This window comes from Thamnophis sirtalis, unplaced genomic scaffold (genome assembly GCF_051295495.1).
Source record: "Thamnophis sirtalis isolate CommonGarterSnake01/CBP01778 unplaced genomic scaffold, rThaSir2_p1.2 scaffold_4, whole genome shotgun sequence".
Taxonomy (NCBI): Eukaryota; Metazoa; Chordata; class Lepidosauria; order Squamata; family Natricidae; genus Thamnophis; species Thamnophis sirtalis.
In genome coordinates, this window is record NW_028261384.1 from 131,467,460 (window position 1) to 131,738,900 (window position 271,441).

General features: G+C 45.5%; 12 protein-coding genes and 13 non-coding genes across 34 annotated transcripts in view; 7 read left to right on the top strand and 18 right to left on the bottom strand.

The window, feature by feature from the left end:
- Positions 1 to 1,013: 1,013 nt before the first annotated feature.
- Positions 1,014 to 1,095, bottom strand: TRNAS-AGA (transfer RNA serine (anticodon AGA)). The gene has a single exon. It is a non-coding gene; the product is annotated as a tRNA-Ser (tRNA).
- A 1,489-nt stretch (positions 1,096 to 2,584) lies between these two features.
- Positions 2,585 to 2,666, bottom strand: TRNAS-AGA (transfer RNA serine (anticodon AGA)). Its single transcript has one exon. It is a non-coding gene; the product is annotated as a tRNA-Ser (tRNA).
- A 3,026-nt stretch (positions 2,667 to 5,692) lies between these two features.
- Positions 5,693 to 5,774, bottom strand: TRNAS-AGA (transfer RNA serine (anticodon AGA)). The gene has a single exon. It is a non-coding gene; the product is annotated as a tRNA-Ser (tRNA).
- Positions 5,775 to 6,426: 652 nt separating this feature from the next.
- On the bottom strand, positions 6,427 to 6,508 carry TRNAS-AGA (transfer RNA serine (anticodon AGA)). Its single transcript has one exon. It is a non-coding gene; the product is annotated as a tRNA-Ser (tRNA).
- Positions 6,509 to 10,659: 4,151 nt separating this feature from the next.
- TRNAQ-CUG (transfer RNA glutamine (anticodon CUG)) lies at positions 10,660 to 10,731 on the top strand. Its single transcript has one exon. It is a non-coding gene; the product is annotated as a tRNA-Gln (tRNA).
- A 927-nt stretch (positions 10,732 to 11,658) lies between these two features.
- On the bottom strand, positions 11,659 to 11,730 carry TRNAD-GUC (transfer RNA aspartic acid (anticodon GUC)). Its single transcript has one exon. It is a non-coding gene; the product is annotated as a tRNA-Asp (tRNA).
- A 1,634-nt stretch (positions 11,731 to 13,364) lies between these two features.
- On the top strand, positions 13,365 to 13,436 carry TRNAP-CGG (transfer RNA proline (anticodon CGG)). Its single transcript has one exon. It is a non-coding gene; the product is annotated as a tRNA-Pro (tRNA).
- A 3,277-nt stretch (positions 13,437 to 16,713) lies between these two features.
- Positions 16,714 to 16,785, bottom strand: TRNAM-CAU (transfer RNA methionine (anticodon CAU)). The gene has a single exon. It is a non-coding gene; the product is annotated as a tRNA-Met (tRNA).
- Positions 16,786 to 17,369: 584 nt separating this feature from the next.
- Positions 17,370 to 17,865, bottom strand: LOC148046649 (histone H4). The gene has a single exon (XM_087712077.1). It carries the CDS (start codon positions 17,847 to 17,849, stop codon positions 17,538 to 17,540), a length of 312 nt encoding a protein of 103 aa, XP_087568203.1. The 5' UTR covers positions 17,850 to 17,865; the 3' UTR covers positions 17,370 to 17,537.
- Positions 17,866 to 22,072: 4,207 nt separating this feature from the next.
- TRNAM-CAU (transfer RNA methionine (anticodon CAU)) lies at positions 22,073 to 22,144 on the bottom strand. Its single transcript has one exon. It is a non-coding gene; the product is annotated as a tRNA-Met (tRNA).
- A 2,482-nt stretch (positions 22,145 to 24,626) lies between these two features.
- LOC148046651 (histone H2B 7-like) lies at positions 24,627 to 25,050 on the bottom strand. The gene has a single exon (XM_087712079.1). It carries the CDS (start codon positions 25,005 to 25,007, stop codon positions 24,627 to 24,629), a length of 381 nt encoding a protein of 126 aa, XP_087568205.1. The 5' UTR covers positions 25,008 to 25,050.
- Positions 25,051 to 25,388: 338 nt separating this feature from the next.
- On the top strand, positions 25,389 to 25,778 carry LOC148046652 (histone H2A type 2-C-like). Its single transcript, XM_087712080.1, has one exon. It carries the CDS (start codon positions 25,389 to 25,391, stop codon positions 25,776 to 25,778), a length of 390 nt encoding a protein of 129 aa, XP_087568206.1.
- A 3,529-nt stretch (positions 25,779 to 29,307) lies between these two features.
- Positions 29,308 to 29,380, top strand: TRNAF-GAA (transfer RNA phenylalanine (anticodon GAA)). The gene has a single exon. It is a non-coding gene; the product is annotated as a tRNA-Phe (tRNA).
- Positions 29,381 to 41,700: 12,320 nt separating this feature from the next.
- Positions 41,701 to 44,535, bottom strand: LOC106556614 (zinc finger BED domain-containing protein 6). The gene has a single exon (XM_014075602.2). The coding sequence runs from the start codon at positions 44,486 to 44,488 to the stop codon at positions 41,909 to 41,911; it is 2,580 nt and encodes an 859-aa protein (XP_013931077.2). The 5' UTR covers positions 44,489 to 44,535; the 3' UTR covers positions 41,701 to 41,908.
- A 9,163-nt stretch (positions 44,536 to 53,698) lies between these two features.
- LOC148046654 (histone H2B 1/2/3/4/6-like) lies at positions 53,699 to 54,143 on the top strand. Its single transcript, XM_087712081.1, has one exon. It carries the CDS (start codon positions 53,717 to 53,719, stop codon positions 54,095 to 54,097), a length of 381 nt encoding a protein of 126 aa, XP_087568207.1. The 5' UTR covers positions 53,699 to 53,716; the 3' UTR covers positions 54,098 to 54,143.
- Positions 54,144 to 60,542: 6,399 nt separating this feature from the next.
- Positions 60,543 to 60,616, bottom strand: TRNAN-GUU (transfer RNA asparagine (anticodon GUU)). Its single transcript has one exon. It is a non-coding gene; the product is annotated as a tRNA-Asn (tRNA).
- A 453-nt stretch (positions 60,617 to 61,069) lies between these two features.
- Positions 61,070 to 61,141, bottom strand: TRNAD-GUC (transfer RNA aspartic acid (anticodon GUC)). The gene has a single exon. It is a non-coding gene; the product is annotated as a tRNA-Asp (tRNA).
- A 4,192-nt stretch (positions 61,142 to 65,333) lies between these two features.
- LOC106556337 (histone H2B 7-like) lies at positions 65,334 to 65,714 on the bottom strand. The gene has a single exon (XM_014075333.2). The coding sequence runs from the start codon at positions 65,712 to 65,714 to the stop codon at positions 65,334 to 65,336; it is 381 nt and encodes a 126-aa protein (XP_013930808.2).
- Positions 65,715 to 66,219: 505 nt separating this feature from the next.
- Positions 66,220 to 66,292, top strand: TRNAF-GAA (transfer RNA phenylalanine (anticodon GAA)). Its single transcript has one exon. It is a non-coding gene; the product is annotated as a tRNA-Phe (tRNA).
- A 389-nt stretch (positions 66,293 to 66,681) lies between these two features.
- On the bottom strand, positions 66,682 to 67,158 carry LOC148046658 (histone H4). The gene has a single exon (XM_087712082.1). It carries the CDS (start codon positions 67,136 to 67,138, stop codon positions 66,827 to 66,829), a length of 312 nt encoding a protein of 103 aa, XP_087568208.1. The 5' UTR covers positions 67,139 to 67,158; the 3' UTR covers positions 66,682 to 66,826.
- A 6,212-nt stretch (positions 67,159 to 73,370) lies between these two features.
- Positions 73,371 to 97,812, bottom strand: HNRNPC (heterogeneous nuclear ribonucleoprotein C). Of its 10 annotated transcripts, none has more exons than XM_087714187.1 (9): positions 97,637 to 97,811; positions 91,719 to 91,744; positions 86,284 to 86,555; positions 78,981 to 79,095; positions 78,391 to 78,438; positions 75,717 to 75,877; positions 75,335 to 75,436; positions 73,882 to 74,039; positions 73,371 to 73,785 (listed from the first exon to the last, which is right to left on the bottom strand). In XM_087714187.1, the coding sequence occupies exons 3-9, from the start codon at positions 86,522 to 86,524 to the stop codon at positions 73,702 to 73,704; spliced, it is 909 nt and encodes a 302-aa protein (XP_087570313.1). In that variant the 5' UTR covers positions 86,525 to 86,555; positions 91,719 to 91,744; positions 97,637 to 97,811; the 3' UTR covers positions 73,371 to 73,701. The 10 variants fall into 10 exon arrangements, with proteins under 10 accessions (XP_087570313.1, XP_087570314.1, XP_087570308.1 ...); XM_087714188.1 differs by having other exon boundaries at positions 79,020 to 79,095; positions 91,719 to 92,265; positions 97,637 to 97,778; XM_087714182.1 differs by having other exon boundaries at positions 73,371 to 74,039; positions 86,284 to 86,552; positions 97,637 to 97,812.
- Positions 97,813 to 105,543: 7,731 nt separating this feature from the next.
- Positions 105,544 to 107,434, bottom strand: LOC106548229 (G protein-coupled receptor 4-like). Its single transcript, XM_014065570.2, has one exon. The coding sequence runs from the start codon at positions 107,119 to 107,121 to the stop codon at positions 106,120 to 106,122; it is 1,002 nt and encodes a 333-aa protein (XP_013921045.2). The 5' UTR covers positions 107,122 to 107,434; the 3' UTR covers positions 105,544 to 106,119.
- A 17,662-nt stretch (positions 107,435 to 125,096) lies between these two features.
- Positions 125,097 to 192,635, top strand: RPGRIP1 (RPGR interacting protein 1). The gene is made up of 24 exons (XM_087714190.1): positions 125,097 to 125,203; positions 126,631 to 126,690; positions 126,961 to 127,099; positions 131,929 to 132,250; positions 133,736 to 133,824; positions 134,558 to 134,683; positions 137,175 to 137,280; positions 140,217 to 140,363; positions 144,205 to 144,278; positions 146,120 to 146,250; positions 150,912 to 151,048; positions 152,048 to 152,221; positions 156,736 to 156,853; positions 158,676 to 159,128; positions 160,078 to 160,247; positions 174,617 to 174,953; positions 176,899 to 177,065; positions 178,149 to 178,280; positions 180,663 to 180,798; positions 183,395 to 183,486; positions 185,952 to 186,147; positions 186,777 to 186,861; positions 187,571 to 187,701; positions 192,499 to 192,635. The coding sequence occupies exons 1-24, from the start codon at positions 125,119 to 125,121 to the stop codon at positions 192,621 to 192,623; spliced, it is 3,732 nt and encodes a 1,243-aa protein (XP_087570316.1). The 5' UTR covers positions 125,097 to 125,118; the 3' UTR covers positions 192,624 to 192,635.
- On the bottom strand, positions 192,508 to 241,080 carry SUPT16H (SPT16 homolog, facilitates chromatin remodeling subunit). Its single transcript, XM_087714189.1, has 26 exons — positions 240,923 to 241,080; positions 232,359 to 232,451; positions 232,084 to 232,254; positions 229,160 to 229,312; positions 228,930 to 229,076; positions 225,552 to 225,703; positions 222,817 to 222,989; positions 222,607 to 222,697; positions 222,444 to 222,517; positions 220,766 to 220,878; positions 217,813 to 217,878; positions 215,772 to 215,867; positions 214,967 to 215,082; positions 213,683 to 213,836; positions 211,360 to 211,487; positions 210,156 to 210,291; positions 209,860 to 209,986; positions 208,516 to 208,634; positions 205,317 to 205,442; positions 205,088 to 205,200; positions 204,019 to 204,094; positions 202,757 to 202,926; positions 199,847 to 199,976; positions 198,780 to 198,909; positions 197,329 to 197,406; positions 192,508 to 194,061 (listed from the first exon to the last, which is right to left on the bottom strand). Exons 1-26 carry the CDS (start codon positions 240,986 to 240,988, stop codon positions 193,898 to 193,900), a joined length of 3,162 nt encoding a protein of 1,053 aa, XP_087570315.1. The 5' UTR covers positions 240,989 to 241,080; the 3' UTR covers positions 192,508 to 193,897.
- A 9,700-nt stretch (positions 241,081 to 250,780) lies between these two features.
- CHD8 (chromodomain helicase DNA binding protein 8) overlaps positions 250,781 to 271,441 on the bottom strand; it is a 137,042-nt gene continuing 116,381 nt past the window's right edge. The window contains exons 34-39 of the mRNA XM_087714191.1: positions 267,328 to 267,476; positions 265,113 to 265,364; positions 261,764 to 261,871; positions 260,623 to 260,802; positions 254,789 to 254,911; positions 250,781 to 252,238 (exon numbers count right to left, since the gene is read on the bottom strand). Of these exons, the coding sequence (XP_087570317.1) occupies positions 251,750 to 252,238; positions 254,789 to 254,911; positions 260,623 to 260,802; positions 261,764 to 261,871; positions 265,113 to 265,364; positions 267,328 to 267,476 (1,301 nt within the window). The 3' untranslated portion in view covers positions 250,781 to 251,749. The remainder of the gene's footprint in view (positions 252,239 to 254,788; positions 254,912 to 260,622; positions 260,803 to 261,763; positions 261,872 to 265,112; positions 265,365 to 267,327; positions 267,477 to 271,441) is intronic.

The following is a 271,441-nucleotide window of genomic DNA, read 5'->3' on the forward strand; positions in this document are numbered from 1 at the left end:
AGCTTCCATGCTTCCAGTGTCTTTCTCCTCCTTGGAACTGAACCCAGATGGACATTTCTTCCAACAAAGCAAAAAATCTTCAACATCTTCCTTTTGAAGAAAAAAAAAAGCAACTTTGGGACAATCCTAATGACACCAATAAAGGGGTGGGTGGGTAACAGAGGACATGAGATTTTCTTAAACGTTGCTGCACAGGTTTAGCTAAACTTTGCTAAACAGGTTGCTTTTATTCGGTCAGTATTTGCCTATTACTAATTAATGGCTTGTTAAAACATCTTAAGGATGTATTGTTCCTGCATTAAATATGAGGGCAATCTTGAAAAGCCTCCATCTTGAATTAAAGGTGACTAATAAATGCAGAAGGACAGGACAGGAACTTTAGGACCTCATAGGATTAATGCACCACCATTGGAATAGTAAAAGACACAAGGCTCACTGCTTTGCAAAAACCCCTGGAGCATCTCAAATCCCCATGAGATGTATGATGTATGAGAAAAGTCAGGCTGGAGGTTGATGGGGTTATGACTTTATATTCCCCAACTCAAAATCTAAGGGCAGGAGAGGACCTTTATGACAAAATTAACCCACCTTCATCGGAATAGTAAAAGACACAAGGCTCACTACATTGTACAACCCCTTGGAGCATCTCAAATCCCCAAACCCCAGAACCCAGTACAAATCCATCCACTCACTCAGCCATTTTGTCAGCCACCCCAGAGACATGCTGCTGTCACTGAAGTTTTGAAAAACAAAATAAACATAGACTTTCTTTCCTTATAGTCAGTCTACATTTTATTTCCAGTCCCCCCTCCCCCCCGGCTTTCCCTTCCAATACTAGGGCAACATTGAGAATCCTCCATCTTGAATAAAAGGGGACTGGAACATGCAGAAGATCGCTAGTAGATGGCGAATGCTGAAAAGTAAATATGGAAGCATTTTAAAAAGGCTTGGTTCTAAATTGATAGTTTAGGGGGATAATAAAGGGGAAGGGAAGAGGGGGAAAAATCTGATTACGTAGTTGGCAGGATTCGAACCTGCGCGGGGAAACCCCAATGGATTTCTAGTCCATCGCCTTAACCACTCGGCCACAACTACAACTGGAAAGCTACCTGTCTTAAGATCAAAGTAAATATTAAAATACTTGTTCTAACTTGCTTTGTTCTCTTCAATTTATCCCTTTTGTTCTGTAGTTTCATGCTATTTCGTGAGATGTATGAGAAAAGCCAGGCTGGAGGTTGATGGGATTAAGAATTTATATTCCCCAACTTAATAGCAATAGCAATAGCAGTTAGACTTATATACTGCTTCATAGGGCTTTCAGCCCTCTCTAAGCGGTTTACAGAGTCAGCATATTGCCCCCAACAATCCGGGTCCTCATTTTACCCACCTCGGAAGGATGGAAGGCTGAGTCAACCTTGAGCCGGTGAGATTTGAACAGCCAAACTGCAGTCAGCTGAAGTAGCCTGCAGTGCTGCACTCTAACCACTGCGCCACCTCGGCTCGGAACTCAAAATCTAAGGGCAGGAGAGGACCTTTACGACATAATTAACCAGTGGTGGGATTCAAATAATTTAAGAACCGGTTCTCTGCCCTAATGACCGTCTGGGTAGGTGGGGCTCGGTGGTCATGTGACTGGGTGGGTGTGGCCAACTCAAGGTCACTCAGATCGATGGGCGCTTCGCCTTAGCTGTTACAATGTAATAAAGTTTAACCGGAGAGGCAGTTTCTGTAAGCGGGTCAATAAAGATTAGGCTAGAAACACCACCAGAATGTTTCCTTCCTGCCTTCCTTACAAGATTAGCTCTGTAAAGTGGGAAAAAACAAAAGGAGATTTCTTCCAACAATCGGTTCTCTGAACTGCTTAGAAAGTTACCAACCGGTTCTCCCGAATAGGTGCGAACTGGCTGAATCCCACCATTGTAATTAATGCACCCCCGTTGGAATATTAAAAGACACAAGGCTCATTACATTGCACAACCCCCTGGAGCAAGGTGGCGCAGTGGTTAAATGCAGCACTGCAGGCTACTGCTAGATCAGCAGTTCAGCGGTTCAAATCTCACCGGCTCAGGGTTGACTCAGCCTTCCATCCTTCCGAGGTGGGTAAAATGAGGACCCAGATTGTTGGGGGCAATATGCTGACTCTCTGTAAACCGCTTAGAGAGGGCTGAAAGCCCTATGAAGCGGTATATAAGTCTACTGCTATTGCTATTGCTATCTCAAATCCTAAACTCTAGAACCCTGTAATAATCCATCAAAGATACTCAGCCATTTTGTCAGCCACCCCAGAAACATGTTGCTGTCACTGAAGTTTTGGAAAACAAAATAGACTTTCTTTCCTTATAGCCAGTTTTACATTTTATTTCCAGGTTTCCCCTCCCCCCACTCCTGGCTTGGAATCAGACTGGATTTCCCTTCCAACATTAGGGCAATATTGAGAAGCCTCCCTCTTGGAACATGCAGAAGATCGCTAGTAGATGGCGAATGCTGAAAAGTAAATATAGAAGGATTTTAAAAAGGTTTGGTTCTAAATTGATAATTTAGGGGGATAATAAAGGGGAAAGGAAGAGGGGAAAAAATCCAATTACGTAGTTGGCAGGATTCGAACCTGCGCGGGGAAACCCCAATGGATTTCTAGTCCATCGCCTTAACCACTCGGCCACAACTACGACTGGAATGCCATCTGTCTTAAGATGAAAGTAAATATTGAAATACCTGTTCTAACTTGCTTTGCTCTCTTTAATTTACCCCTTTTGTTCTGTTGTTTCAGGTTATTTCTTGAGATGTGTGAGAATAGAAAGACTGTGAGGGGACATGATAGCAGTATTTCAGTATTTGAGAAGCTGCCACCAAGAGAAGGAGGACAAGCTATTCTCCAAAGCACCTGAGGGCAGGACAAGAAACAATGGATGGAAACTAATCAAGGAGAGTAGCAACCTGGAATTAAGGATAAATTTCCCATCAGTGACAACAATTAATCAGTGGATCGATTTGCCTTCAAGATGCTCCATCCCTGGAGGCTTTTAAGAAGAGAGACTGGGCAGTCACTTATGTAAAATGGTATAGGTTCTCCTCCTTGAGCAGGAGGCTGGACTAGAAGACCTCCAAGGTCCCTTCCAGATCTATTCTGATTCTAAACTCTGTTCAGGTATAGCTGTCTGGGAAGATCGCTGGCCTAACGCCAGGCTACAGCTAATAATAAAAGGAGGAAGTTTAGGAATTTGCTTCCGGAGCAAATGGACAAATTCAAATAGGCGAAGTATTTAGCCTCTGGGAATTCGACTTACAAGAGTTCATTTAGTGAGCGTTAAAAAGTACGACAGAACTGAAACAAAATGATTTTTCCCCCCCACACTTAAAAAGCATGGCAGCATTCCCATGGTCATGTGATCAAAATTCAAATGCAACCCACTCGTATTTATGATAATTGCTGTGTCTCGCTGGGGTCATGTAATTTGCGATCTTCTTCTGATAAGCGACGTCAACGGGGAAGCCAGATTCACTTAACATCCGGGTTACTAGCTAAGGTGCAGAGATGCACTTAACAACTGTGGCACGAAAGCTTGTAAAATGAGGCAAAACTCACTTAACAAAGGTCTCACTTAACAACAGAAATGTCGGGATCAATTATGGTTGTAAATTGAGGACTCCCTTTAGTTGTGATGTTGGGGTACAGCTTGGGGAGGGGGCAGGGATGAGAAAAACCTGGCGGATAAAAAGAGCATGAATAGAATACAGTAATGTAGAGTAGAGTAGAGTAGAGTAGAGTAGAGTAGAGTAGAGTAGAAAAGAAAAGAAAAGAAAAGAAAAGAAAAGAAAAGAAAAGAAAAAAGAAAAGAAAATATGGAATGGAATGGAATGGATAATAGAGTAGAATAGAATACAATAGAATAGAAAATATGGAATGGAATGGATAGTAAAGTAGAGTAGAGTAGAGTAGAGTAGAGTAGAGTAGAGTAGAGTAGAGTAGAATAGAATAGAATAGAATAGAATAGAATAGAATAGAAAATATGGAATGGAATGGAGAGTAGAGTAAATAGAATAGAATAGAATTAGAATAGAATAGAATAGAATAGAATAGAATAGAAAATATGGAATGGATAATAGAATAGATTAGAATGGAATAGAATAGAAAATATGGAATAGAATAGAGAGTAGAGTAGAGTAGAGTAGAGTAGAGTAGAGTAGAATAGAATAGAATAGAATAGAATAGAATAGAATAGAATAGAATAGAAAATATGGAATGGAATGGATAATAGAGTAGATTAGAGTAGAATAGAATAGAAAATATGGAATGGAATGGATACTAGAGTAGAGTAGGGTAGAGTGGAGTGGAGTGGAATAGAATAGAATAGAATAGAATAGAATAGAATAGAATAGAATAGAATAGAAAAGAAAATATGGAATGGGATGGATAATAGAGTAGAGTAGAATAGAATAGAATAGACTAGAATAGAAAATATAGAATGGAATGGATAGTAGAGTAGAGTAGAGTAGAGTAAGTATAGTATAGTAGAGTATAGTATAGTAGAGTAGAGTAGAGTAGAGTAGAGTAGAATAGAATAGAATAGAATAGAATAGAATATAGAATGGAATGGAATACAATATAATACAGTACAATACAATACGGGAATGGAATGGAATGGAATGGAATGGAATACAAGACAAGACAAGACAAGACAAGACAAGACAAGAATAGAGGAGAGGAGACAAGACAAGACTTTATTTGACCAACTCTGATTACACAAGGAATTTGTCTTCAGTACAGAAACTCTCATTGTACATGCTGAATGGTAATCCTAATAATGAACTGAAGAAGCTTCTTAAAACATCTTCAACATCTTCCTTTTGAAAAAAAGCACCTTTGGGACAATCATAATAATGACACCAATAAGAGGGAGTAACAAAGGACATGAGACTTTCTTAAATGCTGCTTCCCAGGTTTAGCTAAACTTTGCTAAACAGGTTGCTTTAACTCAGTCGGTATGTGCATGTTAGTAATTAACAGCTTGTTAAAACATCTTAAGTATGTATTATTCATGCACTAAACAGTAGTGTAGGAAGCCCCCTGTCCCCAGATTAATATTTATTCCTAATATGGTGAATATCTCCTGTTAGGGAAATGGAGAAATATCTTAACAAAGGCAGAAAGCAGGCCCAGTGTTCCTGCCATAAGCAAACATAATAACTTTGAAGAGGCTGACCTTTAGGTGTGCAGGTTTTATATACATTCAGAAAAACTGGGACAATCTATTCATTTTTTTAAAAAACCTTCAGCCAGGCGGGAGCTGATGGGATTAAGAATTTACATCTCCCCAACTCAAATTCTAAGGACAGGACAGAACCTTTAGGAGACAATAGGATTAACCCACCCGCATTGGAATAGTAAAAACCACAAGGGTCACTACATTGCACAACCCCCTGGAGCATCTCAAACCCCAGAACCCTGTAAAAACCCACCCACTAACTCAGCCATTTTGTCAGCTTGGAAGCAGTCTGGATTTCCCTTCCAATACTAGGGCAATATTGAGAAGCCTCCATCTTGAATAAAAGGGCACCGGAACATGCAGAAGATCGCTAGTAGATGGTGAACGCTGAAAAGTAAATATGGAAGCATTTTTAAAAGGCTTGGTTCTAAATTGATAATTTAGGGGGATAATAAAGGGGAAAGGAAGAGGGGGAAAAAATCCAATTACGTAGTTGGCAGGATTCGAACCTGCGCGGGGAAACCCCAATGGATTTCTAGTCCATCGCCTTAACCACTCGGCCACAACTACAACTGGAAAGCCACCTATTTTAAGATCAAAGTAAATATTAAAATACTTGTTCTAATTTGCTTTGTTCTCTTCAATTTATCTTTTTTGTTCTATAGTTTCATGCTATTTCATGAGATGTATGAGAAAAGCCAGGCTGGAGGTGATGGGATTAAGAATTTACATTCCCCCCCCCCCACTCAAATTCTAAGGACAGGGCAGGACCTTTGGGAGACAATAGGATTAACCCACCCCCATTGGAATAGTAAAAACCACAAGGCTCACTTCATTGCACAATCCCCTGGAGCATCTCAAACCCCAGAACCCTGTAAAAATCCACCCACTAACTCAGCCATTTTGTCAGCAACATGCTGCTGTCACTGAAGTTTTTGGGGAAAAAACAGAGACTTTCTTTCCTTGTAGCCAGCCTCCGTTTTATTTCTAGTTTTTTTTTTCCTCCCGGCTTGGAAGCAGTCTGGATTTCCCTTCCAATACTAGGGCAATATTGAGAAGCCTCTATCTTGAATAGAAGGGGACTAGTAAATGCAGAAGATCACTAATAGATGGTGAACCTTGAAATGTAAATATGAAAGCATTTTAAAAAGGTTTGGTTCTAAATTGATAATTTAGGGGGATAATAAAGGGGAAGGGAAGAGGGGGAAAAAAAAACCAATTACGTAGTTGGCAGGATTCGAACCTGCGCGGGGAAACCCCAATGGATTTCTAGTCCATCGCCTTAACCACTCGGCCACAACTACAACTGGAAAGCCATCTGTCTTAAGATCAAAGTAAATATTAAAATACCTGTTCCAACTTGCTTCGTTCTCTTTAATTTATGACCTTTGTTCTGTAGATTCAGGCTATTCCTTGAGACGCACGAGAAACTCTGTTTAGATCAGTGGTGGGTTCTGGATCCCGTTTCAATGGGGACAGGCGTCCACTACATGCACATGCGCAGCACACGCACAGCGCTGCATGCGTACATGTGTACGGTGATGCTCTGCAATGCTCTGCGATGCTCCAGCTGCTCGGCGGAGCGTCGCGCAGGTGCCGCACGCTCCGTGTGCATGCGCAGAAGCCCTGATTGGCTCAAAGACAGGTAAGGAGGGAGGGAGGGAGGGCGGACCTGGCCTTATGGAGCACCGTATCAGAACAGTACCTGATATTCCTAGCAGGCATTCCACCGCTGGTTTAAATATACTTTGTCTGGGATGATCAGCTGCCAGCCTACAACTAATAATAAGATGAGGGATTTTAAGAATTGGGTTCTGGTGCAAATGGACAAATTCAAATAGGCTCTGCAATTCAGTGGTGGGATCCTGCCGGTTTGACAACCAGTTCGGTGACTGTGTGCTTTGTGTGCGTGTGTGCTCTGCACACATCCGGAGTTTTAACAAAACTTACCTTCCACGTTACTTCTGGGGAGTAACACAGCTGAGGCGCGAATCAGCTGAGAGGATATAGGTAAGTAAAGCTTAGCTAGCTTACCAGGGGCGAGTAGGCGGGTGGGCCCGAACTGGTCCGAACCGGTTGAATCCCACCCCTAAGGCTAAGTACTGGTAGCAATTGACTTATAACAGTTACATTTAGTGACCATTCGAAATTAAAACAGCACTGGAAAAAATAAGACTTCTGACCATTTCTCACACATAAAACCACGGCAGTGTTCCCGAGGTCAAGTGGCCAAAATTCAGATGCTTGGAAACCAACTCATATTTATGATGGACTAGCCCTATCATGGCGGAAGCTGTGGTATGCAGGCCACAGATGGCACGCAGAGCCATATCTGAGGGCACACGAGGCGTTGCCCTCTATCACCTCCAGCGCGTGTGTGCACACTGAGCTGATTTTTCGGGCTTCCGGAGGGCGGGGGACAGTGGTGGGTTCCTGATCCCGTTGCAACTGGTACGGCGGCAATGGGGCCTGGCATCCCCCACATGAAAGCGAGCATTGTGCACATGTGTCTTACAATCCAGTGATGCCTCTGTGAGCCTCCGCGATGCTCCAGCTGCTCAGCAGAATGTCCCGCAGGCGCTGTTTGCACTGTTCACTGTGCGCAGAAGTGCCGAAGGATTTAAAGACAGGTAAGGAATGCGGGCGGGCAGATGAGCCCTTCGGAGCACTGTACTGGAATAATACCCAGTGCTCCGGGCAGGCTCCGGTACGCCCGTACCAGGGTGTACCTCCTGCAACCCACCACTGGCGGGGGAGGCCGTTTTCGCCCTCCCTAGGCTTCAGGAAATCCTCTGGAGCCCGTGGATTGTGAAAAATGGGCTGAACGAGCTCACCGGAAGTTCAGAAACGAACTTCCTTCGGTCCCGTTGGTCCATTTTTCGCCCTCCCTAAGCTTCAGGAAAGCCTGTTGAAGTCTGGGGAGGGCAAAAAATGGACTACTGGGCACATGAGAAGTCAGAATATGAGCTGTGTATGTGTCACATGTTCAAGCTTAGGTGGGCACAATGGGGGTGCATTTAATTATGGGTGTGGGCACGCACGCACATGCTTTTGGCACCTAAGGGAAAAAAGGTTCACCATCACTGGACTAGCCGATAATCCGCCATTGTCCAAGTATTTATTCCTAGGGGGAGAAATATCTGGACCAAACGTAATTTCTAATGTTGGATTTTCCCCCTTACCAGAGGGAGCCCCCTGGTGGAGTACTGTGAAGCCGTTACCACAGCAACTCCACTGCGCTGCACAGTAGAAGCCATTTTTACAGCACTACAGTAGAAGCCATTTTAAGGCACAACAGGCTGTATCTTAATAGAACACACACTCCGAGGGGTTTTAGGGGTGTTTTGATGTTGATGTTGATTTTATTTATATGCCGCCCTTTTCCCCCGAAGGGGACTCAGGGCGGCTCACAACTCAACCAGGGAAGGGGGATACAAACAAGAATTTAAACGACAAAAAAAACAATGCATAATTAAAACACAACAGTCATACCAATTCGAGGCGGGGGCAACAGTTCTTTAGCCCCAGGCCTGTCGGAACAGCCAGGTTTTAAGGGCTTTGCGGAAGGCCTGGAGGGTGGTGAAGGTTCAAATCTCCACAGGGAGTTCGTTCCAGAGGGTCGGAGCAGCCACAGAGAAGGCCCTCCTCCGAGTAGTCGCCAGTCGACATTGGCCGGCGGATGGAATTCGGAGGAGGCCTAATCTGTGGGATCTAATCGGTCTAGTGGAGGTAATTGGCAGCAGGCGGTCTCTCAAGTACCCAGGTCCAATACCATGAAGGGCTTTATAAGTGACGACTAGCGCCTTGAAGCGTATCCGGAGACCAATAGGCAGCCAGTGCAGCTCGCGGAGGATAGGTGAACCAAGGCGCACCCACGATCGCTCGCGCGGCTGCATTCTGGACAAGCTGAAGTCGCCGAATGCTCTTCAAGGGCTGCCCCATGTAGAGCACATTGCAGTAGTCCAGTCTAGAGGTCACAAGGGCACGTTTTATCCCCACCATCTTGGTTTCCAGCGAGTAAGTCATCTGTGTACCAAGTTTGCTTGAAATTGCTTGAGGCATTCCAGAATCATGTTGGAGAACACACACACACACACACACAAGAAGAAGCCGATAGAATAGAAATAGAAATTCTCAATCCAGCTCCAGCCTTCTGTGGGAGCTGTGGCTGAATGTATTATGAATAGATAGGTCCAGTCTCTCTTAATAAATTCAAAATATCCATCTCTTAAAACTTGAGGCTTCTGCTTGAGGCTAGGGCAGGAGAACTGGGGCTGCTTTCTGCCATTGTTAAGATTTTTCTCCATTTCTCCTTTGGGGAAATATAATATTCTGCCTTTTAAAAAAAAATCCCCTAAAATATTTCATTGTGGGGGTGGGGGCTTCCCACAGTGTTGAATGATAGTTATGGGAAGATAAGCAACACATTTAAACATCATAGAGCTATATTATAAACAAAACATTACAATCATCCAGCCATTCATCCCCTTATTTTATCTTATGTTGTTACAATCAATTTTAATGTTATGTCATTGGTGATTTTATTCTATAGCTGTACTCTGTTTAGGTTCATACATGTAATATATTCAGGTAGCCCTCATTTAGCCACCACACTTAATTGTGGCACCTTAGTCATGAAGTGAAGTGGTTGCTAAGTGAACTCCAAAACTAAATTTATTAATTGATTTCCTCTTTCTTTACTACACAATCTGCAAAATCTGTAAATATGAGCATTGGTGGTAAACTTACCTTTTCATTACTGTTATAATTGCAAACATCTGAATATTGAATGTGGAATGTGGAATGTGGAATGTGGAATGTGGAATGCGGAATGCGGAATGCGGAATGCTGAATGCTGAATGCTGAATGCTGAATGCTGAATGCTGAATATTGAATATTGAATATTGAATATTGAATATTGAATATTGAATATTGAATATTGAATATTGAATATTGAATATTGAATATTGAATATTGAATATTGATTCAATGAGTCAGTTGTTAACCAAGGAGTACCTCTAAAGCTGTTAAGTGGAAAGTGATCCACAAACCTAACAAAACAGAAACTACTAACTAGACCAAGAATTCGTTTCATTGGAATATCTATACTGTTGTTTTTTAAAAAAAATATTGTATCTGCCAATGGCCTATTCATTTTCAATTAAAAAAATGAATGATGCATGGTTTTGATCTTTTCTCTCTCTTTCTTAATGGAAAAAAATATTTATTTAATGATTTTTCAGATCAGACTATCCATAATATTTTTATAGGCAATGGCAAAAGTAGATCCAATCTTTTTTATTTAGAAATAAATTTAAATCTCCTGAAACTTGCATCTAAATGAGAAAGTTAAAATTGTAGCTACTTTCAAGAAAATATCTAAATTTATCAACATAATCACCCTTGAGCATCAATGTATATGAAATATGAGCGAAAATAAGGCAATTTTAAGCAAGGTTCCATGGTGTAATGGTTAGCACTCTGGACTCTGAATCCAGCGATCCGAGTTCAAATCTCGGTGGAACCTATATTTTTCGCGTTCATACGTTCCCGGATTTAAAAGGTCTTCAGTTCCATCTCCTGGTAGGGAATTCTAGGAAGGAGACGCTTCCTCTATTATTGACTCCTTTATTGGTTCCTAATCATAACTTTTTTTAAAATCCCAAACCTGCAAAAATCCAGAGACAAGAGGTGGGTGGGATTGCGCTGCCATCTAGCGGCCGCGTGGGTTTCTGCAGGTCAGAATTGCCTTTATAAGACAAGAAATGTTTCAGTGGCTTTTTAGGATGGATATCCTTTTAAAAGATACACGCGTGTCAAAGACCCCATGTGGGTGCTTAAAATGTAACCACCCCCACGTGGGAATTTGGAGCCGAAATCAAGGGCTGCCTGCAGGCATAACAATTGCATTAGGAGAAGGGCGAATTCAGACGTGACACGTCGTTTAAGGGCTCAGAATTGGAAACTTAAAACAAATTATACATATAAAAAATAAAATAATAAGGGGTGTATTGCATGACCCTCCTGCACCGAGACTGAGATTAATTAATTAATTAAGAAATGTTTAAGAACCCCTAATAATGTTTGTGAACATGAAATTGTATTAAGAATTTGTTTAAGTGTATTATGACTATTATTATTATCAGTACTACTATTATTCTTTTGTATAAGCAAATTAACTCAGACAATATACCGTTCATTAAGCACCTGTGTATATTAAAGAAAAAAAAACGTATAATTCTTTTTAAAAGAAATGTTTCAAGACCCCTAATGTTTTATGAAAATGAAAGTATATTAAATGTTTCAAGACCCCTAATAAATGTGTGTGAAAATGAAAGTGTATTAAAAAATGTTTAAAGACCCATAATAAATGTGTGTGCAAATGAAAGTGTATTAAAAAAATGTTTAAAGATCCCTAATGTTTTGTGAAAATGAAAGAAAAAAAAAATTCACTCTCCCCGTCGGGGAATCGAACCCCGGTCTCCCGCGTGACAGGCGGGGATACTCACCACTATACTAACGAGGAGTAGCTACTCCCAGGTTTTCGGAATGCTTCTCTTATAGCAAAACTCATCATTTGTAATTGAAGGAAGCTAAATTGAAATTCATTTCCTCCACTTTCCTAGTGCATCATTTCTGTGTTCTCGGCGACTGGGGATTTACAGGTTTGGCTGCTTTAAGGCCGGAGAAAGGTTGTCTCCGTGCTTAAACATCAACACAAACCACAAAGCGTGGGGTGAGGTTAAGAGGAGCACCCTCTGCCTATGCTCAGAGGCACCCTTTCCAGGGCTCCCCGGTAAGCAGAAAAGGCCAAACTGAGATTGCCGTACAGCTGGCTTGTTCTGACCGAGGGCAAAAACTTGGAAAGATCACGGGGGTTTCAAGAGGCAACTGGACTTTCTAGTTTTTGTTTGAAGACGTTTCGCTTCTCCTCCAAGAAGCTTCTTCAACTCTGAACTGGATGACTGCGAATCTCCATAGATGTCACAGGTTTTGTGCCTAAGGAAGAGCCGCGCGGGTGAAGAATAAGAAGAAAGAAAGAAAAGAAAGAAAGAAAGAAAGAAAGAAAGAAAGAAAGAAAGAAAGAAAGAAAGAAAGAAAGAAAGAAAGAAAGAAAAAAAGATGGAAGGAAGAAGAAAGATAGAAGGAAGAAAGAAGAAGGAAGAAGAAAGAAGAAAGAAAAGAAGGAAGAAGAAGAAGAAAGAAAGAAGGAAGAAGGAGAAAGAAAGAAGAAGAAGAAAGATAGATGGAATGAAGGAGGAAGGAGGAGGAAGGAGGAGGAAGAAGAAGGAAGGAAGAAGGAAGGAAGGAGGAAAAAGAAAGAAAGAAGGAGAAAGATAGAAGAAGAAAGATAGGAGGAAGGAAAAAGAAAGGAGGAAGGAGGAAGAAGGAAGGAAGAAGGAGGAGGAAGGAAGAAGAAGGAAGGAGAAAGAAGGAAGAAGGAAGAAGAAAGAAAGAAAAAGGAAGGAAAGAGGAGAAGGAGAAAGAAAGAAGGATGAAGAAAAAATGAAGGAAGGGAGGGAGGAGGAGGAGAAGAATAAGAAAGAAAGAAGGAATAGAAGGAGGAAGGAGAAAGAAAGAAAGAAAGAAGAAGAAAGATAGATGGAAGGAATAAGGAAGGAGGAAGAAGAAATAAGGAAGAGAAGGAAGGAGGAAAAAGGAAGAAAGAAGGAGAAAGAAGGAAGGAGAAAGATAGGAGGAAGGAAGAAGAAAAGAGGAAGGAGGAAGAAGAAGGAAGGAAGGAAGAAGGAAGAAGAAAGAAGAAGGAAGGAAAGAGGAGGAGAAGAAAGAAAGAAGGACGAAGAAAAAGGGAGGGAAGGAAGGAAGGAGGAGGAGAAGCGAAAGAAAGAAAGAAAAGAAAAGAAAAGAAAAGAAAAGAATTGGCTACAGAAGGAATTTTTCTTCGGTGTATAAGCTCTGAATCGAGCCTGAATCGAATTTGCAAAGCTTCCTGGCGTAAATCGGGGCATGGGAAGCTTTCAAGGTGAATTCCCTTTCTTTCCCTCGGCGTGTAAATCCACATTTTGGGGCTTCCTTTCATTGTAGACTGAACGCGGGAACGAAAGGGCAAAGGCGCTCCCTTAATTTCCGTAGAAGCAGCGGCAATAGTGATGTCATAAGCTCGAGAAGGGGATGACGGGAAGCTGCTTTGCAGGACGTGGCTCGTTGGTCTAGGGGTATGATTCTCGCTTCGGGTGCGAGAGGTCCCGGGTTCAAATCCCGGACGAGCCCATTTTCATGAACCACAAGGCGATTTTTTTTTTGCCCCTTTCTTTTCTCTCTCCCGGCAAAACTTGGCTGCAGGTTTTGCCGTTTTGGAACAAAAGGAAGCACGAAGACGCTGGAGGAAGAGGAACACCGAAGTTGGTTTCAAGGAAGGAAAGAAGGAGGAAGCGAGGGAGGGAGGAGGGAGGGAAGGATGGATGGAAGGAAGGAAGGAAGGAAGGACAGAAGAAAGGGAGGGAGGGAGGGAGGCACGAAGACGATGGAGAAAGAAAAACACGGAAGTTGGTTTCAGGAAAGGACGGAAGGAGAGAAGGAAGGAAGGAGGGAGCTAGGGAGGGAGGGAGGGAGGGAGGAAGGGGATAAAACCATGCCCTGAAATTATGACCTGGTCTTTAAAGGGTTTAGCTTCAGCCATTCATTTTGGAAATTAAAGATGTGACAAGCCCACTGTGGTGTGGATCTCGGGAAGATTGGGGCACAATTTTGGCTGGAAAAATCTGGACAACCACCAGGGGGCACAAAAGAGGTAGGAAGCTGCGACTCTTTGCTGCCACCCAGTGGCGGCACGATGTAGAATTCTTCTCCTCCTCTCCCTCATCCTCTCTCTTCCTCTTTCATATTTTTAATCCCTGCCTTTGTTTTTTTATAAATAACTCAAGGCAGCAAAAATAAATGTAACGTTATTAAATAGGGCAGTCATCCTGCAAATCTTCTGCCCTGAGGATGTTGTACAGTATGACAGATTATTTGTGTGGGTGGGTGCGCCAATCAGCTGGTCTTTGCGGGTGCCGGAGTGTGGGAAAATGGCCCAAAACATCCCCGCCCCCCAAAAACAGACCTGTGTACACTGGCCAGATGGTTTTCGGGTTTCTGGTGATCCGGTGTGCACGAACATCAGCTGGCCACCACTCATGCATATATTGAAAACCCAAAGGCCAGACGGCCCGGGGGGTGTGTGTGCCTCTGGCACACATGCACATCAGTGGTGGGTTCCGGATCTCGTCGCAACCAGTACACTGCTACAGGGCCGTCCTCCCTTGTTCCTTATCTCTTTTTAAGCTAGTGGGCCATTTGTGCACCCACCACCCTGTGATGCTCCAGCTGCTCGGCGGAGGCTCAGTACGCTGCGCGCACAGGCGCAAATGGCCCGCTAGCTTAAAAAGAGGTAAGGAACGAGGGCGGACAGGTGGGCCCAGCAGAAGCACCGTTCCAGTATGGTGGCAATGTTCCCAGCTGCTGCTGGTACGCCCTTACTGGGGCGTACTGTCCGGAACCCACCACTAATGCACATGCATTCTGGTTTGGGCACTCGATGCCCAAAAGGTTCTCCATCAATGGAATAGGAGCTAAACCTCCATCGATTAACATGCCTGTGTGGGAAGTTATCATCCAGCCCTCTACCAGAAAAATGAAAGATCCTAGGAAATATTGAAAAGGCAGAATATTTCTCTGGATGTGAAAAGAAAGAAACATGCTTTAAAAGACAGAAGAGTTGCCTGTAGCTTCCTGCCCATCCCCACTTTGTCAATAGGCCATTGAGAAGGCCAGGCTAGCCCACTTTACATAATAAAGACTTCTCCACTGCAGCCGCAGGGGGAAGGGATATTGGAAGGTTGCTCAACTCTCCACATGGCATCTGAGAACTCATCACAGCCTAGAGAGTACGGCCTGCATGGCCCCATGGGAGTCTGACAACCAATCAGAATACATTTCTTACACAGGAACAGGAAACAGAGGGGTGGGACTAAACAGGGTATAAAAAGCCTAGCAAGGCCCTCCTTCAGCCCTTCTCTTCTTCTCCACCAACATTGAAGCATGTGATCACCTTTTCTGTTCAGGGCTCAATCCATGTGGCCCTGTCCAACAATAAACCATCTTTCCAAGCAGCCTCCATGTCTCCAGTGTCTTCTTCCCCACTTGGAGCTGAACCCAGAAGGACATTTCTTTCAACACCTGAAATAAAAAAGACAAAGAGGTGGGAGGTGGGTGGATGGGCCTATCACGCACACAATGGCCAAATTCTCTCCCTCCCTCCCTCTCTCCCTCCCCCCCTCTCTCTTTCTCTCACTCACTCACTCTCACTCTCAGGGCTGCTTCGCTCAGTAACCAAGAAAGAAACCACTCAACTCCATTTTGCAGAATTAAGAGTACTTTCACTGGCCATGAGTAGATAGTAGCTAGGCAAAGCAAGATCTGAGGCAAAAGCGTGTATAATCATAGATATCAATATGTGACCCAATCCCCTCCCCTTGGTAACCCCATCCTATAGTCCACCACAGGTGTCATGTGGGAGACTTCGTCAAAAATCATCATCAGGTTGGAATGCCGGACAGTTGGCCTCTCTCTGCAGCATGCGCAGTAGATGGTGAGAACATCTCCCTTATTACAGTCCCTCCTGCACAGAATACTTCCCTCACCCAAATACCATGCCCCCCTCCCCATTTCAATGAATGGCAGCCAAAAAGCAAGCAGCAAAACAGAGGCTGACACACTCTCTCTCTCTCTCCTCCCCCTCCCTCCCTGTGTGTGTGTGTGTGTGTGTGTGTTTTCCTAGGGACGTATATGTACTTACAAGCACAGATATGTACATGTTTGACATGAAGGCTGGGAGTAAAATTGCAACAAGAACTGTCATGTCTGTAATAATTTTATGTAGGATTTGTCAATAGTTGGGAAATGATAGTACAGGGGGTCCAAATTTCCTTTACCTATTTTCATTCAAGACTTCTTTTCAAGGAAATTTCTAATCAACTACCAATAAAGATCAAAGGAGATCTGAGCCCGCAATTCTATTTTCATTTTAAGATTAATTCCCACTGATTTGGGGTGCACAGAACTGACTGGAAAAGACTGTCAAACGGCAGAGATTCTTAGAAGGGTATTCATATGTTAAGCTTCCAGTCACGTATTTTGCACCCCTGAAATGGATTTATTTTTTTTAATCAATTTTTCAATCCCGGTTAAACAATATCTGATCAAAGATTGTCTGTCCTTTATAAAAGCCATGCGTTTTCATGTCTTTTTATCGTATCTGGTTTGTATTTGCAGTTGAGGCCATCATAATGCAAAACTTCATTTTTAAAAAAATGATTTATTTTTCTAAGGGAGGAGCAGCAGGCTGCACCCATCAATCATCTTTTGATCAGAAGCATCATTGATGAGCTTTTGTTGTTCTCTCCCCCCTTTCTCCCAAAATGATGTACCATAGAGAAAGTAAGCATTGGATGGTTAATTGTAGCTTAAATAAGTGCCATCTCTGGCAAGGAAAGGACAAAAGTAATTTTAGCAGAGGATGGTTTCGATCCATCGACCTCTGGGTTATGGGCCCAGCACGCTTCCGCTGCGCCACTCTGCTGCTTGGAAATATTTGCCTTTCTACTGCAAATTGGCCAAGGTTTTTTTCCAACCATGAAACAACGCCATCGGGACACACACACCTCCATACTGAACGTAAACCACTTCCTTTTGCAACTTTGTATATCAAAGTATTTTGTCGATCTACACCTCCAGGGGGCGCACAGGGCTTCTCATTGTGTGCTTTCTATATATAGGCTTAATTAATGCTCTTGCTAGATTTTATATTTGGAGGCGGATTCTAACCGTGTTAATTGTAATGTACGGTAGGTAGTGACGAGTCAATACGAAATGCTTGTTCGGTCTTTTGGCTGCATTGTTTTAAATTATTAAAAGGGACCAGTTGCTTTAAACGGTGTTTTGTGTAGTTAATACACAAACATACAAAGACACATACGTACACGCACCTATAGACATGTACAAACACTAATATAAAGACAAAGACAAACATATGGAACAGCCCTCTCTGGAAAATGAGTTTTTCCCCAGCACGGGCCCCGAGAAACGACGCCAACAGCCGTATAGAAACCACAGGAAAGCAGCCATAATGTAGTTAATATAGAAAGCTTGACATCACATAGGCTGCACTCAATTTGTCCTTTTATTTTTTTTAGTATCTTTATAATTCACCTCTAACACCCAAGAAGTTTCCTTTCGAAATTTAAATCGCAACCAACAGCTTTTTTAAGGAAAATGTGATTGGCCCTTAAAAGGGCCTTTTTTGTTTAGTTTAGAAGTAAATGTTCGAAGGTTTTAACCGCCGAAGCCGTAGAGGGTGCGGCCCTGGCGCTTCAAAGCGTAGACCACGTCCATGGCGGTGACCGTCTTCCTCTTGGCGTGCTCGGTGTAGGTGACAGCGTCGCGAATCACGTTCTCCAGGAAGACTTTCAAGACGCCGCGAGTCTCCTCGTAGATCAAGCCCGAAATACGCTTCACACCTCCGCGGCGAGCCAGACGGCGGATGGCCGGCTTGGTGATGCCCTGGATGTTATCGCGAAGGACTTTACGGTGCCTCTTAGCGCCTCCTTTCCCCAACCCTTTGCCTCCTTTTCCGCGACCAGACATGACTGCGATGCTCTCTCTTCCTAAACAGAAAAACTACTGACTTTATCGCCCGTGCGCCGGCGCCTTATATGCAGAGGAATCCGACCAGAAGGAAAACTAGAAGGAGGAGCGTTCACTACCTCCCGCCTTGAAGCAATGGCCGGTTAATTCGATTTTGTCCAATCAGAAAAAGCCACTGGAGTTTCAAACACGCCAATCAGTACATTTTCTGTTGGCGGGAAAAAAGCTATTGCCCAGAATGATGAGGGGGTTTTCTTTCGGAAAATTCATTTATTATATTTGAGAGTCGCAGTTTAATACACTTTTCATATTATTTCCAAAACACGAGCAGCTGAAAAAAAAGCCCCTAGACCGGCAACTCAAAATCGATTTGGAATTCTTGAATAACTGATAAAATACATACATACATGCCCATTTCTTTCTAGCTAGCTATGAATGGGACTTGACTATATTATTTTTACTAAGATGATTCCTGGAATATGGTTTCCATATTAAACTATTAATATAGCTTTTAGGACAGCAAATTTCCAACCAGGAAAAAAAACCCATAACATTGGACAGAACGCCCCAAATTTGCATATTTGAGAGAATTTCTAATTGTTCTTCTGAAATCGCAACATATTACAAAGTAAACCAATGTATTAATTTACATGTAAATAGAGTTTGGATTTGAGAGGCAACTTTTTCTAGGATGTGGTTTGGATGATCCCATTCTAGAAAAAAAAAACACCCTCAAAATAGATCTACTTTGGTCTAAATAGGTCTGTTTTTCTCCTGGCTTTATTCATTTTGGCGGCCAAAACATTGAATTAAAGACTTGCTTACATGCTGCTCCTTTTACAAAGTAATCAGGGCGAAGGAAAGGTGTACATTTTACTAGAGACAGAATGAAGAAATAGTTTATTCCCCTCTCTCCTTGCCTTTGGTTGTGTTAGATTCTAATAAAAAAAAAATTTAGCTGGCAAGCAGAGCTGCTCCGGGATGCCCAATGAGTCAGTCGTGCGACTAGAGCTCTGGGATACGAAACCGGGCAGGCAGCCCGTGGCGCAGCTGAAAACCCCCGCTGTAGAGGGAAGGACGTGCAACATGCAACTGGGAAAATGTGCAATGAGTAGCGCAGCCCTAGCCGGCCGGAAGTAGGTAATTGTACTGGTGCGGCAAGGGAGCGAGGGTGGGGGGAGTGGCGGGCATGGGGGCCGAAGCAACGGACGCCTGCAACCCGCGGCTCTTTCGTCTCTGTGCCGAACCCACCCTTTGCACACACTCCTCGCTAGGCTGAGGGAAAGGAAATGGGAAGCGCCCTGTACTTGCCTATTACAACGCATGTGCATTCTTTGTGCATTCTTTTGTGTTTGTGTGTGTTTAAATTTTTTATTTCTCATATATACATTCACAATTATATGATCTCATAACTGTTATTAATAATATGTATTTGTAACAATTGTTCTCCCCTACAGTTGACAATATACTTGAAATTGCTTTCTTACCATCCCATAAACCCATCTTATCTTACAACAATCCTACTTCTTCTTCCTTCCCTCCCTCCTTTCTTCTCCTTCTCTCCTTCCCTCCCTCCATTCTTCTCTCCTTCTCTTCCTCCTTCCTTCCCCCTTCCTTCTCTCCTTCATTCCCTCCTTCCTTGTGCATTCTTACTTACTTATGTTGTTGCTTTATTTTCCAAACTATGTGTATTTTGCACCTTCTAAACATGGAGCTATGCAGAATGAACCCTATATATATACATATATACATACATACAGTTCCTGGTTTAATGCCCTCTCTGGCCTTTGATCTTCTCACACACACACACACACACACACACACACACACACATGAGATGAAGTGACAAGGCTTAGCTGGCTTATTTAAGGAAGGATACATATTAGCCACCCATTCTTGGATGCGAGACACTTAATATCTTTTTGAAATTGTTGGAAGAAATGTCCATCTGGGTTCAGCTCCAAGTGTGTGTGTGGGGGAAGACACTGGAGACATGGAGGCTGCTTGGAAAGATGGTTTAAGGGTGGACGGGATCACATGGCTTGAGCTCCTGAACGGAGAAGGGGGATCACATGCTTCCAGATGTTGGGTGAAGAAGAAGAGACCAAGATGCTGAAAGTTCCTGGTTTAATGCCCTCTCTGGCCTTTGATCTTGATCTTGTATCCTGATTGGTTGTCAGGCTCCCATGGAGCCATTCAGGGGCAACCCTGTAGGCTGTGAATCTTCATTTGGTTGAGCATTGCTTCTTCCCAAGGTACCCTGTGGTGAGATGGGTAAAGGGCTAATACCATCATGCATTAATCCCATCACCCAGGAGCTGAAGGGGGAGATCTTTGTTATGTAGAATAGACTGGCTCAGGCCTTTTAATGGCCCATTGATAAAGGTGAGGGCTATTAAGAGTGAGTCTGCCCCCTGCCTTAAAAACATGTTTCTCTATTTCTGACCCAGGGAAATGTAACATTCTACCTTTTCAATATTTCCCAGGATATTTCATTTTTCTAGGAGAGGAGTGGGTTTTAACCTCCTACAGAATGTTGAGGTCTTTTTTTTTTTTTTGACAAAGTAGGTGGCTCTTAACACAGGACTGGGAAAGGCTAAGCTCTAAGGCAGTGGTTCCCAACCCTTTTTTGGCCATGCCCCACCTAAGCGCCTCTAAAATCCTGATGCCTCTCCCTGTAGGAAGTTATCATCCAGCCTTCTCCCAGAAAAATGAAATATCCTAGGAAATATTGAAAAGGCAGAATATTTCACACTCCCATGGGCCCATGCACGGGCAACTCTCTAGGCTGCGTTTTGAATTCAAGTTTGGTTGAGTTCTCAGATGCCATGTGGGGAATTGGGTAAAGGGCCAATATTATCATGCCTTAATCCCATCCCCCTGGAGCTGAAGGGGAGAACTCTTTATTGTGTAAAGTGGACTAGCTAAGGCTTTAATGGCTCATTGGCAAAGGGGGATGGGCAGGAAGCTGCAGGCAGCTATTCTGTCTTTTAAAACACGTTTCTTTCTTTTCGCATCCAGAGAAATATTCTGCCTTTTAAATATTTCCTAGGATATTTCATTTTTCTGGGAGAAGGCTGGGTGATAACTTCCTACAATGCACCAAGATTTTGAAGAGATACATTTAAAAGCCCCCCCCTCTGCAGGCCCCCCAAACCCTCTGCACACCTTGATTTTTTTGTGGAAAATGGGACATGCAGCATTTGAGAGGCCTTCAAAGTACTCCTGGGGGCTGGGGGGGCAAAAAGGCTAATTTCCACTCATTTGTGCCCTCCCCAGCCCCCAGGAGCACCTCCCAAGCCTCTCCACATCCATTTTTGTGAAGGGGGTGGGGTTTCAGGAGGCCAAAAGTGCTGTATTCAGTGTATAAAGACACACCCAGATTTTCACCCTTTTTTGGGGGGGGGGAGGAGTGCCTCTTATACTGTAATATTTTGCCTTTTTAATATTTCCTAGAATATTTCATTCTTCTAGGAAAGGGGTGGGTGCTAACTTTCTACAATGGTTTTTTAAAAATCCTGAAGGTGGCCACAAAAGGGTCCCATCTTTTTAAGATGTGTCCTGTACTAATTTTCAATTGGATGAATGCCAAAGGATTGCTATATCACCCCTGCACAGCTGTCCTTTCTATGAGCAAGGAAACAGCTTGTTTTAATCATTTCAATCTTAAAAATCCAGACCCTTTTAGGATGGACAGCTGCAAGATGTAAGGATAACCGAGGGAATTAAAAATGAAATCACTGCCAATGCATTAGCCATTTCAAAGCAGCAATAAAATGAGCTGAAATTCAGTTTTCTATAACTATTTTCATGCAACAATCCTAGTTTCCCCCCCCAGAGGAAATTCCTAATCAACGACCAATGAGAAATGATTTGAGATGGCAATTCTATTTTCATTTCAGATTAATTTCCATCGATTCAGTGTGCTCAGAAGCAGGAAAGAGCTGTCAATCTGCAGAGATTCTTATAAGTGTATTCATACATTAAGCTTCCAGTCACGTATTTTGCCCCCATGAAATGGATTTATTTCCTAAAGAGCAACAGCAGGCGGCACCCATCAATCATCCTGTGATCAGAATGGCTCACAAACCTGCCATTCTCTTGGCCTTTCTCCCAAAGCTGAGCCCAATAGAAAAATCGGGGCATTAAACATTGGATGGGAATTGTAAATTAAATAAGAGCTATCTCTGGCAAGGGGAAAAAAAGGGGAAGGACCGTAATTTTAGCAGAGGATGGTTTCGATCCATCGACCTCTGGGTTATGGGCCCAGCACGCTTCCGCTGTGCCACTCTGCTCCTTGAAAATATATGCCTTTCTACTGCAAGTTGGCGATTGGCTTTTTTTCTGTACATGAAATCACCACACAAACACTGCATACTGAAAGCAGAGAACTTTTTTTTTGCATTTTTTTTTTTCATTTCAAAGTATTATTTTGTCCAGCTACGCTGTCCATGGGTATAAGGCTTGCCATTGGCTGCTTTCCTTGGTAGGTTATATTCTTAAAAAATGCCTTTGCTGGATCTTCTACTAGAGGCCAATTGTAACAGTGTAATCATAGGTAACATAGGTAGATACTGTATAACTTATGCTTCCATTAGAGGCCGGTTTTAACAGTATCATCATAATGGTATTATAACGTAGGTAACAATGAATCAATGCATACGATTGTTTAAATCAGCAGTCACCAAACCGGCAGTGGTCTGCGGGAAAATTTTGGTGGTCCACAGTGCACGGGGGATGTGGGGGGAGTTCCTTGAAAAAAGATGCTTTCTACAGCGGAAAAAAATGTGCTTTCTTGTACATGAAAGCAGCACACAAGGACAGCCACTGCATACTAAACGCAGAAAACATGGATTTTTTTGCAACTTTTTATATGGTAATATTATCCACCCCCCATCTACCTCTCCCTTGGTGTAAGGCCTGCCATTGGCTGCTTTCCTTGGCAGGTAAGTCACCCTTGCTGACTCTTCTACTGGAGGCAGAGTTTAACAGCGTCATTATAGGTAATATTATGGGTAAAGGTAACATGTTTCCTTTTTGCTTTCTTATACAACTAGTAAAATGTGCAAGGAGTAGCGGAGCCCTTGCCGGCCGAAAAGAGGTAATGTTGCTGTTACGGCAAGGGGTGGCGGGCCGAAACAACGGGTGTCTGCAAACCAGCGCAGCTTTCGTCTCTGTGCTGAACCCCCCCAGTGGCTGTCCCCGCCCCTCGCACTCACTCCTCACTTGGGCTGAGGGTAAGGGTGGGGGGAGGTTCGCTCCATATTTCAGAGCGGGAGCTAACCGCCCCTATACTTGCCCATTACAACGCATCGCGCCGAGCGACCCAAGCTGCGTCCATTGGGGGGAAAAAGGTCGAAGCGCCCGCGATACCCATAGAGCATCGGAGAATCAGAATGAGAGCCAGAGATAGAAAGGGGCAGAGAAAGAGATGTGAAAGAGATGAGAGCAAGAAGAGATGTGTGTGTGAGAGAAAGATGTGAGAGACAGAGAAAGATGAGAGGAAGGGATAGAGAGAGAGAAGGGAGGGAGAGACAGAGACAAATAGGAGAGGGAGGGATGAGAGAAAGATAAAGAGATGTGTGAGAGAGACATAAAGAGATGAGAGGGAGACAGATAAAGGAGAAGAGGGAGAGATACACCAGAGAGAAAGAGAGAGAGAGGAGATACAGAAAAAGGAAAATGAGAGGGAGAGACAGAGAGCGCGAGACCGCTAAACTCATACTAATGATCGCCGGAATCGAAAATAATGAGTGTCGTAGGGCCCGAGGACGACTTATATACAGAGGAATCCGACCAGAAGGAAAACTATCAATTGGAAATTTCCCGCCTTGACTCAATGGCCGGTTAATTCGATTTTGTCCAATCAGAAAAAGCTACGTCATCAGTACATTTTCTGTTGGCTCAAAGTAAAGCTTTCGTCGAGAGCGCTGGCGGGTGTTTTTTTTTTCCTTTCGGAAAATTCATTTATTTGAGAGTCTCAATTAAATGCGCTTTTCGTATTATTTCGAAGACACGATCAGCTGAAAAAAAAAAAGCCCACACATCGCAACTCAAAATCGATTTGGGATTCATTAACTGATAACTGATCAAATAAATACACACCCATTTCTTCCCAGCTAGCTATGAATGGGACTTGAATATCTTTTCTACTAAAACGATTCCCGGAATCTGGTTCCCGTATTAAAGTATTAAATCAGTACAGCTTTTAGGGCGGCAAATTTACACCAGGAAAAAAAAAATCAAAACATTGGACAGAGAGCCCCAAATCTGTATATCTCAGAGAATTTCTAATCGTTCTTCTGAAATCACAACATATTACAAAGTAAACCATTGCATAACTTTACACGTAAAAGGGGGATTCGAGGGAGAAGTTTTTCTGGGATGCGATGTGGGTAATCCCACTCTAGGGAAAAAAACCACCAACAAAATAGATCTACTTTGCTCTAAATTGGTCTACCTATCCGTATTCCTTCTCCCCCCCCCACCGCTTATTCCTTTTGCCTGCCAAAACACTGAATCAAGAGTTGCTTACATGCTCCTCCTTTTACAAATTAATCAGGGTGAATGAAATAGGTCGAAGATCCCTTCCATCTCCCCTTTTAATAAGTCACGATTTAGGTATAAACCGGCATATAGGTATGTAGATGGCAAACTTATTTTTCACCTAAAGCAAAAAAAGCAAAGAGAACAGCTCTTCCCTTGAGAAAGTGGGTGGCTCTTAAAAGAGCCTTTGGGTCTGTTGAAAGAGACTTTTTTTTCATCTCAAAGCTCGTTTTACTTGGAGCTGGTGTATTTGGTGACGGCCTTGGTGCCCTCGGAGACGGCGTGTTTGGCGAGCTCTCCGGGCAGGAGGAGGCGGACGGCCGTCTGGATCTCGCGGGAGGTGATGGTGGAGCGCTTGTTGTAGTGAGCCAGGCGGGAAGCCTCGGCGGCGATGCGCTCAAAGATGTCGTTGACGAAGGAGTTCATGATGCTCATGGCCTTGGAGGAGATGCCGGTGTCGGGGTGGACCTGCTTGAGGACCTTGTAGACGTAGATGGAGTAGCTCTCCTTGCGGCTCTTCTTGCGCTTCTTGTCCCCTTTCTTCTGCGTCTTGGTGATGGCTTTCTTGGAGCCCTTCTTGGGCACCGGGGCGGATTTAGCCGGCTCGGGCATCTTTCTCAAAACAGAACTCCAAACGGGAGGAAAAAAGATAGAGAGAAAACCCAGAAAGCGATCTCGGGTGACAACTCTGTCACTCTTCTATTTATCGTACCCGTGAGAACGAGGCAAACTTTGACACCCGCTGATTGGCCGCTTTCGGAGGCCGAACAGAACATTGTCTACTGACACGCCCCCGCTTTTTCATTGGACGCGGAGAAGGCGCCGCACGGTCATTGGCTGCGTCGCTTCGATGCTCCCGCCGGCCAATAGAAAGCGCGGATTTGAATCTCCGGGAGAAAATAAAAAGGGAGCGGGAGCCTTTCTTCAGCCATTCTCTTAGCCTACTCAGGTTAGAAGAAACTATTCTTGCAAAGGAGAAAAGAAGGAAGCATTATGTCTGGACGTGGCAAGCAAGGAGGCAAAGCCAGGGCTAAGGCCAAGACTCGCTCTTCCCGCGCCGGGCTGCAGTTTCCCGTGGGCCGTGTGCATCGTCTGCTTCGCAAGGGCAACTATGCAGAAAGAGTCGGAGCCGGGGCGCCCGTCTACCTGGCCGCCGTACTCGAGTACCTGACTGCTGAAATCCTGGAGCTGGCGGGCAACGCAGCCCGAGACAACAAGAAGACGCGTATCATCCCGCGCCATTTGCAGCTGGCCATCCGCAATGACGAGGAGCTCAACAAACTCCTGGGCAAAGTCACCATCGCCCAGGGAGGCGTCTTGCCCAACATCCAGGCCGTCCTGCTGCCCAAGAAGACCGAGAGCCACAAGGCCAAAGGGAAGTAAAGAGCTCGCCCTCCTACCTACAGGCTCGCACTTAGCCGCCAAGAACCCCTCACACACAAAGGCTCTTTTAAGAGCCACCCACCTTTTCATAGAAAGAGCTTGTGTCAACTTGCTAAGTGAAACGCGATCCTGAAATTCTTTTTTTTCTTTAATTTCTAACACAAAAGCATTAAGGTTGCATGATATATCCTAAGAAAGATGTTTTTTATACATAATTGCAATGAAAAATAGACACTTGAGCCATCCAGTTGAACAGAATAGGGTAGGATAACGAGTTGGAAGGGACCTTGGAGATCTTCTAGTCCAACCCCTTGCTCAGGCAGGAAACCCTACTTCACTTGAAAAACGTTTTAAAATGCCAGTTTGCAAAATCGTTAAGATTCTATTGCCTTGTAGAGCAACCAAAACATCCCTAGGAAACTCTTAAATCTGTAGGATAACACTTTTGGCTACCTTATATATAGAATAGAATAACAAGAGTTGGAAGGGACCTTGGAGGTCTTTTAGTCCAACCCCCTGCCTAGGCAGGAAACCCTACACCACTTCAGACAAATGGTTATCCAGCTTCTTAAAAACGCTCAGTGTTGGGGCATTCACAACTTCTGGAAGCAAGCTGTTCCACTGATTCATTGTTCTCACTGTCAGGAAATTTCTCCTCAGTTCTAAGTTGCTTCTCTCCTTGATTAGTTTCCACCCATTGCTTCTTGTTCTACCCTCAGGAGCTTTGGAGAATAGTTTGACTCCCTCTTCCACCCCTTCTTGTCCTGCCCTCAGCTGATTTGGAGAATATAATTCCCTCTGTGGCAACCCCTGATCTAAACTATTCCATCAAATATATTGGGTTTCTCAATCGTCCTCAATTCAATTCAAACCTTTATTGTCGGAGTACATGTATACCAGGAGGTTGGCTGAGCCTCCCTTCATGCGCCCCCCCCCCCCAACACAATGCAACTCACAGTGAAAGGCAAAAAATCCCTAGCCCAATGAATCCTACTGGCCAATACCCAGTCCGGTTCTTGGTTGTCTCAAAGATGCTTTTTCCAAAAGGCACCGGGACTTCCTTGGGGGTTTTCTTTTTTTTTCTTTGAAAATGTTTCGCTTCTTGTTCAAGAAGCTTAAGGTCACATGATACCAATAAAAAGCATCTTATTGGGGATATAATTACAATGAAAAAAACAGACATTTGAGCCATCCAGGTTGAATAGATCTAAACTGGATATATTCCATCCTAGTCTTTATGGAGATTTTCAATCATCCAGGTCATGGTTGTCTCAAAGGTGTTTTTTTCTTTCTTTCTAGAAGGCAACTGGACTTTCTTGGTCATTGTTGGGGGGGTTTTCCCTTTGAAAATCTTTGTTTCTCCTCCCAAGAAGCTTCTTCGGTTCTCCTGAAGACGTTCAACCAAAGAAAGCTGCTTGGATTGGATGCGAAGTGAAAACATTTCTGAAGAAAAACCCAATAAAGTTTGGTTGCCTTTGGGATTCCATGAAGTCCCAGAGCCCAAGGCAATTAAAAAAACAAAAAAACAACCAAATTCAGTTTGAATAGGAAACCGAGAAAATGAAATGAGAAAACTGGAAATGTATTACCAGAACAGAGTTGGAAGGTATCTTGGAGGTCATCTAGTCCAACCCCCTGCTCAGGCAGGAGACCTGTACTAGGGATTCGAACTGCCAACCTTTCTGATCAACAAGCTCAGTGTCTTAGCCACTGAGCTACCTGAAGGAAGAAGTCTTAAAAAAAGAGTAGAAAATATGTTAAGATAGAGGCACAAACAAGATGATCATTGTTAGTATTATGATGAGGAAGATAATTATGATTAATGTTGGTATTGTATTTTCATTCGAAGATATGTTAAGAAAATGAATAGGTTAATAATGTTCAATTACTTAATATATTGCAATTCTAAGATTAGAGGATTAATCTTAATGTGAATGATGTTGTAAATGCTGAAAACTGTTGCACAGAGATATTAGTACCCAGATGACACACTGATTAAGGAAAGATGAAATGTTTATATGTTGAAAAATAAAAATAAAAAACTTGTGCATTGTGCATTCTACAAAGACAATATGTGATAGGAACTGTCCAGAATATTTGTGCTTGTGAACACCAGTTTAAAACACACACACACACACACACACACACACACACACACACACACAGAGGGAAAATCAAATAAATGAGATATCTAATGCATAAACAGTTCTCACCATGGGCAGCAACTTCAAACTAAATTTTAGTTACTTAAATAGACGTTGGTGAATGAGCCTTCAACATTTTCTGGAAAAGAGTTGATAATGATAATTCCCTATTGTCTCCCTTCTCCCGCCCCCTTCAAATTTAATAAAGTGTTTAACATATGCATACATATACACACATACACACACACATTTTTCTTTAGTAAACATAAAAACAGTGTATTGTGGGTACAATTAATTTTGAAAGGTAATAATAGTAACAATTCAAAATAATAATAATGGGATGCATTTTTGAATGTTCAGTTGACTGAGTTTCATGTTTAATAAATAAAATATATAACAATAACAATAATAAGGTAAAGGTAAAGGTTCCCTCGCACAAATGTGCTAGTTGTTCCCGACTCTAGAGGGCATTGCTCATCTCCGTTTCAAAGCCTAAAAGCCAGCACTGTCCGAAGAGGTCTCCATGGTCATGTGGCCAGCATGATTAAATGCTGAAGGCGCACGGAATGCTGTTACCTTCCCACCAAAGTGATCCCTATTTTTTCTACTTGCATTTTTACATGTTTTCGAACTGGTAGGTTGGCAGAAGCTGGGACAAGTAACGGGAGCTCACTCCGTTACGTGGCACTAGGGATTCAAACCGGGGAACTGCCAACCAGGTCTTAGCCACTGAGCAACTGAGTCCCATCATCATCATCATCGCCACTTATCCATACTAATAAACCATCATTGTGTAATTAATCATTGTTAAATTTTTAAATTTCTAACTTCTGTTTCTAATAGCTAACCATTGGTAAAACGAATCCCCTGTTGAAAAATATTCCATTTCTTCCTTCTCAATTTTGAGTGTTAATCTATCCATCTCTGCCCATTCTCTTTTTTTTAAGTTACACTTTCATCTGTAGGGAACTCCACTGTTGTGCAAAAACCTTCCAGGCGTCTTAAGGCTGCGGAATTTGAGAAATATTTTTTTTAAAATTTCGGTAGGTCCTTATTATTGGCTGTTTTGCACGGCCGGGATTGCAAATCGGCCGCCGGACTGAATTTGCAACCTGTGCATTTAAATTGTATTCCGCAAAAATTGCTAAGATCTTTGAGACCAACACTAACAAACTGAGATACTCTTGTGTTTTGGGGTTGCTGCTTTTTTGCTAAGGGACTCCACCCTAACGCAACATTACCAAGGGGAAAAGACAGTGCTACAACCTGGTTACAAAAATCGGGGGATCTTAACTTTTGCAGCACTGGTTTAGAAGGGAATAAATAATATGTTAGAAATGTAGCTGTTCTATCTGGGAAAAAGAGCGAAGAGCGTAACCACAGGCGCCGAAATAGCTCAGTTGGGAGAGCGTTAGACTGAAGATCTAAAGGTCCCTGGTTCGATCCCGGGTTTCGGCAGAAGCTTCTCTCTTTTTGGGCCTTCCAAAGAAAAACAAAAGTTGCCGAAACGGGAATTCTCACAACCTAATGAGAACAGTGAGCCTAATTCCCACTAGTAGGCTACCTATTTTAAAGCATGAGATATAAAAACGGGCAAACCCAGCAGTTTGCTTCTTCAAATATTTTGTAAGAGCAATAGCACTTAAGACTTATATACCACTTCATAGTGCTTTTACAGCCTTCTCTAAGCGGTTTACAGCCAGCCTATTGCCCCCCCCCTCCACAAGGATGGAAGGCTGAGTCATACCTGCCTATAAGGTGTGTTCCAAAGTTATTTTATTTGTTTGTTTCTTAATATTTATTGTCAAGAAAAAGAGTGACAAAGCCAGCCTTCCTTTATAGCTGTGATGGAGAAATTATGGCGAACCTTCTTTGCGGGCGCGCCAGTCGTCGCCCTAGCCTAGCTTCATCGCGCATGTCCGCGCGCCTCCTGCCAGCCAGATAGTCTCCGGATCTCTGCCACGCATGCTTTGGGGGATTGCATTCGGGTGACGCCTATGCGCAAGCATGGGGGAGTGTATGCGCGGGGGGCACTCACATTGCATTTTGGGGATTCGCATGTTTGCACGTGCCTGCACCCCATTTTGGGCCCGAAAGGTCTCCTGCACCAACCTGGAAATCAATGGGCGGGGGGGCGCATACACAGGGGACACATGAGCATGCGTGGGGGGGGAACGTGTGTGGGTGATGCTCTCATTGCATTTTCGGGAGCATACGTGCGCTTTGGCACTTGGCACCAAAAAGGTTTGCCATCACTGCTTTATATAAAGGACAATAAAATAATGTTTCCAAATATGTAATTAGCAGCATGTAAGTTTAAAAAGGGAAAGGATCAGTAGGGGAAGATTTGAGTAGTATCCATCACTCTTTCTCAGATCAGCCTGCCCCATCAAATAGGAGTTGTTCTCGGCTTACAACCATCAAATCAAATCAAATCAAATCAATACAATACAATTCAATAGCAGATTTGGAAAGGACCTTGGAGGTCTTCTAGCCCAACCCCCTGCCTAGGCAGGAAACCTTGTTCTGTTTCAGACAAATGGCTATCCAGCATCTTCTTAAAGACTTCCAGTGTTGGGGCAATCACAACTTCTGGAGGCAACTTCTGTTCCACTGATTAATTGTTCTCACTGTCAGGAAATTTCTCTTTAATTCTAAGTTGCTTCTCTCCTTGATTAGTTTCCACCCATTGCTTCTTGCTCTACACTCAGGTGCCTTGGAGAAAAGTTTGACTCCCTCTTCTTTGTGGCAGCCTCTGAGATATTGGAACACTGCTATCATGTCTCCCCTAGTCTTTCTTTTCATTAAACTAGACATACCCAGTTCCTGCAACCGTTCTTCATGTTTTAGCCTCCAGTCCCCTCATCATCTTAGCTGTTCTTCTCTGCACTTTCTAGAGTCTAGAGTCTATTAGAGTATAATAAATTTATTACAAAGACTAGAGACTAGAGCAAATAAGAACACTCAATGAAAATCCAGTTCATTCAACTCTAGAATTAAATAATAAATGATTGTCCTATATCAGGGGTATCAAACTTGATTTCATTTTGGCCCATATCAGGGTTATGTTTAACCTCAGAGGGCTGGGGGGAGTAAGTGAGGCCGTGAGGGGGGGCGTCATGGTGGGCTTGACATAGGACTCATGTGAGGGCACATGTGGTGGCCAAGTGCTAAGGCAGGACTTCCCTGAGAACCTCCCTCACTCTCATCATAATTTCTTTCCTTTTTTTCTTTTCCCCTTCCTCTTCATCCTCCTTTCTTCTCCCTTCCCTTATTTTTCCTTCCTTGCTCTTTTCCTGTCTTACTTTCTTTTTGTCTTTCCTCTTTCCCTTTCTCCTTTCCTGCCCCTTCTTGCGTGCTCAAATGCAAAAAGGGAAACATTTCTACTTTCTTTTTTCTTTTTAGTTTGTTTTGATAACCCTCTGCCAGCAAAATGGCGCTCAGGGGTGGGGAGCAGGCCCCTGAGCTCCGTTTTCACTGGAAGAGGGCTGCGGGAGGCTATCCTGGGCAAAAATGGGGCATAGGAGGACCTGCACGTCCCCCCCATGCTCCATTTTTGCTAGAAGAGGCACAGTGGGCTGATCCTTTCCTGTTTCCAGGCCACACACCCCCATCGCCCCCTCCAGGGCACATCTAAATACCCAGAGGCCGGATCCAGTTCACAGGCCTTGAGTTTGACACCCTAGATACACAAAACCACTTCTGTTTTATTGTTCTTTAAAGTACTGTAGGAAGTTATCACCCAGCCCTCTCCCAGAAAAATGAAATATCCTAGGAAATATTGAAAAGGCAGAATATTTCTCTGGATATGAAAAGAAAGAAACATGTTTTAAAAGACAGAATAGCTGCCTGTAGCTTCCTGCCCATCCCCACTTTGTCAATGGGCCATTAAGAAGGCCAAGCTAGTCCACTTTACATAATAAAGGCTTCTCCACTTCAGCTGCAGGGAGATGGGATTAAAGCATGATAATATTGGCCCCAGCTGACCACATGGCATCTGAGAACTCAACCAAACCTGGATTCAAAACACAGCCTAGAGAGTTGCCCCTGCATGGCCCCATGGGAGTCTGACAATCAATCAGAATACATTTCTTACACAGGAACAGGAAACAGAGAGGTGGGACAGAACAGGTTATTTAAAAAAGCCTAGCAAGCCCCTCCCTCAGCCCTTCTCTTCTTCTCCACCAACATTGAAACATGTGATCACCTTTTCTGTTCAGGGCTCAAGCCATGTGGTCCTGTCCACCAATAAACCATCTTTCCAAGCAGCCTCCATGTCTCCAGTGTCTTTTTCCCCACTTGGAGCTGAACCCAGAAGGACATTTCTTTCATCAGTACAATCCCACCTGAGTCATCTGGAGCTGGGTGGCCTCAAAAGAAGTCAAACGGGAGGAGGCCCTTTGTTGAATGTTTTCACGCAGAAAATGTCCCCTTTGCTTAAACTGGATCACTGCTCCAAATAATTACAGAAGTAATTACACGCCATCTTTTGACAATGAGCGGTTCGGTGAACACCTGAAAGGCCAAACTCTCATCTCCAGTCAAGTTAAAGGAAGTACTCAATTTACACCCATTTTAGTGACCACTCGAAGATATCGTGCAGGGGTGTCAAACTCAAGACCTGAGGGATGGATCCGGCCCACAGAGTGCTTAGATCTGGCCTGCGGGACCATCCTGGAGATAGTAATGGACCGGCCCGTGGTGGCTCTGCCAGTGAAAACAGAGACACACACGCCCCTCCTGAGCTCTGTTTTCGGTGGCAGATGGGTGCAGGAAGCCGTCCCAGCCAAAAACGGAGGTCACGTGGGCTTCGCGTGGGCCCCCCAGCTCTGTTTTTGCTGGCAGAGGGTTGTAGGAGGTCATCACAGCCAAAATTGGAGCCCGTTTTCACTGGGAGAATGCTTGGACTGCCACAGGTGCCTCTGAGATGAGTGACATCATGCTGGCCACGCCCCCTGGCCATGCCCACCTGGGCCCCTTGAGGTCAAACACAGCCCTGATGCGGCCCTCAATGAAATTGAGTTTGACACCCCCAATGTAGCCATACTGAAGTCAGTGACTTATGATCCTTTTTCACACTTGCAAACATTACCGCCTCCCCATGGTCACGTGGACAAAATTCAGGCACCTGGCAACTGACTCGTATTTAGGATGGTTGAAGTACCCCGGGGTCATGGGATCACTTTTTTGCAACCTTCTGGCAAGCATAGTCAACGGGGAAGCCAGGTTCACTCCACAACTGGGTTGTTAACAACTGCAAGGATTCACTTAAGAACTGCGGCAAAAAGAGATCGTAAAATGAGCCCAAAACAGTGGTGAAATTGAATTTTTTTTACTACTAGTTCTGTGGGCGGGGCTTGATGGGCGTGGCAAGGGAAGGATACCGCAAAATCTCCATTTCCACCCCACTCCGGGGGGGAGGATACTACAAAATCCCCAGCCCCTCTCCACTCCTGGGGAAAGGATATTGCAAAATCTCCATTCCTACCCCATTCCTGGGGCCAGCCAGAGGTGGTATTTATTTGCTGGTTCTCAGAACTACTCAAAATTTTCACTACCGGTTCCCCAGAACCTGTCAGAACCTGCTGGATTTCTCCCCTGGCCCAAACTCACTTAACAATCATCGTGCTCAGCAACAAAAGTTTTGCCTCAATTGTGGTTGTACAGGGCGGGGCATAACCTTTTCCTAGCGGGTCACAGCAAGATCGACAGCAGTTTACAACTTCCGCGACACCTCATTTTAAAGCCCATAAAAAACTGAATTGAATGAGCTATTAAATGTTAAATTTGCTTTAAGAATGGCTGGAAAATTCGATTCGGAAGAACAAAGGATCATTGACAGAATAAAATGCATTGCCTTTCGAGAGGCTCGCAATTGTTAAAGGAAAACAATGTCGAATTTTGGGGCAATGACGTCTGGCCGGGAAATTCGCCAGATCTCAATCCGGCAGAGAACATTGGGGCCATAATTAAGGATGAAGTGGAAGCTCTGATGATTCAGGAGCAAGGTCAAAATCGATATTCGGTTGAAACTTTGAGAATGAATTTGGAAACTGTGTTGAAAAATCTGGAAAATCGAACGGAACTGTTTGAAGATTTGTTGTGTTCTTATCCACCTCGTTTGAATGCTGTTCGAAGGGCTAATGGTGGTCATACTGACTATTAAATCGTGTCAATAAACTCAGTTTTTGATGGGCTTTCGAATGGTGTATGAATTATTTGTGTTGTTATTACAAGTGTTGCTGTGACCCCCTAGGAAAAGGTTATGCCCCGCCCTGTAAGTTGAGGACTACCTGGGTATGTTGCCCTGTGATTGATTTGCATCTTTCAATTAACACCTGTTAATCCAAAATAAAGAATAATTTCCTTCTTTCACCACCTAATCCTAATCCATCCATCCATTTAAATAAATAAATAAATGTGTGTGTGTGTGTGTGTGTTCCAGCATAACTCTGGAACACCTTGAGTAATTTCAACCACTTGGTACCCAAATAATTTACTCTCTGGGGAAAAAACACTGTGGGGGCAAGATACCCCTAAAACCCCTTGGGGTGTGTGTTCTGTTAAGATACAGCCTGTTGTGTCTTAAAATGACTTCTACTGTACAGTGCAGTGGAGTTGCCATGGTAACGCTTTCACAGTACTCCACAAGGGGGCTCCCTCTGGTAAGGGGAAAAAAACCCAACATTAGAAATTACATTTGGTCCGGACATTTTCCCCCTATAAATAAATATCTGGGTAATGCCAGGTTATGAGCTAGTTAAGATATAAACTTTGCTGATGCCTAAATTGAGGATATGTTGCCAAGCTGTTAAAATTTGCCCCGTGAAAGCAACACTTTTGTGAGTTGTTTTTCATAAGCTTTCTCCGGTATTTGACCTCACCTGGCTGCTGAGGGTAATATCCTGACACTGCAAGTAGGTTCAAGGGCAATTTCTTAATAACTCTTTCAAAAATCTATTACCTTCCTGACATCTTACAGTTTTCCTTCATTGCGATCCGTCCTCAAAATTCTAAATTAAGCATTGCAACCCCTCTCATAGAAGAATGAAATATTTTGAGAAATATTAAAAAGGGAGAATATTATATTGCCCTAAGGGGAGAAATGGAGAAACATGCTCTTGGAGACAGAAAGCAGCCTCCACCTTTCTTAATAGCCCTCAGCAGATGTCAGCACTTAAGAGAGGAAGAGATAGATAGCTCTATTCATAGGCAAAGCAAATACTGCAGGCAGGGTATTTTGAAATTCCCTGCCACAAGGCCTGAACAAAGGTAGGATTCGCCCTCAGCCGCAATAGGAATTGCCCAACACCTTTTCAGCATCACCCTCAGAAAGTTCAACCAAACTTAGCTCAGACAAATAGCTAGGATTTGTACTTTGCCTCTAGAGTTAGCTATGACCCATACATGGCCCCATGGGAGTCCGACAACACCCAATAGAATACATGTTCTTACACAGGAACAGGAAGCTCAAGTGCAAAGCCCAAGAGAAGGTATAAAAAACCCCTCACTTTCAATTCCATGTGGTCAGCTGCCCAGAACCACCTCATGTGATTTTGCGTCATCATTAAACCATTTTTCCCCCAATCAGCCTCCAGCCTCCATTTTGTCTCCAGTGCCTTTCTCCCAGCTTGGAACTGAACCAGATGTATATTTCTTCCCACAGCATCCATGTCCAGGTTAAAGGCAATAAAAGTATGTAATTGCAGCCCACAATCCTCTTGTTTGTAGGGAAGCTAATTAAAGATATTACATTTGCATAGCAGCAAAGAAACTCATTCAAGACTCAGATAAGCTTCCTTAAAAGAACAGACATCTCCAATGGTATTGTTGTGGCCCATTCGGACAGTGAGGAAGTTGGGAAGGAACATGGGCCAGTCCTGGAGTCTGGGGAAGGCTCTGATAAGGGCTCTGTGTCGGAGGCAGAGAGGAGGCCAGAGCCGGATGCCAGTATTCAGCTGCCTTCTGAGTCAAACATCAGTGAGGCAGAGGAACAGCTGGAGGCTGTTCCCAGTGTGTGCATGTACAGAGTTGCCAGACAAAGGGAACAGCTAAAGAACAAGGGTCGACTTGGGAGTAAGGCCAGATGATGAATGGCCCCAAGGGCTCTACATGGGGCAGCCCTTGAAGAGCATTCTGAGACTTCAGCTTGTCCAGAATGCAGCCGCGTGAGCGATTGTGGGTGTACCTCGGTACACCCACGTTACACCTATCCTCCGCGAGCTGCACTGGCTGCCTATTGGTCTTCGGATACGCTTCAAGGCACTAGTTGTCACTTATAAAGCCCTTCATGGTATTGGACCTGGGTACTTGAGAGACCGCCTACTGCCAATTACCTCCAATAGACCGATTAGATCCCACAGATTAGGCCTCCTCCAAATTCCATCTACTGGCCAATGCCGACTGGTGACCACCGGGAGGAGGGCCTTCTCTGTGGCTGCTCCGGTCCTTTGGAACGAGCTCCCCGTGGAGATTCGGACCCTCACCATCCTCCAGGTCTTCCGCAAAGCCCTTAAAACCTGGCTGTTCTGACAGGCCTGGGGCTAATGAGTTTTTGTCCCCCCTCGAATGGTATGGTTGTTGAGTGTTTTAAATTGTGGTATTGTTTTGTTCGTGTTCTTTTTTCTTATTTGTAAACCCCCCCCCTCCCGATTTGGTTGTGAGCCGCCCTGAGTCCCCTCCGGGGAATAGGGCGGCATAGAAATATAATAAACTCAACTCAACTCCCAGAGGAAATAAAAGAGGAGCAAAAGGGGACTGGAGTTTGCAGGAGAAAATTAGTTCGCTTAATTGGTTTGTGACTCTCCGAGACTCCTTGCCAAGTTTTGCAGATATCGGCCTAGCAGCTCTCCAAGCCAGATAAGGTCTGTGACTATAAATCCTCCTTTGAAAGACTTTGCAGGCTGTGAATGAGCAGAAATCGCTGTAAATTAATAAAAGGCGGTTTTGCCGGGCCATGGAGTTTGTTTCATGCTCTTGAGAAGCCTCGGTCAGAACAGATATGGGGAAAAAATATTTATAAGATTTTAAAGATTAATTGATTGGTAAGCAAGAAATATTTAAAAAGATTTTAAAGTTCAACTGCTTGGAATGGAAGGCATATTTAAAAGATTTTAAAGATAAACTGACTGGAATTTTTCAGATGCTCTAAGGATATTTTATTAAAATGGCTTGTTTCATTCTGAGGTGGCTTCACGGTGGTGATTAAACAAGCCTTTTCTGAAAATTGAAGGGCGGGCGGGGAAGGCCCAAGAACAATTCAAATAAAATTTGGCTGAGCGCAAGTCACTATTAGTTTTTCAGAGAAATATTAGACAAATTATTTTTTTCATAGACGGGGTTTTTTTTTAATTAGCCATGGTTTCCAAACACAACATGAAATGGTTGCATTCTTAGATATTGGACAGTAACAATTACCACCAAAGCACTAGATCTTAGAATAGCAGAGTTGGAAGGGACCTTGGAGGTCTTCTAGTCCAACCCCCTGCCTAGGCAGGTAGCCCTATACCATTTCAGACAGATTGCTATCCAACATCTTCTTAAAGACTTCCAGTGTTGGGGCATTCACAACTTCTGGAGGCAACTTCTGTTCCACTGATTCATTGTTTTAACTGTCAGGAAATTTCTCCTCAGTTCTAAGTTGCTTCTCTCCTTGATTAGTTTCCACCCATTGCTTCTTGTTCTACCCTCAGGGGCTTTGGTGGAATAGCTTGACTCCCTCTTCTTTGTGGCAACCCCTGAGATATTGGAACACTGATATCATGTCTCCCCTAATCCTTCTTTTTATTAAAGTAGAAGATCTCCAACCTTGGTGACTTAGGACTGTGGAACTCTGGGAGTTGAAGTCCACAAGCTTTAAAGTTGCTAAGGTTGGGGACCCCTGTCTTAAAACATGTAGCACTTTCTGATCTTCTTTCATGGGATTCTTTATTATCTTAAAAAAAAAATCCTGAGATAAAAGTTCTTCAACTGTGCAATATGCTGCTAATCGGCTCTGGAAAAATCAAACTGCTTTGAAATATGTGTGCGTGTGTGTGTGTCAGTGGTGGGTTTCAAAAATTGTTTGAACCTACTCTGTGGGTGTGGCCTCCTTTGTGGGAGTGGCTTGCCGCCAATGTGACCAGATATGAAGATGCCGACGACACTTGTCAGAACCGCCTTAAATTACCTCACACACAGCACTGGCATGCATAAGAATATGATGTAAACTTGTTTTTTAAAAGGCATCTTTGGTTTGCGTTAAAACTTCAACACACGCAATGTTCTGATTGCACCACAAACGCAGTAGTCATCCTTATCTTTCACAGAGGCACTGAGTTTTATAAATATGAGCATGATTGTGTAGAATAATCATATCCAAGGACCAGTGGTGGGTTTCAAAAATTTTTGGAACCTCTTCTGTAGGTGTGGCCGGCTTTCCAGGTCCACTGGTGGAACCTCTTCTAACCGGTTTGGTAGATTTGACGAACCGGTTCTACCGAATAGGTGCGAAATGGTAGGAACCCACCTCTGTATTTTTCAGAGTATAAGATGCACCTTTTTTTCCTTAAAAGAGGCTGAAAATCTGGGTGCGTCTTATACATTGAATACAGCATTTTTTGCCACCCGAAGCCCCGCCTCCTCACTAAAATGGCCCTGCATTGCCTTATGGTGGCTTTCAGAGAGCTCCTGGGGGCTGGGGAGGGCAGAAATGAGCAAAAAAAGGACTGTTTTTTGCCCCCCCCCCGTCACCAGCAGCAGTCTATAAGCCTCCATAATGCTATGCATGCAATTTTTTTTAATGAAAAACGGGCCCATTTTCGTGAAAAATGGGCCATTTTTTAATCGTTTTTGGCCACACCACCTTCCCAGGAGCACTCTGCAAGACCCCCCCAAGGCTATTCGTGCCTTTAAAAAAAAACAGGCCCGTTTTTGTGAAAAACAGGCCGTTTTGGGGAGGTTTGCAGAGTGCAAAAACTTTTTTTTTCCTTTTGCAAAGCTCTTTAACTGATTGATGAGACTTACATTGATCAAGTGCTGTGCCAGCAGAAACAAAGTCTTAGGTGCTGCAGATTATCAGCGATTTCCTTCTGCAGCACATGGATAGATACACCTGGAAACATCTACCTACCTACCTACCTACCTACCTACCTACCTACCTACCTACCAACCAAAGCTTATTCTAGAGAAAACCGAACAAAAATAGACAGGCAATCCTCAGGTTACAGTGGCATCTTAAGACTAGAACTGGGCCATTATCAGACAGTGAAGTGCCACAAGAACATGCTGCTTAATGACAGCAATTCCAACAGCCCCAGTTGTCCTTATTAAGCAAGGACACCGTGAGTCATTAAGTGAGGACCTCCCGCAATTAACTTCTGACCTCCTGCTGGCTTCCCCAATGACCTATCTTGGCAAAGTTGGAAATCAGTGTCACAGAACTGTGGCTTGCTGCGATCACAATCACAGAATCCTACAACAGACAGAACTCTTGATCAGCTGTAGACACCACCGTCCTAGCTTTGAACCGTTGCTGAATGAATGTTTATAACCTGAGGATTACTTGTGTTATGGACCAAAATGACTTTTCGATTTAAGCAACATTTTTTTTAAGGGTAGGAGGTAGGGCAGGCTCTCAACACCTCCTCAGTAGGTGTTAAGGAAGCCTCCTCACCAGTGGTGGGTTTCAAATTTTTTTAGAACCTCTTCTGTAGGTGTGGCCTGCTTTGTGGGAGTGGCTTGCTGGCCATGTGACCGGGTGGGAGTGGCTTGCCAGCCATGTGACTGGGTGGGCGTGGCCAGCTTGTAAAATGTGGTGAAACTAACTTAACAACGCTCTTTCTTAGCAACCAAAATGTTGGCTCAGAAACTCTGACATTTGAAGCATGCAAGTCTTAAAGCTGTCAAGTTACAAGACCCTTGCACCCCTAACCCTTTAGGAAAAAAAAAAACAAGGGGTGTTCAAACTTGACAGCTTTAAGACTTGTGGACTTCAACTCCCAGAATTCCTCCTCCAGTCATGTTGGCTCAGGAACTCTGGCATTTGAAGCACGCAAGTCTTAAAGCTTAAAGACCCTTGCACCCCTCACCTTTTAGAGAAAAAAAAACCAGGGATGTTCAAACTTGACAGCTTTAAGACTTTTAAGGTTTAGATAGGACTCTTAGAGGCGGGCCGGGCAATTGGTGAGCCAGCCAATCAGTGAGTGGCGTGCAGGGCAAGTGTGGTGCAGACAGGCGGGGGGAGGGAGCTGGAACCGGTTCTAAACGACACGGTAGATTTGTGAAACCTCTTCTATAGAAGAGGTTAGAAGGGGCAGGAACCCACCCCTGCTCCTCACCCTATTTCGAGAATTTTATCAGTTGAGTACCAAAAAAACAGAAACTACTTTTCTACATGTGAAATGGGGGAGATACCACCACACTACCACAAGTCTAGATAGAAGACCAGAAGAAGAAAAGTTGATTTCAAGTGTGTAAAAAGGTCAAACCCAGACAACTGGATCAAATCTTATCAAAGTGAGATGTTGCATTACCCCTCCAAGTAACTTCTTCAGTCAAAATAAAAAGAAATAGTAAGGCGGAGAGTCAGAAAGTAGTTGGAACATACTAACTCTTGTTATGTGGATGAGTGACGAAACATCTCAGTTTAACAAGCTTTGGTCCAGTTGCCCTGATTTCACCTTCTTAAGATACTTTTGGCCTGGATGATTGAGTCTTCATTTACACCTTGCAATACATTTTGGGGAGAAACTCTCTAATTTTTTAAAAAAATTGACTGAAGAAATTACTTGGATGGGTAACAAAATGCCACAATTTAACAAACTTTGGTCCAGTAAGAGCCGAGGTGGTGCAGTGGTTAAATGCAGCACTGCAGGCTACTGCTAGATCAGCAGTTCAGCGGTTCAAATCTCACCGGCTCAGGGTTGACTCAGCCTTCCATCCTTCCGAGGTGGGTAAAATGAGGACCCAGATTGTTGGGGGCAATATGCTGACTCTCTGTAAACCGCTTAGAGAGGGCTGAAAGCCCTATGAAGCGGTATATAAGTCTACTGCTACTGCTAAGTTGCCATGATTTACCATATTTTTCGGACTAGAAGACACACCTACCCTTTGGGGGAAAAAACAAGAACAAAAAATCTGCCTCTACCTCCTAGCAATTTGCCTCCTTGCAGCAAACAGCAAACAGACTGGTCAGCTTCAACACAGCCTGATTTAGCATGAGCAGCTGATTGACTGTTGGATCGGCCACACGGAATACCGATGATCAGCTGTTCCAGGCTGCGGGGATTGCCACTGCCCATAGCCGCCATTGCCACCTAACACCGCCTCTACATGTCCCATTTTCGGCCACCGCGCATCCTGTTTTCAGACCGTTCCAAGTGGCGGAGATCACTGCCGCTGCTGCCTAACAACACCAAATGGCGGCAGCAATCCGCAGCAATCCCCACCGCCTGGAATGGGCCGAAAACAAGATGCACGGAGACCGAAAATGGGGCAAGCGGAGGCCAACAATGGGGTGCACAGAGGCCGAAACGGGACACGCAGAGGCAGAGACAGCAGTGGCAATCCCCGCAGTCTGAAACAGCTGATCATTGGTATTCTGGGAGGCCGATCCAACCGTCAATCAGCTTCTCTTGCTAATTCAGGCTGTTTGCTGTTTGCTGCAAGGAAGCAAATTGCTAAGAGGCAGAGGCCGAAGGATGGGGGCCGGCGGGTGGGCAGGGCTTTGGCAACATTTGCTCTATAAGACACATAGACAGTTCCACCCACTTTTAGGGGGGGCGGTGAGTGCATTTTATAGTCCGAAAAATACAGTAATCATTTTTAGATACTTTAGGCCTGGATGATTGAGTCTTCATTTATCAATTCAAAGGTTCCATTTGGAACTTTCAATCAATGTTAACAAGTGTAAGAACCTCTATAAGGTATGAGAAGACAGTTATTGTGGCTGTAACAAACGAATAAGGGTATGCCACTATAGCAATCCATGTCCAGAAGTTTTCTTCATCACTTGTCCTCATGCTCTTCATCCAGTCTTAGAAGGTCATCTTCCTCTTCCACACTCAGGTCTTCTCTTGGACCCAGGGGACTCTGGGAAGAAAGATCTCCAAGGGAGAGCCTCCAATCTGGAGGGATGAGGTGGCGATTCCTACGGATGAACGCAAACATTTTAACGTTAGCTGGGGAAAGGTTCTTGGGGTGGTCTCTTGATCCTGATGAACTGGGGGTTCCGCAGAGATCTTCAGAAGATGACGAACATGTTGGTGGGCACCCAAAGTGGAATACGGCCACCCTGAAGAGAGCCGGCCACATCGCCATCTTCCCTTGCCAATACAGCATGGGGTCCGCGTTTTCTCCAATATGGTCTACGTTGTCGTGGAGATATTCTTCCATTTCCCGAAGGGCTGTGGCTGCTCCCCCTTCAGAAGCCAAACTGGAAGCAGGATCACCTTTGGTGATGGCCCGCCAGCGTTTCATGGTGAACTGCCAAGCTGCTGAGCCGGGACAGCTGCCGGAACTGATGTTTTGGTCTTGAGAAGAGTGACTGAGTGGCGAGAACTCTGTATCTGCCCCTCCAGGAGGCACATAGGACCTGGTGGCCAAGTCAACGATGCGCTCCTTCAGCAGGGCGGCATCACTCAGGTCCGTCCCACCCAGCTTCATGGTGGTGATGTCTCTGAATCGGGGGTCAAGGAAGGCCGCGATCCGATACATCATATTGTCCTTTACTTCCCGCAGCTGATTGTCAGCCTCAAGGCAGTCCAACGCCTGCGTGGTCAGGCGAGCTGCGGTATTATTATTTTCTTGGTAGTATCTGGTCCGCAACGCCCTGAGCTGTTCCTCCAAGAACCACAGGAGAGGAAGGGCTTGGCAGAGAGTTGCGTCAGGCCGAATAACCAGCGCAGTGGCATCCTCAAACGGCTTCAAGATCTCCACCAAGCACTTCATCACCTTCCAGTCTGCGGGCGCCAAAAGCAGATGGGAGCCCTCTTCGTCTTCATCCAGCATGGCCCCGATGGCTTGACGCTGCCTATACAGGCACTCCAACATCAGCAAGGTGGAGTTGGACCTCGCTTGAGCATTTGGCCCCAGAGGCTGACGCAAGCCCAAGTTGGCCTGTACTTCCAGGAGACGCCGTCGGACGGCGGACGAGCGGCGGTAGCAGCTGCATATCCTCCTGGAAGTTTTCAGGAGACGTTCGACTTGAGCATCCCCAGCCAAAAACACTTTGGTGACCAGCTTCAGACAACGGGCCAGGCAAGGAACGTGCTTGAGGCGCAGCTCTTGCACCGCCCTTGCTGCATTGGTTCCGCTGTCGGACACTACGCCACCCGTCTTCAGATCGCACAGCCAATCCTGGAGGACTTCTTGCAACTTGTGGCAAATGTCCTCTGGGGCAGAGCAGCCTTCAAAGGTGCACACTGACAGAGTGGCGTGTTGCCTGGTGAGGGTGCCTGCTAACTCTGCGATCCAGTGTCCCGTCACCGACATGTACATGGCTGTTTGCCTGTCGCCCCAGGTGTCTATTGTGATATGGACCATGCGGCCGATGCTGCAGGCCACCGTTTGACGCACAGCCCGGGACACCACTTTGGATAACTCAGGCACTGCCTTGGTGGCGAAGAACGTCCGGCTAGGGATCATCCAACGAGGCTGAGCGGTGGCCATCAGCCGACAAAATCCTTCACTCTCCACGCAGGAGAAGGGCTGCATGTCCACCGCGAGCATCCACGCGGTATCGGAAGCCAACTGGATGGCTGTTGGGTGGGTGGGAGGGTAGTAGGGTTGGTTCCTCTCTTGCCGGGCAAATAGGAAGGTTGGAGGAGAAGGCTCGGTGACCACCATGGGAGTGCTGTGGGACCTCTCCTTTAGGGGCATCAGCGGAGATGGAGGAACCACCGCAACACCTGGCAGGAGAAGTCCATGGTGGACCTTCAAGTGCTTATGGAGGGCTGTGGTGCCCGGTCGGGTGCCTCCATCCTTTCCTCTCCTCACCCGTTTCTGGCACGTGCTACAAACAGCCACGCAAGGTTCCTGTGGGTCCAGAGTGAAGTAATCCCAAACAGCCGAGGTGGTTTTCTTCTGCACAGGTGATGGGACTCCACCCGCTGTTAAGATCTCCCGGTCACGGACACGCTTGGCATGAGTTGAAGCAGAGAGGTGGGTTACGGGCGTGAAAAAAGGGAACATCTTCCTTTCTCCCGGAAGGATGGACCTGCCCAGTGTAGCCATATAGGCTGGTAGAACAGGAGGGGGAGCAGGGGGTGGAAGAACACGTAGAGGGGCCAGGGATGCTATCTCAGCCAGCTCTTCCTCCTCCTCCTCCTCCTCCTCCTTTTTTAAGTAGGAAAGCATCTCGTGGACTTCGGAAGGGCGGTGCTGCTCCACCACCGTTGGGACAGGAGAGGGTGAAAAACTGCCGAGGTCAGCAGCGTTCACCTCTTCCTCCTCTTCTTTTTCCTTCCAGTAGGATAACAGGTCAGGCATTGAGGATGGGCAAGGTTTCCCCTCTTTCATCTTGGGCTCCAAGGAACCCACAGGAGCGACCACCACGGCCAAAGCCTCCTCAGATACGCCTCCTTCCATCGCACGAGGAAAAGGGGACCGCTGAAGAGAGGCAGAGAGATCCCTCCTGTTGAACGCTGCAAGTTGGAGTCGTCTCCCCCGGCCACGCCCTGGCATCATGGTTGGAATCCTGCAACGGGAAACCCAGAGAGAAAATATTTATTATGTTTCCGCAGCCTCAAACCAGCTGTTTTTCTTATCGGAAAGAAGGGAGATCATTCTAACTTTTCAGGTAATCTTCGATTCACGATCCCAAGTTCAGCCCAAATTGTACATTGGTAAGCGAGATGGCCGTAAAGGGAATTTTGGCCCCATTGTACAATGTTAATACGAGCAATCCTCGCGTCACGGCCATAACGGAGCCCAACATTTATGTTACTGAGTGAAACATGTCTTAAAGTGAGTTTTGACCCCCTTTTCCACAAATGTTTTTTGCCACAATTGTTAAGTGAATCGTTGCAGTCGTGAAGTTAGGAACACAGTTGTTAAGTGAATCTGCCTCCCCCCCCCATTGACTTTGCTTGTCAGAAGGTAGCAAACAGTGATACATGAGCCCTGGGATGCTACAACGGTCACTATGAGGATGCCATGCAAATAGTCGTAAGTGTGAGACATGGTGGTATGTGACTTTTTTCAGTTCTGTTTTGACTTCGAACGGTCCCTAAACAAATGGTCGTAAGTCGAGGACTACCTGTCAGCAACCCGTGGCTGCAAAGCCACATGCGGCTCTTTCGTCCCTCTGCTGCGACTCCCACTTGGGTGATGCCACCATGTTTCCCAAAGAAAAGAAAACACCAGGAGCCATGACACCTGTGTAGGCATGGCTGGGTGGGTGGGGGGTTTCCCATGTGATTGGGTGGGAGTGGAGTGAGTGACGTCGAGTTGGCCACGCCCACCCAGATTTTGTGGCTCCAGGTGTTTTCTTTTTTGTGGAAAATGGGCCCAAATGGCTCTTTGAGTGTTTAATGTTGCAGACCCCTACCCTATACAATTGGAAAGCTTAGTCTACTGTTGGAGTGAATGCAACGCTTTTCCTGTTGATCTTCCATGGAAGCTACCGTATTTTTTGGAGTATAAGACGCACGGGAGTATAAGACGCACCAAGGTTTTGAAGAGGCAATTTTTTAAAAAAGAGTAGGTAGGTAGATAGAGGGATAGAGAGGGAGAGAAAGAGAGAGAAATACAGTAGGTAGGTAGGGAGAGAGTAGTTAGGTAGCTAGATAGGTAGATAGATAAAAGGGGAGAGAGAAAGAGAGAGAGAGAAATACAGTAGGTAGGTAGGGAGAGTGTGTGGGTGGGTAGGTAGGTAGGTAGGTAGGTAGGTAGAGGGATAGAGAGAGAAATAGAAAGAGAGAGAAATACAGTAGGTAGGGAGGGAGAGAGAGAGAGGGTAGGTAGGTAGGTAGATGTTTCCAGGTGTATTTATCCATGTGCTGGAGAAGGAAATTGCTGTCAATCTGCAGCACCTAAGACTTTGTTTCTGCTGGCACAGCACTTGATCAATGCAATTCTCATCAATCAGTTAAAGAGCTTTCCAAAAGGAAAAAGGTTTTGCACTCTGCAAACCTCCCCAAAATGGCCCATTTTTTAAAAGGCATGAATAGCCTTGGGGGGGCTTGCAAAGTGCTTCTGGGGGCATGGGGGTGGGGAAACGGCCTGTTTTTTGCTCATTTCTGCCCTCCCCAGCCCCCAGCAGCTCTCTGAAAACCTCCATAAGGATATGCACGGCCATTTTGGTGAAGGGGCGGGGCTTCGGCAGGCAAAAAATGCTGTATTTGATGTATAAGACTCACCCAGATTTTCAGCCTTATACTCTGAAAAATACGGTAAGCCAGATCTGCCACAAAATCACCCCGTGTTTCTTAGTTTCTAATATCTACCACACTTGGTCATGCTGGCTAAATTCCTAAATGCCATTACATGACCGTTTTTCACAGGTGCAACTTTTGTAGTATCCCCATGATCACGTGATCAAAATTTAGACACTTATAAAGTATCATGTTCATATTTATGACTGTCGCTGCGTCCTTTGGGGGGGGGTCATTTAAAAAAAAAAACCTTTCAAAATTTCTTTTCCAAGATGGACTTTGCACATTTCTTTTTTGAATGGGTTTCATCCCTTGGAAACCTGACACCTTCCTTGCCATCGTTGTTAAGTGAATCACTGCAGTTGTTAAGTCAGCGACCCGATTGTTAAGGGAATCTGGCTTCCCCGAGTGACTTTGCTCGTCGGAATGTCGCAAAATTCGATCCCATGACTCTGGGGACACTGTAACCGTCATAAATACGAGTCGGTTGCCAAGCATCTGAATTTGGATCACATGACCACGGGGAAGTGGCAACGCTCTGAAGTCACTTTTTTCAGCACCGTCAGAACTTCGAACAAAAATGGTCATAAGTCGAGGACTACCTGCACGTCCAAACACGCTAAAATATGCTAATCCCATGAAACAAAGAGAAAAGAAACAAAATAATGAAATCTTTATTCTGGTTGAAAGATGCCAGGCATTCAAGTCATTCTGGCCGGCTTCATTTAATTACAATACAATACAATAGCAGAGTTGGAAGGGACCTTGGAGGTCTTCTAGTCCAACCCCCTGCCTAGGCAGGAAACCTTATACCGTTTCAGACAAATGGCTATCCAACATCTTCTTAAAGACTTCCAGTGTTGGGGCATTCACAACTTCCGGAGGCAAGCTGTTCCACTGATTAATTGTTCTAACTGTCAGGAAATTTCTCCTCAGTTCTATGTTGCTTCTCTCCCTTGATTAGTTTCCACCCATTGCTTCTTGTTCTACCCTCAGGTGCCTTGGAGAATAGCTTGACTCCCTCTTCTTTGTGGCAACCCCTGAGATATTGGAAGACTGCTATCCTGTCTTCCGTAGTCCTTCTTTTCATTAAACTAGACATACCCAGTTCCTGCAACCATTCATATGTTTCAGCCTCCAGTCCCCTAATCATCTTTTGTTGCTCTTCTCTGCACTTTCTAGAGTCTCCACATCTTTTCTACATCGTGGTGACCAAAACTGTATACAGTATTCCAAGTGTGGCCTTACCAAGGCATTATAAAGTGGTATTAACACTTCACGTGATCTTGAGTCTATCCCTCTATTTATGCAGCCTAGAACTGTGTTGGCTTTTTTGGCAGCTGCTGCACACGGCTGGCTCCTATTTAAATGGTTGTCCACTAGGACTCCAAGATCCCTCTCCCAGTTACTACTATTGAGCAAGGTACCACCTATACTGTACCCGTGCATTTCATTTTTCTTGTCTAAATGTAGAACCTCACTCTTTTCACCATTGAATTTCATTTTGTTAGATAGTGCCCAATGCTCAAGTTTGTCAAGATCCTTCTGTATCTTAAGCCTGTCTTCCACGGACGTCCATCAAAACTATTCGGCTATGGATGAAACATGTAACAGGGATACCCGTTGTCATCAGGGCACTTGGTACCATGTCCAAGAATTTTACAAAATACATCAAGAAATTGCAGCTTCCTGCAACCACACTGGTGGAACTGCAAAAAAAAAAAAAAAAATCTGCGCTACTCAGAACATTGTACATCTTAAGAAGCTACTTGATTGATACCTAGGACGCTGGCAGCAAACCGTATCAACCATCAGTGCCAGTCAATGGTATTTGTGATACCTTTTTTAATGTTCAGTTGGCTGAGTTTCATGTTTAATGAATAAAGTATATAATAATAATATTTAATAAATATAACATAAATATTTATTTAATAAATATTTATTTTATTTATTTATTAAATTTTGTATGCCGCCCACTCTCAAAAGAGACTCAGGGCAGCTTACAATAAAAGAGAGGGGGGATATAAAAAAATAAACAACAGATAAATATTTTAAATATAAATAATAAACATTTTAAGAAGGTACATGGTTGATACCTAGGATGTTGGCAGCAACCTGTATCAACCATCGATGCCAGTCAATGGTATTTGTAATGCATTTTTGAATGTTCAGTTTCAGTTGACTGAATTTCATGTTTATTGAATAAAGTATATTATAATAACAATATATTACTTGGTTGATACCTAGGATGTTGGCAGTTAACAGAATTTCATTATTTTAATGAATAGAAGAGATGATGATGATGATGATGATGATGATGATGATAATAAGTTGACTGAGTTTCATGTTTAATGAATAAAGTTAATAACATTAATAACAATAATAATAATAAACTTGGTTGATACCTAGGAGGTTGGCAGTTGACTGAATTTCATGTTTAATGAATAAAGTTAATAATTTAAAACAGTTAAAAATTGACAAAATCACCATCAGTCAAATGCAAAAAGCCGCACTGCTTGGATCTGCACGCATATTGCGAAAATACGTTACGACGTCCTAGGCCCCTGGGTGGGGCCCGACTAGTAACCAATGCCAAATCCGGCGAAACAACTGGCCGCTGTGATACAATTGTACAATAATAATAATATAATACTTGGTTGATACCTAAGATGTTGGCAGTTGACGAATTTCATTATTTTAATGAATAGAAGCGATGATGATGATGATGATGATGATGATAATAATAATAATAATAATAATCACAAATGATCCATTGGAATTTGTGCAAAAATTATAATATTAAAACAGCAACAAACTGGTGGGAACATCAGCCTGAAAAAGTCACCGAAAATCAGATGGTCAAGATCTTGTGGGATTTCCGTATACAAACGGACAAAATACTGGTGCATAATACACCAGACATCACACAGGTTGAGAAAAATAAGGTCACAATCATAGACTGGGTCGCCGAGAAGGAACATGAAAAAATTGCAAAATACCAGGACTTAAAAATTGAAATTCAACGACTATGGCACAAACCAGCAGTGGTAATTCCAGTGGTAATTGGCACACTGGGTGCTATTCCAAAAGCACTGGAATTACATTTAAAACAGTTAAAAATTGACAAAATCACCAACAGTCAAATGCAAAAAGCCGCACTGCTTGGATCTGCACGCATATTACGAAAATACGTTACAACGTCCTAGGCCCCTGGGTGGGGCCCGACTAGTAACCAATGCCAAATCCAGCGAAACAACTAGCCGCTGTGATACAATTGTATAATAATAATAATAATAATAATAATATTTAATTAATTAATTAATAATAAAATATTTAAGAAGGTACTTGGTTGATACCTAGGACACTGGCAGCAACCAGTATCAACCATTAGCACCAATCAATGGTTTTTTTGATGCATTTTTGAATGTTCAGTTGATTGAGTTTCATGTTTAATGAATAAAGTAAATTATTATTATTAATAACAATAACAACAATAATAATAATACTTGGTTGATACCTAAGATGCTGACAGTTGACTGAATTTCATTATTTAATGCATAGAAGAAATAATAATAACAACAACAACAAAACAAACAAAATAATGACAATGATAGTAATAATAATAACAACAAAACAACAAACAGAACAATAATGGCAATAATGAAATGAATATAATGATAACAATAACAAAATAACAAAAACAAAACAACAATAATGATAATGACAATGATTATAATAATAATGATAATAAAACAACAATCAAAACAATAATGACAATAGTGATAATGACGGTAATAATGATATTAATGGTAGTAATGATAACAAAACAAGCAACAAAACAACAATGATAATGATGATAATAATGATAATGATGATAGTGATAATAATAACAGATGGAATCAAGCCGCCCCCTCCTCCAATAAGGCGAGGCAGACTCACCCCGCCGCAAAATGGAAATCAGCTCCGTCCCCCAAAAAGAAAAACCCAACCCTTCTCCACTCCTCAACCTCCGCCGCTCCCTGAGCCGGGATGCTCCGAGGAAAACGATTCCCCGGCCGCGAACGCGCGAGACGCCACCTCGCCTGGCGGAAGGAGGGTGGGCGAAGGCCGCCACGCGCGCGCCTCCCGCGGAGGACCAAGCGAGTCGGTCGGGGACGCGCTTAAAGGAACAGGCTCAAAAAAATGAAAATTGGATGGAGGGAAGGGGAGGGGCACAGGGAACACAGCCCCGGAGGAAAACACGGGAGTTCCTGGATGAAGTTTTGTTTTTTTTAAAAAACAAAATGCCTCACATTTTAAAAGAAGAAAATTATATATTTATATATTTAGCTGGTAGGTAGGTAGGTAGGTAGGTAGGTAGGTAGGTAGGTAGGTAGGTAGGTGAGTGGGAGAGTAAATAGGTAGGTGGTGGTGGGGGATTGGTGGGTAAGTAGGTGGGTGGGTGGGAAGGTAGGTGGGTGGGTGGATGGGTATGTAGGAGGGTAAATAGGTGGGTGCGAATGTAGGTGGGTCGGGAGGTAAGTGGGAAGGTGGGTAGGATGGTAGGGGGTGGGAAGGTAGGGGGGTGGGTAGGAGGGTAAATAGGTGGGTGGGAAGATAGGGGGTGGGTAGGTAAGTGGGAAGGTGGGTAGGATGATAGGGGGTGGGAAGGTAGGGGGGTGGGTGAGAAGGTAGGTAGGAGGATAGGTGGATGGGTGAGTAGGTAGGTGGGGTGGGAAGGTCAGGGGGTGGGTGGGTAGGAGGGTAAATAGGTGGGTGGGTAGGTAAGTGGGAAGGTGAGTAGGATGGTAGGGGGGTGGGTGGGTAGGAGGGTAAATAGGTGGGTGGGAAGGTAGGGGGGTGGGTGGGTAGGTAAGTGGGAAGGTGGGTAGGATGGTAGGGGGGTGGGTGGGTAGGAGGGTAAATAGGTGGGTGAGAAGGTAGAGGGTGGGTGAGAAGGTAGGTAGGTGGATAAGTAGGTAGGTAGGTAGGTAGGTAGGAGGATAGGTGGGTGGGTGAGTAGGTAGGTGGGTGAGAAGGTAGGTGGGGTGGGAAGGTAGGTGTGGGTAGATGGGTGGGAAGGTAGGTGGGTGGGTGGGAAGGTAGGTGGGTGGGTAGGTAGGTAGATAGGAGGGTAGATGGATGGGTAGGTAGGTGGGTGGGAAGGTAGGTGGATGGATGGATGGGTGGGTGGGTAGGTAGAGGGCTCTTACTTGAGCAGCGGGACTTGGACTAGAGGACCTGCCAGGTCCCTTCCAACTCTTATTATTCATTCCCCGTCCAGCCCTTTCCTGGGATCATTGATCTTTTTTTTTTGATGTAGCCCCAATCCAATGTCCTTTCCCCCAATACTGTGTATTGGAGGATAATGGATTCCAGGGTGGGAGAAAGGGGGAGGGGAAAGGGCTCTTGCTAACCAAGGGTTCAGGGGCTCCAGACTGTGGGAAATTGGGAATGGGTGGGCTGGAAAGGACATCAGCTGAAAGGTGACAGTGGAAACTGCCAGCAGCAGCAGCAGCAGCAACTTTCATTGTTCACAGCTGATGGGATCTGGAATCCAACCCAGGTGGAACAGCACCCCGATTGGAGAAGGTTGCTATGCAGGAAAAACTGCACATATTTCTCATTAGGTTGAAGAGGAGGGTAAAGGGTAGCGTTCGGACGTCCTGGTTCATTGCAATTCAATGGAATGGAATTGGAATGGGAAATAGGGAATAGAACTGAATAATATAGGAATATAATGGAATATCGAATTGAATAGGGAATAGAATGGAATATAGAAAGGAATATAGAATAGAATGGAATGGAATACAATAGAAATATACTGCAATATAGAATAGAATATAGAATGGAATGGAATACCATAGGAATAGAATGGAATATAGAATAAAATGGTATGGAATAGGGAATAGAATGGAATATAGAATAGAATGGAATGGAATACAATAGAAATATACTGCAATATAGAATATAATATAGAATGGAATGGAATACCATAGGAATAGAATGGAATATAGAATAAAATGGTATGGAATAGGGAATAGAATGGAATATAGAATAGAATGGAATGGAATACAATAGAAATATACTGCAATATAGAATATAATATAGAATGGAATGGAATACCATAGGAATAGAATGGAATATAGAAAAGGGAATAGAATAGAATGGAATACAATAGAAATAGAATGCAGTATAGAATATAATATAGAATGGAATGGAATACCATAGGAATAGAATGGAATATAGAATAGGGAATAGAATGGAATACAATAGAAATATACTGCAATATAGAATATAATATAGAATGGAATGGAATACCATAGGAATAGAATGGAATATAGAAAAGGGAATAGAATAGAATGGAATACCATAGAACTAGAATGCAGTATAGAATATAATATAGAATGGAATGGAATACCATAGGAATAGAATGCAATATAGAATAGAATATAGAATGGAATGGAATACCATAGGAATAGAATGCAGTATAGAATATAATATAGAATGGAATGGAATACCATAGGAATAGAATGGAATATAGAATAGAATATAGAATGGAATGGAATACAATAGAAATATACTGCAATATAGAATATAATATAGAATGGAATGGAATACCATAGGAATAGAATGGAATATAGAAAAGGGAATAGAATAGAATGGAATACCATAGAACTAGAATGCAGTATAGAATAGAATATAGAATGGAATGGAATACCATAGGAATAGAATGGAATATAGAATAGGGAATAGAATCGAATGGAATACAATAGAAATAGAATCGAATATAAAATAGAATAATAGAATAACAGAGCTGGAAGGGACCTTGGAGGTCTTCTAATCCAACCCCCTGCTGAGGCAGAAACCCTATACCATTTCAGACATACGATTATCCAACCTCTTCTGAAAAACTGCCAATGTTGGAGCCCCCACAACTTCTGGAGGGGAGTTCACACCACAATGTCAAAGTTGTTCCACTGATTAATTGTTCCAACTGTCCGAGAAGAAATTTCAGGGATTGGATTCTGTTCCTTTCTTCCACGGATTCCCTCGCGGCAGAGGGGATGCAGAAGTTTATTTTATTCCCTCCCCCCCCCCCAAAAAAACAAAAAAAACAAAAAGGATTGTTCGGTATCCTTTTTTTCTGGAATGGCTTTCAGTGAAAGTTTCAGATCACATGAAGTGAACGAATCATTGGCGCTTCGTGTTTCACGCCTCCCTCCCGCAGCGCCTCCGAGAGGAATTCTCGAACGAGCCCCCGACTCACGCGCGGACCAATCCCCTCGCCGCGTTTAAATCCTACTCATTTGCATACTTGGCGCGCTGGGGAGCGTGACGAAAAGACCTCTGGGCCAATAAGAACGCTGCAGGCGAACCCGTCGGCGGCCTATAAATAACAGAGCTTCGGCCTTAGGCAAGACACTTTCTGAGGGAAGGAAGACCGAGAAAGTGCTTGAAGATGCCCGAACCGGCCAAGTCTGCTCCCGCGCCCAAGAAGGGCTCCAAGAAAGCCATCACCAAGACGCAGAAGAAAGGGGACAAGAAGCGCAAGAAGAGCCGCAAGGAGAGCTACTCCATCTACGTCTACAAGGTCCTCAAGCAGGTCCACCCCGACACCGGTATCTCCTCCAAGGCCATGAGCATCATGAACTCCTTCGTCAACGACATCTTTGAGCGCATCGCCGCCGAGGCTTCCCGCCTGGCTCACTACAACAAGCGCTCCACCATCACCTCCCGCGAGATCCAGACGGCCGTCCGCCTCCTCCTGCCCGGAGAGCTCGCCAAACACGCCGTCTCCGAGGGCACCAAGGCCGTCACCAAATACACCAGCTCCAAGTAAAACGAGCTTTGAGATGAAAAAAAAGTCTCTTTCAACAGACCCAAAGGCTCTTTTAAGAGCCACCCACTTTCTCAAGGGAAGAGCTGTTCTCTTTGCTTTTTTTGCTTTAGGTGAAAAATAAGTTTACCATCTACATACCTATATGCCGGTTTATACCTAAATCGTGACTTATTAAAGAGGGAGATGGAAGGGATCTTCGACCTATTTCCTTCACCCTGATTACTTTGTAAAAGGAGGAGCATGTAAGCAACTCTTGATTCAGTGTTTTGGCAGGCAAAAGGAATAAGCGGTTGCGGGGAGAGGGAATACGGATAGGTAGACCAATTTAGAGCAAAGTAGATCTATTTTGTTGGTAGTTTTTTTCCCCAGAGTGGGATTATCCACATCGCATCCCAGAAAAACTTCCCCCTCGAATCCAAGCCCCTTTTACCTGTAAAGTAATGCAATGGTTTACTTTGTAATATGTTGTGATTTCAGAAGAACATTAGAAATTCTCTTGAGATAAACAGATTTGTGTCCAGGTTCCTTTTGTTATGGTAGTAATATTGTTAACTGTATCCCTTATCCTTATCATTCCATTATTTGTTCCCCCTGATTAATTTGTAAAAGGAGCATGTTAGCAACTCTTAGTTCTGCCTTTTGGCAGGCAAAAGGAATAAAGCCAGGAGAAAAATACAGATGCAGATCTATTTAGACCAAAGTAGGTCTATTTTGTGGGTGTTTGGCAATACACACTAGCAAACATAAATAAGAACTGCTAAATATTACAAAGCATCTACAACATCAGGACATATTCTTAACCTATCTGTTTCTTGGCTATTCCACCACCAGAACAAGTTACAGCTAATTTTTTTCTATTAGAATCTAACAGCAAAGAGAGAGGGGAATAAATCATTTCTTCTTCATTCTGTCTCTAGTAAAATGTACATATTTCCTTCGCCCTGATTAATTTGTAAAAATAGGAGCATGTAAGCAACTCTTGATTCAGTATTTTGGCAGGCAAAATGAATAAAAGGGGGGGGGGAATACAGATAGATCTATTTAGACCAAAGTAGATCTATTTTGTTGGTGGGTTTTTTCCTAAGAGTGGGATCATCACATCCCAGAAAAAACTTCCCCCTCGAATCTAAGCCCTGTTTACTTGTGAAGTAATACAATGGTTTACTTTGCAATGTGATGTGATTTCAGAAGAACAATTAGAAAATCCAATATGCAAATTTGGGGCTCTCTGTCCAACGTGTTGAATTTTTTTTTTCCTGGTAGAAATTTGCTGTCCTAAAAACTATACTGATTTAATACTTTGATATGAGAACCTGATTCCAGGAAATCCTCTTGGTATTAAAGATATATTCAAGTCCCAGTCATAGCTATCTAGGAAGAAACAGGACTGTTCTCTTTGCTTTTTTTAAAAAACTTTATCTGAAAAATAAGTTTGTGATATACAGAGCTGGCTATATGCCGCTTTATGCCGAAATCATGACTTATTTTAGGGATGAGAAGAAAGGGAGAGAGAGAGAGAAAGGGGGATGCCAAAGGGCTCTTCTACCAAGGTTTATGGACTTCCACTTGAAATAAAGACTTCTTGCATTTCCTCCTGGCTGATAAGGTCCATCCACTTTATTTTTTCCTTTGTTTTGGGAAGTCCTCAAAATCCTTGTATCATGCAAACAGCGTTTAATCAGCACAATTTTACATAAAGTTATCAAGTAGGCTGGTATGTAGAAAAAAAATGCTGGGTTCCCCTTCTGAAAAGGAGAGTGGGGGAAGCTCGTGTTGAGTTGTTTAAAGTTGCTTAGGGTCTAGTCCCCCCCTCCTCCATCAGCATTTCGTTTTTTGCAGACCCTGCAAATCCTTAGATGCTGTTCTTTAGAATAGCTCAGTAATTAAATCCATGTTATTCGTTGGCTTAATTTAGCATTTTTTTCATGAGCAAAAGTAGCTTTGCTTTTTTTTTTTAAACCAAGAGTGCGAAATATTTCCCGGTTCCCGAAAGTTTAGATTTGTGGGAAGTTGTCTCTAGTTTTCTCCTTAACAAAATATAAAAAATGTTCTTTCAAGTCAGAGTTAGCTTTTAGAGACTCTAAAAGAAGGCAGAAAGAACTCCCTTTAAAAGTGAGCTTTTTTAATCTGCCAAGTTGTGTGAGGCTTTTAATTTCAGACTCTAAAGCTGTCTTATTTCCATTATCTTTAAGATACAGAAAATCATAAATGCCATTTTTATAAACCGGTTGCCTCTTTTTCTTTCATCCCCCTTACCTTTAATGGCAAATTAAATATGTGTAATAAATGTCTACTACTTGGAGTTCCTAAACAGACAGGAGCATGCAAGTTCGTATTTTTAAATTCCTAAATGAAATGTTAAATGTAAATTTCTCAATTTCTAAACAACAAGTTATGGTTTTTATATGTGAAATCGGGGTTTAAATTTTAAATTTAGTTTAGATTGTTTAATCCTGTCACAGACAGTCCTTGATTCAGGACCACAACTGAGCCCAAAAGGTATTTTTTCTAAGTGAGAAATTGGTTTTCAATTTTGCTCCATTTTACCCCTCACCTTGCCACAGTTAAGTGAATCACTACAGTCCTTGTTAGGAACATGGTTGTTAAGTGAATCTGGCTTCCCCATTGACTTTGCTTTTCTGAAGGGTGTGTAGGAAGTTATCACCCAGCCCTCTCCCAGAAAAAATGAAACATCCTAGGAAATATTGAAAAAGCAGAATATTTCTCTGGATGTGAAAAGGAAGAAACATGTTCTAAAAGACAGAATAGCTTCCTGCAGCTTCCTGCCCATCCCCCTTTGTCAATGAGCCATTAAAGCCTGAGCTAATCCACTTTACATAATAAAGAGTTCTCCCCTTCAGTTCCAGAGTGATGGGATTAAGGCATGATAATATTGGCCCTTTACCCAACTGGCCACATGGCATCTGAGAACTCAACCAAACCTGGATTCAAAACGCAGCCTAGAGAGTTGCCCTGCATGAGCCCACTGGAGTCTGACAACCAATCAGAATACAAGATCAAGATCAAAGGCCAGAGAGGGCATAAAACCAGGGACTCTGCTTCTTTTCCTCCCTTCTCTTCTTCTCCACCAACGTTGAAGCATGTGATCACCCTTTCTGTTCAGGACTCCAGACATGTGGTCCTGTCCACCATTAAAACCATCTTTCCAAGCAGCCTCCATGTCTCCAGTGTCTTTCTCCCCACTTGGAGCCGAACCCAGAAGGACATTTCTTCCAACAGGTGCAAAAAGGTGATTTAGATCAGGGGTCACCAACTGGGAGTCCGTGGACCACTGGTGGTCTGCGAGAAAATTTTGGTGGTCCGCGGAAAAATTATTTGCATTTTTTATATTGCACTTAATCAGGGATCCTCAAACTCCTGTTGGAAGGAAAAGGTTTCCGGTCTGTTCCCAGCCGGGAGTCACCACCAATGCTGAAAGAAAGTTTCGTGAAGAGAGCTGCCTGGAAGTTATGAGTTTTATTGAGGAAAGAAAAAATGGGAAGGATGAGACACAGCTCCGTCGTTCCCGGGTCTACAGCACCCCCCCGTACACATTTTTTTTTAATATAAATTTTTATTAAACAGACAACACACACACTCGACAATATAAAAAAAACCAAAAAAAGACAGGAAAAAAAGCATCATCACATACAGCATGTCATTTGGTTACAAGTATTTTTACATCCATATTCTCGAATAATATTTACCATCACCGATTTTTCATATAGTATAACTAAATACCTCACTTTCATTGTACAGTATGTGTTCCATTACAATTAGTATTATTTTTTTCCAATAAATCATAATTCCCTTACATTCTTGATTGTCTATTTGATAACAGTATACCTTTATATAATCCCAATGTGAAAGAAAAGAAAAAAAAAATTACCAACCATTTATATTTGTATATCACTATTTTCAATTATGCATAATTCCACCAATCAACTATCAGGTATGCTTATGTTCATTGTTATCCTTCTACATCATACATTCAGACAGAAATCTTATTCATTTTTCAATAAAATATTCTAATCCCCCCCCCCCCCCGTACACATTTTGGTTCTCCCTCTTATGCAGTTTTGTTTTTCCCCTTCAGGCTTTTGTGTAAAATTCGGATTTACAAAGGTTCTTTTATTCTGCTCTGATCTTGATTATCTTGTCTTCGGATTCTGCCCATCCCGGTATCTTGTCCTTGGGCTAATCCGGTCATAGGAGGGGAGGAAGGCGTTTCCTGTGCAGGTGCTCATACAAAGGTGTTTGCTCTATGCAAATAGTCAGTGATGTCTGTGTTACCTTCGATTAGATTCTGTGTTTTTGTTATTCTGACCGGTCATTGCTAGATTCGGGGTTTTTCCCCCCAGCTTTATTACCCTTTTTTAATCCTATTATACTATGTTTCTTCTGTGACGGAGTGTAACCTTTTCCTGGCTACGTGTGTGTGTGGCTTTCCCTAAGGCTGTGGTTCTCGCCTGTGCATGCTTATTAATTTTGTGCATGCTTTTCGGGTTATATTTTCTGGTAGCTTATTACACTACGGCCCCTGGGACGGATACGTGCAATGAACGCTTGTGTTGCTGCAGAGAGTCTCCCCCTTCAGGGTCTTTTTGTGCGGGTCAGAGGGGGAGAGGAGCTCCGACTCGGGGTCTGCTTCAGCCTCCTGGTGGGGGGCTTTGGGCGAAGGCCTAAAGGGAAGTGCCAGTGGTGGCGAAGAGCCAGACGGCCTTGCTTCAGTGGGATTGCATCATAGCCTGGAATTGGCTGACCATCTCAGCCCGCTGAGCCTCCAGGACGCCGGCACCTGGCTTTGCACTCCCGCAGATCTTCCCTCTGCTTGGAAAGCCTCTGCTCCTAGTCCTCAGTAAGGAGCTTCTGCTGAGCCTCCTTCTCGCTCAGATCCAATTTGAACTGACCGACTCTTTCTCATGGTGGCTGCTTAGCTCCAGCAACTGCTTCCTATTGGAGCCCTAAGCAGCCCGGGTGGGCAGGCGAGGAGTGGCTGGGAGGAGAGGGGCGAGTAGAGACCGGCCAGGGTTCCCTTGACATGAGTGACATTGAGTTGGCCACACCCACGCAGTCACATGACCCACCTAGCCACAGACAGACAGTCATTAAGAAGATCACATTAGTGGTCTGTGGGATTTAAAATTATGAATGCAGTGGTCCCTGAGGTCCGAAAGGTTGGAGACCCCTGATTTACATGACCCCCACAATAGTCATAAATATGAGTCAGTGGCCACATGTCTGAATTTTGATTCAGGTGACCATAGAGATACTGCAAGAGTTGTGAGTGTGAAAAAAAGGTCCACAAGCCACTTTTTCCAATCACCTTGTAACTTTAAACCAGTGGTGGGTTTCAAATTTTTTTAGAGCCTCTTCTGTAGGTGCAGCCTGCTTTGTGGGAGTGGCTTGCCGGCCATGTGACCATGTGGGAGTGGCTTGTCAGCCATGTGACTGGGTGGGCGTGGCCAACTTGTAAAATGTGGTGAAACTCACGGTAACCACGCTCTTGCTTAGCAACCAAAATGTTGGCTCAGGAACTCTGGCATTGAAGTGTGCAAGTCTTAAAGCTGTCAAGTTAGAAGACCTTTGCACCCCTAACCCTTTAGAAAAAAAAAAACCAGGTGTGTTCAAACTTGACAGCTTTAAGACTTGTGGACTTCAACTCCCAGAATTCCTCCTTTCGCTCTTCATCTTGTATTGTATTGTATTGTATTTAATGGATTTATAGGCCGCCCAATCCCAGAGGACTCTTGATGATGTGTGGATGGGCGGGGGGGGGGGAGGGAGCTGGAACCGGTTCTAAACGGCACTGTAGATTTGTGGAACCTCTTCTAGAGAAGAGGTTAGAACTGGCAGGAACCCACCCCTGCTTTAAACGCTCACTAAACAAACGGTTGTAAGTCAAGAACTATCTGTACTCCAACGATGGCAACTTTACTCAAGTATGTGGGTTTTTTTTTAACAGTTTATACATTTTCATTTAACATGCATAGCTGCTTTGTCAACACAGCATTGTCTGGGTCAATTTGCTTGCCTGATAATACTTTTCCTGCTCCTAATTTCTATCTCTATTACCCAACCATTTGTAAAATAAGCCCCATGTTCGAAAATATTCTGTACCTTCCTTTTCTCTTATCTTTAGTGTCCGTCTATCCGTTTCTGCACAAATGTTGATGTCTTAAAATTGCCAAGGTAGAGAAACACAGAATTAGAGTACAGCAGCTTCATTCACTCCAGAGGTGGTATGCTTAATTATAATAGAATGTATATATAAAAACTACAGGCATACACTGCAGTATATACATCCAACTCTAGTTCACAAATGCTGATGCTGGAATAATCGCTTTAAAACCAGAGATGGCAAAATGAAATCCAGCGGACTTATCATAATAAGCAGTTCTATTTCTGATCTTTCTCATTTTTCCTAAGAATAAAAAACTCAAAGCGTCCCTGGGTGGGCTCGAACCACCAACCTTTCGGTTAACAGCCGAACGCGCTAACCGATTGCGCCACAGAGACCTCTACGAAGAAACAGGCGATCGTTTAGTGTGAACTTTTACCCAAGATTTGAAAGAGGATTAAGAATGTGACAATGTTCTGACCTTCAAAACAAACGAATTCAATGCCGATGAATCCAAATAAAGGCACAGCCTAATTTTTCTTTTCTGGCAGTAATTTAATAACAAACTGTCTCTGAAAAGAGAAATAGTGATTTATTTTAATTTTATAGTATAGAGCAGGATTTCTTATTAGCCACTTTAAGACGTCTGGACTTCAACTCCCAGAATTCCCCAAACCAGACCCCGTTGCTATAAAAACTCCTTTAATAGAGGATCGTGCAGCTTTCCTCCCCTATCCGAGATCACATCTTCCCAAAACCTTTCCTGCAAGGTTAGATCCTCGGAGAAAGGCGCTTTTGGCTGCATTGAATTTTGCAAAAGGTAATTGGAGAGGGGGGGAAAAAAATCACCTCTCCCCGTCGGGGAATCGAACCCCGGTCTCCCGCGTGACAGGCGGGGATACTTACCACTATACTAACGAGGAATGGGCTGAAAAATCCCTCTAAATGACTCCCTTTGACTTCCTGAATTCTTTCACTCACTCCAAAAAGAGAACTGACATTTTTCCTTCCAATATCAAATATTAAACATGGATTTAATATATATTTTTTAGCAAGCATCTCATTGCCCGCGTACTTTTTCCTTTAGAAACAGGTAGGTACAATAACACTTAAATGTTGCCCTTTGGGAGAAATATAAGTCACCTATTTAAAGTCTTAATTCTAACTTGGGGAAAATGAGGCTTATTTTTCCTTTTTTACTGCCCTTTAAGAAAAAAACAAGAAACAAGAAGAAATATAAGGGGGGAAAAACCAAGATCTCCAGGGGTGGAGGGGTGAACTGTAATATTAGTTTTGCCCCCTTTTCTTTCTTTCTTTCTTTCTTTCTTTCTTTCTTTCTTTCTTTCTTTCTTTCTTTCTTTTTAGATTTATATGTCTATGTTTGTTTGCATTAAAAATATTAAACTAACAATAAATAAAAAGCAAGGCAAGCAAAGGTTCTTTTTCAGGAGGCAACTGGACTTTCTTGTTTTTTTTCTTTTGAAGACATTTCGCTTCTCATCCAAGAAGCTTCTTCAGTTCTGACAGGATGGTGGGGAAGACTGATTTATATTCCTTGCAGACAGCTGGTCATTTGCATCCTTTTAGAGCAGTGAGGGCTAAACGTTTGGTCGCTGCCTGCTGACAGCGCTCCCATAATGCAATCCGCCTGTGACACCCCCCACCACTCCCCGCGCATGCGTGCATGACCCCAACATGTGTGTGGCACAGACGCAAAAAATACCTGGCCGGCGCAAGGTGCACACACATGCACAGTGGAGCTGAGCTGGGGCGATGGCTTGCGTGCCCGCAGAGAGATTTCTTCATGCCACCTGTGTGCCACCTGTCAAAGGTTCACCATCACAGTTTTAGAGGGTCCTTGAGGCCACTTGGAGGTTTATCTGTGTCCTCAGGGTCACCTGAATAGTGCCGATGGTTCCTGTAGTCAATTTTTCCGCTGGAAATCCATTCCCACTCCCATTCCATTCCAAGGGTTGTAGAAAGTTAGCATCCACCCAGTGGGAGGTTTCAAATTTTTTTAGAACCTCTTCTGTAGGTGTGGCCTGCTTTGCGGGAGTGGTTTGCCGGCCATGTGACCGGATGGGGGGTGGCTTGGCAGTCATGTGACTGGATGGGCATGGCCAACTTGTAAAATGTGGTGAAACTCACTTAACAATGCTCTTGCTTAGCAGCCAAAATGTTGGCTCAGAAACTCTGGCATTTGAAGCACGCAAGTCTTAAAGCTGTCAAGTTACAAGACCCTTGCACCCCTAACCCTTTAGAAAAAAACCCCAGGGGTGTTCAAACTTGACAGCTTTAAGACTTGTGGACTTCAACTCCCAGAATTCCTCCTCCAGTCATGTTGGCTCAGGGACTCTGGCATTGAAGTGTGCAAGTCTTAAAGCTGTCAAGTTACAAGACCCTTGTACCCCTAACCCTTTAGGGAAAAAAACCCAGGGGTGTTCAAACTTGACATGCTGGGACAACTCTCTAGGCTGAGTTTTGAATCCAGGTTTGGTTGAGTTCTCAGATGCCATGTGGTGAGTTGGGTAAAAAGGCCAATATTATCATGCCTTAATCCCATCACTCTGGGGCTGAAGGGGAGAACTCTTTATTATGTAAAGTGGACTAGCTCAGGCTTTAATGGCTCATTGACAAAGGGGGATGGGCAGGAAGCTGCAGGCAGCTGTCTTTTAAAACATGTTTCTGCCTTTTCACATCCAGAGAAATATTCTGCCTTTTCAATATTTCCTAGGATATTTCATTTTTTTCTGGGAGAGGGCTGGGTGATAACTTCCTACAATTTAAAGAAAAGCACCTTTGGGACAGCCCTAGCCAGGATGTTATTCTCAGACACCCAACCAAGGTAATGGTTGTCCCAAATATGCTTTTTCAGGAGGCAACTGGACTTTCTCATTTTTTTCTTCTGAAGATACTTTGCTTCTCATCCAAGAAGCTTCTTCAGCTCTGACAAGATAATGGGGAATGGAATGACTTTTAGCCATTACCCTTTGAATGGAAGTTGTTGTGAAGTCATGTCCAACTCATCGTAACCCCAAGGACAACGGTCCTCCAGGCTTTCCTGTTCTCTACTGTGGAAAGTTATCACCCAGCCCTCTCCCAAAGAAATGAAATATCCTAGGAAATGTTGAAAAGGCAGAATATTATATTTCCCTGGATGTGAAAGGGAGAAACGTTTTAAAGAGAAACTTCCTGCAGCTTCCTGCCTCCCCCCCCTTTTGTCAATGGGCCATTAAGGCCAAGCTAGTCCCTTTACATAATAAAGAGTTCTCCACTTCAGCTCCATGGGAATGGGATTAAGGCATGATAATATTGGCACTTTACCCATCTCACCACATGGCATCTGAGTACTCAACCAAACCTGGATTCAAAAGGCAGCCTAGAGAGTTGCCCCTGCATGGCCCCATGGGAGTCTGACAACCAATCAGAATACAAGATCAAGATCAAGATCAAAGGCCAGAGAGGGCATAAAACCAGGGACTCAGCATCCCAATCTTTCCTTCTTTTTTCTCCACCAACATTGAAGCATGTGATCACCTTTTCTGTTCAGGACTTAAGCCATGTGGTCCTGTCCACCAATAAACCGTCTTTCCAAGCAGCCTCCATGTCTCCAGTGTCTTTTTACCCAGTTGGAGCCGAACCCAGAAGGACATTTCTTTCATCACTACCATTCTCTGGAGTCCATTTAAGCTCATGTTGACTGCTTCAGTGACTCCATCCAGCCACCTCATTCTCTGCCATCCCCTTCTTGTTTTGCCCTCAATCATTCCCAGCATTATGTTCTTCTCTGATGAGCCCTTCCTTCTCATTAGGTGGCCAAAGTATTTGAGTTTCCTCTTCAGGATCTGGCCCTCTAAAGAGCAGTCAGGGTTAATCTCCTCTAGGACTGACCAGTTTGATTGTCTTGCAGTCCAAGGGACTTGCAGGGAACATAAGAATGGATTTCCAAAGGAAAATTTGCAGATTACAGGAACCAGGAGCACTACCTTGAGAGGTCCCTTTAAACTTCCCTATAAGTTAAACCTTGTTAAAGAATCAATTGGCAAAATGTTTCTGGCTCCCACGTGAGCAAATGTTTCAAGCGTTGCACTTAAGAACACAAAAGCAAAGCCTAATGCCTGCTCTTGCATTCCCCTTAGATTCAAAGTACGGTATCTACCTTTCAAAGACAGACTGTTCCTTGCCTATCCTGGTTAATTATGCCTGCTTTTTTTTGGCCAACGAGACTATTGGGGAACAGCCAAGTTGAAGAATTTGCTACAGCCTAATTTACATTTTTACAGCATTTTTTAAACTTTACAGCAGCTGCCAAATAAAGCCAATACAGTTTTAGGCTGTATAAACAGAGGGATAGAATCAAGATCACGTGAAGTGTTAATACCACTTTATGGTAATACCACCTTGGTAAACCCACACTTGGAATACGGCATTCAGTTTTGGTCACCACGATGTAGAAAAGATGCGGAGACTCCAGAAAGAGTACAGAGAAGCACATCAAAGAGGATTAGGGGACTGGAGACTAAAACATATGAAGAACGGTTGTAGGAACTGGGTATGTCTAGTTTAATAGAAAGAAGGACTAGGGGAGACATGATAGCAGTGTTCCAATATCTCAGGGGTTGCCACAAAGAAGAGGGAGTCAAACTATTCTCCAAAGCATCTTAAGGCAGTATACGAAGCAATGGGTGGAAATTAATCAAGGAGAGAAGCAACTAAGGAAAATTTACCTGACAGTGAGAACAATGAATCAGTGGAACAACTTACCTGGAGAAACTGAACCCTGAAAGTTTTAAGAAGAGATTAGATAACCCTGTCTGAAGTGGTGTAGGTTTCCTGCCTAAGCACGGGGTTGGACTAGAAGACCTCCAAGGTCCCTTCCAACTGTTATTCTGTTCTATATATAAGGCAGCCAAAAGTGTTATCCTACAGATTTAAAGAGTTCCCTAGGAATGCTTTGCTTGCTATACAGGGCAATAAAATCTTAACAATTTTGCAAACCGGCATTTTAAAACTTTTTTCAAGCGAAGTGGCTCTTTTTTTTGAGAAAGTGGGTGGCTCTTAAAAGAGCCTTTGGTGCAATAAAAGGGAATTCGGGGATGGCCGCGGGGAGAGAAGCTACTTGGAGCTGGTGTACTTGGTGACGGCCTTGGTGCCCTCGGAGACGGCGTGCTTGGCGAGCTCTCCGGGCAGGAGGAGGCGGACGGCTGTCTGGACCTCGCGGGAGGTGATGGTGGAGCGCTTGTTGTAATGAGCCAGGCGAGAAGCCTCGGCGGCAATGCGCTCGAAGATGTCGTTGACGAAGGAGTTCATGATGCTCATGGCCTTGGAGGAGATGCCGGTGTCGGGGTGGACCTGCTTGAGGACCTTGTAGACGTAGATGGAGTAGCTCTCCTTGCGGCTCTTCTTGCGCTTCTTGTCCCCTTTCTTCTGCGTCTTAGTGATGGCCTTTTTGGAGCCTTTTTTGGGCACTGGGGCAGATTTAGCCGGCTCTGGCATCTTGGTCAGCGAAACACCTCCGCGTAAGAACGATGAGATAAATGAAAGGCAAGGAGACACCTTTCCTTTATTTATAGGGCGCGTATGCAAATGAGCGGTTTCAAAATCCTCAGCCGCGATTGGCGGGAAAGCGCCCTCTCTTTACGCTATTGGAAGAGAAGCCACGAAGTTTCAATTTTTATCGAACCTCGGCGTTCCCATTGGTGCTTTTCAGATGGAACGTCTCATTGGCCCAATTTGAGAAGTTTATTGGCTAAATAGGCCAAGTACAAATCTCGTAGTAGTAAATACCTTTTTTACCTGTTGGTTGTTTTTTTTTTCCTTTGCAGAAAGTGGAAAGATTTTAAACGTTCCCCCCCCATTTTCTTCCCGTGTGCATCCTTGGACAATCGGTTATATACAAATTATTTCAGATAATTATCCTCCAATTAAATCGACCTGAGAAATGGTTCTAAGACAAAAAAAAGTTTTAAGATGTCAAATGACAAGAAACGGTTTCCAAGGAGCCGAAATAGCTCAGTTGGGAGAGCGTTAGACTGAAGATCTAAAGGTCCCTGGTTCGATCCCGGGTTTCGGCAGGGGTATTTCCTTTCGCCTTTTGATATTTTGTTTTTCAATCTGTTCATCCTACATCTTTAAACCTAGTTACATTAAACTACCTTCGATGCCACGTTGGTGATCGGTGACACCATTCGCTAGACTTTTGCAAAACACAGCGTCTCGTAGGAAAGCAATCCCTATTGCCGGATTTAGTATCATTTAACCACTCGTTTTTTTAAAAAAACGCTTAAGTTAGCACAGAAATGTGACAAAATAAATTTGAGCACCCAAGCGTTTTTCCCTAGCACGGGCCAATTAAGATTCAGACCCCGAGAAACGACGGCAAGTATAGAAATCAGAGTAAAGCAGCCGTAATGTAGTTAATATAGAAAGCTTGACTATCCTCAATGTTATTTTTATTTTTTTTTAGTATCTTTATAATTCACCTCTAACACCCAAGAAATTTCCTTTCGAAATTTAAATCGTAACCAACAACTTTTTTAAGGAAAATGTGATTGGCCCTTAAAAGGGCCTTTTTTGTTGTTAAATTTAGAAGTAAATGTTCGAGGGTTTTAACCGCCGAAGCCGTAGAGGGTGCGGCCCTGGCGCTTCAAAGCGTACACCACATCCATGGCGGTGACCGTCTTCCTCTTGGCGTGCTCGGTATAGGTGACAGCGTCGCGAATCACGTTCTCCAGGAAGACCTTCAGGACGCCGCGAGTCTCCTCGTAGATCAGGCCTGAAATACGCTTCACGCCTCCGCGGCGAGCCAGACGGCGGATGGCCGGCTTGGTGATGCCCTGGATGTTGTCGCGAAGAACTTTGCGGTGCCTCTTAGCGCCTCCTTTCCCCAAACCTTTGCCTCCTTTTCCGCGACCAGACATCTCGGCGAGAGAGAGAGAAAACACACCTCTACCAAACTCAGGGAAAAAGTGTTAGGCAGTTGAACGGGCGGACGGTTTATATAGCGAGGGTTCCGACCAGAGGGAAAACTTGGAAGCTAAGGTAGTGCCATTGTTATTTTGCATAATAAAGGCTATCCAATCCATGCGGCGCTGCGCGTTTCAAACTAACCAATCAGAGTATTAAACTTCAAGCCGAGAAAGGCTCATTGGCGCCATTGTTAGCTTCCTGGGAGCGTTTCTGATATAGCTTAGGATCTTTAGCACCTATATAAATATAAATGTTAAAGTTTAATTCGATAGAACGTTTATATTTGCATTTTTATTCTTTGTGGACCGGTTCTCAGTGAAATTGTTCTGTTAAAATGTTTATTCCCCCCGTGTTTGAATTAGCAAACCCCAAGGTGTTGGATGTAAAATTTAGCAGAAATTAATGGACTTCAAGGTGAGATGGAACTAATCTCATTGATTTCCCGTTTGGAGCCCTTTATTATACAGTACATACTCTCCCCCCCCCCCCCATTATACTCGTAAACGGAAAGTCTAAAATGGCTTATCAAACATTGACTTTGGGGGAACAATAAAGACCAAATATTTGGGCGCCTAGCTAAAGATGTATGAACTCAGAAGCGAAGTTTTTAGCCTTAATGTATGGAATTGACAGTTGCAGTCTGCTAGCCATTCAAATGGAGGCTGGACAATTTTGGGACAATCAGAAAGGAAGGAAAAGGCATTTCCGCCTTTTCAGTCAGGGAAATGAAAAATGGCTCATTTCTAGATAAACATATTAGAGCTGAAATGAATGTGAAACTACATACATTTGACTTATTGCCAAACTGTCTTGAGACAGATGGCGATTGTGGGAAGCCACCCGTCTCTTAGAAGAATGAAATATTTTGAGAAGTATTTTAAAAGCTAGGATAAAATATTTCCACTAAAAGAGAAAATCTTACAGGAGACAGAAATTGAGTCCCAGCTTCTTCTCCCAACAGATACGTTTGTGCCCATTGAGAAAGATTAGGCCAGCCTATTGTAGGAAGTTAGCATCCACCCCCCCTCCTAGAAGAATGAAATATTCTGGGAAATATTAAAAAAGCAGAATATTATATTTCCCTGGATGAGAAAAGGAGAAACATGTTTTTAAAGACAAAGCAGCTTCCTGCAACTCCCTGCCCCCTCCCCTTCAGCTCCAGAGTGATGGGATTAAGACATGGCCCTCAAAACATGATAGGATTAGCCCTCTGCCCATCTCATCACATGGCACCTGGCAAAATTACATCACCCAGCAAGGCTCAACCAAGCCCTGGGACTCAGGACAACCTACAGAGTTGCCCCTGCATGGCCCCATGGGAATCTGACAACCCATCAGAATACAAGCTCAAATTCAAAAGCCCAGAGAGGGTATAAAACTCAGGCATTCTCAGCATCTCTCCCCGGCAAAAAATTTCTCTCTCACAGCAGGCTAACAAGTCTGTCTGACAGGGAGTGTCTGCCACACTTATTCATCCCCCCCCCTGCCTTTTATCCCCAGAGCTAGGGTGGGGCTTCGCTAGCAGCGTGGCTCTTCCTTCCCAAGGATCAGCCCATAGATTTCCACTGCTCTCCTCTCCTCTGCCTTCTACGCATTCGTGTGTCAGGCACTGGACCCAGCTGTTCCTCCCTCATCAGCCACATCTAGACCTGGGGGCTGTTGACTCTCCATCTGAGGCCTGACGGATGGCCCAGGCTCCGCCTCTGATTCTCCCTCTCCCTCCCCCCCCCTCTCTGCTAGCTCCATTCCCTCCATTGCCTTGATGCTGACACTGACCCTCCCGCCTCCTCCTCTTCCTCCTTTGATTCGGCTGCCGGCGGGCGACAGGCCACAACGATCATGGATACAAGATTGGCGGTTCTTGTGCTCCTTCCTTAGCAGGTGATCAAGAGTGCTGGTGATGGGATCAGCCAGAGTTGATGGCTTGTAGGGTGCCACAAAGACTTGGTCCTATCTCCTGTGCTTTTTACCATTTTCATAAAATGCACCTTTCATTTTAAGCATAAGTTATCACCAAGACGGTGGTGTTCAACAGTTAACCCAAGCTACAGAGACGTCTCAATGTACAGGTCCCGTAGTCCTTGACGTATGGCCACAATTGAGCCACACCTTTCTGTTGTTAAGCAAGATATTTGTTAAGCGAATCGCCAATGGTTATTCCATTAGTAACAACATTGTTAAGTGAATCTGGCTTCTCATCCTTCCTATGACCAATCTCCTTTCCTAGTGTCTGAGGCAGTGATGGGGCCAGGGCCGTCTGACAGTTATCAGCTGCCTTCGGAGTCAAACATCAGTGAGGCAGAGGAACAGCTGGAGCCTGTTCCCAATGTGCGTATGCAGAGTTGCCAGATGAAGGGAATGGCTAAGGAACAGGGGTTGACTTGGGAGTAAGGCCACAGGTGGACGGTGAATGGCCCCTCCCAGAGGCAAGAAAAGAGGAGCGAAAGGGGAGTGGAGTTTGCAGGGGGCAATTAGTTCGCTTCATTGGTTCGTGACTCTCCGAGACTCCTTGCCAAGTTTTACAGATATCAGCCTGGCAGCTCTCCAAGCCAGAGAAGGTCTGGGACTGTAAATCCTCCCTTGAAAGACTTTGCTGGAGGTGAATGAGCAGAATTCACAGTCAATTAATAAAAGGGATTTTTGTCGGGACAAGGAGTTTGCTTCATGCTCTCGGGAACCCAGAACACTCAAGTCAAACTCCTGCAATGGAGGCAGAGCTGCCTTGGAAGACTCTTGTAGAATCTTTTAATTGGTCCAGAAGACGGCTGGCTGGATGTTGGAAGATACGTTTCACACATTACAGGAGGTCCTTGACTTACGACCACAATTGAGCCTAAAAAATGTGTTTTGAGTTTTGTCCCGTTGGATGACCTTTCTCACCACAGTGAAGTGAATCACTGCAGTGATTTAAGTTAGCAAGGAGGTTATTAAGTGAATCTCAGCTTCCTCATTGACTTTTTCTTGACTCCGGGACATCGCAACCGTCACAAGTACATGTCAAGTGGCCAAGCCTCTCAATTTTGATCATGTGACCACAGGAATGCTGCCATGGTGGTGTGAAAAATGGTTCGCAAGTCACTTTTCTCAGTGACGTTGTACAACTTCAAGTGGCCACTAAAAAAAAAACCTGTTGTAAATTGAGGACTTTACCCGCACAACAGGGTTTTTGTGGGATTCTCTGCTGCCTCCCCCATTAGCAGTGCAATTCAGAGTGCTTCTTTGGAGTGTTAATAACCCCATACATGGCTGAACATCTGCATATTTACAGGGACTCCTCCCCTGCCCAATTCAGATGCCCCAGGACAGGGGTCGGCAATCTTAAACACTCAAAAGAGCCATTTGGACCCGTTTCCCACAGAAAACACCAGGAGCTACAAAACCCTTCGCATGCCTGACTATTTCCTGAGCAGCCACAAAACTAGTATATGTAGTTGAATTAAACGTTCTGTTTTCTTCTGAAACTTTTCTTTTCTTGGATATTTATCCATGGTTGGCCTTCCGGAGTCAAAGAGCTCAATAAATCACATTCTGGCTGGTGTCGACAGGGAGCCGCAGCAGAGGGATGAAAGAGCCACATGCGGCTCCAGAGCCGCAGTTTGCTCACCCCTGCCCCAGGAGAACTTTTGCGAGGTCTAATCAGGTAGAAAACTTGTAGTTTGTCGCTTTTCTGTGGGTACTCTTGGAAATAGCATCTCTTCCACCTCGCCATGGATCAATCCTCGGCAGTGGTGGGTTCCGGGCAGTACGCCCCAGTACGGGCATACCGGCGGCAGCTGGGAGAAGCGGCCACCATACCGGAACGGTGCTTTGGAGAGCCTGCCCGCCTGCCCTTGTTCCTTACCTTTATTTGAGATAACCGGGCCATTTGTGCATGCACATGCTGCGTACGGCGCCTGTGCGACCTCCACCGAGCAATTGGAGCGTTGCAGGGCGGTGGGTGGGCAAGCACGCAGAGTGTGCGCCCGTGATGAACACCCAGCCCTGTTGCAGTGTACTGGTTGCAACGGGATTCGGAACCCACCACGGATCCTTGGTCTATCAACTTTCCTTACAAGCTCATTTACTGCTGGTTAAGCCAACATTAGCGCAAACGTAGCCAACACCGGAGTCAGGGCAATCAGTGGAATCAACTTTCCCTAAGGACCCATCCTGGTAGGGACAAAATAGAGTGGAGGGCATACTCCGAGTCCTTTTCCCCAAATATTGTCATCTGATGGGAGCTAGGAAGCCTGCCTCTTCGGTGGCAGCCCCTGCCCTATGGAATACCTCCGCCCCCTCTCCCCAAAATTTGGCAGGCCTCCACCTTCCTGTCTTTACGTAAAGCTTTGCAGACCTAGCTTGGAATAGCATGAGGTTGCTACACATCAGAAGTCTGACTTAGCACCAGGTTTTTATTATTTTCAACGTTGCTTTTCTATAGTTTTAATATGATTTTTATGCTGCTTTAGGAGTTTCGATTGGGACACCACCACCCCCGCTCAGAGTTAGTTATAAGGTGAACAGCTATGTATTTAATTTATTTAATATGTATGTATGTTCCAGCATAACTCTGGAACGCCTCAAGCAATTTCAACCAAACTTGGTACACAGATGACTTACTCTCTTGAAACAAATACTGTGGGAGTAAGACGCCCCTAAGGGTGGGTGTTCTGTTAAGATACAGCCTGTTGTGCCGTAAAATGGCTTCTACTGTACTGCTGTAAAATGGCTTGGTAATGGCGTGGTGTTGCCATGGTAACAGCTTCACAGTAGAACAGAAGGATGAAAGAAGAGAATGAGAGGATGTCATGCAGGCGTTCTTTTTACGCTGAGAGGAATTGAAGATATCCTCATCCTTGCAGAAATAAGATTCCCCACCCCCCCATTAAGACATGGTTTTGCCAGCTGGCCAGCGACCCCAGGGTACTACGGAGCCCACCAAGTGGTTGGTCCTATTGTTGTCATCAGGGGTATGCTTTTTCAACCATGAAAGACAGAGAAGGGCTTTGGACTATACAGGTAGTCCTCACTTAGTGACTTCTTGTTCAGCAACCATTCAAAGTTAGAACTTATGGTCGGTCCTTGACGTTGTGGCTGTCGCAGTGTCCCCCCAGTCATAGGCTGAGGATTGGGGCATTTGGCAACCGGCACAGTTACAATGGTCACAGCTTCCCTCAGTCATATTCATCACCACTTATGATCTTCACTGCCAGCTTCCACTAAGTCAAGCCAATGAGGAAGCCAGCCACTACCTGATGTTGTGTTTAATGACTGCACGATTCCTTAACAACCATAACCTGAACTGTCGTTGTACACTGAAGATCGCATTTAATTTTGTTGTACAAGGTGCAATGACAATAAAGTAAACTAAACAGTACTCCACAAGGGGGGCTCCCTCTGATAAGGGGGAAAATCCAACATTAGAAAGTGTTGTGGCCCAGCAGGAGCCGTTGGAGCTGCCAACAGACTCCGATAGCGAGGGACCCTATAAGTCAGCTCTGGAAGATGTTGAGGACCCTGGACAGGGTTCAGTCTCCGAGCAGGGACCAGAGAGGCTGGTTGGCCACCAGGAGGTGCCTGAGGTATGGAGCAGCGGTGAAAGCCAAAGGGAGTTTGTCTCTGACATCAGTCCCTGGAGCAGTGGTGAAGACGTCAGACCTTGGAGCAGTGGGGAGGAACTAAGGGAGTTGGTCCCGGACGCCAGGAAAAGACGGCAGATAAACGCTGGCAGCAACTACGGAGATATAGAATTGGGCCCAGGTGGTTGTGATTAGGCTCCTCCCAAGAGAGTATATAAGAAGAGACTTTGGGATGAGGCTTTTTGCAGGACACAACCGTTATACTAAAGCTGGAGAAGTTCTCGTGTGTATTTCTTATCTGTGGAAGTCTGGGTTGCTGCCAAAGTCTTGTCTGTGTGTTAATTACTGTGAATAAATTGGCTAGCAGTAATCTTGTGTCGGCGTGACTCATCGTATGGGGGGGGGGGGGGTTGTCAGAACAAGAAATTATGTTTGGTCTAGACATTTTCAACATCAGGGCTTTTCCTGTCTAATACAGGATTAGGATAAATAAATACCCGGGCAACACCGACTTATCAGCTAGTAAATAAATAAAAACACACATTTGCCAAAACACTACTTCGGGTACAACTCCCCCCCCACAGCCCAGAATGCCGTTCGCACCAAAAACACATCAAGCCAGCCGTCTAAAAACAATACGTCTTTTTTATTGTTAAGTCAATAAAGAGGTATCAAAATTAAAAGAGGAAAAAAATTACAAGGGATGTAACTGAACTAGAAGGAGCGAATGAAGGGAAATGGAGGTGGGACGACGACGAAGAGCGGATGCCAACCGAAGACACAAATATTGTAAAACACACAAGGCTGCGAGAGGGGGAGGAGGGCAGTGAGGAAGCAGCCAGCAAATTGGGGGCGGGGGGGGGGAGAAGAGGAGACAGTGGGATGCGAGAGAGGCTCAATCAGAAGAACGCCATGTGGGCCAAGGAGTAGAGAGGGAAGAGAGGTATGTTAGGTTCTTAGGAGTCATCTTCGCCATTGGCACTGTCTCTGTCGTCTTCCCCTTCTTCCGGTTCCTTGTCGTCGCCCTTGATGGACTCCAACTGGGAGAGAGAAGGGGACAGGCAGAAGAGCCGAGTTAGCAAACGGGGAGAGCCGCCATCCTCACTCGAGGCTCTCTGCCTTCTCCAGCTTCGTACCTGGTCGTCTCCCCGGTCTTCGTTGTCGTCGTCGTCCAGCAGGTCCCCTTCCTCGGCCGAGTCATCTGCCCCGGCCTCGGACTCCATCTTCACATTGCTCTCTTCTTTCTTGGTCGAGCTGCTGCTTTGTTCTTCTTCCGACTTATCGTTCTTCAGTTCTGGGAAGGGAGGAAAGGCGGGCAGAGAATTAGAAACACTGAATGGCTTGGGGGTTCGTTGTCATTTGGGCCTCCTGCCTATTGGCTAGCAGTGAAAACTACAAAGGGGGGGCTTTAACCCTTAAGAAAGAGGATCCAAACTCCTCCCACCCCTCAACCATCCCAATAGTTAGCAATATTTTTGGGAAACAGCAACTTCTGAAGTTCGTATCCTGCTTGATAAGCTGCTATAGAAAGCTTTTCCTCCATGCATGGAAGATTCTAGTGCTGCGAGTGGTGTGGTGGCCTAGAGGGGGAGCTCTTGCCTCACAATCAAGAGGCTGTGAGTTTGATACTAGGTAGAGGCAGATATTTCTCTCGCTCTCTCTGGGCACAATGAGAATATATCTGCGGGGAGGGACGGGGGGAGAGAACGGGACTCCACACTGGGGACAGGAAGGGCATCCGGCCAGTAAACCCTCAGCTCCATTCAGCTGCCCAGATCCACCGCGCACAGGATTATGGGGTCTTTTAAAAAAGGAGGGTGGAAGATTCGACTGAGGCATGTGCTCCTACAATGGGGTAAGAATATCTTGGGGGACTGGAAGAGGTTAACAGGAAGGACATTAAAGGTTACAGCATAAAAAGCCACACTGTAACTAGAGAAGCCCACTCTATACCTACAAGACGTCCCAAATTCCACCTATGGCACAAAAATCTAACCATTCCCGATATAAGCTTTGTGTCAGGCCGGCAATTACATTCCTTTTAGAATTTTGGCCTGCCACACTTTCCCTTATTTCATTATGCTGTTTCATTAGTATAGTTGATGGGAGGGGGGGAATAGAAAGAAGTAGGATTGTGGAATGTTTGTTGTCATTCTTTTCTAGAAGACCAAGGTCATCTTTTGTCTTTGCACCTGACCGGAAGCAGTTGGGTGTAGATGCCAGCGTGGAAGAAGAAGATTGGACCATGTGATGGGTTGTGGGTGTGGGGACAAGATCATTAACTTTTAACTGGATGAGATTGATGTCATTTCCAGAATTGGGATTAACACAGATGTGCTAAGATGTCTGCTTTATTAAATTGGAACTTTTAAGGATCGTTTTGCCTTGGACTCTGATTTAATTCTACATGATACTTGGAACGCTGACACTTTGTCCATATTCAAACATGAATCTTGTGGCCCTCTTTCTCCCCTGGAGACTGAACCCCTAAACAAATGTTTCAAACCACACATGCATCCCACACGGATCACCAGGCAGTTTATCTCGCCCCTCCCATCCCTCTCCCCGCTCTCCCCTCCCACTATTTACTTTGATCCTTCTCAATCTTCTCAAGGCTTTCCAGAAGAGAATCCACTTTCTGCTTAATCTGGGTCAGTTCCTTCTTAATGGCTTGCAAGTCATCTCCTTTCACTGCAATAGAGAAGAGGAGGATGCTCAATTCACCGGAAGTTTCAGCACCGAAGCGTATTAAATAAGCATCAAATACTCCAGAAAACACATACAAATTTGTTTTTTCCACTTATATCTTCTAAAAGCCCTCCTCTCTCTCTTCAAAGAGGCACTGCAGCCAGGTTGAAAACAGGGAGGAGGGCAGGCTTTGGAAGAAGCCAATTTAAATAATACACAAAATCTCTTCACACACACACACACACACTTGCTGTAGACCCTTGTTCAACGTTCCGACACCTACATTTCCCAGATTTGGAGGACGATCCCCGCTGCCCGCTCTTCGAATTGAATCCACTCTTCCCTCTGCGAGAGGTATTGCCAGAAACCCGCTGGCGTTTGGAAGGGACCACGGCCCTGGCAATAGGGGGTGGAGGGGGCACTCGTGCTTGGTAGCTGTACATCCTAAGGAGAATCCAAAAAGAAAGGCGGGGAAAATATATATATATATACACCTTAGCTTCAAAACCGCTTTGCGGCATCGCACTGTAAATCTCTTCTTGAGGTTTCCCAAAATACCTTTCTTCTAATTAAGATAAGCTAATTGAGGGCATTATGTACTCCTTTGAAAAGAGCTTGGTGCTTTCTGCTACACCCACACTTCAGAAATATATCCCCTGGCTAAAGGAGACGGCCCAGAACTATTTTAGAATCAGAATAGAGTTGGAAGGGACCTTGGAGGTCTTCTAGACCAACCCCCTGCTCAAGGAGGAGACCCTATACCCATGATGGCAAACCTATGGCAGAGGTGACACACAGGGCCCCATGGGCACTTGTGCTATCGCCACCTAGTTTTCTATTTCCAGCGCACGCATGCATGCAGACCAGCTGGTCTTCGCGGGCACTGAAGTGCTTGAAAATGGTCTGAAAAACGGTCCAAAAAAGACCTGAAAAACAGCCAAAAGCCAGGCTGATTTTCAGGCTGTTTGTGGGGCATTTTTTGGTCATTTTCAGGCCCAAACCACGGCCTTAAAAATGGCCAAAAAAACCCCAGGCATATTCGCACCAGCCAGCTGGTCTTCGGGTTTCTGGCACTCTGGCGCCTGTGCCGGCACACCCATTCTGGTTTGGGCACTCAATGCCGAAAATGTTTGCCACTACTGCCCTATACCGTTTCAGATAGGTGGCTGCCCAGTCTTTTCTTTAAAAACCTCCAGTGATTGGGAGCTCTTATACTTTAAACTCTGCTCCTGTAACTCTCCCCTCTCTCCAAAAACATTTGATCAAAATCTCCTCTTAAATGTTGTTAGTACAGTCAAGGGCTACCCATTTTCTTCCTAACTTTGGAGGACAAGGGAGCTCAAGTTTGGGAGGTAAAGGGGCGTGCCCAGATATCCTCTGCGAAGTCAGAGTAGGACACAAAAGGGCATAAGAGCACGAAGCTCACACTCCATGAATTAAATGGAATGAATATGCTCAGGTTCCAACAATTTCCCCTGTGTTGTTTTATGAATTCGAGTCTGATTCACTGGATCTGGAGTTTGAGCCCAAGATTTTGGGGAGCCTGCATGCAGACCATCAGGGACCTTAGTTCTGTACTTTTGTTCTACAGCAACACTTTACTGGAGGGTGTGTGTGTGTGTGTGTGTGTGTGTGTGTGTGTGTTTGTATGCGTGTGTGAAATGCTCCAGGATACTTCTGTCTCAAACCACCACACCCCAGATAATTGTTTATAATATTACGAAATGGACGCATCCCAACTGAGACTCTCTACCGACTCAGTATTATCTATCCTAACAAAGCACAGGGGCGTCAAACTCGATTTCATTGAGGGCCACAGCAGGGTTGTGTTTGACATTGGGGGACCCAGGAAGGGGGGGTGGAGGATGACCAAATCGACATCGCTCGTGTCGGGAGCATCTGTGGTGGCCTGAGCGCTTGTGCTAGTGAAAATGGGAGGACCGCGTGCAGCCTTCCTGAGCTCCGTTCTCGCTGGCAGACGGTTGCAGGAGGCCGTCGCAGCCAAAAACGGTGTCTGTTTGTCTAAATGCGGCCATCCCAAGCTCCGTTTTCGCTGGCAGAGGCACCGTGGGCCGGTCCTTCGCCATTTCCAGGGCAGCTCCACAGGACAGATCTAAGCACCCCGCGGGCCTTTAGTTTTGACACCCATGCTCAAGATGGTTCAAGTCTATCTGAAGATGTCAGCACTATCCCCATGCAGAGAATGAATTTCACCGCTAATTTATAGCCTGCATCCGAGCTTCTCAGCCTCTTCCCTTTGGCTGTTATCTGCAGGACATTCAGCCTTGACAGCATCTTTACTATGGGAAGCCTCTAGGAGGATTTCACGAACCCAAAGCACCCATCCCTTTGATGAAGCACTGCCTCCATCTTCTTCTTCCCCTCCCCCCCTCCCCCCCCAGCAGCTTTGGCAGTGGCTACAAGACTGCCTCTGGCTCAATGAGCGAACATTGCATTTCTGAGAATGAGTTAGACAATACAAACGACCTCCAGAAAGAGAGAGAGAACATTGTGCTGCCTTTTAGCAGAACTGCTGAAAAGAGGGCATGATTGCCAGCCAGAAGAGCAATACTTTTTTGGCGAAGAACTGGCGGTCTAGCCTTTTGAGTTGTGTGCCCTGAAGGCATGAATACAAAAGCTATTTTGTGGTGCTAAGCTAAGCTGACAATCTAAGTTTTAATTCAAAGGGAATGCAAGTATTTATATTATCCAGTCATGTTTTTGATAAACATCTCTTTTTCTCTCTCTCTCAAACACACGCACAACTGAGCCCGTGTAATTGGGCAACAACTTTGGGGAGTTTTATGGGGGTCCACAATGAAGGCTTTGGAGAGGGGGCGAACGGAGCCCTAAGTTTTTTTTGTTTTCTAGGACTGGGGTTTTCAGTTCAGAGCTGCTTTTCCCCACCAGGATTCAAAACACGAAAGCGGAGCAGAGAGCAATTTGACCCCACATACCTGTCATAGTAGTCACGCTGGAAGTCATAATCGAGGTCAAATGAAGACCTGAAAGACAAAGGGTGGAACACACGGTCAGGTCTCGGGGGGAGTATAGGGATCCCAGCCCCCACTTCTAAAGGGCTGGGGATCACAAGACAATCCTTTAAACTATCAACATGAGTAGTTTTCAGTTTTCCCAGCCCAATTTAGCAAAAAAGTGAAATGGTTTAGATACAATGCAACGGTGAAAGCAAGCAGGGACCCACCCAATTCCCCCTCCCTGCATTTCTGCCCCCCCCCTTTGCTTAAAAAAAAAGCCATTTGCCGCTCGGCACTGTGATTCCCCCAGTCTCATCCACCCCAAATATATCAAAGCCACACTGCAGTTTCTGACAGTCAGCTGGATTGCACAGACCCACCCGCGCATGCACGCACCCAACCCAATCGGACATTGCATCTTGCACCCATCCAAGCTGGACAGTACGGCAAGGCAGAGGCACTGCTCATTCCAAAGCCCATTCCAAAATTAAATTAGGATTTTTTTTTTAAAAAAAAGAGAAATAGAGAGAGAGAGAAGTTAAAAATAATGTAAACGTAAGGCTCCCGACCTGACTAGAGGGGACGGAGAAGGTGGTGCGGCTACTGACCCGTACATCTCTGTGGCCGATCTCTTCACCCCAGCTTTACCACGGTTCAACTTCGGCTCGGCAGCCAGATTAATATCTGAACGAGACACAGAAGCTCAAGTTTGAAACCTAGGATCTCCACAGGCCCTTGGGAGAAATCACAATTCTGCTGCCATGCGGCTTTTCTCACCCGAGGAGAACAAATTTTTCTCATTTCTAATTGTGAAGAGGTTTAAAAAAACATGTCTGCCAAATGTTGGAAATGCAATCAGAGACCGGGCTCGTACTACCATAGTGGGTGGACTTGCCCAAAGGCCAAAGAATAAAAAATAAATTTGGGGGACAAAAATACGTACATAGTTAGAGAAAAGGATAAAGCAACAAACGTGACCCGACAAAAGCGCGAACGTCATAAGCGCGCCGCTAAAACCGCGATGTCAAAAGCGCGTCGACAACAGTGCGCCGACAGAAGCGCGATTTAAGTTAAGGTAAGGTTTAGGGTTAGGTTTAGGTTACAGCGCGCTTCTGTCGGCGCGCTTCAGGGCTCATTCGTTGCACGGTTTTGTCGGCGTGGTTTAGTCAGGTGTGCTTTTGTCATTCGCGCATTTGTGGTGGAACCAGCAACAAAATAGATTTAAAACCAGAAATATTCTTGAGAGTTATTTTGCCATCAAAAAAAATATCATAAAGGGCCTGCATATTTAATACGACACATTTTGACAGCAGCAAGAATTGTATTAGCACAATCCTGGAAAAATGAGGAAACTCCTTCAGATGAAAATACAATTTTTTTAAAAAAACCATTAGATTGTGCAGACATGGATAGGTTAACGCTAAAGATAAAGGATAAAGAAGACTTGGCATTTGTTTTATCAATGGTTAGATACATTGTTTCCTTGAAAACAAGACAGGGTCTTATTTTGTTTTGACCCCTGAAATAAGCACTTGGCCTTATTTTCGGGGAGGTCTTATTATTTTTGAGGTGCACGAGGTGGCGAGCGTGGTCACCCCATGGCTGCTGCTGTGTTGCAATATTTTCTGGGAGGGCTTATTTTTTTGGGGGGGGAGAAGAGGGCTTATTTTAGCGCATGCACTCAAAAGCCCGATTGGGCTTATTATCTGGGGAGGTCTTATTTGCGGGGAAACAGAATAAAGGTAAAAATTAGAAGCTGGAAGGATATTATTATATATACAAGCAAAGATTATTATTACTATTATTATGTATATGTAAAATGACCCGGACAATACACTATTAAATACTTACATATGTTAAAGGAAAATGTATAAATTTTTTTTTTTTTAAAAAAGAAGTCGTTCCTAGCTAATTGCTGGGAGATTAGGGTTATAACAATTCGAGAACACCAGAAAGAAGACTGGCTGAAAATATTGTTATCTACCAGCTGTCTTTACTTATAATATCTGGAAAAGAAAAGAGTTCCACACGTTCTGGGGTTCAGTTTATGGTCACCCATTCACACAGCCTGTCAAGGCATACAGATCTTTTAAGCTCCCCCCCTCCCCTCGCTTCCTACCTGGGTTTTCCAGATAGGCAAGGCGAAGAACAGACAATACAATAATACACAGCTGTGGTCAATGGCTGGAAAATTAATGAGAGAGACATTCCAACCCCTTTCAACCAAGGGCAAACTGGCTCTTTGGAATACAAGGAATACATTCATTCTCCCCCCCCTCCCCCCCAAGGGAAATTTCAAGTTAACAGCAAAACTTCATCGGTTACACTGTGAATTTGTTCCTTCTCCGCTCACCCACACCTTCCTAACACTTACATGCTTGTTACCTACAGGCTGCCAGGCACTAACTTAGAAGGATGGATGCTCTGAATCCAAAAGAGGGGGTGGGCTTCAAGACACCCCCCCCCCACCTTTATCTCCCACAGGCCCTGCCTACTTCGTCGATTCACAACGCTGGCAGCTGCTCTTGCCTTAATTTGCACATCTGGTAGCAGGGTGGATAAAAATCAATGATTATACATATAATTTATTTTAATAAAATGCTTTTGGAGTAAACATCTATCTAAAGATAGCTTTCTATTTAAGATACATTAATAATTTAGTTTATTCAACATGAAATAGAGCTTAAGTTATGTAGCATGAGGCTATATACTCTGCAATATTGGGACTGTCGGTGAGTCAACAGCAGGGAAGAAGAGCCGGTGTGGGACAGAGATGACAGTTGCTTTTTTAAAATTATGATTTAAATTGAGTTGATTTAAATCAAGCCTTTTTACTAGTGATTTAAATCGTCATTTAAAATGTGATTTAAATCAAGATTTAAATTGTGATTTAAACTGAATCCATCCTGCAAAAGTCCACCCACTTCTAAGGGTCTCTGCTCCACTTTTAAACGGTGCTGTTATATACTTTAAGGTTTAGCTTAAAACTGCCTTCCATTTCAACTGCTCTTGTGCTAAGAATAACTGGGCTCCATCTTCTGCCTGACCACCTTTCAAATATTGGAAGTTTACTTTTGTAATCCCAGCAAAACAATCCCAGCTGTTTAAAACATTTGCCCTTACGTAAGTGGCCATTATGTGAATATTCTTCTTAAATTGTGGAGCCTTGATCCGAAGGCAAAACTCTAAATATACTTTGCCTGGCACTGAACAGAACAGAACTGCACTGTTCATGAACTGGAGAGTAATCTTCTCCTGAGGCAACCTATTTGCCTTTCATTTTTAAGCAACCACCTTACTACCCCATGTATTATCCAATAGATGCTTAGAACTTTTTTCCATGTATACAATGAACCACTCTTCCCAAGTTGACATGAAATTTTGATTTTAGGGTTTCAATGCCTATATTCAAGCATGTCCCTTTCTGAATCTAATCACATTACTCTCAGCCTTGTGTCATTGGTAAATTAGATAAAGCATTGCTTTATATGAATGCAGGACAAGAAGCAATGAATGGAAAATGAACAAGGAGAGATCCAACCAAAAACCAAGGAGAAATTTCCTTGACAATTACAACAATTAATCCGTGGGACCGCTCGCCTCCAGAGGTTGTGGGTGCTCCAACACTGGAGGTTTTTAAGAAGAGATGGGACAACTGTTTGTCTGAAATGATGTAGGGTTTACTGCTTGAGCAAGGAGTTCCTCCAAGGCCCCTTCCAACTATGTTATTCTGTTATCTAAGCATTTATAAAATCATAAGAACTGGGAAAGCCTTGGAGGCCAGAGAGTCTAATCCAAATTAAAATAGTAAGAGCAGTTAGACTTATACAGGAGTTGTGCGGTGGCTTAGAGGCGGAGGCTGTGCATTCGATCCTAGGTAGAGACAGATATTTCTCTCTCTGGGCGCAATGAAAATACATCTGCTGAACGAAACTCCACATTGGCAACAGGAAGGGCATCTGGCCATTAAAACACTCCGCTAGTGTTCTGACCTACGCTTCATGATACAGTAAAAAGCACACGCTTTGTCCCCAAAACCCTCTTTTTATTTCAAAGGCTGTAAATTATGTTCATTCACAGCCCGTAATGAGTCCCAAAGAGTCCTACAGTAGCCTGCCAAAGTCTTTCGGGATAAGACTGAAAAGCACCCACATTTACCTTCCTTGAAATGCTGCCAAAGGCTTAATTGGCAATTAGCTTAGCAAGGCCACACAGAGCAAAGAGTCAAAATGGAGCTTCAGAAGGTAAACTGACCAGCATGAACCAAGTTGCTTCCTGCAAAGGCTAATGTGCCTTTGCTCCTTCTTTATGTCCTATGGGAGGGGCCAATCACCTCCAAGCCTTACTCCCGAGTCGTCCCTTCTGTCTTAACTGTTCTTGCCTTCTGGCAGCTCTGCACATGCGCGCACTGGGAACAGGGGGAGCCTGTTCCTCTGCCCCGCTGATGTCTGACTCTGGAGGCAACACATTAACTCCCAGATGGCCTTGGCCCCCTATCTGCCTCTGACACAGAACCCTCATCCGAGCCTTCCACAGAGTCCAGGACTGGCCCATGTTCCTCTGCAACCTCCTCACTGTCTGATTCTGCTGTCAGTTCTGCAGGCCGCTAGCGGACCACAACAGCTAGCTCCATTCAGTTGCCCAGACTTCACGCCGCAAGGGATTATGGGTTCGTTAAAAGACAATGACTTAAGACTTATATACTACTTCACAACGCTTTACAGCCCTCTTAAGCAGTTTAGAGTCAGCCTGTTGCACACACACTCCCAACCTTCTGGGTCGTTTTTTTTGCCCTCAGAAGGATGGAAGGCTGAGTCAACCCTGAGCCGGTCAGAATCGAACTACTGACAGTGAGCTAGCCTACAATACTGCCTTCCAACCACTGTGCTATCACAGCTCATCTAGTCTGGCATAGGATGGCTAGGTTTTTATTTTTTGGGGACAGCCAACCAAGAGAGTGCCTAACACCTTTTCTGGATAAACCCAGCAGCATGCCTGCAAACATTTCCTTAGGTTTTGGTGCACAACACCCGGTTAATATCCTTGGCACACTGCATAAAACGGGAGCGGCGAGGGAGAAAGAGAATGCCCCTATCTCAGAGGTGGACCACCTGAAGTTATATAGGGCTGCCCTCCAAAAAGCAGCCATAGAAAGCAGAAACGCATACAGGAAGCCCTCCAACTTACAACAGTTCATTTAGACACCGTTCAAAAGTTGCCACGGCACTGGGGGGGGGGGGGGGGGGGGAGTGACCGTTTGTCACACTTACAACTGTTGCAGCATCCCCCTGGGGTCACATGATCAAAATTCAGGCGCTTGGCTACCGACTCCTATTTGTGACACTTGTGGTGTCTCGGGGTGGGGTGGGGGGTCATGTGGTTGCGACCTTCTGACAAGCAAGTCAACCAGGAAGCCGGATTCCTTCCACCATGTTACTAATTTAACAGCTGAACAATTCAACTCTTTAAAAAAACAGCTGGCAAGAAAGAAATCTCGTAAAATGAAGGGGTCAAAACTCACTTAACAAACGTCTCTCTTAACAATGGGAGGTTTTCGGCTCCCTTGTGGCCTTGAGGTTCGAGGACTAGCTATAGTTCCCCGCAAACTGTGGCCCGCCATTATAAACAGCCAGGGCAATCTGGGGTGAAAAGAGCTGCTTCCTTAGCAGCAGGAGGATCCAAACTGCGTAGCATGCTAGTAAAATACAACATTTCAGAGGCTCAGGTTACCCACCAAACTCCCTTCTTTGCTTTTGTTGCCAAAGAAAACCTAGTATCACCTTTCACAAACAACCGGCTAAGCGGGAAGCAAGAGAATAAGCTAAAAGAAAAATCTTTTTAGAGGGGGAGTTTGGGATATTGAGTGGGGAAAACATCGGCAATTTTGTCTTCTGCTGGCAGAGGACGGGGGGAATGTTGCCTTCGGAAAAGAAAGGAAAAATTCTCTCCGGCAAGGCTTGAGCGTGTCTGAACTAGAGCAGTGTTTTTTTGTACCTGACATTAACAGGCAGGTCCCAACAACTGTTGAGAAGGGGGAAGGGAGCTTTTCCTGAAGGGGGAAAACTTGAATTTCTTCTTGGCTTCCAGGGTTTTTAAAAAAATTATTATTAGTATGTCAAGCATGACAGACCAGATGATCTGAAAACACTCCGGAGCTACTCATTCTTCTGACATTTATTTTCAGAGTTGTAAATAGGCAGGAGAGGAAGGAATCTGCGTTCTGGTGGTGATGAGATTTTAGTAGTTTGGTTTCAAAGTCCAGCGCTCAGTGAAGCCAACAAGCTTTAAGGTAAAGGTTCCCCTTGCACATATGTGACTCTAGGGGGTGGTGCTCATCTCCGTTTCAAAGCCAAAGAGCCAGTGCCGTCTGAAGATGTCTCCGTGGTCATGTGGCCGGCATAACTAAACACCAAAGGCACACAGAACGTGGTTACCTTCCCACCAAAGGTGGTTCCTATTTTTTCTACTCGCATTTTTACATGCTTTTGAACTGCTAGGTTGGCAGAAACTGGGACAAGTAACAGGAGCTCATTCTGTTACGCGGCGCTAGGGATTTGAATCACCGAACTGCCGACCTTTCTGATTGACAAGCTCAGCATCTTAGCCACTGAGCCACAGCGTCCTTGTGCCTTTATATACCCTTTAAAAAAAAGACATATATGTGTGTGCTTTTCTCTAGTCTGGTTCCAGGTTGCAGAAAGCTCCTAGATCAAGGCAAAGACAGGCCAAGAATAATATTTCTGTTTAGATAGAGAATTCTCCATCATAAAATCTGTGTTCTGTGACTGCTTGTCAGCCCAATCAAGTAGATCAGATCAGAAATCTACTTTGTAGGAAGGTTGAAACTTCTTCCCTCCCCAATATATTTAATTAGTTTAGTTTAGTTTATTGTTCATTGCACCTCATACAGCGAAATTAAATGCCATCTTCAGTGTACATCATACATAAGAAAACTATAAAAATAAAACAAAAACATAAATCCTTCATGTTCTATACAACTGAATTGAAAACACCTTGCATTGATATTGCACTATACAGTAGAGCTCAATATAATTACTGCCCTGGAATAGAAGCTGTTTTTCAGCCTATTGGTCCTTGTTCTTTTTCTCCTGCACTGTCTGCCAGATGTAATAGTTCAAAAAAAAAAAGGTGCCCAGGATGAGGATGGATCTTTTAAGGATGTTTTGAAGTTCCTTAAGGCAGCGGGAGCTATAAAGCTCTTCCAAAGAGGGGAGAGGGCAAGCCACGATCCTCTGGGCAATGACGTTGACCCTCTGGAGTGCTGCCCTATCTGCCACCGTCCAATTGGCAAACCATACACAAGTGCAGTAAGTTAAAATACTCTCTGTAAGTGCAGTGGTAGAAGGTCACCAGCAGTTTTTCACTCAGTTGTTGTTTCCTGAGAAGCCTCAGGTAGTATAATCTCTGCTGGGCCCTTTTGACCAGGGCTGCAAAGTGAGTGCCCCAGGTCACATCCTCTTTTACGATTACACCCAGAAACGTAAAACTGGCCACTTGCTCTCCATTGATAAGCAAGAGCTGGATATCTATTCCTTCTGTAGTCCACTATTAACTGCTTCTATCTTCCTTTCACTCTCCGTTTTATATTCCTACAATACCAGAAATTTCTTAACACTAACACACACACACACACACACACACACACACACACACACACACACACACACACACACACACACAGGCTGCAAGATGTATCTTGTTCGCACAGGGAACTGTTAGCAGACCCCGGGTTGAACAAGGCAAAAAGGGAAGCAAGCCAAAGTTCTTCACCGCTAGAAGAACCACCACTGGCAAATTCATTGGGATGATGGAAAAAACCAGAAGGGCCAACCCTGGAAGTCGCCTACTTACCAAGGACCTGGCCTGCTATCATCCTGCCATCCTCTCCCGCTACTGCAGAGCGGGCGTTGCGCTCGTTCACATACTGCACAAACGCAAAGCCCTTGTGCACGGAGCAACCCACAATCTTGCCGTACTTGGAGAAGATGGCTTCAACGTCGGACTTCTTGACCACGAGGGTATTGAGGTTTCCGATGAAGACGCGGGAATTGAGAGAACGGGGATCTGTCTTGTTGGTGACGTTGCTGGCCATAGCTCACCCACGCAGCAGAAAGGCTAACCTGCTGCCGAGGGCCAGGGAAAGGGAGAAAAAGATGGGTCAGCGAAAGGAAAACCGTCAGATGTCATAGCTTTTTACACAATATAACCCAACTGCACAAAAAGACACAAAACGCACATATTTCGGGGGGGCATCAGCTGCCAGGTAGCACTTCCTCAAAAGGAAAAGCTACCAGAGTGATGCATGCTGGGAAATCTCAGGTGCATCCTGTCTAGGGATAAGATACAGCAGTTTTGGCACCAAAAGAAAAAAAGAAAAAGAAAAAGTCAACACTAGAAAAAAAACTTTTCTGAAAAGTAAAAATTAAGAGAAAAGAGAGGCATTTTTAACCATTAGCCTACATAGTCTGCTATCTCAAGAAGAAAAAAAGCTTTGGAAGGATTGGATATATGAAAATATTTTTGTCTGACAGATGCTATGGCCTTCAGCATGTCAACCCAAACTGCTTCCTTTTTTTTCCAGCATCAAGCATCTTCTGAACAATGTCAACTCGACTCCTACCTTAGTTCTGCTCCAAGCAGCATTCTCAGGAAAACCCAAATCTACCATTTCAATACATGCTTTGGTCAATACAAGCAGCGGCATAGAGAAGACAAATGCAGGAAGCCCAGCAGACTTCAATTCAGAGACTATTAATAAAATTATCAAGGGACAATCTTCCCTGATTTCTTCTTTAGAATTGAGATGAATCTATAAAGGGAACCTAACGTTTTTTCAAGTTTCTGCATGTTCTACCCTTCACCTTCAATGCAAGGACATTCTGCCAGAAAGTTAAGCGTTAAGAGTTAAGTTAATCCAAACCCAAATTAGGAGAGATTTATATGAAGGAACTAATTTTACCACAAGTCTCTGGCCCACAGATTTAGGCTGTGTGTTAGAAGGGTGCCGCACTTGTATCTGGTGCTCTGTACATGGCCATGCGCACTGTGCTTTCTAGTAGCTCTCTGAAAGCTTTGACTTCTCCTGGTTACATGCAGGGGCCGTGAAGGTCAGAAAAAGGGAGCGGCCTCTTTTAAGGTGCTGCCGACAGACTGTGCAGAGATCCAAAGCAGACCGTCCGGTTTTGGATTCAAATACCTGAATGTCCCTTTTATGCATTAATGTGTATTATGTGATTTGAGGAAAGCCTCCCCCCCCCCCCAACAAACAAATAGCTCAGCAGCAGCTGGAACATCACTCCTGTGCAAATTCTCAAGGGAGGCATATCTGGTTACAGTCTAATTTTGGTAAGGGCCTGAAGTAGCCTTTTCTTTATCCATATATTGTACCCACTTTCCCCTCAGGCTGCTTACAGGACAGAAATCAATCTCTATCTCTCTTATGTATGTATGAATGTCTGTCTGTCTGTCTGTCTGTCTATGTTCAAGCCTTCAATTGCCTTGAGCAATTTCAACCAAATTTGGTACACAGATGACTTTCTCTCTGGAAACAAATACTGGGAGGGGGGGTAAGACACCCCTAACACTCCTTGGGGTGTGAGATACAGCCTGTTGTCCCTTAAAATGGCTTCTACTGTACAGCACAGTGCCATGCTAACGACTTCACAGTACTCCACAAGGAGGCTCCCTCTGGTTAGGGGAACAATCCAACATTAGAAGTTATGTTTGGTCCGGACATTTTCTCCCTATAAATACATACCCGGGAACACCGGGTTATCAACAGTTTTATTAAAATGCAAAGGCGGCTTCTGTTTGCAAACAGTCTAAACCTTTAAGGGCAGGAGACAAAGTGGAGGGTGGAAGATTGGCTTTGGTTGTTAAAGGCTCCAAACTTTTTCTTGCAACCAAGTTCCCAGAAGGCTGCAGGTTTTGTCTCTGCCAATCCCAATCCGTCAGTCTCAGCTAATGAGCACACAGTTATCTAGCCAAAAGGGAGTGGATAGATGCACATTTAATGCACATGTACACATGAACTAAGAGCAAGGGCCCCAAGGAGGACAAGTGAAACGAGATTAAAAGTAGGAATGATTTTCACTGCCAGTATTGAACTGAACCCTGTGGCTAGTCCATTTGACTAAGGTTCTCTTCTCTTTGGTGCCTGATACTGACTTATCCCTAAACACTGAACCACAGCTTTGATTTTACCTATATATAGGTAAAACAAATCCACTTAAGGCTTCTCTCCTTCCACTCCATGTCTCCTGCTTCAAAGAAACCAAATGCTCATGCTTCTAATGAAGAGCAAGGCAAAAGCTTTTTTGAAACGGGTTGTTTGCTCCATTGCTCCTCCCTTCTTCTGTTAAAAATAACTTCAGTTTCTGCAGAGGCGAGGTGGAATTTATTTTAGCTAAATCAACCCGGCAAAAAATCTGTAAAATGAATTAAAGTCCTAACCAGCCTCAAGTGCCAGGAACGGTTTCTTTACTGGAAAGTCTTTTACAATATTTATGTGTGGTCTACACCTCGTTTTTTCTCTAGGACTTCAAGGTGCTAGTTCCATCTCCAAGTTTTGCTGAAAATTGTAAAGTAGATCAGACTTAGGGAGAGTGACACAGATGTCCGGTGGCTGATGTGGACTCTATACCAGTGGTTCTCAACCTTCCTAATGCCGCAACCCTTTAATACAGTTCCTCATGTTGTGGTGACCCCCAACCATAAAATTATTTTATGTTTTCCATATTTTTTTGAAAATGTTTTCCAATGGTTTAGGCGACCCGAAGGGGTCCCTACCCTCATGTTGAGAACCACTGTTCTATACATGAGACAAGAAATTCTGCTCAACGAGCCAAACATCTTGAATGGGGAACAAATAACAGGTAATTCCTTTCCCCATATATGACAATCCTAAACATGCCTATTTGTGAATAGGTTCAGTCAGAATCTGCCTTCCTGTAGTTTAAATACTTTAATTTAAATCCTACATTCTGGGTTGAAATAGGCCTTCTGTTTAACTTTCCATGGGTTAAATCTTCTCAAAATTAAATGACCCCATTTCCTGCAGCCACTTATCAAGACACAAAGCAAATGAATTTGGCCAGGAAGCAAAATTGTTGCTGGTCACTAGAACTCCACTTGCCCAAGAAGGTAATAAGCCTCAACTGTTGTAAAATTTGAATCCATAAAAACTGTATTGGAAACTAAATGTTTTGCAGAGGTATCACACTATTTGTTTAACAAGTACCCAGTATGCTAAAAAAAACCTCTACCCCTGGTCAGTGAAGATGATGGAGAAAGATACGGGACTATTTAGAAATAATCTTTATTCCAGGTTAGAGCATAACATTTTAAGGTGTCTTTCCCCAAGAAGGGACAAACTGACCCACTTTTTGTGACCATTCAAGAGCCTCCCATGGAGTTCCTACAAAATTTTGTTCTACATCAGGGTTCTCCAAACTTAGCAATGTTAAGACTTCAATTCCCAGAGTTCACTAACCAGCATGGCTGGCAGAAATCTGGAAGTTGATGTCCACAAGGATTTCATGTTACTAAGTTTGGAGACCCCTGTACTATATTATAGACTGCCTGCATTCTGAAACTTCTAGAGTAGCAAGTCTATCACGTTTCCCACAGTATATTGGTTAACATTACATTTGTTGTTTATTACACAACTTCCCAAACAGTGTCTGGTTTTTTTTCTGTGTTTCCTTCCTTTTATTTAGCTTTATGCATATTTCACCGGACAATTACTGCATTTTGTGATATTTGCAAAGCATTTGAGAACACCTCGGGGACTGCAGTGGCATTATTTTATAGCTATGTACTCTGAAATTCCAAGAAAGCAACTTTTATTACATGTATCCTACACAATTTTGAAGACTTTTTTTTAAAAAAAACAAACAAACAAACCAGGAAATCGTTTAACCCATAATTGGAGTCTATTGTAGCTGCATTAGCTTTCAATGTATTTTGCCATTTCCCCAAGACCAATCATCTCTGTTAGCAGCTGGATCTACACATTACAGGTAGTCCTTGACTTACAACCACAATTGAGCCCGTGCATTTTTGTTGCTTAAGCAAGGCAGTAGTTGAGTTCTGCCTCCTTTTATTATCTCTGTGTCACAGTTGCTAAGCGAATCGCTGCAGCGAGCCGTTAAGTGAATCGTGCAGTCATCACGTGAAGCTGGTATTCCCCCATTGACTTTGCTTATCAGAAGCTGGTTGAGCATGTCGCAAAAGGGGATCACCTGACTCCAGGACACTGCAACCATCACAAATACATGCCAGTTGCCAGGAGCCTGAATTTTGATCATGTGACCATGGGCATGCTGCAATGGTTAAGGGTGAAAAACGGTCATAAGCCACTTTTTTTTCAGGGCCGTTGTTAAAGTTGAATGGCCACGAAACAAATACTTGTAATTTCAAGTCTACCTGTATGCAGTTCCATTAACGCTCCCAAAAAGGACATTATACTTATTTTTGATGCCAGGGTTTGAACAGTGCCCTCAGATAATGCCATACAGGTGCATACACTTTAAGCAAGATCTTTAAGAGGGGATGGCTTGGAATGAAGCCAATGCAGCCCCTTACCATCAGCCAAGATGGGTATGCCCCTGCTCCATGCAAGGCTCCGCTGGTAGCTGCCTCTGTTACTCCAGACTGGGCATCCATGACGGTGCTTGTGGGGGGGACGGTGCAGAGGGAAAGACCAGGATGGGAACTGAGAAGGCATGAAGGGGCGGAGTGGGGCCTCTGACTGGGAGGGGGGGAAGAGGCTGTCACTGCTAGAGAGTGATCAGCCCCACGGGCAACAGTGCAGCAACAATTGAAAAATCGAATAGAAATAAAATATTAAAAATGAAAAATAAAAATAAAAAAGCGTAGAAACTTCCTGAGTTGTTCAAGTAAGTTCTGGAGAGGTTATCAGGTTCTGTTCTTGGCAGCCAGGTGATCAGTGAGGGAGGGGGGAAAAAAGAGTTAAATGCGATCAATCCACTTTCTTTTAAAAAAAAAAAACCACGTGTTTTAAAAACCTGGTATGTATGTTTTTCCCCCCAAGGGGTTATATAAAAGCCCAGAGTCAGTTAGGATCATTCAGAAAAACTCCATTTTCATCTGGTTAAAAATCAGCAGTCATTTTTTTTTAATCATCACCATCAGCAACACATCATTATAGTCACAGTCACCACCATTATTGCAGCAATAATATCAATAAAGTAACTAGCAACAACGATAAAAAGGAAATCAGTGGAAAGGCAGGAAAAAAAATGGAAAAAATTGGAATAACTTACTGTAGCTGAAGATCAAAAAAATCTCGCTGTAAAAAAACAAAAATAAAAATAGCCCAGATTAGAAAAACGGGAGGTGTAAAAAGGTCAAAGTCAATAACGATTTTTTTTTCTTTTTCTGTCCTTTTTCCCCCCCTTTCAAGCTCTCATTCCAGCCACGGTTATGGCAAAACCTGGCAGAGGACAGAGAGTTCCTGGCAGAAAATAATCCAAGCCCTTTTTGAACACCATTTCATTCTAAAAACGGCCTAAGAAAGGCCAGCTCATACGAGGCTAAAAGGTTCTTCCTCTAACCCAGCTGCTGCAGGGGAAAAAAAAAGGTGATTTCCCCCCCCCAAAATTACATTTTTCAATCCAGCTTTTTTGTTTTTTGGTTGACTGCAAGGCAACACTGGGCCACAAAGGCACAGTTTTATTAAAACAAACTTGTACTGAGACAGTGGGAGAGGAGGTGCGTGTAGTGGGGTGGGTAGGGGTTTTAAAAATAAAATAAAATAAGAACAAGCTGAGCTCCAGTGAAGGAAGGGTTGGGGGTTTTCTCCTTGCTGCCCTGTGAAAGGAGAAGGGACAGGATGAGTCAAGGGTACCCCAGAAACTTTGCCCACATCTCCCAGTTTCCTCCCCCGCCCCAGAGAACCCCAGCTTCCAGTCCCATGTGGCTACTCCAGAGGTCACAGCAGCCGCTCAAGCATGATTAAGTTCTTGCCATGTCTGATTGTTGCCAACAGGTCGACTTCAAAGTCACCTGCAAGCTTGTGATAGGTAGCTCATACAGATATCTAAAGCAAAGAGGAAGAAAACTGAGTGGGTGCAACTACCTACACACACACACACACACAGATCAAGGGAAAATAAACAAGGTATATACAAAAATGCATGCGCTGGTATTCTGCTAGATTCTTATTACAGTGGTAAAATTCCCAGCAATAGAGATTGCTAGAATTCAGATATCACCACTTATCTACCTTTCCGCTCACCAAGTACTCAAATGCCAGGTAATTGGGGCAGAGAAGTCACCTACCTATGTTTTTACCCTGGCTTATTTTAAATTACAGGTAGTCCTTGAGTTAAAAATATAATGGAAGCCGCCAATTACATTCATAACCCGAGGATTTGTTTTTGTTGGAGTGAATTACATATGTGAGCACTCCCTGCTTTCGCCCAAGCATTTGCTAATTGAATGCACCCTTGTTAAGTACACATGAGATATCTCAGAGTGGGGAAGGCTGTGGGGAGCCGGGTGATGGAACAGGCCATCTGCTTAAAGCCTCCCCCACTGACATACCTCATGATCCCCACAGGTTTCCCCACCCACCATCCTGCCATGCCGGGTCACCCTACCTTGTGAAGATCAAGCAAGCGGTCTTCTCTCCAGCCTGTCTGCTGTGCAAGATCATGGCGGCCGGAAGCTTCCAGCCTCCACGCAAAACCATTTCACTCCCTCAAAGCAAATCCTGGCAGCTTGCAAACATTTTCCGTGGAGAAGCAAAGCTTCAGTAGGGGAGGGGGCCCCTAATCTCACAGCCTGAAGTTCCGTGATATCACACACACACACACACAGAAGCTTCCAGCCTCTGCGCAAAATGTTTGCAAGTCGAGCGGATGCTGGAGGTGAAATCGTCCCGCTCTCAAAAGAAACCATGGCAGAGAGGAGACAGATCTTTGCAAGTCGAGTCCGGTGCAGCAGGATGGGAGGGAGAAAATTGTGGAGACCTTTGGGGGGGGGGGGGAGAGTGGGGCACGGATAGGCAGTTATGGTGCCTCTGCAGTCGTTTGTAAGGGTGAACAACTGCTGTGCCATGGGTGCTGCAACATTGGTAATTTTGGGACTGCGTTGTAAATACTTGGGGTTATTGCGTAACTTTAAATAGTCACTAAGTGAACTGTCATAACTCCAGGGTATTAATTTCACTTTTCCTTGACACCTCAGTGCTGTTTTGTCTGGAGGAGAAACAGCCTGCCTTTCAAATGACCAGTCTGATCCCAAATGCAGCAAGGTGCAAACTTTATGAACAAACCATTTTGGAATTTATCAGTGTAACATGTAAGTAAACCTAACTCTCTACTCAGAAAAAGCTTTTCCAGATCAGCTTACAAAAATTGTTGAGCAATTCAAGTTGCGTGTGGCCGTGGAAGCTTTCCTGACTGTTGGAACAGGTAAGTTTTGGTAACAGAAAGGTAGGCAAAAAATGAAGTTTAAACATGGGAAAAGAGTCTATAGGTAGTCCTTGACTTACAAATTGGTTCGAAGTTACATCACTGAAAACTGTGACTTACAGAACTAATTTTCATACATACCCTGTTTTCCTGAAAATAAGACCTTCCCGGATAATAAGCCCAATCAGGCTTTTGAGCACATGCGCTAAAATAAGCCCTTCCTGAAAATATTGCAACACAGCAGCAGCCATGAGGTGACCACACTCGCTGCCTCCTCCACCTCAAAAATAATATTACCTCCCCGAAAAGAAGGCCAAGTGCTTATTTCGGAGACCCTGTCTTATTTTCAGGGAAACACGGTACAATCATTTCAGCATTTCCAAGATCATGTGACTAAGATTCAGATGCTTGGCAACTGGTTCATATTTGTGATGGTCAGTGTCCTGGGGTCATGTAATCTCGGTTCCACCACAAAAGCGCGTAGGACAAAATCGCGCTCGACAAAAGCGCGCTGTGACGTCATCACAGCGCGACGAAAAAGATCGAAAAAATGTAAAAATAAAGCTAAAACCTTCCCCTAACCCCCCCAAACCTAACCCTAAACCTAACCCTAACTCTTAACCTAACCCTAAACCTAACCCTAAACCTAACCGTTAAAGTAACGAAAAACGTAACGCTAACCCTTATCCTAACCCTAACCCTAACGCTAACGCTCTAAAGCTAACCCTAACCCTTAACCTAACCCTAACCCTAACCCTAACCTTTATGTGAATCGGCTTGCTTTAATTTAATTTTTATTAATTTTTATTTGAATTTTTCGATCTTTTTCGTCGCGCTGTGATGACGTCAAAGGCGCGATTTTGTCGATCGCGCTTTTGCCGTCCGCGCTTTTGACGGGTCACGGTAATCTCAATTTGAGATCTTCTGATAAGAAAAAAATCAAAGAGGAAGCCAGATTCACTTAACAACCATCTGACTAACTTAACTGCAATGTCTCACTTAACAAATGGGACAAGAAAGGTTGCAAAATGGGCCAAAACTCACTTAACAAATGTCTCAGTAACATTCAATTTTGGGCTTAACTGTTGTTGTCCCCTTATTGGTGGATGGTCAAAGACCAGATATTTCACTTAGGATTGCCTAGTTGTGGATTTAAATCCTGGCCTAGAGCAAACCCATCCACTGCAGTACAATAAGAATATTGGAAAACTTCATCATTGCCCTGTGTGTGTAATGTATAACTTATGAATGGTAAATCTGTCTTTTTTCATGCTGAGGATTACATGCTGAGGAGGTGCTATGATGAGATACAGGAACGAATTATGAACTATAAGTGGTACTCAAATTTATGACTACAGATGAGCCCACTAAGTGAATTTTAGCCCATTTTACGGTTTTTCTTGCAGTTGTTAAGTGAATCAGTGCAGCTGTCAAGTTAACTTTAACCCAGTTTAAGTGGGTTGACTTTACTCTGTCAGAAGTTCACAAAAGGGGATCGATTACACGATTGGACACTGCATGCATCATAAATACATGCTAGTTGTCAAGTGTCCAAATTTGTGACCATTGAAAATGCTGCAAGGGTTGTGTGAAAAATGATCGTTAAGACATTTTCAGTGCTCTTGCAACCTCAAATGGCTTTCAGCCAAGGATTATCTGTCCTGTGTATGCGGAGTGTTCTTAGGTTATTTGCATTGCAGTTCCACCTCCGACGTTACAACTTCAATAACTGGATTGGTAGCAAGGTAACCTGGGGCTCTGTTAACACATGCAGAATTCTTGCATCAGGCCAATCTACAACCACACTGTTTGACAAGTGTCAAGATTGGCATGGCTTTCTTGCCAAAAAAAAGGCATTGTGGCTTTCAATGTGAGACTAATCTATCAGTCCTACAATACAAGCTGCTTTTCAAACTTTCATTTTTCATACCAGGGACTGCAAGCAGCAAGAGACAGAACAAGATACAAAATATCCCACCCTGCCAACTGCTTTTCAAAAAATTACAGACTTCCTCCAAAATCTGAGGCCTGGTGCGAACTGGCTTGCGCAAGTTAAAAAAATTAAGCACAAGTTCAACAAAGAAATGCATTAGGAGTTGCATCATTTTTGTTGGCAAATACAGCACAGTTACTTTCTATCAAAGTGAGTTCATTCAGAAACTTGCCTTTACACTAGAAATATAAAGCAGATCCTTCGGGAGTTTGTGTCACTTACAGAAATCAGCACAAATAAAACTATCTCACTTTTTAAAAAAATACAAATAAGTATTTTTGTGTCAATCTTTTGTGGGAGCAAATACATACTGAATCCAACTGCCTTTGTTTACACTTAATACACTTCTATTCCTAAAAATGCTATATACTTGTTTCAAAACAAACATTCACCCCCAGTGCCAAATCCTTAAAATATCTATTGTAGTAATTCATGAAATAGCACCTATTTTTATTGCTCCAACATAAATGTAGGTCAGATAGGGGTCCCAACCTATATTAGTGTGCCAATTCTGCTGCTTTAGGCGTTTTACCATCGAATTAGCCTCAGTAGCCTATGAAAAATACACACATTTTTTTTAAAAAAAAAACTGCAAAAAAAAATCACAATCTGATTGTGTTAAGTGTGCAATGTAGTGTGCCAGTTCTGATGCTTTTAGGCATTTTACCATCTGAGATTTAACCTATGAAGAGTGCCTGCATTTTTAAAAAAAATCTGCCGTAAATTATAATCTGATTGTGGTAAGTGTGCAATATAGTGTGCAAATTCTGATGCAGTAAACAGTAACAGAGTTGGAAGGGACCTTGGAGGTCATCTAGTCGAACCCCCTGCTCATAGAGATCTATACTAAGGATTCGAACTGGCAAACTTTCTAATCCACAAGCTCAGGGTCATAACCACTGAGCCACCTTTTAGGCATTTTACCACCTTCAATTCAGCCTTGCTGGCCTATGAAGAGTGGTAAAATCTTCATATTGCTCCTTAACAAAGAAATATCTAGGTATTTTTTTAAACAAATAGGAGACTATTACTTTCCTCCTAAGGTTTTTTTTTAAAAGGTCGGTTTAACAGCCCTGGGATCTCCTGGTGGTCTCCCCATCCAGGCACCCCCCTGGATTTGTGCTTAGCTTCCCTGGATCAGGTTGGCTGCGTGCCACCTTGCTGAGAGGCCTTTGGCATCTTGTCTTCCTGGCCTGTCAAATCCAGATTAGGCGAATTAGATCCGACCCTGAACGGCCAATAAAGGTCAGGCCCCATCCAAGCATGTGTCTTAAGCCGGCAGCCATACCTGCGAATGGGACCTGCGCGCGCACCCTCCACACGCTTCTTATATATTCAGGCGGCGAGGCGCGCACCATTATCGCTTCCCCGTACGTTGAGTATTTCTTACAACCCCATCCACGCATAACGTACCACAAACACACACACAAACACATTTTCCTCTCTTTCGCAGAACCGAAGAATCATGAAAGCAGTCTTCCTTCTCCCCCCCCTCCTTTGTGCCCAACATAATGGTCTCTCCCAAATAAACCCTCGGCTTGGATGACACCAATACATTGAATAGGGGGGGAGGGGAGGAAAGGAGGTGCGAGTCCAAAAAAGACCGCCGCGGAGACCAAAACTGAGGGGCGTGTGGGCAATACCATTATCCGAACTCCCCTTCCCCCTCCACAAACACCCACACACTCAAACTCTCAAGCGGGAGGGGGGGGGAAAGAACCGTCGCCACACTTTTTCCCTCAGGCGTTTTTTCTTCAGGCAACGAACTCACCGGGAGGCCCCAGATCCAGCACGCCGCCGCTTTGCTTATCTAAATGCCTAATTTTTGTAACCGTACACCGCTTCGCCCTCTCTTTTTCACAGCTACGCTCGCCTCATCCGTGCTCCAAACGCCTCACAAAATGGCGCCACAGCTGCCCTCTGCGCCGCGCAGCCGGGTCTGGGAAAGCTCCGCCCACTCTTTTTTCACGGCTCGTCCGCTCTCTGAGGTAAGTCTTCTTACCCCCGACCGCGCTCATTGGACACCGATCAAGCGCCAAGCCAATCAGCGCACGGCGGGGATGGGCTGGAGGTGGGGGGGGGGAGACGAAGCCAGTTGGTTCGATAAGACCGAGGGGAGGGCAAAGGAAAGAGGCGAGGCTCCAAAACAGGATAGGCTACATGTGCTGTCACTCAGCATGGCGTGGCTATTGTTCGCGGTGAGATTACACCACGGGACTATTATATCAACTGTTTCCCTTAGCTGCAGTCTTTTGCCCTCGTCGGCCGTTCATTTAGGTCCCACCCATATCCAAGCCTAGCTCTGTTTATGGCTAGAACTCCCTTCAATCATTTTAAACTTCATTGTCATAGGCTGCTATCGAACTACCAATAATATCAAAGGGGTCTCTACATTAAAGAAGGGATGAGTTGACGTAGATTTGGGCGACTGACGTAAACGAATTCTCCAAGCCCATTGGCCGAATCTCAGCGCTGCGTCGCTAGTAGCATCCAATTGACGTCTATTAAAAAACGCGGGATGCGGTGTCCCGCCTTCCGCTAATCAATGCTCACAACCCGCCTGTTAATTGGCCGGTTTGAAAAAAATAACATTTTTCTTTTATTTCTACCTCAGTACCTGCTATTGTACAGGCAGTCCTCGACTTATCACTACAGTTGAGCCCTAAATTGATGTTGCTAAGCGAGACATAAGTGCATTTTGCCCCCATTTTACCACCTTTCCTGTCACAGTTGTGAGGCGAATCGCTGCAGTTGTTAGGTGAGTCACGCAGTTGTTAAGTGAATCTGGCTTCTTTATAGACTTTGCTTGTCAGAAGGTCACAAAAGGGGATCACATGACCCTGAATTTTGATCATGTGAAGTATAGGGATGCTGCAATGGTTGTAAGTGAAAAATGGTCATAAGTCACTTTTTTGGTCACTAAATGAACTATTGTAGGTTGAGAACCACCTGTATTGCAGGAGACAAAGTACACCTTTTATGTAGACTAAATGGCCAGGAGTAATAAGAGCAGACAAGCTACTTACCCTGAAAAATTGCATTGATTTCTGCTTTTAAAAAAATTGCATTAATCTCTGCTTTTTTAAAATATATATATATTTTATTTGTTAAATTTATTTGCTGCCTATCTCACTCGAGGGTTGTGCTAGGCCGTTTCCAACTGTAGGAAGTTATCACCCAGCCCTCTCCGAGAAAAAATGAAATATCCTAGGAAATATTGAAAAGGCAGAATATTTCTCTGGATGTGAAAAGAAAGAAACATGTTTTAAAAGACAGAATAGCTGCCTGTAGCTTCCTGCTCACCCCCATTTTTTCAATGGGCCGTTAAGAAGGCCAAGCTAGTCCCTTTACATAATAAAGACTTCTCCACTTCAACTCCAGGGGGATGGGATTAAAGCATGATAATATTGGCCCTTTACTCAACTGACCACATGGCATCTGAGAACTCAACCAAACCTGGATTCAAAACGCAGCCTAGAGAGTTGTCCCTGCATGGCCCCATGGGAGTCTGACAACCAATGAGAAATCAAGATCAAAGGCTAGAGAGCATAAAACCAGGGTCTCAGCTTCTCTTCCTCCCTTCTCTTTTCTCCACCAACATTGAAGCATGTGATCACCTTTTCTGTTCAGGACTCAAGTCATGTATTCCTGTCCAACAATAAACCATCTTTCCAAGCAGCCTCCATGTCTCCAGTGTCTTTTTCCCCACTTGGAGCCAAACCCAGAAGGACATTTCTTTCATCACAACAATAAAAAGGAAGAAATGAAAACTGTGTAAACAAAACAGCTGGAAGAACATCGTAGCAAATAGTTGTGCAGACAGGAAGTTGAACGGCGTGTTAAATGTGGTTGGCAGGCATTCGGCAAGCTAAGCGGTAATTTTCAATTTTCGCTATGCCTGAAGGGAAATGTTTTCGAACAAGGTGTGCTACTTCCTCTCACATGCCGGTGAAACATGGACACGAACCTCACAATCAATAGAAACGATACGAGTGGCACAAAAAGCCATTGAAATGTGGCCCGCCAGCGGCCAGCAGAGCTGGTGGCAGACTCAGACAGTGAGGAAGTTGGGGGAGGAATATGGGCCAGTCCTGGAGTCTGGGGAAGGCTCCGATAAGTGCTTTGTGTCTGAGGCAGAGAGGGGGCCAGGTCCGTTCAACAGTTATCAGTTGCCTTCAGAGTCGGAGATCAGTGGAGCAGACGAACAACTAGATCCTGTTCCCAATGTGCGCATGCGCAGAGCTGCCACGAGAAGGGAACACTTAAGGAACAAGGGTCAACTTGAGAGTAAAGGCACAGGTGGACAGTGAATGGCCCCTCCCATAGGGAATAAAGAGGAGCGAAAGGGGAGTGGAATTTGCAGGAGACAATTGGTTCAATTAATTATTGTTCAGATTTGTTCATGACTCTCAGAGACTCCTTGCCAAGTATTTTCTTGTACAGCATTGTGTTTGGAAGATATTGGCCTGGCAGCTCTCCAAGCCTGATAAGGTCTGTGGTTGTCAATTCACCCTTGAAAGACTGTTTGCCGGGACTTTGCTGGATGTGAATGCGAGGATTTCACATTAGCTTAATAAAAAGGGTTTTTTGTCTGGACAAGCAGTCTGCTTTGTGATTTTCTGAAGCCTATGTCAGAACAGGAAAGATCCATGCTGGATATTAGAAGACAAGATAGAAAGACCCCCACCTGAATTAGAGAACAATCAAAAGTATATGACATCATGAAGAGAGTAAATGGATTGAAATAGAAATGGACTGGTCACATAGCAAGAAGAACTGATGGCAGGTCATAGAATGGATCCCACTTGATAAAAAGCATCCATGAAAGAGACCTAAAATGAGATGGATCGATGAGATCAGCAAGTATTGCGGGCGCAATTGGCAAAAGAAAACTCAGGATCGTCTTGGTTGAAAACAAGGCAGAGGAAGCCTTCAACCTGCAGTGGATAAACAATGGCTAAAACACTAATGATGAATTGCACAAGAGGATAAACAAATGTGCAAATACTGACTACATAGATAGGATTTGCCAGCAACATCTCCATTGCTTGGGGAATAATCAGTTGGGGGGGGGGCTCCCCTTGTATACCCGGGAAGTTTCCCACTTATCTGTTCATGATCGCTTGCTTTCGAATTGTTGGGTCAACAGGAGCTGGAGCATGGGCAGGGAACTCACCCTGCCTCGCGGCCGCAATGAGTCTCGAGCGTGAGCCTGCTGATCATCAGCCTGGCTTTACTAATCTTGTGAGCCTTCACATTCCACTACTACATAGATTAAATCATGATTTAGTTAGCGCATCACACCATTCAGTTGGAGATCCACAACATTGGACACTAGTAGCCAATCACGGTTTAGCAATGTTAAAGCTGGAATAATTATGGGGTTTTGTTTTTAACTGCTCAATGAGGTCAGTTGTCATGTCTTCAAGGTAGACCAGACAAGGGTGCCTGAGTTATGAATAATAATACAGGTAGTCCTTGACTTGCGGCCACAATTGAGCCCAAAATCTCTGTTACTTACTTTGGCTGTCCATGGCATATGCAATAATTTATACCAGCACCACAGTTCAAAGGCGTCAATTCTTCGATCAGCCGTTGTTAGTGTCCCAACTCTCACACCCATACATCCTTATGGGAAAGACTTGAGGGGAATATAAAAACCGATTTTCCTTTTATTCAGACCTCTTCGTATGGAGCTCATTGATCAGAGCATTAGGGGGCAATATTGAGCTATATCTATTGTCACAAACTAGGGACTTAAAAACTCTTCCCAACTTCCTTAAATACATATGTAATCCCTTTGGGTCACTTAGCCAACAGATTACCGAGCCAAAAAAGCAAGTATACCGATAAACTCTTTAGCATTTTTTCAAACCATAAATTTCCTCTTTGTGGCTTCCTTAATATATATTTAAATTCTGTGCAGTGATGAAGCTTCCACAACTTCTGAAGGCAACTTCTGTTCCATTGGTTGATTGTTCTCACTGTCAGAAAATTTCTCCTTATTTCCAGGTTGAATCTCTCCTTGTTCACTTTCCATCCATTATTCCTTGTCCGGCCTTCAGGTGCTTTGGAAAATAGCTTGACCCCCTCCTCTCTGTGGCAGCTCCTCAAATTTTGGAACCCTGCTATCATGTCTCCCCTGGTCCTCCTCTTCACTAGAATAGCCATGCCCAGTTCCTGTTACCATTCTTTATATGTTTTAGCCTCCAGTGCCTAAATCATCCTAGTTGCTCTTCTCTGCACTTTTTCTAGAGTCTCAACATCTTTTTATAGTGTGGTGACTATAACTGGATGCAGTATTCCAGGTGTGGTCTGACTAAGGCTTTATAGACTGGTATTAGTACCTCTTTTGATCTTAAGTGTATCCCTCTGTTTATGCAACTTTGGATTGCATTGGCTTTTTTGTCTCATATTTAATTGGTTGTTCACCAAGATGCCAACATCCCTCTCACAGTTACTGCTATTAAGCCTGGTTTCACTAAGACTATAGGTGGGTTTTTCTTGCCTAAGTGTAATTTATGAATGTTATATTTATATTTATGTATGTATATAGCTATATTTATGTATGCATATATCATGTGTATGTATGTGTTATGAGAGCAAGGCAACAGAATTTCATTTTTAACGTGGGCCGGTATGCTCGCAGTAAAACAACAACAATAATGTTATTTTTTTTTCCTTGCAAGCCCTGACAAATGAAATAGAGGTTTTCTGAAATTTGCAGTGAGCTTGTGGCGAAAGACTCCTGCTGCTTCTTCATTGCAAGCATGACTTTTAACATTGCCTCAACACACAAAAGCATTCAACTGTGGTGACACAAACAGCAATTTTCCATACCTACCCACATGAAAGCAACCCGACATCAGGGCTCATAGCAGACAGAAGATATGAAACTGCTAACTTTGATTTCGGTCTTTAGAACTAAGTTTTCTTCTGACTTCAGAAGGAAATTCTCAAAGCACCTGACTTGTGTTGCATGTTTGGAAACTCAAAATGGCACTTTTGAGGTCAGGAAGTCCAAATATTTTGCACATCCCTGTTTCAGGTTTCACACAGAATCAGCTGTAAATATCAGCTGTCCAGTCATATAACATTCAACCAGTGGAACAGCTTTTGCCTTCAGAGGTTGCAGGAGCTTTATCACCGGAAGCTTTTAATTCCTTTTACATCACTGGGAGCTTCTACAGAGGAATTACTGAGTCTGTCATCTGTACCTCTATAACTGTCTAGTTTGGCTGTGCAACCAAACAAGACAAGACACAGATTTCAAGGGATAATTAGAACTACAGAAAAAACAATTGCTACCAACCTGCCTTCTATTGAGGACCTGTATACTGCACGAGTCAAAAAGAGGGCTGTGAAAATATCTACAGACCCCTCACATCCTGGACATCAATTGTTTCAACTTCTACCCTCAAAATGATGTTATAGAGAATTGCACATCAGAACAACTAGACACAAAGACAGTTTCCCCCCCACATGCTATCACTCTGTAAAGAACTAATTCCCACCACACTGTCAAACTATTTACCAAGACTGAAATTACTATTCTTCTTCTCATCCTTCCTCATCCTATTACTCTGTTTCCCTGAAAATAAGACCTCCCTGGATAATAAGCCCAATTGGGCTTAGAGTGTATGCGCTAAAATAAGCCCTCCCCAAAAATATTGCAGCACAGCAGCAGGCATGAGGTGACCATGCTCGCCATCTCCTGCACCTCAAAAATAGTAAGCGCCAAGCGCTTATTTCGGGCGTCAAAAGAAAATAAGACCCTGTCTTATTTTTGGGGAAACACAGTACCTATCTCCTCCCATTTATGACCATAACCTTGTGGCTTGTATCTTTACCATTATAGAGCACTGTTGGAATATTTTCCTTATATGTTTTTCAATACATTTAAATGTAGGAGTGACAAAAGATTGTATAAGCAGCAGTAATGATATTTTATAAGAGGAAAAGGCTGGCTTCTTCTGTTACCAATAAATGAGCATTTTGTGTAACAGAACCAATGTAAAGGAAGACATATAGCTTGTGTAAAGGAATATATATATATATATATATATATGTGTTTTTATTTGTGCTGATAAATAAATAAAGGAAGACTAGTATAGATCTATTTCAAGCTATTTAGCTCTCATCAGCTAGCCATATCCTTACTGGGATTCGAACCTGTGCTCTATTGCTTCCCAGGCAGGGAGTTAACCATTTGAGCTACAGAGAACGACTCCTTTTATCAGCCAGCCAGGGTGGGAGGTATATACTTAAAGTCACAACCCCTGGTATGCCCAAGTGTGGGAGGAAGATCACACTTCCACTCTCTGTCATTAGGCTCGTCACAAGAGTCCATCCAGACAGAAACCCAATATTTTTACTGTTGCCTTTGTTATATTTGTGTTTTTATTTGTGCTGATAAATAAATAAAGGAAGACTAGTATAGATCTATTTCAAGCTATTTAGCTCTCATCAGCTAGCCATATCCTTACTGGGATTCGAACCTGTGCTCTATTGCTTCCCAGGCAGGGAGTTAACCATTTGAGCTACAGAGAACGACTCCTTTTATCAGCCAGCCAGGGTGGGAGGTATATACTTAAAGTCACAACCCCTGGTATGCCCAAGTGTGGGAGGAAGATCACACTTCCACTCTCTGTCATTAGGCTCGTCACAAGAGTCCATCCAGACAGAAACCCAATATTTTTACAATCTTTATAACAAAGGCAACAGTAAAAATATTGGGTTTCTGTCTGGATGGACTCTTGTGACGAGCCTAATGACAGAGAGTGGAAGTGTGATCTTCCTCCCACACTTGGGCATACCAGGGGTTGTGACTTTAAGTATATACCTCCCACCCTGGCTGGCTGATAAAAGGAGTCGTTCTCTGTAGCTCAAATGGTTAACTCCCTGCCTGGGAAGCAATAGAGCACAGGTTCGAATCCCAGTAAGGATATGGCTAGCTGATGAGAGCTAAATAGCTTGAAATAGATCTATACTAGTCTTCCTTTATTTATTTATCAGCACAAATAAAAACACAAATATAACAAAGGCAACAGTAAAAATATTGGGTTTCTGTCTGGATGGACTCTTGTGACGAGCCTAATGACAGAGAGTGGAAGTGTGATCTTCCTCCCACACTTGGGCATACCAGGGGTTGTGACTTTAAGTATATATCTATATATATCTATATCTATATCTATATCTATATCTATATATCTATATCTATATCTATATCTATATCTATATCTATATCTATATCTATATCTATATCTATATCTATATCTATATCTATATCTATATCTATATCTATATCTATATCTATATCTATATCTATATCTATATCTATATCTATATCTATATCTATATCTATATCTATATATATATATATATATATATATATATATATATATATATATGAAAGGTCAAATGCTCAGTTATACAGGTATTGTAGTTAGATGATAGATGACAAAACAGAATTTTAACAGAATATGAAAGGAAGCAAACACTGCACAAGAGAAAAAATATACATATTCATAACTCTGGTAATAAACCAACATATACTATTCTATTCATTGGCTAAATAATCTTTAAAAAAAATTTAAAAATCTATTAGAAGGGAATCAGAGGAGCAGTCCATCACAGCTGCGATCCAATATTACTGTGAATAAATATCTTTTCTTTGCTTTGACCTCTGATCATCTGCTGTGTTTTGTTGTTGGATTCCCAGCTCGGATTCCTATGAAATGTGGGAACAGAAATGTCTGAATCTCTTTTTAACATGAGATTGGACAAACATTTGTCTGAAATGGTATAGGGTTTCCTGCTTGAGAGGGAGGTTGGACTAGAAGACCTCCAAGGTCCCATTCTATTCTATTCCATTCCATTCTCTTGTCCTATTCTATTCCATTTCCATTCCTTTCTCTGTGTCCTGTTCTGTTCCATTCCATTCCCATTCTCTGTTGTCCTGTCCTGTCCTATCCCATTCCATTCTCTGTTGTTCTGTTTGTTCCATTCCATTCTCTGTTGTCCTGTTCTATTCCATTCCCATTTCATTCTCTGTTGCCTTCTTCTATTCTATTCTATTCTATTCTATTCTATTCTATTCTATTCTATTCCATTCCATTCCATTCCATTCTAATTCCAATTCATCCCATCCCATCCATTTCACAGAGTATCAGAAATCAAAGTAACATTCCAATTTTCTCTCCCCCCCCCCCCGTACAAATAGGATCAGTGATTAGATTTTCCCACGCGGTAAGATTAAGGATCCGGAAGAGGCCTGGTGTTTTCACATTGCCTAAACGTAGAAGAGATTTTTGCTTCCGGCGAGAGGCCTTTTCTGCCGGCCCTGGAGAAGAGGCACCATCTGATATCCGTCCGAATATTTTTGAGGAGATTATAGAAAAGGGGATCCAAGATATTGTCCAAAAGGGAAAGGCACAGTGTTGCGTGCTCGTAGATGAAGATGGCCCTCAGAGAGTCGCAGACCGTTGCGGGAGGCGCTCTGACTTCCACCAGGTACCTATAATACGAAACGACCTGGTATGGTGTGAAGAGGAGGAGGAAGACCATAATGAGGAGGGAGATGAACCCGGAGATTTGCTTTTTGACTCTCTTCTCCAGGGAGACCACCTGCTTGACCTTGACGAGGACACTGATATGGAAGAAAGCCATGAGGAGGAATGGGATGATGAAGGAGAAAATTATAGTGCTGACCCGAAACTTGGCATAATGAAGATTCAGCATGGAGCTGTCCAAGCAGGGCTTCCTCTCTAGTTTGACCGTACGGATCTGTAAGCCGACGCCAACGGCACAGAAAGTCAAGACCAGAAGCCAAACCAGGATGCTGATCTTCACGGCGCCTCGCACACTCTGCGCCCCGTGGAACTGGAGTGGGTGCACCAGGCCGAGATACCTCTCCATGGCAATGAGGCACAGGAAGCTGTTTTTAGCGTAGAAATTTGTACGGAAAGCCACGCCAACTAACAGACAGGCAGTGTCCCCCAAGAGCCACTGGTGATTGTTGTGGCTATAATACATCCAGAAAGGCAGGGTTAAGATCTGCAAGAGGTGGGCCATCACCAGGTTCATAATATAAACAGAAAGGACCACGGATTTCTTCAATTGGTAGATCAATGACCAAAATGCCAAGAGATTCAGAGGGAGGCCGAATGCCAGGATGATAGAATATATGGGAATTTTAAAGGTCTTGATAGCACCCAGGGGCACCAGAAGGCACTCGTTGTTGCTGCTGTTATTCATGGCACCAATATGAGAAGGTTGGGTTGGATGTTGTCAAACTTCAGACGGGTTTGCTTGGGTTGGTTGTGCCCTTAATACTTCCCTCTGAGGTGTCTCAGTGAAGACGGTTTGCTCACTCTTCTAATCCAAGCTGCCTTGTAATTATCGGAAAGAAACCAGGAAAGAGGAAAAATAGGAAAGTAATTCAGATATTTTCACGGAACTGGCAAATAAAGATCGTCAAATGCATCAGCCTTAGGGCAGAGTTGAAATAAACAGGAGATTGTGACACCTCTCTGTCTGTCTGCCTGCCTGCCTGTCTGCCTGCCTGTCTGTCTGTCTGTCTCCCCCACCACCTCTCCATTCAATGTCCATCCATCCATCTCTCTCAGTCTTCTATCTCTTTCTCATTTATCTATCAGTTATCTTGTCTGTCTGTCCGTCCATCTATCCATCATCCATCCATCCATCCATCCATCCATCCATCCATCCATCCATCCATCCATCCATCCATCTATCTATCTATCTATCTATCTATCTATCTATCTATCTATCTATCTATCTACCTACCTATCCACCAAGCCACGGACTCACCCTTTCATCCTCTCTCTCTCTCTCGGCCTTCTGTCTCTCTGTCTCTCTCTGTAGATGAGAAAGAGACATCTCTTTCTCACCTGTCTGTCTGCCTATCTATCTGTTTGTCTCTATCATCTATCGATTCATCGATCCCCCCCACCCATCCCTCCATCCAGGTGCAATTCTGACTTATATTAAGCAAATTTATGCGGCACCATTGCCCAGAACAAGCCTTGTTTAGATCTATGCATCAATTTATTTTTTATTTTTTATTTTTCTTCCCTTCCTAGGGATTAAACAGTTATTTTGTGACCTCCTTTTTTGCCACTTTGTACCCACATGCCATACATGAAAGCTACAAAACCCTGCTTCAGACCAGAATAAAGGGTATTTCAACTGGAAATTGAAAGCAAAGCAGTAATTTATTTTTTATTCTTGTAATAACAGGCACATTTTAGCTGTTCTGCCTCTCTTTCCCAGTATTCCAAGTATGGAAGCTTTATTTCAGTTTTAAACAACACAGCTTTAAAATAACAGTGCCCTCTAGCTATCACCCAGCCATTCTTATTTATTTCATCTGGAATTTTTGGAGGTTTCACTTCAGGTTCATAATGCCGGTACCGCTGCTCACACGCACAACGCCACAAAAAAACTTCACGTTTCCTGCTTGTTTCTTTTCCCCAAACTCTGCCAGAAACGGGTCTTCGTGAGGCTTGTGCCAGTGCAGCCACTCAAAGTAGGACATCAAGAGATGAGAAATAGGGGGAGGAAGATAAGGATAGATAGAGATAAAGAGCAAAATGGAGATAAAAATAAATGAGGGGGGGGGAGAAATAGATATAGAGATATAAAGATAAAGTTACACAGAGAGAGGGGGGTGGGGGCAGTGACGTGCGGTGAGGTTTATGGCTGGTAAGGCACTGACATAGTGGTGGGTTTCAAATTTTTTTAGATTTGTGGATTTCAACTCCCAGAATTCCACAGCCAGGCATGCTCAGTTCCGATTTAAAGTGACAGCATTTGTTTTTCTCCTTTGCGAAAAAGTTTCCTTCATTCTTTTTCTTCTCCCTCCCTCTCTCCCTCCCTCCCCCCTCTCTCAAACAAACACACGCACACAGAGAAGTTGGATTGGACTATCTCTCCTACCCCCTTCCCTCTCTCACTCACTCTCTCTCAAACACAAACACAGAAGTTGGATTGGAGCCGATCCGAGCCTTTGATTGCAGGCGGAACCAGGTTGCCTTTTCAAACTTGTAATCAGTGAAGCAGCTCTGTGTGTGTGTGTGCGCGTGTGTGTGTTTGAAAAGGCAACGTGGCTCTGCCTGCAATCAAACTACACTTGGGGAGGGATCTACACTTGAGGATGAAGTTTGAATTCCTCCCCCTCCCTCTGACCCACACGTACCTTTTCCAGCTGTTTCAGAGAGGATTTCAACTCTGCTCTTGCCTGTCATCATGAAAAGGAAAAAAAATGTAAAAGGAAAAAGGCAAGAGCTGAGGTCAGGCTGAGCTAGTTGCTGCCAGAGTCACTCTGGATGACTCTGCTTAACTGTTTAAAAAAGCCTCTAAAAAGCGTCCTCTACAGGAGGCGGCAGGAGAATGACGTGCCTCACCTACATTAGGAATTTTTAGGCTTTTAACCCTTGCTTAACTCTGCTCGAGTGATCATAAAACGCCTAGTCAGACTAGATGAGGCACGTCATTCTCCTGCCTCCTCCTGTAGAGGGCGCTTTTTAGAGGCTTTTTTAAACAGTTAAGCAGAGTCATCCATGGTGACTCTGGCAGCAAATAGCTCAGCCTGACCTCAGCTCTTGCCTTTTTCCTTTTACATTTTTTTTCTTTTCATGATGACAGTGGTGAGGATTTGCCTCCCCTGCCTCCCCTGACTGCACATCCCTGGGTATGGGGTAGGGAGATAGGGAGATACATATACCTAGATAGATCATACATGATAGAGAGAAGGGGAGGGAGGGAGATTTTCCCCCAAAATAAGACCTCCCGGATAATAAGCCCAATCGAGCTTTTGAGCACATGCGCTAAAATAAGCCCTCCCCGAAAATATTGCAACACAGCAGCAGCCATGAGGTGACCATGCTTGCCGCCTCCTGCACCTCAAAAATAATAAGACCTCCCCAAAAATAAGGCCAAGTGCTTATTTCAGGGGTCAAAAGAAAATAAGACCGTGTCTTATTTTCAGGGAAACACGGGTAGGGATAGAGATAGAAAATGAGGGTGGGGGAAATTAGATAGATGATAGATAGATAGATAGATAGATAGATAGATAGATAGATAGATAGATAGATAGAAAGAAAGAAAGAAAGAAAGAAAGAAAGAAAGATAGATAGATGATAGATAGATGATAGATAGATAGATAATGATGGGTAGGTAGGTAGGTAGGTAGATAGATAGATAGATAGATGATAGACAGGCAGACTGACTGACTTCCAGTGCATGCCTAACAAAAGCAGGGATTCCTTTCTAATGTTCTTTCTAAGGCCACAAAAGAAAAACATTACCGCCCGAGAAAAAGTCGCAGCAAATTATTAATATTTCCTAGCATTTTCACTACAGGACCCTTGGCGGCCTCCCCTGTTGGCGCTGAAACGGAGTTGAGTTTTACTCCACCATTCAAGAGAGAAAGAGACACGGGCTGCAGCCTCAATCTGAATTTATTTTCATGTTTTGCCCTTAGATACATAGATATATTTAAACCCATCTTTTGATAAATAAAAATGAGACACTTACCGAACTGGCTGTCTCCCCAAAAATAATTTCCGACCTGCTCACTCAGGTGGTCTTGGTCTCTGCTGAATACTAAGTCACATCCTCGCTCTGTGGTTCTTCAGCTGACGTGATTTGTTTTGTGAACTTGCAGATGGCGTGCAAGGGACTAGTAGATGCTGGCTTCGTAATTGAACAACCCAGTTTTATGGAAGAGCTCAAGGTTTTTTATTTTCATGAAAGGAAACCACATCTGCTTTCTCATCCTCGCTGTTTTACCCTGTACGTGACTGGTCACAAATGGGTTTTGCATGGCGGGTGAGTTCATTCCACCTGTGAATCAAGTAGGAGTGACATTCAACCGGCTGCGTGGTTGCATTTTCCGGTGTTCAAAGACCACCAAGCCAATTACAATCTGCAGGAGATCTGTGAGAACCTCCTATAGACCTCACCATAGAGGCCAAAACAACAGCAGAGGGAACACCTCCTTAGGAAAACAAACAAACTAACTAAATGCATAGGCATAGTCTAGGGCTCTAGATGGTACCTGGCACAATAGTAGTAATTGTGAGAGGGATCTTGGGAGTCTTAGGGGACAACCACTTAAATATGAGCCAGCGGTGTGCTGCATCTGTCAAAAAAAAAAAAACCCAGCACAGTCCTTGACTGTACTAATAGAGGGATTGAATCAACATCACGTATGGATAGGATAGGGTAGGGTAGGGTAGGGTAGGGTAGGGTAGGATAGAATAAGAAAGGGGATAGGATAGGATAGGGTAGAATAGAAGAATAGAATAGAATAATAGAATAGAATAGAATAGAATAAGAAAGGGGATAGGATAGGATAAGAAGGGATAGAATAGAATAGAATAAGAAAGGGGATAGGATAAGAAAGGAGATAGGATAGAATAGAATAGAAGAATAGAATAGAATAGAATAGAATAGAATAGAATAATAGAATAGAATAAGAAAGGGGATAGGATAGGATAAGAAAGGGGATAGAATAGAATAAGAAAGGGGATAGGATAAGAAAGGAGATAGGATAGGATAGGATAGAATAGAATAATAGAATAGAATAGAATAAGAAAGGGGATAGGATAAGAAGGGATAGAATAGAATAGAATAAGAAAGGGGATAGGATATGATAAGAAAGGGGATAGGACAGGATAGGATAAGAAAGGGGATATGATAGGATAGAATAGAATAAGAAAGGGGATAGGATAAGAAAGGGGATAGGATAGAATAGAATAAGAAAGGAGATAGGATAGAATAGAATAAGAAAGGGGATAGGATAAGAAAGGGGATAGGATAGGATAAGAAAGGGGATAGGATAGAATAGAATAAGAAGGGGGATAGGATATAATAGAATAAGAATAAGAATGGGGGTAGGGTAGGGTAAGGTAGGATAGGATAGAATAGAATAGAATAGGAGTTGGAAGAGACCTTGGAGGTCTTCAAGTCCAGCCCCCTGCTCAAGTGGAGACCCTATATCATTCCAGACAAGTGTCTAGTCTCTTCTCATAAACTTCCAGTGTTGGAGCATTCACAATTTCTGGAAGCAAGTTGTTCCACTGATTAATTGTTCTAACTGTCCAGAAATTTATCCTTAGTTCTAGGTTGCATCTCTTCTCGATTAGTTTCCACCCATTGTTTTCTAGTCCTGCCTTCCAATGCTTTGGAGAATAGATGGACCTCGTCCTCTTTGTGGCAGCCCCCTCAAATGTTGGAACACACCTATCATGTCCCCCCATGTCCTTCTTTTCTCTAGATTAGACAAATCCAGTTCTTGCAACAATTCTTTGTATGTTTTAGCCTCCAAGCTCCTATTCATCTTTGTTGCTCTTTTCTGCACTCTTTCCAGAGTCTCTATGAGTATGAGTATGAGTAGTTTATTTATATGCCGCCCTTTTCCCTGGGGGGACTCAGGGCGGCTCACAATTCGGAAGGAAGGGAGGACAAACAAATTAATACATAAGACAGTATATCATTAAAAGCACAACATTCATACAATTCGGGTGGGTTGGGGTCTTTACCCCCAGGCCTGACGGGACAGCCAAGTTTTAAGGGCTATGCGGAAGGTCTGGAGGGTGGTGAGGGTACGAATCTCCACGGGGAGATCGTTCCATAGGGTCGGAGCTGCCACCGAGAAGGCTCTCCTCTGCGTGGTTGCCAGTCGACATTGACCGGCAGATGGAACTCGGAGGAGGCCTAATCTATGCGATCTAATTGGTCTAGTGGAGGTAATTGGCAGTAGGCGGTCTCTCAAGTACCCAGATCCACTACCATGAAGGGCTTTGTAGGTGACAAGTAGCACCTTGAAGCGCACCCGGAGATCGACAGGTAGCCAGTGCAGCTCGCGGAGGATAGGTGTTATGTGGGTGAAACGAGGTGCACCCACAATCGCTCGCGCGGCCGCACTCTGGACTAGCTGAAGTCGCCGAATACTCTTCAAGGGCAGCCCCATGTAGAGCACATTGCAGTATTCCAGCCTGGAGGTCTACATCTTTTTTTTATATGGTGACCAAACCTGGATGCCATGTCCTAAGTGTGGTCCTTCTGAGGCTTTATAAAGCAATATTAATGCTTCCTATAGGGAACCGGTGACTCAGTAGCTAAGATGCTGAGCTTGTCAATCAGAAAGGTCTGCAGTTCGGGGGTTCGAAACCCCTAGCTCCCAGTTCCTGTTACTTGTCCCAGCTTCTGCCAACCTAGCAGTTCGAAAGCATGTAAAAATGCAAGTAGAAAAATAGGAACCACCTTTGGTGAGAAGGTAACAGCACCTTCAGTGTTGAGTCATGCCGGCCACATGACCACGGAGATGTCTTCGGACAGCGCTGGCTCTTTGGCTTTGAAACGGAGATGAGCACTGCCCCCTAGAGTCAGGAATGACTAGCACCTATGTGCGAGGTGAACCTTTACCTTTTACCTTTATTAATACTTCGTGCGTATTCCTTCAAAGAGAGGAAAGTCTGTCGTAACCGAAGACAGACAATCTGTCAATGTCACATTGTCCACAATGTGAGTCCTCCGGCAACCTGTTCTTTCAAACTAACTGGCTTCTTCATGCCTTAAGGAGCTTAACGGAGGCTGGATTACAAATGGATTTTCTCATTTCGTTCCAGGAAGTACCTAACGGGAGTGAGTTTGAGAAAGGAAAAAGGCCAAAACGCTTGTGAAGGCCCAACAAAAGGAAAGGAGGAAGAGGAGAAAGAAGAAGGCGAATTAGCCGACATTCCCGGGAGATTACATCAGGAACAAAAAAAAAACACCTCTCCTGCTCTTCTCTGTCTGCATGGAAATGGGAGGTGAGTCAATGAACATTTCCTTTCAATATATTGAATGAATGCTTCTGATGAGCCAATAGAGGAGTGGCTCACAACCTGTAATCATCACAGGGGGTCTGCAAAGTCTGGAAGAAATGCTGTGATTTAAATCTTGGGTTCAGTCTTGGTGGGGGTCAGTAGCCATGGTCCATGCCCACAAAAAAGGATTTAAAGGGGAAGAAAATGTTAAGAACCCATTGTGATAGTGGAAGTCTAACATTCCCCCCCCCCCCCAGATTTCACTTATTTCTAGAAAAGTGTCTTTTGTTTAAGAGCGGAGGATAAGAGTGATGGTTTGCCTTGGGCTCGCTATAAATCCCAATTGTGAGCCCTGTTCACTCAAATCGATTTATTTTCATGGATTTATCTATGTGGTAATCGGGATGCGTACAGTATGTTTGATGTGCCGATTTTCTGAATTTAGATGTATCAGCAGATGGGATGGGCAAGGAGATGACAGTAATAATACAGGTAGTAACAATAGCAATAGCGCTTAGACTTATATACCACTTCATAGTGCTTTGCGGACCTCTCCAAACAGTTTGCAGAGTCAGCATATTGCTCCCAATAATCTGGGTCGTCATTTTACCAAGCTTGGAAGGATGGCAGGCTGAGTCAACCTTGAGCCTGATGAGATTCGAACTGCCAAAGTGTTGGCAGTTGGCAGTCAGCAGAAATAGCCTGCAATATTGCATTCTAACCACTGCACCACCACGGCTCCTAATCCTTGACCTACAACCACAATGGAGGCAGAGGTGGTATTCAGCAGATTCAGACTGGTTCAACCGAACCAGTAACAGAAATTGCGGGTAAGCGCTTCCGTAAAAGGCCTGGCACATGTGTGGAAGGGGCGCACATGTGACGTGGGCAGAAACGGTGGTAAGAAAATGTGAAACTCACCGCTGAATGGACCCCAAAATGTTGGTTACTAAGTGATACATTTGATAAGTGGGTTTTGTCTCATTTTACAAACTTTTCAGGCTGCAGTTGTTAAGTGAATCACGGCGGTCGTCAAGTTTGCAAGACGGCTGTTCAGTGAATCCAGCTTCCCCATTGACTTTGCTTGTCGGAAGGTCACAAATGATAGCAATAGCAATAGCAATAGCAGTTAGACTTATATACCGCTTCATAGGGCTTTCAGTCCTCTCTAAGCTGTTTACAGAGTCAGCATATCGCCCCCACAGTCTGGGTCCTCATTTTACCCACCTCAGAAGGATGGAAGACTGAGTCAACCCTGAGCTGGTGAGATTTGAACCGCTGAACTGCTGAACTAGCAGTCAGCTGAAGTGGCCTACAGTACTGCACTCTACCCACTGCGCCACCTGACACCTGTCCCAAGCCACCACAACCATCATAAATGAGTCAATGGCCAAACGTCTGAATTTCTATCGTGTGACCCCCCGGGGATGCCGATACAGTCATAAGTGTGAAAAATGGACATAAGTCACACTTTCAGCCCTGTTATAACTTTGAACAACCATCATTAAACGAACTGTTGTAAGTTGAGGATTACCTCTAAATGACAGAAAAGCAATAATGCTATTATAAATGTTACGTGGAAATTCAAGCACACGCCGGGCTCCACAATTTGCTATTAATTCCCCTTTTAATATAAAAATAAGACTTTAACACACTTCGACCAGCCCCACTACAGCTGCATAAACTGACCCGCAAGGTGCGGGGGGGAGGGGGGGGGAGTAAAGGAAACAAAGTTCAAAGTTCAAATATTGAACTTGTCAATATACAAGAAACATCCCATTTTTTTCCATATTTTGGACCAGATCAGCATAAGTGACAAATATGTTTGGATTTTTTACTGATTGGCGAAGGTATAGATTGCATTTTGAAAATATATATATATTCAAATATGTGCATATGTTGATCTGTTACCTTCAGGGTTCCCCTCCTTATTTTAAATTTACCTTTGGGTCACAGGTAGAAATGCCTTGTGTTATTTTGCATAGGTACAAATAAGCTCTTATGAACTTGAGAGTGGTTTACAATCCCACACCTTCACCCCTGCCAAATACAAGAAGTCTTCGACTTACCACAGTTCATTTCGTGACTGTTGAAAATTACCACGGGACTGAAAAAAGCAACTTACGATGATTTTTTGCACTTACGACTGTCGCAGCATCCCTATGGTCACGTGATCAAAATCCAGGCGCTTGGGCAGCTGACTCATGTCTACGATAGTCGCAATGTCCCAGGGTCATGTGATCACTTTCTGCGACCTTTTTGTTTCACACTTTCACCTATATTCTGCTTCCTTTGCAGCTTGACCAAGAAAAGAGAGGGTGGGGTGGAATCAGTGGTGGGTTCCGCATGGTACGGCCCGGTATGGCCATACCAGTAGTAACCGGGAGCAGCGGCCACTGTACCAGTACTGTGGCTTGTTTGGCCCGCCCGCCCACCCGCATTCCATAGCTCTTTTTGAAGTAACTGGGCCAATTGCGCATGCACCGGGGTGGGTTCCTGCCAGTTCTAACCTCTTCTATAGAAGAGGTTCCACAAATCTACAGTGCCGTTTAGAACCGGTTCCAGCTCCTCCCCCCACCCGTCCGCACATCATCAAGATGAAGAGCAAGAGGAGGAATTCTGGGAGTTGAAGTCCACAAGTCTTAAAGCTGTCAACTTTGAACACCCCCTTTTTTTTTTAAGGGTTAAGGGTGCAAGGGTCTTGTAACTTGACAGCTTTAAGACTTGCACGCTTCAATGCCAGAGTTCCTGAGCCAACATTTTGGTTGCTAAGCAAGAGCGTTGTTAAGTGAGTTTCACCACATTTTACAAGTTGGCCACGCCCACCCAGTCACATGACTCACCAAGCCACTCCCACCCAGTCACATGGCCAGCAAGCCACTCCCACAAAGCAGGCCACACCTACAGAAGAGGTTCTAAAATTTTTTGTGAACCACCACTGGTATGCACGCACAGCATGCGGCACCTGCGTGATCTCTGCCAAGCAGCTGGGTGCCGCAGGGCGGTGGTGTGTGCATACGCGCGTAGAACACGTGCCTGACTAGAACGCCCGGCCCTGTTTACATCATCTGGAACCCACCACTGGATGGAATGGCATCTAAGCATTGATTCCCGTGAGATATTGCTCTCACGTCAAGGACACCCCGAGCAGATGTCCCTGCATGGGCCGCTAGTTCCCATAACAAAATGAACAAAAGTGATTGGTGGATGTAATGTAGTGTGGATGGCCTGTGGGGAAAGGGGGAAATTAACTATGCTTGCTTTTGAGCGGGAAATCCAGAGCTGGTTTTGCTTCTTCTGTGCCAATGTGGTTTATTCAGTATAGTTTATACTCTTGGTAATATAAGGTCCCAGTAGTCACTGAGGTCACTGAACAGTGACTCAGTGGCTAAGACACTGAACTTGTCGATCAAAAAGATCAACAATTTGGCGGTTTGAATCCCTAGTGCCACGTTACAGAATGAGCTCCCATTACTTGTCCCAGCTTCTGCCAACCTAGCAGTTCGAAAGCATGTAAAAATGCAAGTAGAAAAAAATAGGAAGGGAACAGCGCTCCATGCGCCTTTGGCATTGAGTCATGCTAGCCACATGACCACAGAGAGGTCTTTGGACAGCGCTGGCTCTTCGGCTTTGAAAGGGAGATGAGCACTGCCCCCTAGAGTCAGGAACGACTAGCACGTATGTATGTGTGAGGGGGATCTTTCCCTAGGTTTTTTTTTCTGGATTTGCCAACTGGATAGTCTACACTTTTGACAAGCAAAGTCGATAGGGAAGTCGCGATTGCTTCACAAGCGTGTTGCTAATTTAACAACTGCCAGGATTCACTTAACAACCGTTGCAAGACAGGTCATAAAATGGAGCATAAAACTCACTTAGTGAATAGTTAGCAACAGAAAGGGTGGACTCAATTATGGTCGTAAATCAAGGTCTACCTGTACCACTTTGTGTGGGTTTTTTTTGGCAGTCTGAGTTATACAGCTCTTTACACATAATAATAATAATAATAATAAGTCACCATCAGTCAAATGCAAAAAGCCGCACTGCTTGGATCTGCACGCATATTACGAAAATACGTTACGACGTCCTAGGCTCCTGGGTGGGGCCCGACTAGTAACCAATGCCAAATCCGGCGAAACAACTGGCCGCTGTGATACAATTGTACAATAATAATAATAATAATAATAATAATAATAATAATAATAATAATAATAATAATGAGGTACGTTTGTGAGACTGTGCAAAAAAGCAGAAGTGGCAGTTTGGGGCAATGTTATAAGTTTAATTTTCAGTTGCATTTCTACGGATTCTATGAAATTGCAACCCAACGATCCTTCAGCAGGCAGAAATCTGGGCCAGCCAATCTGTGCTGTCCTTGTGAGAGAATCTTAATAGCCAATATGGCTGACAAGGAATAGCGGTAGCACTTAGACTTATATACCACTTCACAGTGCTTTTACAGCCTTCTGTAAGCGGTTTACAGAGTAAGTCTGTCGCCCGCCCCCATCTGGATCCTCATTTTACCAACCTCGGAAGAATTGAAGGCTGAGTCAACCTTGAACCTGGTGAGAATCAAACTACCAAATTGCAGGCAGCCGGCAGTCAGTGTCAAAAGGCATTGAGTACCAAATTCGATGCGTTTCAAAGCAGTTGAGTACCTAAGATCCATTGTAGCTCTTCTTCATATTTACTTCCCAGATACCTCAAATCATTGCATTCAGCAAATAGTTATGTTTAGGTAAAGATAAAGGTTCCCTTTGCACATATCTGCTAGTCCATTCCCGACTCTAGGGGGCGGTACTCATCTCCGTTTCAAAGCCGAAGAGCCAGAATCTCTGAAGACGTCTCCGTGGTAATTTGGCCAGCATGACTGAACGCCAAAGGTGCACAGAACACCGTTATCTATTTTTCTACTTGCATTTTTAACATGCTTTTGAACTGCTAGGTTGGCAGAAGCTGGGACAAGTAATGGGAGCTCACTCCGTTATGCAGTGCTAGGGATTCGAACCGCCAAACTTTCTGATCGACAAGCTCAGCATCTTAGCTACTGAGCCACCATGTCCCGAGGTATTTTTGGTGCCTACTATTTGTTTATGGATGTCTCCTTTGGCAGCTGCTTCAATAGCAAAGTTTAATGTTCTTGGGAGGGACAACTGAGTCAGTCAGCTAGTTATGCAAAAAGCCCATTCGTGATGCAAATTTCTTTAGGACTCTTCACCCCGAATGCAAATCTTTTGAGTTAACTTACCATTTATATCGCAGCAGTTAACTGTTCTATTGTTTTCACCACATTTCCTGATGGAAAGGGATGCAAAAATGAAAAACACCCAGTTCTTGCTTGGTTAAAAAGCGATCTTTAAAAAAAAAAAATTTTTTTTTTTCAAATCTGGCAGGAAGAGCAAGCAAAATGTTGGAATATTGTAAAGAGAATAGAATAGAATAGAGTTGGAAGGGACCTTGGAGGTGTTCTAGTTCAGCCCTCTGCTTAGGTAGGAAACCCTACACCACTTCAGACAAGTGGTTATCCAATCTCTTCTTAAAGACTTCCAGTGTTGGAGCACTTACAGCTTCCAGAGGCAAGTTGTTCCACTGGTTAATTGTTCTAACTGTCAGGAGATTTCTCCTTAGTTCTAGGTTGCTTCTCTTCTTGATTAGTTGCCTCCCATTGCTTCTTCTCCTGCCCTAAGGTGCTTTGGAGAAAAGCTTGACTCCCTCTTCTTTGTGGCAGCCCTTGAGATATTGGAACACTGCTATCATGTCTCCCCTAGTCCTTCTTTTCATTAAACTAGACATACCCAGTTCCTGCAACCATTCCCGAATTTCCGGGTTTCCCTAGGTCCATTTTCTGCCCGCCGGAAGCTTCATGGACGCTCCTGAGGCCTCCGGAGGGCATCCGGGGGGGGGAGGCTGTTTTCACCCTGACCAGGCTCCTAGAAAGTCTCTAGAGCCTGTGGAAGGTGAAAAAAAACGGGGCAAAAGCGGGGTTGTTCACTGAACACGTGCCTGTGCGCGCACTGGGGGGGGGGTCGCACACATAGCATTATGGGTGTGGCACGCCAGCGCACGACCCACCCACCCCGGTGCTCCTCCTGCTTTTGGCACGGCAGCCAAAAAAGGTTTGCCATCACTGCCATAGCCTATTCCGTTTGCTGCAAGGAGGTAAATTGCTGGGAGTCAGAGGCGAAAGGTTAGGGGCTGGTGGCTGGGCGGGGCTATATTCAGTGTATAAGATGCATTCAAATTTTCAACCTCTTTTTGGGGGGAAAGGTGCGTCTTATACTCCGAAAAATGTGGTAATTCTGTCTTTGGTCAGACTTTGCTGCAGGGAGTTTCCAAATATCCAGTCTTGAATCGATTTCTGCCTGCAGTATTTGCTTTGCCTACGAACAGAGCTATCTAGATACTTGTCCTCCTTTTTCAGCTGTTTATCTCTTAAGTGCTGACATTTGCTGTGAGCTATTAAGGAGAGTGGGGGTTGCTTTCTGACTCTAAAAATATGTTTCTCCATTTCTCCCTTTGGGGAAATATAATAGTCTGCCTATAAAAAAAAAAGTATTTCCCAAAATATTTCATTCTTCTAGGAAAGGGCTAGGTGCTGACTTTCCAGAAACCCCATACCAGTGAGATTTGAAAAGCATCTTCTAGCCAGTTTTGGTGGATCTCGGGCTAAGATCAGGTCAACCTTGATTAGAACTTGGACAGGAGACCATTCGCATGGTGGGAAATCAAGATATATCTCTGAGACCACAACAGTAACCATTCACATCCAGTTTCCAAGGAAACCAGAAGGATGGTCCATAAAATGGGAAAGTTAAGCTCCGTTCACAGAGGACGTCATCCTTCTATCTGATGATGCATCAGCTGTCTGGAGATTTCACAGTAAAATATTGTATTGCCGCTATTCCGTGGTTTTGTGCTGAATTTCCATAATGTGATTGTGGGAGTTGAAAATCAATAGCCATTATGGTAGTCATTGACTTATCACCACAATCGAAATTTCTATTCTTAGGAAGACAGTTGTTAAGTGAGTTGTGTTAAGTGGCCAGCAGAGCTGGCAGCAGATTCGGACAATGAGGAGTTTGGGGAGGAACATGGGCCATCCTGGAATCTGGGGAAGGCTCTGATGAGGGCTCTGTGTCGGAGGCAGAGAGGGGGCAAGAGCCATATGCCAGCTATCAGCTGTCTTCAAAGTCAAACATCAGGGAGGCAGACGAACAGCTGGAGCCTGTTCCCAGTGTGCACATGCACAGAGTTGCCAGACGAAGAGAACAGCTAAAGAACAGGGGTCAACTTGGGAGTAAGGCCACAGGTGGACGATGAATGGCCTCTCTCAGAAGAAATAAAAGAGGAGCGGAGGGGGAGTGGAGTTTGCAGGAGACAATTAGTTCACTTGTTTGGTTCATTACTCTCTGGGACTCCCTGCCAAGTTTTGCAGATATCAGCCTGAAAAAGCCAGCTACCCAAGCCAGATAAGGTCTGTGACTGTAAATCCTCCCTTGAAAGACTTTGCTAGATGTGAATGAACTGTTCCCTTTGTCTGGCAACTCTGTGCATGTGCATACTGGGAACAGGCTGCAGCTGTTCATCTGACTCACTGATGTCTGACTCCGAAGGCAGCTGATAACTGGCATACGGCTCTGGGCTCCCTCTCTGCCTCCAACACAGAGCCTTCATCAGAGCCTTCCCCAGACTCCAGGACTGGCCCATGTTCCTTCCAGCCTCCTTACTATCCGAATCTGCGGCCAGGTCTACTGGCTGCTGGCGGGCCACAACATGGTATAGGGTTTCCTGCCTAAGCAGGGGGTTGGACTAGAAGATCTCCAAGGTCCCTTACCAATCTATTGCTCTACTCTACTCTACTCTACTCTACTCTACTCTACTCTACTCTACTCTACTCTACTCTACTCTACTCTACTCTACTACTCTACTCTACTCTACTCTACTCTACTCTACTCTACTCTACTCTACTTTATTCTGCTGTCCTTGAATAGTAGTGTAGGCTTAGAGTAACCTCTTTGGACAGATGGCAATTGATTAGCAGTGAAGAAAATCCACAGAGACTCTCATGAATCGGGGGGGGGGGGCGGGAATGCCAGATCTTCTTTCGGCTTCTCTTGCGTTAGAAAAGAGACCTCAATTTGCCCGTTGAAGCAAAAATAGGAGAAAATCAACAGCTAACATGATTACTCTCCTTTAATTAACTCCTCCAGAGAGAACATCAAAAGGGAAGTGGATGCCACAAATTTGACAGTCACGTTCTGCCTTCGTTGATCATGCAAATATGGACGTGTCTCTAGGAAGACGTTATATTTGCTTGATCCTGTATTCGCAAATTGCACTCCGTGCAAATTCATGTTCATTTTCATGGCAAAGACTTGGTTTGTTTGTTTAACTTTTTGCTGCTGTTCCTTCAGCAAAAGACCAGCAGGGCCAACTTCAGGGAAATTGATTAGTTACAAGTAACTAGACCAGGAGTGCCAGCATGACTGCCGGGTTGGTGCGTGCAAAAATGTTGGGCCCCCGCGTATGCCAGATGCGCGCTCCTCCCACATGCACATTTGTACCTAAATAGGTCCCAGCACACCCATAAAAAATTAAAAAATGAAAATGAATTAAAGTTGGGCAATGAAAATTGTTCTGCGCATGCACAAAACCGAAAACCAAGATGGCGCTGCCGTTGGAGAACCAATTCAGGAGTGTAGCAGGCCTGGGTCACTGCCGATTCCGTGACCAAGGCCGCCAAACCACTACCAACTGGTCCAAACCAGTAGCAACTCACAACTGAACTAGACCAGGGGCGGGTATTGCTGTTGGGGGTTCGCAGGGGTTCAGGAGAACCTCTAGCTAAGATTCTGTGCAGCTTGGAGAATCCCCAAATCTAACTCCTGGCTGGCTGCGCCCACCTTACCCCTCCAAGGAGTCCCCACGCAGCCCGTTTAAGATGCAGGTAAGTGCAGCGTGCACCAATTCATCTTACATCAACTCCCCAAAACGATTATTGGCTCATCTGCTCTCCATTCACCATATTTGTACCTTATCCATTACTTTCTTCTCCCTTTCTCCTCCCCCTCCCTACCTCCTTTCTTCCTCTGTCATCCTTCCTTCTCTACTTCCCTTTCCTCTCTCCTTCTCCTCTCTCCCCTTTCCACTCCTCTTTTCTCTCCTCCTCTTCCTTTCCCACTTGCCCTCTCTCCTATCCCTCTCTTATTCCCTTACCTCTCGCCAATCACCTCCCTGCGACCAATTAGATCACACAGATTGGGCCTCCTCCGTATTCCATCGGCCAGCCAGTGTCGGCTGGCAACTACAAGGAGGAGGGCCTTCTCAGTAGTAGCCCCGACCCTTTGGAACGAACTCCCGTGGAGATTCGTACCCTCACCACCGTCCAGGCCTTCCGCACAGCCCTCAAGAACTGGCTAGCCCGTCAGGCCTGGGGACAAGGATAGTTGCCCCTCCCGAATGATGAATGTATGTTGCTTATTACTTTTATTATATGTGTCTATGTCACTGTTTGTACTCCCCCCCCCCCCCCCCTGATTTTATGTGAGCCGCCCTGAGTCCCCTCAGGGAAAAGGGCGCCTACAAATGTTAATAAAATCTCTCTAAAAAAAAAAAAAAAAATCCTCTATTTCCCACTCTTCATCTCATTTACTTGGTGTATTTCAGCTTCTGAGCCAGCTCCATTTTATGTTGATGGTATTTATAATTCCTTTTCAATAAACATATTTAATTTTAACCTGTATGCTCCTCCTTTTTTTAAAAAAAAAAAGAACAAAAAAGTATACAGATATAGTCATTGTGCTTTTAAAACCCTTCCCCCCCCCAAGCCTAATTTTGACCGAGATGTAGACCTGGTTACAAGCTATTCTCAGCTATTCCCAGCTATTCCCAGCTATTCTCATCATTATCTTTATATAATTATACATCCTTACATTCCCCCAATTTGTGATTCTGTCCTTAAATCTCAATAGTTTCCCATTGGAGGTGTATTTCACGTTCCCTCTCCATTTTTCCATATCTCAGATATGATGTTGGCTATGTAATTGCATACATGTGATGATATGTTATGAAAATGAAAAAATAAAAAAAACATTATAAAGTGCACGGCGCGCACGCAGTCTCAGGGAGGGCAAAAGCCAGGCTTACCGGAAGTTTGGGATGGAGGTAAGTGCGGGGCCTCCGGAGCCTGGGGGAGGCCGTTTTCGCCCTCCGGGAGGCTCAAACAAAAGCTCCAGAGCCCGAGGAGGGCAAAAACTCCTGCTGTGCTGCAGGAGCCCAACTAGGCCATGCCCACTATAGCCACGCCCACCCAGCAACTGGGCAGAGGACCCCTTGCTAAAATATTTGATGCCCACCCCTGACCAGGAGTGTCAAACTCAAGGCCCGGGGGGGCCAGATCCAGCACGTGGGGTGCTTAGATCTGGCCTGTGGGGCCGGCCTGGAAGCAGCAAAGGACCAGTTTCTGGTGCCTCTGTCAGCAAAAAAAAGAGCTCAGGAGGGCTGCATATGGCCCTTCTGCACCCCGTTTTCAGCCGCAACAGCCTCCTGCAGTCTTCTGCCAGTGAAAACAGGGTGGCCGGAGGGGGCGGGGCTCAGTTTTTCTGGCAGAGGGCCATCAAAACAAACTAAAAACAGAACAAATGGTCAAATGTTTCCCCTTTTGCATTTGAGCATCCAAGAAGGGACAGGAAAGGAGAAAGGGGAAGAGAAAAGACCAAGAAAAAGAAGGGAAGGTGGGAAGAGAGCAAGGAAGAAAAAATAAGGATAGAAGGGAAGGAAGAAGAAAGGAGAAGGAAGAGGGGAAGAAAAAGAAGAAAAGGAAGGAAGGAAGGAAGGAAGGAAGGTTATAATGAGAGGGGGTCTCAGGGATTATCATTATCACTTGATTACCCCAGATGACCCTGACATGAGTCCCATGCCACACCCGCCATGTTCAGCAGAGTGATGGCAAGAGCGAAAAAAACTGTTTCGTTGTTTTGGTATTATAGATGCCCTATAGATACGCCCTGTGAAACGTGAACACTATGAGCCACTGTGGCACAGTGGTTAGAGTGCACTACTGCAGGCTACTTCTGCTGACTGCCAGCTGCCTGCAATTTGGCAATTCAAATCCCACCAGGCTCATGGTTGACTCAGCCTTCCATCCTTCCAAGGTGAGTAAAATGAGAAGCCAGATTGTTGGGGGCAAGAGGCTGACTCTGTAAACCGCTTAGAGAGGGCTGTAAATCACCGTAAAGCAGTATATAAGTGAGTGCTATGGAATAAACAATCCTCCAAAGGGAGCCCTGGGAGTAAATACAAATTTCCAAGTTCATTCCGTTTCTCACGGAGATGTTCCTGTTGGGTTAATGTATGTTTGCTTGTACTTTAGCCTCTTTGCTGTTTTGTCTTTAAGGCAGAGACTTCTCACCTGTCCCAAGCCATGTCGGTTTTGCTGGGTGAAATTGCCGGAAACCTGACTGTGCAAGAGATGGATCAGAAACCTTCCATACTAGCAGCCCTTCAAGGTTAGCCTTGCAAGATTAGCGAATACGTATGAAAAGAGATCTGTTTAATGTTGGAAATGCACTCAGGCACCAGGGCCATACCACCATATGTGCTGGACATGCCCCAAAGGACAAAAATACTGGAAGGAAATACACACATGGCTGGACACTATGACAAAACAACACACAGATTTGAAACCTGAGACATTTTGGTTGGGCATGCTTCCAGGAAACTACAAAAAGGGTAACACATATTTGCCCTACATGGTTTAGGACCTAGCTACCTGAGAGACCGCCTCCTGCCATTTACCTCCCAAAGACCGATTAGATCACACAGATTGGGCCTCCTCCGGGTACCATCGGCGGGTCAATGTCGGCTGGCGACCCCCCGGGGCAGGGCCTTCTCTGTTGCTGCCCCGGCCCTATGGAACGATCTCCCGGTAGAGATCCGGACCCTCACTACTCTTCCGGCCTTCCGTAAAGCCACTAAGACCTGGCTGTTCCGGCAGGCCTCGGGCTGTTGATCAGCATCCAGCCCCATTTTAAGTGTATGTATGTTGTGTAATTTTAAAATGATTTACTTCTATTTTTAATTTTTAAGTCCCTCATTTCTGTAAGCCGCCCAGAGTCCTCTGGGAGTGGGCGGCATACAAATACCAATAAACTGAAACTGAAATTTGGTTTTACATATCCTAACAGCAGCCAGGATTACATATGCACAATGCTGGAATAACAGATGATATTATAATAAAAAAATGTTCTGGTAGCGACCCAGGCTGGCCACACCCCCGAACTGGTTCATCGGTGGCCGCTGCCATTGCTGGCATGGTTTTTAGTAATTTTTTCATGTTCTGCGCATGCACAGAACAATTTACTGTCAACTGTGCATGCGCACATGAAGCGAATCAGTAGCAACGCCGGCAGCACCCCACCCCTGAGATAGATAGAGATAAACAGAGGGGCACATGAGAGATAAATGATGGGGTGTGTGTGTGTGTGTTTGTGTGTAGAGGGACAGAGATAGAGAAAGAGAAAGACAGAGAGAGACAAAGAGAGACAGAGAAAGAGAGACAGAGAGAAAGACAGAGAGACAGAGACAGAGAGAGAAAGACAGAGACAGACAGAGAGACAGAGAAAGACAGAGACAGAGAGAGAGAAAGTCAGAGAGACAGAGAGAGACAGAGAAAGACAGAGAGAGACAGACAGAGAGACAGAGAGAGAGAGAAAGACAGAAAGAGAAAGACAGAAACAGAGAGAGAGACAGAGACAGAGACAGATGAAATGATATAGATAGATAATAGAGATGATAGATAGATAGATAGATAGATAGATAGATAGATAGATAGATAGATAGATAGATAGATAGATAGATAGATAGATAGATAGATATCCTTATATGGTAATATTTCATTCACTCAAGTTTCTCTCTTCACATCTCCTTTCTCTAGGTGTGTCTCCTTCAGCTCTCATCCCTGCCAAACCTGAAAGGCTGAAAAGCCAAATGAAAGGTGGGCAACGAAGGGTTCTTAAATAAAAGCCAACATTCTTGATCCACTGGCAGACTCCATGGGTGGCTGCATCTCACGCAACCAGAGTTCCATGAGAAATCCCGTGAGAAACAAGAATAGGAATTTATATACTTGGAGAAATCAAGAAGCAATCCAATTTGTTTCTGTGTGAGCTAAGGAGGAAATGCCAGATACTCCCTAATTTTACATTTCTTCCCCTTGGTTTCCAGTCCAGATGTAATTATTGCCTTCTCGTCTTTCCTCGTCCAGGGTCAAGCTTGTTAGCAAAGACTCGTCACCAGATCAACCGAGTGAGCCGGGCAGAGTTGGCTGACAATTTTTTACGGCTTCGTGATGAGCATTTGGTGCTCAAAGAGCTCACTCAAAAGCAAGAGAACAAGATCAAAAGGTACTGGGGGTAACATGCAAATTTATTAAACATGTTTATCCATTGGATAAAACCCTGGGGATCTTTCTGATAGACTAAAGTACAACCATTGACGGTATGGTCATTAATTTGCTTGTGGGCCCAAAGGTGCTTTTTTCAGGAAGCAACTGGACTTCCTTGCTATTTTTCCAAAAAGATGTCAGCGTTCCAAATATCATCCACAATTAAATCAGAGTCCAAGACAATGTATTCCTCAAAGTTCCAATTTATTAAGAGAGACATGTTGGCACATCTGTGGAAACCCGAATCTGAAAGCTTCCTGGGTTTTCCCACCCAGTTGAAAGTTCATGATCTTGCCCCCACACCCACAAGTCCATCACATGGTCCAATCTTCCACTGCCACACTGGCAGTTCCACCCATCCAGTTCCGGTCAAGCTCAGAGGTGTCGAGAACAAAAGATGACCTTGGTTTCTAGAAAGGAATTTTATTTTGACAACCATACATTCTACTCCTTACTATTCCCCCTCCCAATTCCCCACTAATGAAACAGCATAGTAGAACATTCTACTCCTTATTATTCCCCCTCCCAATTCCCCACTAATGAAATAGCATAGTAGAAAAGAATATTAGTGTGGCAGGCCAAAGATCCTAAAAGGAACCAGCTGCAGGCCTGACAGTATCGCTTCTCATCCAAGAAGCTTCTTCAGCTCTGCCTGGATGGTGGGGAATGGAAGGATTTATATTCCTTGTAGACAGCTGGTCATTTGCATCCTTTTAGAGTGTCTTGGACTTGGAGGTTTATCTGTGTCCTCAGGGTCACCAGAGTGGTGCTCTTGGTTCCTGTAGTCTGCAATTTTTTCCTCTAGAAATCCATTGCTACTCCCACCTCATTCAAGGGGTGTTCGGAGTTGGATAAGATACTTATGGGAACGGAAGAAAAAATAATTAAGAAACTATATAGCTGTCAGCCTTCCAAATATCATGCAGAATTAAATCAGAGTCCAAGGCAGATCTATCCTTAAAGTTCCAATTTAATAAGTCAGACATCTTAGCACATCTGTGGAATCCCAAGTTACCTAGAATTCCCACCCAGTTGAAACTTCATGATCTTGTCCCCATACCCACAAATCCATCACATGGTCCAATCTTCTTCTTCCACGCTGGCATCTCCACCCATCTGGTTCCGGTCAGGTGCAGAGGTGTGGAGACAAAAGATGACCTTGGGCTTCTAGAAAAGAATGACAACAACACATCCACAATTCTACTCCTTTCTATTCCTCCCTCACAACTACTACACTAATGAAACAGCATAATGAAATAAGAGAGAGTGTGGCAGGCCAAAGATCCTAAAAGGGATATAACTGCAGGCCTGACACATTGAAGCATCCCACCCACCCCCCCACGTATGCGCAGCAGACACCCAAAGACCAGCTGGCTGGTGGGAGGCGCATGCACATTGCGGTGAAGCTGGGGTGGTGCAACGGTTGGTGTGCCCTCAGCAAGGGCTCTACATGCCACCTGTGGCACGCGTGCCATAGGTAGGTCTGCCATCACAGACTTAGACAGTAGAGGTAGAAATTAGAAGCTGGAAGAATGCAACTATATAGAAATAAGTATTGTTATTATTATTGATATTATATATAGGTAAATTCACCCAGACAATACACTGTTTATTAAGCACTCGTGTATGTTGAAGAAAAATGTACAAATAAAATTTATTATTTTACAAATAATTCATTATTTTATAATATTTTATATATTATAATGTAAAAAAGGAAGCTAACAACTAATTAAAGGCGGCAGGTGTTCAGTCCTCTGATTATTTAAAGACATATTTTGATGATGAGAAACATGAAGCTCACGTTTAGAGTGATACACAAAACACATCACAATAATTTCACTGGGCAATATTTGAGCATGTCTAATCTAATGAAAAGAAGGATTTGGGCACAGTGGTGGGTTTCAAAATTTTTTAGAACTTCTTCTGAATGTGTGGCCTGCTTTGTGGGAGTGGTTTGCTGGCCACGTGACTGGGTGGGAGTGGCTTGCCAGCCATGTGACCGGGTGGGAGTGGCTTGCCAGCCATGTGACTGGGTGAGCGTAGCCAACTTGTAAAATGTGGTGAAACTCACTTAATAATACTCTTGTTTAGCAACCAAAATGTTGGCTCAGAAACTGGAATTTGAAGCACGCAAGTCTTAAAGCTGTCAAGTTACAAGACCCTTGCACCCTCAACCCTTTAGAAAAAAAACCCCAGGGATGTTCAAACTTGACAGCTTTAAGACTTGTGGTTTTCAACTCCCAGAATTCCTCCTCCAGTAATGTTGGCTCAGAAATTCTGGCACTTGAAGCACGCAAGTCTTAAAGCTGACAAGTTACAAGACCCTTGCACCCCTAACCCTTTAGAAAAAAAACACCCAGGGGTGTTCAAACTTGACAGCTTTAAGACTTGTGGACTTCAACTCCCAGAATTCCACCTCTTGCTCTTCATCTTGATGATGTGCGGACGGGCGGAGGAAGGGAGCTGGAACCGGTTCTAAACGTAGATTTGTGGAACCTCTTCTATAGAAGAGGCTAGAACTGGCAGGAACCCACCCCTGACTTGGTGTGACATGATAGCAGTCTTCCAATATTTAGAGACCGCCACAAAAAAGAGGGGGGTCAGCAGCACCTGAGGGCAGGACAAGAAGCAACGGATGGAAACTAACTGAGGAGAGAAGCAACCTAGAAATTACCTCACAGAACAATTCGTCTGTGTAATGACTTGCCTCCAGATATTGTGAATGCGCCATCATTGGGGTTTTTTAAGAAGAGATTGCAGAACCATTTGTCTGGAATGGTTTAGGTGTTGGACTAGAAGAAGTATAGGTCTAGAAGACCTCCAAAGTCCATTCCCCCCCCCCTCCAACTTGGTCATTCGGTTATTTTCATCTGTTCAAGGTTACTCAGTTCTTCTATCTTTTCCTACACAATTTTTCTTTAGCTTTTCTCCATGTGGGATTCTCATTCATCCAGGTCATGGTTGTCCCAAAAGGTGTTTTTTCAAGAGGCAACTGGATTTTCTGGAACCAGACAGTCCAGTTGCCTCTAGAAAAAGCATCTTTGGGACTTTTTTGGTTTTTATCACCCATTACAACCTTAAACAATGGTAACGGTTGAGTTCCTTAAAGCAGAAATCCAAACAAGATTTCTGCTTTAGGAAGAACAAGGAGACCAAAACATTTATGTTTTTATTTTATTTTATTCTATTCTATTTTATTTTATTTATTCTATGTATTCTATTCTATTCTGTTCTATTCTGTTATTATTTTATTTTATTTATTTTGTTTTATTTTGTTTTATTTTGTTTTATTTTATTTTATTTATTTTATTTATTTTATTTATTTTATTTATTTTATTTATTTTATTTATTTTATTTATTTTATTTATTTATTTTATTTATTTTATTTATTTTATTTATTTTATTTATTTTATTTATTTTATTTATTTTATTTATTTTATTTAAATTATTTATTTTATTTATTTATTTTATTTTATTTATTTTATTTTATTTATTTTATTTATTTTATTTATTTTATTTATTTTATTTATTTTATTTATTTTATTTATTTTATTTATTTTATTTATTTTATTTATTTTATTTATTATTTTATTTATTCTATTCTGTTCTGTTCTATTCTATTCTATTCTATTACTTTATTTTAGTTATTTTATTATTTTATTCTATTTATTCTATTTCATTTTATTTATTCTATCTATTCTATGTTATTTTATTTTATTATTTTATTTTATTATTATTTTATTTTATTATTTTATTTTATTTATTCTATTTTATTTTATTTATTCTATCTATTTTATTTTATTTATTATTTTATTTTATTCTATTTATTCTAATCTATTTTATTTATTCTATAAATTTTATTTTATTTTATTTTATCTTATTTGTTATTGGTTTATCAAACATGTACAAGATAGCAGGTATAAATATAAACATGGATATAAACGAAAGACATGAATACAAATAGATGGGGACAGTAGGACAGGGACATTAAGCATGCTGGTGCACTTATACACGCCCCTTTGCGGACCTCCTAGGAATGAGGTGAGGTCCACAATAGACAGTTCAAAATAAAAATATGATGACCGGTGGCAGGAACAGGGCATAGTGTAGTGAAGAGAAAGACCAAGGGAGACATGATAGCAGTCTTCCAACATTTGGGAGGCTGTTATAAGAGAGGAAGGGGTCAAGCTATTTTCCAAAGCACCTGAAGGTCAGACAAGGAATAATGGTTGGAAACTGACCAAGGAGAGATTCAACCTAGAAATAAGGAGAAACTTTCTGACCTTGAGAACAATCGACCAATGGAACAGAAGTTGCCTTCAGAAGTTGTGGAAGCTTCATCACTGGAAGCTTTCAGGAAGAGATTGGATCGCCATTTGTTATAAATGGTGTAGAATCTCCTGCTTGGGCGGGAAGGGGGTTGGACTTGATGACGTACAAGGTCCATTCCAACCAGAGGTGGGTTTCTGCCAGCATTACTGCCAGTTCGGTGCGCACTTCCTACGCATGCACAGTTGCCTGTAAATAGGTCTGCGTATACGCAGAACATTAAACTTGTCAAAAATATATGCCACGGTGACCGGGAAACCAGTTCGGAGGCAGGGCAAGCCTGCTGTCCCTATTGGTTTGGTGTCCCAGTTGTAATTTCCCCTACCGGTTCGCCCAAACCGGTGCAAGCAGGTAGCAACCCACCTCTTCTTCCAAGTCTGTTGATCTGTAAAGGTCCTCCTACAACAACCACACTCCCTGGGAAGGCCAAGATTGGATGTGCTTTCCTTGCTCCTCCAGGATGGGCACCAAACTCTCAAAACTGAGTCATGACAGAGCACGGGAAAGCCGGAACAGGAGACCCGGAAGTTTCATTCAAAACCCGGTGCGGAACCTGGACTTGGAAGAGGGCCTGGAAGAGATGCAGGGACGGGTTTGGGATCTGGAACGTCTCAACCAGCGTTTGAGGAGCCACCTGCTCTTCTACAAGCAGCAGCTACAACTGCAGGGCTGCAGCCATCACTGTCCCTATGGCCACATCGCAGCCAAGGTCAACACGGGCGTTCGTCGGCCGCATACCTCTCCTAGACAAGGGCCCAAGAAGACACACAAAGGTAAGAAAGTTGGAGAGCTTGATGTGTCCATCGCTGGGAAGGTTCTAGGTTGAATAACCGCATCAGATGGTCCTTGGAAGTCGTCAAGTGGACTTTTTATGGATGCTATTGTAGAAAGTGAGTACCCACCCCTCTCCAGAAGAATGAAATATTTTAAGAAAAGGCAAAATATTATATTTCCCTGGATGAGAAATGGAGAAACGTGCTCTTGGAAAGCAGCCCTCATCTTCCTTAATAGCCCACAGCAGGTTTCAGAGATAAAGATATAGTGTCAGGATTCCAAATAGCATCCAAAAAGAGTCCAAGGCAAAGTATTGCTCAAAGTTCCAATTTATTAAGAGAGCCTTGTTGGCACATCTGGGAAAACCCAAAACTGAAAGCTTCCCGGTTTTCCCCACTCATTTGAAAGTTCAAGATCTTGCCCCCACACCCACAAGCCCATCACATCATCCAATCTTCCACTGCCATGCTGGCAGTTCCACCCATCCAGTTCTGGTCAGGTGCAGAGGTGCAGAGACAAAGGATGACCTTGGTTTTCTAGAAGGAATTTTGTTTTGGCTACATAGCATCTAACTCCGTACAATCCTCCTTCCCATTTTCCCACAATAGAAAAAGCATAGTAGAATAATAGAAAGTGGGGCAGGCCAACGATCCAAGAGGAATATGGCTGCAGGCCTGACAGATAGCTAGGTCTATTCATAAGCAAATAGCCTCACCCAGGATCCAACAAAGGTAGGACTAGCCCTCAGCCACAATAGGAATTGCCCAACAAGCCCCTTCATTGCATCAGCCCAAACTTCAAACAAACGTAGCTCAGACAAACTCCTAGAATTTGTACATGGTATCATGGGAGCAGTGGTGGGATCCTGCTGGTTTAACAACTGGTTTGGTGATCGTGTGTTTTGCGCGCATGCAGTTTTAGCAAAATTCACCTTCCACATTACTTCTGGGGAGTAACACAGCTGAGGTGCGGCAATCAGCTCTGCTGCGCAAATCATCTGAGAAGATATAGGTAAGTAAAGTGCCGGGGCGGGCGAGCCGGACAACCTGCTCGTCGGAGCAAACCATTTGCTCCCAGCTGATCGTTGGAGCTACCGGTTCAACCGAACCGGTCCGAACCGGCTGAATCCCATCCCTGCATGGGAGTCTGACGACAGCCAATAGAATACATGCTCTTGCACAGGAACATGAAGCTCAAGTGCAAACCGAAGAGAAGGTATAAATACCCCCCACTCTCAACTCCATGTGGTCAGCTGTCTCTAAAATCACATGTGGTTGGTGGTTCTGCTTCATCAATAAATGGACCCACTTTCCAATCAGCCTCCAGTTTCCATTTTGTCTCCAGTGCCTTTCTTGCTTGCTTGAAACTGAACCAGATGGATATTTCTTCCAACATGAGGTCTTTGTTGAATGATGGGAAGTCTATAGAGATTCAAGAACATGGCGGTCATTCCATCCTTTTCTCTTTGTTTCTTTTTTGGGGGGCGACAGAGATGCAGATATCAAGAATGACAGTCAGGCCAATCTCTCCCAGATATGCTGATGATGTTTTGGAAAGATCCCAGCCAGAAACCGAAAAACTGTGAGTTCTAGTCCCACCTTAAGTATAAAAGCCGATTCTGAGCCAATCACCGGGTGACTGTGATTTCTAGTCTTGTTTTAAGCACAATTATTAGTGACTTTAATCCAATTACCAGATGACAATGAGTTCTAGTCCCGCTTTTGGCATCAAAGTTAACTGGGTGTCTTTGAGCCAATCATCAGGAGACTGTAAGTTCTAGTCCCATCTTAGGCATGAAAGTTGACTGGTTAACTTTGGACCAATCACCAGGAGATGGTGAGTTCTAGTCACATCTTAAGTATGAAAGGCTCCTGGATGACTTTGGGCCAATCATTTTCTCTGAACTCTGGTCACTTTATAGAGCTGTTATTCTGGGGAAAATAAGAAAGGAAGGAATATTAGGTACCCCGGCTCAGGGTTGACTCAGCCTTCCATCCTTCCGAGGTGGGTAAAATGAGGACCCAGATTGTTGGGGGCAATATGCTGACTCTCTGTAAACCGCTTAGAGAGGCCTGAAAGGCCTATGAAGCGGTATATAAGTCTACTGCTATTGCTATTGCTTCTCTACCTTGAGTTATAAAAATAATAATTAATAATTAATTTTCTTTTAAAAAAATATTGTTAGCCCGCAAGAAAAAAAAGATCAATCTTTAAAACAGCACCCTGCATTTTAGAAACCTCTCTTGTTTTCTTCTCTCCTTCCTATTAATACATGAAAAACCAATTTTTATTTCTGCCTTGATTCTTATTTCAGGACCCACAGTCTTGTGCTGGCTGAGTTAGACAAGGAAAATGAATTGCTGAGTTTCACACCTGATAAAGAAATTGATCTGGAATACATTCACACTCAGAAAAGCTATCTAAACATGCAGGAATACCGGTAAAGCTCGGTTCTCTATCTCCCTCGATGGATTTGATCTAGGATTGTTTGCACCTATAATACTTAAATACTTCCCATCCTGGGTAGGATACGTGCAATGAACGTTTGTGTTGCTGTAGAGACCCTCCCCCTTCAGGGTCTTTTTGTGTGGGTCGGAGGCAGTGGTGGGTTCTGGATCCCATTGCAACCAGTACGCTGCAACGGGTCTGGACATCCACAAGTGCACAGGCGCAGCGTGCGCATGCGCACCCACCGCCCACAATGCTCCAGCTGCTCGGTGGAGCGTTGCGCGTGTGCCGTATGCTCCGTGCACGTGAGCAAATGGCCTGGTTAGGTCAAATACAGGTAAGGAGAGTGGGCGGCCGGGCAGGCGGGCCCTCCAGAACACCGTAGCGGAACGGTACCTGGTACTCCCAGCAGGCACCGGTACGCCCGTACCGGGGTGTACCGGCTGTAACCCGCCAACTGGTCGGAGGGGGGTAGAAATTCTGACTCGGGGTCTGCTTCGGCCTCCTGGTGTGGTGCTTTGGGCGAAGGCTGGAGGGAAGTGCCGCTGGTGGCGAAGAGCCAGACGGCCTTGTTTCAGTGGGACTGCATCATGGCCTGGAACCGGCTGACCATCTCAGCCCACTGAGCCTCCAGGCACCGTTGGCAGGCCTTGCACTCCTGCAGGTCTTCCCTCTGTTTGGAAAGCCTATGCTCGTAGTCCTCAGTGAGGTGCTTCTGCTGAGCCTCCTTCTCGCTCAGATCCAATTTAAACTGAGCTGTTTTGCCAACTCTTTGTCGTAATGGTTGCTTAGCTCCAGCAACTGCTTCCTACTGGGGCCCTAAGGAGCCCGGGCGGGCAGGCGAGGAATGGCTGGGAGGGGAGGGGCAAGTAGAGGCCAGCGAAGCCCCCCTCGACGTGAGTGACATCGACTTGGCCACACCCACCCAGTCACACGACCACCTAGCCACCCCCACCCAGCCAGTCATTAGGAAGATCATATTAGTGCTCCGTGGGATTTGAAATTATGAATTTAGTGGTCCCTGAGGTCTGAAATGTTGGTGACCCCTGGGCTAGAAGACCTCCAAGGTTCCTTCATAACTCATATTCTGTTAATTTGCTATTCTATTATTCCATTATTCTGATTAATATTCCATGTATATTATCTTCCCAAACCTTGTTTTCTATGGCGCTTTTGATTCTTCTTCTGTTTTCATTGATAAATGCAACTGAGGCATAATTTCAAAGTTGGATGCGGTTGTAGTTTCTGGTGTTTGGTTTTAGAGGAGTGAAATTGAATACCTAGGCAGCCATTTAAAAATTGGGAGCATTATATATTTTTTAAAAATTGGGACAAGGAAATGCAGGCATCCAACTTATAACGGTTCCTTTAGTATTCGTTCAACGTTACAACAGCAATGAAAAAAATGACTTATGACCGTTTTTCCCCAGTTACGACCTCTGCAGCATCCCCATGGTCACGTGATCAAAATTCACGTGAATTCACTTATGAGCGTTGCAGCGTCCTGGGGCCATGCAATCCCTTTTTCCAACTTTTGGACAAGCAACGTCAATGGGGAAGCCAGATTGACTTCACAACCGCGTGACTAACTTAACAACTGCGGTGATTCGCTTAATAACCGTGGTGAGAAAGGTCGTAAAATGGGGAAACATTCACTTAACATCTGTCTCACTTAGCAAAAGAAACTTTCAATTGTGATCAGGTTGAGGATTACCTGTATAATATCAAATTTGTTCAGGCCGGTGTAGGTTAGCAGGACGTTCCTTGAGACTATTTTATCTCAGAGTTTTAGTACCCGGTCAGTAAGAAATCTTTTCTCAAGCTACCATATTTTCCGGAGTATAAGATGCTTCAGAGTATAAGACGCACATTAGTTTTTGGGGAGAAAACCCAAGAAAAAAAATTCTGCCTCTGCTTACCAGCATCCATCGGTATTTATCTGGCTAGTGTCCTTGCAGCAAATAGCAAACAGCCTGGTCAGCTTCAGCACATTACAGCTGCCGCCAATTCCCGCTGGCTGGAACCACTCAAAAATGTGACGCATAGAGGCCAAAAATGAGGTGTGCGGAAGCCGAAAATGCGACACATCAAGGGCAAAAATGTGACACACCGAGGCAAAAAATGTAACACACCGAGGCAGCGATGGGCTGTGGCAATCCTTGCAGCCTGGAACGGATCTAAAACACAGTGTGCAGAGGCTGAAAATGTGACATGCGGAGGTGGTAATTGGCGGTGATGTGATGTGGCGATACCTGCAGCCTGGAACAGTTCTAAAACAGAAGGGTGGGAGCCGGCAGTTGTGCAGGGCTTCAGCAACATTCAGTGTATAAGATGCACCCAAATTTTCACCCTCTTTTGGGGGGAGGGTGCGGCTTATACGCCAAAAAATACGGTATTGATTTTGTACAGATGGGCCTGGTTGTGCATTTGCGTGGTAGGAAGAACTCACTGATCGATAGCAACGTGTTCCTGTCACTCAACAGAGCTGCCATCCAGAAGAACGTGGAGCTGATTCGGCTGCAGAAGCTGTTATGGGAGAAGAATTCAGAGCTGGTGATCTCCAAAGCTCAGATTACTGTCTTGCATGAGGTAAGTCCTGGTGCCTTCGCAGAGTGGGGGTCCTCACTTCTCTCTGAGCTTGGCTGTTTTCTGGCAGATGTTTCATTACCCTACTAGGTAACATCATCCGTGATGAGCTTAGGTAGGTAATAGGTAATATGTAATATTGTAATAGGTAATAGGTAATATTGCTATTGCTATAGGTAACATCAATGCCAGAGTTAGTTGCAAAAATCAAATCGAGAAAGCCCACACAGATAAACTGATTCAGCAGGATTCATTAACTTTATATACATAATAACACATGAGTAAATGTATAATACCAACAGCAAATTCTTCCAAAGTGGTAGAGAGGAGAGATTGGTTTCCAGTTTCAATTCAGAGAGCAGACTAGATTAGTTCTCTTGCGCAGACTCAGAGCTACATAGGTAAGCCACGCCCAGGCTCCGAGCCGTCTGGCATGGCTCTCAGTCACCAAATACCATATTTTTCGGAGTATAAGATGCACCTTTTTCCTTCAAAAAGAGGCTGAAAATCTGGGTGTGTCTTATACACTGAATACAGCATTTTCTGCCTCCTGAAACCCCACCTCCTTCACCTAAATGGCCGTGTATTGCCTTTAGGAGGCTTTCAGAGTGCTCCTGGAGGTTGGGGAGGGCAGAAATGAGCAAAAAATGGACTGTTTTTTTTCCTCAATTTTGGCCCCCCCCCCCAGCCCCCAGGAGCACTCTATAAGTCTCCTAAAGGCTACACATGCCCTTTTTTGAGAAAAAAAATGGGCCCATTTTTGCAAAAAATGAGCCACTTTTTTGCTCATTTGGGGGGGGGGGGCTATCCCCTAGTAGCACTCTACAAACCTCCTAAAGGCTTTTCATGCCTCTTTTTTTTTAAAAAAGAAGAAGCTCGTTTTCATAAAAAACGGGCTGTTTTTGGGAGGCCTGCAGAGTGCAAAACCTTTTTTTTTTAATTTGCCTCTTCAAAATCTTGGTATGTCTTATACTCCAGTGTGTCTTATACTCTGAAAAATACGGTAGTTCCCATTGGCTGACGCAGTTGCCTATACATTGGCTGACCTTGTTACCATGTCCTATTCCAGGCAGTCCCCAATGGCTGACCTGTTACCACGTCCTATTCCAGTTCATGAATATTCTGACAATCAACACGGGTGATATTACCTAGTTGAGTAATGAAGCATCTGGAAGAAAACAAACACCCTTAGAGAGCACCAGAGATCCCCACAAATCAACCCTGAGCTTCGATATTCTCTTCTTATTGGTATTTTCATGGAATATTTTCTAACCTATTGGACTTTGGAACAGAACTGTGGAACCTCTGAAAATGTGTTTAGAAAGGGTGAGGAAGCTGCTCTTTAGCGTCCCTTGTGGACTTCCTGCCACTTTCTTCACCGTGTTCTCTGCTAAACTTGAAAAGAATTTTTCTTACAAGTTCTCTTCTCCTTTCTTAAACATTCTGATCACCGTCCTTTGTGCTGAGCTCCTACAAGTCCACCTTTTGTTAATTCTTAATCTATCCACCCATTATTTTTTTTATTGCACATTTTCCAGGGTTAGGAATGTTCCTGTTTCTACATTCTGTAAAACAAGTGGTCACCTTTTGGACTTCTGCTTGAAAGTTAAGTGCTGTTGGGCATCACACGGATATTCAACAGCCTGTATTTCCGGGAATGATGGGGAAGAAGGGTGGGGGGGGAGAGATGGATACAAAGAGACAGAGAGACAGAGAAACAGAGACACACAGCGAGAGAGAGACAAAGAGAGAGACAGAGACAGACAGAGAGAGACAGAGAAACACACACACACAGACAAAGAGACAGAGAAAGAGACAGACACACAGAGAGACAGAGACAGAGACAAAGAGAGAACGACAGAGACAGAAAGAGACAGAGAAAGAGACAGAGACAGACAGAGACAAAGAGAGACAGAGACAGACACAGAGACAGACAGACAGACAGACAGAGAGAGAGAGAGACCCTAGTTGTGTGTTCCGGATCCCCTTCCAACCAGTATGGTTGGAATGGGCCCAGAATCGTTCACATGGATGTGTGTCGTGTGCACGCACGGCCATGCAACATGTGTGCATGCGTCTTACTGCCCAGCGATGCCTCTAGGAGCCTCCACGAGGCTACAGCTGCTCAGCGGAGCATCGTACAGATGCTGTATGAGCAGTGCGCATGTGCAAAACCCCCGAAGACTTTAAAGACAGGTAAGGAGCTCGGGCAGGTGGGTGGACCCTCTGGAGCATCGTACCGGAACGGTATCCGGGGCTCCAGGCAGGCTCCGGTAAACCCGTACTGGGGCGTACCACCTGCAACCCACCACACACACACACACACACATCCACCCTTTCATAGCAACAGGATTCTTGTAAGAAATGCTGGATTTGACACTGGGAGATGTACAGACATGGTGGCTCAGTGGCAAAGAGCTGAGTTTGTCGATCAGAAAGGTTAGGCGGTTTGGATCCCTCACTCATAACAGAGTGAGCTCCCATTACTTGTCCCAGCTTCTGCCAACCTAGCAATTCGAAAGAATGTAAAAAATGCAAGTAGAAAAATAGGGACCACCTTTGGTGGGAAGGTAACTGCATTCCGTGCACCTTCGGTGTCTAGATATGCCAGCCACATGACCACGGAGACGTCTTCGGACAGCGCTGGCTCTTCGGCTTTGAAACAGAGATGAGCAACGCCCCTTAGCGTTGGGACCGACTAGCACATATGTGCAAGTGGAACCTTTACCTTTAGATGTACAGAAGAAAATCAGTCCTTCGTGTCCTCTTTAATTTATAATCCTGCTCTCTTCTAGAAGGAGGTTCACCTCCAGCAAAGATCTTTCTCAATCATTCTTTTTGGGGGCAGTAGATCTAAGAAAGAATCTCCTAGGCTGTCCTAGAGACCAGCTCTTATGAGCCCCCCCACACACCCTTTCTTCTCTTCTTGTCTACACCAGAGCCAAGATTCCTTGAGGTCAGCCAGCACAGCCTTGCTGGCTCAGCTGGATGATCTGAATGCCAACCTCAAGGAGAAGACTCAGAAGGTGACCATGCTGGAAAGCCAACTGGAAATCCTTTCACCCTTGCGGGGAACGCTGGACGAGGTGAGGAACTGTGGATTGACTACTGCCACGCATGTTCCCCGGGGGCTACCTGTGAAGATCCATGGGGAGCTTCAACTGATTCGAAGTGCTTGTTCTGACCCAGCTCCCCAAGTTAACTCCAAGATTCCTTTATAAGGAGCGTCAGCAGCCCTGGCAAAAAGTTTCTCTCTCACCGCAGGCTAACAAGTCCATCCGTCCGGAAGATGAACAGTTGTCTGCCACACCTATTCATCTCGGTTCCACCACAAATCCGCGAAGCCCTTATCCGCGGAGACATAAGTGTGAAGACTAATTCGCGACGTTCTAAGCGCTAAGGAAAAACGCGACCCTACCGCGATGACATAATCGCGGAGGGCAAATCCGCGCATTCCCAAGCACTCAGTACCCTAAACCTAACGCTAAACCTAACGCTAAACCTAACGCTAAACGTAACCCTAAACCTAACCCTAAACCTAACCCTAAACCTAACCCTAAAACAAACCCCTAAAACAAACCCCTAAAACAAACCCCTAAACCTAATCCTAACCCTTACCTTAATTGAAATCGGCTTTCTGCCGCGGCGCCTTTTTAAAGCGCCCTTCTGTTGCCGCTCTGTTGTCGCGGTGGTGATGATGCGCAGTGATGACGTCGCGGCCTTAGCGCCGCGATTTTATCACCACGATTTTGATGAGCGCGGTTTTGTCGTGCCACGATTCATCTCTGCCCCCTGCCTTTTATCCCCAGAGCTAGGGTGGAGCTCCGCTAGCAGTGGTAGCTCTTCCATCCTAAGGACCAGCCCATAGATTTCCACAGCTCTCCTCTCCTCTGCCTTCTGTGCATCCACACGTCAGGCACTGGACTCAGCTGATCCTCCTCTTCTTCATCAGCCACCTCCAGACCTGGGAGCTATTGACTCTCCATCTGAGGGTTGATGGACGGACCAGACCTGCCTCTGTCCAGGGATGGGCTTCAAAAATTTCAGCAGTGGGTTCTCTGCCCGGTTGCAGGGTGGGTGGGGCCATGGTGGGCGTGACTTAGTCGGGCTCCTGCACCACGGTGAGTGGGGGCGTATTTGCCTTCCCCAGGCTCTGGAGGCTTTCCTCGAGCCTATGGGAGGGTGAAAACTTCTTCCCCCGGGCTCTGGAGGCCTTCCGGGAGGCCCGTTTCCCCCTCTCCATGAGCCTCCGTGCAGGCCCCGCACTTACCTTGCATCCCAAATGGGATGCATGGAGACTCCTGACAGGTGAGGGGTGGGAGGGGCAGAGTAGGCGGGGCCAGCCAAGGGTGGGATTTGGAGGTTCTCCGAACCGGCCATAACATTAGCAGCCCACCCCTGCCTCTGTCTCTTTCTCTCTTTCTGCCAGCTCTATTCTTTCTTCTCCCTCGGAGCTCCCAGGTTGCCCCAATGCCAACCCTGACCCCCAGCCCTCCTCCTCCTCCTCTGATTCGATTGCGGGAGAGACCGGTGGCTGACAGGCCACAACAATTCTGGGGTCTTTCTGCTAGAGATGGGGTGTCAAACTGGTGGCCTACAGGCCAGTTGCGTCACAAGCAGGCCACACCCACCCCAGCTCCGCGAAGGGGAAAAACATCACAATACATCATGTGATGGCAACGTGATGCAGCGAGTTTGACACCCCTCTGCTAGATGAAACCATGTAATGCCTATTTTATGACTGCTGCAGGAACTGCTGCTTTGCTCCAAAGTCCAATTCGAACTCTGGTTACTCCCCCTGAACAGTCTTCATGGCTTGTCTCCCATTACAAGAGAGTCCCCGACTTACAACCATTCATTGAGTCACTGTTCCAAGTGACAACAGCTCTGTGAAAAAGAACTTGTGACCATTTTTCCCACACTACGACCACCGACAGCATCCCCATGGTCACGGGATCAAAATCCAGATTTTATTACGATTACGATTTATAGGTCGCCCTTCTCCCTGAGGGGACTCAGGGCGGCTTACAATCACGGGAGGGGGGTGCAATAATACAAAACAAACAGTGAGTAAACAAAATAAATTATAAAACACCAACTTGCATTCAACAGTCAAGCAACACTCGGGCGGGTAATTTAAAAAACTTATCCCCAGGCCTGCTGGGAGAGCCAGGTCTTAAGGGCCGTGCGGAAGGTCTGGATGGTGGTGAGGGTACGAATCTCAACGGGGAGATCGTTCCACAGGGTCGGAGCTGCAACAGAAAAGGCTCTCCTCCGTGTAGTCGCCAGTCGGCATTGACTGGCGGATGGAATCCGGAGGAGGCCCAATCTGTGCGATCTTATCGGTCGAAGGGAGGTAATCGGCAGAAGGCGGTCTCTCAAGTACCCAGATCCACTACCATGGAGTGCTTTAAAGGTGGTCATCAATACCCTGAAGCGCACCCGGAGATCGACAGGTAGCCAGTGCAGCTCGCAGATACTTGGCAACCGGTTCATATGCATGACAGTCCCGTATGTGTGTGCGTGCGGTTGTCATGTGATCCCTTTTTGCGACCGATGAGCAAAGTCCAAGGGGAAGCCAGACTCTCTTAATGGACATGTTACTAACTAAACCAATGCAAGGATTTACTGAACAGCTGTGACAAGGGAATGGGGCCAAACTCGTCAAACTCATTTCACTTAGCGACATAAATTTGGGGCTCAATTGTCATCATAACTCAGGGACTACCTGTATCTATAGAATCATCTCTCTCCACCACATCTGCTGTGCTCCATTCAGTTCTACATGGAGGAAACCAGAGGTGGTATTCAGCCAGTTCTGACCGGTTCTGGAGAACCGGTAGCGGAAATTTTGAGTAGTTCAGAGAACTGGAAAATACTACCTCTGGCTGGCCCCGCCCCCATCTATTTGCTGCCTCCCGAATCCCAGCTGATCGGAGTTCCCGCTGATCGGCTGGGTCTTCTTTTGTTGCCCTGCACAGAAAGAAGGTTAGTGGGGTGGGGTGGAAATGGAGATTTTGCAGTATCCTTCCCCAGCCATGCCCATCAAGCCATGCCCACCAAGCCATGCCATGCCACGCCCACTAAGCCATGCCATGCCCACAGACATTTTTTTTTACCGGCAGTAAAAAAAATGGAATCCCACCACTGGAGTAAACCATAAGTGTCCTCGCTTCATCTGGAGTAAAAGGAGACCTAAGCTAGTATAAGTATCTTACTTTCTGACAATCCAAACCAGCATTTTTAAAAACTCGGCAACATTAAGATGTGTGGATGTCTACTCCCAGAATTCCCCAGCCCACCAGTTTCTGATCTGGGCCAGTCATCGGTAAACAGAGGTTACTTTTAATGGGCCTTTTTGCACTTTTAATTAACTGTTTAACTGTTTATTTCATTTGTATGCCGCCCTTTTCCCCCGAGGGGGACCCAGGGCGGCTCACAACTCAAAACAAGGGAAGGAGGGATACAAACAATTTGACAAACAACACAACAATACATAATTTAAAAGCACAACAATCATACCATTCGAGATAGGGGCACGGTTCTTTAGCCCCAGGCCTGTCGGAACAACCAGGTTTTAAGGGCTTTGCGGAAGGCCTGGAGGGTGGTGAGGGTGCGAATCTCCACGGGGAGTTCGTTCCAGAGGGTCGGAGCAGCCACAGAGAAGGCTCTCCTCCGGGTAGTTGCCAGTCGACACTGGCCAGCAGATGGAATTCGGAGGAGGCCTAGTCTGTGGGATCTAATCGGTCTGGTGGAGGTAATTGGCAGCAGGCGGTCTCTCAAGTACCCAGGTCCAATACCATGAAGGGCTTTATAAGTGACGACTAGCGCCTTGAAGCGTATCCGGAGACTAATAGGCTAATTGGTCTCTTCCTATTGGATCTGAAGTCCCAGGCAGACTTAGAATCCCATCTATTACTTTCTCAGTTCCAGGAGAGAATCCAAGATCTGGAAGCAGAACGAGATTCGTTGAAGGTGGATTATGACCGACTGTTGGACAGGTATCACACAATCAGTGGAACAACTTGCCACCAGAAGTTGAGAATGCTCCAACACTGGAGGTTTTTAAGAAGAGATTGGACAACCATTTGTCTGAAATGGTACAGGGTTTCCTGCTTGAGCAGCTTCCTGATACGCACACAATTAAATCCAAAAACTCTCTTTTTATTTCAAAGGCTCTGAATTATATTCATTCACAGTCCATAATGAGTCCCAAATAGTTGTAAAGAGTCCTACAGTAGGCTGCCAAAGTCTTTCGGGTTAAGACTGATAAGCACCCACCTTTATCTTCTTTGAAAACGCTGCCGAAGACTTAATTGGCAATTAGCTTAGCAAGGCCACATGGAGCAAAGAGTCCAAATGTATTTTCAGAAGGTAAACTGACCAGCATGAACCAAGTTGCTTCCTGCAAAGGCTCATGTGCCTTTGCTCCTCCCTTATGTCCTATGGGAAGGGCCAATCACCTCCAAACCTTACTCCCGAGTCGTCCCTTCTGTTTTAACTGTTCTTGCCTTCTGGCAGCTCTACACATGCATGCACTGGGAACAGGCTTCCCCTGTTCCTCTGCCTCGCTGATGTCCGACTCTGGAGGCAGCACATAACTCCCAGATGGCCCTAGACCCTTCTCTGGCTCTGACGCAGAGCCCGCATCCATGATTTCCCCAGACTCCAGGACTGGCCCATGTTCTGCCCCAATCTCCTCACTGTCTGACTCTGCTGCCAACTCCGCAGGCTGCTAGCGGACCACAACAAGCAGAGGGCTGGACTAGGTGACCTGCAAGGTCCCTTCCAAGTCTTATAAATAATTCCTATTCTATTCTGTTCTATTCCTATTCCTATTCTGCTCTGCTATATTTCTATTATTCTATTACCCTACGCTATTCTACCCTACTCTACCCTACCCTAAACGTACCCTACCATACTTCACTCCACTCCACTCTACTCTATTCAGCTCTGCTCTATTCTATTCCTATTATATTTTACTCTATTCCTAGTCTACTCTGCTCTACACTACCTTACCCTACCCTACCCTACCCTACCCTACCTTACCCTACCCTACCCTACCCTACTCTACTCTACCCTATTGTTATTCTGCTCTGCTCTGCTCTACCCTACCCTACTCTATTCCTATTCTGCTCTGCTCTATTCTATTCCATTTATATTTTACTTCATTCCTATTCTACTCTGATCTGGTCTACTCTATCCTACCCTACTCCACTCCACTCCACTCTACACTACACTACCCTATTCCTATTCTGCTCTGCTCTATTCTATTCCATTTATATTTTACTCTATTCCTATTCTACTCTGCTCTACCTTACCCTACCCTACCCTACCCTACTCTACCCTATTCCTATTCTGCTCTGCTCTATTCTATTCCATTTATATTTTACTCTATTCCTATTCTCCTCTGCTATACTCTACCATACCCTATCCTACTCTACCCCACCCTACCCTATTCTGCTCTGCTCTGCTCTATTCTATTCCATTTATATTTTACTATACTCCTATTCTGCTCTGCTCTGCTCTGCTCTACCCTACCCTACTCCATGCCACTCAATTCTACCCTATTCTGCTCTGCTCTATTCTATGCCATTTATATTTTACTCTATTCCTATTCTACTCTACTCTACTCTATCTTACCCTACTCTACTCTACTCAGTAATTAAATTGATTTTTGGAACATGAAATATGTCCATTACTCCTTAACATAGAGCTCTTCTCTAAGAGTTTAGGGATACCTTAAAAATGCAGGCCAAGACCTCCAAAGTCCCTTTCAACGGTGTTGTTCTCTTATTCTATCTTAATTTTCCTTGATTTTCTATCAACATTATGTCAACAGTTACATCAATGCTCCACCACAAAATCTGGACCAGGTGCCCCAGAAGGACAGTGTTTCTTCTTTGGAAGATCAACTCAACTCAGTCATGGCAGATAAGGAGATTCTAGAGGAACAACTAAAAAAAGAGAAAGGTAAGAGATCAGTTGACACTAGAAGCTTGCATCGACTGCAGAATCTTTGTGCAAAATGCAAGGGAAACTTAATCAATTTTTTTAAATACAAATTTTGATCAAGGGTATCTAAACATATCTACTTTGTTTCAAGAGGAAAATTCTAAGCAATGATGATGGAAAATCAGGGTTCAAATCAGTGGTGGGCTCCTGATCCTGTTCCAACCGGTATAGTTAGAACGGGTCCGGCTGCGTCCAGCTATTCAGCGAAGCCTCACGCAGGCGCTGTATGTGCTGTGCCCATGCGTGAAAGTGCCAAAGACTTAAAAGACCAGTAAGGAGCTCGGGCGGGCGGGCGGGCCCTCCAGAGCACTGTATACCGGAACGGTATCCGGTGCTCCGGGCAGGCTCTGGTATGCCCATACCGGGGCGTATTGCCTGCAACCCACCACTGGTTCATATCCTAGTAAGGATTGGGATTGTTCAGCTTTCTCATAGGACATTGTTTCTCAAGCTTTAAGAGGTGTGGATTTCAACTTCCAGAATTCTCCAGACAGTCGTGGCTGACTGGGGAATTCTGGGAGTTGAACTTCACACATCTTAAGAGTAGCCGGGGGCGGGGGAGAAGGGGAAAACAGAAAAGAAAATATTAAACATATATGTATATATTCAAGAACAAGACATAAAGTGTGAGGGGGTGGGAAACATAACCAGGGTAGACTAGTGAAGGTAAGGGAGTAAGAAATCATACTAAATTATATTTGGGCTGACAGAAATACCACCCCAAGGAAACATAAACTGAGTTTTGAAATATACACCAACAATAGTAGAAAAATAAAGGGAGAGAGGGGGAGAGAAAGAAAGGAAAACGGGGGAAAGAAGAAAGAGGTAAGGAGAGGAGGATGGAAGAGGGAGAAAGAGCATTTGAGAGGGTAGGAAGGGGAAGAGGAAGAGCAGGAGTAGGAGAAGGGTAAGGAAAGAAGGGAGGAGAAGGAGGGAAGGAAGAGAGGAAGAAGGAAGAAAGGAAGAAAGTAGAGAAGGGAGGGAGGAAGAAAAGAAAGGGAAAACACGATGTTACAAAAGGAGGAAGGGATGGTAAATAAAGCAACCCAAATCGTACATTATAACTTATTAAATGAAATAATAAATGTAAAAGAATGATAAATGTAAAGAAGAATACCAATTATGTGAATGTATACTTAAAATGCTATGTAAGAGAATAAAAAAAAATAAAAATTAAATTAAAAAAGTGTAGCCAAGGTTGAGAAACATTGTCATATGAGATTCTAGATTTCGTTGAAAAACCTGTATCTAGGCCAGTGGTGGGATTCAGCCAGTTCGCACCTATTCGGGAGAACCGGTTGGTAACTTTCTAAGTAGTTCAGAGAACCGATTGTTGGAAGAAATCTCCTTCTGTTTTTTTCCACTTTGCAGGGCTAATCCTGTAAGGAAGGCAGGAAGGAAACATTCTAGTGTTGTTTCTAGCCTGATCTTTATTGACCTGCTTACAGAAACTGCCCCTCCGATTAACTCTTATTACATTGTAACAGCTAAGGCGAAGCGCTCATCGACCTAAGTGACCTTGAATTGGCCATGTCCATCCAGTCACATGACCACCGAACCCCACCTACCCAGATGGTCATTAGGGCAGAGAACCGGTTGTTAAATTATTTGAATCCCACCACTGGTCTAGGCATATGTGTATATACATGGCATCCCCAAGGCAAGGGTGATGTTACTGGCTAATCCTTACAACCCGGAAGCACTTCTGTCAATGTGTCCAGAGTAAGATACCGTGTTTCCCCAAAAATAAACCCTAGCATGATTTTTCAGGATGCTCATAATATAAGCCCTACCCCACAAATAAGCTCCAGTTAAGATCATCAGCCAGACAAATGCATTTAGTACTTTAATTCCCTGAAAATAAGACCTCACCTGAAAATAATCCCTAATGCATCTTTCGGAGCAAAAATTAATATAAGACCCAGTATAAAGTGTTTTTCCAGTGAGACCGGTCTATCTATTTTTGTGTTGAATTTATATTTTACTGAAAAAGAAATAAAGAGAGACTAGCATAGATCTATTCAACCGATTTAGCTTTCATCAGCTAGCCCGAATCTGGGCTACTTACATATTAGGTAGATGTTCTGACCCCCTCCTCCGTCCAGTAACGAAAGCCGAGACAAGCTTTACTAGAATGTACTTTTAATAGCAAGAAGCCAAAATCTCGGTGGCTGAAAGCCAAGTAAACAAACAGATAAGGACCTTGGCAGCAAGTCCGACAAACCTTGGCAGCAATTCAGACAAACCTTGGCAGCAATTCAGACAAACCTTGGCAGCAATCCAGCCTGCCAAGGTAGTTACGTTCTCTTTAGTCAATGTGTTGACTTCTGCAAAAGGGGCGTGTCACAAGCAGTCTTTTTTATAGTCTGGAGAGGAGCCTAATGACCATCAGCTGAGCGCAATTACCTCCTGTAATTGTGTAATTGTTCCTGACGCCTCGTAGCTCTTTGATGGCGTGCATCCAGGAACAACTCACTGCTGGCTTCTGGATCACTCTCCCTTGTCTCCGCCCCACTGGTCCAAGGCTCAGGCGCCACCTGGTTGCCAACCAGTCTCTCTGCACCCTGCTCGGAGTCGGAACCCTGTCCAGGGTCCTCCACATCCTCCAGAGCCGACTCATAGGGCCCCTCGCTGTTGGAGTCTGGTGGCAGCTCCAATGGCTCCTGCTGGGCAATAACAGGTAGATATATTAACCTCTAAGCCATGGCCTCTCCTCATTTTGTCAGCTATACCAGGGGAGAGAGTAAGTGTTTTTCCAGTGAGACTGATCTATCAGGGCAAGCTGGTTGACCCATATATGGAATGGTCTTTTTTAAAAAATAGCTTTTATTAAACATTTTAACCTTTAAAAACAGAAAACAACAACAACAACAAATACAGAAAAAACAAGACACACATAACAATATAAAATAGTTTTACAGTTCTTTATTCTACATTGCCTTCCTATCGGTTTTAACATCTGTAATAGTGTAATAAAAGTTATACTCACAGTTGTAACAATAATAATTTGTTCATGTCATCATTACATTTACATTATGGTCAATACTTTAGGTTTGATAGTAATTAGTAACTTTAGTTACTTTTTATTCGATACTAGTTTAGAAAAAGCAAAAACAAAAGACTTCTATTTCCTGTTTTGGCTTCTGTTTTCTAGCCACTTATATATTCTATTCCATATTTTATAATAATCTGATACTTCTATTCCTTTTAACTCCATGGTCTTATTTTAGGGGAAATGTGGTTAGTTTGAGTTTGGTCATTAGTTCCGGAAGTGAGAATTTGAATTGATTTGTTCAATTTGGTTGTTTTCTCAACTGTTCATCCTATTCTCAATAGTCTTCTCCAACACCAGAGTTGAAGACTATCAATACTCTTCCCATCTGCTTCTTCATACACACAGATGTACTGTCAGAGAGTGCACAGCATGACTACTACAGTATTTTGAGACAACCCAGGAGCAAAATATAGTACACAGAGGTTTTGTCTTTAAACAGTGGTTTATGTTGTGGCCCAGCAGGAGCCGTTGGAGCTGCAAACAGACTCCGACAGCGAAAGGCTTATGAGTCAGCTCTGGAAGATGTGGAGGACCCTGGACAGGGTTCTGTCTCCGAGCAGGGATCTGAGAGGCTGGTTGGCCACCAGGAGGCGCCTGAGGCATGGAGCAGTGGTGAAAGCCAAAGGGAGTGTGCTCCTGACGTCAGGCCTTGGAGCAGTGGGGAGGAGACAAGCGAGTTGGTCTTGGATGCCCGGCAACGGCGGGCAGATAGACGTAGAGAACAACTACGCAGGTACAGAAGATAATTGGACCCAGGTGGTTGTAATTAGGCTCCTTTCAAGAGAGTATATAAGGAGAGACTTTGTGAGGAGTCTAGTTGCAGGATTCAACTTAATTATCAACGCTGGAGAAGCTGTTATCTGTATCTGTTGGAGTCTGGGTTGCTGCCAAGGTTCTTTATCTGTTTGTTCGTGTTTGGGTTTTCAGCCACCAAGATTTATAATCCTGCTAATAAAGTGTTGTGGCATTCCAGCTAAGCTTGTCTTGGCATTTGTTATTGGACGGAGGAGGGGGTCAGAACAGGTTTATATACAGGACATATATACATCCATCCATACATACACATGCCAGGCAAATACTAGGCAATCAATCAATCTTCAACTCTACATGGAGAACTACAATGGAGATAGATACATGAGGAGAGATAACACAAGGAGAGAGGAGAGACGCTCTCACATGGTCTCCCTTATATACATAGCTTCTTAAAGTGGCAGTAACCCTTGGTTGTAAACCAAGATGATCATGTCATCATCTTGGTTTACAGCCTTACAGCAGCTGGTAAGCTATTAAATTGTCATTACCCTGACATGTACACATGTACACACACACACACACACACACACACACACACACACACACACACACACCTTTTTTCTATACAACGCTCAAGGCGACTCACAACAAATAAAAATCTAATTGATAAAACGTAAGAATAACAACAATGTCATAAGAATGCATCCTCTTCAATGAAGAGTTTGCCGATTGGCCAAATCTAATCAACACTTTGGATTGGATTTTTAAACGCTTTTAAACTATCCTAATTCTTTTCCTCTTGTTTGACAAGCTCAGAATGACGCTCTGAAACAGGAAGTCGACTCTTTTCAGGAGCGGGTGGCCATCTTGGAAAGCCAAGCGCGGGAGGAAACGCCTCAGTCCAACCCAACTCAACCCAGCCCAACCCAACCCAACTCAACAACTCAGGTAAGTTGTTACGAATCCGGCTTGAGCAGCAAAGGTAACAAAGTTTGAGCAAAGGGATTGGTGGTTTTGAAGCCCGTTTGTCTGTAACTCGATCTGAGAAGAGTTCTTTGAAGGTGCTCGGGTGTGAACAAGCGCCAGTGGGCTTGCAAACTCGCAAAACACTTCAATACAGAATAGGAAAGCAGACAATACCAAGATATTAAAGGGGGTAGTGAATGAGTGATTGTGTTTCCTGAGTGGTAAGCCCTCATGTTGAGTTATTTTGACAGTTCCAAGCATGTTAAATTCCATATTTTGCTTTCTTTCTGTTTCTGCCCCTTCCTTTCTTCCTTCTTTCCCTTCCTCCCTTTCTTTCCCCTTCCTTCCTTTCTCCCCCCCTGTATTCCCCTGCTCCTTCTTTCCTCACTCCTTCCTCTCTCTCCCCCCTCCCCTCCTCTTCTTTCTTCCCTTTTCCTTCCTCCCTCCCTCGCTCATTCCTTCCTTTCTTTCCTCCATTTCTTCTCAATCCTTTCCCCCTTCCTTCCTTCTTTACTTTCCTCCCTCCCTCCCTCTCTTCCTTCCTTCCTTGCTCCTTCCTTCCTTTTCTCCCTTTCTTCCTCCCTTCCTCCCTATTTTCTTCATTCCCTGCCCATTCCTTCATTTCCCCTCCCTTCCTTTCCCCCCTCCTTCTCCTCCTCCCTCTCTCACTCCTTCCTTCCTTCCCTTCTTCCCTCCTTTCCTCTCTTCCTCCCTTCCTTGCTCCTTCCTTCACCCTTCCTTCCCTCCCTCCCTCTTTCTTCCTTCCCCCTTCCTTCCGTCTTCCTTTCTTTCCTCCCTCCCTCCTTCCTTCCCCTTCCTTCTTTCCCTCCCTCCTCCTTCTTTCCTTCCTTCCCTTCCTCCCTCCCTTCCTCTCTTCCTTCCTCCCTTCCTCTCTTCCTTCCTTCCCTTCCTCTCTTCCTTCCTTCCTTCCCTCCCTCCCTCCCTCCTTCCTTCCTTCCTCCCTTCCTTCCTTCCTTCCAGAGCCTTCCAGTAGACATTCCAGAAAGAGACCAGGAAAAGATGGAAATCTTCATCCAGGACAGCCTAAAGCGACAACTTCATGAGGCCGAGGCTGCGCATGCGGAGACGGTGTTTGAATTGGAGAAGACATGCAACATGGTCATTTTGCAGCACCGCATCAATCGGGATTATCAGGTGCAATCCAAATATCCCCATCATCTAAGATGGGGGCCCTGGAGGATTAGCAATACATACAAATAAAATGTTACATGAGCAACAAGGTTGTTCTAGGTGTATATTTACAAGTCCCTAGTTAGATGAACAATGTTCTGTCTGAGGTTAAGCTTGGATAGAATCCAATTTTGCAATTTGCATTTCAGTTAAATATACATAGGACTTATTGACCAACACTTAGGATGCGGAAGGATTTGCTAAGGTCCATGATATCACCAATTCTCATCTCCTAGTTAACAGCGGTCACCAATTGGTGGTCCACGAGAAAATTTGGGTAGTCCACAGAAAAATTATTTGCATTTTTTATATCACACTAAATCAGGGGTCCTCAAACTATGGTGCTTGGGACGGATACGTGCAATGAATGTTTGTGTTGCTGCAGAGAATCTCTCCCTTTGGGGGTCTTTTTGTGCAGGTTGGAGGGGAGGCAGAAATTCCAACTTGGGGTCTGCTTCAGCTTCCTGGTGTGGGGCTTTGGGTGAAGGCTGGAGGGAAGCATTGCTGGTGGCAAAGAGCTGGAGGGCCTCGTTCCAGTAGGACTGAATCATGGCCTGGAACTGGCTGACCATCTCAGCTCACTGAGCCTCCAGGCACCAGTACCTGGCCTTGAACTCCTGCAGGTCTTCCCTCTGTGTGGAAAGCCTATGCTCATAGTCCTCAGTGAGGTGCTTCTGCTGAGCCTCCTACTTGGTCAGATCCAATTTGAACTGAGCTGTTTTGCCAACTCTTTCTCATGGTGGCTGCTTAGCTCCAGCAACTGCTTCCTGTTGGGGCCCTAAGGAGCCCGGGCAGGCAGGCAAGGAGTGGCAAATAGAGGCTGGCGAGGTGCCCTTCAACATGAGTGATATTGAGTTGGCCACACCCACCCAGTCACATGACCACCTAGCCATGCCCACCCAGCCAGTCCTTAGGCAGATCATATTAGTGGTCCACAGGATTTAAAATTATGAATTTAGTGGTCCCTGAGATCCGAAAGGTTGGTGAACCCTGTCCTAGAAGACCCTTTCCGCATCTGGCATCTTCCCTGGCTAATGACCAGGTCAGTTGAAAGGATAATCATTGTCAGAGGACACCAGCTGGTGAATTAATGGTGAAGAAACTATTGACTAGTCTACGAAGCAAATAGGGGTGGAATGATGAAGAAGTTGGTATGAGTTAGCAACAGCAAGAGAGAGATGTTGTGATGGATGAAACACTTAGATTAAATAAACATGATGTAAGGAGTTACAAGAGTCTAATCAAGAAGCACGAAAGACTTACCAAAAAGTCAGTAAGAGTTGAAATTCAAAAAAGGGTAAGAGATGATGGATAAATATAGAATACTTCTCAATATGGTGGCTATTTCATTAAAAGTTAGAAAAAAGAGGTAGAAAGTAGAAATGAGTGTTACTGACATATAATAGAATACATTATAATTACTTCATATAAACAAATCTTAGAAGTTGAAAGATTATGATTACCGTATTTTTTGGAGTATGAGATGCACCAGAGTAGAAGACGCACCAAGGTTTTGAAGAGGCAAATTAAAAAAAATGTTTTTTTGCATTCTTCAAACTTCACCAAAATGGCCCATTTTTTTGCAAAAACGGGCCCGGGTTTTTGTTTTTTTTTTTCAAAAAAAAAGGGCATGAATAGCCTTTAGGAAGCTTGTAGAGTGCTCCTGAGGGTTGGGGGGGGGGGGGCAAAAGGTGAGCAAAAAATGGCTCATTTTTCGCTCATTTCTGCCCTCCCCAGCCGCCAGGAGCACTCTATAAGCCTCCTAAAGGCTATGCACGGCCATTTTGGAGAAGGGGGTGGGGTTTCGGGAGGCAAAAAATGCTGTATTCAGTGTATAAGACACACCCAGATTTTCAGCCTCTTTGAGGGAAAAGGATGCGTCTTATACTCTGAAAATACGGTATGCATATTTAAATATTATTATTAGTAGTAGTAGTACTGTACCGTGTTTCCCTGAAAATACGACAGGGTCTTATTTTCATTTGCCCCACGAAATATGGCCGTGGGCTTATTATCAGGGAGGGCTTATTGTTTTGGGGTTGCTGAACGGCTGCTCTCTTGCGAGCGGGCTCCCGAAGAGCCAGGCACAGCCTCAGGGGTGAAACAGCCATGAGTTAATCACGCTCATGAGCAGCTGCCCAACCAAGCCACGTGGTGCTGTGCCCGCCCCCCAGCTCCCGTGGCTTGGCACATTCGGCCGCTCTAGGAATGCTCTCTATGGTGGGCCTGCTGCTGGAAGACTCTCTGTCCGGAAGACTCTCTGTCTGGCAGCCAACCCCCCATAGAGAGCACTCCTAGAGCAGCCGATGCTGGAAGACTTGGCAGCCGATTTTTGGAGTTTGGAAGTTATGCTTGGAGCGTGGTGGCGGCGGTGTCCTGGGAGAGCTGTGCAAGGGCTTGGTGAGGCTTGGGGCAGAACAAGCGCTCGTGCAAGCCCCCTCTCCAGCCGGGCAGAGCTCCATGCACTGACCTAGGGGATATCCCTAATGTGCCAAGCCATGGGAGCTGGGGAGCAGGCACAGGGCCATGTGGTTTGGCGCCTTAGTGATACCCCCTAGGTCAGTGAATGGTGCTCTGCCCAGCTGGAGAGGGGATTTGCCGGGCGGCTGCTCATGAGCATGATTACCTCATGGCTGCTTCGCCCCTGAGGCTGTGCCCGGCTCTTCGGGAGCCCGCTCGCAAGGGAGCAGCCACCCGGCAACTCTCCCCTCTGGCCAGGCACAATGCCACTCCCCAACCTAGCAGTATCCCGAAGGCGGCAAGCAACGTGAGCGCCTTCCCCCCAGCTCCCACGGCTTGGTGCTTCCGGGATAACGCTAGGTCGGTGAGAGGTGCTCTGCCTGGCTGGAGAGGAGAGATTGTCCAGGGGGTTTATTTTTGAGTGTGGGCTTATATTTTTGCAAACGTGAAAAATGTGGCAAGGCGTTAGTTTCGGGACAGGTCATATTTTCGGGGAAACACAGCATATTGACCCAGACAATACACTGTTCACCAAGCATTTATGGATGTTAAAGAAAAAACTATAAATAATGCCTTTCAGTCCGGTTTCAGGCCTGGCTACAGCACGGAAACTGTTTTGGTCGCACTGATCGATGATCTCTGGCAAGCCAGGGATAGGGGTCACTCCTGAATCCTAGTGCTCCTTGACCTCTCAGCAGCCTTCAATACCATCTACTATGGTATCCTTCTGCGATGGTTACGAGAGGTGGGAGTGGGAGGCACCGTCTTACGGTGGTTCTCCTCCTACCTCTAGGACAGGTCGCAGTCGGTGTTGGTCGGAGGGCAGAGGTCGACCCCTAGGCCCCTCAACTATGGGGTGCCGCAGGGTTCGGTCCTGTCCCCCCTCCTATTTAAGATCTACATGAAGCCCCTGGGTGAGATCATTTGACGGCACAGGATTAAATACCACCAATATGCAGACGACACACAACTGTATTTGTCCGCCCCGTGCCAACTCAGTGAAGCAGTAGAAGTGATGTGCCAGTGCCTGGAGGCTGTTAGGTTCTGGATGGGAGTGAACAAGCTTGCACTCAATCCCGACAAGACCGAGTGGCTATTGATGCTCCCTCCAAAAAATGGTCCAGCTACTCCATCTCTTAGCCTGGGGGGTGAATCCATACGCCCCTCAGAGAGGGTTTGCAATTTGGGAGTCCTCCTGGATCCACAGCTGACGTTAGAACATCATTTGTTGGCTGTGACCAGTGGGACCTTTGCCCTGGTTCGCCTGGTGCACCAATTGCGACCCTACCTGGACCGGGAGGCCCTTCGGATAGTCACTCACGCCCTCGTGACCTCAAGACTGGATTACTGTAACACGCTCTACATGGGGCTGCCCTTGAAGAGTGTCCGAAGACTTCAGTTAGTCCAGAACACAGCCGCGCGAGCGATTGTGGGTGCACCTAGGTACACCCACGTTACACCTATCCTCTGCGAGCTGCACTGGCTGCCCATTGGTCTCCGGACATGCTTCAAGGTGCTAGTCGTTACTTATAAAGCCCTTCATGGCATTGGACCTGGGTACCTGAGAGACTGCCTCCTGCCAATTACCTCCCAAAGACTGATTTGATTGCACAGACTAGGCCTTCTCCGGATTCCATCTGCCAGCCAATGTCCGCTGGTGACCCCCCAGGGGAGAGCTTTCTCTGTTGCAGCTCCGGCCCTCTGGAACAAGCTCCCCGTGGAGATCCGGACCATTACGACCCTCCAGGCCTTCCGTATAGCCACTAAGTCCTGGCTGCTCTGGCAGGCCGGGGGCTGTTGAAGTATCCAGCCCCACGGTAACTATGAATGTTGTTGTATTTTTAAATTGTTGTCTGTCTTATTTATCCCCTTTACCCTTTTTATTGTAAGCCACCCGGAGTCCTTCGGGAGTGGGCGGCATACAAGATTAATAAACTAAACTAAACTAAACTTATAGATATAAAAAGAAGTTGGTATGGGTTGTAGTTTGAGACTCTTGACGGCTCTTTTGGTTGGAGGTGGAGCTGGAGAAGGTGCTCACGCAGTCCAGACTGGACAAACAGGAACACGAGGAGCAGCAAAAGCAGATGGACCAACTTCTGGACCTGCGCAACGCCCATATACACCAGCTAGAAGGTAAGCACTGCTCCTTTTTAGGTATTCCACAGTTCAAGACGGATTGGAAATATTGTCCCAAAGGTGCTTTTTCAGGAGGCAACTGGACTTTCTGGTTTTTCTTTTGAAGACTGTGATGATCCAGAAGTACTACCGTATTTTTCGGAGTATAAGATGCACCAGAGTATAAGACGCACCAAGGTTTTGGAGAGGCAATTTTTTTTTTAAAAAAGGGGTTGGCATTCTGCAAACCTTCCCAAAACGGCCCGTTTTTCACAAAAACGGGCCCATTTTCTTTCCAAAAAAAGGCATGAATAGCCTTTAGGGGGCTTCAGGCTGCTCCTAGGTGGTGCCCCCCCCAAACAAGCAAAAAATGGCCTGTTTTTGTGAAAAAAAAATTGCATGCATAGCCTTTAGGAGGCTTACAGAGTACTCTTGGGGGCTGGGGAGGGGGGGGGAAATTGAGCCAAAAACGGCTTGTTTTTTCACTCATTTCTACCTTCCCAAGCCCCCAGGAGCTCTCTGAAAGTCTCCTAAAGGCTACGCATGGCCATTTTTGCAAAGGGAACAGGGTTTCGGGAGGCCAAAAATGCTGTATTCACTGTATAAGATGCACCCAGCCTCTTATACACTGAATATTCACTTTTTAATACACTTTTTAGCCTCTTTTTTTTAAGGGAAAAAGGTGCGTCTTATACTCCAAACAGCTCCCTTGGGGTTAGTCAACCATCTTGCCCTATCACTGTGATGGCAAACCTATGGCACGTGTGCCAGAGGTGGCAAGCAGGCCCCTCTCTGTGGGCACATGCACCATTCGCCAGCTGATCTGGTTTCCGGCACTGGTCTTTGCGGGCACCGGAAATGGCCCGGAAAATGGCCCCAAAACAATCTGTTTTTTGGAGTGGCATTTTCTGGGCTCTTTTCAGGCCATTCAGGGGCTGTTTTTGGGGGGGGCTCAAAATGCCCCCCAAACAGCTTGAAACTGCCCCAAAAATGGCCGAAATCAGACAAATACAGGCATGCGTGTGCTGGCCAGCTAGTCTTTGAGTTTCCAGCACTCCAACACACGTACATGCATGAACGTTCCGGTTTGAGCACTCAGTGCCGAAAAGGTTTGCCATGACTGCCCTATCACGTTAAAAAAAAAGGTTTTGTGTGTCTTGACGTGCTTGCTGTGACTGTTGTTTTGTGAATGTGGAAATCCCCTTCCTTGTCAACCACTGTGTGGCATAGCTACCTATAAAGCCCTACATGGCATCGGACCTGGGTACCTGAGAGACCGCCTCCTGCCGATTACCATAGACCGATCATATCTCACAGGTTAGGTCTCCTCCGGATTCCATCCGCCAGCCAATGTCGGCTGGCGAACCCCCGGGGGAGAGCCTTCTCTGTTGCAGCTCCAGCCCTCTGGAATGATCTCCCTGTCGAGATCCGGACCCTTACGACCCTCCCGGCTTTCCGCAAAGCCACCAAGTCCTGGCTGCTCCAGCAGGCCGGGGGGCCTGTGAAACATCCAGCCCCGCAGAAATTGTGAATGTTGTGGTTTTGTTTTTAAAGTGTTGTCTTTGTCTAGTCTTCCCACTTCCCTTGTCTATTGTGAGCCGCACAGAGTCCTTCGGGAGTAGGCGGCATACAAGACAAATAAATACAAATACAAATACAATAGCCCCACAAGATCAAAAGAGCATATCTGTCAGTAGGCGGCCTTCTGCTCCATTGGATCTGACGCCGAAACCTAATGACTGCCGCCAGGCATGAGTTGGGTTCTCTTGAGAATTCCTTCCAAAAAGTCAGGTGAATGCTTGCGGGGAGCTCTTAAGGTTTTCTGTGTCTCTTCTCCCAGAGAAGTTGAAGGGCGTGGCATACGGAACAAGAGCTGTCCGACTTCGGCCACCCGATAGTGACGTTGACAACGAAGGAGTCCCTAGCAAAGTTCTGAGATTGCAACATGGGGAGAACCTCTTCGAGTTGCACATCTCGGGGGCAATTCTGTCGGCCGAGGCCATCCAACTTCTGGGAGACCCCGAACCTCTCACCTTTTGCACCTACGCCTTCTATGACTTCGAGACCCACTGCACGCCTCTGGCCAGCGGCATCCGGCCCCACTACGACTTCACTTCCCAATACGTGGTCCGGGTTGACCCCTTCTTCATGCAATACTTGCAAGGGGCCACTTCTCGCCTGGATCTCTACCTGGCCTCTGCTGTCGACCACACCACCCTGGCCTCCTGCTGGTTGCATTTCGGCCAAGTGCTGAACAGGAGAGAGCAAGTTCGTTGCACGGCAGTCTTGCGTGGTAAGAAGAATGATTATGATCCCAAGTCTCCCATCATGATTATGATCCCAAGTCTCCCATCAGATGGGATTTGACTTCCATAGGAATGGAATGGCATAGGAATAGGAATAGGAAAAGAAGAGAATAGAAGAGAAGAGAAAATATGGAATGGGGTGGAGTGGAGTGGAATGGAATGGAATGGAATGGAATGGAATGGAACGGAACGGAACGGAACAGAACAGAACAGAACAGAACAGAACAGAAAATATGGAATATAGTGGGATGGACTGGGCTGGGCTGGGCTGGGCTGGGCTGGGCTGGAATAGAATAGAATAGAAAATATGGAATAGGGCGGGATAGACTGGACTGGACTGGACAGGACTAGAATAGAGTAGGAGTAGGAGTAGGAGTAGGAGTAGGAATAGAATAGAACAGAACAGAACAGAATAGAAAAATATGGAATATAGTGGGGTGGGATGGACTGGACTAGACTAGAATAGAATAGAATAGAAAATATGGAATAGGACGGGCTGGGCTGGGCTGGGCTGGAATAGAATAGAAATAGGAATAGCATAGCATAGGAATAGGAATAGGAATAGGAATAGGAATAGGAATAGGAATAAGAATAAGAATAGAATAGAACAGAATAGAACAGAACAGAAAATATGGAATAGAGTGAGATGGACTGGACTGGACTAGAATAGAATAGGAATAGGAATAGGAATAGGAATAGAAATAGAATACAACAGAATAGACTAGAATAGGAATAGAATAAATAGGGTAGGGTAGGGTAGGGTAGGACAGGACAGGAAAGGACAGGATAGAATATAGAATAGTATGCTTCAGTTTTCAAAAACTGTGATATCTGTCATGTTGTGTTCCAAATGATGATGATGATGGTCCAACTTTTACCTTATTCATCCAAAATGTGCCTTTCTTCCCAACTGCTTCCCTACCCTTATCCCTCCAGGTCCCAAAGGCGAGGATTATGGCCGTTTGGAATACGGGTTGAAACTTCACTTTCCGTTCAAACAGATTTCGCAGCTGCCCCACCCTCAAAGTCAAACACTGACCCATCTCTCTGCTGGAGCAGGAACTCCGGCTGTAGCCCCACAGAGCTGGCAACTGCAAGGCGACAGAGTAAGGAAAAAGGAGGTTGATCTACTGTTCAAGAATATAATCTGTGGTCAGCGTTTAAGCCTTCTTGGTTTGTATCCTAAAAATTAGGAGCAAATAAGCCAGAAAGGAAAAACCCAACCAAACAGGAAACCATGAATCAATCCTATGAAAAAAACTATTTTACAAAGTTTTCAAATCCCCCTAAGTAGCCTATTAGTAATACTAGTCGGTTGGATACCTGTGCTTCACTACAGAACTGGAACAGCAGTAGGTAGCATTCTTCACCATCACGCTCCATTATCCTGTAGCTGTAAAAGGCAGCAGCAGACACAGTCTTCTTGAGAGGAACCTTGATTTTTGGTTCGCACTGAGGCAGGGGTGAAATTCAGCAGGTTCTGAGTAGCTCAGAGAACCGGCAAATACCAGCTCTGGCTGGCTCCAGAGTGGGGAGGGAATGGAGATTTTGCAGTATACTTCCCCAGGAGTGGGGAGGGAAAGGAGATATCCTTCCCCTGGAGTGGGGGGGGGAATGGAGATTTTGCAGTATCTTTCCCCAGGAGTGGGGAGGGAATGGAGATATCCTTCCCCTGGAGTGGGGAGGGAATGGAGATTTTGCAGTATCTTTCCCCAGGAGTGGGGAGGGAATGGAGATATCCTTCCCCTGGAGGGGGGAGGAATAGAGAAATTTGGAGTATCTTCCCCCAGGAGTGAGGAGGGAATGGAGATTTTGCAGTATCCTTCCCCTGGAGTGGGGAGGGAATGGAGATTTTGCAGTATCCTTCCCCAGGAGTGGGGAGGGAATGGAGATTTTGCAGTATCCTTCCCCAGGAGTGGGGAGGGAATGGAGATTTTGCAGTATCCTTCCCCAGGAGTGGGGAGGGAATGGAGATTTTGCAGTATACTTCCCCAGGAGTGGGGAGGGAAAGGAGATATCCTTCCCCTGGAGTGGGGGGGGGAATGGAGATTTTGCAGTGTCTTTCCCCAGGAGTGGGGAGGGAATGGAGATATCCTTCCCCTGGAGTGGGGAGGGAATGGAGATTTTGCAGTATCTTTCCCCAGGAATGGGGAGGGAATGGAGATTTTGCAGTATCCTTCCCCTGGAGTGGGGAGGGAATGGAGATTTTGCAGTATCCTTCCCCAGGAGTGGGGAGGGAATGGAGATTTTGCAGTATCCTTCCCCAGGAGTGGGGAGGGAATGGGGATTGTGCAATATCCTTCCCCAGGAGTGGGGAGGGAAAGGAGATATCCTTCCCCTGGAGTGGGGGGGGGGAATGGAGATTTTGCAGTGTCTTTCCCCAGGAGTGGGGAGGGAATGGAGATATACTTCCCCTGGAGTGGGGAGGGAATGGAGATTTTGCAGTATCTTTCCCCAGGAATGGGGAGGGAATGGAGATATCCTTCCCCTGGAGGGGGGAGGAATAGAGAAATTTGGAGTATCTTCCCCCAGGAGTGAGGAGGGAATGGAGATTTTGCAGTATCCTTCCCCTGGAGTGAGGAGGGAATGGAGATTTTGCAGTATCCTTCCCCTGGAGTGGGGAGGGAATGGAGATTTTGCAGTATCCTTCCCCTGGAGTGGGGAGGGAATGGAGATTTTGCAGTATACTTCCCCAGGAGTGGGGAGGGAAAGGAGATATCCTTCCCCTGGAGTGAGGGGGGAATGGAGATTTTGCAGTATCTTTCCCCAGGAGTGGGGAGGGAATGGAGATATCCTTCCCCTGGAGTGGGGAGGGAATGGAGATTTTGCAGTATCTTTCCCCAGGAGTGGGGAGGGAATGGAGATATCCTTCCCCTGGAGGGGGGAGGAATAGAGAAATTTGGAGTATCTTCCCCCAGGAGTGAGGAGGGAATGGAGATTTTGCAGTATCCTTCCCCTGGAGTGGGGAGGGAATGGAGATTTTGCAGTATCCTTCCCCAGGAGTGGGGAGGGAATGGAGATTTTGCAGTATCCTTCCCCAGGAGTGGGGAGGGAATGGGGATTGTGCAATATCCTTCCCCAGGAGTGGGGAGGGAATGGAGATTTTGCAGTATACTTCCCCAGGAGTGGGGAGGGAAAGGAGATATCCTTCCCCTGGAGTGGGGGGGGGATGGAGATTTTGCAGTGTCTTTCCCCAGGAGTGGGGAGGGAATGGAGATATCCTTCCCCTGGAGTGGGGAGGGAATGGAGATTTTGCAGTATCTTTCCCCAGGAATGGGGAGGGAATGGAGATTTTGCAGTATCCTTCCCCTGGAGTGGGGAGGGAATGGAGATTTTGCAGTATCCTTCCCCAGGAGTGGGGAGGGAATGGAGATTTTGCAGTATCCTTCCCCAGGAGTGGGGAGGGAATGGGGATTGTGCAATATCCTTCCCCAGGAGTGGGGAGGGAATGGAGATTTTGCAGTATACTTCCCCAGGAGTGGGGAGGGAAAGGAGATATCCTTCCCCTGGAGTGGGGGGGGGGAATGGAGATTTTGCAGTGTCTTTCCCCAGGAGTGGGGAGGGAATGGAGATATCCTTCCCCTGGAGTGGGGAGGGAATGGAGATTTTGCAGTATCTTTCCCCAGGAATGGGGAGGGAATGGAGATATCCTTCCCCTGGAGGGGGGAGGAATAGAGAAATTTGGAGTATCTTCCCCCAGGAGTGAGGAGGGAATGGAGATTTTGCAGTATCCTTCCCCTGGAGTGGGGAGGGAATGGAGATTTTGCAGTATCCTTCCCCAGGAGTGGGGAGGGAATGGAGATTTTGCAGTATCCTTCCCCAGGAGTGGGGAGGGAATGGGGATTGTGCAATATCCTTCCCCAGGAGTGGGGAGGGAATGGAGATTTTGCAGTATACTTCCCCAGGAGTGGGGAGGGAAAGGAGATATCCTTCCCCTGGAGTGGGGGGGGGATGGAGATTTTGCAGTGTCTTTCCCCAGGAGTGGGGAGGGAATGGAGATATCCTTCCCCTGGAGTGGGGAGGGAATGGAGATTTTGCAGTATCTTTCCCCAGGAATGGGGAGGGAATGGAGATTTTGCAGTATCCTTCCCCTGGAGTGGGGAGGGAATGGAGATTTTGCAGTATCCTTCCCCAGGAGTGGGGAGGGAATGGAGATTTTGCAGTATCCTTCCCCAGGAGTGGGGAGGGAATGGGGATTGTGCAATATCCTTCCCCAGGAGTGGGGAGGGAATGGAGATTTTGCAGTATACTTCCCCAGGAGTGGGGAGGGAAAGGAGATATCCTTCCCCTGGAGTGGGGGGGGGAATGGAGATTTTGCAGTGTCTTTCCCCAGGAGTGGGGAGGGAATGGAGATATCCTTCCCCTGGAGTGGGGAGGGAATGGAGATTTTGCAGTATCTTTCCCCAGGAATGGGGAGGGAATGGAGATATCCTTCCCCTGGAGGGGGGAGGAATAGAGAAATTTGGAGTATCTTCCCCCAGGAGTGAGGAGGGAATGGAGATTTTGCAGTATCCTTCCCCTGGAGTGAGGAGGGAATGGAGATTTTGCAGTATCCTTCCCCTGGAGTGGGGAGGGAATGGAGATTTTGCAGTATCCTTCCCCTGGAGTGGGGAGGGAATGGAGATTTTGCAGTATCCTTCCCCTGGAGTGGGGAGGGAATGGAGATTTTGCAGTATCCTTCCCCCAGAAGTGGGGAGGGAATGGGGATTGTGCAGTATCCTTCCCCAGGAGTGGGGAGGGAATGGGGATTGTGCAATATCCTTCCCCTGGAGTGGGGAGGGAATGGAGATTTTGCAGTATTCCTCTCCTGCCATGCCCACCAAGCCACGCCCACAGAACCGGTAAAAAAATTAGAATTTCACCACTGCACTGAGGTCTATTGATGTAATAGCCGTCTTCTCCACAGCAGAACATCAGAGGGTACTGGAGAGCATCATAGGCAGGGGTGAAATTCAGCAGGTTCTGAGTAGCTCAGAGAACCGGCAAATACCAGCTCTGGCTAGCTCCAGAGTGGGGAGGGAATGTAGATTTTGCAGTATCTTTCCCCAGGAGTGGGGAGGGAATGGAGATATCCTTCCCCTGGAGGGGGGAGGAATAGAGAAATTTGGAGTATCTTCCCCCAGGAGTGAGGAGGGAATGGAGATTTTGCAGTATCCTTCCCCTGGAGTGGGGAGGGAATGGAGATTTTGCAGTATCCTTCCCCTGGAGTGGGGAGGGAATGGAGATTTTGCAGTATCCTTCCCCTGGAGTGGGGAGGGAATGGAGATTTTGCAGTATCCTTCCCCTGGAGTGGGGAGGGAATGGGGATTTTGCAGTATCCTTCCCCAGGAGTGGGGAGGGAATGGAGATTTTGCAGTATACTTCCCCTGGAGTGGGGAGGGAATGGAGATTTTGCAGTATCTTTCCCCAGGAGTGGGGAGGGAATGGGGATTGTGCAATATCCTTCCCCAGGAGTGGGGAGGGAATGGAGATATCCTTCCCCTGGAGGGGGGAGGAATAGAGAAATTTGGAGTATCTTCCCCCAGGAGTGAGGAGGGAATGGAGATTTTGCAGTATCCTTCCCCTGGAGTGGGGAGGGAATGGAGATTTTGCAGTATCCTTCCCCAGGAGTGGGGAGGGAATGGGGATTGTGCAATATCCTTCCCCAGGAGTGGGGAGGGAATGGGGATTGTGCAATATCCTTCCCCAGGAGTGGGGAGGGAATGGAGATTTTGCAGTATACTTCCCCAGGAGTGGGGAGGGAAAGGAGATATCCTTCCCCTGGAGTGGGGGGGAGGGAATGGAGATTTTGCAGTATACTTCCCCTGGAGTGGGGAGGGAATGGAGATTTTGCAGTATCTTTCCCCAGGAGTGGGGAGGGAATGGAGATATCCTTCCCCTGGAGGGGGGAGGAATAGAGAAATTTGGAGTATCCTCCCCCAGGAGTGAGGAGGGAATGGAGATTTTGCAGTATCCTTCCCCTGGAGTGGGGAGGGAATGGAGATTTTGCAGTATCCTTCCCCTGGAGTGGGGAGGGAATGGAGATTTTGCAGTATCCTTCCCCAGGAGTGGGGAGGGAATGGGGATTGTGCAATATCCTTCCCCAGGAGTGGGGAGGGAATGGAGATTTTGCAGTATACTTCCCCAGGAGTGGGGAGGGAAAGGAGATATCCTTCCCCTGGAGTGGGGGGGGGAATGGAGATTTTGCAGTATCTTTCCCCAGGAGTGGGGAGGGAATGGAGATATCCTTCCCCTGGAGTGGGGAGGGAATGGAGATTTTGCAGTATCTTTCCCCAGGAGTGGGGAGGGAATGGAGATATCCTTCCCCTGGAGCGGGGAGGAATAGAGAAATTTGGAGTATCTTCCCCCAGGAGTGAGGAGGGGATGGAGATTTTGCAGTATCCTTCCCCTGGAGTGAGGAGGGAATGGAGATTTTGCAGTATCCTTCCCCTGGAGTGGGGAGGGAATGGAGATTTTGCAGTATCCTTCCCCTGGAGTGGGGAGGGAATGGAGATTTTGCAGTATCCTTCCCCTGGAGTGGGGAGGGAATGGAGATTTTGCAGTATCCTTCCCCTGGAGTGGGGAGGGAATGGAGATTTTGCAGTATCCTTCCCCTGGAGTGGGGAGGGAATGGAGATTTTGCAGTATCCTTCCCCCAGAAGTGGGGAGGGAATGGGGATTGTGCAGTATCCTTCCCCTGGAGTGGGGAGGGAATGGAGATTTTGCAGTATCTTTCCCCAGGAATGGGGAGGGAATGGAGATTTTGCAGTATCCTTCCCCTGGAGTGGGGAGGGAATGGAGATTTTGCAGTATCCTTCCCCAGGAGTGGGGAGGGAATGGAGATTTTGCAGTATCCTTCCCCAGGAGTGGGGAGGGAATGGGGATTGTGCAATATCCTTCCCCAGGAGTGGGGAGGGAATGGAGATTTTGCAGTATACTTCCCCAGGAGTGGGGAGGGAAAGGAGATATCCTTCCCCTGGAGTGGGGGGGGGAATGGAGATTTTGCAGTGTCTTTCCCCAGGAGTGGGGAGGGAATGGAGATATCCTTCCCCTGGAGTGGGGAGGGAATGGAGATTTTGCAGTATCTTTCCCCAGGAATGGGGAGGGAATGGAGATATCCTTCCCCTGGAGGGGGGAGGAATAGAGAAATTTGGAGTATCTTCCCCCAGGAGTGAGGAGGGAATGGAGATTTTGCAGTATCCTTCCCCTGGAGTGAGGAGGGAATGGAGATTTTGCAGTATCCTTCCCCTGGAGTGGGGAGGGAATGGAGATTTTGCAGTATCCTTCCCCTGGAGTGGGGAGGGAATGGAGATTTTGCAGTATCCTTCCCCTGGAGTGGGGAGGGAATGGAGATTTTGCAGTATCCTTCCCCCAGAAGTGGGGAGGGAATGGGGATTGTGCAGTATCCTTCCCCAGGAGTGGGGAGGGAATGGGGATTGTGCAATATCCTTCCCCTGGAGTGGGGAGGGAATGGAGATTTTGCAGTATTCCTCTCCTGCCATGCCCACCAAGCCACGCCCACAGAACCGGTAAAAAAATTAGAATTTCACCACTGCACTGAGGTCTATTGATGTAATAGCCGTCTTCTCCACAGCAGAACATCAGAGGGTACTGGAGAGCATCATAGGCAGGGGTGAAATTCAGCAGGTTCTGAGTAGCTCAGAGAACCGGCAAATACCAGCTCTGGCTAGCTCCAGAGTGGGGAGGGAATGTAGATTTTGCAGTATCTTTCCCCAGGAGTGGGGAGGGAATGGAGATATCCTTCCCCTGGAGGGGGGAGGAATAGAGAAATTTGGAGTATCTTCCCCCAGGAGTGAGGAGGGAATGGAGATTTTGCAGTATCCTTCCCCTGGAGTGGGGAGGGAATGGAGATTTTGCAGTATCCTTCCCCTGGAGTGGGGAGGGAATGGAGATTTTGCAGTATCCTTCCCCTGGAGTGGGGAGGGAATGGAGATTTTGCAGTATCCTTCCCCTGGAGTGGGGAGGGAATGGGGATTTTGCAGTATCCTTCCCCAGGAGTGGGGAGGGAATGGAGATTTTGCAGTATACTTCCCCTGGAGTGGGGAGGGAATGGAGATTTTGCAGTATCTTTCCCCAGGAGTGGGGAGGGAATGGGGATTGTGCAATATCCTTCCCCAGGAGTGGGGAGGGAATGGAGATATCCTTCCCCTGGAGGGGGGAGGAATAGAGAAATTTGGAGTATCTTCCCCCAGGAGTGAGGAGGGAATGGAGATTTTGCAGTATCCTTCCCCTGGAGTGGGGAGGGAATGGAGATTTTGCAGTATCCTTCCCCAGGAGTGGGGAGGGAATGGGGATTGTGCAATATCCTTCCCCAGGAGTGGGGAGGGAATGGGGATTGTGCAATATCCTTCCCCAGGAGTGGGGAGGGAATGGAGATTTTGCAGTATACTTCCCCAGGAGTGGGGAGGGAAAGGAGATATCCTTCCCCTGGAGTGGGGGGGAGGGAATGGAGATTTTGCAGTATACTTCCCCTGGAGTGGGGAGGGAATGGAGATTTTGCAGTATCTTTCCCCAGGAGTGGGGAGGGAATGGAGATATCCTTCCCCTGGAGGGGGGAGGAATAGAGAAATTTGGAGTATCCTCCCCCAGGAGTGAGGAGGGAATGGAGATTTTGCAGTATCCTTCCCCTGGAGTGGGGAGGGAATGGAGATTTTGCAGTATCCTTCCCCTGGAGTGGGGAGGGAATGGAGATTTTGCAGTATCCTTCCCCAGGAGTGGGGAGGGAATGGGGATTGTGCAATATCCTTCCCCAGGAGTGGGGAGGGAATGGAGATTTTGCAGTATACTTCCCCAGGAGTGGGGAGGGAAAGGAGATATCCTTCCCCTGGAGTGGGGGGGGGAATGGAGATTTTGCAGTATCTTTCCCCAGGAGTGGGGAGGGAATGGAGATATCCTTCCCCTGGAGTGGGGAGGGAATGGAGATTTTGCAGTATCTTTCCCCAGGAGTGGGGAGGGAATGGAGATATCCTTCCCCTGGAGCGGGGAGGAATAGAGAAATTTGGAGTATCTTCCCCCAGGAGTGAGGAGGGGATGGAGATTTTGCAGTATCCTTCCCCTGGAGTGAGGAGGGAATGGAGATTTTGCAGTATCCTTCCCCTGGAGTGGGGAGGGAATGGAGATTTTGCAGTATCCTTCCCCTGGAGTGGGGAGGGAATGGAGATTTTGCAGTATCCTTCCCCTGGAGTGGGGAGGGAATGGAGATTTTGCAGTATCCTTCCCCTGGAGTGGGGAGGGAATGGAGATTTTGCAGTATCCTTCCCCTGGAGTGGGGAGGGAATGGAGATTTTGCAGTATCCTTCCCCCAGAAGTGGGGAGGGAATGGGGATTGTGCAGTATCCTTCCCCAGGAGTGGGGAGGGAATGGGGATTGTGCAGTATCCTTCCCCTGGAGTGGGGAGGGAATGGGGATTGTGCAGTATCCTTCCCCTGGAGTGAGGAGGGAATGGAGATTTTGCAGTATCCTTCCCCTGGAGTGAGGAGGGAATGGAGATTTTGCAGTATCCTTCCCCAGGAGTGAGGAGGGAATGGAGATTTTGCAGTATCCTTCCCCTGGAGTGGGGAGGGAATGGAGATTTTGCAGTATCCTTCCCCTGGAGTGGGGAGGGAATGGAGATTTTGCAGTATCCTTCCCCTGGAGTGGGGAGGGAATGGAGATATCCTTCCCCTGGAGTGGGGAGGGAATGGAGATTTTGCAGTATCTTTCCCCAGGAGTGGGGAGGGAATGGAGATATCCTTCCCCTGGAGCGGGGAGGAATAGAGAAATTTGGAGTATCTTCCCCCAGGAGTGAGGAGGGGATGGAGATTTTGCAGTATCCTTCCCCTGGAGTGAGGAGGGAATGGAGATTTTGCAGTATCCTTCCCCTGGAGTGGGGAGGGAATGGAGATTTTGCAGTATCCTTCCCCTGGAGTGGGGAGGGAATGGAGATTTTGCAGTATCCTTCCCCTGGAGTGGGGAGGGAATGGAGATATCCTTCCCCTGGAGTGGGGAGGGAATGGAGATTTTGCAGTATCTTTCCCCAGGAGTGGGGAGGGAATGGAGATATCCTTCCCCTGGAGCGGGGAGGAATAGAGAAATTTGGAGTATCTTCCCCAGGAGTGAGGAGGGGATGGAGATTTTGCAGTATCCTTCCCCTGGAGTGAGGAGGGAATGGAGATTTTGCAGTATCCTTCCCCTGGAGTGGGGAGGGAATGGAGATTTTGCAGTATCCTTCCCCTGGAGTGGGGAGGGAATGGAGATTTTGCAGTATCCTTCCCCTGGAGTGGGGAGGGAATGGAGATTTTGCAGTATCCTTCCCCTGGAGTGGGGAGGGAATGGAGATTTTGCAGTATCCTTCCCCTGGAGTGGGGAGGGAATGGAGATATCCTTCCCCTGGAGCGGGGAGGAATAGAGAAATTTGGAGTATCTTCCCCCAGGAGTGAGGAGGGGATGGAGATTTTGCAGTATCCTTCCCCTGGAGTGAGGAGGGAATGGAGATTTTGCAGTATCCTTCCCCTGGAGTGGGGAGGGAATGGAGATTTTGCAGTATCCTTCCCCTGGAGTGGGGAGGGAATGGAGATTTTGCAGTATCCTTCCCCTGGAGTGGGGAGGGAATGGAGATATCCTTCCCCTGGAGTGGGGAGGGAATGGAGATTTTGCAGTATCTTTCCCCAGGAGTGGGGAGGGAATGGAGATATCCTTCCCCTGGAGCGGGGAGGAATAGAGAAATTTGGAGTATCTTCCCCAGGAGTGAGGAGGGGATGGAGATTTTGCAGTATCCTTCCCCTGGAGTGAGGAGGGAATGGAGATTTTGCAGTATCCTTCCCCTGGAGTGGGGAGGGAATGGAGATTTTGCAGTATCCTTCCCCTGGAGTGGGGAGGGAATGGAGATTTTGCAGTATCCTTCCCCTGGAGTGGGGAGGGAATGGAGATTTTGCAGTATCCTTCCCCTGGAGTGGGGAGGGAATGGAGATTTTGCAGTATCCTTCCCCTGGAGTGGGGAGGGAATGGAGTTTTTGCAGTATCCTTCCCCCAGAAGTGGGGAGGGAATGGGGATTGTGCAGTATCCTTCCCCAGGAGTGGGGAGGGAATGGGGATTGTGCAGTATCCTTCCCCTGGAGTGGGGAGGGAATGGGGATTGTGCAGTATCCTTCCCCTGGAGTGAGGAGGGAATGGAGATTTTGCAGTATCCTTCCCCTGGAGTGAGGAGGGAATGGAGATTTTGCAGTATCCTTCCCCAGGAGTGAGGAGGGAATGGAGATTTTGCAGTATCCTTCCCCTGGAGTGGGGAGGGAATGGAGATTTTGCAGTATCCTTCCCCTGGAGTGGGGAGGGAATGGAGATTTTGCAGTATCCTTCCCCTGGAGTGGGGAGGGAATGGAGATTTTGCAGTATCCTTCCCCTGGAGTGGGGAGGGAATGGAGATTTTGCAGTATCCTTCCCCTGGAGTGGGGAGGGAATGGGGATTTTGCAGTATCCTTCCCCAGGAGTGGGGAGGGAATGGAGATTTTGCAGTATCCTTCCCCTGGAGTGGGGAGGGAATGGAGATTTTGCAGTATCCTTCCCCTGGAGTGGGGAGGGAATGGAGATTTTGCAGTATCCTTCCCCTGGAGTGGGGAGGGAATGGAGATATCCTTCCCCTGGAGTGGGGAGGGAATGGAGATTTTGCAGTATCTTTCCCCAGGAGTGGGGAGGGAATGGAGATATCCTTCCCCTGGAGCGGGGAGGAATAGAGAAATTTGGAGTATCTTCCCCCAGGAGTGAGGAGGGGATGGAGATTTTGCAGTATCCTTCCCCTGGAGTGAGGAGGGAATGGAGATTTTGCAGTATCCTTCCCCTGGAGTGGGGAGGGAATGGAGATTTTGCAGTATCCTTCCCCTGGAGTGGGGAGGGAATGGAGATTTTGCAGTATCCTTCCCCTGGAGTGGGGAGGGAATGGAGATATCCTTCCCCTGGAGTGGGGAGGGAATGGAGATTTTGCAGTATCTTTCCCCAGGAGTGGGGAGGGAATGGAGATATCCTTCCCCTGGAGCGGGGAGGAATAGAGAAATTTGGAGTATCTTCCCCCAGGAGTGAGGAGGGGATGGAGATTTTGCAGTATCCTTCCCCTGGAGTGAGGAGGGAATGGAGATTTTGCAGTATCCTTCCCCTGGAGTGGGGAGGGAATGGAGATTTTGCAGTATCCTTCCCCTGGAGTGGGGAGGGAATGGAGATTTTGCAGTATCCTTCCCCTGGAGTGGGGAGGGAATGGAGATTTTGCAGTATCCTTCCCCTGGAGTGGGGAGGGAATGGAGATTTTGCAGTATCCTTCCCCTGGAGTGGGGAGGGAATGGAGTTTTTGCAGTATCCTTCCCCCAGAAGTGGGGAGGGAATGGGGATTGTGCAGTATCCTTCCCCAGGAGTGGGGAGGGAATGGGGATTGTGCAGTATCCTTCCCCTGGAGTGGGGAGGGAATGGGGATTGTGCAGTATCCTTCCCCTGGAGTGAGGAGGGAATGGAGATTTTGCAGTATCCTTCCCCTGGAGTGAGGAGGGAATGGAGATTTTGCAGTATCCTTCCCCAGGAGTGAGGAGGGAATGGAGATTTTGCAGTATCCTTCCCCTGGAGTGGGGAGGGAATGGAGATTTTGCAGTATCCTTCCCCTGGAGTGGGGAGGGAATGGAGATTTTGCAGTATCCTTCCCCTGGAGTGGGGAGGGAATGGAGATTTTGCAGTATCCTTCCCCTGGAGTGGGGAGGGAATGGAGATTTTGCAGTATCCTTCCCCTGGAGTGGGGAGGGAATGGGGATTTTGCAGTATCCTTCCCCAGGAGTGGGGAGGGAATGGAGATTTTGCAGTATACTTCCCCTGGAGTGGGGAGGGAATGGAGATTTTGCAGTATCTTTCCCCAGGAGTGGGGAGGGAATGGGGATTGTGCAATATCCTTCCCCAGGAGTGGGGAGGGAATGGAGATATCCTTCCCCTGGAGGGGGGAGGAATAGAGAAATTTGGAGTATCTTCCCCCAGGAGTGAGGAGGGAATGGAGATTTTGCAGTATCCTTCCCCTGGAGTGGGGAGGGAATGGAGATTTTGCAGTATCCTTCCCCAGGAGTGGGGAGGGAATGGGGATTGTGCAATATCCTTCCCCAGGAGTGGGGAGGGAATGGGGATTGTGCAATATCCTTCCCCAGGAGTGGGGAGGGAATGGAGATTTTGCAGTATACTTCCCCAGGAGTGGGGAGGGAAAGGAGATATCCTTCCCCTGGAGTGGGGGGGAGGGAATGGAGATTTTGCAGTATACTTCCCCTGGAGTGGGGAGGGAATGGAGATTTTGCAGTATCTTTCCCCAGGAGTGGGGAGGGAATGGAGATATCCTTCCCCTGGAGGGGGGAGGAATAGAGAAATTTGGAGTATCTTCCCCCAGGAGTGAGGAGGGAATGGAGATTTTGCAGTATCCTTCCCCTGGAGTGGGGAGGGAATGGAGATTTTGCAGTATCCTTCCCCTGGAGTGGGGAGGGAATGGAGATTTTGCAGTATCCTTCCCCAGGAGTGGGGAGGGAATGGGGATTGTGCAATATCCTTCCCCAGGAGTGGGGAGGGAATGGAGATTTTGCAGTATACTTCCCCAGGAGTGGGGAGGGAAAGGAGATATCCTTCCCCTGGAGTGGGGGGGGGAATGGAGATTTTGCAGTATCTTTCCCCAGGAGTGGGGAGGGAATGGAGATATCCTTCCCCTGGAGTGGGGAGGGAATGGAGATTTTGCAGTATCTTTCCCCAGGAGTGGGGAGGGAATGGATTTATCCTTCCCCTGGAGCGGGGAGGAATAGAGAAATTTGGAGTATCTTCCCCCAGGAGTGAGGAGGGGATGGAGATTTTGCAGTATCCTTCCCCTGGAGTGAGGAGGGAATGGAGATTTTGCAGTATCCTTCCCCTGGAGTGGGGAGGGAATGGAGATTTTGCAGTATCCTTCCCCTGGAGTGGGGAGGGAATGGAGATTTTGCAGTATCCTTCCCCTGGAGTGGGGAGGGAATGGAGATTTTGCAGTATCCTTCCCCTGGAGTGGGGAGGGAATGGAGATTTTGCAGTATCCTTCCCCCAGAAGTGGGGAGGGAATGGGGATTGTGCAGTATCCTTCCCCAGGAGTGGGGAGGGAATGGGGATTGTGCAGTATCCTTCCCCTGGAGTGGGGAGGGAATGGAGATTTTGCAGTATCCTTCCCCTGGAGTGAGGAGGGAATGGAGATTTTGCAGTATCCTTCCCCTGGAGTGGGGAGGGAATGGAGATTTTGCAGTATCCTTCCCCTGGAGTGGGGAGGGAATGGAGATTTTGCAGTATCCTTCCCCTGGAGTGGGGAGGGAATGGGGATTGTGCAGTATCCTTCCCCAGGAGTGGGGAGGGAATGGGGATTGTGCAGTATCCTTCCCCAGGAGTGGGGAGGGAATGGGGATTGTGCAGTATCCTTCCCTAGGAGTGGGGAGGGAATGGGGATTTTGCAGTAGTATCCCTCCCCTGTAATGGGGAGGGAATGGGGATTTTGCAGTATCCTTCTCCTGCCATGCCCACCAAGCCACGCCCACAGAACCGGTAAAAAAATTAGAATTTCACCACTGCACTGAGGTCTATTGATGTAATAGCTGTCTTCTCCACAGCAGAACATCAGAGGGTACTGAAGAGCATCATAGGCATGGTATAATTATTGTGTTCCTATTCAGAGTCAGAAACCCACTTATTAAAACCGGCAGCAAGACATTACTGTATTTTTTTTGGAGTATAAGATGCACTTTTACCCGTTAAAAGAGGGTGAAAATTTGGGTGTGTCTTATACACCAAATGTAGTCCCGCCTTCACACCGGCCTCCACCCTTTGGCCTCTGCCTCTCAGAAATTTGCCTCTTTTCAGCAAACGGCCTGTTTAAGTTTCAGCTTGATTAGCACAAGCAGCTGATTGTCGGTTGGATCCGCCTCCCAACCATCAGCTGGGTCAGTCTGCAGGGATTGTCATTGCCTATTGCTGCCACCGTGCATCCCCTTTTCGGCTTCCAAATACTCAATTTTCCATTCATTCGACCCCCAGAACGGATGGAAAATGGGGCATGCAGAGGCTGAAAATGGGGTGTGCAGAGGCTGAAAACGGGGTGCACTGAGACGGCAATAGGCTATGGCAATCCCTGCAGCCTGAAATAGTTGATTGTCTGGAGGCCAATGCTAAAATTGAAACACGATGTTTGCTGCAAGGAGCAAATTGCTGGGAAGCCAAGGCAAAAAAAGTTTCCTTGTGCTAATCAGACTAAACTGAAACTGAAACAGGCTGTTTGCTGTTTGCTGCAAGGAGGCAAATTGCTGGGAGGCAGAGGCATATTTTTTTTCTTGTTTTCCTCCCCAGAAGCTAGGTATGTCTTATACTTCAGAGCATCTTATACTCTGAAAAATACAGTAATATTGTCAGACCTGAAGAAACTGTGAACTGGACAACTGCTTCTGCTTCCCTGCTGCATTACTGCCATTCCTTTTTCACCCCTTAGAAGATCGAAGCCGGAAGCCGGAATGAGCTGTACATCCAGATCAAGAGCTGTGCCAATTTGAGAAGCCGTTGGATTGGCTCACAGCCCAGCCCGTATGCCATGTACCAGTTCTTCACCTTCCCAGATCACGACACGCCCATAACCCCAGAAAGCAACCACCCCAACTTTGAAGATGTGAAGAAGTTTACTCTGCACATCACTCCCGAGTTGCACCATTATTTGCTTGTGGAGAGTTTGTGTGTCTATGTGTTTGACGATGAGGAAGAGGAACCTGGAAGCTACTTGGGCAAAGCCCAGATCCCACTGGTACCGTTAGCGCATGGGCATAGCATCAAAGGTGAGCGCAACAAAAGATACTACATAAATTTAGCCTTGCTTTCTTGAACCATCTTCTGTGCTAAACGTCAGGGTTCTGATGGACGCCCTAATTAAATCATGAGCCTCGAGCCAAGCTTCAAAAGAAATCCAGTTATTTATTAGGAGTAACATGTCGGCACGTACCCAAGTGAAGCCAACTCTGACCCTGTGTAATTTATGGCCCTATTATGACCCAGTTCCCCCCTCCCCTCAGGATGTGTCATAAATCACATTCTCCAATGGAGCACATTCACAGGCTGTAGAGATCATTCCCTGCTCTGACTGCTGTGGTTAACCTGGGATACAGCCTTGAAAGAAATAAGTCTAGAATGTGCATTTGTCTTTTGCTGCCATGCTGTTTCATCAGTTTCCCATCCCCCCTTCCTATGGCAACTCGAGAGCAGGCTAGGGATGCTTTGTGAGTTGACACTAAACCCTTCTGGATCCAGGACAGGGGTGTCAAACTCAAGGTTTGTGGGACGGATCTGCCCCTCCGGATGCTTAAATTTGGCCAATCGGGATGCCTGGAAACAGCAAAGGACTGGCCTACGGTGCTCTGCCAGCTAAAACGGAACTCGGGGGAACTCCCCCCGCCCCCCGAGCTCCATTTCTGCTGGCAGAGGGCTGCAGGAGGCTCTTGTGGCTGAAAATGGGGCATGCATTTGAGCATGCAAGAAGGGACAGGAAAGGCGAAAGGGAAAGAGGAAAGGGAAAGAAAAGAAAGAGGGGAAAAGAACAAGGAAGGAAAAATAAGGAAAGAGTGGAAGGAAGGAGAAGGAAGAGAGAAGGAAGGAATGAAGGAAGGGAGGGAGGGAGAGAGGGAGGGAGGAAGGAAGATTATGAGATGATTGAGGATCTCAGGGAAGTCCTGCCTTAGCACTTGGTGACCACGGGTGCCCCGACATGAGGGACGTTGAGCTGGCAATGCCCACCATAGCCACACCCAACCCTGGCCATGCCCACCTTGGCCCTCCGAGGTCAAACAGAACCCTGATGCAGCCCTCAATGAAATCGACTTTGACACCCTGATCTAGGACAACAATCCACAGTTTGGAGGCTCTCCAGGCAGCTTGAGGCAGTGTGATGGCTCAGTAGTTATAACTGAGCGGTTAAGTGATGGCTCAGTGGTTAAGGCTTTCCAGCTTGTGGGCTGGAAAGGCAACAACCCAGGTTCAAGACCTAAGCTCTGTCCTCTCCCCAGTTCCTGCCAACCTAGCAGTTTAGAAGCATGCAAATGTGAGTAGATAAGTAGGTACCACTTTGGCGGGAAGAGAAAAACTCTCTGTGATGACATGCTGGCCACATGGCTGTGGAAATGGGACACCTGACTCAATGGCCTTGAAATGGAGATAAGCACCTCCTGCTATAGTCGGTAACAACTAGCGCACTAAAATTCACAGGGAGAGGCCTCTAGATAAACAACAACCCCCATTACCACAGCCATAATGTCAGTGTTCCAGGTAACACATCCACCAAAAGCAGAACTCAGAGGTAGGTAGATTGCTCAAAGAACTTGTTTATTGGATACATCCTATCGGCACCACTGGTGAAAACCAACTCTCAAGTTTCCTGCAGTTTTAGCCTCAAAGAGCAAATGTCACAGGTCACATTATCCAATTAAAATAGTTTGTGGGCTGCTTGGTCACTGCTCTCCCACTTCAACTGCAAACCTGTTGGGATGACCTTGGTTCCCACAAGAAAGCTGTTTGTTTTGCCCGCTAGCCAGTCTATCTGCTTCTCCCTCCCTTCCCCGATTCAGAATTCCTGGCAGCTATGAGGCAGCAAAAGATGGCTCCAGACAGGTTTGCTTCAGAGTTGACAGCAAGTTTTGGATGCCGAAGGCTTCACCACTTCCAAAACTAGAGCCCGGATCCAGATGTTGTTCCAGATTCAGATGTTGCCTTTCACCCCCCTCCTCTCTCTAGGAGATTTTGACCTCATGGATCCTGCGGGGAAGCCCAATGGCTCCATCCACCTCAGCCTAGAATGGAAAGCCCCTTATATCCCTCCTGAAGATGTTCGCTACAAGGCCATCCAAGCACGTTCCTTGGAGATGCAGATTGCTGATGAGCAAAACCTGTTGCACAGACAGGTAGGGCAAATATCCGTAGCTCAGGTGTAGGATGAGGATGGAGGTGGATTCACTGAGCTTGCGAGTTGCTTTCCGAACGTTTAGTTCCCAGGCTAAGTAGTAGTTCTACTGAAGATGTTACCTAGCCTGGAAACAAACAAACTAAAAACAACAAAAAAGGAGAAATGTTTCCCCTTTTGCATTTGAGTATGTAAGAAGGGACAGGAAAGGAGAAAGGGAAACAGGAAAGGGAAGGATGGGAAGATGGGAAGAGAGCAAGGAAGGAAAAATAAGGGAAGAAAGGAAGAAGGAAGAAAGGAGGATGAAGAGGGAAGGAAAAAGAAGAAAAGGAAGGAAGGAAGGAAGGAAGGAAGGAAGGAAGGAAGGAAGGAAGGAAGGAAGGAAGGAAGGAAGGAAGGGAGATTATAATAAGAGTGAGGGGGGGGTCCGAGAGAAGTCCTGCCTTAGCACTTGGACATCACAGGTGCCCCCAAGATGAGTGATGCCCCCCCTGGCCCCCCCAAGGTCAAACACAACCCTGAGGCAACAACCCTTAATGAAATCGAGTTTGACACCCCTGTTATAGAGCAAAGATTTGTAAGATGTTCAAGGGACGCAGTGGCTCAGTGGCTAAAACACTGAGCTTGTCAATCAGAAAGGTCGGCAGTTTGGCGGTTCGAATCCCTAGTGCCGCATAACAGAGTGAGCTCCGGTTACTTGTCCCAGCTTCTGCCAACCTAGCAGTTCGGAAGCACATAAAAATGCAAGTGGAAAAATAGGGACCACCTTTGGTGGGAAGGTAACAGCATTCTCTGTGCCTTCGGCGTTTAGTCATGCCGGCCACATGACCACGGAGACGTCTTCGGACAGCACTGGCTCTTTGGCTTTGAGATGAGCACCGCCCCCTAGAGTTGGGAACGACTAGCACATATGTGTCAGGGGAACCTTTACCTTTAGGTACATGTTTCAAATGTAATAAATAATTTCGTAAAGTCTGCCCAAGATTTGGGGGGGGGGCATAAAAATTGTCACCTGCCAATGTCAAATGTTGGTGCAATTGCAAGAGAAAGAACTAACTCTTGTCCTTCGAAACCTTCCTTACAGGTGACTGAAAAACACCTTCAGAAAAGCAGAAGGATAAAAAATGAGCTGGAACTCCTTTCGGCCCAAGTGATTCCAACACGAGAACTCAAGCGAAGAAGGATAAAGAAGAAAGTGGTCAAAACTATCCCCAAGGTAAAGAGAGCCAGCTGGTATAGTAGTTAAAGCACCAGGTTAGAAACTAGGAGATCTTGAGTTCTAATCCCACATTAGGCATGAAAACTGGCTGGGTGACTTTGGACCAATGACCAGGAGACTGGGAGTCCTAGTCCCACCTTAGGCATGAAAGCTGGGTGGGTGACTTTGGGACAATGACCAGGAGACTGAGAGTTCTAGTCCCGCCTTAAGCATTAAAGCTGGCTAGGTGACTTTGGGACAATGACCAGGAGACTGAGAGTTCTAGTCCCGCCTTAAGCATTAAAGCTGGCTAGGTGACTTTGGGCCACTGACCCAGAGACTGGGAGTTCTAGTGCCACCTTAGGCATTAAAGTTGGCTGGGTGACTTTGGGCCAATGACCAGGAGACTGGGAGTCCTAGTCCCACCTTAGGCATGAAAGCTGGGTGGGTGACTTTGGGACAATGACCAGGAGACTGAGAGTTCTAGTCCCGCCTTAAGCATTAAAGCTGGCTAGGTGACTTTGGGACAATGACCCAGAGACTGGGAGTTCTAGTGCCACCTTAGGCATTAAAGTTGGCTGGGTGACTTTGGGCCAATGACCAGGAGACTGGGAGTCCTAGTCCCACCTTAGGCATGAAAGCTGGGTGGGTGACTTTGGGACAATGACCAGGAGACTGAGAGTTCTAGTCCCGCCTTAAGCATTAAAGCTGGCTAGGTGACTTTGGGCCACTGACCCAGAGACTGGGAGTTCTAGTGCCACCTTAGGCATTAAAGTTGGCTGGGTGACTTTGGGCCAATGACCAGGAGACTGGGAGTTCTAGTCCCACTTTAGGCATGAAAGTTGGGTGGGTGACTTTGGGCCAGTGTTCGGGAGACTGGGAGTTCTAGTCCCACCTCAGGCATGAAATCTGGCTGGGTAACTTTGGACCAATGATCAGGAGACTTGGGAGTTCTAATCTCACCTAAGGCATGAAAGCTGGCTGAGTGACTTTGGGCAATGATCAGGAGACTGGGAGTTCTAGTTCCATCTTAGGCATGAAAACTGGCTGGGTAACTTTGGACCAATGACCAGGAGACTTGGAGTTCTAGTCTCGCCTTAGGAATGAAAGCTGGCTGGGTGACTTTGGGCCACTGATCCGGAGACTGGGAGTTCTAGTCCCACCTTAGGCATGAAACCGGCTGGGTGACTTTGGACCAATGACCAGGAGACTTAGAGTTCTAGTCTCGCCTAAGGCATGAAAGCTGGCTGGGTAACTTTGGGCCAATGATCGGGAGACTGAGAGTTCTAGTCCCACCTTAGGCATAAAAGCTGGGTGGGTGACTTTGGACCAATGATCAGGAGACTGGGAGTTCTAGTCTCGCCTTAGGCATGAAAACTGGCTGGGTGCCTTTGAGCCAATACTAGGAGACTGGGAGTTGTAGTCCCACCTTAGGCAGGAAAGTTGGCTGGGTGACCTTGGGCCAATGACCAGGAGACTGGGATTTCTAGTACCACTTGAAGCATGAAAGCTGGTGGGGTGACGTCAGGCCAATAAACAGGAGACTGGGAGTTCTAGTCCCACCTTAGGTATGAAAGCTGACTGAGTGAGTTTGGACCTATCAAAGTGCTTTGGAGAATAATTTGACCCCCTCTTCATTGTGGCAGTTCCTCAAATACTGAAATACTGCTATATATGTCCCACCTAGACCTTCCTTTTTCTAGACTAGCCAAATCCAAATACTGCAAGCATTCTTCATATGTTTTAATCTCCAGGCCTTTAATCACCTCAGTTATTATTATTATTATTTTTATTTTTATTTTTATTATTATTATTAGTTGTTGTTTTGCTGTTGTCATTTATTAATAATATTGTTTATTATTATTATTACTTAATATTAGATAGGAATTTGCCACATATGATGTGCAATCCGCTTCAAGTTTCCCCGAACCGTGACAAGAGAAGTTCAATTCTCTAACATTATAATGTTTAATTCATGGTGAAATCTAAAAATTTTTCCCCAATGGTTCTGTGGGCGTGGCTTGGTAGGGGGATCATGTGACTGAGTGGCTGTGGCCAACTTTTTTTCACTTTTTAAAGCATTTTTTTCCTGCCGGTTCTGGCGAATAGGCAGGAAAAAGTGCTTTAAAAAGTGTGTGGGGGGGGAAGCTTCCCACGATCGCACGGATCAGCTGTGAGCCGCGGAATCCTTGGAAGCTTTTTTTTTTACTATCGGTTCGCAGAACCAAGGACAATTGTCCCAACCGGTTCAGTCGAACCGGATCGAACCAGGCCGAACCGGGAGGATTTCACCCCTGGTCTAATTGAAACGTATCTGTGGATATTTGCTTATCTGGCACCAACTGTAGTCCTAAAGTCACAATCCATTTTGTGAGCAAACTGGGATTTATATCTGGGCAGATGGAGGTGGACGAGAAGATAGAGGAGGAGGAGGAGGAGGAGCAAGCAACACCGAATGTTGAAGAGACAGCAAAGATGGCCGAACACCGAGAACTGGATGAAGACTCGATTCTAGAGTCTGGGCTAAAGGACACTGGTATACTGTCACATGACGTTGTTGAAGGACTGTGGGAAGAAATGTCCATCTGGGTTAAGTTGCAAGTGGAGAAAAAGACACTGGATTCATGGAAGTTACTTGGGGAAAAAAAAGGTTTATTAATGAACAGGATCGCATGACTTGAGATCCTGGGCAAAATGAGAAGACATACTGAGAGTTCCTGGGTTTTATGCCCTCTGTTGGGCTTTGAAATTTGAGCTTGTGTTCTGATTGGTTGTCAGGCTCCCATGGGGCCACGCAGGGGTAACTTTGTAGATTGTCTTTTGAGCCTTGGTTGACTCTTGCCGAGTGATGATGTAATGAAACAGCTTTGGTCAACAATTCCTACTATGGCTCTTCCTGAAGGAGGTAGATCTTTCTTATGTAGAATCGACTAGCCCAGGCCTTTAATGGCCCATTGACAAAGGTGGGGGAGGAGCTGAGTTTCTGCCTCCCTTTTAGGGGAAATATTCTGCCCTTTTAATATTTCCTAAAATATCTCATTTTCCTAGGAGAGAGGTGGGTGCTAACTTCCTACAGGACAAACCTACACCACTGTTTTTCAACCTTAACAAATGTAAGATGTATGGACTTCAACTCCCAGGATTCTCTAGTCATCCTGCTGGAATTGAGGAATTCTGGGAGTTGAAGTCCTCACTTCTTCAGGGGTGCTAAGCTTGAAAAAAACACTGGCCAGGATGTTGAATTTGTACAGGAAAACATAACAACAATTAAATTATTACATCAGGGTAAGAGAGAGAGAGAACTTTTCCACTCTCCCTCATATTAATCCCAATAGATTTTAAACTGAGCTGAGGTGGCGCAGTGGTTAAATGCAGCACTGCAGGCTACTGCTAGATCAGCAGTTCAGCGGTTCAAATCTCACCGGCTCAGGGTTGACTCAGCCTTCCATCCTTCCGAGGTGGGTAAAATGAGGACCCAGATTGTTGGGGGCAATATGCTGACTCTCTGTAAACCGCTTAGAGAGGGCTGAAAGCCCTATGAAGCGGTATATAAGTCTACTGCTATTGCTATATATAGAAACTAGGTTTATAGGGTGCTTCATCACTGCAAATTTTGAAGAAGTGACTAGGCTGCCATTTGTCCTAGTCCTGGATAATACTAATAAGGTGGCATCAAAAACATTGCACAACAAGATCTTGATGACGTAAACCCGAGACATCAACCAAAGATCGTATTTGTAGCTCAGGGTTGTACTGAGGAGTCCTTGGTTTCTTTACAAGTCATTTCAATACCCAACTAGGTGAGATCTTCTGTGTTAAAAGGAAAGGATGATCAAAAAGCTAGAAGAAACAAAAATACCAAAACATCTCCTTGCCAGCAATCCACACCCAGATAAGCAGGGATTGACTCTCCGCAAAACACCAGACCAACAATCAAGAGTAAACAATACTCCAATGAAAGAACGGCCAAGCCAGACAAGCAATGAAACAGTAAATAGCTTAATCAGGGAACTACCAAGAAGAAAACAACACTCCCACAATTACTGATTGGGCAAGCCACTAATATGTAGAGGACAAACCTTTCTAGCACTGATGGTGTTACATAGTTGGGTAATGAAACGACAGCAAGAAAACCGCCAAGCTCAGAGAGTATTGCAGCCGAAGGCCGGGTAATATCTTTCTTTGATTTCTGGAGGGGGAAAAAATGAAACAGCTGTGGTCTCATTTCAACCCTGGTGATAGGATCTTATCTTGCAACAGGTCAATTTAGGAGAGCTCAAAACAGGGCCCTGGTTTTCAACTTCAAAATACTTTTTTTATTTTCCATTTTCATAACATATAATCATATGTATACTATTACATAGCCAATATCATATTAAGAGCCAAGGTGGCGCAGTGGTTAAATGCAGCACTGCAGGCTACTGCTAGATCAGCAGTTCAGCGGTTCAAATCTCACCGGCTCAGGGTTGACTCAGCCTTCCATCCTTCCGAGGTGGGTAAAATGAGGACCCAGATTGTTGGGGGCAATATGCTGACTCTCTGTAAACCGCTTAGAGAGGGCTGAAAGCCCCATGAAGCGGTATATAAGTCTACTGCTATTGTATTAAGTAATAATTACATCAGTTCCAATGTACCTCTTCGACCCTCCATACACCCTTTCTTTCGCCCCCCTCCAACTTTCCGTCTTCCCACCATCATTCCCCTCTACCCTACTTCCCCTCCCCCTCTACCACACCTCTCTCCCAATACACTCCCTCCCTTCCTTCTCACTCTCCCTCCCATCCTCTCTCCTACCCTCTCTACCCCTCTTTCTTCTATCCCTCTACTCCTCCCTTCGGTGTATTTCTACTATCTGTTAATATATTCAGCTTGTCCTATTTTTACACTGGAATTAAAGAGCAACAGTATACAAGTGCAATCGTGTTACTTTAAAATCTAGCACATACTATATATCCCCCCTCCCCCCTCCCCCCTATGACCCCACCTCCCTTCCCCCCCCCCCGACTTCCCAGAGGGCCCTGGTTTTCTAGACAATAAAAGAAACTAGTTTAGATTGTGTGTGCATTCACAGCACTACTTTCCCCTACTCAGGGGGTGCTACATTTTTTTTTTTACTCCGCTCTTAACTGCAGATGGGGAGGAACAAGAGACGAGTGAATCTCAGACCACAGAAAGTGACGAGGTGGTGGTGGGGTTACCCACACTGCAGGGGTATCCTGATCTGGTGAGTAGCTACGACTAAGTTCCAGAAGGAAAAAAAACTGATTCTTACAAAGGCTGCTTACCCAAATACAGTGGACTGACTTGGTTAATACACTGGGCCAAAAGATGTTGGAAATAAAATGCAGGCCACGCGGAAGGTTTCCAGAAACTTCAGTGACAGCAGCAATGTTTCTGGGGTGGCTGACAAAATGGCTAAGTGAGTGGATGGATCTTTATAGGGTTTGTGATTGAGATGCTCCAGGGGGTTGTGCAATGTAATGAGCCTTGTGTCTTATGCTATTCTAATGGTGGTGAGTAAATCTTGTTATGTCCTAAAGGTTCTGTCCTGTCCTTAGAATTTTTTGGGGAGGGATGTGAAGTCTTAATCCCATCAGCTCCAGAGCTGTGGGTGATGGTGTTTTGTTTATGAATAGGATGGCCCAGCCTTTCTGAATGGATACAAAATCTCTGTTTTTAAAGACCAGTCTCTTCTGCTTGAGGCTGTTTTCTTGTGTAGGTGTCAACTCACAAAGCATTCCTGACCTGCTTTTGAGTTGCCATAGGCAGGGGGATGGGGAATCAAGCCTCACAGCTGCATCAAGGAACTTGCATTTCAGCCAAAACATAGCACATTCCATCTGGCAACGTCAAGGTTATCTCCAGGGTGACCCACAGTGACCAGAGGGAGTGACTTCTACAACCTGCGAAATTGCTTCGTTGGGGAGTGTGACTGATGACACACCTTGGAGGGAGAGGAAAACAGGGTCAGAGCCAAGGCATGAATTAAGTGAGGTCAGAGTTGGCTTCACTTGGTCTGTGCCAACATGAAGCTCCTAATAAATGGATTTCTTTTGAACCTCGGCATGAGGCTCATGATTTAATTAGTGTATCGGTCAGAACCCTGACAGCAGAAAGACTGGGCCGTTTTCTGCCTTTAAGAACATGTTTTCTCCATTTTTTCCTTTGGGGAACTGTAATATTCTGCCTCTTTTTAATATTAAGAATAAAGAACATTTTAATCTGGGGAGTGGGGGGAGGTTTCCTACACAAGAAACTGGGAGATTGTGAAATCTAGTCCTTCCTTAGGCATGAAAGATAGCTGGGTGTCTTCGAGCCAATCACCAGGAGATTGTGAGTTATAGTCCTTCCTTGGGCATGAAAGCCAGCTGGGTGTCTTTGAGCCAATCACCAAGAGATTGTGAGTTATAGTCCCTCCTTGGGCATGAAAGCCAGCTGGGTGTTTTTGGAGCCAATCACCAGGAGATTGTGAGTTCTAGTCCCCTCCTTGGGCAGGAAAGCCAGCTAGGTGTCTTTGAGCCTATCACTAGGAGAGTTTGAGTTCTAGTCCCTCTTAGCGATGAAAGCCAGCTCAAGCCAATCGCTCTCTCTCAGCCCAATCTATCTTAGAGGGTTGTTGTTGTGGAGGAAATGGGGGAGGGAGGTGTGTTTGATATGTTCCCTACTTTGAGTAACTTGTAAAAAACATAAATAAATAAAGACATGTATTTAATCACGGTTTATGAAATAAACTGTGATTTGCCGCACTCCAACATTGCATATCCGGGCAACGAGAGTTTGCAAAGCTTAACAGCTGGATTGCAATGATGGTGGGTTATGCAGAGGGGTGGGATTCAAACTTTTAGCATCCGGTTACTGCCCGGTTGCTGGGTGGGTGTGGCCACAGTGGGCGTGGCCTCCTTGGCCTCCTGCACTACGGTGCGGGGGAGGGGGGTCGCTCTCCCCAGGCTCTGGAAGCTTTCCTCGAGCCTCTGGGAGGGCGAAAATTTCCTCCCCTGGGGGCGCAGTGGTTAGAGTGCAGTACTGCAGGCAACTTCAGCTGACTGTTATCTGCAGTTCGGCAGTTCAAATCTCACCGGCTCAAGGTTGACTCAGCCTTCCATCCCTCCGAGGTGGGTAAAATAAGGACCCAGACTGTGGGGGCAATATGCTGACTCTGTAAACCGCTTAGAGGGCTGAAAGCCCTATGAAGCGGTATATAAGTCTAACTGCTATTGCTATTGCTATCTAGAGGCTCTCCGGAGGCCAGAAATGGGCCTGTTTCCGGACTTCCGGGAGGCCCGTTTTTCACCCTCCCAGAGCCTCTGCATGGGCCCTGCACTTACCTGGCATCCAAAATGGGCCGCATAGAGACTCCTGGGAGGAGGGGAGGGGTGGGTGGGGCCAGCCGGTCCTTGCAACTACCGGTTCGTCGAACAAGATGTAAAATTAGCATCCGGTTCGCCCAAACTGGTTCCGAACCTGCTGAATCTCACCCCAGTATATGCATGAGGCCTGCAGGTAAGACCAAAATAAGAGGACAAGGTAATGTGAACTGTAAGAATATAATGACGGCGGCGAGAAAAGTTGAGAACTTTTTCTCGGCAAGAAATCCCTCCACCTAAGAGAGCGCCAAGGACCCCACAGTTCAATCCCGCGCTACAAATGTGTTTTCCCCCCCCTATTGGTTCAATTCTTTTCTATCCTCAGCAACCTTCAGAATGGATTCGGGTGGAGGTCATTTCCCTTGGCCTCTTGCCCGAAAGCTGGCCTGCGGCCGATGAGACCATCCAGCAACTGTACGTTGAGTTCCACTTCCCCGGAGTGCCTCTGGAGGAAACGGAGACCGCATTCTCCTTGCGGAAGCCCAGGGGGACTGAGGAAATCTATTTCCACTTCAGCAAGGGTGCGCACACCTACACGTACCCCGCTTTTTTACATTATTATTATTTACTAAGAGAGACAATAGAGGGAAAAGTGGATTTCTGTAACTTGAATCTCCTCCAGATGTTATGACCGTGTTGGCTGAGGAGGGCAGCCATCGTAAAGCACTATGAAGCCGTATGTAAGTCAAAGTGCTATTGCAATAGAGCATAGTGGTAAAGCCATGATGGCGTAGTGGTTAAGAGTGCAGTACCGCAGGCTATGTCTGCTGCCTGCCGGCTGCCTGCAGTTCAGCAGTTCGAATCTCAACAGGCTCAAGGTTGACCTTCCATCCTTCCAAGGTTGGTAAAATGAGGATCCAGATTGCTGGGGGCAAGGAGACAACTGGACTTTTGGTTTTTTTTTAAAAAGACATTTCACTTCTCATCCAAAAAGCTTCTTCTAGAGCAGAAGAAGCTTCTTGGACAAGAAGCAGAACCTCTTCAAAGAAAAACCAGAAAGTCCAGTAGGCTCAAAAACCCTTGGGTTTTCAAGGGAAAAAACTCCATTGCCGTTTGCAAAAAGGCACCTTCGGGACAACCATGACTTGGGTAATTTGAGAAACTCCATGGATACCAGAATTAAATAGCTTGCTGCATTCTTTTGTCACAGTGATCAAACTGGACGCAGATCCTGGAAGTTTTCAGAGGCAAATGCTACTTTCCATGCTTGTGGCTGAGGATCCCAAATGGAACAAGTAAGTGTCACAGCTGCACTTGTTCTGACCTAGGCACGCAGGGGAGTCCTGGTCCCGACAAAACCCCTTTTATTAAACGAATGTGAATTCCTCTCATTCACATTCAGCAAAGGCCTGGCAAACAATCTTTCAAAGGAATATTTATGACCACAGACCTCATCTGTCTTGGAAAGCTGCCATGTAAATATTTTCCAAATGAGGTGCTGTGCAAGGAAAGACTGGGCACAGAGTCTCTGAGATTCACGGACAGATCTTCACACTCCTGAAACGAATCTAACGACCAAACGAACAAATTACTTGTAAAAGCCCCCTCCCCTTTCGCTCCTTTTATGTCCTATGGGAGGGGCCAATCTTCTTCCACCTGTGACTTTACTCCCAAGTCAACCCTGATGTCTGAGTTGTTCTTTTCTTCTGGCAGCTCTGTGCATGAGCACACTGGGAACAGGCTCCAGCTGTTCCTCTGCCTCACTGCTGTCTAGCTCCATAGGCACCTGATCACTGCCAGACAGCCTTAGCCCCGTCTCTGCCTCTGACGCAGAGCCCTCGTCCGAGCCTTCCCTAGCCTCCAGGACTGGCCCATGCTCCTCCCCAACCTCCTCACTCTCCGACTCCAATGGCTGCTGGCGGGCCACAACAGCTCTGCTCCTAAAAAGTTGTGGGGAAGAAATTCCCAGGGCATGTATGGATCAAGTTTTCCCCTTGGCTCTAGGCTGCAGTTTATAGTGGTGAGTGAGCCACTTCCTGGGGCCAGCGGGGAATGCGAAGACGTGGGTTTCTCCAGCGTGGACTTGCGAGAGATTCTTCTGACTGGAAACGACATCATTGAGCAAGACTTACAAGGTAAGACGATGCTTACCCTCCCTCCCCAAAATGGAAGCGATCTAACACAACCCAAGGCAACACTCAAGGCAGAGGTATCAAACTCAAGGCTGGTAGGCCACGGTGTGCTTGGATCTGGCCCATCAGCTGCCCTGGAAACAGTAAAGGACTGGTCTGCGGTGCCGAAGGAGTCAGGGAGGGCCATGCACAACCCCCCCTGGGATCCGTTTTCACTGGCAAAAGGCTGCAGGAGGCAGTTGCAGCCAAAAACGGGGTCGGTTTTTGTTGGCAGACGGCTATCAAACTAAAAACAAAACAAAAAAGGAGAAATGTTTCCCCCTTTGCAATTGAGAACGCAAGAAGGGACAGGAAAGGTGGAAGGTAAAGAGGAAAGACAAAGAAAGAGAAGAAACGGTGGGAAGAGAGCGAGGAAGAAAAAAGAAGGAAAGAGGGGAAGGAAGAAAGGAAGGAAAAAGAAGAGAACGAAGGAAGGAAGATTATGAGACTGAGGGAGAGTCTCGGGGAAGTCCTGCCTTAGCAAGATGGCCGCCACAGGTGCCCCGACACGTGACCTTGAGCTGGCCATGCCCACTCTGGCCACGCCCCCACCCTCTCTGCCTCCCCCGCCATAGGTCAAACACAACCCTGATGCAGCCGTCAATGAAATCGAGTTTGAGACCCCTCGCTTAAGGGATTAACATCCAAATGTGGTATGATTGCCTGACATTCATAGAGGGTGAAAGCTTTGCAGCTGCTCAAATATGGCTGGATTTGAACTCCAGACAGTCAAAATCCCGGGAACTACTTTCCCAAGGCTAGAGAGAAATAAAAATAAGAACAGAAGCAGAGTTTTCACCTGAGGTTTGGATAGCTTAATCTATCTATCTATACATGGGTGTGTGTTTGCGTGTTCCAGCATAACTCTGGATCGCCTCGACCAATTTCAACCAAACCTGGTACACAAATGACTTACTCCCTGGAAACAAATACCGTGGGGGGTAAGACACCCCTAACACTCCTCGGTGTGTGTGTGTGTGTTCCAGCATACAGTAACTCTGGAATGCCTGTGCCGCTGAAATGACTTTGTACACAGATGACTTACTCTTTGGAATTACGGTGGGGATAAGACACCCCTTAGGAATGTATGTGTGTCTGTCTGCGTGTGTTCTAGCATAACTCTGGAATGCCTGGGCTGTTGAAATGACACTATAGCTCCAATTCATTCCTTTTCCTTTCTGGATTAGGATGAATAAATAGCCAGGCAACATCGGGTTATCAGCTAGTTTAATTTAAATTTGAGAGTATTGGAATACAGGTAGTCCTCAACTTAAAACAGTTCATTTAGTGACTGTTCAAATTTACAACAGCACTGAAAAAAGTGACTTACAGGTGAAACTCGAAAAATTAGAATATCGTGCAAAAGTTCATTTATTCCAGTAATGCAACTTAAAAGGTGAAACTAATATATGAGATAGACTCATTACATGCAAAGCAAGATAATTCAAGCTGTGATTTGTCATAATTGTGATAATTATGGCTTTCAGCTCATGAAAACCCCAAATCCACCATCTCAGAAAATTAGAATATTACATGCAATCAATAAAACAAGGATTGTACATAGAACAATATCGGACCTCTGAAAAGTATAAGCATGCATATGTACTCAGTACTTGGTTTGGGCCCCTTTTGCAGCAATTACTGCCTCAATGTGGTGTGGCATGGAAGCTATCAGCCTGTGGCACTGCTGAGGTGTTACGGAAGACCAGGATGCTTCAATAGCGGCCTTCAGCTCTTCTGCATTGTTCTGTCTCATGTCTCTCATCTTTCTCTTGGCAATGCCCCATAGATTCTCTACGGGGTTCAGGTCAGGCGAGTTTGCTGGCCAATCAAGCACAGTAATCCCAGTCATTGAACCAGGTTTTGGTGCTTTTGGCAGTGTGGGCAGGTGCCAAGTCCTGCTGGAAAAAGAAGTCAGCATCCCCATAAAGCTCGTCTGTGGAAGGAAGCATGAAGTGCTCCAAAATCTCCTGGTAGATGGCTGCGTTGACCCTGGACTTAATGAAGCACAGTGGACCAACACCAGCAGATGACATGGCTCCCCAAATCAACACAGACTGTGGAAACTTCACACTGGACTTCAAGCATCTTGCAGTGTGTGCCTCTCCATTCTTCCTCCATCCTCTGGGTCCTTGGTTTCCAAATGAGATGCAAAAGTTGCTCTCATCAGAAAAGAGGACTTTGGACCATTGAGCAACAGACCAGATCTGTTTTTCTTTAGCCCAGGTAAGACGCTTCTGATGTTGTTTGTTGTTCAGGAGTGGCTTGACAAGAGGAATACAACATTTGAAGCCCATGTCCAGGATCCGTCTGTCTGTGGTGGCCCTTGCTGCACTGACTCCAGCCTCAGTCCACTCCTTGTGAAAGTCCCCAACACTTTGGAATGGCCTTTTCCTGACAATCCTCTCCAGGCTGCGGTCATCCCTGCTCCTTGTGTACCTTTTTCTTCCACACTTTTCCCTTCCACATAACTTTCTATCAATGTGCTTTGATGCAACACTTTGGGAACATCCAACTTCTTTTGCAATTATCTTTTGAGGCTTTCCCTCCTTATGGAGGGTGTCAGTGATGGTTTTCTGCACAACTGTCAGGTCAGAAGTCTTTCCCATGATAGTGATTGCTACTGAACCAGACTGAGAGACCATTTAAAGGATCAGGAACCCTTTGCAGGTGTTATGGCTTAATTAGCTGATTAAAGTGGGACACTTTGAGCCCAGAATATTGCACCTTTTCACAATATTCTAATTTTCTGAGATGGTGGATTTGGGGTTTTCAGGAGCTGTAAGCCATCATCATCACAATGATGACAAATCACGGCTTGAACTATCTTGCTTTGCATGTAATGAGTCTATCTCATATATTAGTTTCACCTTTTAAGTTGCATTATTGGAATAAATGAACTTTTGCACGATATTCTAATTTTTTGAGTTTCACCTGTAGGACCGTTTTTCACTTATGACTGTTGCATCATTCCCATGGCCACACGGTGAAAATTCGGACACTTGGCAACTTGTCTCATATTTGTGACGGTCCCCTTTTGCAACCTTCTGACAAGCAAGGTCAATGGGGAAGACAGATTCACTTAACAACCATAATACTAATTAACAATGACAAGAAAGGTTGTAAAAACCGGGCGAAATTCACTTAAGAAATGTTTCCAACAGCAACAGAAATTTGGGACACAATTGTAGTTGTAACTTGAGGACAAGCTACAGGAAATTAAATTGATGGGTACAAACATTTCAGTGCCGTTGTAACTTTGAACGGTCACTAACAGTTTAAGTCGTGGTATAGGCTCTCCTGCTTGAGCAGGGGGTTGGACTAGAAGATCTCTAAGGTCCCTTCCAGCTCTATTCCAATTCAAGTGTATGCCATGTACACAATACAGGTAATCCTTGATTTATAAGTTTGTTTAAGGACTGTTCAGAGTTACAACAGCATTGAAAAAAAGACTTACAACTGTTTTTCAGTTACAACCTTTCCCGCATTCCCATGTGATCAAAATTCCTATCTGTGGCAATTGATTCATATTTACGACGTGGGTCCCGGGGTCATGCGATCACCTTTTTACAACCTGCTGACAAAGGCAATGGGGAAGGTCACTTAACAACCGGGTGACTGATGTACCAACTGCAGTGATCCACTTAACAACGGAGGCAAGGAAGGTCCTGAAATGGGGCAAAACACATTTCACAAATGTCTCACTTAACAACAGAATTTTGGGGCTCGATTGTGGATGTAGGTCGAGGATAGTGGTGGGTTCTGGATCACGGTGCAACGATGCCTGATGGCCACATGAACATGCGCAACATGCGTGCACATGTGCAGTTCGCGCATGCGTTACCTCATGCAACGCTCCGTCATCCCTCCGCAACACTCCAGTTGCTCGTCGGAGTGCCGTGCAGCATGCGCGTGCACAGAAGTGCCAAAGAGCTCAAATACAGATAGGGACGGTGAGCGGGTGGGCCATCCGGAGTACCGTACTGGAATGGTATCCGGTGCTCCCGGCGTACCGCCTGCAACCCACCACTGGTCGAGGACTACCTGTATAAGTGTATTGCTTTTATTATAAAGGCATTTTTTTCTATTCGCCCAAACCGGCAGGCTTTAAAAAGCGGGGGAAAAAGCTTCCGAGGATCAGCTGTGAGCCACACAATCGTCAGAAGCTTCCCCCCCCCCCCCCCCCGCCTCCACTTTTTAAAGCATTTTTTCCCCCGGCTGGTTTGGGCAGGGAAAAATTGCTTTAAAAAGAAGAAAAGCTTCCAGCGATCACGCGGCTGATCCTCGGAAGCTTTTTTTTTTACTACCAGTTTGCAGAACCAAGGACAATTGTCTCTACTGGTTCGCACAAAGCAGTAGCACTTCACCCCTGCTGCCAAGTATAGGCTGATACCAGTTACTACCCATGTTTCTCTGAAAATAAGACCAAATTGTAGATTAACTTCTGCTCCAAAAGACGTTATTAGGCCTTATTTTTGGGAAAATACGTTACTAAATGTATCCAACTGGCCAACACTCTTTACTGCGGCTTATTTTGGGGGCAGGGCTTATATTATGAACATCCAGAAAAATCATGCTAGGGCTTATTTTCCAGGTGGATCTTATTTTCGGGGAAACTGGGTATCAGTAGGATCAGAAAGTTCCCATGTTCAACTTGAAAATATTCCAGTTGTTTTTCTCTTCTTCTTCCTCTCACCCACTTCGCGCATGATCTCCAGATCGGTAAACACTATCTTGTACTTTTCATTTCTTATCACCCAGTTTTGAGTTCTTTAGACCACGTCACCAACATTGGGAACCTGAAAGTTTCTGTTGAAGCGGCGGCTGCGCTGTGCGCCATCTACCGTACTGGGGAATGGCCGGGAGGTGAAACCGAAGAGGGATGAACAGGCTTCCGTTATGAAAAATGAGGGTTTCTTCGGAGCCGGGGATCAAGGCAGCAAAATAAACTTTCCAAATCTTTTTTTTTTTTTAATTTTGTTAAAAAAAAAACATTTTTATTGTTCAGTTTGTCTCCAAAGTCAAAAATATCAAGAGTGCTAACGGCTACGAAAGAAAAAAAGGAAAAGAAAAAGTCGAGAAAGCCCCATGCCCCCCACCCTCCCTCCCTGGCGTGGATCAGGTGGAGCCCGACCCACCCACCCACCCGAAGGAAACAAGGGAGGGTCAGGGCAGACAATGCATTTCTTCCGTTCCCTCTACGCCCCCCCCCCCCTTCCGACGCTCGTTCACTGGATACCTAGGCAGCGACCCTGGAAACAGATAAATACAAACAGGGAGCTTGACAGTTAGAAAAAGGGGAGGGAGAAGATCCCGTGAAGGGGAGGGGGATAAAATAAAATAAAGAATAGAAAGAAGCAAGAATCTTTTCTTTCGCTTGTGTCCTAATCTCCTAGTCCTGCTTGCGTGTGTCTTTTAGGGAAGCTTGGTTGCGTATTCCTTTCCATCACAGTCCCAAGGTGGACTTCCTGTTGTCGCTTCCGCCGGAAAAGCGCAGCGCGATTCCACTTTTCCTTGTCGATTCGAAACGCCCACAGAACGAGAAGTTGGCTTGAACCTTTGAGTTCTTGACATGGGTGTAAATACTTTACAAAGTCAATCCGGTTTCCGAGGATGCAGACCCAGGGGGGATATTGGGGGGGGAGGAATGGGGGGAGAGTCCCTATACAGAAGGGGGTTCGGAGCGAATATACTCCTCTCCCCAGGGAGAAGAGCAGGAAAGAGAGGGGCAGTGGAAGCTGCAGAGAAGTATGGTCAAGTCACTCCCCCATTCCTGAGTCTCGCCCAAGACGGCCTTCTGTGCCTCCTCTGCCCCGGCACCGGGTTTTTTTTTGTCCATTTGTGAACATGGCTTGGAATTCTCTCGCAGCGGATTGGTCCATGCGAAACGGTTCGGAAAAGACGCGGGGAAGAAAAAAAATGAAATAACCCGAAATGTGCTCCAGAGAAACAAAACAAGGGAGCCGGAAGGGGTATGGATGTGGGAAAGGTGGGAAAAAAACAAAAAACCAAGAACAGAGTTTGTGTGGAGGAGCTGACCACCTCTCCCGGGACCCTAAAGACTGGCTGGAGGGAGGGAGGCCTCTGTAGCCCTCAAAATTTTCCCCGCCTCCCCCCACCCCTCCAACTGACTGATGGGAAAGGTTTGACATCCCCCAATCTACTTCCTCTTCTTCTTCGGCGGGGCGGAACTTCGGCCGGGGCTGCGACTGTGGGAGCTGCGGTGGGAGCTGCGGTGGTGTCCCGAACTCTGGGAGGGGGGGACCTTCCTCTTGCGGCTCAGGGTGCGCTCCTCCTCCTCCTCGTACCGACTCTCCCGATCAGCTGCAAAGGAAGGGAAAGGGAGATGTCAGGACCTCCACAGAGCTACGGGTGACAGGATAGCAGTTTGATCAGCGTTATCGCAAAGCAGAGGGGTCCCTGCCTCTTCTCCAAAGTAGCTGAGGGCAGGACAAGAAGCAAAGGGTGGAAACTAATCAAGGAGAGAAGCAACTTAGAACTGAGAAATTTCCTGACAGTTAGAACAATTAATCGGGGGAAAGATATGCCTCCAGAAGTTGTGGGGGCTCCAACACGGGAGGGTTTCAAGAAGAAATTGGATAACCACTTGTCTGAAATGGTATAGGGCCATGGTGGCGGACCTATGGCACAGCCCTCTCTGCAGGCATGCAAGCCATCGCCCCACCTCAGCTCCACTGTCGATGCGCAATCCACCGGCCAGCTGATTTTCTGGTCTACCACGCATGCACGGGGGCGGGGCAAGACGAATGTGGGAGACAAACGCACATGCGTAGGGGTGCTGGCGCCCCCCCTCCATGGCCTGTTTTTGCTCCCAGGTTGCTTCAGAGAGGCCTACGGGGCACTGTGTGTGTGTGTGCAGCGCTTGCCCCCTTGCAGCCCATTTTTGCTCCCAGGAGGCTGCAGGGAGTCCTACTAGGCCCAAAACGGGGCTCAGAGGTGTGTGTCGCATGCGTATTGCTTTCAGCATGCGCCGACAAAAAGATTACAGGGGCTCCTGCTTGAGCAGGAGGCTGGACTAGAAGACCTAGAACAGAGCTGTCAAACGTGTGGCCCGCAGGCAGGATGCGTCCCGTGCTGGACGCCCCCACGCCCGGTTTAGCGAAGGGGGAAAGTCGCAATACATCACATGACGCCCCTGACCTAGAAAGTCCCTTCCAATTCCGTTATCCTACTCTATACAGGAGGGGTGCTTGGTGCTCTCTGAGCTTGCTTGTTTTCCTGCAGGCGTTTCGTTAGCCTAACTAGGCAACATCATCAGTGCTGGTAAGGAGTGCTGTTTGCTGTCAGTTTATATTCTGGTGTCTTGCCTGTCAGTGTGGGCGGGGGACGGTCTTTGAAGAGTTTCTTTGGTTGGGCTCATTGGCAGTTCTACGTGATGGATGAATATTCTATTTATTCCTCGTGAATCACGCTGGTTGAATGAAGACCGTTTCTATGATTTGGGTTGTGGTTTGCCAGCAGCAGAGTCGGAAAGTGAGGAGGCTGGGGAGGAACCTGGGCCAGTCCTGGATTCTGGGGAAGTCTTGGACGAGGGCTCTGCGTTAGAGGTAGAGATGGGGGCCAGGGCCATCTGGGAGTTATGTGCTGCCTCCCTAAGCCTCTGGAGTCTGACATCAGCGAGGCAGAGGAACAGGGGGAGCCTGTTCCCAGTGTGCGCATGCTCAGAGCTCCCAGAAGGTAAGAATAATTAAGAAAATAGGGTCGACTCAGGAGTAAGGCTTGGAGATGATTGGCCCCTCCCATAAGAGGAGCGAACAGGACGTGAGCCTTTGCAGGAAGCAATTAATCAAGGAGAGAAGCAACTTAGAACTGAGGAGAAATTTCCTGACAGTGAGAACAATTAATCAGTAGAACAAAAGTTGCCTCCGGAAGTTGTGAATGCCCCAACACTGGAAGTCTTTAAGGAGATGTTGGATAGCCATTTGTCTGAAACGGTATAGGGTTTCCTGCCTAGGCAGGGGGTTGGACTAGAAGACCTCCAAGGTCCCTTCCAACTCTGCTATTGTATGGCATTGTAATTAGTTCATCTGGTCCGTTCAAGCTTTGAGAAGTTCCGTTTGACTCTGCGCTACGTTTGGCCTTGCAAAACTCATTGGCAATTAGGTCTCTGACAGCCTTTCAAGGGAGATAAAGGTGGACGCTTATCAACATTCTCCTGAAAGACTGCGGCAACTCGAGCAGACATCTGTCTGGATCTTCACAGACTGTTTGAGAAGCCTCAAGGACTGTGAATGACCATAATTCACAGCCATGTAAATACAAGAGGTTTTTTTGGGACGGTGATTTATGCTTCCTCGGGAAGCCTAAGTCCGAACAATTTGATTTGTATGGCTGCCCACACGAAAACGACTCTGAAGCGGCGTTCCAATTCAACACAGGAGGCTAACATATAGCAAGGTTCACGGTACAAATGGCATCAGCCAACACGACGATCAAAATAATCCTCGAATATTGGTTCCTGCCAATGCCTGGCAGAAAAGCCTTACGCAAGGCCCACAGGATGGGGGCCCTTTGGATGAGACCTAAGGCAGCCACAGAGCAGGATTATCTTTTGCATCCCCCAAGGTGGCACTGCTTAAGACAGACCTGGGTATTCCTTGGCTCCTGGGCCATATATGGCCCATTGGGCTACCCTTGTCTGGTACGCAGGATTGGTTCGTCCCTCCACAACAGTCCAAGTTTCAAATGTGGCTCCTTGGAAAAATTAATTGCCCACCCTTGGCTTAAAGAGAATGGATCCTACAGCATGCCAACTCTCAGATCTTATTGGATTGACTGAGGGGTTTGGGGGAGAGGAGATCCCACAAGCACTTGGCCTTTTGCCAGGAGGGTGACAAACCAGATCCTGAATTCCACTCGGAAACCCACAGGCAATCAATGAATTGTAAAGTGGTGCTGTTAGATAGCCGCCACGAGGTGCAGCTGGATCTACTTGTCCTGCTTGCAAGCCATCTTTTCTTTTGAATTTCAGTCCTGCCATACTTTCTACTGTCTACTTTCTATTGTGGGAAAATGGGAGGGGGGAATTATACGGAGTTGAATGATGTGTAGCCATAACAACATTCTTCTTAGAAACTCAAGGCCATCTTTGTTTCTGCATCTGGCCGGAACTGGATGGGAGGAATCTCGTCTTCGTGGCGGTAGGAGATTGGACCATGTGATGAACTTGTGGGTTGTAGGGGCAGGATCTTGAACTTTCAACTGGGCTGGAAAACCGGGAAGCTTACAGATTTAGGTTTCCCCAGATGTGCCAACATGGCTCGTTTAATAAATTGGAACTTTGAGGAATCCTTTGCCTCGGACTCGGATTTAATTTTGGATGCTATTTGGAACCCTGACACTTGTGCTACCGATTTCTGGATTGGCTGAAGCCATGTGCCTGAGTTTAATTTTCCCTTCTCTGTGTTGAGAAAACAGTCACAATGTTTGAGTTGAGCGTCCAGATACATTGAACGAATGAATGGAAGGATGGAAAAAAAAAACCTAAAAATCAGCCACAAAGCAGCTTCATAAGCCCAGGTTTGTCCCAAGAGGTTTCCAACGGAGAACTGGAGAGGAAAGGAGGTTTACCTTTCCGTGCTTCTTCCTCCAGTTCGTCCCAATCTTTCCCGCTTTCCTCCTCGCTGCCCAGGGACTCTTTGGAGTAGTCTGTGAAAGAGAAGACAAGACTCAGAATTATATACATCTTGAAGGAGCAAAAGGGAGAGGGAGAGAGATGGGTGGAAAGAGGGAGAGAAGAGAGCCAGAGGGGAAAAGGGGGGCAGAGAGAAGGGGAGAGAGGGGGGAAAGAGGGAGGGAGAATGAGGGATGTAACATAACCATCCTCTGCTACCAAATGTGATGTTCCCGTGGGTCGTCCATGAGGCCAATGTTGAGAAAAGACAGGACACGAACTTTATCGGGATGGAGCAACCCAGATTGGGGGTCTGAGAGCCCCTTTTATTGAGATAGGACAAAGGCAGGAGGAGCAATCAGCATGTGGTTAAAAACAGCCTGTAAAAGTACAATTTCTAATCTACTGCTCAGTCTATATATGGTCAAATCCTGGACGTCAATGGTAAGGCACATCTCAGAATGTTATGTTATTCACTATCAGGATGTTATGGCTTTTTAGGAGTTTGTTTTCTCCTGTGTGATTCAGCGTGACTCTGCAGGCCCTAGTATGAACTGGACAATGGGGGACACACACCTACACAAGGAACTATATTACAACAGAGGGACAGAAAAAAGGGGAGAGAGATGGGGGAAAGAGACAGAGGGAGGGAAGGAAGAAAGAAGGGGAGAGGGGGAGAAAGAGGGGGAGAGAGGGAAGGAAGAGAGCGAGAGGGGGAAAAGGGGGCAGAGAGAGAGAGGGAGAGTGAAGGGAAAGGGGAGGGAAAGAGATAGAGGGAAGGAGAAAGAAGGGGAGAGGGGGGAGAAAGAGGGAGAGAGGAGGAGGAAAGAGAATGAGAGGGGAAAAGAGGGGCAGAAAAAAGGGGAGAGGGGGAAAAGGGGAGGGAAAGAGACAAGAGGAAGGAGAAAGAAGGGGAGAGGGGGGAAAAGAGGGGGAGAGAGAGGGAAGAGAATGAGAGGGGAAAAGAGAGGCAGAAAAAAGGGGAGAGAGGGGAAAGGGAAGGGAAAGAGACAGAGGGAGGGAAGGAGGGAGAGAGAAAGAAGGGGAGAGGGGGAGAAAGAGGGGGAGGGAAGAGAACGAGAGGGGAAAAGAGGGGCAGAAAAAAGGGGAGAGAGAGGGGGAAGAGACAGAGGGAGGGAAAGAAGGAGAATGAAGGGGAGAGGGGGAGAAGGGGGAAGGGAGAGAGGGGAAAGGGGGCAGAGAGAGAGGGAGAGGGAGGGGAAAGAGGAGGGAAAGAGACAGAGGGAGGGAAAGAGGGAGGGAGAAAGAGGGTGAGAGAGGGAGGGAAAGGAACAGAGAGGGAGAGAGGAAAGGGGGAGGGAGGGAAGGGAGAGGGGTAGAGAGCACCTACATGACAAGGGAAGGAATCCTCCAGAGAAGTCCAGAGTGACCCTCCTCCTTTCCTCACCTGATTCTTCTGCCTCGGAAGAGTAGTCTTCATCACTGTCCTCCTCCTCCTCTTCATACTCTTCCTCAGAAGGGTTGAAAGTCTCGTCCTCTATTTCGGACTCAGATTCCCCAGCTTCAGCATCACTTCCCTGGGAAGGAAAGGGGAACAGGAATGGCGTCTCTTAAGGAAACCCAGGCCTTCAGCTTGCAACTCCTTTATGAATTTGGGGGCTTCGTACCGGACAAGGATTGTTCCCCTCTCTGGGTTCAAAACCCAACACTACATTACAAGAACGTGAACAATTCCAATCTGTTAATGGAAGACAACGTGTGTGTGTGTGTGTGTGTGTGTGTGTGTGTGTGCGTGTGCGCGCGCTACAGATTTAGGACCCCGATGAAAGAGTTATGCCTGAGGTGAGGAAGGTATGCTATAATTCTAGATTTGCTAGACAAATATCCTGCAATCCATACACTATAAAAATATATTACAAAAACCCGGTGTTGTCCGGGTATTTATTTATAGGGGGAAAATGTCTGGGCCAAACGTAATTTCTAATGTTGGATTTCCCCCCTTATCTGAGGGAGTCCCCTTGTGGAGTACTGTGAAGCCGCTACCATGGCAACTCTACTGTGCTGTACTGTAGAAGCCATTTTATAGTAGTACAGTAGAAGCCATTTGAAGGCACAACAGAACACCACCCTCTCCCAAGGGGTATTAAGATGTCTTGCCCCACCGCATTTGCTTCCAGAGAATAAGTCATCTGTGTACCACGTTTGGTTGAAATTGTGTGAGGCGTTCCAGAGTTATGCTGGAACACACAGACAGAGAACCATTTTTATATATACAGATTATATAACATGCCACATCACGCTACTCATATAACATCCAACCCAACCGAACCCAATCAATCCAAGCCAAAACCAACCGACAAGTTTCCCCATCCTCAAATCATTCTTTCAATCTTTGGCACTGACACCCCTCTACCTTTCAAAGAAAGTGATTGTGAATTGAGGTGTGTGTGTGTGTGTGTGTGTGTGTGTGTGTTGCCCACATCCATTCAACCCAGGTTGGTTCACCCAGCATACCTCTCCCTCTGGCTCGAGGAACGACCAGCCGCCTTGCTCAAAAAAGCCTTCCGGGTCGTCCACAATTGTTTTCATGATTTTGGTCCAGTTGAGGGATTGTACCCCTTCGGTGTATTTAATGTCGCAAGAGCTGATTGAAGATGAAAAAAAGGAAGACAAAGAGATGAGTGTGCAGCCTTCCTCACGCCCACTTTTCAAAATTAGCCGTGTTCACAAAGCCAGGCGTGAATGTGTTTTCATTTCTGGGCTAAACTCAAACTAGTGAGGCTGTAACCACTCCCCTTGGATTTCTCCCTGGCGCTGGAGGAAGAATATAACAGGGGCATCTCAGTGGAAACATTGCCTTTCAGAAGAACAAGTATTTTGAGGGGTTGGGGGGGGGGTATTATCTAAAATATCCCTTTTGTCAAGAGGCAATTGGACTTTCTGGTTTTCTTTTCTTGGAAGACGTTTCGCTTCTCCTCCAAGAAGCTTCTTCAGTTCTGACTGGATGGTGGGGAAGGGAAGGATTGATACTCCTTGCAGAACAGCTGGTCATTTGCATCCTTCTAGAGAATCCATGAGGCCGCTTGGAGTCCCAAAATTGCTTTTTTCAAGAGGCAACTGGACTTTCTGGGTTTTTTTCTTTTTGAAGACGTTTCGCTTCTCACCCAAGAAACTTCTTCAACTCTGACTGGATAGTCGGGAAGGGAAGGATTATACTCCTTGCAGACAGCTGGTCATTTGCATCCTTTTAGAGAGTCACTGAGGCCGCTTGGAGTCCCAAAGTTGCTTTTTCAAGAGGCAACTGGACTTTCTGGTTTGTTTTTTTTCTTGGAAGACGTTTCGCTTCTCACCCAAGAAGCTTCTTCAACTCTGACTGGATGGTGGGGAAGGGAAGGATTGATACTCCTTGCAGACAGTGAAACGTCTTCTAAGAAAAACAAGGAAGTCCAGTTGTCTCTTGAAACAAAAAAGCACCTTTGGGACAATTGTGACCTGCATGCCTGGGAAATCTCCATAGACATTTAAGGAGGTACTTTCTGATGAACACTGTTGAATGTGGTGGGAATATGAACGGATTTTCAGAAAAAAATAACGGCAGGTTACAGGAACCCTTTCAACAGTTCCCAAAAGGCTCCACACCCATTTACGCTACTCAGGTGACCCTCATAAACTTCCAGGTGACCTCAACGACTCTCTAGAACAGTGTTTCTCAATCTTGGGGACTTTAAGTCCTGTGGACTTCAACTCCCAGAATTTCCCCAGCCAGCTGTGCTGGCTGGGGGATTCTAGGAGTTGAAGTCCCCAGGATTTAAAGTCCCCAAGGTTGAGAAACGCTTCTCTAGGAAGGATGCAAATGACCAGCTTGTCTGCAAGGAATATAAGTCCTTCCATTTCCCACCATCCAGTCAGAGCTGAAGAAGCTTCTTGGATGAGAAGCGAAACATTTTCAGCAGAAAAAACAAGATTTTTCCAGTTGCCTCTTGAAAAAGCAACTTTGGGACTCCAAGTGGCCTCAAGGACTCTCTAAAAATGATGCAAATGACCAGCTTGTCTGCAAGGAATATAAGTCCTTCCATTTCCCACCATCCAGGCAGAGCTGAAGAAGCTTCTTGGATGAGAAGCGAAACATTTTCAGCAGAAAAAACAAGATTCTTCCAGTTGCCTCTTGAAAAAAAGCACCTTTGGGATCCTCTTTGCCACCAATTCATTGGAATTTGGGATCAAATCCATCAGTGTCTTGATTTGTGCACTGCCCATCTTGTTTAGAGGCGACTGGGCCATTTACAAACATTAAAAACCAGTAAACATTAAAATGATAAAAACTATAATTTCATGGCTACCCAGAGTTGCCCTGGAGTAAGGCAAGTGGTCAATAGATTAAACAAACAATGATAATTTAGAATGGAAAGATGAGGGGAACGGAACCCAAAGCAGCTGGGGAAACATGGGGTTCTTCTGTTAGTCTGATAGCCGCCTCCAGGATGGGGTACCCCCATTGAGGTCCCAGTCCTTGAGAAACATCAAAAGGGTGAGCGCGAATCCTACCTCGGGGAGTACAATGTGCCAAAGAGCAGAATAGCCTCTTCTTCTGGACCCAATCAGCTGAAATTCCTTGACTTGATGGGGTCCATAATATGGTCAGCAAAAGTGGGGTGGGTCACTCCCATTGGGATGAGATGGTTCTTCAGACAGTCCGGATCAGTGTGTCAAACTCAATTTCATTGAGGGCTGCATCAGGGCTTTGCCTGACCTACCCCCCCGGGGGGGGGGGGGGAGCAACTGGGTGGGCGTGGCCAGCTTGATGCCACTCCCCAAACTGCTGCCATGTTTCCTCTTCGCGTTGGTCAGACTGGGCCGAAGCCACGCTGGCCCAATCTTTCCTCTTTGCATGGGGTAAATTGCCGGCCGGATCCGACCAAATCTGAGCCGTATTCGGCCCGCGGGCCTGAACTTTCCTCTTCCTGCTGGGTAGACTGGGCTTAAACCACACTTTCCTCTTCACATTGGGTAGACCAGGATGGCCCTGTGGGCCGGATCCGGCCCCATCATGGGCCGGATCCAGCCCCATCATGGGCCGAATCTGGCCCGCAGGCCTGATCTTTCCCCTTCGCGCTGAGTAGACCGGGCCAAAGCTATGCTGACCGGATCTTTCCTCTTTGCACTGGGCCGAAGCCATGCTGGCTCAATCTTTCCTCTTCACATTGGGTAGACAAGGACGGCCTTGTAGGCTGGATCTGACCACATTGTGGGCTGGATTCGGCCCATGGGCCTTGAGTTTGGCATCCTTGGTCTGGACGGATGCCATGAAGATGATAAACCTCATGGGTTAGAAGGGACCTTGAAGGTCTCTTAACACCTCAACAATTACCAATCAGGGGAAAATGATACTAATGCAGGAGATACGCCGCCTGTGTCCATACTCACTTGAGCCACTCCTTGATGGGGTCGAGCGAGGCCACAGGGATGGCGTTGATCATCGTGACCTTCTTGCTGTAGTCCTTGTAAACGATGACCATGTCGAAGTTCTTCAGGTGGAACTGCACCCGTTCAAAATGGATCAGTTCCACCTCGTCCAGCGTTACCACAAATGGAGGCTGCAGGGAGGGAGGGAGGGAAATCTGATTGGTCTTCCAAACCTTTGAGACATTGGATAGCATGGGAGCGATGCTCTAATTCAGAGGTGTCACCTCAAGGCCCGTGTGCCCTCCCCTGCCTCCAGCAGCACCCTGCCGGCCAAAAATGGGCCACATCGAGGCCCTGCAACACCTCCACGCAGCCCGCTTTTGGCTGGCAGAGTGCTGCAAGAGGCCATTCAGGCCAAAAACGGGGCAGAGGGGGCTGTATGCAGCTCCCCCTCACTCCGTTTTGGCCAGCAGGGTGCTGCAAGAGGCGTCCACCCCATTTCCCCCACCACCTCTGGCCCATGGAGAATCACCCCCCCCCCCGGAAAACTACAATGCTTATCCAGTCCTCAAAGAAATCCAGTTTGACACCCCTGCTCTAGATCAGGAGTCTCCAGACTTAGCAATTTTAAGACGTGTGGACTTCAACTCCCAGAATTCCCCAGCCGGACATGGCTGGCTGAGGAATTCTGGGACTTGAAGTCCACAAAGTCTTAAAATTGCCAAATTTGGAGCCCCTTGCCCTAGACTACAATGGTCACAGACTTTTCTTCTCAAATCCTGACCATGCTAACGTGGCATCACTCTGGTGTCAGAAGCACTGAGGTGCTTCCAGCTGAAAGGATGAGCTGGGTCATCGCCGTTGCCCGGGAGAGACCCAGTTTGGGCCTCTTTTCATGTTTCCGGCACGAACTGGAGCAAAGGACGGGAGCTCAACCCTGCCCGATGACAGCACTCGGGTCTCGAACACAGTCTTGCTATATAACCTCCATCCCAGCGTCCTAACCTCACCAGCCACCGTCTCCTACCATGTTACCATAATCTTAGCATATTGAAGACAACTGTCAGCAAATATCACTTAACGGGAATGCAGATCAAGAGATGATAGACACATGAGGATTTGAGAAGGTCTAGGAACCAATTACTCTATGTGGGTGCTAGGGCATCTCCTGCCAGTGTGTCAGAATTGCCACTTTCTAAGCTCTGAAGGCCAGATCTAAAAAAACCCACCCCCTGAGACCATCCGTTTATATCCTCCCTCTCACCAAGCAAACGAGCACTCACCCATTCAGTACAATTCACCAGGGCACTGCTGGTCGGCTGGAGTAGGCAGGTGCTTCGGTAGGGGGCGCCGTTGAACCTTTCACATGAGAGGAAGGAGGCAAAGAGCAGATAGTGATAAGCCCCTTATAGGAAAGATGTACATAAAATCTCAAACGGAATCAGAGATTAGCCCTACCATATTGATAGATAGTACCCGTGTTTCCCGGAAAATAAGACCGGGTCTTATTTTCTTTTGGGCACCAAAATAAGTACCCTGTTTCCCGGAAAATAAGACTGGATAATAAGCCCAATCGGGCTTTTGAGCGCATGAGAAAATACTCCCTCCCCCAAAATATTGCAACACAGCAGCTGCCAAGATGTGACCGTGCTCACCATCTCCTGCACCTCAAAAATAATAAGACCTCCCTAAAAATAAGGCAAAGCACTTATTTCAAGGGTCAAAAGAAAATAAGATCCTGTCTTATTTTTGGGAAAACACGGTATATGAGATCTACTATCTCTCTCTCTTCCCTCCCTCTCTCATCTGTCTATTCCTCTATATCGGGGTGTCAAACTCAACGCCCGTGGGCCAGATCTGGGGTGCTTAGATCTGACCCGCGGGGCCACCCTGGAAACACCAAAGGACCGACTTGCAGTGCCTCTGCCAGTGAAAACAGAGTTGGGGGGGGGGATGCTCCATTTTCACTGGCAGAGGGTTGCAGGAAGGTGGCGTAGTTTGGGAACTCCGTCCACAAAACGAATCTTGGGAGCCAGTTTTGACTGGCAGAGGGCTTGGGCCACCACAGGCGCCCCCGACAAGAGTGACAACAAGCTGGCATCACCCCGACATGTCCCCTGTCCCCCCCCCCCGAGGTCAAACATAAACCTGATCCAACCCTCAATAAAATCGAGTTTGACACCCCTCATCTATATCTATCTACCGCCCATCTCAACGTGCCTTGAAGCCTGCACACACATTCTCTTTCTCAAGTGAACTCACTCACTCACTCACTCACTCACTCTGTCTGTCTGTCTACCCACCCACCCTCCCTCTGCCAACAAAAGCTACCAGATCATCGACGGTCCTTACCCCAGCTCTCGGAAGGGAATCTCGAATTCCAATTCCTCCTTAGTCAGACCTTCTACCTTCTCAATGAAATTCTTGAAGGCTGTTTTCAGCTTGTGTCTCATCTCCCGTTCCATCTGGGCCGAAGAGGATCAGTCAGTCAACATGGCCCCCCAACTGGTCTCCCGGCTTCCCAGCTTTCCCTGTCCACCCCCCCCCCCCATCAGGGTTTCAAGCAGCCTCTTTCCCTCACCTGCTCGGCGTAGAGGTCGTCCCGATCGTGCATGTGCTGGTGCTTGCCCAAATCGGTGGTGATTTCGCCCACCTCCGTGTAAAATTGCACGTCCGTGTGGCGTTTCTTCCCGAACATGATAGCATTCTGGAAGGGCAGAGAGGGGACTGATAAAAGCTTCAGGACTGTACAGAATTATAATCTGTGCTTGGGTAAGAGTGGGAGTAATCTTCTACTGGATTTTGTAGGGGATGGGGGAAGAACAAAATCTCCTTGGTGCTCTCTAAACTTGGTTGTTTTTTGGCAGACTGTCATTACCAAATGACCATATTTTTTGGAGCATAAGACACATCATTTTCCCGGAGGCGGGGCTTGACGTCACTACGACACAACATGCAATCTTGGGGCTCCAGGATTGCTGTCGATATCTCTATTGCTGGACGATCCTTTTTGGATCTAAACCGTTCTGAAGGAACGATGATAGAGAAGGGCATATCCTGCTGATCTCAGGGGCATCACAAAGTCTCTGGCTGATCCAGAGAAAGCTCTTTTTGCCAGCTACAAGACAAGCACCCATGGGTGCAGAAGGTTGGGACAAGCCCCTGAAATGGAAGCAGTACAGGAGAGACAGTGTGTCAAAATGGTGAGAAAAACCCAAAAGACTTAAGAGTTAAAATAAAATTGAAGACAGAATGAAAGCGACAAATTAACCCTGGTTTAAAACTATTGTGTTATCTTTTCCACTTTAATTTTGCTTTTCTATGGATGGACTTTTTACAAATGCCTCTTACTTTTAAACTGGACTGGTCTTTTTTTCCCCTTCTTCCTCTATATTTTTCCCACATTTTTGTATTAATGGATTAAAAGCCCCTTTCCTCACAAGACTCGGCCGGATCGTAATCTTTAAACAATTTTTTTTTCTCTTCCGGAGTTCGGAGCTTAGAAAAGAGAGGCAAAAACAGAGGGAAAAGATGTAGCACTGCCATCTAGAAGCTAGAGGCTTAGCAACATCTGATATTACAAAGCTATTGGTTTTGTTTACTGAAAGGGTCAGTGGAAAACGTTTCTTTGAAGGAAAGAGAAAGCTTTGACCTGAAAAACTTCACTAAATTTGTTTGAAACCTAGCAAAAGACTTGGATGTTTTAGTGGCAGTGTTTATAACTTGGAAAAATGGCACAATATGAAGAAGAGAGACTAACATTGCAAAAAATTATGTTAGAAATTCAAAAAGTCTTAATAATCACAGAGAGAATTGAAGAGAGACTTGAAATTATAGATCAAAATACAGAAAGTACAGAGGGAAGAGTAAAACAATGATGAAATTTGAGGACAGAGTTCAAAAAAAATCACAGAGACATATGACAGTGATAAGAAAATTGTTGACACTGACAACAAATTGAGTGCGGAGGGAAATGATAAATGCGAAATACGGAAAGGAGAGATCGATGAACTGGAACTCTATCTCAGATGTCAAAACATAGATGAAGAAAGCGGAGAAAATTTGGCAGAAACAATGAGTAATTTCGGCAGAACCACCAGTGATAACAAAAGTCAAGCTGATGAAAGGAACAGATGGAGGGTTTCAAATCTTTATAAGATATCCAATGAACAACAAGTTGTCAAGAGAAGTCCACATAAGACTTATCAAGAAAACACTTAGAATACAGATCCTACAAATGGCAAGAGATGTTGGACTGCAGTATTTCTGGAAGGATACAGGATGATGAAATGAAATGAAATGTCACAATAACATTTAGTTAAATATAGTTAAACTTTGAGTAATATGTATAAGATAAAGTAATAATAGCTACAGTCAAATAAATGATCAATAATGATAACAAAGCATTTATATATACTAGATTGATAATATGAAATTTTATACAAACTGTAAGTGAGGATGATGGAGATGATGTTGAAAAGACTTTTTATAAAAGATAAATACTTCTATATAGAATAGAATATAAAGATGTAATATCATTGGATGATTTCAGGATGATGTAATGAAATGCCATAATATAAACTTACTTCAAATTTAATATGCCTCATAAAAAGGATGTAATGATAGCTATGCTTAATGGATGTTTAACTATTATAACAATTTGTATACATGTATATTAGATTGATGATACTAATAATGGAAAAAACATGGAATTGAAAATTATTAGAGAATGTTATTAATGCTAAAATAATAGAATGATTTAGAATAGGATATAAAAAATTCTTTATTTTTGGATACATTGAAGATGATATAATGAATAATTATAATATAAATGGATATTTAGAATACCTTGTTTAAAATGGAGAAACAATAGTGATAATTAAACAAATGAAGTATAATAATGATGTATACAAAGATATTTGATTGACAATATGTGATTTTTGATAAAGCTCAAGTGATGACTATGAAAAGGACGCAGAAAGATCTTGTAACTAATCGACACACTGTATGCGGTTGAAGAGGTTTTTATGTTGTTTTGTGTGTTTGTTTGAAAATAAAAAAAATTACTTAAAAAAAAAGACAAACCTTTTTCCACCAAAAAAAGAGGATGAAAATCTGGGTGTGTCTTATACAATAAACACAGCATTTTTGCCCTACCGAACCCCCACCCCCTTTGCAAAATAGCAGCAATAGCAGTAGACTTATATACCGCTTCATAGGCCTTTCAGGCCTCTCTAAGCGGTTTACAGAGAGTCAGCATATTGCCCCCAACAATCTGGGTCCTCATTTTACCCACCTCGGAAGGATGGAAGGCTGAGTCAACCCTGAGCCGGTGAGATTTGAACCGCTGACCTGCTGATCTAGCAGTAGCCTGCAGTGCTGCATTTAACCACTGCGCCACCTTGGCTCTTAAAATGGACTTGCAGAGGGTTTGGGAGGCTGCACTTGTATTTTCCAGCCCCCAGGAGCACCCTTTGCAAAAAAAAAGCCCTTTTTTGAGAAAAACGGGTCTTTTTTTTTTGGTTGCCTCCCCCCCACCAAGAGCTCTCTACCAGCCTTCCAAAGATCTGCATGAGGCTGCGCTAGGCAGGAAATGCACCCATCGGTTTGAGGACTTGCACAACACTGCGAAGCACCAGGCAGAAAAGGCTTGCAGAAAGCTCAAACACAGCAGGTCGCATTCATGGAGAAAACCGAGGGCCTCGTCTGTCCTTTGCTACCCGCTTCCCACCTGCGAGGATCTTCTCGGCCCTCCACCCTCTCCGAGGCGCAAGGGTTACCTTCAGATGGAAGTGAAGGACGATGATCATCTCCCCGTCGCAGGGCTGGAACACGGCGTGTTTGATGTTGTTGTAGAGGATGTCCACTTTGTCCCCCCGCACGGAGGTGAAACGAAAGCCTATGGAGGAAAAACTGCAATGAGGCCCAATCTGGGTTGTCAGATTGGAAACGCCAGCAGAACCTCCCTGGGCATGGAAATTCATTTTTATTTATTTTATTTAGAGTATGGCGTGGTTCCATTAGTCAGAAGACTACAATGCCAATGCAGAGTAGTGGTTTGCCTGCCAATTGACAATCGTGTTTCTCCAAAAATAAGACAGGGTATTATTTTCTTTTGACTTCCAAAATATGACCTGGGTCTTATTATCGGGGCGAGGGAGGGTATTGCTTTGGAGTTGCCAGGTGGCTGCTCTCTTCTGAGTGGGCTCCCGAAGAGCTGGGCACAGCGCTAGGGCCGAACGGCTATGTTGCACTGTCGCAGCAGCGCAACACAGCAGCCATGAGGTGACCATGCACATGAGCAGCTGCCCAGCAACCCCCACCCCCCTCTGGCCAAGCAGAGCACAACTCACCACCCTAGCGGTATCCCAAAGGCGCCAAGTCATGTGAGTGCCTTTACCCACCCCCCATGGCCTCGGGGATTCAGGATACCGCTAGGGCGGTGAGTGGCACTCTGCCTGGCCGAGGGGGGGGGGGGATTGTCCAAGGGGCTTATTTTTTTTGCCCACCCCAAAAATCTGGCATGGCCTTATTATCAGGACATGTCATATTTTCAGGGAAACATGGTAGCTCTGTTCTGGGATGCATTTGCACACTTCCCGAGGTGTGCCACAGTAGGGCAAGCTAGCTTCACACCAGAACGAAAGAAAAGTGTCTCTTCCTGCGGCGTCATCCCTTGACCGGAGCTGCCTCGGAAACCAGCATCGCAATCGGGAAGGTTCAGAAGCCAGCAGGAATCTGACTGCCTGCACGAAGCACCAGCTCGTCTCCCCACCAAAGTGGTACCTATTTATCTACTTGCATGGAACTGCTAGCTGGGCTGAAGTCGGGGTGAGTGATGGGAGTTCACTCTGCCACGCAGGGCTGGGGCTTGAACCGCTGGAGCAGAGACCATCACCAGGGTCATCAAGCCAGAGCCAACGCACCGTTCAGGCATGGAAATATGGAAGATACAAACTTGGGAAAACTGGCTGGGCAAAATTCTAGGGATGGGGTTGCTCAAGAGATGATGGTGAAGCTCAGAGGAACCTCTTTCAATGTTCTGCTTTTGAACTACCTGGCCTTAAAAAAAGTCTAAGGGGTTGTCCTTCCCAGAGGCACAGCTCTGTTCATCTCGCAATTACCGTTGACGTGGGCTTCCAGTGATCCTTGCATCCGCTTCTGGGCAATGTTGGGGCGGATGTAGAGGTCCTTCAGTTTTGGATTGCTGCGGTTGAGGTTGATCACCAGAGAGTCTTGTTTGACAATTCCCTGCAGAAAAAAGAAAAAAAAAGGTTCAACTGCTTCTGCTCAAGGAGCCTCTGTGTCTTCCAAAGGTGCCCTCTCCTGGTTGTTGATCTCAGCAAACATCTCCTCCAACCAACACACTTTGCTTTCTCCAGCCACCTTCAGGAGATGCTTGCCTGGAAATTTGGCTCACCTCCTTTTCTTTCTCCTCAGCTTCCCGGGTTTTATAACGCTTCTGCACCTCCTTGATGATACGGAAGGCGTTCTGTAGATTGAGCGCTGGGACCATCTGCTCCCCAGGTGTTTTTATATTGGATGCTCGGTATGTTCTGAAGGAAGAGCAGTGTTAGCATTAGCAAGCAGCCAGTGATGATACCAAAGCCAGGGGCTGCCATACCAAACATGGCAGCCCCTGGCTGTGCCCAGCAAAACAAAGGAACAAGGAAATGAGTCCATGAAACGAGGAACAAACATGGAATCCATGAAGTCAGGAAGAAGGCACTGAGTCCACAAGTAAAGAAGAAGCAAGCAGTCCTGCAAATGTCTGTACCAGCACACTAAACTCTGCCAATTCAGCGTTTGCTCCTGACAAATGCTCCTCCCCACAGCATCTCCTTAAGTCTGTCCCCAGATGTGTCTTATGAAGAGGGGTGGGGAGCTCTCCTCCCGACAAGACCCGGGTTTTGGGGTAAGCCTGCACTGTTCTCACCTTCTCTCCACTCTCCGTGCTCAGGGATCAGGAGGGGGTGGTCCTTGCCCATTGCCTGAGCTCTGTTGCTCCTCATGTCCAAAGTTTGCCCTCTCTCAGTCATCTTGCCCCCGTTCCTCCCTGCTAACAAGCCGTCCCAATCCTGAAGGGTCCTGGGCTGACTTGGCTTGCTCCTCCCCCCACATTCCTCGGAAGTTAACTCAGGCTCCAATGGGGGCATGGCACTGAAGTTCTTTTTGATTGGGCAGCAAGGAGCATGAAGGAGGGACAGGGAAACTGCGTGGAGTCTGGGCCTTCAGGAATTGCCATTCATTATGTCCACAGTACCCAGGGCGGCCTCTGGTTTCTCTTCAAGCGTGACCCGTCAAATGCGCGCCTGACAAATGCGCGCCAACAAAACCGCGCCCGCCATCAACAAACATAGTGGGACGCGAAAACAACGTTATAGAGAGTTAGAGTTATAACGTTGTTTTCGCATCCCATTATGTTGTTTGTTGATGGCGGGCACGGTTTCATCGGCGCGGTTTTGTCGGCACGCACTTGTCGGTGAACCCTCTTCAAGGCATGGGCTCTAACTCAAGGCAATCTACTCAAGAATCCCAGCCTTGCAGCGCAGGTATAAACACTCAAACTTCCATCATTCTAAGAACCTTCCTAATGGCAATTGCCAGGGAAGGCGTTAACTCACATTTCTTTTACAAAAGTGGCTTCTGGGTTAGGAAAAATGTTGCCCTCGTTGCGACCCAAGGCACTGCCTGGACAGTAGAAGTTGATCCGCAGGTAAGTGTAATCACCTTCTACAGACATGCTGATGTTCTGCACGAGAAAACCAGAATAACAAAAAATAATAACATTTGGAAAGGATCTTCAAGGTCTTCTAGTCTAACCCCCTGTTCAAGCAGAAGACCCTGTAACAGTGATGGCGAACCTTTTGTGGCTCGCGTGTTAAAAGCAGAGGGAGCACAGGGGGGGGTCATGCGCAGGCATGCCATACCCATGCTATGCGCATGCCCCCAGGGCGTATGCGCGCACGACCAGTGCTTCCCTCCCCCATTTTTGGCATACTTTTTTTTGCCCTCCCCAGGCTCCTCTTTATAGGTGCCTGGGGAGGGTGAAAACAGCCTCCCCTGCACACACACCCTTGGAGGCTCTCTGGAGGCTTCAGGAGCTTCCCGGAAGCCACCGGAACATGAAAAACTGTCCCTTCGGGCAAACCGGAAGTTCAGGAGCAGGCTTCCCGTTTCCTTGTCGGGCCAGTTTTAGCCCTCCCTGAAACTTCTCTGAAGGCTCCCGAGGGTAAAAAGTGACCCTACGCGTAAACTGGAAGTCACTTCCGGTTTGCTCATAGGGCTGGTTTTAGACCTCCAGAGCATTCAGGGGCCTTCCGGAGGCTTCCCTGAAGGCTCCGGAGGGCAAAAATCGTTTGCTCATAGGGTGGTTTTTTGCCCTCCACAGCCTTCAGGGAAGCCTCCGGAAGGTCCCTGAAGACTCCAGATGATGAAAAACAGCCCTACGAGCAACTCGGAAGTATGTCCCCAAACTTCCAGTTTGCCCGTAGGGCTGGTTTTTCACGCTATGGAGGCAAACCTCCGGAAGGCGAAAAATGGCCTCAAAAGAAGGGTGAAGTCAGCTAGCCAGCATGCGGGGGCTGGCCAACTGACAGGGCAACGCCTTGTGTGCCCTGACAAATGGCTCCGCATGCCATAGGTTCGCAATCCCGTCCCTATAACATTCTGGACAAAATGGCTGTCCAACCTCTTCTTAAAAACTTCCAGTGATGGAGCTCCCAGAATTTCTGGAGGAAAGTCATTCCACTGATTGTTTTAACTATCAGGAAATTTTTCCTTAGTTCCAGGTTGCTTCTCTCCTTGATTAGTTTCCATCCATTGCTTCTTGTCCTGCCCTCAGGTGCTTTAGAGCAGGGGTGTCAAACTCAAGGCCCGCGGGCTGGATCAGGCCTGTGGGCTGCTTAGCTCTAGCCCAGGGGGGCGCCCCGGAAACAGCAAAGGACCAGTCCATGGTGTGTCTCTAGCAAAAACAGAGCTCGAACTCTGTTTTCGCTGGCAGAGATTTGTGGGAGGTTGTCCCAGCCGAAAATGGAGCTGGGGAGCCCATTTTCGCTGGCAAAGTGCTTAGGCCACCATAGGCACCCCCAACAAGACTGATGTTAAGCTTGCCATGCCTGCCCCTGGCCACGCCCCCAGCCACCCCCATGTCAATCTGGCCATGCCCCCCAAGTAACCCTGATGTGACCCTCAATGAAATCAAGTTTGACACCCTGTCAGGCCTGCAGCCATCTTTTCTTTTGGATCTTTGGCCTGCCACACTTCCTATTATTCTACTACGCATTTTCTCTTGTGGGAAAATGGGAAGGGGGATTTAAGGAGTGAGATGCTATGTAGCTATAACAAAATTCTTTCTAGAAAGCCAAGGTCATCCTTTGTCTTTGCACTTCTGCACCTGACCGGAATTGGATGGGTGGAAATGCCAGTCTGGCAGTGGGAGATTGGACCATGTGATGGACTTGTGGGTGTGGGGGCCAAGATCTTGAACTTTCAACTAGGTGGGGAAAACCGGGAAGCTTTCTGTTTCGGTTTTTCCCAGATGTGCCAACATGGCTCTCTTAATAAATAGGAACTTTGAGCAATACTTTGCCTTGGATTCTTGATTTACTTTTGGATGCTATTTGGAATCCTGACACATGCTTTAGAGAATAGGTTGATCCCCATTTCTCCTCCAGAGAGACACTGTGAAGTATCTGAGGTCTCCTCCACCTCCAATAATTGGGTGGCCCTTTCTAAGCAGAGACCTCTCCCAAGACCACAACAATACAAAGAAATACCCTCTGTTTATTACTTTTTTTTTCTTGGTCATCACAACAATCACATTTCAACAGTTTTCCTTTTCGAAGCCATTGTCTGCTCCTATTTCTCCCGAGTCGGGCCTTCCTGAGACCTTCCTGATTAAGCCTCTCGTAGCCACCCTAGCCCAAGGAACGGAAGTCCTCGTACCTTGATGGTAGCGATGTGGAATGGAGTAGCGATGCCAAAAACGGGCATGATGACCGTCTCGTACTTCTTGTCGATGTAAATCTTCATCTCCCGAATGTACGGTTCTTTGGGCATTAGAGATGGGTTCTTATAGGACACATTTGACTTGCGGGCTCTGCAAAAGAGCAGAAAGAATAGAAAAAAAAATCGAATAGAGTAGAAGGTTCCCACACGTCTCCTACAGACCTCAGGGAACATGGCTTGCAGAGGCAAGCAAGCTCAGGGATGGAGGTCCTTGGTGCTCTTGTGCTTGGCAATTGTACAGATAGTCCTCAACAGATGATCACAATTGAGCCCCACACGTCTGTTGTTAAGTGAGACATTGGTTCAGTGATCCATCTGCTCCTAATCTGCATCACACAGAGGTTACTTAACTATAGCCCAGCAACAACAGACAGCCAATCAAACAGTCTGAAATCAGACCATGACTCAGAACTAGCCAAATAAACAACATTCAGACACATTTGCATCTCACAAAAAGCTATTTAAAGACCTGTGTTCTGATAGACGAACACAGCTCAAAACGCGCTGACAAGGTCTCTTCGAATGGTGATGAAACATCTGCAACCAAACTGCCAAGCGCGGTGTCTCAAACCAACAGCTTAATTTGTTGTGAGTTTTGCCCCATTTTACGACCTTTCTTGCTTCAGCTGTTAAGCGAATCACTGCGGTTGATAAGTGAAGTCACCGGGTTGTGAAGTGAATCTGGTGTCCCCACTGACTTTGCTTGACAGATGGTCGCAAAATGGGACCACGTGAGCTTGGGACGCAGCAACGGTCATAAATATGAATGCGTGCGTGGCCAAGCCTCTGAATTTCGATCCCACAATCGTGGGGATGTGGCAATGGTCGTAAGTGGGGAAACGGCCATGTCCCTTTTATCGGGGCTGTCGTAACTTTGAATGGTTCACTAAATGAACTGTTGGAAGTTGAGGACTACCTGTATTGCAGAGGGTTCATTACCGAACTAGGCAATGCCATCAGCGTGATGACGTTAGCTAGTCATATAGTGAAACATCTGCAAGAAAACCAACCCCATCTCAGAGAGTATGAAGGACTCCAAAGTTCAACCCTGAGCAACAAATATTTCCTTCTAATTGGTAAATTCAAATACTTTTTGGAAAGAAGGATGCTTTCTTGTCCTATTTGACCAGGAGTGACTCTTTGGCTGCATGTGACATCCCCTCCCCCCCAGGTTGGAAACAGGAGAAACCCATTATTGCTCCCACCGCACACAATTCTTACTTCTGGATCTGCTGCTCCCCTTTTTGTTCCGTTAAGCGTCTCCGGGCTTCTTCGTTTAGCTGCGTGGCCAGCTCTCTCTGATGTGCCCGGCGTTTCTCTTCAGCGGTCAGTTCATTCTGGAAAGATGGAATGATTGCTGCTCACAAAGCATTGGAAGATCCCTCTCTCCATCCCTCCCTTCAATTTACTATCTCTGCCTTCGGTGACCTGGTGTTCTGACCCAGCTCCCCAAACACAACCCCTCCCCCCCTTGAAGTTAAACCAATGATTATTTTATTAGGAGCGCCAGCAGCCCTGGCAAAAAATTTCTCTCTCACCGCAGGCTAACAAGTCCATCTGGCAGGGAGATGAATAGGTGTCTGCCACACCTATTCATCTCCGCCCCCTGACTTTTATACCCAGAGCTAGGGTGGGGCCTCGCTAGCAGCGGTGGCTGTTCTGTCCCGAGGACCGGCCCATAGATTTCCACTGCACTCCTCTCCAGGACAGGCCCTGCCTCTGTCTCTATCTCTGACAGTTCCATTCCCTCTCCCCCCTCGGAGCTCTCAGGTTGCCTTGATGCTGACCCTGGCTCCCACCCCTCCTGTGATCTGGCTGCTGGAGGGGCTGGGCCTGCTGTTGGCCAGGCAGAGAAATCTGGCAGTTATAGTTCCAACAGTTGTGGTGTTTGTGTTGGAGGAAAGAGCTTGAGGAAGTATAGTCCAACCGTTGAGGTAAGAAATATCTCACGTGAAGACACTTTTTTCAGTGTTACATGATACAATTCCCCTCCCTCTCTGCCCTCAACCCATCTAAATTTCTCTACCCGTGTTCTTTCTGGCAGCAGGGCTGCCCGCGAGCCACGCCCAAGGAGGATTCCTTCCGTATCATCTTCTTCTTCCTCTTCCTCCTCATCCTCTTTCTGTGACAAAAAGGAGGAAAACGACATAAACATTCAATTTGAAGAGGGCACAATTTTCACACCCAAACGTATTGTGCAGTACAGGTGGTCCTTGACTTCTGATTATAGCGAAGCCTGCCTAGCGTGGTTGCAAAGCAGATCGCCCTGCGTGACCGGCCCGATTTCATGACCCATTTTCTGGAGTTCGTTAAGTGAATGCTGTTAGGAATATAATCTAACGGTTGGGTTGGCAATATATAAATCATGTAACAATGTTGTACCTGTTTCTTTAAGTCATACTGTAAAATGTGATTGGTTGCTGTTTTCCTCAATCGGCCATAAGAGGGAGCCAGAATGACTGTTAGCTCTCTGTTTGTTAGATGCTGGGCTGATCTGATCTGAGTGTTTTTGGAAGCTAGCTGTTAGAAAGTGCTGTGAGCTATTGTAAGTTTTGCAACTGCTAGCAAACTTTGTGTACCGGACTGATTATATTACCTAAAAAATGCCAATGTTATTAAGTGAGCCAAGGGTTTGCTATCGGCCAGTTTTGGACAAAAACATCGTAAAATGTGGCCCCGTGATTACGGGATTCTGCAAACAGCTGTAAATGCAGGCTGTTTCCCCAGTGACATGATCACATGGGAGACAAAACTAGCTTATAAGTACTCTTGGGGAGGCTCGTCATAACTTTGAATGGTTGCTAAGCGACCGTTCCTAAGTCAAGGATTGCCCTCATTAGAAATTTCTAATAGAATGTAGAGGTAAAGGCAAGTTTTAGGGGAAATGTTCTCATCATGGTCCTTAAATGGCCTTTTTGAACTGACGTTTGAAAAGGTAAAACACCCACCGAGCCCTTATCTGTTTGAGAGTGATCCAGCTGAGAACTGAAAATGTGACATTCCCCCCCCAAAAAACGGGAAAGGAAATCTAGGGCTGACATATCTGTTCACCCCAGAACCCATCTTCTTTTTTAAAAAAAATATTTTATTTTAAACATGCAAACACATTGACAAAAACATACACACAACACCGGAACTGCACATTCCTTCTTACAGCAGATATCTATCGGTGCATCTTTACAAGTATTGTTTCCCTCTCTATACATTCCAAATTTTACACTTAAGGTCCTTTTATTTCTTATTCCTTTGCTTAACAGTCTATGTTGGGTCTTTTGTATTAGACAGTCACTGTTACCTTTCTTGTATATCTTTTTCTACTTTTACAAACCCTACTTTTCCTACTTTCTTATCCGTGTTTCCTAATTCTTCTATGATACAAATTGCATTTCCCGGATTCTTATTTCCTATTTCTATTATCTAACCACTAACCGTATTTTTCGGAGAATAAGACGCACCCTTTTCCCTCAAAAAAGAGGGTGAAAATCTGGGTGCATCTTATACACTGAATATAGCATTTTTGGCTTCCCAAAACCCCCTTTGCAAAAATGGCCATGCATAGCCTTTAGGAGGCTTCCAGAGTGCTCCTGGGGGCTGGGGAGGGAAAAAATGAGAGAAAAAATGTGCTGGTTTTTGCTCATTTTTGCCACCACCCCCAAGGCCCCAGGCGCACTCTATAAGCCTCCTAAAGACTATGCATGCCTTTTTTTTGACAGAAAACGGGCCCGTTTTCACGGAACATGGACCGTTTTTACTCGTTTTTGCCCCCCAGCCCCTAGGAGCACTCTACAAGCCTCCTAAAGGCTATATGTGCCCTTTTTTGACAAAAAAAAACGGGTATCTTTTTTCACGAAAAACGGGCCGTTTTTGGGAGGTCTGCAGAGTGCAAAAACTTTCTTCTTTTAAATTTGCCACTTTAAAATCTTGGTGCATCTTATACTCCGAAAAATACGGTGTACCGTTTTCCCCAAACTCGATAGTACTCAGATTCCTCCTTTCCTTGAATTTCCTCAGAACCCCTCTTCAAGTTCTTTTCTGCTTTTCTGGACTCGGTCAAGTTTTGGACTCACCTTTAATAAAATGCTCACATTCTTCACCTTCTTTTTGACCGAGGTGAGGAGAGTAGCTGGACCGTCCTGAGAGGATTAAAGAAAAAAAAAACCATAGCAGAGAAACACACCCATTTGCACCACTCAGGACAAAGAAGGCCTCAACGACTCTCTAAAAAGGATGCAAATGATCGGCTGTCTGCAAGGAGCACCAATCCTTCCATTCCCCACCATCCAGTCAGAGCTGAAGAAGCTTCTTGGAGGAGAAGCGAAACGTCTTCAAAAGAAAAAAACCCAGAAAGTCCAGTTGCCTCTTGAAAAAGCAACTTTGGGACTCCAAGTGGCCTCAAGGACTCTCTAAAAAGGATGCAAATGACCAGCTGCTTGCAAGGAATATAAATCCTTCCCTTTCCCACCATCCAGTCAGAGCCGAAGAAGCTTCTTGGAGGAGAAGCAAAAGGTCTTCAAAGAAAAAAAAAACAGATTCCAGTTGCCTCTTGAAAAAGCACCTTTGGGACAGACGTGACCTGGATGACTGAGAATCTCCATAGAGCTGCAGGCTGGATTTCCTGACAGAGAGGGTTCCTTCCCTCAACTGAGAATTAGCGTTTCTCCTTATACAGGTAGCCTTCGACTTACAACATTTAGTGACCATTCAAAGCTACAACGGCACCAGAAAAAAAGAGAGTTTTGACCGTTTTTCACACTTATGAGCCACGCTCATGTGATTTACATTAAGATGCTTGACAACTGGTTCATGCAATGGTGCAAAACTCACTTAGGAAATGTCTCACTTAGCAACATAAATTATGGGCTAAATTGTGGTCATACATAGAGGACTAAGTAGACCATGGAGCAAACAGAAAGAAAGCAGGAGGGGGGGGGGGGTGTTGGTTGAATTTGCTGAAAGGGAAAAATCTGCCTTTGATGCTTTCCGGCTGCCATTTCACTTCTCTTTCTCAAGTCCCCAAGAATAATTTCTGACTTTTCTTCCCCTTAACACTCAGAAAGTAATACAATACAATAGCACAGTTGGAAGGGACCTTGGAGGTCTTCTAGTCCAACCCCCTGCCTAGGCAGGAAACCCTATACCATTTCAGACAAATGGCTATCCAACATCTTCTTAAAGACTTCCAGTGTTGGGGCATTCACAACTTCTGGAGGCAACTTCTTTTCCACTGATTAATCGTTCTAACTGTCAGGAAATTCCTCCTCAGTTCTAAGTTGCTTCTCTCCTTGATTAGTTTCCACCCATTGCTTCTTGTTCTACCCTCAGGTGCCTTGGAAAATAGTTTGACTCCTTCTTCTTTGTGGCAACCCCTGAGATATTGAAACACTGCTATCATGTCTCCCTTAGTCCTTCTTTTGATTAAACTAGACATGTCCAGTTCCTGCAACTGTTCTTCATGTTTTAGCCTCCAGTCCCCTAATCATCTTTGTTGCTCTTCTCTGCACTCTTTCTAGAGTCTCTACATCTTTTCTACATCATGGCAACCAAAACTGAATGTCGTATTCCAAGTGTGGTCTTACCAAGGCCTTATAAAGTAGTATTAACACTTCACGTGATCTTGATTCTATCCCTCTGTTTATGCAGCCCAGAACTGTGTTGGCTTTTTTGGCAGCTGCTGCACACAGCTGGCTCATATTTAAATGGTTGTCCACTAGGACTCCAAGATCCCTTTCACAGTTACTACTGTTGAGCCAGATACCACCTATACTGTACCTGTGCATTTTGCTTTTCTTACCTAAATGTAGAACCTTACTATTTTCACCATTGCATTTCATTTTATTAGATAGTGCCCAATGTTCCAAGTTTGAACATTCATCTTGGTTGCTCTTCTCTGCACTCTTTCCAAAGTCTCAACATCTTTTTTTAACCTCGCAAAACTGAATGCAGTATTCCAAGTGTGGCCTAACCAAGGCGTTATAAAGTAGAGTTAACACTTCACGTGATCTTGATTCTATCCCTCTGTTTATGCAGCCTAGAACTGTGTTGGCTTTTTCGCAGCTGCTGCACACAGCTGGCTCATATTTAAGTGGTTGTCCACTAGGACTCCAAGATCCCTTTCACAGTTACTAATGTTGAGCAAGGTACCACCTATACTGCTCAATAGTAGTAACTGTGAGAGGGATCTTGGTCCTAGTGGACAACCATTTAAATAGGAGCCAGCCGTGTTTTAGTAATATCTAGTAATATTAGAACTCATTAAAAAATATACCCGAGAGTGGTGCGATGGCCTAGAGGTGGAGCTCTCACTTCCCAATCAGGAGGCTGTGAGTTCGATCCTAGGTATTGGCAGATATTTCTCTCTCTGGGCACACATCGAGAATATATCTACTGAAAAAAAACTCCGTCCTGGGGACAGGAAATGTATCTGGCCAGTAAACACTCAGCTCCATTGAGTTGCCCAGATTCCGCCCCACTAGGGATTATAAAGTCATTGAAACAGGACGATTTAGAAAAATATACCAGACAGATTACAGGTAGTCCTTAAGACCACATTCCAGCCCAAAATCTCTGTTGCTAATTGAGACAGAGGAGTGAATGTTGCCCCCTTTTACAACCTTTCATATCACAGTTGCTAAGTGAATTCCTCTGGCTGTTGGATTAGTAACACCACCATTAACTGAATCGGGCTTCCCCGTCGATTTTTCTTGTCGGGAGGTCGCAAGAAAGGGGATCACGTGACCCAAGGGACACTGCAACCGTCATAACTATAGTTGCCAAGCATCTGAATGTTGATCACGTAACCCGCAACCGTGGTTAAGTGTGAAAACCAGATATACCGTCCCTCCCCCCCCCAGTGCTGTTGTAACTTCGAATGGTCACTAAGCGAACCGCTATAAATCGGGGACTAAAATAGAGAAGAAGAAGAAACTCCTTTGTTGGAAACCCGAGCCAAAGCTTTCCAAAACTTTTTGCGTGCTGCTCCGGCCACATCTCCCCCTCCCTCCTCGCTGCCCTGGCACCCACCTCTTCCACCAACACGGTGTCCCCGATGAAGAGGGCATAGGTTTTCTCCTCGGGTTTCTTCCCCTCTCGGTTGGGCAAGTCAGAGAGGCCAACGTTGAGGCTGAACACCATCCCTGGGTGGAGAGGACACAGTTTCAACAGTCAACAAGCTATCTACACGGGGGCCTCTGGGACTCTCTACCCACTACGAAAGTTTATGTGTAAGTAGAAACGTTAACATCTCTTAGATTGTTTTAGATGTTTAATGTTTTTTTTCTTAACATGTAATTAACTAATTTGGGACTAAGGAAAAGACCCATAAATCCTATTAATAAACCTTTGTTTAAAGATGGTTATAAAGGTATAATCTCCTGTGGGCCTGTGGAGAGGAGAGGTGAGATAAACAGTAAATAATCTTTACTTAACTACAATAACAAAGAAATGTTAATGGATATTTAATAATACATACAGGTGTGGTATGGGGTGGTGGTGGAAATGCTTAGATATTTTACTTAACAATCTGTTTCAGAATATGTTATAAAGGGGTAATGTTATTGGAGGTTTATTGAAACTGCAAATGAATGCCAGTAGGTGGTTGTGTCTTTAAATACAAATGATCTTAGATAAAAACATGTTTAAATAATTGTAACTAATTGAGAATTGTGGTACAGTGATAGCAAAATATGCAAATTTTCTTTTTTGATTTAAAATGTACAATTCAATTGGAATGAAGTATATGTAAGGATTGTGGAAGATACGCAGGAAATGTATTTGTATCCAATCGATACGCTTTCTAGAAGATGTAACGAAAGAGGATTCTTTTTTGTGTGTGCTTTTGTTTAATTAAAACAATAACAAAAATTTCAAAAAAAAAAGTTTATGTGACCTAAAGACTTCTTAGAGCAGCAGTGTCAAACTCAAGGCTCGCAAACAGTGCCCCTGCCAGCGAAAACTGAGCCAGTGTTCTGACCGAGGGTTCCCCAGCAGCACGAAGCCGAGTCCCTGTCCCGATAAACCCCCTTCTATTTAATTTAAAGTGAATTCCTCTCCAGCAAGGTCTCTCCTCTCCCACAGCCTTTCAAGATAAGTTGACAATTGCTGACCTTTCTCAGGCTTGGAGAGCGGCCAGGCTGATATCTTTCAGACGCCGCAATACTTGGCAAGAATGCAGGAATGAACTAATTGTCTCCTGCAAGCTCCACTCCCCTTTCGCTCCTCTTTTATTCCCTATGGGAGGGGCCATTCATGCCCCACCTGTGGCATGAATTTGACATGGAATGTATTTTATCAATGGTTAGACAATAGAAACAGAAGTTAGAAAGGAGGAGGAGAGATAAAAAGAGAAAATGTGAACATGGAATTTAACAATGAAGATGTTGTGTATTATTGTAATTATATTAATGTATGGTTATATTATTAACATTATGATGAATATACTAACAAATATGTGGATTATGACTGTTCAAATAACTGTACCCAGGTCACACACTGTTTGATGGAAATGGAAAGTAATATAAAGGAAACAAATAAAACATGAAAGAAAAGAAAAAGGAAATGATGTAGTATCTCCTGCTTGAGCAAGGGGTTGGCCTAGAAGACCTCCAAGGTGCCTTCCAGCTCTATTCTGATGGGATGGATTGAATTGGAGGACAGAGGGCCCGCCCCGTCGCGTCATAGGACCTGCCTCCCCAAGTCTCACCTTTCTTGAGGCGGTACTGGTTTTTGCTATTGATGACGAGGGATCCCTCTCGGAACTCAATGCCCATGGCAAACCTAAGGAAAGAAGAAAGGATTAGTTCTCCGAAGGGCGTGAGACCTGAGCATAACTCTCGGAAGTTCCTCGGGAGGAAAAGCTGGCTTACCCCAGGTTCTTGGTGATTTTGCTCAAGAGCTCCGGCTTCTGTTTCTTTACCATGTCCATGACGGCGGCATAGACCTCGCACAGCTTTACACCTATTGCCAATGGGAAGCAGATCAGAGGAACAGAAGGCAGCTCCGCCTCAGAGGAGAGTCTGCTCGTTTTGTCGAGACGTAGGGGGCATCCGCGGGGCTCCAGTTCTTTCCCCACTCACCGTGCCGCAACTCCTTCAGCATTTCCTCCTGCAGTTGCAGCAGGAAGGCGTAGTTGTCCTGGGTTTCCTGAGGCGGGTCCACCATGAGGGTGCGCACCAGATTGGAGCAGTACGATTTGTAACGTATGCCCATGGCGAAAGTGACAGTCCCAAAGTGCATGTAGCTCTTCTCGCTGAGGGCAAAGAGGGGCCAAGGTTAGAAAATCGGGACGCCGGCACAGCATTTGAACTTTTAAAGATCTCGTTCTGACGATGTACGTTGTTGCTCTTGAATTTCTTGGAAGGAGCAAACCCGAAAGTGCTTTTTCAAGATATATAAATGGGCTGTGTGTGTTTGTGTGTGTGTGTTCCAGCATAACTCTGGAACGCTCGAGCAATTTCAACCAAACTTGTTACACAGATGACGTACTCTATGGAAACAAATACTGTGGGGGTACGACACCCCTAACAGCCCTTGGGGGGGGGGGTGTTCTGTTACGATACAGCCTGTTGTGCCATAAAACGGCTTCTACCATATTGCCTTAAAATGGCTTCTACTGTACAACACTGTGGAGTTGCCATGGTGCTCCACAAGTGCTCCACAAGGGGGTTCCCTCTGGTAAGGGGGAAAATCCAACATTAGAAATTACGTTTCGTCCTGACATTCCCCCCCCAATAAATAAATACCCGGAAAATGCCAGGTTATCAGCTAGTTATAAATACAGTAGAACCTCTGGTCCCGACTATCATTTGTTCCATAACTTTTGGTCTCAAACTGATTTGATTGTGATCCGAACCTAGTTTTGGAAATTTGGCACTTACCAAAAAAAAAGTGTGAAAGAAGAAATTGGCTGCGGAAAAAAAAAAGTGTATTTTTGGGTCGGAACCCGATTTGGTGGTGGTCAGAAGGGTTCGTGACCAGAGGTTCTACTGTATTTTCATTGGGTTGGCTTTTATTTACCCATGCCCTGTTTCCATTTGCTCCTTCCACAAATGCCTATGGAGATTCTCTGTCATTCAGGTCATGGTTATCCCAAAGGTGCTTTTTCAAGAGGCAAACTGGTTTTTCCTGGAAGACGTTTCGCTTCTCACCCAAGCAGCTTCTTCAGTTCTGGAGAAGCGGATTCGTGACCCGTCAGAACTGAAGAAGCTTCTTGGGTGAGAAGCGAAAACATCTTCAAAGTAAAACGAGAAGGTCCAGTTGCCTCTTGAAAAACCATGAGCTAGAAGACTGAAAATCTCCATAGACATTTGTGGAAGGAGCAAGTGGAAACATGGCACGAATAAATAAAAGCCAATCCATTTTTTATAATTTCTATGTTCCGTCTTTCCATGCTGTATGGAAGAGGAATATGGACTGTGCAATTCCTCTCATTATAATCATGCACAGTATAATTATAATTTCTATGTTCTGTCTTCCCATGATGTATGGAAGAGGAATATGGACTGTGCAATTCCTCTCATTATAATCATGCACAGTATAATTATAATTTCTATGTTCTGTCTTCCCATGGTGTATGGAAGAGGAATATGGACTGTGCAATTCCTCTCATTATAATCATGCACAGTATAATTATAATTTTTATGTTCTGTCTTCCCATGCTGTATGGAAGAGGAATATGGACTGTGCAATTCCTCTCATTGTAATCATGCACAGTATAATTATAATTTCTATGTTCCGTCTTTCCATTACCGTATTTTTCAGAGTATAAGACGCTCTGAAGTATAAGACGCACCTAGATTTTGGGGAGGAAAACAAAGGAAAAATATCTGCCTCTCAGCCATTTGCCTCCTTGCAACAAACAGTACAGGCAATATACACCTTTTGTAGTGTTATATTTCAGACTATACTTGTACAGATGCTGCTAAAAGTGATATGCTTTCTGGAAGTAGAGTTATTCTCTGCCATTTAAAAGAATAGCACTTTTTAAAACAACAGCACTGGTCCTCTTCAGATCAAGCATTTATTTTAAAAAGCTTCTTCATTTTGTTAAGTTGTCTAGAATAATAATAAAGAAGTCTTTAAAAAATAAGTTTAATAATTTGAACATTCTATAGGCATTTAGAGTTGTTGACTTACCTCTTTGCAGCAAACAGCCTGATTAGCACAAGAAAAAAAAAACCTGCCTCCCAGCAATTTGCCAGTGGAACAGCAAGTTTCACTTTCAATTTCTCCCAGTCATCAGCTGTTACAAGCTGCAGGGATTGCTATAGTTTATTGAAGCCTCTGCAAGCCCCCTTTTGCTGCAAAGAGGTAAATTGCTGGGAGGCAGAGGCCAAAGGATTGGGCTGTGGGTGGGTGGGGCTACATTTATTGTATAAGATGCACCCAAATTTTCACTCTTTTTTTAGGGGGGGAAAGGTGTGTCTTATACTCTGAAAAATACGGAATGTGTGGAAGAGGAATATGGTCTGTGTAATTCCTCTTATTATAATTATGCACATCACATTTATAAACAAGATTTATTTCAATGGCAAACCAGGGCCTGTTAGTGGTTGGTTACAAACCACACCGATGGGTGCGCCATTACGGCAGGCTCTCAAAAAGAGACTAAACCATTTGTCTGAAATGGTACTGGATCTCCTGCTTGAGCAGGGGGTTGGACTAGAAGACCTCCAAGGTCCCTTATTCTATGTTCTAAACCTGTTTGTGGATTTCATTCAGAAGACGTGAGAGTTAACTCCAGAAACGTCATTTAAACCTCGATCCGATGATAAAATAATCGAAAAGTGAATTTTTACACCCATTTGCCTACCTGACAACACTGAACTTGAGATTGTAAGTTCCTCCACTTTGGATAATCGGGGGGTAACACATCTCGACAGTGGAAGGGTCAGCTCCAGAGAGATATTTCTTCTCCTCGATGGCCTTCTCCACAGACTCGGCCAGCTTGCTGTGCCGTACTTTCTGCCAGATGATGGAAATTATGAGGTCATCAAAATTTGGAAGGAAAAGCCCACCCCAAATTATACTTGAAGAAGGGGCTGCTTGGCAGAGGTTGCAATGCACCCACTGGATTGGGGAAGGCTGTGTCCTCAACGAGGCTTCCCGAGAGCTCCTGGTCCCGACAAAAACTCTATTTATTTATAGTGAATGCTGCTCATTCACATCCAGCAAAGTCTTTCGAGGGAGGATTTACAGTCACAGACCTTCTCTGGCTTGGAGAGCTGACAGGCTGATATCTGCAAAACTTGGCCAGGAGTCTCGGAGAGTCACGAACCAATTAAGCGAACTGTCTCCTGCAAACTCCACTCCCCTTTCGCTACTCTTTTATTTTCTCTGGGAGGGGCCATTCAACGTCCACTTATAGCCTTACTCCCAAGTCAACCTCTGTTCTTTAGCAGTTCCCTTCGTCTGGCAACTCTGCACAGTGAGAACAGGCTCCAGCTGTTTTTCTGCCTCACTGATGTCTGACTCTGAAGGCAGCTGATAACTGGCATATGGCTCTGGCCCCCTCTTTGCCTCTGACACAGAGCCCTCATCACAAACTTCCCCAGACTCCAGGACTGGCCCATCTTCCTCCCCAACCTCCTCACTGTCTGAATCTGCTGCCAGCTCTGCTGGCCGCTGGCGGGCCACAACAGACTGATCTTCAGAACTCCCTGACTTTTGGCCAATGTTTGTGAGACGGGCATAGCAATTTGGAGAAAGCTGTTGCCTCCAACCTAAAAAAATATCAACTCTTTCTCTTGTGCCCCTTTAAAGAAAACGTCCATGCAGCCAGCAGAGGCCTGTGTAATTTTATTACCTCTATTGGGAAAAATCAGGAGAGCTATGATGCCCCAGTAGGACATCCAGGTTTAAGGAACCAGGATATGTATGGCTGAAGAAGCATTGGCATGGATATCGGGCTCAATTTGTGAGAGGAGATGGAAGCAGACAAGCTAGTCCAGGGGTTAGCAACCTTAAAAATTCAAAAAGGTACAAAAGTCCTAACTTGGAAGCCCCCTATTCAATTCTGGAGCCGACCGGAAGTCCAGTTCCCCCACCACAGAGTCTCCTCCTAGCGCAGCATCCTTTTTCCTCCAAGCATCCTAACCGAAAGCCCTATCAATTGTGGAGCTAACTGGCAACAGGGAGCCGCAGCAGAGGAATGAAAGAGCCACTTGTGGCTCCAGAGCCACGGGTTGCTGATCTGAGCTAATCCATGGTGGCGCTCTTCTTAGAAGGCATCGCAAAGGTCCTTTTTCAAGAGGCAATAGCAGTAGCACTAACACTTAGACTTATATACCGCTTTACAGCTCTCTCTAAGCAGTTTACAGAGTCAACCTATTGCCCCCAACAATTTGGGTCCTCATTTTACCCACCTCGGAAGGATGGAAGGCTGAGTCAACCTTGAGCCTGGTGAGACTCAAACTGCCAAATTGCAGGCAGCTGGCAGCCAACAGAAGTAGCCTGCAGTACTGCACTCTAACCACTGTGCCATTGTGGAAAGGCAATTGGACTTTCTGGTTTCTTCCTCGAAGACGTTTCGCTTCTCATCCAAGCCGCTTCTTCAGCTCTGACTGGATGATGGGAATGGAAGGATCTTCACTGTTGAAGACAGGTGCAGACAGGATTTCCAGAAAAAATTCCAAACTACAGGAACCATTTGCACTTCAGTTTGAGGGGAAGACACACGGACTCATCCCCGACAGCCTGCAAATGACCGGCTGTCTGCAAGGAGTTTAAATCCTTCCCTTTCCCCACCATCCAGTCAGAGCTGAAGAAGCTTCTTGGATGAGAAGCGAAATGTCTTCAAAGAAAAAACAGAAAGTACAGTTGCCTCTAGGAAAAAAAAAGCACTTTTGGGACAACCATGACCTGGATGTCTGAGAATCTCCGTTAGATACTCTTAGAAGGGAGTATTGCAAGCTGACTCTGCTCACTGCCAAGTTAGATCCTGACCAGCTCAAGATTGAACTCAATCTTCCATCCTGCTGAGGTTGATAAAAAATGAAGACCCAGATTGTTGGGGAGCAATAGGCTGACTCTGTAAGCCACTCAGAAAGCTGTAAAGCACTATGAAATGGTATTTATTTCTAAGTGCCAAGTGCTATTGTTAGTCAACGGCCACAATATGTGGGAAAATTGCTAAATAACAATGCTTAGATCCAAGGAGGAAAAATGTCCATCTTCTACCATCCATCCATCCATCCATCCAAGCAGCAATCCATCCAAGCATCCACCCATCCATCCATCCATGCATCCATTCAAGCATCCATCCATCCATCCAAGCATCCATCCATCCAAGCATCCACCCACTCATCCATGCATCCATCCATGCATCCAAGCATCCATGCATCCATGCATCCACCCACCCATGCATCCACCCAAGCATCCACCCACCCATGCATCCACCCACCCACCCATCCATGCATCCATGCATCCACCCAAGCATCCATCCATGCATCCACCCACCCATCCATGCATCCATTCATCCACCCAAGCATCCATTCATCCATCCAAGCATCCATCCATCCAAGCATCCACCCACCCATCCATCCATCCATGCATCCATCCATCCATGCATCCACCCAAGCATCCATCCATGCATCCACCCAAGCATCCATCCATCCAAACATCCATCCACCCATCATCTTCTATAAAGGCTGTATGTATGTATGTATGTATGTGTGTGTGTGTGTGTGTGTGTATGTATGTATGTATGTATGTATGTATGTATGTATGTATGTATGTTCGTTCCAGCATAACTCTGGAGCGCCTGGAGCAATTTCAACCAAACTGGGGGTGACAGGGTAGGGGGGAAGAGAGACACCCCTGGTATGTGTGTGTGCGTGTCCCAGCATAACTCTGGAAGGACTGGCCCGTTAAGGAGAGCAAGTGCCGTGTCCTAGAGCGGCAATTGTTTGTGATATCATGGGAGGGAGAAGGGAGAGCCTGGCCAGGATCATAGACTGGGCGGGAAAGAGGAGCAGATGGGAGGGGGAAGGGAGAGGGCAGGGATGATGGGCATGGGAGTAGGGGGAGGAAAGGCCCCTCCCAAAGGCTTCCTGTCAGAGAAACGCTTCGACATTTGTCGAAGGAAGGATTATCAGTTAGTCAAACCTAAAAAGCTCCTCTCCCACTTTCCAGGAAGCCGCAAGATTCCATTTCACCCAGAAGCCATTAGTGACCAGATATCTCCCCTTACCTCGTCAGCGTCCACAATCTCCATGACTCGCTCTTTCAAGAACTTGGTGAAGACCTCTGAAGTGATGGCGGCCGCTTTTCGCATCAGGCCGAGTTCCCCTTCCTCTTTCACCGCCATGGTGTAGGCCACCACGGCACTGATGTCCCCCTGCAGCAGAGTTAGGGGAAAGGTAAGCGAAGGCTCCCTATTCCCCGAGCCGGAGTCGTCACCCGAGTGTCTCTTCTTCTCACCTTCTCAAAGCCTTCCTTGTTAAGAGCGTCGTTCCAGCTGTTCATGAATTCCCCGGGGAATTTGTCTTTGCTGAAGACCCCAAGGCGCTTGCCTTTCTTGCTGCTCTTCAGCGCGTCGATCATCTTGTCGAAGTTGGCCTTGTTGCTTTCATTCTACAACGGAGGAAATCGGAACGGAGTGAGAAGCAATCGCTCAGCTCCCTCAACCCTCCAAACCTATTTTATTCCACACCGTACACCGCACTAGGGGGAACCAGGTGGGATGCCACGCCCCCTTTTTGCTTCCATGAAAATCCCACCCAACTGATGAATGAGCTGGAAGGAACCTTGGAGGTCTTCTAGTCCAGCCCTCTCTTCAAGCAGGAGAACTTATAATATTTCAGACAAGCGTCTATCTAGACCGGTGATGGCGAACCTTTTCGGCATTGATTGCCCAAACTGGAATACGCGTTTGCCAGAGTACCGGAAACCCGGAGACCAGTCTGTTGGTGTGAATGCACCCGCCAGCCAGTTGGTCTTTGGGTTTCCGGTGCTTCAGTGTGGGTTGAAGACCAGTTGGCTGGAATGCATGTGCTCACTGGAAACCAGAAAGGCCCCTGGTGACAGCGTGCACACCTTCATAGAGGGCTCTGCATGCCACCTCTGGCACATGTGCCATACATTCACCATCACGGGTCTACACTTTAATTAAAAACAACCAGTGATGGAGTGCCCACGATTTCTGGAGGCAACTCCTGTTCCACTGGTTAGTTGTCCTCGCTGTTAGGAAGTTTCTCCTTAATTCCAGGTTGCTTCTCTCTTTGATTAGTTTCCAACCATTGTTTCTTATCCTGTCCTCTGGTGCTTTGGAGAATAAATTGACCCCCTCTTCTTTGTGGCGGCCCCTCAAGCCCTGGAATACTGCTATTATGTCACTCCTAATTCTTCTTTTCTTTAGACTAGCCAATCCCAAATCCTGCAGCTGTTCTTCGTATGTTTTAATTTCCAGGCGTTTGATACAATACAATAGCAGAGTTGGAAGGGACCTTGGAGGTCTTCTAGTCCAATCCCCTGCCTAGACAGGAAACCCTATACCGTTTCAGACAAATGGCTATCCAACATCTTCTTAAAGATTTCCAGTGTTGGGGCATTCACAGCTTCTGGAGGCAACTTCTGTTCCACTGATTAATCGTTCTAACTGTCAGGAAATTTCTCCTCAATTCTAAGTTGCTTCTCTCCTTGATTAGTTTCCACCCATTGCTTCTTGTTCTACCCTCAGGTGCTTTGGAGAATAGTTTGACTCCCTCTTCTTTGTGGCAACCCCTGAGATATTGGAACCCTGCTATCATGTCCCCCCTAGTCCTTCTTTTCATTAAACTAGACATACCCAGTTCCTGCAACCATTCCTCATTGTTTTAGCCTCCAGTCCCCTAATCATCTTTGTTGCTCTTCTCTGCACTCTTTCTAGAGTCTCCACATCTTTTCTACATCGTGGCGACCAAAACTGAATGCCGTATTCCAAGTGTGGTCTTACCAAGGCATTATAAAGTGATATTAACACTTCACGTGATCTTGATTCTATCCCTCTGTTTATGTAGCCTAGAACTGTATTGGCTTTTTTGGCAGCTGCTGCACACCGCTGGCTCCTATTTAAATGGTTGTCCACTAGGACTCCAAGATCCCTCTCACAGTTACTATTATTGAGCAAGGTACCACCTATACTGTACCTGTGCATTTCGTTTTTCTTGCCTAAATGTAGAACCTTACTCTTTTCACCATTGAATTTCATCTCAGCTGCTCTTCTGTGAACTTTTTCTAAAATCTCAACACCCTTGTTGTAGTATGGTGACCAAAACTGGTTGCAGTACTCCAGATCTGGTCTTACTTGGGTTTTATAAAGCGGTAGTGATACTTCACTCCATTGTTTCAAATAACCAGCATGCCCCTAAAGTAGTCTTAAAACAAACACAGACAGACTTCCTCACACTGTGGCCCTTGCTTTCCTAAAACTCTCCAAAGCTTGTGCATTCTAGGTGTAACACAAAGAACCTCAAAGGAACCATCGGAGCACAGTGGTTGGAGTGCAGCATTGCAGGCAAACTCTGCCCACCGCCAAGAGTTCGATCCTGACTGGCTCAAAGTCAACTCAGCCCTTCTTCCTTCTGAGGGCAGTAAAATAAAGACCCAAATTTTTGGATACAACCAGAGGGGCAACGACAAAGTGTTACCTAAGTCTGAGTGCTACCTGGTGCCATTTACATACATACATACATACATACATACATACATACATACATTATTTTTCTTAAAGAAAAAACAAAACAACACGTACAAGACAAAAGCAAGAAAAAACCCCCAACTTTCCTCCATTTCATCAAGCATGTCATTTGGTTACAAGTTTTTTTGCATCAATTCTTAAGATTAAGAATACCATCACTGTTTTTCCATTAAACATAACTAAATATTTCACTGTCGTTGAGCATTATGTGTTCAAATTACCATTAATATTCTTTCATTTATAACAATCCTTATTTCCATGGATTCATAATTATCTATCAAATAATAAGTCTTTAACGTATTATAATATCGCCTATCTCTAAGAAAAAGCGGAGATTAGAACAAAGAATTCCCATTAATTTATAATATACATTCATATTTTCAACTGACCATAATGTCACCAATCATCCAGAGTTCCAAGAATAGTTTTCTATTATTATTAATCTATATAGTGATTAAGTATTTCAATTCATATATGTATCAATTGTTCATTGCATCATCATTGATCCATTTAATATACAAAGATCATTCTAATATAAAACGGTCACTACATGCAATTATACCAAAGTGTTCAAATCATCCCACTCTTATACCCTGAGATCATTATTGTCCTTTATATATCGTATGAATAGTGCTCTATATCATAACAAGAAAAAATTGCCATTTACCTTTTCCCGTACAAGTAGGGTGACGGCCGGCACCCCGTTCGAATTCTCGTTGCTTTTGCTGTTTGCAATCTGCTTCAGGAATTCCACCTTCTTTTTGCTGGCCATAAAGATGATCTTGTCTTCGCAGAAAATCATGATGGTGTCTGTGAGTTCGTAGCCAAAAAGCCATGTCTGGAGAGGAGGGGGGGGAAGAGGACAGGTGATCAATGAGGATTCTTTCCCCCCACCAGGTTCCTAAACCTGCCTGAGAGCAGGCTAGCCCCAGCCTGGCTTACCTGCAGGGCCGTGGACTTGGCATAGACTGTCTCTTCGTCCACTCCCACAGAGACCACGATAGCGTCAATGGTCGCATATTCATCCTCTCCTTTCTGCAGGGAAGACAAGAACGCCAACCTCAGGCGGAGAGTTTGCTAGTTAACACCCCGTGGATTTCCCCCTTAAAAAAAAGCTGCAGCATATGTGCAAGGTCCCACCCTATAGAGTTGTCAAGTGAATCAATTTTCTCAAATGGGCATTTTTTTTTTGCTGGATGCAGGAAGTCAATGCAGGAAACTGGTTTTAAAAATTGTAAAAAAAAAAAAAAAAGCATGGTCATGTGACCCCAAGACACCATAAAGGGGAGCTGACTGCCAAGCACCCAAAACGCAATCAAAGGATTACAGTGTGTTTGTGTGTTAGCGCACTTGTCTGTGTGTGGCCATTGTGTGTGGCCATTGTCACTTTGAAAATGGGTTGTTTGGAGAGAGTCCGTTGCAGTGGCAAAACCCTCCAAAGTCTGCTACCGGTTCGGTGAGTCTGCTACCGAGTGCACATACGCATGCCTGAGGCGCATCCGTACAGGGCTACAAAACATTTTGAAGCCTTCTGAGTCTGCAAAGATAAATAGAAGAGCAAGGGGGGGGGATCCACTGTGCCACACGATTTATATTAGCTAGAAAGCAGGAAATCCGATGATTCTAAATAATATGAATCGTGCATCACAACTGATCGTCAGAAATACCAGTTTGTCTGAACTGGTAGCATTTTTTTACTACTGGTTTGGGTGAACTGGTCTGAAATGGTAGCATTTCACCGCTGGTCCATTGTAACGTTGAATAGATTTTAAGCGACCGGTTATAAGTCGAGGATTACAAGTAGCCCTCAACTTACGATCACAATTGAGCTTAGCATTTATGTTGTTCAATGAAAAATTCATTAAGTGAGTTTTGCCACATTTTAGAATTTTTCTTGCCACATTTGTTAAGTGAATTGCTGTTAAATTAATAATATGGTTAAGTGACTGTGGTTTCCCAGCTGACTTTGCTTGTCAGAAGGTCGCAAAGGGGGGATTACATGACTCCCGGACACTGTGACTGTCATAAATGTGAATCAGTTATCAAGCATTGGAATGTAAATCACGTGACTGTGGGGATGCTTCCCAATGGTTGTAAGTCTGAAAAACGGTTGTAAAGCCACCTTTTTCAGTGATGATGTAACTTTGAACGGTCACCAAATGAACTATTTGTAAGTCAAGGACTTTGTGCCTGTATTTATGTAACCAGCTGTTACATTGTATACTGAAGAACAGTATTTTTCTCATTCAAATTCAGTCGCCTACTTACTTCCCTGAATCATATGTCTGTCTGTCTGTCTGTCTGTCTGTGTACGTTCCAGCATAACTCTGGAGCACCTCAAGCAATTTCAACCAAACTTGCTACACAGATGACTTACTCTCTGGAAACAAATACTGTGGGGTTAAGACTCCTCTAACATGCCTCAGGGTGTGTGTCTGTGTGTGTGTGTTCCACCATAACTCTGGAACGCCTGGGCCGCTAAAATGAAAAGGAATCAATTATATCTATAGTGAATTACTTTGACTTGACACTATAGATATAATTCATTCCTTTTCCTGTCTAATATTAGTATTAGAATAAATAAATACCCGGAAACGCTGGGTTATCAACTACCATAGTTATTTGATAAAAGATTAGCTGCTTTGCTTGGGTTTTGATCTGCTCAGTACCTTTTTCCCCTGGCAAAGGTTTAAGTACTGTAGAAATTCAGTCTCCCAACAGCCTTGAATACACATGTCCATTTGTCTACTTATGTTCAAGTTAATGAATACACTGATGTAGATTGTGCCGTTAACTGAGGATGATTATAACAGCTGACATGTTTTATTTTTGAATATTGTAGTGCCAGGAAGACAAGAAAACATGATTTGGGGCAGATCATTAGCTCATTTTTCCACCCTGAGTGTCACTCAGGAACCAAAAAAGTCCTCTTAACATCTTAAACCAAGACTACAAATGAGAAGTAAAGGCAACAAACAAATGTCAAAGTTTTCTAACTGGACTATTATTTAAAATTGGATTATTTAAAATAATATACATGGGTAGGAGATAGTGTGGCCTGGGAGGTCCTTACAATCCATAACTGGGAAGTCCAAATCCTCACAGCTTATGCAGGGAATCCCTGACTTAACAACAGTTCATTTAGCCATCAAAGTTATAACGGGACTGAAAAAAAGTGATTTATGACCGCTTTTCACAACGTTGCAGCATCTCCCGTGATCAAAATTCAGACAGTTGGCAATTAGTTTCATATTTATGACGGTTGCAGTGTTCCCAGGGTCAAACCTTCCGACAAGCAAAGTCAATAGGGAATCCAGATCCACTTAAACAACCGTCTGAACAAATGCAAGGATCCACAGTGGCAGGAAAAGTCGAAAAATGGGGCAAAACTCACTTAACAAATGTTTGGTTGAGCAAGATAAATTTTGGGCTCCGTTCGTAACTCGAGAATTACCTATTAATTGAACTTTGCATGACAAACGACCAATCAGGGTCGTCTCCTTTTAGATTAGAAGGTCTCCATCACAAAACAAAACTGGTTACCATAGCAGGACTAGGGATGCGGTGGCTCAGTGGCTAGGATGCTGAGCTTGTTGGTCAAAAGGTCAGCAGTTCAAATCCCTAGTGCTGTGTAACAGGTGAACTCCTGTTACTTGTCCCAGCTTCTGCCAACCCAGCAGTTCAAAAGCACGTTAAAAAAATGCAAGTAGAAAAATAGGGACCACCTTTAGTGGGAAATAACTACGCTCCATGCATCTTTGGCATTTAGTCACCCGGCCACATGACCATGGAGAGCGTCTTCAGACAGCTCTTCGGCTTTGAAAAGGAGATGAGCACCGCCCCCTAGAGTCGGGAACGACTAGCAGATATACACGAGTGGAACCTTTACCTTTACCTGATAGCACGACTAGCCCCAACCAAGTCAAAGTCTAAGAAGTATATTAAAAATATTTTCAGGCTATTGCAAGCCACTTTCATTTCCTGATTTGTTCTTATCTCCTGCTCTCTATCAGCTCCCTCCCTCCCTCCCCAAAACTTATCATCTTTCAAGGTTCCCTGTCATCCCACAGCAGATTAGATGCTCCTCCCTTCTTGAGCTGTCCCCCACCTCCCTCCCCAAGAAAGCTGTTAGACACAATATAAGAGAATCTGGCTCAAATGTTACTGTGCCTTACATTATTTTATCATTAGGGCTTATTTTCTGGTTAGGTCTTATACTGGGGGGGAAATACAATAGTAATTGCAACTGTCTGGCTGATGATCTTAACTGGGTCTTATTTTGGGGGGTAGGGCTTATGTTGTAGCCCAGCAGGAGCCTTTGGAGTTGCAAACAGACTCCAATAGTGAGGAACCCTTTGAGTCAGCTCTGGAAGATGTGGAGGACCCTGGACAGGGTTCAGACTCCGAGCAGGGACCAGAGAGGCTGGTTGGCCACCAGGAGGCGCCTGAGGCATGGAGCAGCGGTGAAAGCCAAAGGGAGTTTGTCCTTGATGTCAGGCCCTGGAGCAGTGGGGAGGAGCTAAGGGAGTTGGTCCCGGATGCCAGGCAAAGATGGGCAGATAAGCGCCGACAGCAACTACGGAGATATAGAAGATAATTGGGGCCAGGTGGTTGTGATTAGGTTCTTCCCAAGAGAGTATATAAGAAGAGACTTTGGGAGGAGGCTTTTTGCAGGACACAACTATTATACTAAAGCTGGAGAAGCTCTTGTGTGTATTTTTTATCTGTGGACGTGTGGATTGCTGCCAAAGTCTTATCGGTGTGTTAATTTACTGTGAATAAATTGTCTAGCATTAATCTTGTGTCGGCATGACTCATGGTACGGAGGGGGGTCAGAACAGACTTATATTACGAGCATCCTGAAAAATCACAATAGGGTTTATTTTCTGGTTAGGTCTTATTTGGGGGAAAATGGGGTAGCTTTTTTATGTGCTAGCATATGGAGATTCTCAGACATCCAGATCATAATTGTCCCTTTTTTCAAGATGAAACTGGACTTTCTGGTTCTTCTTTAACGATGTTTTGCTTCTCATCAAAGAAGCGTCTTCAGCTCTGACTGGATGGTGGGGTGTGCAAATGGGTGTAGAGCATCTATCTCCAATGTACAATGCCAGTCTTTTCAACAGTTCCAAGAAGGCTCCACATTCATTTGCATTAATCAGGTAGCCCGTAGGACACAGATAAACCTCCAAGTGGCCTCAACGATCTTCTAAAAAGATGCAAATGATCAGATGTCTGCAAGGAATATAAATCCTTCCATTCCCCACCATACAGTCAGAACATGCACTCAAGGATTCATTAATGGCTTTCTGAGATTCAGTCTGTTTGTTGTTGTCCCAAAGGTGCTTTTTCAAGAAGCAACTGGACTTTCTTGTTTTTCTTTGAAGACGTTTCGCTTCTCATCCAAGAAGCTTCTTCCAAAGAAAAACCAAGAAAGTCCAGTTGCCACTTGGAAAAACAAAGCACATTTGGGATAGCATAGAACTGTGATGGCAAATCTATGGCAGGTGTGTCCACCGCACATGCACGTGCGTCCCACCAGCCAGCTGATTTTTGGGTTTCTGTCGCACATGCCCGCGGGCAGGAACATATGGGAGATGCGTATGCTTGAGCAGGGGGAAGGGAGGTCACACATGCATGCACGGCATTATAAGGTACTTCAGCATAAGGAAGTAGAGCTGCCCAATCATCCTGCTGATATCGTATGTAGCAACGTAAATATCGCTCAACCATAGCATTTGCTCTCTCGGCAGCCCCATCAGTTGCTGGGTGGCTCCCCCCTGCGGCCCATTTTTGGTCCCAGGAGCTGCAGGGAGGTCTACTAGGCCAAAAAAGGGATGCGGGGGATGGGCAATTTCAGCACGCAACAACAAAAAGGTTAGTCATCACTGGTATAGAAGTTATTCCTTGATTACATTATAATATTCCTTGCCACTGTTTCACTTATTGAAATCCTTTTTTCCCCTCTCTAGAACATTTTGAAAACAGTTATTTTGGAAGCGATAAATTGGCAACATAATTTCAGAGGGGGAGGGATGTTTCACACTTGTGCAAAATAAAAATGGGGGTTATAGGAAGAAGCTTGATTTTGCCCTAACCCTTGGATCCACATGAAGAAAATATATGATCTGATGTGATAGGAAAATACATCATTGCCTTTCCTGGTCATTGATACAGTTTTGCACTGAATAATTGAAACAGTTTATCGGGCACTATTTGTTACCTGTCATATATGCAAATGTAATATGCAATATATCAACAATGACTGGCTCCTTAGGAAAACTGAAGTTACATTTGGACAAATCTTTTCCCTTACTTACGTGTTCTCTTTTTGCAAAAAGGAAGATTATTATGCCAATCAAACTCTGATGAGAATCAAAGAACCAGAGACACAACACATGCGTTTTCAAGTGCTTATGTAGCATATCAAGACCATAATGATAGACCTCCAACTGAATGTATTCCTAAAATTCAACACTATTATTCCACCTCCTTCTCTCCAGAATCAGAGATAATAGGTCGTGACCTCCTATGTGGCATCTTTTCAAGGTGTTTGAAGAGTGCTGTCATATTCCCTCCCTTAGCTGTGTTATCTTAAGCCTAAACATCCCCATCCCTTCAATCTGCCTTTACAAATCTTATCTTCCAATCCCCCTGATAGTTATTGTTGCCTTTCTCTGATCCTGTCCAAATCCTCCTGAAAGTGTTGTCCCCACATTGGGCGATTATTAAGGTGAGTGGCTAAGACGCTGAACTTGTTGATCAGAAAGGTCGGTGGTTCGAATCCCTAGCACCGCGTAACAAAGTGAGCTCCCGTTACTTGTCCCGGCTTCTGCCAACCTAACAGTTCGAAAGCATGTAGAAATGCAAGTAGAAAAATAGGAACCACCTTTGGTGGGAAGGTAACAGCGTTCTGTGCGCCTTCGGCGTTTAGTCATGCTGGCCACATGACCACGGAGACGTCTTCGGAGAGTGCTGGCTCTTCGGCTTTGAAACGGAGATGAGCAGCACCCCCTAGAGTCGGGAACGGACTAGCACATATGTGTAAGAGGAACCTTTACCTTATCTCAATCAAAGCACCAAAATCACTAATCCCTTTATTAATTTTAAATAAAGGTGCTAGCAGCATGGCATCCATGACTCTTTTTGAAAAATTTAGGAAACAAATGTTTTCTTTTTAGCAAAAGCCATTTCTTTTTAAATGTACCAAAACCGAGTCTCTTTAGGAACTGAACAACATGGAGCATATTCTGGAAGTCCTTGAATACGCTTGTAAGAGTTAAGAAAGGAAACAAAATTCAAGCCGGAAAAGAAATGATGTCATCCATAAACTTGGCACTTGCTGTCCATTATCTAGAATTGATGTTTGCTATTGTTTAATTCTCAGGTCTAATTTTCTCTTGTATTATTTGATTAGTTGGCTTCCAACACGTCACATATACAAAAAAGTATGTATCATTTGTTTGTGTAACCTATGTATCATCTACAGAACTTTTACTTTGCCTGAGGTATAGGTAGTCCTCAACGTACGGCCACAAGTGGGCTTTAAAGTGAGTTTTGTCCCATTTTACATCCTTGCTTAACGGTCGTTAAGTGAATCATGGCCGATGTTAAGTGAGTAATATGGCTGTTAAGTGAATTTGGCTTCCCCATTAATTTTGCTTGACAGAAGGTTGGAAAAGGTGGATCACATGAACCCCCGAGACATGGCAATGGTCATAAAAATGAGTCAGCTGCCCGCACATGACTGCGAGGATGCTGCAACGATCGTTAAGTGTGAAAAAACAGTCATAAGTCGAACTTCTTTCAGTGCCGTCGTAACTTCAGTCACTAAATGAACTGTTGTAAGTTGAAGACTGCCTGTACCTGGGTTTCACGCTGGTGTGTGTACGCGTGTCTGTGTGTCTGGAAAAGCCACTTTGCAAAGCCAATTTGTCTCCCAAATTCAGATCAGTTCTTAGGAGCTCCACACCAATTTGAGCAACCACCACAATTTTGGGGAAAAAAGACTTGTGTCCTTACAACCCGAAACCACACTTCTTTGCAAGCACACCACACTTTGTATTCAACACATTGTATTTGCCTTGCCCTCAACTGCTATCCCAGAGGTTTTTTCCCACCAGGACCACATTCTAGCCTTAAACTTTTGATTTTGGTTTCCTACACAACAAAACTTCACACATCACTGCGAAAGTGCATTTTAACCTATTTTCTTGGGCAACAACACTCACCCAGCCCGTTTTCTCCAACATCCATCAACATAGTTTGAAGTTTCATGTTGAGGTGTCCGTTAGCCTCAATTTAGCGCCATCTGTGACCTGAACAAGCCTCCCCACATTAATACAGGTAATCCTCGACTTGCAACAGTTCATTTAGCAACCGTTCGAAGTTACAACGGCACTGAAAAACTCAGGAATGTCTCAATTATAACTTTCGAAGCATCCCCACAGCCACGTGATCAAAAATTCAGACACTTGGTAACCGACTCATATTTATAAGTTGCAGAATCCCCAGGGTGTGTGTATGTGTGTGTCACACGATCCTGTTTTGTGACCTTCCAATAAGCAAAGTCCATGGGGAAGCCAGATTCACTTAACAACCGGGTTACTAATTTACCACTGATTCACTTAACAATGGGGGCAAGAAAAGTCATAAAATGGGGCATGCTGTCTTAACAAATGTTTCGCTTAGCAAACGGCAAGGTTTATTTATTTATTTATTTTATTTAATTAATTTGTATGCCGCCCACTCTCAAGAGACTCAGGGCGGCTTACAAGTTTGGGATGCGTCGTGGTCGAGGACCATCTGCCTGTCATCCAACTGACTCCTACTTATGACCGTTGCTGCATCCAAGTTCCCGCGATCCCCTTTTGCAACCTTCTGACAAGCCCGGATTCACTTAAACAACCAAGTCGCTAACTTTTAACAACACCAGCGATTCACTTAAACCGTCACCACAAGGAAGGCGGTCCAATGGGTCAAAGTTTCCTTTCTTTGCTTAGCAACGGCAATGATGGGCTGGATTGTGGTCGTAAGTCGAGGACCACCTGTATACCGAATGGCTGGATGGATCCAAGGGGGAAGCTGGTTGGAAGCCAGACTGGGAGGCGACTTCCTGCACCGAGCCAGGCCTCGTTGGACCCGAAGCTTGACCTCCTAAGAGAGGGAGGGGAGCAGGGACCGACCGGCTGCTGCCTAACCCCTCCCCCCACCCCCACCCCGGTTTAATAACGTTTATTACAGCTTTGGGCTTTCGGAGGTCACCGGTTCCCGCTTTAAACTAACCCCCCCCCCCCGTGAAGCGATGGGACCCTTGGAAGTCGGCCGGGCCTCCCGAGGATGGGGAGATGCTCTAACGGCCAACCGCCCGCCCCCTACCGTCCCAGTCGCACGCGGGCCTGCTTCAATCACGCGGCGCCCGGCGGGTTTAAGGTCGGAGGAAGGGACCCCCCACCCCCATCCCCACCCCCGCCGGCGGGCCCTCCCGCGCGCGCCTGAGGCCCGACCTGCCAGTTGCTGTAGAGGCGCGTGACGCGGCGGTAGTACGCCTCGCGGTCCAGACTCAGCGCCATCGGAGCGGTTCCCCTCAGCGTCGCCCCGCCTCCCCGCTCGCTCGCTCGGCCGCCCGCGCCGCCGCCGCCGCCGCCGCGACCTCTCTCCTCGGGGCGACCCCGGAAGTGGAAAGTCTTCCTCCTCTCCCCCCACCCGCCGGCTCTCTGACGAAGCCACACATTCTTCTCGCGAGATTTACCGCACGGCTGCTGGCGGTTCAGCTGCACGCGCCCTCGTTCTCATTTACCTTTAAGCGAAATAGAAATGCCCCCCCCCCATTCCATACGTCTTCACCTCTTTCCGCCCCTTATCATTATTATTTAACTTTGGCTGCTTAATGGTGTTGGTTTATTTATTTATTTTATTCAATTTATTTTTTTTATTAATTTAATTTCATCTAATTTTTATTTATTTATTAATGATCAAGCAAGCAGGCCTTCATTTCTTCCAGCGTTGCGTTAGCAGGCAGCGCGCGTCCTTCTATGGGAGCCGTCATGTCCTTAAGGAATAAAATATGTCTTATTTTATATATGTATGTTCTGTATTTTTTGCTGATAAAAAAATGAAGGGAGACTACTATAAATCTATTACAAGCTATTTAGCTCATCAGCTATATATATGTATGTATACACGGGGAGAAAAATAAAAGTGCCGAAGTAATACAAATTATCGATACTTTTTCAATAAATACACACACACGGTATAATATAGATATGGATATAGATACATATATGTATGTGTGTATAGCGATATGTTAGATATAGATATATGCGTACATATGTATATATGTGTGTGTATATATATATATGTAAATATTAAAGTGTTTTATTATTTCTCCCGCGCTTTCCCCCCATCTAGTGTGTTGAACTGAGGGGATCGCGCATGCGCAAGCGATTGGCCTTTTAACTTGCCTCCCTCGCTTTGACCGGGTTCATGCTTGCGCGCCTACCACGTGACCGCGAATGGCGGGAAGGGGTTTTTTTTTTGCGGGTCACGCGACCTCTTTTCCCGCTTTCTTTTGGCCCGCCTCAGGCTGTTTCGCGTGTGGGAGGGTGGTCCTCAAAGGGGCACGTGATCTCGGGAAACGTTTGTGGGGAGAAAACACACGCATGCGCTTAGGGCAAAGGCCCTCGCTTTGTCTATAAACATAGAGATACTAACAGAACACGTGGTCTACAACTTTTTGAGTGGGTCAGAATGATTTTTTTTTTAAACAACAACAACAACAACCTGCATTCACGGCTGAAAAGTCAGGGCCTCCCAACGCTTTTATTTTCTATTTATCTTGCAACGTTGGCATTTGGCTAACACTCCGTGGTTGCCCTAAGCCAATTTTTTTCTCAGCCACCATTAGCCCATCTTTAAAGGTGAAGGGCCGTCTTTCCAAATGGACATAAAATCTATGGATAGATTTAAAACGTAAATCAATTATGTAACTCCCTGCTCGATGCCCGTCAGCCCCCTTCTTCCCAACAGAAATAAGTTACCAAGAAAAAATTACAATAATAGTATTAAATGATCCCGGAAGTATTGTATCCATGTATGGAGACGCTCTAATTTGTAGCTCTTATGTCAAAGCCCTTCCACCGCCTGGAGTTACATGAATATTACTCGGCGCATGCGCGGAGTATATTCAGATCCAGTGGTGGCTGCTTAAAGGGGGAGGGGGGGGAGTTCCAAAGGGTGAAGTTTTCACTTACACAACACTTAAAAGTGCATGTGTGTCTATGTGCGCGTGCTTTACAAAGAACAAAATTATTTCCCCTGCAAAGCAGTGTCTTAGGAAACCTCAATCTGGCCTCTTATCCAGGATAAGGGGCAAAAAAGTAGAAACTACTTATGGTTAGTCCCCCAACTTACGACCACAATTGAGCCCTGTTGCTAAGTGAGACATTGGTTGATTTTTGCCCCATCTGACGACCTGGCCGCTGTTGTTATGGGAGTCACTGCAGTCATTAAGTGAATAACATGGCTGTTAAGTGAATCTGGCTTCCCACATTGATTTTGCTTGTCAGAAGATCGCAAAGGAGGATCACAGAACCTTGGGGCACTAAATACGAATCAGTTGCCAAGCGTCTGAATTCTGATCATGTGACCAATGGCCATGTAAAAAAATAGTAATTAAGTCCCTTTTTGTCAGTGCTGTTGTAACTTAGAACAGTCACTAAATGAACTGATTTTAGCCAGTGGCTACCTGTATTCTCTCCTTAGGCTCTGGAAGGAAAAGCACATACAAATATAATAACTGATGCTTAGATTTAAGGTACAGGTAAGTATGGGACTTACAACCATTCCCTTTGAAGTTACAAGAGCACTGGAAAAAGTGACTCGTGATCCTTTTTCATGCTTTCATGTTTGTCGCTGAGATGTTTGTGTAAAAACAGTGTTTTTTCAAACCTGGCAACTTTTAAGATAGGTGTCAACTTGTAAAGCGTTCCCATGACTGTTATCAAGTTGACATAGAAAAGGGAGGAGAATTCCATGCATACCTTCGGCCAGAGTCCGGATCTCATATTTCTACAGCTGGTGTGTGAGGTGCGCAAGTTCATAGCCTGTCACAGCACCTCGTTGGTGGACACCTCGTTGGTGGATGTGATTTATGACACAGACGGAGGGGAGGGGAGCCACAGTGGTAAAGTTCAGACGCCATTAAACGGAAATCAGATGCGCAAGTTCATAGCCTGCCGCAGCACCTCATTGGTGGATGTGATTTATGACACAGACGGAGGGGAGCCACAGTGGTAAAGTTCAGACGCCATTAAACGGAAATCAGATGCGCAAGTTCATAGCCTGCCGCAGCACCTCGTTGGTGGATGTGATTTATGACACAGACGGAGGGGAGGGGAGCCACAATGGTAAAATTCAGACGCCATTAAACGGTAATCAGATTCGGCTCTGCAGAAGAACATGCCAAAATGTTGCTCCTAATAAATGACTGGATTTCTTTTGAACTTCGTCTCGAGGCTCGTCATTTACTGAGGGCATCTTTTGGAAACTTCACAATAGGTAGATTTGAACTTTCTGAATTCCCTAGCCAGCAGGGAAGTCTTGGACTTACAACCGTTTGTTTAGTGACTGTTCAAAGTTACATCGGCACGGAACAAAGTGACTTAGGACCATTTGTCACATGCACCACCGCTGCAGCATCTCTACGGTCATGCGATCAAAATTCAGGTGCTTGGCAACTGACTCATATTTATGACGATCACCTAACCAACAAAAGTCCAAGGGGAAGCCAGATTCGCTTCACAGTTGTTACTAACGTAACGACTGCAGTGATTCACTGAACAATTGTAGCACGAAAGGTCGTAAAGTGGAGAAAAACTCATTCGGCAACTCTCTCTGCGACAGAAATTTGGGTCTCAATTGTCGTCTTAAGTCGAGGACTACCTGTAATGTGCGGGCTCAGCAATTTTGGTCCATCCCATAAGCCACGGCTGACCACAGCCGTAGGTCAGGATGGTGGAGAGACAGGAGTTCCCTCCAAGATAGGGGGAGAGAGACACCAGAAATGGGATCTGCATATCTGAAGGTAAGGGCAATCCACTTTTTTGGGGATTTCACAAAAGATTGAAGCGCCAACAGCAAAGTGCATACAGTAAGGACAAGTTGAAACCAACACATATACAAACCATACCCCAAGTTCAAAGGACCAGTGTCCCTTATAAAACCAAATCCCTGCACAAGGGGTCGGTTCCTGCTGCCATTACTACTGGTTCGGGCGCCTGAAAAATTTATAGGCTGTCCTGAGCCTTGCTGGATGATGTAATCTTCCCAGGTGCCATGTGGTGAGATGGGCAGAGGGTGAATCCTATCATGTCTTGAGGGCAATGGGGAGTTCCGGATCCCGGGGCAACTGGTACAGGGCAACGGGGCCCGGCGTCCCCCACATGCACGCGGGCAGCACGCGCATGCGTCCTTACCTCAACGCCTCCGCGACGCTCCAGCTGCTCGACAGAGCGTCACGCAGGAGCTGTATGCTCCATGCGCGGAAGAGCTCAAATACACGTAAAGAGCTCGGGCGGGCGGGAGGGCCCTCTGGAGCACTGTACTGGAACATTACCTGGTGCTCCTGGCAGGCCCCGGTACGCCTGTACCAGGGCGTACCACCTGCAACCCACCACTGTTTGAGGGCCATGTTTAATCCCATCACACTTGAGCTGAAGGGGTGGGGGGCAGGGAGCTGCAGGAAGCTGCTTTGTCTTTAAAAACATGTTTCTCCTTTTCTCATCCAGGGAAATATAATATTCTGCCTTTTTACTATTTCCCAGAATATTTCATTCTTCTAGAAGAGAGAGACAGGTGCTAACTTCCTACACTTCTTTTTCACAATGTGTCTGGGTTGTTTTTTTTTCTTTTGATCCGTTGTTCCTTCGCCCCGGCTCGTGAAAATCCCAAATTATCATTCTTCTCACAAAAACTGTGAAGGTCAGAAATAGTAACCGTGTGATTGTAGGATACTGTGGGTTCCGGATCCTGGTGCAACCGGTATGATGCAACGGGGCCGGGCGTTGACCACATGAATGCGCACAGGCCGTGCATGTGTGCTTACCACCCGTGACGCTCCACGACGCCTCAGCAACGATCCAGCTGCTCGGCAAAGTGTCGCAACAGGCGCCGCATGTTCTGTGCGTGAGTGCAGAAGCCCAGAAAACCTCAAATACCGGTAAGGAGCATGGGTGGGCGAGTGGGCCCTCCAAAGCATCATACAGGAACGGTGCTCCTGGCAGGCACCTGTACCGGGGAGTACCGTCGTAACCCACCACTGTTGTGACTCTTATAAATGCATGCTGGTGGCCAAATGCCCAAATCACAATCGTGACCACAGGAACACTATGTTAGCAGCAACTTTAAGGACCAGTTGTAGGCCTTCTTTTTCAGCATTACTTCAAATGATTAGCAATAGCACTTAAGAACTTACACACCGCTTCACAGTGCTTTTTTCAGCCTCCTCTACGCGGTTTACAGAGTCCGCCTCTTGCCCCCCATCTGGCTCCTCATTTTACCCACCTCGGAAGGATGGAAGGCTGAGCCAATCTTGAGCCTGGTGAGAATCAAACTGCTGGCAGTTGGCAGAATTAGCCTGCAATCCTGCATTCGAACCACGGCTCATGTTGCTCATATCGTCACCAAGTTCATATTGCTAAGCGGTTGGTAAATGAGGATTACCTGTACGTTTCACTCTGCTGAAAAGTTACACCAGTGCTCAGTTACAACACAATTAATTGAGGAAAAGGGGGGGGGGATGTTCTCCCAGAAAACTACAATCCCGAGGGACAACATTGTACCAACAAAGAATATTGTCCAAAAAAGGAGAAAATGACTAGGAATTGAAGTCACAACACTACTTGAAATTGGCTATAAAATGTGATTGGAAGGGACATTGGAGGTCTTCTAGTCAACCCTCTCCCATTGGTTTTGTGGAAACGGCCAATGATTTTACAAAAGTTTCCAATTCAGGGTGGGGATGCCTTTAAAAAAACTCCCACAAAAAAAATAAAAACTTCAAAGTCTCTTTTGTGAGTAGCCAATCACAACTTTTGAAAGCCAGAATAGTTTCGATGGTAGTCTGAAATTTTGCTGGCTAGATGGAGGCAGAACCTGGAGTGACTGTATGAATACAGACCTCACTAAGCCAATTATATTAACACAGGACCAAGCTAGCGTTGGAATACATCTTGTGCTTATGTACTTATTTCCTGCCAGAAATACTTCCACCAGATTCTGTAACAGCTTTGTTCCCTGTGCCATTCATCTGGTAAACTGGCAAGATTTGTTTTTCTTGCCATACACATTTATACATCTAGACTGTGTGGTTTCTGGGTCATATATGTGAGTATATGCATACTTTTGTATGTATGTATGTATGTATTTTGTCATGTTTATGTAGTATATTGGAAGTGGCCTTTGAAGTGTAGGTAAAGAAATTTCATTTTAATGTATAGTGATTATTGTACATTAAGTGACAAGTATTCTATTCCTTTCTATTCCATATTCTATTGTATTGTATTCCATTCCATATTCTATTCTCTTCCATTCCATTCCGTATTTTATTCTATTCCATTCCATCGCATATTCTATTCTATTCCATTCCACATTCTATTCTATTCCATATTCTATTTTATTCTATTCCATGTTTCATTCCATTCCATATTCTATTCTATTCCATCTCATATTCTATTTTATTCTATTCCATGTTTCATTCCATTCCATATTCTATTCCATCCCATATTCCATTTTATTCTATTCCATGTTTCATTCCATATTCTATTCCATATTCTATTCAATTCCATCCTATATTTTATTTTATTCTATTCCATGTTTCATTCCATTCCATATTCTATTCCATTTCATCCCATATTCTATTTTATTCTATTCCATGTTTCATTTCATTCCATATTCTATTCAATTCCATCCTATATTTTATTTTATTCTATTCCATGTTTCATTCCATTCCATATTCTATTCCATTGCATCCCATAGTTATTCTATTCCATGTTTCATTTCATGTTGTATTCTATTCCGTTCCATGTTCTATTCTATTCCATATTCTATTTTATTCTATTCCATGTTTCATTCCATTCCATCCCATATTCTATTCTATTCCATATTCTATTCTATATTCTATTTTATTCTATTCCATGTTCCATTCCATTCTATTCCATATTCTATTCCATTCTATCCCATATTCTATTTTATTCTATTCCATGTTTCATTCCATTCCATATTGTTCCATTCCATCCCATATTCTATTTTATTCTATTCCATGTTTCATTCCATTCCATATTCTAGTCCGTTCCATGTTCTATTCTATTCTATATTCTATTCTATTCTATTCCATTCCATATTCTATTCCATATTCTATTTTATTCTATTCCATGTTTCATTCCATTCCATCCCGTTTTCTATTCTATCCCATTCCATATTCTATTCCATCCCATATTCTATTTTTTTATTCCATCTTTCATTCCATTCCATATTCTATTCTTATTCTATTCCATGTTCCATTCTATTCCATATTCTATTCTATTCCATGTTCCATTCCATATTCTATTCCATTCCATATTCTATTTTATTCTATTCCATATTCTATTTTATTCTATTCCCTGTTCTATTCCATTCCATTTTATTCTAGTTCATATTCTATTTATTCTATTCCATGTTCCATTCTATTTCTATTCCATATTTTATTCTATTCCATTCCATGTTCTATTCTATTTCTATTCTAATTCTAATTCCATTCTATTCCTATTTCTATTCTATTCCTATTCTTCCTATTCCATTGTATTCTATTCTCGTAAACCATACTGAAGGCAGCAGACTTTGCTCCCAGGTTAAGGGGGCTGTGGTTTAAATGAAGGCAATAGGTCATTTCCAAATGAAACTGCAGTTTTAAGTTGGTCGCCGTTTTCTGAGCACCGAAGCTGCTTTTCCATGAAACTAAACATCTACTCCAAACCAAAGCTTCCCCAAGGTGGCACCCCCCAGAGCTATTGGACTACAAATGCCATGCAACCTGTAATTAAAGAGGGGAGTTGACATTTCCAGAAGGCACCAGGGTGAGAAATGATATTTCGATACACATCACTCATCCAATTTCTAAGGCTACTTCACAGTTAACCCCATAACGGTCCCGAGAAGTGCGTTATGCAAAGAAAGGGGATTCGTTTCTTAAGAGGGGATTCATTATGTTAAGAAAGGGGATTCAAAACCAACTTTTTCCAATGGCAATGCTCACTGTGGTGTAATAGCCAAAGTTTCACGAGAGAGACGAAGGCAGGAAAGGAAAACTCTTGAAGAGAAAGAGAGAGGGAGAGAAATTCCCTGCCATGTAATATTCAATCTAAGCTCTGGACATCCGTCAGATTTAAAGAGGGTTAACCCTAGCCTTGGAGCAGCTGCCAAAAAAGCCAACACAGTTCTAGGCTGCATAAACAGAGGGATAGAATCAAGATCACATGAAGTGCCAATACCACTTTACAATGCCTTGGTAAGGCCACACTTGGAATACTGCATTCAGTTTTGGTCGCCACGATGTAGAAAAGATGTGGAGACTCTAGAAAGAGTGCAGAGAAGAGCAAGAAAGATAATTAGGGGACTGGAGGCTAAAACATACGAGGAACGATTGCAGGAACTGAGTATGTCTAGTTTAATGAAAAGACGGACTAGGGGAGACATGATAGCAGTCTTCCAATATCTCAGGGGCTGCCACAAAGAAGAGGGAGTCAAGCTATTCTCCAAGGCACCTGAGGGTAGAACAAGAAGCAATGGGTGGAAACTAATCAAGGAGAGAAGCAACTTAGAACTGAGGAGAAATTTCCTGACAGTTAGAACAATTAATCAGTGGAACAGAAGTTGCCTCCAGAAGTTGTGAATGCTCCAACAATGCAAGTCTTGTAGAAGATGTTGGATAGCCATTTCTCTGAAACGGTATAGGGTATCCTGCCTAGTCAGGGGGTTGGACTAGAAGACCTCCAAGGTCCCTTCCAACTCTTCTATTGTATTATATTGTAAAAAAGAAGTTGGATAACCATTTCTCTGAAACGGTATTGGGTTTCCCGCCTAGGCAGGGGGTTGGACTAGAAGACCTTAAAGACCCCTTCCAACTCTGTTATTCTATTGAAGTATTGAAAATGGCATCAGTGCTTGGGCTATATGGATGCACCAATATAAAGAAAGCTATTTACCAAGGTTGACTGAAGGTCTATGATTATGTTTCTGTAAGTTCCTCCCCCCCCCCATTGCCACTTTCAAATATCTAATGCAGTGGTGTCAAACTCAATTTCATTGAAGGGCGCATCAGGGTTGTGTTTCAACTGGGGAGGGCAGCCAGGGTAGGTGTGGCCAGCTTGATGTCACTCATGTGTGTGTGTGTGTGGACTTCCCTCAGACTCTCCTTCCCCTTTCATTATAATCTCCTTCCTTCCTTTCTTTCCCTTCCCTCTTCATTCTTTCTTTTTCCTTCCTTTTTTTCTTCCCATCTTTCTTTTTCTTTCTCTTTCCCTTCCTCCTTTCCTCTCCCTTCTTGGATGCTCAAATGAAAAAAGGGAAACATTTCTCCTTTTGTTTTTAGTTTGTTTTGCTAGCCCTCTGCCAGCAAAAATGGAGCCCCCCCCCCCCCCATGGACCGCCGAGACCAGGGGTGAAATCCAGTGGGTTCTGACAGGTTCTGGAGAACCGGTAGCAGAAATTTTGAGTAGTTTGGAGAACCGGTACCAGAAATTTTGAGTAGTTTGGAGAACCGGTAGTGGAAATTTTGAGTAGTTTGGAGAATTGATAGCGGAAATTTTGAGTAGTTTGGAGAATCGGTAGCGGAAATTTTGAGTAGTTTGGAGAACCGATAGAGTAGTTTGGAGAATCGGAAGTAGAAATTTTGAGTAGTTTGGAGAATCGGAAGTAGAAATTTTGAGTAGTTTGGAGAACCGGCAGCGGAAATTTTGAGTAGTTTGGAGAACCGGCAAATGCCACCTCTGGCTGGCCCCAGAGTGGGATGGGAATGGAGATTTTGCAGCATCCTTCCCCACCAAGCCACACCACGCGCACCAAGCCATGCCCACAGAACCGCTAGTAAAAAAATTGAATTTCACCACTGGCCAGGCCCCATTTTTGGCTATATGCATCCCACCCCAAGCTCCATTTTCACTGGCAGAGGCATCACAGGCCAGTCCTTTGCTGTTTCCTGAAAGGCCCCACAGGCCAGATTTAACTACCCCTGCGGGCCGGATTTGGCTCGCAGGTCTTGAGTTCGACACCCCTGATCCAGAGGGAAAGAACCCCAAACCAGAGACACCAACGATCCCCAGTTGTCGAGATTATTTATATGTTTGCTTTACGCAACTCGTATAACAGCGCCGCAAAAAAAGAACCGGGCGGGCCAGGGAAGGCTGTGGTTTTGTGCATTTTGTTCCTTTTATTAAAAAAAAAAAAAAAACAAAAGAGAAAAAAAAAAGGAGGATCCAGCTACAGGAAGCTCTCTCTATCTTCTCTTTCTCCCTCGGCCCCCTTGCCACCCGAAAAAACCACCCCGCCCTGGCCGACTTTTTAAATTCCCTCGCAATCCATTTTTTCTCCCCCTCCACCCCCCCCCACAGCCTCGGCCATTATTACACAAGACATATTACATATTTATAAATATAAACCCCTCCCACCCCACATGGAGAGACAGGGGGTACGGAGGGAAAGGAAAAGGCGTCCTCCCCTCCCACCCTGCCTTTTGCACTTATATTACAGCACGTGAATGGCGGCGAACGGAGCCGGCGGCTGTGGGGAGACCCAAAGGAAAAAGGAAAGGAAAGGAGTTGCTACCTAGAGCCAAGGTCGTCTTAGCTTAATGTGGGGGGGGGGGGGGGAAAGGAAGAGGAGGAGGAAGAGGGCAGGGTGGTTTTTTCCCCGCTGCCTCGAGGTGGCAGCCACGGAGACACGTTCTCGGGCGACAGTTCCAAGTGCTGCAGGAAGAGAGGGCGGATCTGCTAACCTGGCCGACAATTTTCTCTTTCTTTTCCTTTCTCAAAATTAAGAAGCCCTGGGAGGCAAGTCGCTTTTCCCCCCCACCCCCATTATTTCCACCCCTCGCTGGGGTTTTTGAAGGACCCTGTTTTGTCCTCCGGGCAACCGACGTGGGGACGAAAAGGAGCCTTGTCTGCTTGACGCTCCCCCCCCACCCCCGACGGGACTCCCCGAGTTCTCTGGCCTTTCAAATTCAATGTCATGAGGATGGCTAGCCCCCTCGGGGAAGGAGCTGGCCTTGTCGGAATCCGTCCGTCTGCCCTCCGGACTTCAGTTCAGTCTTCTCCTTCCTCCTCTCCTTCATCGCTGGAGTCGGAGTTGGCCGGCATCATGGGGTCGTCGTCCAGCAATGAAAAGTCCCGTTCCGAGCTGGCGTAGCCCTGAGACAAGTCGTCCATCTCGTCTTCCTCCTCGTCTTCATCCACGCGCTGAGGGTGGCCCAGATGCAAGGGGGCGCCGGCGTAGCTGGGGTGGCCCAGTCCTGGATGGAGAAGGGTGCCGGAGGTGGTGGCGGCAGTGGCCGCAGCCGCCGCGGTGGGGAACGGCATGTATTGCAAGGCGGAGCCATGGGCTGGGGTGGTTTGGAAGTGGGCGTGGTGGTGCAGAGAGAGGGGTCCTGTGGCTCCCAGTTGGACCCGGCCGGCTCCCATCAGAGCCATCATGTTGGAAAACTCCATCGGGGTCTGGCGACCACGTTTCTGTGCGTTGTCGGCCCCCACGGCTCCTGGAAGGAGGCGATTCATTGTCGGGTCTGGAAGGAAACCCTGAAGGGAAGCAAGAGATTAAATTAGGCCATGTTCATACTCCCGTTGGCCGAGCCTGGTTAGTGGCTCCTTCAATGAATGGGCTCACTCTGGGCACTGACAGCAATTGATTTTCAGTGACCTGCTCAAGTGGGAGGAGCCAGTCTCTGTTTTTTTTTTGTTTTTTTTTTTGAGAGAGAGAGAGAAGGGAAAATAAATTCAGCCCTCAACTTACGACAATTCATTCAACCACTGGTGGTGGTGGTGGTGGGAGATTGGTCCTACACTTAACAAGGGTGGCGGCGTCCTTAGGGTCAGTCACCCAATCAAAATTCAAGTGCTTGGAAACCCACTTGAAGTTATGGCGTCCCACGGTCTTTCTGAGACTTTCCCAGAAAGGTTTTGACAAGCAAAGCCAATGGGGGAAGCTGGATTCGTTTAACAACTGGGGCAAAGAGAGTTGTAAGGTCAGGTGCAACTCATTTAACAACTTCATCACTTAGCAATGGAATGTCCATTCCAAATTGTGATCATAAATCAAGACCTCTCTCTCTCTCTCTCTCCCCCTCCCTCCATTCTTCTATCATTATCTACGTAACCTCCATCTACCTACCTATCATTATCTATTATCCATCCATCTATTATCTTTCACCCATCCATCCATCATTATCTACGTATCCTCCATCCATTCATCATCCATCATTATCTACATGTCATCCACCCATCATCTATCATCCATCCATCCATCATTATCTACATATCATCCATCCATCATTGATCCATCCATCATTATCTATGTATCCTCCATCCATCCATCTATCCATCATTCATCCATCCATAATTATCTACATATCCTCCATCCATCCATCATCCAACCATCCATCATTATCTACGTATCATCCATCCATCATCCATCATCTATCTATCCATCATTATCTACGTATCTTCCATCCATCCATCCATCATCCATCCATCATTATCTATGTATCATCCATCCATCTATCATTATCTATGTTATTATCCATCCATCTATCACCTATCATCCATCCATCATTATCTACGTATCCTCCATCCATCCATCATCCAACTATCCATCATTATCTATGTATCATCCATCCATCATCCAGCATCCATCCATCCATCATTATCTACATATCATCCATCCAACACCTATCCATCCATCATTATCTACGTATCTTCCATCCATCCATCTATCCTCCATCCATCCATCATTATCTACGCATCCTCCATCCATCCATCCATCCATTATCTATGTATCATTTATCCATCTATCATCCATCCATCCATCATTATCTACGTATCCTCCATCCATCATCCATCATCTATCTATCCATCATTATCTACGCATCCTCCATCCATCCATCCATCCATCCATCCATCCATTATCTATGTTTCATTTATCCATCTATCATTATCTATGTATTATCCATCCATCATCCAGCATCCATCCAGCATCCATCATCTATCTATCCATCATTATATACGCATCCTCCATCCATCCATCCATCCATTATCTATGTATCATCTATCCATCTATCATTATCTATGTATTATCCATCCATCATCCAGCATCCATCCATCCATCCATCATTATCTACGTATCTTCCATCCATCCATCTATCCTCCATCCATCCATCATTATCTACGCATCCTCCATCCATCCATCTATCCTCCATCCATCCATCATTATCTACGCATCCTCCATCTATCCATCATTATCTACGCATCCTCCATCCATCCATCTATCCTCCATCCATCCATCATTATCTACGCATCATTCATCCATCCATCCATCCATCATTATCTACGTATCCTCCATCCATCATCCATCCTCCATCATTATCTACATATCATCCATCCATCTACCTACGTATCATTATCTATCTTCCATCCATCCATCCATCCATCCATCCATCCATCCATCCATCCATCCATCCATCCACTACGTATCATCGATCAATTGATCCATCCATCCAGCCAGCCATCCACCTACCTATCATTATCTGTCTGTCTGTCTGTCTGTCTATCATCTATCTATCTATCTATCTATCTATCTATCTATCTATCTATCTATCTATCTATCTATCTATCTATCTATCTATCTATCTATCTATCTATCTATCATCCATCCATCCATCCATCTTCTTAACTGCCCATCATCCTCATAGAAAGCCTCTGGGCGGTGTAGAATTTAATCAATATATTACATCAAAACTGAATAACTTTAAGAGTAAAACTTTTTTAAAATGTAAAAGAACATTATAACATTGCAGAAGACAGAGTATTCCAAGATGGGCAGACTAGAAGCAGGGATAGTTGGCACCGCCCTTGGCAGAGGAAGGAATGGAGATTTATCTACTATTGCTATTTCTTGACACCCTCTCCCCCCTTCATTGTGCCCTCCAGTTGTCAGCATGAAACCTCAAACAAGGTCCGAGGTCGAGTCCTTAAAAGCATTTTTTTAAAAAATATACAATTCATTAAAAAACAGCATCAATCATCTACTATGACACAACGTTAGGATGGTCGCAAGATCTCTGTTTTAATCACCTTTTTACCGTTGGCAGAAATGCCAGCTACCTGCATCCTCTCCAGCCCTACCAGACAGCTTGGCTCGATCGGAACAGGTTTTGGGAACCGGGGCCATCTGTGCTTCCGGCGTTCTTCCATGTACTGGAGAGAAGGGGAGGGAAAAGAGGTTGAGTTAGGCCCTGCTCAGTGAGTACAACCAATGTTCCCTCTAATTTTTTTTCAGTGTGAGCAGAAAAGTATAGTGTTTGAGCGGCACAGTTTCATGCCTGAGCACCTAAGAGAGCCACAGTTTGATCTGCTGTCTCGTCTGCTGGACATTTGCGCAACATACCAAGCGTCAAGCGCCGATTGCTAGCGAGGTTTCAGCCTGATGAATGCCAGGCATGAAAAGTGCCACTCAAAGACTATACTTTTCCGCTCACCCTGGAAAAAAAAAGGCTCTCTGCTCAGCTTTTAGATTGTTAGACTGGCTAGAGAGAGACATGGCACCAACAGGGTCCTGGGTCCTGGCATTTTGCAGGCAACCTGTCCTCTCACATTCCTTTGGAATGCAACCCATCACATGTGAATTAGATTTTGCCAATTATCCTATTAAAAGATAACGCTATTATTCTAAAATACGACTAACTCGATATTAAAAACTGTAAATATGTAATGCTGATAAATAATAGCAGTAATTGTTATTTAGTATGATTAAAATCAGTATTGATATATCAATATAATATCTATCGAAATTGACAATATACACTAAAATAACAATAGAAATATATAATGTGGAATATAAATGTAATAAATATAATATATAAATGCAACATAAATGTAATAAAATAATTTATCATGAAACTCTCCCCCTTTAAAGTAGTAAGATCAATTAAATAGTCTAGCAAGTTTGGACAATATGCTATATGTTATGTTACTTAAGAATATATATACCTCAGAATCAGATACAACATCCACATCATTTCCAACTGAGTCAATAAAATCATATGCCATGCCAAAACTATTTTAAATAAAGATATGAAATTAATCAAGTATTGCATTTATTTTTCAAAATGAATGTACAATTTTTTTATTATTTAAGTTTTGTACCCTATATTTTCTAACTAACGTTAACTTTAAAAAGACGTTACATCAGACTACAATACAAGTAATTAAATGAAGACTAAAATAAGTGTATTGGCATATTGAGCTTTTTATATTTCTTTCTTATATTGCTTCCTTAGTTGAGAACTTGCTCCTCAGCTTACTTACGCATTAACTGTTTGTTGCTTTTATGGTTTATTCATTCACTGCTCCATCTTCAGTTTTTTTCACAGGGGGCAGGGCTTCCTTCCTCCCTCCCTTCCTTCCTTCCTTCCCTCCCTCCCTCCCTCCACTCCTTTGGCCACCAATTTTGATCCAATTCTCTCTCTCTCTCTCTCTCTCTCTCACACACACACACACGTTCTTTGGGGGGGGGGTTAATTACTCCGCCTCACTGCGCAAAGTCGGCTCAGCATGTGTTCGGCCCCCACTTACGCCGAATCAAATCCGCGGCCGGCGGGACCAGGGGGTTGCATTTCAAAGCCGCCAGTCCTCTTGCGTCTTCTCTTTCACCAGCAAAGCTCCCGCTGGCGCCTCCGCCCATGGCAGTGGTGCCACTCCCTCCACGCGGAGCCCCTGAGCTGGCTCCCGCGTTATCCCTCCCCCTTCCTCCTCTGCCATGCTTTTGAGGCCGCGGGAGCTAGTAGGAAAGCGGCGGAGGTGGAGGCGGCGGCAGGGGTAACCCAGAGCCCAGCTGAGGTGGAGTCAGCTGGGCTCTGGATTACCCCTGCCGTCGCCTCCACCTCCGCCGCTTTCCTACTAGCTCCCGCGGCCTCAAAAGCACGGCAGAGGAGGAAGGGGGAGGGATAACGCAGGAGCCAGCTCAGGGGCTCCGCGTGGAGGGAAAGGCACCACTGCCATGGGTCGGGAAGCCAGCGGGAGCTTTGCTGATGAAGGAGAAGAAGCAAGAGGACTGGCGGCTCATCAAAACAAGACTGGGGAGGTCCTTTGCGGGAGGCCAGTTCTAGCCGCCTGCAAAGGACTTCCCCACGTTTGCTTTGGTAGAAATCTCTGCGCGGCAGTTAGAAACTTCTGCGCGGGGATTTCTTTCCATGTGCGCGGCCGCGCACGCGCGCACCTTAGAGGGAACAGTGAGTACAACTCCTTATTACACGCAAGTTATAAAGCAGGGGCGTCTGGTGTATGCACAGCAATAGAAAAGTGAAAACACCCCTTCAGAAAAGGAGATAATAAGGAAGCTATTAACACGCGTAGAAATGGATAGACTAAGGTTAGAATTAAGAAAAGAAGAGAATAACAGAGTTGGAAGCAGGGTTGAAATCCAGCAGGTTCAGGAGAACCGGTAGCGGAAATTTTGAGTAGTTCGGAGAACTGGCAAATGTCACCTCTGGCTGGCCCAGAGTGCAGTGGGAATGGAGATTTTGCAGTATTTATCCTCTGGAGTGGGGAGGGAATCAGGGGTGGGTTACAACCGGTACGGGCGGACCAGTGCCTGTTGGGAGCACCGGATACCGTTCCAGTGCGGTGCTCTGGAAGGCCCACATGCCCACTGTCCTTACTTGTATTTGAGCTTTTCGGGGCTTCCGTGCACAGACCGTACGGCACCTGTGCGATGCTCCACCGAGCAGCTGGATCGTCGTGGAGCGTCGCAGGCGATCCGTACGCTGTGCGCGTTCATGTGGTGGATGCCGGATCTTGTTGCACCGTACCGGTTGCACCGTGATCCAGAACCCACCACTGGGAAGGGAGATTTTGCAGTATCCTTCCCCTGCCAGGCCCACCAAGCCACACCACGTCCACAGAACCAGTAGTAAAAAAATTTGAATTTCACAACTGGTTGGAAGCAGGAAGTGGCAGGAGAACAATGTGCCTCATCTAGTCTGACTTTTTATGATCACCTGAGCAGAGTTAAGCAAGGGTTAAAAGCCAAAAAATTCCTGACGTAGATGAGACACGTCGTTCTCCTGTCTCCTCCTGTAGAGGGTGCTTTTTTAGAGGCTTTTTTAAACAGTTAAGCAGAGTCATCCACGATGACTTTGGCAGCAACTAGCTCAGCCTGACCTCAGCTCCTGCCTTTTTCCTTTTACATTTTTTTTCTTTTCATGATGGCAGGCAAGAGCAGAGTTGAAATCCTCTCTGAAACAGCTGGAAAAGGTACGTGTGGGTCAGAGGGTGGGGGAGGAATTCAAGCTTCATCCTCCTGGTGCAACTTTGTGTGTGTGTGTGTTTGAGAGAGGGGGGAGGGAGCATATTGAGACAGTTCTTTAGTTTATGTACTATGTAACACTCTAATACTATGCCTTTGGGTCTTCTGAAATTTTAATTATCCAATCATAAGCAAAAACAATGTTTTCAGTAGAATGAATTTCCACTTCTAATTACACCTGCAGGCCAAAATGCTGCTAGTGGTATTGCTAACATGGGCTGAGGAGGAAAACCTAAATTTTCTGAATCCTGGTGCAACTTCGTGTATGTGTGTGTGTGAAGGGGGAGGGAGGGAGAGAGGGAGGAAGGAGGGGAAGGGAGAAGAAAAAGAAAAAGAAAGAAGGAAACTTATTTATCAAAAGAGAAAAACAAAAGCTGTCTCTTTAAATCGGAAATGAGCATGCCTGGCTGTGAAATTCTGGGAGTTGAAGTCCACAAGTCTAAAAGAATTGTTGCCTCACCAGCCATAAACCTCACCGCACGTCACTGGTTGGAAGGGACCTTGGAGGTCTTCCAGTCCAACCCCCTGCCTAGGCAGGAAACCCTACACTACTAAAAAAACAAAGGAGAGACAGAATATGATGACATATGGAATAGATTTTATCAATGGCTGGAAACATGAGGTGGGAGTTGGAACACACAAAAAATTAGGCTACGGAGACCTGAAATGAGAGATTATATATGTATTAAAATGAATACGTTTGTCGAAAATAATTGTATAACACTAGCACTGTGTAAGTAGTATATATGTTGTCTTGCACTTTGGTTTCTATGGCGGATGAAACACCAGGATGGCTGCACTGTGTTCAAATAATAATTATATATATATATATATATATATATATATATATATATATATATATATATATATATATATATATATATATATATATATATATATATATATATATATATATATATATATATATATATATATATAAAAGCAGGGGTGACAAGCAAAGGCCTGTTGCGGCCCATGATGTGGTTGGATCCGGCTCGTGGACCTGTCCTGAAAAATGTACATTTCTGGCTCACGTCGCTTCAGCCCGGTCTACCCAATGGGAAGAGGAAACCATGGGCTAGAGGTGGAGCTCTTGCCTCACAATCAGGAGGCTGTGAGTTCGATCCTAGCTAGAGGCAGATATTTCTCTCTGTGGACACAGTGAGAATATATTTGCTGAAAGAAAACTCCGCATTAGCAACAGGGAAGGGCATCCGGCCATTAAAACACTCTGGCTAGCTCTATTCACTTGCCCAGACTCCACCCTGCAAGGGATTGTGGGGTCATTAAAAGATGATGGTTTAAAGTCTCATTCAGAAGAGACAAGCTGTGTTCCTTTGCAACATTTGGTTAAGGTAGATCAGTGTGTGCTGGATTTGAAGACTTTTAGACTGGTTTCGACTCAATTTCAGCCCAGTGGCCCTGAGAATTACTGAGAAGATGAGATAGCGAGGCATCTTCTTAAGAGAAAAGGTAGGGCAATATCTTAGCACAGGGGTCGGCAACCTTAAACGCTCAAAGAGCCACAAAGGCCTAACTGAAAGCCGCAATTCAATTCTGGCGACGACTAGAATTCCGGTTCCCCAACTATAGAGTCTCCTCCTAGCACGGCATCCTTTTTCCTCGGCTGACCGGAAGTCCGGTTCCCCCACCATAGAGTCTCCTCCTAGCACAGCATCCTTTTTCCTCTGATGACCGGAAGTCCGGTTCTCCCACCATAGAGTCTCCTCCTAGCACAGCATCCTTTTTCCTCTGATGACCGGAAGTCCGGTTCTCCCACCATAGAGTTCAGTTTATTAAACTTGTATGCCGCCCTATTCCCAAAGGGACTCACTGGAATTCCCTATTCCCAAAGGGACGACTGGAATTCCGGTTCCCCAACTATAGAGTCTCCTCCTAGCACGGCATCCTTTTTCCTCGGCTAACCGGAAGTCCTGTTCCCCTACCATAGAGTCTCCTCGTAGCACCACATCCTTTTTCCTCTGCTGACCGGAAGTCAGGTTCTCCCACCATAGAGTCTCCTCCTAGCAGGGCATCCTTTTTCCTCTACCTGTCCTAATCAGAGGTGGTGTTCAGCCAGTTCTGACAGGTTCTGGAGAACCTTTGAGTAGCAGAAATTTTGAGTAGTTCGGAGAATCAGCAAATAGGCTGCCCCTGCCCCTGCTGCTTCCCAGCTGATCTACTTTTGTTGCCCTGAACAGGAGAACGGAGCTGGAAAGCAGGTTAGTGAGGTGGGGAGGGAATGGGGATTTTGCAATATCCTTCCCCTGCCCCACCCATAAAGCTCCGCCCCGCCTACAGAACCGGTACTAAAAAAAATTTGAACTCCCCCACTGGTTCTAACCAAAAGCCCTAACCCTATCAATTGTGGAGTCAACCAGCGACAGGGAGCTGCAGCAGAGGGATGAAAGAGCCACATGCTGCTCCAGAGCCACTGGTTGCTGACCCCTGTCTTAGCAGGTAGGACAACACCCTACAGGAAATGTGGAGGGAGAAATGATGTCTGTGGATGGAAAGGAAAGGCTTCCAAAAGGGAAGGGAAGAAGATTAGCACCCCACCTGCAAATGGGGAGCAAATAAATGAAGCTGAAGAAATACTTACAGCCAGGAAGCGAGGATCTACCGCATACTCAGGGTGGGCCTGCAGCCACACCTCGAGATCAGCCCGGCGGGGAGCCGCGTCGCCCACCAGCAGCGTCCCGTCTGTCTTGTTCACCACTGGGATATGAGCCTCCAGGTCGATATCGGGGCCTCTCAGGGCTTCCAGACACTGCAGTTCCAGCTGAGATGAAAGAAAGAAAGAAAGAAAGAAAGAAAGAAAGAAAGAAAGAAAGAAAGAAAGAAAGAAAGAAAGAAAGAAAGAAAGAAAGAAAGGTAGAGGAGTGGAGGAGAGGGAAAAAAGTAAGAAAGTAAGAAGTAAGATGGAGATGGAGGGAAGGAAGAAGAAAGATGGAGAGAGAAATTAGGACAGAAACAAAGGAAAAAAGAAAGGAAGGAAGAGAGAGAGAGAGAAAGAGAGACAGAGAGAGGGAGGAATGAGGAAAAGAAAGAAAGAGGAAGGGGAGGAAGGAAGAAAGAAATAAAAGGAAGAAAAATAAAGGAGGGAGGGAGGGAAGGAGAAAGGAAAAGAAGGATGAGAGTGAAGAAAGACGGAAGAAAGTGAAAGAAAGATGGAGAGATAGAGTGGAGGGGAGAAAGTAAGAAGTAAGATGGAGAGGGAACAAAGGAAGGAAGATGGAGAGAGAGGAGGACAGAAAGAAAGAAAGGAATAGTGTGAGAGAAAGAGATAAACAGAGAAAGAAAAGTAGGAAGGGAGGAAAGAGGAAGGATGGGAGAAAAAGAAAGGAAGGAAAAGGAAGAAAAAGAGGGAGGAGAGGAAGAAAGGAAAAAAAAAGAGGGAGAAAGGAAGGAAGGAAAAGAAAGACGAGAGGGACGGGAGGGGAGGAAGAGAAAAAGGAAGAAAAAGAAAGATGGAGAGATAGAATAGCGGAGGGGAGGAGAGGGAAGAAAGTAAAAAGATGGAGAGGGAAGGAAGGAAAGAAGAAAGACAGAGAGAAAGAAAGAAAAAAAAGAAAGAAAAAGAGAAAACCAAGCCAGCCTAAAAGTTAGGGTCTCTAACACGGCTTCTCCCTCCTTCCGCCCTTTGCACCTCAGGGCCACAAACCTCCTCCCCTACCCTTGACTGATGGGCCAGCTGGCCGCCCATCCCGAGGACCGGACTCCGCAAACCAGCAACCGCTTACCTCCACCATTTTCTTGCTACTTTTCTTCTGGGTGAGAGCAGGCCGATCCCGCACGGTGCCATTAGGGACCAGCTTGTGCTTCTGGAAAGTCAGTTTGATGCCTTCTTCCTAGAGAAAGGGACAGAGAGTTAGGGGCAAGGGTGCAGAATGCAGAAGCTCGCTCCCGCCCTCCGCCACACAAATTCCCAATTAGCCTTGCAAGCTCCCAACGGGTGGGGTGGTGGGAATTGAGGGGGGAAAATAATAATAATAATGTGAGATAGGTGGCACAAAAATCTGTTGATTATCCACAGGATAATCTAAGTTTCTAGACAAGCATGGAAGGAGCGGGGCGGGGGGACGGGACACAGATTAGCAGATTTCCACTTCTGTCCTTAGCAATGGATGGAAACGAATCAAGGAGAGAAACATCCTAGAACTAGGGAAAAATGTCCTAACACATGGGTGTCAAACTCGATTTCATTGAGGGCTGCATCGGGGTTGTGTTTTGACCTCAGAGGGCCCAGGCGGAGGTGGGAGGTTGTGGGTGTTTCCAGGGAAGGCATGGTTACGGTGGGCATTGCCACGGGACGTGACACAGGACCGCAGCTCTGCACGCGTGGTTTCATACACTTATAAGAATAGGTAAAGGTTCCCCTCGAACATATGTTCTAGTCGTTCCCAACTCTAGGGGGCGGTGCTCATCTCCGTTTCAAAGCCGAAGAGCCAGCGCTAGCCGAAGATGTCTCCGTGGTCATGTGGCCGGCATGACTAAACGCTGAAGGTGCACGGAGCGCTGTTACCTTCCCACCAAAGGTGGTTCCAATTTTTCTACTTATATTTTTACATGCTTTCGAACCGCAGAAGCTGGGACAAGTAACGGGAGCTCACTCCATTACGCGGTGCTAGGGATTCAAACTGCTGGACTGTTTTGATCAACAAGCTCAGCGTCTTAGCCACCACATCTCTATAAAAGTAGAGAGGTGTACATTTCTGTGATTTTTTTCTTTTAAATACATATTTGATCTACTTCAGGGGCGTCAAACTCATGGCTTGGGGGGGGTGGGGGAGTAGATCCGGCCCGCGGGGTGCTTAGATCTGGCTCGCAGGGCCACCCTGGAAACAGAGAAGGACCGCTCCGTGGTGACTCGACCAGCGGAAATGGAGCTTGGAAGGGCCACGGGTGGATGTCCGAAGTTCCATTTCTGCTGGCAGAGGGTTACAGGCGGCCATCGCAGATGAAACGGAGCTCGGGAGCCCACTGGCAAAGCGCTCGGGCTGCCACAGACACCCCCGACATGAGTGAGGTTGAGCTGACCACGCCCCCCTGCTCCGAAAGTGGTGGGATTAAAGTATTTTTACTACTGGTTCTATGGACGTAGCTAGGTGGCCTTGGCAGGGGAAGGTTACTGCAAAATCTCATTCCCTCCTGATCAGCTGGGACTCGGGAGGCAGAGAATACATGGGGGCGGGGCCAGCCAGAGATGCTATTTGCTGATTCTCTGAACTACTCAAAATTTCTGCTACTGGTTCTCTAGAACTGGTCAGAACCTGCTGAATATCACCTCTGCCCCCCCCCCCAAGGTCAAACACAACCCTCAATGAAATCGAGTTTGACACCCCTGATCTACTTGATCCCCTATGAGAGAGACCAGATCAAGAAACTGACTCCATAGCAAGAACTAGAACTATAAATTATTGATGTAGCCTATAGTAGCAGAATCCAGCAAACCTGAAAGGTAAAATATTTTACCTTTCATCCCTTTTATAACCGTCTGAGTCAAGGACGGCCTCCTTCTACAGCACTCTGGCAGTCAAAACACCCCAATTTTCAGTAGCAAAGGCACCCCATGGGCCAGTCCTTAAGTTATTTCCAGGCCGGCCCCACAGGCCAGATCTAAGCACCCTGCAAGCCGGATCTGGCCCACGGGTCTCGAGTTTGACACTCCTCTCCCGACAGAACAATCAACCCGTGGAACGACTTGCGTCCAGAAGTTGTGGGTGCTCCAACACTGGAGGTTTTTAAGAAGAGAGCAGACAACCATTTGTCTGAAATGGTACAGGGTGTTGTGGCCCGCCAGCAGAGCTTGTGGCAGACTCTTGACAATGAGGAGGTTGGGGAGAAACATGGGCCAGTCCTGGAGTCTGGGGAAAACTCTCTGCGTTGGAGGCAGGGATGGGGCCAGGGCCGTCCAACAGTTATCAGCTGCCTTCATAGTCAGAGATCCGTGGGGCGGAAGAACAACTGGAGCCTGTTCCCAGTGTGCACATGCACTGAGCTTCCAGAAGGGAACAGTTAAGGAACGGGAGTAAAGACACGGGTGAATGGCCCCTCCCATAGGGAATAAAGAGGGGCAAAAGGGGAGGGGAGTTTTCAGGAGACAATTAGTTCAATTTCTTTAGGGTGAAGATCTCTTCCTAACTTCTTGCCAAGTATTGTCTGTTACAGTGTGGCATTTGGAAGATATCAGCCTGGCAGCTCTCCAAGCCTGATAAAGGTCTGTAGTTGTGAAATCTCATAAAAGGCTGTTGGCCAGGACTTTGCTGGAGAGGAATTCCCTTTAACCTAAATAAAAGAGGTTTTATAGGGACGAGGAGTCTGCTTAATGATCTTGGGAAGCCTAGGTCAGAACACAGGGTTTCCTGCCTGAGCATGGGGTTGGACTAGATGATCTCCAAGGTCCCTTCCAACTCTGCTATTCTGTTATTCTCACCAGACAAGCTGAAACTGGCCTACAAAAGGATGACCACAGGTTGTGAGATGAGCATAAGGAGCTGCTCTTCAAAATGGTCTAACATGGAAACATGGTGATTTTCGCCGCATTGTTTAGTAGCTGAATCTCCATTTCCATCCATTTTTCAAATTCCCTAATGCGGGGATCAGCAAACTGCGGCTCTGGAGCCGCATGTGGCTCTTTCCTCCCTCTGCTGCGCCTCCGTCACCGGTCGGCGCCACAATTTTGAGAGGCGCTTCCGGTGGGGGGGGGAGAAGCACAGTGCACCAGGAGAAGACTCTATGGCAAGGGAGAGTTTTCCAGTTGTTTCCACAATTGATACGGCTTTCGGTTATGACAGGTAGAGGAAAAAGTACGCTGCGCTAGGAGGAGACTTTCTGGTGGAAGGAACTGAACTTCCGATCAGCTCCAGAACTGAACAGGGGGCTTCTGGTTAGGACCTTTGTGGTGCCCGGTGTTTTCTTTTCTGTGGGAAACGGGTCCGGTCCAAAGGGCTCTTTGAGTGTTTAAGTTTGCCGACCCCTGCCCTAATGACACAACTGTTTGGTTTTGCGCGGGGACTCGGTCTGGCATGCACGGAGGGCTGGGTGTGGGTGGGGATGGATGCTGTTCTTCCAGACCTATCTTGAACTCACATCTTTGATCTGCACGGTAAACTCCTTCTCTTGGCCACCATGTCGGAGGCGGGTGAAGGAAGCTGTGCCTTCCTCTTGGGATGCCAGAGGGCAGATGTGAGGGATGGGGGAGGTGGTGTACTCTCCGTGCAAGTGGGGCAGGCCTTCTCCCTGGCCAACGTAGGACACTACCTGGCCCTGTTGCGGGGAGGGCCACTTTCCGGACAGCACAGCCTGGCACACCAAGTCGATACGGGTGATGAGGACACGATCCTGCAGAAACAAAAGGAAGAGATAATAATCTGGGCAAAAGATGCCATTCTCCTGTAAGATGCCTTCAAATTCAATCCGTAATTTCCCCACTTGGGAATTAGGTATCTCCAAGGCATCTCCGCTTCTCTCCAACACTTAATGCTTTGATGACGTTCAACCCTAGTCAACCAAGCACCAAGGACTCCATACTTCATAAGTGCTTTTACACCCTTCTCTAAGCGGTTGAGAGAGTCAGTCTATTGCCCCACAACAATCTGGGTCTTCATTTTACCCACCTCGGAAGGATGGGAGTCTGAGTCAACTTCGAGCCGGTCAGGATCAAATTGCTGGCAGTCAGCAGAATGATTCTGCAATATTGCATCTTAACCACTTAATAGCAATAGCACTTAGACTTATATACCGCTTCACAGTGCTTTTACAGGACTCTTTAAGCGCTTTACAGAGTCAGCCTCTTGCCTCCAACCATCTGGGTCCTCGTTTTATCCACCTCGGAAGGATGGAAGGCTGAGTCAACTTTGAGCCAATCAGGATCTAACTGCTGGCAGTCAGCAGAATTAGCCTGCAATATTGCGTCCTAACCACTGCTCCACCTCAGTTCTTAATGCTTTTCCTGTCACAAAGACTTAGGTTTTCTGAGTGGTGCGGTGGGCTAGAGGTGGAGCTCTCGCCTTACAATCAGGAGGCTGTGGGTTCGATCCTAGGCAGAGGCAGATATTTCTCTCTCTGGGCATCATTGGTGGGTTCCGGGCCGTACGGCCGTACCGGTAGTAGCAGCACGGTGGCTCATTTGGGCCACTCACCCTCCCGCGTTCCATAGCTGTTTATAACTCAACCGGCCAATTGTGTATGTGCGCACAGCATGCGGCACCTGCGCGACCTCCATCAAGCAGCTGGGTGTTGCAGGGTGGTGCCGTGCGCAGTGTGCGTGCCGAACTAGGAGGTCTGGCCCCATGCGCAGCATACCGGTTGCAACGGGGTCCGGAACCCACCACTGCTGGGCAGACTGAGAATATACCTGCTAAAAAACCCCCTCCACCTTGGCGACAGGAAAGGCATCCGGCCAGTAAATACTCAGCTCCATTCGGTTGCCCAGACTCCACCCTGCAAAGGGATTATGGGGTCGTTAAAAAAGGATGATTAAAGACTTAAGTTTTGTATATCATGGAATGAGAACACTACCCTGTAAGCCGGTGATGGCAAACCTTTTTTGGCTGCCGTGCCAAAAGCGGGGGGAGCACAGGGGAGGGGTTTTTTCATGTGCCGTCATGCCACACCCATAATGCTATGTGTGCGACCTCCCCAGCGCACGCGTATGAGCACGATCAGTGACAATCCCCCCCCCCCACTTTTGCCATAGTTTTTTCGTCTTCTCCACGCACCAGAGGCTTTCTAGGAGCCTGGGGAGGGCGAAAACAGCCTCCCCCCCCACCCCTGGATGCCCTCCAGAAGCTTCAGGAGCTTCCCTGAAGCCTCTGGAGGGCAAAAAACGGACCTACGGAGAACCCGGAAATTCAGGAATGGTGATTTCCGGTTTCTCTGTAGGGCCGATTTTTGACTTCCGGAGCCTTCAGGAAAGCCTCCTGAAGGCTCTGGAAGGCGCAAAACGGTCCTACGAGCAAAGTGGAAGTCCGTTCCTGAACCTTCGGTTTGCCCGTAGGGCCAGTTTTTCGCGCTTTGGAGGCTTCAGGGAACAACTTGCTACGGCCAACATGCCGCGGGACAATTCAACATCATTTTTTTAAAAAAAAAAATAAATAAATTTTGGTCATTTGCATTTCATTCCACTCCGTTGGCGAGTTGGCCAATGGAGGAAGCTGGCGGTGGCAAATTGATGGTGGCGAGTTGGCTGTAGACAACAAAGCACCCCCCCCCATTTGAGCTTATGGTCTCAAAACGGAAGAATATGCTCTTGGTGCACCATAGAACTCCAGGAGTATCCCTGCCTTCTCCGGCTCACCATTACCTTTGGCCACTCGTGGGCCCTTTGGCGCTCCTGGAGCAGCAGATCTGAGGCACTAGGCTGCGGGGAGTTCCCCTCGTGGGAAGTGGGCAGGGAGAGCAGCGAGGATTCCTCCTCCTCAAACAGCTTCCCACCACAAGAAGCCTCTTCACCTGGGACAAAAAACAACGACGAGAAGGTAGGAAGGGATGGAAAGAGAATACGGGGTCTTCTCCAGAAGAGGGCCCTGAAGAGAAGGACATGGCTGGGCGGATTAAGTTACAACAGTTCACTCAGTGACCATTCAAAGTTACGATGACGCTTAGTTACATTAATTATACTCACATCCTTATGATAGCATTGGATATAATACAATCATCTCTCAACTTCTAATCCTTTCCTCTACATAGTGATTTTAAAAACCTTTATATATAAAAATGGCTGTGTGTGTGTGTGTTCCAGCATAACTCTGAAGCGCCTCAAGCAATTTCAACCAAATTTTGTACACAGATGACTTACTCTCCGGAGACAAATATTGGTGGTAGTGGTGGTGAGACACGTCTAACATCCCTCAGGGTATGTGTTCTGTTAAGATATAACCTGTTATGCCTTAAAATGGCTTCTACTGTACTGCCATAAAATGGCTTCTACTGTACGGTGCAGTGGAGTTGTCATGGTAATGGCTTCAGGGTACTCCACAAGGGGGTTCCCTCTGGTAAGAAGGAAAATCCAACATTAGAAATTACGCTTCTGAGGGCACAGGGAAAACATTTCTAACTAATTTAATTGTTGCCTAAATCCGGGCTCAGGGAGAAGTTGCTCTTGCCATCGCCTCTTCAGGAATTGCGGTGACATTAATGGAAGAAGGAAGGACAGCTGATTCGGCACTTATGTTGCCACTTGACATCGTTATTCCTGTCTAATACAGGACTGGAATAAGTAAATACCCTGGCAATGCCGGGTTATCAGCTGGTATTAGATAAGAATATACAGAATAATATTTTCCCTCTTTCTAATTCCTACCTCTATTCTAAACCTTAATGGCACAAATCTTATATTAGTAAGATTGCCAAAATTGTCAATATTATTGCTATTGTTTTGTATCAAAATTAACGACATCCAGGTGCCACACTGTTCATGTATTCAATACTTATATATATATTTAAAATAAAAATATATAGAAAATAAAAAGTTAAATGGCGCTAATAAGGGACTTACGGCCAGGTTTTCCCCCTCTGCATCATGTAATATATGTGGGCATGTACATAATTTTATATGCATTTATTTATTTTGTCATGTTTATGTAGTGTAAAATTGGAGGTGGTGACCCTTTGAGAGCTGCAGGCGACGAAATTTCATTTTTAATGTATGCCGATTTGTGTACAGTAGTGACCAAAATTAGGGAAACTTTTTGGGAAAAGTGTATTTTCCAAAACTAGCTAATAACACCACTTTTTATTTTTGAGTAGTACCATAACATTATATATCAATGGAAATATAATTTACTGACTGTAAGATTGTAATGCAATAACTTTTATGAAGGATTTGCTATTAGAATAGCAGTTTATAAAGAAGAAAAGTGAAAGGAGATATACAAAAATTATCACGTCAGTCAATACTTAGTTGGGTAACCTTTATCATGAATTACGGCCTTACAACGCCTTCCCATGGAGTGAACCAAGTCTTTTAGTTCTGCAGCTGTTTATGGTTTAGGTTTAGGTTTATTAGATTTATATGCCGCCCTTCTCCCAAGGACTCAGGGCGGCATACAACATTAAAAGAAACACATAATACAAAAGTTAAAAAAAAAATTAAATAGAATATCCCAAACAAACCCAATAAGAATTGACAATAACATTTTTTTTAAAAAAAATTCGAATTAAAATTAACAATGATCAATAATTTATTTTGTTTTGTTCAGGCCAGGCTGGATTGCTGGAAAAGCCAACTTTTTAGGGCGCATCGGAAGGATCGGAGGTCGGGGATTATACGAAGCCCCGGGGGCAGCTCATTCCAGAAAGTGAAAGATTGAATGATTGTTTCTATTAACTGGGCTTTATTGCTGGGTCCTTCCTGACTAACAAGTTAGTCGGCTGCATAGAATTTCAATTGGGTTAAGATCTGGGCTATTCCCAGGCCATTCCAGGAGTGGAATCTGATTATCTTGAGACGCCAAAAGAAAGCGGTGTTATTAGCCTTCAACCCTCAAAAACAACACTTTTCCCAAAAGTTTTCCACAATTTTGGCCACTACTGTACATTCAAAGTGACAATGAAGTTATTCTATTCTATTTTCACACATATGACCTTAGTAGAATGCCCCAGGAACGTGTGATCAGAATTTGGATGCTTGGCAAAATGACTCGTGTTTATGACGGTTGCAGTGTCCCGGGGTCATGGGACGATCACCTTTTGCGAGCTTCGGACAAGCGAAGTCCACAGGGGAGACAGATTCTCTTAACAACGGTGTTACCAATTGAACCGCTGCAGCGATTCACTTAATGAACATGGCAAGAAAAATCATAAAATTAGGGGGGGGGGGGAATCACTTAACAAATGTCTCGCCTACCAATGTAAATTTGGGGGTAAATCGTGGTCATAACTTGAGGACTACCTGTACTACAGTGCTAATAGAGGGGTTTTTGGGTGGTGGTAGCTTTTAAGTAAGGTCATGTATGCCCCTTTGCTAAAAGTAAATCCAGGCTGGCATTGATTCAATGCTTGGCAAGAGGACCAGCTGAATATCTCCTAGTGTGCCGTTTTACAAGTTCCATAAAAAAGCAAACGTCAGAATATTTTGGACGTGTGATGCGGCACCAGGAAAAATACGGCATACTTCCACTTAGTCATCCAAGGAAAGATGAAAGGCAAACGAGGTCCAGGCAGAAGAAGAACACCATGGCTTCAAAATCTAAGGGACCAGTTTGGACAAAACTCAGCAGCACTTTTTCCTGCGGCTGTTGATCAAAATAGGATCGCCAAAATGACAGCCAACGTCCGGCGATGGATATGGCACAACAACAAGAAGTTAGTTGACAAACAGGCCGTAACTACAACGCAGGTAGCTAGATTCTGCGCAGCAGCACTGGGGATTCGGCAGAAAAACAGGTGTCCAATCCAACGCGGCTATTTTATACTAACTTCTTTCCTTTTAGTATTAAACTGACTACGGGCCTCACTTTTTATGGATTGTAATTTTAGTATAGTTAGACTTGGTGACAGATTGGATTTTATCATAGATTTTACCTGTTTTTATCCTTCTGTTCTAAAATGTTTAACTGGATATTCACTGAGTGTTTTTATTTGTTCTGGTCTCTTGACTGTAATCAATTATCCTGACTCCTGAGTTTAAAGGCTAAAGTTCTGTTAGTGGAGAAATAAGGGACAGAAAAGGCTTTTAATAAACTTGAGTGGTAAAAAAAATGCTTAATATGGAATGCTGTATTTCGTAAAAGACTGCTTTAGAGAAAATCAAGCACAATCATAAATAAAAACGCTTGGCTTTTAGAAGAATTGCAGATTGATCCAGCAATGACAGATTTATGACTAAATAAATGAGGCAGGCTACAGATACATTCAGCCACTAACACATCCCACACAAAATAAACCAGTATGTATTAGCGACAAATAAACTGGGGTTGGATTCCGTAATATGCCTCAGTCAGGACAATCTATGTTTGGGCTGTTGGTGTATGTTTAATCAATGTTTAAGCTGACTTATTGGATTGTTACGAATTGGGGAAAGGTGTTGTGGCAGACCTGAGCAGTGAGGAGGTTGGGGAGTAGCATGGGCCAATCCTGGAGTCTGATGGGTGCTCTTGTCAGAGACAGAGATGGGGCCAGGGCCATCCGACATTTATCAGCTACCTTAGGAGTTGGAGATAAGTGGGGAAGAAGAACAGCTGGAGCCTGTTCCCGATGCGTGCATTCGCAGAGCCGTCAGGAGAAGGGCACAATTAAGGAACAGGGATCAACTTGGAAGTAAAGGCACAAGTGGATGCTAAATGGCTCAACCCACAGGGAATAAATAGGAGCAAAAGGGGAAGTTTACAGGAGACAATTAGTTTGTTTATTATTGTGAAGATTTGCATATCTGAGTTTGTGCCTCACAGAGATTCTTTGCCAAGTATTTCATTGTA

Bases quoted from the DNA above. Each gene is read 5' to 3' on its own strand.
- LOC148046649 (XM_087712077.1), bottom strand. From the start codon at position 17,849: ATGTCTGGTCGCGGAAAAGGAGGCAAAGGGTTGGGGAAAGGAGGCGCT.
- LOC148046651 (XM_087712079.1), bottom strand. From the start codon at position 25,007: ATGCCCGAGCCGGCTAAATCCGCCCCGGTGCCCAAGAAGGGCTCCAAG.
- LOC148046652 (XM_087712080.1), top strand. From the start codon at position 25,389: ATGTCTGGACGTGGCAAGCAAGGAGGCAAAGCCAGGGCTAAGGCCAAG.
- LOC106556614 (XM_014075602.2), bottom strand. From the start codon at position 44,488: ATGGAAGGAGGCGTATCTGAGGAGGCTTTGGCCGTGGTGGTCGCTCCT.
- LOC148046654 (XM_087712081.1), top strand. From the start codon at position 53,717: ATGCCCGAACCGGCCAAGTCTGCTCCCGCGCCCAAGAAGGGCTCCAAG.
- LOC106556337 (XM_014075333.2), bottom strand. From the start codon at position 65,714: ATGCCAGAGCCGGCTAAATCTGCCCCAGTGCCCAAAAAAGGCTCCAAA.
- LOC148046658 (XM_087712082.1), bottom strand. From the start codon at position 67,138: ATGTCTGGTCGCGGAAAAGGAGGCAAAGGTTTGGGGAAAGGAGGCGCT.
- HNRNPC (XM_087714184.1), bottom strand. From the start codon at position 86,524: ATGGCCAGCAACGTCACCAACAAGACAGATCCCCGTTCTCTCAATTCC. The intron at 79,096-86,283 runs GTAAGTAGGCGA...TGTCTCGTTCAG, and splicing joins GATAGCAGGCCAGGTCCTTG to ATATTAATCTGGCTGCCGAG. The intron at 75,437-75,716 runs GTAGGTGTCGGA...TCTCTATTGCAG, and splicing joins GTCCTCCAAATCTGGGAAAT to TGAAAGGAGATGACTTGCAA.
- LOC106548229 (XM_014065570.2), bottom strand. From the start codon at position 107,121: ATGAATAACAGCAGCAACAACGAGTGCCTTCTGGTGCCCCTGGGTGCT.
- RPGRIP1 (XM_087714190.1), top strand. From the start codon at position 125,119: ATGTCGGTTTTGCTGGGTGAAATTGCCGGAAACCTGACTGTGCAAGAG. The intron at 132,251-133,735 runs GTTGGAGAGCTT...GGGGCGACAGAG, and splicing joins AGACACACAAAGGTAAGAAA to ATGCAGATATCAAGAATGAC. The intron at 152,222-156,735 runs GTGCAATCCAAA...TTTTGGTTGGAG, and splicing joins GCATCAATCGGGATTATCAG to GTGGAGCTGGAGAAGGTGCT.
- SUPT16H (XM_087714189.1), bottom strand. From the start codon at position 240,988: ATGGCGCTGAGTCTGGACCGCGAGGCGTACTACCGCCGCGTCACGCGC. The intron at 202,927-204,018 runs GTGAGTGCTCGT...CCCTCCCTGCAG, and splicing joins TGGTGAATTGTACTGAATGG to CCTCCATTTGTGGTAACGCT. The intron at 197,407-198,779 runs GTGAGGAAAGGA...TCTCTTTCACAG, and splicing joins TTCCGAGGCAGAAGAATCAG to ACTACTCCAAAGAGTCCCTG.